This window comes from Oncorhynchus gorbuscha, linkage group LG22 (assembly GCF_021184085.1).
Source record: "Oncorhynchus gorbuscha isolate QuinsamMale2020 ecotype Even-year linkage group LG22, OgorEven_v1.0, whole genome shotgun sequence".
In the NCBI taxonomy this organism is placed as follows: domain Eukaryota; kingdom Metazoa; phylum Chordata; class Actinopteri; order Salmoniformes; family Salmonidae; genus Oncorhynchus; species Oncorhynchus gorbuscha.
The window spans coordinates 29,148,555-29,405,335 of NC_060194.1; the positions used below are offsets into that span (position 1 = coordinate 29,148,555).

At 41.5% G+C, this 256,781-nt stretch overlaps 5 protein-coding genes and 1 non-coding gene across 10 annotated transcripts; 2 read left to right on the top strand and 4 right to left on the bottom strand.

The window, feature by feature from the left end:
• The first annotated feature begins 12,102 nt into the window (after window positions 1–12,102).
• On the top strand, window positions 12,103–181,400 carry LOC124010106 (acid-sensing ion channel 1C-like). 4 transcript variants are annotated; one of them, XM_046322459.1, is made up of 11 exons: window positions 12,103–13,614; window positions 153,505–153,655; window positions 154,077–154,204; window positions 165,816–165,966; window positions 166,163–166,219; window positions 166,474–166,627; window positions 169,536–169,627; window positions 172,440–172,519; window positions 172,752–172,823; window positions 175,703–175,755; window positions 177,429–177,575. In XM_046322459.1, the coding sequence occupies exons 1-11, from the start codon at window positions 13,060–13,062 to the stop codon at window positions 177,505–177,507; spliced, it is 1,572 nt and encodes a 523-aa protein (XP_046178415.1). In that variant the 5' UTR covers window positions 12,103–13,059; the 3' UTR covers window positions 177,508–177,575. The 4 variants fall into 4 exon arrangements, with proteins under 4 accessions (XP_046178415.1, XP_046178412.1, XP_046178414.1 ...); XM_046322456.1 differs by lacking the exon at window positions 12,103–13,614 and adding an exon at window positions 147,222–148,191 and having other exon boundaries at window positions 177,429–177,574; XM_046322458.1 differs by lacking the exons at window positions 12,103–13,614; window positions 175,703–175,755; window positions 177,429–177,575 and adding exons at window positions 147,222–148,191; window positions 180,680–181,400.
• Window positions 181,401–183,242: 1,842 nt separating this feature from the next.
• LOC124009485 (cyclin-dependent-like kinase 5) lies at window positions 183,243–192,143 on the bottom strand. The gene is made up of 12 exons (XM_046321301.1): window positions 191,898–192,143; window positions 191,450–191,538; window positions 191,269–191,336; window positions 191,013–191,073; window positions 190,749–190,805; window positions 187,831–187,926; window positions 187,585–187,659; window positions 187,394–187,490; window positions 185,955–186,024; window positions 185,718–185,778; window positions 185,422–185,502; window positions 183,243–185,105 (listed from the first exon to the last, which is right to left on the bottom strand). The coding sequence occupies exons 1-12, from the start codon at window positions 191,932–191,934 to the stop codon at window positions 185,019–185,021; spliced, it is 879 nt and encodes a 292-aa protein (XP_046177257.1). The 5' UTR covers window positions 191,935–192,143; the 3' UTR covers window positions 183,243–185,018.
• A 4,189-nt stretch (window positions 192,144–196,332) lies between these two features.
• On the bottom strand, window positions 196,333–201,479 carry LOC124009165 (mitochondrial potassium channel ATP-binding subunit-like). Its single transcript, XM_046320710.1, is given in 17 exon segments — window positions 196,333–196,758; window positions 196,959–197,209; window positions 197,425–197,572; window positions 197,762–197,895; window positions 198,007–198,101; window positions 198,203–198,339; window positions 198,463–198,496; window positions 198,647–198,752; window positions 198,844–198,941; window positions 199,092–199,177; window positions 199,365–199,526; window positions 199,781–199,886; window positions 200,047–200,141; window positions 200,262–200,417; window positions 200,547–200,836; window positions 200,839–200,882; window positions 201,261–201,479. Coding segments are annotated over 17 exon segments (2,124 nt in total). The 5' UTR covers window positions 201,359–201,479; the 3' UTR covers window positions 196,333–196,674.
• Window positions 201,343–221,735, top strand: LOC124009164 (autophagy-related protein 9A-like). The gene is made up of 15 exons (XM_046320709.1): window positions 201,343–201,971; window positions 202,576–202,711; window positions 202,990–203,033; window positions 205,486–205,550; window positions 205,673–205,843; window positions 208,260–208,401; window positions 208,721–209,469; window positions 209,790–209,943; window positions 215,051–215,230; window positions 215,950–216,195; window positions 216,456–216,697; window positions 216,922–217,015; window positions 217,125–217,212; window positions 217,357–217,535; window positions 218,061–221,735. Exons 2-14 carry the CDS (start codon window positions 202,603–202,605, stop codon window positions 217,515–217,517), a joined length of 2,445 nt encoding a protein of 814 aa, XP_046176665.1. The 5' UTR covers window positions 201,343–201,971; window positions 202,576–202,602; the 3' UTR covers window positions 217,518–217,535; window positions 218,061–221,735.
• trnaa-ugc lies at window positions 220,371–220,447 on the bottom strand. Its single transcript has one exon. It is a non-coding gene; the product is annotated as a tRNA-Ala (tRNA).
• A 17,769-nt stretch (window positions 221,736–239,504) lies between the features above and the next one.
• LOC124010029 lies at window positions 239,505–241,533 on the bottom strand. Of its 2 annotated transcripts, none has more exons than XM_046322334.1 (4): window positions 241,136–241,533; window positions 240,750–240,872; window positions 240,524–240,631; window positions 239,505–240,262 (listed from the first exon to the last, which is right to left on the bottom strand). In XM_046322334.1, the coding sequence occupies exons 1-4, from the start codon at window positions 241,313–241,315 to the stop codon at window positions 240,128–240,130; spliced, it is 546 nt and encodes a 181-aa protein (XP_046178290.1). In that variant the 5' UTR covers window positions 241,316–241,533; the 3' UTR covers window positions 239,505–240,127. The 2 variants fall into 2 exon arrangements, with proteins under 2 accessions (XP_046178290.1, XP_046178289.1); XM_046322333.1 differs by having other exon boundaries at window positions 239,505–240,265; window positions 241,136–241,512.
• Window positions 241,534–256,781: the final 15,248 nt, after the last annotated feature.

Below are 256,781 nucleotides of genomic sequence, written 5' to 3' on the forward strand. Positions count from 1 at the left end.
TTCAACAAACATAATTGTTCATTTAAACTCCCAAAGTTAAACATTTATAAAGAAAATATCAAGACATGATTTTTACTTTTACATATGAAAAACACTGGAATTCGCCTCATCTCAATGTTTTATCAAGCTGATATGAATTGACCAGGTGGATGAGTTCTTCCAAAGAATTCACAAATTTTAACCTTAAACTTATTACACAGCACCTTTTAGATTGGCAGTAATAAGAATTGTGAGACAACCAACCCCGGTCTCCCCTACACACAATAAAGCTGCCATTGATATAATAATAATCATTTGGAGGGTGCTTATATTTGTCCTATTTCACACATGTACAAGTGTGTATTATACACGTGTGAATTGTAAATGTTTTTTTCATATCTCAACTCTCCCTGAGACACCCTCAGAGAGTGGGGTCATGGCCAGGGTCAGCCATTATCAATGACGACCCTGGTTTGTACTGGACCAGACCCTCCACTGAAGGGAATGCTCTTTGTGTTGTTTTACGTATCCAAGTATAACTTTAACGAGTCGGATGTGAAGGATTTACTTCAGACACCGACAAGGCGCAAATCCCAGTCATTCGCATGAGAAAGAGACAGAGATATCGGGGATGTAGGTTGGACTGCCTTGTAAGGATCCGACCCGACGGCTAGTGGATAATCTGCCTCTACCATCAGTCCTGGATACCATCAGTTATTGGATAACAAAATAGACGAGCTACCATCACGAATATCCTACCAACGGGACATACTGTAATATCTTATGCTTCACCGAGTCGTGGCTGAACGACAACATGGATAAAATACAGCTGGCGGGTTTTAAGCTGCATCGGCAAGATAGAACAGCTGCCGCCAGTAAGACAAGGGTTGGTGTCTGTGTATATTTCTAAACAACAGCTGGTGCACGAAATTTAATATTAAGGAAGTCTCAAGGTTTTTCTCGCCTGAGGTGGAGTATCTAATGATAAGCTGTAGACAACACTATTTGTTTTTCATAGCTGTTTATTTACCACCACAAACCGATGCTGGCACTAAGACCACACTCAATGAGCTGTATAAGGCCATATGCAAACAGGAAAATGCTCATCCAGAGGCGGTACTCCTAGTGGCCGGGGACTTTAATGCAGGGAAACTTAAATTAGTTTTACCAGCATGTTAAATGTGCAACCAGAGGAGAAAAAACTCTGGACCACCTTTACTCCATACACAGAGGTACATACAAAGCTCTCCCTCGTCCTCCATTGGGCAAATTTGACCATAATTATATACTCCTGATTCCTGCTTACAAGCAAAAACTAAAGCAGGAAGCACTAGTGACTCGGTCTATAAAGAAGTGGTCAGATGAAGCAGATGCTAAGCTACAGGACTGTTTTGCTAGCACAGACTGGAATATGTTCCAGGATTCTTCCGATGGCATTGAGGAGTACACCACATCAGTCACTGGCTTCATCAATAAGTGCATCGATGACTTCATCCCCACAGTGACCGTACGTACATACCCTAACCAGAAGCCATGGATTACAGGCAACATTTGCTCTGAGCTAAAGGGTAGAAATGCTGCTTTCAAGGAGTGGGACTCTAACTCAATTATACAATTATACGAAATCCCACTATGCCCTCCAACGAACCATGAAACAGGCAAAGCGTCAATACAGGACTAATATTGAATTGTAATACACCGGCTCTGACTCTCGTCAGATGTGGCAGGGCTTGCAAACCATTACAGACTACAAAGGGAAGCACAGCCGCGAACTGCCTAGTGACACGAGCCTATCAGATAAACTAAATTACTTCTATGCTCGCTTCGAGGCAAGGAACACTGAAGCATGCATGAGAGCATCAGCTGTTCCAGATGACTGTGTGATCACGCTCTCCATAACCGATGTGAGTAAGACCTTTAAACAGGTCAACATACACAAGGCCGCAGGGCCAGATGGATTACCAGGACGTGTACTCCGAGCATGCGCTGACCAACTGGTAAGTGTCTTAACTGACATTTTCAACCTGTGCCTGAGTGAGTCGGTAATACCAACATGTTTCAAGCTAATCAAATGGCTACCCAGCCTATTTGCGTTGTCCCCCCCACCCCTCTTTTACGCTGCTGCTACTCTGTTTTTTATCTATGCATAGTCACTTTAACTCCACCTACATTTACATATTACCTCAATTACCTTCACTAACCTGTGCCCCCGCACATTGACTCTGTACCGGTACCCCTTGTATATAGCCTCGCAATTGTTATTTTACTGCTGCTCTTTAATTATTTATTTTTATTATCTATTTTTAACACAACCATTATTTTTCTTAATTGCATTGTTGGTTAAGGGCTTGTAAGTAAGCATTTCACTGTAAGGTCTACAGCTGTTGTATTCGGTGCATGTGACAAATACAATTTGATTTGAATTGAAAGGAGATGCCGGCACAAAGATGTTCAGTATCAGCATGAAATACCAATCTCCCAGGCGACTCTGCTTTCTTTGTGTGTGTGAAAATGAAGGTTTGTGTGTGTACATCCACTAGCCAGATGTCTAACTATCAACAGCAGTAACAGATGTAACCTGGAGTGTGTTGTAACCTGTAGCAGATGTAACCTGTAGCAAATTTAACCTGTACTCCCATTGCTGGTCGATACGTGTCAACACAAATTGCGTTATTAACAGTATTTGAGTCTGTTTCCATACACTCTTTAGGGATAATCTGAAATTATTTATTTAGAGTATTGTAACATAATCAGAGACACGTTATGGTCCCAGTGTGGTAGTTCTCTTGGTTTGAGAGTGCTGCTTGTAAACATCAGATTTGTGGGTTCAAGTCCCTAATGGACCATATTTCTATGAATATGTGTATAATGTAACCGCTGTGGATAAAACTGTCCTTGTCCCTCAAAGTCTTTGTCCCTCTCTTGTTTCAGTGCTGTAATGAGTCATATGTCTTAGGTGGTAGTGTACTAGGATCTCACCCCCTGTCGACACTCACCTCTACCAAGGTTCAGTTCACGTGGTCCTCTGCCGTTGACCAGGCATTCCGGGACCTCAAACACCGCTTCACCACTGCTCCTATCTTGGTTCATCCTGGTCCTTCCCGTCAGTTTGTGGTGGAGACCGATGCTTCAGATGTTGGAGTGGGGGCTGACCTGTCCCAACGTTCTGCCCTGGACCTTATGCAGAATCCCTGTGCTTTCTTCTCCTACCGCCTCGGTGCCACGGAGAGGAACTATGATGTGGGGAATCGAGAGCTTCTTGTGGTGAAGATGGCATTGGAGGAATGTAGGCACTGGCTCCAGGCAAGCGAGATGGGCTCTGCTGTTTACCTGGTTCAACTTTCCCTCTCTTACCAGGATCCAAGAACGTCAAGCCGGATGCCCTGCCTCGCCGCTATAGCCCCACGGTTACCACCCCGGAGCCCGAGACCATCCTTCCAACCTGGTGCCTGGTGACGGCACTCAGCTGGTCCGGGAGGTGCAGCGGTCCCAGCCGAACCCTGAGGGGGGGCATTCCTCCAGGCTTGCCTGCCACCCGGGCGCCCGTCGGACCCTGGTATTCGTGCGACAATGCTTTTGATGGCCTACTATGGTTCCGGATGTCGCCGCATTTGTCGCCGCCTGCACGGTCTGTGCTCAGAACAAGACTCCACGGCATACTCCGGCTGGTCTTCTGCAATCACTGCCTGTCCCTCACTGTCCCTGGTCCCACGTATCCCTAGATTTTGTCATGGGTCTCCCCCATCTGAGGGCAACACTGTCATCCTGACTGTGGTCGACCGGTTTTCCAAAGCTGCCCACTTCATTCCTCTCCTCAAACTACCCTCGGCCAAGGAGACGGCCCAGCTCATGGTGTAGCACGATCCATGGACTGCCCGTGGACATGGTCTCCGACCGGGGTCCTCAATTCTCGTCCCGGTTCTGGAAGGCATTCTGCACCCTCATTCGGTCATTGGCCAGCCTGTCCTCTGGGTTCCACCCCAGTCCAATGACCTGTCAGAGCGAGCCAACCAGGACCTTAAGACCACCCTGCGCTGCCTGGTCTCCAATAACTCCACCACCTGGAGCCAGAGCTTGTGTGGGTGGAATACACCTGCAACACCCTTCCCTGCTCTGTCACGGGCCAATCGGCATTTGAGTGTTCCCTGGGGTATCAGCCCCCACTCTTCCCCGAGCAGGAAGAAGAGGTCGGCATACCTTCTGCACAGATGTTTGTCCACTGCTGTCATTGTACCTGGAGGAGAGCCCAGTTGGCCCTCCTCAAGAGCATCTCCAGGTATTGACGACAAGCGGATCACCATTGGACCACTGCTCCCCAGTATCATCTTGGGCAGAAGGTATGGCTGTCCACCCCTCTGCTGTTTGTCTTCTGTTGCCCCGTACTCTTCGTATACCTTTCATGTGTCCAGAGTTAAACCCATGTCTCACAGCCTTGCTGTCCTGTACCTTTGCCCCACCTATCTGGATTACTGACCCCTGGCTTTCCTTGACCTGTCTTTTGCCTGCCCCTGTTGGATTAATAAACTATTGTTAATTCGACGTTGTTTGCATCTGGGTCTTACCTTGAAACATGATAGTTATGCTCTATATAATGAGATGAATGACACAGTTTCCCCTCACTATCAATTTGAGAACACCCACCCGCAAATTGCTCTTCCCCCAAATGAGTGCTGAAACAAACCCCTAAATAACTAATTCACATTTCAATACATCTTAGAGATAACTGGTACTGTTTAAAACATTCCACTGACATTGCATTCTCTGACTACTGTTGCTAAGGATTAATATAGAAGCATTTGTCTACTAGATGTCCATGTCTAAATTGTCAGTAGTCTCTTGCAGTTGATGGCTATGATTCTGATATACTCATTGTACCATTTTACCTTTATCGTATGTATGTCATGTATTCATCTTATAGCACAATTGTGCATTCAATGCACATTAGTGCCCCTTTCGCTATTCTGTAAAATGTTCTGTATTCTGGATGAAAATGAACAGGGTGCTATTCTGTTAGTACATGTACCCTAGTGTTAGTCTTGCAAAAGGGCTGGTGATCAGGTTTGTCATGGTGAAGATGTGCAGTGCAGTGCAGTTCTCAGTCTAAGCATCTGTCTTTCTGTAATCCTAATGCACTCTGTTTCTGGCTCCTCCATTCTGGAAAAGTGGCACTGCATCATTCTGGGCATAGAGGACCATCCCAGTCCCTCTATCACTGTCTGATGCCCATGCTGCCCTCAAATGTCAGATAGTTTACCCTTTTACAAAGTCACCCACTGGGCCCCATTGGAATGGGGTCTAATGCATCCTCTGAGGCTTGGGGCCTGGGCCAGCTCTCTCTGCAGTTAGGTTTGGTAGGGCACAAAGTGTGTTGCTTAGCTGATCTAGAAGGCTGTGTTCAGGTGGAAGAGTCAGTGCATAAGTCATTATAAGGAGTCTGTTTTTGTTTAGTGTAAACATAAATGTTGAGATATCTGTGTATGATGATGAATACTGATTGATTTATTGATAGGCTTACATTGCCAACAAGAGCACCTCCTACTCATGGTTAGAGCACTGTGTCCATTACTGACCATATGCCCTGACAAGAAAAAACCTTACAAATGAGATGAGAATTCATCAGTTTTAATAAGAGTAGCATGACTAGCCCAAAATGTAGGGGGACATGGTCATTGTGGACAGGAGCCTCTGAAGACAGGAAATGGAGGCATAATAACAACAGACACAATCAATCTACATCAGGTGCATGAATTTAATAAAAGTATATAAAGAGGTCAAAAGGTCAGAATTAAATACTGTGGCTTACGAGTTCACCCCCTTTGGCATTTTTCCTATTTTGTTACATTACAACCTGGAATTAAAATGGATTTTCTTTGTATCATTTGATTTACACAATATGCCTACCATTTTGAAGATGCAAAATATGTTTTATTGTGAAACAAACAAGAAATAAGACAAAAAAAACGGAACTTGAGTGTGCATAACTATTTACCCCCCCAAAGTCAATACTTTGTAGAGCCATCTTTTGCAGCAATTGCAGCGGAAAGTCTCTTAGGGTATGTCTCTATAAGCTTGGCACATCTAGCCACTGGGATTTTTTCCCATTATCCAAGTCCAAGTGCTCCAGCACCTTCAAGTTGGATGGGTTCCCGCTGGTGTACAGCAATCTTTAAGTCATACCACAGATTCTCAATTGGATTGAGGTCTGGGCTTTGACTAGGCATTCCAAGACATTTAAATGTTTCCCCTTAAACCGCTCGAGTGTCGCTTTAGCATTATGCTTAGGGTCATTGTCCTGCTGGAAGGTGAATCTCCATCCCAGTCTCAAATCTCTGGAAGACTGAAACCTCACAATTTCCCTGTATTTAGTGCCATCCATTATTCCTTCAATTCTGACCAGTTTCCCAGTCCCTGCCGATGATAAACATCCCCACAGCATGACGCTGCCACCACCATGCTTCACTGTGGCGATGGTGTTCTCGGGGTGATGAGAGGTGTTGTGTTTGCACCAGACATAGTGTTCTCCTTGAATTCCAAAAAGCTCAATTTTAGTCTCATCTGACCCGAGTACCTTGTTCCATATGTTTGGGGAGTCTCCCACATACCTTTTGGTGAACACGAAACGTGTTTGCTTATTTTATTTTTTAAGCAATGGATTTTTTTTCTGGTCACTCTTCCATAAAGCCCAGCTCTGTGGAGTGCACGGCTTAACGTGGTCCTATAGACAGATACTCCAATCTCCACTGTGGAACTTCAGGGTTATCTTTGGTCTCTTTGTTGCCTCTCCGATTAATGCCCTCCATGCCTGGTTTGTGAGTTTTGGTGGGCAGCCCTCTCTTGGCAGGTTTGTTGTGGTACCATATTCTTTCCAATTTTTAATAATGGATTTAATGGTGCTCTGTGTGATGTTCAACGTTTCAGCTATTTTTTATAGCCCAACCCTGATCTGTACTTCTCCACAACTTTGTCCCTGACCTGTTTGAAGAGCCCATTGGTCTTTATAGTGCCGCTTGCTTGGTGGTGCCACGTGCTTAGTGGTATTGCAGACTCTCGGGCCTTTCATAACAGGTGTATATATTGAGATCACGTGACACTTAGATTGCACACAGGTAGACTTTATTTAACTAATTATGTGACTCCTGAAGGTAATCGGATGCACCAGATCTTATTTAGGGGCTTCATGGCAAAGGGGGTGAATTCATATATACGTACCACTTTTTATTTTTAATTTTTAATTTTTAAACAAGTAATGTTTTTTCATTTCACTTCACCAATTTGGACTATTTGTGTATGTCCATTACATGAAATCCAAATAAAAATTCATTTAAATTACAGGTTGTAATGCAACAAAATAGGAAAAATGCCTAGGAGGATGAATACTTTTGCAAGGCACTGTAGAAATGACTGAATCATCTGGATGTGTTATTGAAATTGTAAAAGAGGCAATGGCATTTTATTTAATTACACGAGGGGGAATGGAATAGTTATTGGACCATCAAATGTTCTGTTGCCTAAGATTTGATTTCTTTCTCAAAAAAATCAATATAAATTAGGAACCCAATCATTTCCTGGCCATGCTTGGCTGTTCTGGATGGCACAGATGGTGTTTCTTTGGGTAGGTTTGTGATTGAGAGGATGACTTTACAATTACAGATACCAACAGAGCTGGCATTTGAAAAGAGCAAGAGGGATGTTTAGAAAATTCCTTGGCTGGAGAGCTTAGATTTGTACAATAGCAATCCTGAAGGACTGTCGTAGAACAATATGTAATACACCAGATGAGTACTTTAGAGATGTAGACCAGGATTCATTCATGTAGACAGGCATCAGGGGGTTGGTGTCACACTTTTGGCACAGCCCCAGCTAACACACCTGACTTCTATAATCAACCATGATTGTCAGTTTAAAATGTGATTAGTTTAATCAGCTAGGATTGGGGGAAAAAGTGTGACACCACCTCGGTCCCGGAGGACTGGAGTTTCCCTTCCCTGTTTGTATGTTATAAATGACAAGTTATGTTGTTTCAATGCAGTGGGCTAAATCTGGGTCACACAGAGTGGTTCTTGGTTTTAAACCAAATATACACTACCGTTCAAAAGTTTGGGGTCACTTAGAAATGTCCTTTGAAAAATAGTACCCACGAGACACCAGTCTCACGTCAACAGTGAAGAGGCAACTCTGGGATGCTGGCCTTCTAGGCAGAGTTCCTCTGTTCAGTGTCTGTGTTCTTTTGCCCATCTTAATCTTTTATTTTTATTGGCCAGTCTGAGATATGGCTTTTTCTTTGCAACTCTGCCTAGAAGGCCAGCATCCCGGAGTTGCCTCTTCACTGTTGACGTTGAGACTAGTGTTTTGTGAGTACCTTTTAATGAAGCAGCCAGTTGAGGATTTGTGAGGCGTCTGTTTCTCAAACTAGACACTCTAATGTACCTGCCCTCTTGCTCAGTTGTGCACTGGGCCCTCCCACTCCTCTTTATATTCTGGTTAGAGCCAGTTTGCGCTGTTCTGTGAAAGGAGTAGTACACAGCGTTGTTCCAGATCTTCAGTTTCTTGGCAATTTCTCGCATGGAATAGCCTTCATTTCTCAGAACAAGAATAGACTGACGAGTTTCAGAAGAAAGGTCTTTGTTTCTGGCTATTTTGAACCCACAAATGCTGATGCTCCAGATACTCAACCATTCTAAAGAAGGCCAGTTTTATTGCTTTAATCAGAACAACAGTTTTCAGCTGTGCTAACATAATTGCAAAAGGGTTTTCTAATGATCAATCAGCCTTTTAAAATGATAAACTTGGATTAGCTAACACAACGTAATAATAATATAACATATGCCATTTAGCAGACGCTTTTATCCAAAGTGACTTACAGTCATGTGTGCATACATTCTACGTATGGGTGGTCCCAGGGATCGAACCCACTACCCTGGCGTTACAAGCGCCATGCTCTACCAACTGAGCTACAGAAGGACCAACGTGACATTGGAACATAGGAGTGATGGTTGCTGATAATGGGCATCTGTACTCCTATGTAGATATTCCATAAAAAAATCAGCCGTTTCCAGCTACAATAGTCATTTACAACATTAACAATGTCTACGCTGTATTTCTGATGAATTTGATGTTATTTTAATGGCCATTTTTTCTGCTTTTCTTTCATAAACAAGGACATTTCTAAGTGACCCAGATCTTTTGAAAGGCAGTGTGTGTATATACATATATAAAAAAAGGAAAACAATTTCACTAGGTAAGTCAGTTAAGATCAAATTCTTATTTACAATGACGGCCTTCAACTCTATACACCTCGCACATGGTAATAAAGAAGACACCCTTACCATGTCAGATATAAAGTTGAAATGTATTCAATTTTGAGTTTGCATCCCAATATGTATATATCACAGAAGACTGAAAAATAACAAAACTGTTTGACATTGAAACACCAGATTTTTATTTTATTTAAATTAAAAAATGTTGAGTAACTATGAAATTATGAAAAATATTAATAACATTTCACCCATGAGGCCACTAGAGTGCGATTTGGTCATTTGACTGCAGGAAACGTTTCCTCCTATTGATTACACCATAGAACAAAGACATCACCTGCTGCATCCTGACTTGAGGTACTCATGTGTGATTCAAATTTCAGCACATATCTTATATTGAATATGTCACAAGCTACAATTTATTCCTGTTGTTGGACTATCTAGGTTAACTAGCCAACAAACCTTCACCACTGGATCAGTATAAAGTCAAATAAATCATGTTTTAATTTATCCCACTAGGCCCTGCAGCTATGCAGAGTACTGGACATAAATTATAAGCTGTATCATTTTAGCTGCTTCCCTTCCAGTTTCCTGGAATACTGAATTGACCAAGTCAATATGAGGATGACTCTGTGCATTTACAAGCATTTCTCTGAACTAGTAGAAAATATGAAGACATTTATGTAATGCATCGTACATCACAGTATAAAGCCTATCTTTGGTGCATTGTGCAGTATGAAGACATGTTTTTGGTGCATTGCATGTAGGAGCAGAATTTTGTTACATTTAAGTTGAGCTGTATAGCAGTCAGAGAGATGTAACTGTGTCTGTATTTGCTGTAGTTAGTGACAGGCACACACATTCAAAAAGACCCACATAAAGAGAACCATTTATATATCGCTTAGGAGTGAGTGCTTCAAATGTTTCTCTTCCTATTAATATTCACTGCATTATGCCTCGCAAATCACCAGCCACTTGAAAGCCAATTACTAAGCGAAAAGTCCACAGTTTTCTCCTCTACAATCTGTAACAAGCATGAATGCAAAAACTTTAAGCAGTTTGATTTTGTATAATCTGTTTGTCTACATATAATGTACTACAGTAGTACAAGTCAAATGCAAATAAGTGCATAGGCTGTACGTTTGTTAGTTATTTACATTTCTTGAATATGTTTGTGGAGTTTAAATTATTTAGATGAAAATCTATGCAAATATGGTGAACCAATTGCAGTTGACAACTGAGTCACTTTATTGATTAGGCCCCTATGTCAAACTTAGGCACCTATTGTATGGACATGTTTATGTGGTACAAATGGGATGACCTGATGGATTGTCATAATGATCATAGATCGCTTATTTAATTTTCTTTCATTAGGCCTCAAAGCCCTTTACATCAAAAGGGGGAGTAAGGGGGTGACTTCATGCAACTCCAAGGAATAGCCTCCACCTAAGTGATGGGTGACAGCTATTTTGTGTCAGAACACAACACTAACAGAACATTGGCTATCACTGTGGGGAGAATTTTTGGTGTCTAAAAGTATATGAATGACTAACCAAGATGTATTTAGAATTTTAACCCACATTTTTCTTCATACTTTATACCTTTACACCCGTAACAGGGTGATGGTTGTTTTTCCCTCATCTGTTTTCAACCTCAAAACATTAGAGATTTTATTGCCAAAGAAAATGTCTTAACTTGTAAGAAAAAACAAAAGCAGAAAGCACAGAGAAATGTAGAATGTGGACATAAAGCCCAAATTGTCTTATCACTCCAGGCATCATGTTGTGTCTTCCTCAGAGTGTTTTTCAAATTGCTATTTCTATTTTGCCAATATCCATTTGACAAGTTGATGCATGACCGGGTATTTTTGTATTATCTCAATAGCACAACTGATGAAGTTAGTATCGCAGATGGGTAATGGCTGGTTGCTATGCTGTGAGTGTGAGCTCTTGGTTACCAGGACATATATATTGATTTAATCCTCCAGGGTTGTGGTCATAATCCTTGGTAATTTGTCTATTGTTATGATAATAAGGCTTCTCAGGGTGAGCCAATGAGTGATCATCTTGTTTGCTCTTAAGAATAATGAACGGGGTTTCTCTTTAGGATGAGATTAATTTTGAACCCCAATGAAAAGCCCAAGCCAATTATTATTGGTCAAGCCTTGAAACCCTGGCCCATATTTGGAGCAATAATTATCAGGGAAAGACCCTCCAGGGGTTGGTTGTTCCCCTGGCCCAAGGCGGCAACAATGAGCTCTGGGGATGTAGGGCCGGTTAATACTTACCGAAGTCTAACAGAAATGAAATGGCAGCCAATGTGTTCACTTCACTATCCTATTAGAAGAGACCAAATACTCCTGAGAAAAATACTATTTTCAATATGAGAAGATCGATGGATTCAGTCCTGCAATGTTTGGATCATTTATTTGACAGGTGTCTGTTAACATCAAATGGAGACACATGCTCTCAGCTATGTGAAGATGTGGGCTCTTGTAACCACATCCCCTGTTACAGATAAATCATACTCTTTGTGGCTATGAATTTTACATCCATGTCTACATGCAACCTGTGGCATTCCCATACACAGTAGGAGCTATCATGAATTGCAGATGACAGACGCTGACTGTTAGAGCATATTAGAAAACCATAACAATAGTGAAGTTACCGGCAGCACAGAATGAGAGACTCCCCCTGTGAGCACAGACACACAGGCAAAGCAGCCATTCGGCAGTAGGATGGATCCTGACTACTAAAGAGGTAGAGAAAGAGGGGGGGGCTAGAAAGAGTGGTGGTGGGAGGGAGCAAGAGCAGCAAGCGAGCAAGCGAGGGAGCGAAAGAGAGGAAAGAATAGAAATCTGTATGTTGAGATCAGGAGAAACGCTAATGGCGATGAACAGGCTTTAGTGGCTCGGGTGGCGAAGGTGGCCGTAAAGCATCAAGATGTGCATGGGCTTCCTTGCTAATTGTGGATGAGAGCGAAGCAAGGAAGTACATACCGTGGAGGCTACCTACCAACACTGGGCTTGTCTGTCAACCACACAGGAGAGGTGGGTTAGTGGGAGGTCTATGACCCCCCTCATCATTTTCATCTGGAGAAAAGAGAGAATAGAGTGTCAGAGAGAGAAAATAAAGTAAATTAAGGTGGCAGCGAAGGATAGTGAGCCATCTCTCTCTTTATTCCTTCCTCCATTCCAAAATCCATTGCATCCCTTTATCACCGAAATGTAGTGGCGTTCATGCCGATAGGAGGAGGAAGGGTCCCATTGACTGTTGAGGCTGAACCCCTCTCTTCAGCCCTCCGCAGCCCTTTCATTACCAGTCCCCATCTCTCCCTCTCCTCTCCCTCACTTCCGACTGTTATTTTCTCCTGTTTGTTCTTTTCATTATCCTTTTCACACTGCCCAGGGTACTGAAGGCATTCCCGTTTTGGTAGAAGTGGGTGTTTCTGGAGCTGTCATTGTGTTTGGTTCTGCTACAAAAGACAGCAGAGCGGGAGAGAGAGACAGAGTGAGAGCTAGAGAGAAAGAGAATAGAAGAGGAGCTTCAAAGAAAAGGGGAGACCTGAGACTACATGGAATAACTAAGACCCTCTGGAAGGTGAATTGTTATAAAAGAGAAATTGTAAAAGCGGCTGAAAACAATTTTAAGATAGCGGTTAGAATTTGCCACTTGCAGATTATCGTTGGAATAAAAGGCTCAGGTTGCCGCGCCAAAACATTGGCGACTGGTTGGTTTATGCTACATTCTGTTGCTAAGCAAGTCTCTCGAACCTGAAGTTCTTGTTGAGGAAATACTAGCGTCTTGAGGATCACTCACCTGCAACCATGAAGGGGGACTCAGAGGAAAGCATCGAGAGCATTCGGCCCTCCAACCTGCAAGCATTTGCCAACATGTCCACTCTACATGGCATGAGCCACATATTTGCCTACGGGCACATGACGTTTCGCCGCTTCCTCTGGACACTCTCGTTTCTGGGCTCGCTGGCCTTGCTGATGCTGGTATGCATGGACCGCGTGTCCTACTACTTTGAGTATCCTCATGTCACTAAACTGGATGAGGTGGCGGCGCCTAACCTCACCTTCCCTGCTGTGACCTTCTGCAACCTCAACGAGTTCCGCTTCTCCCAGATCACCAGGAATGACCTGTATCATGTGGGGGAGCTCTTGGCCCTCCTGAACTCCAACTATCAGATAGCCAACACTCACCTGGCCGAGCCCGAGGTGCTGGATGCCCTTAAGGATAAGGCCAACTTCCTCAACTTCAAGCCCAAGCAGTTCAACATGACAGACTTCTACAACCGCACGGGCCACGATATCAGTGACATGCTGCTGCATTGCACGTTCCGGGGATCGGAGTGTTACCCATGGAACTTCACTACCGTGAGTCTCTTCAAATCATTTATGGTTATGTGGTTTGGGGTTTGCCTCTGGGTTTGTGTTAGGTGTTCTTTTCCAGACTTAACAAAGTTTGGATTCAACCGTTTCAGTTAAGTAGTTTCTATATTAATTGAGGCTTGAGAGGAACACCTAATATCTTGATTCAGAGAACTTGGAACTAATTCACTGTCCCCATTGTCCCCATAGAAGCAGAAGTGGACATGTTGGTTTTTATGTAGTCCTAATGCTCCCTCATGATTCACATAAGGCTTCTGCTGAGCGTAGAAATTGATTGTCACAGTAACTTTGGATTAAAACCAAAAGCTTTCATGTTTGTGTTGTTACAGACAAGGTACAGTTACTCACCTGAGACCTGCTGTGGTGTTGCTGTGCTGAAAGTTGTACATGTTTAAAGGTGATCCATAGCCTAAAGGGAAACCCAGAATTGGTCATGACGGTCACATTAATAATATTTTACACTGCCAATGTAGCCTAGCCCTTGAACACTGTCAACGGCTATCTGTAATTATAATTTTTCTAGATGGTAGTCTACTGTAAGAAAACCATTAGTTGTGGTTCAGGCTACTTTAGTGGTCATGGCTAAAGACGAGGTGAGCGATGAGAAACTGATGATGCACAATTAGAGACACGTCCTTAATTTCTCTAAGCTTTTGTTTTTGTGAAGTTAAGTAATGATACATGATTAAATCCATACATTTTAGTAGCATGGAACACTGAAATCTCAGGCGGTGATATACAGTAGAAGTTGGGATACTCTGCCCATGAGGTGCCATTTGCAGGTCAAATTATGATCTAATCTAGACATTCATGAAAAAAAAGCACAGTATTGTTCATACATTGTGAAGGACATGTTGTTATTGGGTATACTATCTGATTTTGGTATAGAGTCAATCATACAGTAATAAAGTCACTTTACACCTACCTACATGTACAGTACAGTTCAAAAGTTTGGGGTCACTTAGACATTTCCATGTTTTTGAAAAAAAGTGTGTCTATCAAAATAACATATAATTGATCAGAAATACAGTGTAGACATTGTTAATGTTGTAAATTACTATTGTAGCTGGAAATGGCAGATTTTTTTATGGAATATCTACATAGGCATACAGAGACCCATTACCAGCAACCATGTGTTCCAATGACACGTTGTGTTAGCTAATTAAAGTTTATCATTTTAAAAGGCTAATTGATCATTAGAAAACCCTTTTGCAATTATGCTTGTCAGCTGAAAACTGTTGTTCTGATTAAATAAGCAATAAAACTGGCCTTCTTTAGAGTGGTTGAGTATCTGGAGCATCAGCAATTGTGTGTTCAATTACAGGCTCCAAATGGCCAGAAACAAAGCCCTTTCTTCTGAAACGTGTAAGTCTATTCTTGTTCTGAGAAATGAAGGCTATTCCATGGGAGAAATTGCCAAGAAACTGAAGATCTGGTACAACACTGTGTACCACTCCCTTCACAGTAGAGCGCAAACTGGCCCTAACCAGAATAGAAAGAGGAGTGGGAGGGCCAAGTGCACAACTGAGCAAGAGGACAAGTACATTAGAGTGTCTAGTTTGAGAAACAGACGCCTCACAAGTCCTCAACTGGCTGCTTCATTAAATAGTACCCGCAAAACACCAGTCTCAACGTCAACAGTGAAGAGGAAACTCTGGGATGTTGGCCTTCTAGGCAAATTCGCAAAGAAAACGCCATATCTCAGACTGGCCAATAAAATTAAAATATTAAGATGGGCAAAAGAACAGACACTGGACAGAGGAACTGGTTGAGAGAATGCCAAGAGTGTGCAAAGCTGTCATCAAGGCAAAGGATAGCTACTTCGAAGAATCTCAAATATAAAAAATAATTTGATTTGTTTAACACTTCTTTGGTTACTACGTGATTCCATATGTGTTATTTCATAGTTTTGATGTCTTCACTACTATTCAACAATGTAGAACATAGTAACAATTAAGAAAAACCTTTTAATGAGTAGGTGTGTCCAAACTTTTGACTGGTTCTGTATATAATAAAACAATTCATTTATCATGCTCTCTCATGTCCCTCTTCAGCAGACATACTGTACAGTGAGCAATTTTTTGAAACATCAAATCACAATAAAATTGCAGTATCAAATCACAATACATATAGAATCGTGAGAATCTTAAGAATCGTGAAAATCGCAATGCATATCGTATCGTTACCTAAGTATCAATGATCGTATCTTGAGGTCCCTGGCAAATCTCAGCCCTAAATATAGTGTGGGGCATTAACAAAATAGGCCTACCACCATATTCAGTTAAATTCAATACAACTGTATTTATCCCCCTAGGGGTAGTTACAGTTTAGGGGTATATTGAAGTTTCGAAACCTCCTGGCCAGAGTATAACAGTATTTTATGTGTACTTAAAAAACGGTGTAAATCTAGTACTCATAACGATGTAGATAGGGGATTACATACTTCATGTGCCCTTGGCAGCAACTTCCAATAGCATTACCATTGGGTATGGTGTAGTTGTGTAACCTAACCTATATTAATTGGTGTTTTATTATGTGTTTTTTGATAACTGACTTTATGATTCATGGAATATTTGTTTGAGAAATTCTGATGTACATTCACATTGTGACGTAGAAATCCATTATTTTATTGTGAAATGTGTTGTCAATTATGACAACTACTCTGGTACATGTGGTACATGCTGTATGTATTAGAATAATTATTTGTGATTTGACATTTTGGAAAATGTTTTTACATTTAAAATGCCTTATCAACACACTGGGCCAACTTTACATAAGGCTGTCAGATATAGCAGAATAACAGAGAGGCCTTGGTCCTCGTGCTTTCTCACACCGCTGAGGTGTGCGGTAATTCCCTGGCAAGGCACAGTCTGTCGTGTGTTAATGCATACTTATATTCATATTCCATTTAGTTATGCCGACGACCAATAACAATAACCACGTTTTTATGCGAGTAAATCACGACAGCTATGATTGCAACAGGAAGTTTCAGTACAATTTTGAATGCCAAAAGATAATTTGTTTGTATGACATGATGGGATATTTTTGTGTCGGTAATATAGTATATAATGCTATATGGCGGTGGAAATACCTTTATGCGCAAATATTGATATAAAAATCATCATATCGAGTAAACTTGGAGTCATGCATGATATGGTATATGGTCCTCCCACTACAACTCGGGAAACCATGCAGTTTATTAGGCTACAGATGAAATTCAGTAATTTATGATGAACTTCACAGGGTGGAGAAAGTACACAGTGATCTCTATGCTCTTTTCCAATAAATATAGAGGGTCTGATTCTGGTGACATTATGATGAATAGAGACTGCCATTTGACAAATACAAATATTCTCGCTCTTATCCGTATTCACCTCATTATGTAGACTTGCTTACCGCACTGTATCTGCGAGCACATGCCAAAACCAAAATAGGCACATTTTCCATTTAACGCAACAGTTTTTGTGATGTTTACATGAAAACTTAAGCAAAAAAGTACATTTGTGTGTGCACTACACCAGTGTTTCCCAACCCTACCCCCAACAGTAACACATTTTTATTTTAGCCGTGGACTAGCACACCTGATTCAACTTGTCGAACTAATCATCAAGCCCTCGATGAGTTGAATGAGGTGTGTTTGTCCAGGGCCACAACAAAACTGTATACAGTTGGGGGAACTCGAGGACCAGGGTTGGGAAACACTGCACTACGTCATCATCAAATCAAATCAAATGTATTTATAAAGCCCTTCTTACATCAGCTGACGTCACAAAGTGCTGTACAGAAACCCAGTCTAAAACCCCAAACAGTAAGCAATGCAGGTGTAGAAGTTATCGTGCACAGATTGTTATCTGCAACAAGTCAGTTTGGTGGAAACACACCAACGGTGGGAAAAATGTGCGTGGAAATCTGTTGCCAATTGGATGGAAACCAACTACTGATTCGTTTTTTGTTAAATGATGGACCAAGTTCTTCTATTGATCTCACAGTTCTCTAAGGAATTTATTTTGATCCTGTGTGAATGAGAGAAAAAAATCTCCCTCCAAATCAGTAAGCTCATTAGGTAGTGTCCTAAATGTTATACTTTGGTCAAATAAAATGGACATCTCACCAGATGAGACTTGTAGTATCCTGGTTAAATGTCACCTACGCCTATGATGTTACCATTGTGGTCAGGAAATGGAGACAGTGTGTGATGATGCTGTGTGTGTGATTGAAAAGGAAATGAAATGGAAACAGCTTAGCTTACAATTTGGAGCCTAAGATGGTTTCATATAATTTTATATAAAGACTACATGTGTGCATTACCAGGATTTAGGCTAGGCTAATCATAGTGCTACAGAAATGTAATATATTTCCTTTGCCTAATGATTTATGTTTCAAGTTGTGTGAGTGCTGCCCCACCCCTGTGCACCTGAGGGATAATGAAGGGATGAGTTGAAATAGAAACCCTCTATTAGTCCAGATGATATAACAGACATGTAGACCCAGTACCTGTAGCTACAGTTGACTGAGTCATAGGTTCTGCTTTAAACTGACATCTACATTGTTAGTACTTCAAGATCATGTGAATCTGGTGGCGATATGAGGTATTGGTTCAGGGAAATTCTAATTTTCTCACCCAATAGTTTTGATATACAGTACACTGGTAGGCTACAATAAACTTTCAAAAGTTTGAATCTTGGCTGGTTTGAATTTGATATTGTGCCTACTCATCATCTTAAAAACCCCAGCTCTCATATTAATGGTTAAATTAATATTCTTCCAAACAAAGAACCAAGCAGGTATTATTTTCACTGGGAAAATCCTTTGGACACACTGATATAAATATCACAATCAATCTGACACATTACAGTATTCTAACTAGAAAAGTGTCTGATTAAGCCAATGCTTTACTAAAGCTTTATATATTATATTTTATGTACAGTATTTCTGGCAATACTGTAGCAGCAAGCAGAAATGCCTTTCTTCCTCCTTATTCCTTTTCAAACCCTCAATGTGACTCTGCAGAAAGTACTGTAGGCTCCATTCCGAGAGGGCTCATTAGTTCTCTCACATCATGTATGTCATTCCCCTGTGCCCTCTCAGGTGGAACTAGAAATGCTTCGAAGCTAGTCCCAACCTTACATTTGATCATGTGAAATAGTTTTATTTGCATTCATTTTGTTAGAATGATTCAATGATTCAACTGATTTTCCCCAGGCATGGCCCTCTTCATTGGATTGCTTTGCAACATTCTTCTGACGAACAAGGCATCATATGCACCTGAAATAGCTATATAGCGCTTAGGACTGGTTTAGGATTAGTTTACCGTACTACTGGTAACATTCCAACTCTTTATACATTTCAAGTTATGCTGCAAAATGAAGCAGATAACGAAGTTAGTCAAATAGTCTTGGAGCTATACACATTTTAGAAGGTTTATTTGAACACTGATTCACTCATAGCATTTCTCCTCCTATCGTGAGTGCTTGACGGCAATGGATTGGTAAATGAAGTAAATGGAATTCTCGCCCTGTTTCAAAGTAACCTGGTCCATAACGTTGTGCGTTATTTGTTGTATGCTAATGGACAAAAGTATCACGGCTCAGGAGAAGACCCAGATGTAGACAGTTCGAAGTAACAAAAGTTTATTACAAAAACAAGGGGCAGGCAAACGACAGGTCAAGGGCAGGCAGAGGTCAGTGATCCATAGCAGAGTCCAAAAGGTACAGAATGGCAGGCAGGATCAGGTTCAGGGCAGGTAGAGGTCAGTAATCCAGGGCAGTGTCATAAGGTACAGAACAGCAGGCAGGCTCAGGGTCAGGTCGGGCAGAATGGTCAAAACCGGGAATACTAGAAAACAGGGAGTAGAGAAAAATAGGAGTTTTGGAAAACTGCTTGTAGGCTTGACGAGACAAGCCTGAACTGGCAGCAGACAAACAGAGAACACAGGTATAAATACACTGGGGAAAATGGGGAAGGTGGGCGACATCCGGAGGGGGGTGGAGACAAGCACAAAGACAGGTGAAACAGATCAGGGTGTGACAAAAAGTCCATTTGGGGTTTGACTCTCAGTAGAGACGGAGTATAATTACTGTATCTTAAGGATTACTTTACCACCAAACCAGTGGCTAGCTTATCAGAAGAAGCAGCATAAGCAGGTACACCAATGTGCAGGGTTCTGTTTCTATCCCAGACTTTCATATTCACAGCAATAGAATCATGTAATCTCGCTTTTACAGGTTTTGAGAAGAGTAATATTTGGCCATTGACAAGTGAGTTTGTGTGAACCAACTGCATGTGGTCATTCCGAAGACATTTCGTATCTTAAGAGTGTTAACACTGTGCTCTCTGTAGACCTTGAAATAGGAACTTGGCACATGGCTTGGCATATCCAGTGTGGGCTTATGTGATTAGACTGTGACTGTGATTTGGTATTCTGGTGAACTCTCTTGTCTAAGCAATGGGACATTTAAACTGAAATTCCACGTTGCTTGTGAAGTAGTCACAACTGTCATTTCAATTGCATGTTTCGTTTTTGTATGAAATGGAAATATCTTAATTTCCATGTTTGTTGCCAAGCAACAGTCTTTGGCCTTGGAACAGCAAATCTTTCATCAGTAATTTACATTGTAATGCTTGATTGAAAACACTTTCCATGTCAAAGACCTGGTTAAGTTAGTGCCCACTAGAGCCCATCTTTGTGAATGCACATTCCATTGGCGCTGGTGGTTGAATGCACATGTGGTCTTACACATTCATTTTCATACACCATATCTGATAATTAAAGGATTGTGTTGAAGCAGTAAACAACAGTCAAACGACCAATTTCAAATACACACCAACAATCAGGTATTGCTGTGTTTTTATGGAGTCAATGAAGCATCGCCACAATATACTACATCATGCACCCCCATGCAGAAAAGCATTTGTCACTGTTGGGCTGGATGCCAGAAGGACTACATACTACTGATCCAGAAGTGAGCTCAGTGCTACACTACATCTATCCCATTAACCCTCTATGGGGGTAACCACTCTGTTGATAACCTGCTACATGGCACACACTGATTATGCTCAGAACTGTGCATAACACATGGGAATCAGTCAAGATTAATTATGACATGATTGAATTAGATTCCACCCTTACGTCATTTGATGCATTTCTTTTCATTGTGATAATGTGAAAAAAAGCAGTAGGCTTATAGACCAATATTTAGAGAAATGCCACAGGAAACATTAAATTATTCAAATTCCCCTAGAAAGGTCTGGTGAGAGAGATTTACAATGCAAAGGATTGTGGGAGGGATGAGCTTTGACCTTGAGTAAACGAGGAAGGAATTCCATTAAGTCTGGAGTGTGACACAATGGAGCTTGGAAAGCATTAAAATTCACCTTAAAGTAAAAAAATAAATAGAAAAATATCACAATTTACATTTTCAATGTCAATCAAAAAATGTATTTGTAACCCCTTCCACCCATCATACAAACCTGCTGTATATTCGAAACAACACAGAAAATATACACATAGAGTTGCCAAGACATCAGTCTTTCGGTACCAGTTCCTTCATCTATCCCCATATGGTTTAGCTAATAAAAGAAGGGAAATCAAAGCTGTGCTGCTCTGCAGTGCTAGTCTGGAGAAGAGAGCCCCTCATCAGTTCACAGGTGAAGGCTGCTGTTCACGCACCGATTTGGTTTCGGCTTTGGCTTTTTGTGACGTTCCTCATTTCGCTACAATGTTATTTCTGAGTTTAATTTAAGTGTGTCCAAGAGCTATTGTTGAATAGGTTTCAGCTAAAGACTACATTATGGGGCATATCTTCCAGGTTCACTTGGAAATGCTCAGCAATGTATGAGTGCTTATAGTGTGGTCTATTCATGCAATTGTGGTCTTTGGATTTGAACACACGCCAAGACATACTGCAGGAGCACTGTCAATATCACTGACTCAGTGGTAGTGGTAAAGCCAGGGCATTTCTTGGTCTGGGGGCTACAGTACTTCAGGACTCAAGAAGGCAGTAGTGCTGCTAACTTTGCCATCCGCTACATTTTCAAAGGACAAAATCCAATTGGCTGTAGATGTGACATTTCTCTGAAGAGGTCTCTCAATACAAAATCAAAATTAGTTTTGATTTGGATCATAATTGTCATGTCCACAATGTGGCAGTGGTTTAATAGCACTGAGCCCATTGAGAGATCGAACAAATAAGAGCCAGTCCTAATTCGCACATCTATCAAGTACTTAAGAATGCTTTGCAATTGAAATATTTATTGCATAAAGCTTTCCACTTGCAAACCCCTTCATAATATTTCCTTGTAATCCTGAAATGCCTGCTAAGACATTTTCTTTTCAAGTTCAGTGGGAGAGCTACTCAGTAGGATTTAATTTTAATATAATTTTATTGCAAGGCTTAACAATTTTTTACTCAGTTGAAAAAGTGGCCTATTCCATATTACTTATTTAGAAGTTCAGACCAAACTTTTTCTACATGCTTTGAGAATGCTTGTTTGGTTACAATTTGATTTAAAATTCAACTAAATATTTATGCAATGAGAAATGTTGTTTTGCCATTTCCTGGAAACCTCTGTACATACGTTTTGCTTGAATACGCCCTATGACTGTTATCTTTATTAGATTATAGGCCTAGGCTAACTATTTAAAGGACAATTGTCCTACTGTGGTTTAAAGAGTATTGTGAAATGATCATGTTTCCCCGCCAAAGATAAGGCTGTTATCGATATGTATCTATTGGTTAGCCACCTTCAAGAGTCTATGCCCAGCAGAGCATGTAAATTGTTTCTCACTCTTTGATGGACTTGTCAGCTATAGTGAGCGAGAAGTTGATTATCATAATCTGATAGCACTGAGGTAATACTAGAGTCTTTATTCTTGACAGGTGTAGCGGAGACAAGTCCCTCTAGGGTACGCCTTACCCTGGCATTTTCCTCACACATAGATCTGACTGCGAATAAACAGAATCAGTATTCATCACTGCATTTTCCTGAAGCTCAGTGTTCTTCTTTAAGACTTGAAATCGCCTTTCATCTTGAGTGTTCTCCATGACAGCAGGTGTCGAGGGGGTGAGAGACGTATCTGTGATCGGTCGCTTGCTGGTATTACTGGGGCTGATTGACATAATGCTATGTCTAATGGATTTAGATATTATCACCGCACCCACTGAGCATGTAAATCTAAGAGCTCCTAACAAGCACTCTTTCGCACCCTATTCCCCATATAGTTACAATACTTACCTGGTCAAAGGTAGTGGGAATAGGGTTCCATTTTGGAGGCAACCATAATATCTTATACTAGTGTTTCTCCTTCTTGGTCCCAAGGACACAAAGGGGTGCACATTTGAGTTTTTTCCCTAGCACTCACATACCAGATTCTATTAATCAAAGGCTTGTTGGTGAGATTATTAGTTGAATCCAGTGTGTTATTGCTAGTCTAGGGCAAAATAAAAAATGTGCACCCCTTTGGATCCCCAGGACTCGGATAAGAAACAGTGTCCTATAGGATAGGGCTGCACGATTAATCAAATGTTACCCATTTTGCAAGAGGCTGCGATATTTTAAAATGTCACTTTTGTTTTACTTTTGATTTATTGCTCAAGTTCTCTCTGTTGCTCCTCTTTGGCCGCTTCCCAATCCCACACACACCAAGCCCCACTTCCTGTCACTCAAGCAGACCAATTCCCCATGCTCGAGATTCACTCACAATGACCAAACAGCATGCAGTCAACAGATTTTTCCAAACAAGAATGACGCAGCTTTCCACTTTGCTTTTTAATAAAAATCCAGATGTTTTTCATATTATACTATTTGTCTGTGTAACTTGCTTTCTGCAAAACACTAGTTTATTTGGTCTTAGCAAGCTGCAAAAAAAACTTTTAGGTCTATGATGACGCTGAAGGAAATGGCTGCATCGCGACTATCTCTTAACAAAATCTGCAGTATTGTGTTTGTTTCTGTACTATTTATTAAATTATTAGCTCAGGAATTGTTTTGTGTCATTACATACAGCCGGGAAAAACTATTGGATATTAGAGCGACGGTAACTCACCAGAACGTCCAACATTACAACCAGGTTTATGACTTCCCTGGAGCAGAACCTTTGTTCAATCTCCCCAGAGCAATTTAACTTATTCCAGAGGCTGACCCAAATCATTGCCGGCGGAGGAGAGGTACTTGGAGTGGTTTTCTGGTCCGACTTAGAAAGCGTGTACACCACCCACCACTCCTGAGTATTTTACCTGCTAATGTCCAGTCTCTGGATAAGAAAGTTGATGAGCTCAAGGCCAGAGTTGCTTTTCAGAGAGACACCAGGGATTGTAACATACTCTGCTTCACGGAAACATGGCTCTCTCGACATATACTGTCTGACTCTGTAAAGCCATTTGGGTTCTCAGTAACAAACATTTCTCCGGGAAGCAGAAGGGTGGAGGTATATGTTTTATGATTAACGACTTATGGTGTAAATGTGATAACATACAGGAACTCAAGTCCTTCTGTTCACTCAACCTAGAATATCTCTAGATCAAATGACGACCGTACTATTTCCAGAGAGAATTTTTGTCAATAATAGCCACAGCGGTCTGTATCCCCTTCAAGCTGATACCACGACGGCCTTCAAAGAACTTCACTGGACTTTATGCAAACTGGAAACCACATATCCTGATGCTGCATTTATTGTAGCTGGGGATTTAAACAAAGCACATTTAAGAAAAAGGCTCCCGAAATTCTATCAACAAATTGATTGTTGTACTTGCACTGCTAAAACTCTTGACCATTGTTGTACTACCTTCCAGAATGCATATAAGGCTCTCCCCTGCACCACAATTATATCTTGCTCCTCCCTGCCTATAGGCAGAAACTCAAGCAGGAAGCACATGTGGTAAGGACTATTCAAAGCTGGAACTGACCAATCGGAATCCAAGCTTCAAGATTGTTTTGACTACGAGGACTGGGATATGTTCAGAGTAGCTTCAGAAAATAATATTGTCACATATACTGATACGGTTTATCAGGAAGTGCATAGAAGATGTTGTACCCACTGTGACTATTAAAACCTACCCCAACCTGAAACCGTAGATAGAACCACTGCATTTAACCAGGGAAAGAAGACTGGGAATATGGAAGAATACAAACCTGTATAGTCATTCCCTCGGAAAAGCAATCAAGCAGGCTAAACGGTATAGGGACAAAGTTGAGTCCCAGTTCAATGGCTCAGACACGAGACATATGTGGCAGGGTCTACATACAATCACGGATTATAAAAGGAAAACCAGCCACGTCGCGGACACCGACCACTTGCTTCCGGACAGAATGAACACCTTCTATGCTCGCATTGAGGATAATACAGTGACACCGACGCGGCCAACTATCAAGGACTGTGGGATCTCCTTCTCCGTGGCCACTATGAGTAAGACATTCAAGTCTGTTAACCCTCACAAGGCTGCCAGCCCAGATGGTATCCCTAGCCGCGTCCTCAGAGTATGCACAGACCCCGATTCTCAGTCTGTTGTCCCCACGTGCTTCAAGATCCCTGTACCTAAGAAAGCAAAGGTTATTTGCCCTGTAGCACTCACCTCTGTCATCATGCTTTGAGATATTGGTAAAGGATCATATCAACTTCACCTTACATGCCACTCTAGACCCACTTCAATTTGCTTACTGCCCCAATAGATCAACAGACAATGCAATCGCCACCACACTGCACAGGCATACCTATGTAAAAATGCTGTTCATTGACAATACCTCAGCATTCAACACTCATCATCAAGCTCATCATCAAGCTTGAGGCCCTGGGTCTGAACCCCTCCCTGTGCAACTGGGTCCTGGACTTCCTGACGGGCCGCCCCCAGGTGGTGAGGGTAGGCAACAACATCTCCTCCCCGCTGATCCTTAACACGGGGGCCCCACAAGGATGCATGCTCAGCCCCCTCCTGTACTCCCTGTTCACCCATGACTGCGTGGCCAAGCACGCCTCCAACTTAATCATCAATGTTGCATACGACACAACAGTAGTAGGCTTGATTACCGACAATGATGAGACAGCCTACAGGAAAAGGAGGAGGTAAGGGCTCTAGGAGTGTGGTTCCAGGAAAATAACCTCTCACTCAACTTCAACAAAACTAAGGAGATTATTGTGGACTTCAGGAAACAGCAGAGGATTCAATTATGTTTACATATTGCATCACCCATCTCACACAGTATGTATTTACTGTATTGCATTGGATATTACACCACTGACTGTTAAACAGCCACGTCCAGCACATCAGAGGCTGCTGCCTGTAGACATAGATTAGGAATCATTGGCCACTTTAAGAAAATGAAACACTAGCCACTTGAATAATGTCTGGCTTTACTCATCTCATATAAGTAAACTGTACTCTGTACTATTCTACGGTATCTTAGTCACTTTAATTGTGTGTAAATATTGCATCACCCATCTCATATGTTTATACTGTATTCTATACTATGCCACTGTATTTTAGAACAATGCTGTTCTGACATATATGTACATTCTGAATCCATTCCTTACTTAGATTTACGTGTATTTTGGGTATATGTTGTGAAACTGTTAGATATTACTTGTTAGATATTACTGCACTGATGGAGCTAGAAGCACAAGCATTTCACTACACACGCAATACCATCTGCTAAACACGTGCATGTGACTAATACCTTTGATTTGATTTGAAATGTGCCTAAAAATGTGTGTTAGTGCCTAATGTTAATCGCTATAGCTAGCTAGCTGGGTATCTAAATCCACTGAGATAGGGCAAACCTTGCTAGCAAACTGTTGCTCTATTACAGGCTGGTAGCAGTGGGGGAGTATATCAGCATTGCTTGTTCAATTAATACTCTAAAATCTTAATCTGAATGTACCTATCAATTTCAATCTAAATAGGGTCCCATGGGAAACACTGTCCAACACTTTGGTTCGTACTCTGTCACAACCATCTCCTCTGTTTACTTTTTAATTCGTTGCCATGCCAAACAAAGTTGCATTCCAAGTGCCCACTCTATTCCAACCATAGAATTAGAATGATTATATTATGTATATGATTGCAACAGTCTATCCAAGTGTTTTGGTCTATAATTGCAGATAAAATCGCAATCGGAAGGTTTGGTTCAAAAAACGCAATACATTTTATTTGCCCATAGCGTGCAGTACTACTATAGGATTATTTATTAATGTTATTATTATTAATTATTAATTATTAATGTTGTTATGGTCTAATGGTCTAATGTTGTTATGGTCTAATGTTGTTATGGTCTAATGTTGTTATGGTCTAATGTTGTTATGGTCTAATGGTCTAATGTTCTAATGGTCTAATGTTGTTATGTTCTAATGTTGTTATGTTCTAATGTTGTTATGTTCTAATGTTGTTATGGTCTAATGGTCTAATGTTGTTATGGTCTAATGTTGTTATGATCTAATGGTCTAATGGTCTAATGTTGTTATGGTCTAATGTTGTTATGGTCTAATGGTCTAATGTTGTTATGGTCTAATGTTGTTATGATCTAATGTTGTTATGATCTAATGGTCTAATGGTCTAATGTTGTTATGGTCTAATGGTCTAATGTTGTTATGGTCTAATGGTGTTATGGTCTAATGTTGTTATGATCTAATGGTCTAATGTTGTTATGGTCTAATGGTCTAATGTTGTTATGGTCTAATGGTGTTATGGTCTAATGTTGTTATGATCTAATGGTCTAATGTTGTTATGGTCTAATGGTCTAATGTTGTTATGATCTAATGGTCTAATGGTCTAATGTTGTTATGGTCTAATGGTCTAATGTTGTTATGGTCTAATGGTGTTATGGTCTAATGTTGTTATGATCTAATGGTCTAATGTTGTTATGGTCTAATGTTGTTATGGTCTAATGTTGTTATGGTCTAATGTTGTTATGGTCTAATGGTCTAATATTGTTATGGTCTAATGTTGTTATGTTCTAATGTTGTTATGGTCTAATGGTCTAATGTTGTTATGGTCTAATGGTCTAATGTTCTAATGGTCTAATGTTGTTATGTTCTAATGTTGTTATGTTCTAATGTTGTTATGTTCTAATGTTGTTATGGTCTAATGGTCTAATGTTGTTATGGTCTAATGTTGTTATGATCTAATGGTCTAATGGTCTAATGTTGTTATGGTCTAATGTTGTTATGTTCTAATGTTGTTATGTTCTAATGTTGTTATGGTCTAATGGTCTAATGTTGTTATGGTCTAATGGTCTAATGTTGTTATGGTCTAATGTTGTTATGATCTAATGGTCTAATGTTGTTATGGTCTAATGGTCTAATGTTGTTATGGTCTAATGGTCTAATGTTGTTATGGTCTAATGGTCTAATGTTGTTATGGTCTAATGTTGTTATGGTCTAATGGTCTAATGTTGTTATGGTCTAATGGTCTAATGTTGTTATGGTCTAATGTTGTTATGTTCTAATGTTGTTATGGTCTAATGGTCTAATGTTGTTATGGTCTAATGTTGTTATGATCTAATGGTCTAATGTTGTTATGGTCTAATGTTGTTATGGTCTAATGGTCTAATGGTGTTATGGTCTAATGGTCTAATGGTGTTATGGTCTAATGGTCTAATGTTGTTATGGTCTAATGTTGTTATGGTCTAATGTTGTTATGGTCTAATGTTGTTATGGTCTAATGTTGTTATGATCTAATGTTGTTATGGTCTAATGGTCTAATGTTGTTATGGTCTAATGGTCTAATGTTGTTATGATCTAATGTTGTTATGGTCTAATGTTGTTATGGTCTAATGTTGTTATGGTCTAATGTTGTTATGGTCTAATGTTGTTATGGTCTAATGGTCTAATGCTGTTATGATCTAATGGTCTAATGCTGTTATGATCTAATGTTGTTACGATCTAATGTTGTTATGATCTAATTGTCTAATGTTGTTATGGTCTAATGGTCTAATGTTGTTATGATCTAATGGTCTAATGTTGTTATGATCTAATGGTCTAATGTTGTTATGGTCTAATGTTGTTATGGTCTAATGTTGTTATGGTCTAATGGTCTAATGTTGTTATGATCTAATGTTGTTATGATCTAATGTTGTTATGATCTAATGGTCTAATGCTGTTATGGTCTAATGGTCTAATGTTGTTATGGTCTAATGTTGTTATGGTCTAATGGTCTAATGTTGTTATCGTAGAATGTATGCACACATGACTGTAAGTCGCTTTGGATAAAAGCGTCTGCTAAATGGCATATATTATTATTATTATATATATTATTTAATTCCAGAGAGCAATTGATACATAAAATAAGAATAAATTATTCTGTTTTTGTAAAACAAGCATCTAGTCCTTGCTCAGGCGTAGTCTGTCGGTGGGAAACCAAGTACTATTTTTATTTTATTTTTATTTAACCTTTATTTAAATAAAAATAAAGCCCGACTAGCATCGCTACTCTGGACGGTTCTGACTTAGAATATATGGACAGCTACAAATGCCTAGGTGTCTGGTTAGACTGTAAACTCTCCTTCCAGACTCACATTAAACATCTCCAATCCAAAATTAAATCTAGAATTGGCTTCCTATTTCGCAACAAAGCCTTCTTCACTCATGCTGCCAAACATACCCTCGTAAAACTGAATATCCTACCGATCCTCGACTTCGGCGATGTCGTTTACAAATTAGCCTCCAACACTGTACTCAGCAAACTGGATGTAGTCCATCATAGTGCCATCCATTTTGTCACCAAAGCCTAATATACTACCCACCACCGCAACCTGTATGCTCTTGTTGGCTGGCCCTCACTTCATATCCGTCGCCAAACCCACTGGCTTCAGGTCATCTATAAGTCTTTGCCAGGTAAAGCCCCGCCTTATCTCAGCTCACTGGTCACAATAGCAACACCCACCCGTAGTACACGCTCCAGCAGGTATATTGCACTGGTCAATCCCAAAACCAATACTTCCTTTGGCTGCCTTTCTTTCCAGTTCTCTGCTGCCAATGACTGAAAGGAATTGCAAAAATCTCTAAAGCTGGAGTCGTATATCTCCCTGTCTAACTTTAAGCATCAGCTGTCAGAGCAGCTTACCGATCACTGTACCTGTGCACAGCCAATCTGTAAGTAGCACACCCAACTACCTCACCCCCATATTATTACTTACCCTCTTACTCTTTTGCACCCCAGTATCTCTACTTGTACAAGGTACAAATCTGTCGTTCTGCCCCTGAACAGGCAGTTAACCCACTGTTCCTAGGCCGTCATTTAAAATAAGAATTTGTTCTTAACTGACTTGCCTGGTTAAATAAAGGTTAAATTTTAAAAAATATTTAAAAAAATCATCTGCACGTCTATCACTGAAGTATTAATGTTAAATTGTAATTATTTCGCCTCTATGGCCTATGTATTGCCTACCTCCCTACTCTTCTACGTTTGCACACACTGTACATAGATTTTCTATTTTCTTTTCTATTGTGTTATTGACTGTACATTTGTTTATTTATTATTTATTTTATTTTATTTATTTCACCTTTATGTAACCAGGTAGGCAAGTTGAGAACAAGTTCTCATTTACAATTGCAACCTGGCCAAGATAAAGCAAAGCAGTTCGACAGATACAATGACACAGAGTTACACATGGAGTAAAACAAACATACAGTCAATAATACAGTATAAACAAGTCTATATACAATGTGAGCAAATGAGGTGAGAAGGGAGGTAAAGGCAAAAAAGGCCATGGTGGCAAAGTAAATACAATATAGCAAGTAAAACACTGGAATGGTAGTTTTGCAATGGAAGAATGTGCAAAGTAGACATAAAAATAATGGGGTGCAAAGGAGCAAAATAAATAAATAAATTAAATACAGTTGGGAAAGAGGTAGTTGTTTGGGCTAAATTATAGGTGGGCTATGTACAGGTGCAGTAATCTGTAAGATTCTCTGACAGTTGGTGCTTAAAGCTAGTGAGGGAGATAAGTGTTTCCAGTTTCAGAGATTTTTGCAGTTCGTTCCAGTCACTGGCAGCAGAGAACTGGAAGGAGAGGCGGCCAAAGAAAGAATTGGTTTTGGGGGTGACCAGAGAGATATACCTGCTGGAGCGTGTGCTACAGGTGGGAGATGCTATGGTGACCAGCGAGCTGAGATAAGGGGGGACTTTACCTAGCAGGGTCTTGTAGATGACATGGAGCCAGTGGGTTTGGCGACGAGTATGAAGCGAGGGCCAGCCAACGAGAGCATACAGGTCGCAATGGTGGGTAGTATATGGGGCTTTGGTGACAAAACGGATTGCACTGTGATAGACTGCATCCAATTTGTTGAGTAGGGTATTGGAGGCTATTTTGTAAATGACATCGCCAAAGTCGAGGATTGGTAGGATGGTCAGTTTTACAAGGGTATGTTTGGCAGCATGAGTGAAGGATGCTTTGTTGCGAAATAGGAAGCCAATTCTAGATTTAACTTTGGATTGGAGATGTTTGATATGGGTCTGGAAGGAGAGTTTACAGTCTAACCAGACACCTAAGTATTTGTAGTTGTCCACGTATTCTAAGTCAGAGCCGTCCAGAGTAGTGATGTTGGACAGGCGGGTAGGTGCAGGTAGCGATCGGTTGAAGAGCATGCATTTAGATTTACTTGTATTTAAGAGCAATTGGAGGCCACGGAAGGAGAGTTGTATGGCATTGAAGCTTGCCTGGAGGGTTGTTAACACAGTGTCCAAAGAAGGGCCGGAAGTATACAGAATGGTGTCGTCTGCGTAGAGGTGGATCAGGGACTCACCAGCAGCAAGAGCGACCTCATTGATGTATACAGAGAAGAGAGTCGGTCCAAGAATTGAACCCTGTGGCACCCCCATAGAGACTGCCAGAGGTCCGGACAGCAGACCCTCTGATTTGACACACTGAACTCTATCAGAGAAGTAGTTGGTGAACCAGGCGAGGCAATCATTTGAGAAACCAAGGCTGTCGAGTCTGCCGATGAGGATGTGGTGGTTGACAGAATCGAAAGCCTTGGCCAGATCAATGAATACCGCTGCACAGTAATGTTTCTTATCGATGGCGGTTAAGATATCGTTTAGGACCTTGAGCGTGGCTGAGGTGCACCCATGACCAGCTCTGAAACCAGATTGCATAGCAGAGAAGGTATGGTTAGATTCGAAATGGTCGGTAATCTGTTTGTTGACTTGGCTTTCGAAGACCTTAGAAAGGCATGGTAGGATAGATATAGGTCTGTAGCAGTTTGGGTCAAGAGTGTCCCCCCCTTTGAAGAGGGGGATGATGTGTAACTCTGTGTTGTTGTTTTTGTCGCACTGCTTTGCTTTATCTTGGCCAGGTCGCAGTTGTAAATGAGAATGTGTTCTCAACTGGCCTACGTGGTTAAATAAAGGTGAAATAAAAAATACATGTATTATTTTAACTAGGCAAGTCAGTTAAGAACAAGTTTTTATTTACAGTGATAGCCTACCGTGGAACAGTGGGTAAACTGCCTTGTTCAGGGGCAGAATGACCTTGTCAGCTCAGGGATCTGATCCAGCAACCTTTCAGTTTCTGGCCCAACACTCTAACCACTAGTCTACCTGCCACCCCAAGTCTGCCCTTCCATTTGCGAGAATGATTTTTCTTATTAAACTACAGCAACAAAACAAGTGGAGCTCAAGTTAATGTCACTCTAAAAATCTATTCTGCCTCATTCCTACACGTTCTGAATGTTTATTCATCCCCTTAAATTCATCCCGGAAAAACGAATAACTCATTGGCGCAAGAATCTCTTAAGAGCAGCAACTTAGGCCAGTCCTCAAAATACATTATGTCAGTGCACCCTCACACATCATGACCAAAACACGCATGGGGAAACTAAACGAGTAAAAGTCTTTTTGACCTGCCACTGACTTGATTGCAGTCGGTCTTGCGTAGTCAAAAGGGGTGCTGCGGTTCCCAACTCATTTAAATGAATTGGCTGCAGTTAGGTTTATCTTTATGAATGGCCACAATGGTGGATTACTGAGCTTGAGGCCAAATAACTGTACAACATGTTCTACCGCACATGTCCTATTCATGAAAGAAATGACCCCAGTCTGAGGTCCATTTTCATGCAATGAGAAGCTGAATAATGTTGTTAAAAGGTTGTTTTGTCCTGTATAAGTAGGCATTCCAGCCTCCTACTAGGAATGGCTGTGATTCAATTTTGGTCTTTCACCAGTGTGCTCTTAGGTCACCACTGTGGTTCAGAAAGACCCGAGAGTTTTCAATAAAGGTAATGGGTTTTTCTTCTTTGTCATCTTTTAAAAAGCCAGCTGTCATTCTGTCAATGTTCATATGTGATCCAGTTCTGTTGTCCCACTTGACTAGCTGACTGTTTATGCTGACTATTATAATGCTGTGAGCAGCTTTGTTAGCATTTCATGACTATTTAAAACCCGTTGTCAGCTGTGAGAAACAGTAGAAGACAAAGGATCAAAAGACATGTAAGAACCGGCTACAGATTTTCCGATTATAGATGTTTGAACAACAATGACCAAGCATTTTTTTTAAACATATGTTAGCTGTGTAATCTGAAGACTTGGAGGAACAGAGGAAATGTTTTCTTCCACCAACATCTCAACAAATAGGGTTCTGATGTGGCATTGGTTTTTGCCTAAGAACTGGATGCAAGTTTCAAAGTTATTTTGAATTTGTGGATCGTGCATTTTCATCTTCTAGACATGAGATAGCTTGAAGTTTGAATTATTTTTTCTTTATGAAATTAATCTCAGAGAGAGAGAGAGATTGGTGTGTGTGTTTCTAGCTTTTCACTGGCTCAATTCACATTTGTTCACCCCTAAAATGAATTTTGTTTGTTCTGGGTACCGACTGACTAAACGTGCTCTGTCATGCATTCTTGCCTCTGAGTTCTCCCACAAGAATCCCTGCTCACTACTATTGTGGTTTTTAAATGATAATTAATTTGGTAATAATTGAATATTTGTTCCAGGCCTTCCCTGCTCTTTTTATCATGCCCTGGGGTGATACGCATGGCACATTGTATAACTTGCAATGCTGTTTTGTAACGTCAGCAAGCTTACTGTGTTCCATCCTATGATTCTGTTACACCAATGGAACTCTGTGGAGTCGAGGTTTGTACAACAACTGTAACTGAGAAGGCTTTCAAACTGAATTACAAATGCAGTCGCAGCAACAGCAGGCACCATGCAGTCAAAGAGCACACTGTTAGGTGACAGACACTAGAGCTGTTAGATGAAGCGAGACACACTAGCCTGTGACGAGAGCATGAGGTCATATACTGTATATCCAGTCGATGTTTGTGTGCACGAGGTTAACAGACCAATACAATGTTTCCATGTGAGTGTTTTTGTCCCATTAGATAACCTTATGGCCTACTGACAGTAGGCTTTTACTACTGAAACCAAACTATACAAAGGAAACCCGTTTTATTATCAACTGCATTTAAATATTTAGTTTGGGTCTCCTCCGACATCTTTAAAATGTGATAGACGTGGTTTGGAAAATGGAGAGAGATTTTTATTTATTTTGGGGGATTAAGATTGTGTTTATTCTCATAGATTTAATTTCTGGGCATCAAGAAAACAAATGAATGAAATACCAATAAAACAAAGAACTTGACTGACATCATTAGTGGAGTCTAATAATGGAACCAAAATGTTATATCCACACACACACACACACACACACACACACACACACACACACACACACACACACACACACACACACACACACACACACACACACACACACACACACACACACACACACACACACACACACACACACACACACACACACACACACACACACACACACACACACACACACACACACACACGCTTGTCACAGAAAATATTAAAGATTTGCTCCCAGAGAATAATTCAGTATGACCTCCAATCAGCTGAGACAAAATTATCATCAGTCAGTGAACAGCAAAGCATGTAATCCATCATTTAATCCACCATCTATTGACCACATTTCTTATTAAACTTTAACTAAACAAATCACCTGGGAAAACATGCTGGCATCATCAGCTGAGAGTATAATTCTGAAATCTTCTAACCAAACAATCATGTCAAAGCTAAAGAAAGTATAACCTGTATAAACCACAATGTACTGCAGAGCTTTAGATGCATATGTAGGCTACACATGTACCTTCATGTGCTGCTGTACCCCGAACCCCTTCATAGCCATTGTATATGTAAACATTCAAGGTATTTAGTGCAACGTAAAGTGGAATTTTGGATGAGTGGCATGTTGGATTTTCATGAATTCAGATTTGTTCAGGGTGTTTTTTTCTCACATCTGAATTGCAGTATCTTCCCATGCTACCGCGGGCCAGTCTGTTCTGTTGCCATGGCAGTAACAGTGTCTCATCTGGTATTATCAAAAGCAGCAGATTGGGCAACACTGGGAATACTTAAATTGCCACTCTTTTTTTCACAGCATGTAAGATTTCTAGGTATATTCAGTAGGTTCCCTCTTATATTGTCTGGTAACTTTCCTTTATTGTGTCGATTCTAAGGCCATATTGAACTGTACATGGTCCTTTCAATTCACATTGTCCTCGAGTGACAGTTACGATACAGCTGTAGTCTATTTATTCATAAATGTTTCACAGCACAATGAGGCTTGGTCCATTCACTATTGACAGACATGCAGGTTTGAAAATAGTTTGAAATACGAAGGAACCACTTTTTGAGTGTGTTGGGCCTGAAATCGGACCACATTTTGTACTTTGAAAATGTGATTCAATAGTCTAGGTCCAAGGCATTGGACTAGTGGAACACTTGGATTTTTCCCCCACTGCTTTCATTGTTCATTCTATCCTCGAGAGATACCAGTGAAAGGACAAAGGGGCATCCATTGTTTTGGTTCATGGTCCCTCAACATTTCACTCTGTTATTTTGTATACATTTGAATTAAATCCAAAGTATATAAATGGTTCATAAGGTACATTGATAAGAGCTCTTGAGTCCAACAGAGTATAGCATAATGTCAGCTCCAACATACTCCAAAAGCAGTAGTAGCCGATGATGTCTGGTTAGCAAGATGGCGCTGACAGAGACGGTACATTGTTAGCCCTGAAAATCTTGTGTTATTACATACAGCCGGGAAGAACTATTGGATATGAGTGACGTCAGCTTACCAACATTACGACCAGGAATACGACTTTCCCAAATCAGATCCTTTTCAGACCACCACCCAGGACATTGGATCTAATCCCAGAGGCTGACCCAAAACAACTTCGCCGCAGAAGAGGTAGACGGAGCGGCCTCCTGGTCAGACTTCGAATGTGTGCACACCACCCACCGCTTCCAAGTATATTACTTGCCAATGTCCAGTATCTAGACAACAAGGTGGACAATATTATGGCAAGGGTTGCCTTCCAGAGAGACAGAGATTGTATCAGAGAGATTGCTCTCTCGGGATATGTTGTCGGAGTCGGTACAGCTGCCGGGTTTCTACACACATCGTGGCGACAGAAATAAACATCTCTCTGGGAAGAAGAAGGGCGGGGGTGCATGCTTCATGATTAACGACTCATGGGGTAATCATAACAACATACAGTAACTCAAGTCCTTCTGTTCACCTGACCTAGAATTCCTTACAATCAAATGCCTTATTATTATATTATCTCCCAAGAGAATTATTGTCAGTTATTGTCACAGCTGTGTATATCCCCCCTCAAGCAGATACCACGACGGCCCTCAAGGAACTTCACTGGACTCTATGTAAACTGGAACCCACATATCCCGAGGCTGCATTTATTGTGTCTGGGGATTTTAACAAAGCAAATTTGAGAACAAGGCGACCTAAATTCTATAAACATATCGATTACAGCACTGGCGCGGACAATACACTGGACCACTGCTACTGTAACTTCCGCGATACATACAAGGCCCTCCCACTCCCCGGTTTTCAGAGCATGCACAGACTAAAAAACAGCTTCTATCTCAAGGCCATCAGACTGTTAAACAGCCATCACTAACTCAGAGAGGCTGCTGCCTACATACAGACTCAAATCATTGAACACTTTAATAAATGGACCACTAGTCACTTTAAATAATGCCACTTTAACAATGTTTACATTACTCATCTCATATGTATATACTGTATGTTATACCACTTATTGCATCTCTCCTATGCCTCTCGGCCATCGCTCATCCATATATTTACATGTACATATTCTTATTCCATCCATTTAGATTTGTGTGTATCAGGTAGTTGTTGTTAGATTACTTGTTAGATACAGCGCTGTCGGAACTAGAAGCACAAGCATTTCACTACACTTGCATTAACATCTGCTAACCATGTGTAAGTGACCAATACAATTGGATTTGATTTGATGAATGTAATATGATTGGTTATGGCAATTAAACTGCATCTTAAACGTATTCACTGAATTCCAGTGGCAAACTCAATTAATTTGGATTTCTATTCGATAAAGTTCCATCCATCAGAATGCCTGGTACATCCCTGAATTCAAACCATTCAAGCTTCTTCATTTAGTGTACAATACTCACGGTAATGAACACAATTGTGAAGTGTAAATTAAATGAACTGCTCCAGACTGTGTTAAGGCTAAATAGATTGCCTTATTTACAGTATACTCAACCATGTGCATTTCATGACTGACATATAGGCTTAAGCTACCTCAAATATGTGCCTTGTCATGTATGGATATTTCAGCATTTTCCTTATAAAAAGGTTTAAAAATGTTAGGCCCTTCTATCCTCTATCATCCTCTATGTGATCGATTCACAGCAGGACAACTGCAACAAGTTCCATTTTATTGAAACCTTCTTCCGGTCTCCCTTTGTGTTCGGTGGAAGACGATGCTTCTTATTAGCCAGCCCTCCCCCGAGACTCATTATGACTGAAACTGGAGGATATGAAATAAGGGCTTCACAGGAGACTTGGAGCCCCTCAAACCACAGCACGTCTTTGAATTAAGAGAGTATGGTAACCAGTTTGTTTCTGTCGTCCCTATCAAGGTGCTCTTTCTAGATCTGCTGTCACAGTGTGGACACTTGATGGGGATATCTGTATGCATGGTCAAACCCATAACACTTTACAGGCAGCCACTGCATTATGTTACAAATGGTTACGGTATATATTGTCCGTTGGTTGGTTTGTACATCAGAATAAATACTAATGAGAATACCCCTTCAGGATGTCAGTGGTTCAGTCAGTGTGTGTGTGTGTGTGTGTGTGTGTGTGTGTGTGTGTGTGTGTGTGTGTGTGTGTGTGTGTGTGTGTGTGTGTGTGTGTGTGTGTGTGTGTGTGTGTGTGTGTGTGTGTGTGTGTGTGTGTGTGTGTGTGTGTAGAATCATGATCAGGCCTCAGGTTATTACCAGAGATGGACTAGTGTATGGTGTACAGAACCGCGCTCGCATTATGACTCACCTTGCCTGTCTGAGACCTGAAGACTTGTGTTGGTCTCCCCATGAGTTAAATAGAACTAAGTACAGGCGGGACAACAGTCTTGTTATCTGCTATTATAATATCCTTAAACTGGAATATGTTGTTTTTACCTGTGAAGAAGGAGATAGTGTGGTGACTCATCTGTTTTCCATTGAGTTTGGGTTCTGTGTTGCCGCTTATCTCCAAGTGTCTGAGCATTCTAGTCCGAGTGCCAGAGCACAGAATTACTGCTGAACTTAAAAACACAAAACACTGTTGAATATGGCCGGTGTCGGTAAACTTCAAGCGTAATTAAATTAATGCCAGCAGCACAGTTACAGTCACCAATGCTCTGGATAACATGAAAACAGCCTAACAAGCTCTGCAAGGGCGAGTAAAATGGTCAGAGCGAGGTGTTCTCTCCTTTGTTTCTGAAAGTAGCTAGCAAGCTAGCCAACGTTAGCCAGTTAGCGTGGGTGCATGACTGGCGTTGTGAGGTCAGATCAGATCAGTCCTACTTCTTGGCCAGAGCGTCCAGTGAGCACTCTGAATGTTCCGAGAGCGAAACGCTCTGAATTCACGATCTGACAATGCTCTGAATTCATGAACGCACAGAGCACACTCTGAGCACACTCTTGCACTCCAGATTAAATTTACGAACACAACCATAGAGACTCCACTTGGCTTGCTCCCTCTCTGTTTTCACCAGAGAATGTAAATGTTCTCAGAATATGATCACTTATTAATTATTGTGGATGTGGGCAAAATTAATTGTGCTTCCTTTTTTGTGTGCAAACTGTTCTTTCTGAATCAGTCACTCAGTTTACTGAATGCAAAATGAGTCTAACACATAGAAAAAAGAAGGCATGTTTACCAAATCATATTCTTCAGAACTACATGTATAACCACATTAGGCCCAATTAGACCACTGTGCACCACCTTCATTTTTCAATAAAACATTCAATTTCCGTGTGTATTGAAGTAAAACTGGGCTATTGAATAATGAATCGCTATTACAATGACATTTGGGCTGCCTGAGAATATAGTGATTACTACGATAATGTAGTGCAGCACTTATCCTCTTTGCCTTGAAAGTTGAACCAACGCAGCGGTTCATATAATGAATGTACCTTAGGAATGTTCAGGGCGACCCAGTGGAATCTCTCTCCTTAGTAAAGACTGCTCTACACGCTCCTCTCTCTGTCGTATCTTCCAATAGATAGAGCCTATTGGAGACTCTACGTCTCACAACCACAGGGTTGCACTGCTTTTTGAAGACCCTTTAGCGCCGCTGAACAGTTATTGAGGAACAAGCCGTTTGGAGTGTTCTACTCAGAAGGGATCGTCTCTGAAGGAATGGGTATGCATCATGTTCCTCCAGACACTGTGTAATCACATAACGTTACTCTTTATATTTACTCTTATCATGCCCAATTCTCTGCTACAAGCAGTTCTCAGTTGGCCATAATAAAGTGAAGTCAAGGCTATTCTTAACCAATTTGTGGGAGACCTACGTATTGGTTCCAGTGCTAGCAGCACCAGGGTTGTCCGTTTGAATCTTGCATGTGCCACCTATAGTGAATAAATGTGTCACTATGAACTGTAAGTCAATTTGGAAAATAAAAATATCCTCTTATTTACCACAGACTACAGTATTAGCTCGTTCATCAGCTGACTAAAGAATGTCCAGAATGGATGAGGTGCTGCTCTCATCTCCCCTCCAACCCACATCGATCATGGCCGTGGGAAGGTTCGCTGCAATGCTGACAAGTCAATGTCTCTCTCCCATTCCCTCTCTCTATATCTCTCTATCCCCCCCTCTCAATCGTTCTCACCCCTCTCTCTCTCTCTCTCTTCCTCTTCCTCTCTCCACTTTTCTCTTTCCATACTGAATCAGGTCCAACACGCCGGAGAGAGATCACTCCACTGTATATAAATTAAAGGAGATAATTGTCTTGTTGCTTTATTATCTGCTAGCTCTGCTGAGTGGTATTTCAAATCTTCTCACGGCGATGTGCCAATGCTCATTTCAGGGGCTAATGATGGAAGATTTGAACTCATTCACATGTGTCATGCAGAGCAGGGGATGAGTAGTGACAATGTGAAGACAGCATCTGTTTTGTTGGGCGGTGTTACAGTAGGTGACACGACTACTGGTGATTCATTAGGATTACACGTTGGACATTTTATCATAATCAATCTTGTGTTGTTGACACTTGGAATATTCTGCACATATACAGTACAGAATGTCTTCTTTCCAATGGTAAACAAGGTCTTGATTCTTTATAGCCCACACCCGTCATTAACAATTTCGAAAGATTTTCTTTAAATAATAATAATCAATAGATTTTTGGTAAAGATCAGTCATTATTCAGGCTAGATGTTCCCGTTTTCAGAGCTCTAACATGCTTTTCAATGGCAGCTATCTCCACTACTAGGGTGTTACATGTTGTTTACAAGATCCTGTATGTCAGTTCTCCCAGTAACTGGCTGGTATTGGTATTGTCCAATGCCATGTCTTCTCTGGGCCGATGTGTTTAGTGTTATCTGTTCAAACCATTTCCCTGACTGTGTTGGGGTCTTGCTAATCTAAATTGCTTGAGTCTAAACTTATACAGAACTTTAAGATAGAGAATACATCACTATTGACTATTTCACAATCTTAATTGAGTTATAGGGCTGATAATTGTCTTCCTTGGTCAAAATTATTGGAAAATATGTGTGTGAATTTTTCTGTGATTAGGGCAATGAGGTTCGTTAATTGTTTGCTATATTTCAAAAACTAACATAATAAACACATACTAATAATAGACTTTTATCAGAATAATTATTTTTTGTCGCAGTAATGTTGACAATGGCATAAACGTAGGGCATAAGCCAGTACATAGATGTGATTGTGAGTAACTATAACTTGTTACCATACTGTTTCCATAATATTTACACTTTATTCAGTGCTGTAATTTGAAGTTCCATCTAGCTGCACATAGTCTACCAAACAGCCGCACATCAATATGGGCACTGAGCCATGGATGCGGTGCAGAGTGCCAGTTGGAATATAATATTGGGTACTGATCTCATCATCTGTCTGTCAGACTCCCAACGTGCTGCTGTGTGGTGCAACGGAAGCGGCAGTCACTGCTCTGTATTCTGATGTAGTGTGTGTGTGTGTGTGTGTGTGTGTGTGTGTGTGTGTGTGTGTGTGTGTGTGTGTGTGTGTGTGTGTGTGTGTGTGTGTGTGTGTGTGTGTGTGTGTGTGTGTGTGTGTGTGCGTGTGTGTGTGTGTGTGTGTGTGTGTGTGTGTGTGTGTGTGTGTGTGTGTGTGTGTGTGTGTGTGTGTGTGTGTGTGTGTGTGTGTGTGTGTGTGTGTGTGTGTGCATGTGTGTGTGTGTGGGGTCTCTTTGGCTGATACAGACAGGTCTCTCTTAATTGGCCAGGTTAAGGCTGGCCTCTTTCGGGCTTGTCACTGAAGATAGCTGCTCCAGACCCTTTAAAGAGGATTTTCACTCCAAGCTCCTTGACCCCCACCACCCCTCATCTCATTTACCACACCAATTTCCTCCACTTGTCTGGAAGGTGTGAAATGTTTAACGTCTTGTCTTGTCCCTGACATGTATGTGAAAGTCAATTTCTTGTCATTTTGAATGCATAGCCTATAGGCCCAAACTATTAAGTTGGACAGAAAATTTGGACTGAGAGGCTATAAATAGTTTCCGACCATCATCTTATCATCAGGCTCTCAGGCCATGAACATAAGTACAGTAAAGTACAGGGCCTTTAAAATGCCTCAAGATCGAGTTTCATAACAATCAAAGTCGCTCTCGTCCCTCCCAGACTTGGAGGAAGTCCCACATTGCCTAAGGCCTGCGTTTGGCAGGATGAAGGGCCTCAGCTTGTACCAGGGGGTGAGAAGCACTCTGCTCGGCTTCCTCAGCCAGCTTCACAATGTCCTCCTCCCCTCCAGTCTCGCTGTGTTACACCCTCCCATCCAAGACCCCCCTGCTGTACGGCCACCTGGTTCTTTGTAGAGAACCCAGTCCCACCCACCCACCACCGTCAATCCATTAGGGTGATGTAGATACACCACCCATCCATCGGGGTGCTGTAGATACACCACCCATCCATCAGTGAGCTGAAGATACACCACCCATCCATCAGGGGTGCTGTAGATACACCACCCATCCATCGGGGTGCTGTAGATACACCACCCATCCATCAGTGAGCTGTAGATACACCACCCATCCATCAGGGGTGCTGTAGATACACCACCCATCCATCGGGGTGCTGTAGATACACCACCCATCCATCAGGGAGCTGTAGATACACCACCCATCCATCGGGGTGCTGTAGATACACCACCCATCCATCAGGGAGCTGAAGATACACCACCCATCCATCAGGGGGCTTTAGATACACCACCCATCCATCAGGGGGCTGTAGATTGTATATAGACTCCCCTTTTTTTTCTCTACTGTGTTATTGACTTGTTAATTGTTTACTCCATGTGTAACTCTGTGTTGTCTGTTCACACTGCTATGCTTTATCTTGGCCAGGTCGCAGTTGCAAATGAGAACCTGTTCTCAACTAGCCTACCTGGTTAAATAAAGGTGAAATAAAAATAAATTAAAAAAGATACACAACCCATCCATCGGGGGGCTGTAGATACACCACCCATCCATCGGGGAGCTGTAGATACACCACCCATCCATCAGGGGGCTGTAGATACACCACCCATCCATCAGGGGGCTGTAGATACACCACCCATCCATCGGGGAGCTGTAGATACACCACCCATCCATCGGGGTACTGTAGATACACCACCCATCCATCAGGGAGCTGTAGATACACCACCCACCCATCAGGGAGCTGAAGATACACCACCCATCCATCAGGGGGCTTTAGATACACCACCCATCCATCAGGGAGCTGTAGATACACCACCCATCCATCGGGGAGCTGTAGATACACCACCCATCCATCAGGGAGCTGTAGATACACCACGCATCCATCAGGGTGCTGTAGATACACCACCCATCCATCAGGGGGCTGTAGACACACCACCCATCCATCGGGGAGCTGTAGATACACCACCCATCCATCAGGGTACTGTAGATACACCACCCATCCATCAGGGAGCTGTAGATACACCACCCACCCATCTGGGAGCTGTAGATACACCACCCATCCATCAGGGAGCTGTAGATACACAACCCATCCATCGGGGGGCTGTAGATACACCACCCATCCATCGGGGAGCTGAAGGGGAGCTGTAGATACCACCATCCATCCTGTAGATCCATATACCACCCACCCATCAGGGAGCTGGGAGCTGTAGATGCACCACCCATCCATCAGGGAGCTGTAGATACACCACCCATCCATCAGGGAGCTAAATACACCACCCATCCATCAGGGAGCTGTAGATACACCACCCATCCATCGGGGGGCTGTAGATACACCACCCATCCATCGGGGAGCTGTAGATACACCACCCATCCATCGGGGAGCTGTAGATACACCACCCATCCATCAGGGAGATAAAGATACACCACCCATCCATCAGGGAGCTGTAGATACACCACCCATCCATCAGGGGGCTGTAGATACACCACCCATCCATGGGGAGCTGTAGATACACCATGCATTCATCAGGGTGCTGTAGATACACCACCCATCCATCAGGGTGCTGTAGATACACCACCCATACATCAGGGTGATTTAGATTCACCACCCACCCATCAGGGGGCTGTAGATACACCACCCATCCATCAGGGTGCTGTAGATACACCACACATCCATCAGGGTGCTGTAGACACCACCCATCCATCGGGGTGCTGTAGATACACCACCTGTCCATCAGGGAGCTGTAAGGACCCACCGACCATCCATCGGGGACTGTAGATACACCACCCATCCATCAGGGTGCTGTAGATACACCACCCATCCATCAAGGTGCTGTAGATACACCACCTGTCCATCAGGGAGCTGTAAGGACCCACCGCCCATCCATACGGGCCTGGTGGTCTTATGAGGCAGTAGGACTCCCACCACTAGGCCTCAAAGGTGCAAAAACGGACCCTGACAAGACCTCATATGCCATGTCATGACTTCACAGCAATGCAGTGCTGCGAAAAGCTAGGCTAGTGAGAAAACATATTTTAAACAGTGGGGGAGGTACTACCTTAACTTGTCCAGTTAGAACACAGATTAGCATTTTCTGTTGCAAACTGTTTTGCTATGGTGTGCCCTACCCTGCTTTTTTCTGGTACACTGTAAAAGCAAATTGAAGTAATGAGTGAGAAAATGATTGAACAGGTGTTTACTAGGCATTCCACTGAGTGGCCATTAAAGGGTTTCGTTGACTGGAAGCAATAGCTGGTCTTTACGCCTGTCAACATTCTATCAATAGCTTCTGTTAGATTTAGTAGTGAAAATCTCAGATAATAGCTTTGGATTTAGATTTCTCTTGCATTACCTTCTTTTTAGCCATGAATGTTAGCACTCAGCAGAATTACTTATAAAAGTTGGAGAATTTGAGGAGATTTCAGTTGATATCAAGCATTTAATACTGGAGCCTAAAGCAGCAAAGAACAGTTATGGTATTTCCTCATTCAGTATGCGGAGTGTTGATGTGGATGCTGACCTTTTTAGATGGAATTTCCCCTAATTGCCAGTGATCAAATTTAAAGTCTTCATCTTGTAAATGTAAACTCGGACATTCAGAGCCCTTCTATCGGTCTCTTTGATTTAGTAAACTTCAAGCACCAGGACCTCGCAAGCAAATCCCTGGCTGCGGTCCCCACCATGTCACTTCCCAGCCTCTTCTGGCTCTCATAGATGCAGAATACTACTGATGAGTGATATTTGTATTTAAACGGCTGTAAAATTTCCCTTAGTCAAACAGTCAGAATATTATATTACAGATAGAATATTAGTGTTTGTCATTTGCCCTGCTGTCTGGCGGGCGATTAAAACACATTAGCCTTATGTTACGATGTACCACGCCTGCTGCCAGGGGCCCCTTGCACAACCCAGCCTAAAATTATATAGCCAACTGTTTCTGATTATAAACTACTCACGCCCAGAAATCCCCGTTTGCATAGCCGCAATAAGTATGGGTGCTGAGGGTACTTCAGCACCCCCTAAACATTTTAATAAAAAACCTTTTCTCACAAAAGTAGTGCACTGGGCCTTTACTAGTATTAGCGGACCTATGGAGATGTCTGTAGAGCGGGGCCCAAATCTTTTTCAGCATAGAAGCTTTGGCGAAAATGTAATTGTATAATTAAGAACAGGATCTTGCAGGATTCACTTGCTGGAATTGTAAGAATTGTTTCCCTGTCCCTTTCTCTGAGATTGTCATTCTAATGGAATCCAGAAAGAACAAAACCCTGTCCTTAAATATTTACATCAAAAGGTGCAAAGTTATGGGCAAAGACACAAAATATCCACAGCAAATCAAATATTTCTCTTGATCAAATAACATGAAAAACAACAACTTTATGCAGTATTAATTTACTATCGTTACATACCATTTAATGTAAATGTACATTACTGTATTGTACATAGGCTGGTCATCTTGTACCTGTAGACTTTCCAACACCATGAAGAAAAACAATACAATAATTGAGTACATTGAAGCATCAAGTGGTTTGTTATCATGTGATATGGTGATGTGGCTGAGTTGGTAGAGCATGGTGATTGCAACACCAGGGTTGTGGGTTTCATTCCCACAGGGGACCAGTACAAAAATGTATACACTCACTACTGTAAGTGGCTCTAGATAAGAGCATCTACTAAAATGGAAAAGGAATGAATAGACCATTTCAGTTTTCATTTCAAAAATGAAGTATTCTAAGAAACTGGAAAACTTATATCAAGCAAGTATTATCAGATGAATTGTTTTGTACAGATGATTATCACACTCAATTTACAAATGCTGGTAAACACTCAATTACATTTAGTTAAAAATATCACAAAAGTAGTGCACTGGGCCTTTACAGCGCTGGCAAAACATTTTTCTCCACCCCCCCCCAGCATCTCATCATCATCAGGCTCTCAGGAAATGAACATAAGTACTACTTCGGCAAACAAATTGCAGTGTCCCCGCTGCCAAACTTCTTCCCGCAGCGATGCCTGTTTGATGAGTGTACAATGTCTGGAAATGTTGCAGATTTTCTTGTGTTACTTTTCCATTTTTTTATTTGTATAATTTATTTCACTTTAGTTAATTTTGTAAATATTTTCTTAATTCTATTTTACTTGAACTGTATTGTTAGTTAAGGGCTTGTAAGGAAGAATTTCTTCCTTACAAGGTTGTATTCGGCGCATGCTCCACTATAGACTAAAACTTAAAAAAATACCAGCTATAATTGCTTTCGAATCAGGATCGATACCAAAACAACCGATTTTGAAATGAAGTCATTTTAAACATCCACCATTATTGGAGATGGTTTATTTATTCATTGGTCTCAGTGCAATGCGTTTTACTGTAACATATGGTATATTATATGTTTTTTAGTCAGCTTAGCTATTTATTTGACCAGACCTTTTCTTAAAAGGGGCATTTGATTGAGTATGTCTGCACTAGAGTGCCTGATGTCTGTCATTCTTACAGGTTATTTTCCTATGTATTATCCCCTCAGTTTGGGAGCAGCTGCAGGAAGTGATGGCAGTACAGTAGTTGTGCTGTCCTCTCTGTACAGTAAAAGTGCCAAGCCATGTTATGAGGTCTGATGAGTTGCACTGCTCCGCGTTGTGTTTAGGGTGTGTGTGTGTGTGTGTGTGGCGGATGGTGGGTGCAGACTCATGTCAGTGGAGGAGAGAAATATGGGACACACTCAGTTAATTTCCCGTTGGCTGTGTGCCATGGAGGCCAGCTGTACCCGGGAGCGTCTCCTCTCGCTCAGCAGACAGACAGACAGACAGACAGACAGACAGACAGACAGACAGACAGACAGACAGACAGACAGACAGACAGACAGACAGACAGACAGACAGACAGACAGACAGACAGACAGACAGACAGACAGACAGACAGACAGACAGACAGACAGACAGACAGACAGACAGACAGACAGACAGACAGACAGACAGACAGACAGACAGACAGACAGACAGACAGAGATGGATCGAAGCAGTTAAAACACACTTTAGATTGATGGCCAGTTGGATTCTCAATGAAGGAAAGAACCTTAAGAGTTACACATTCAACCAAGTGCAGTCAATGAAACCATGTGGGATGGAATGAAGTTGGACTAAAGTAGGGTTGGTAACCTCAACCTGAAATGTCTCAACCAGTGCCATCGAATTATTAGCTTTTCAGTAGCACAGCTGGCTAAGATGTTGTCAAGAGGGTGGTCAAGTGTGTTGGCAGGATCCAAGATCAACGACTGGTAAGGACTTGTGAGTTAGGAAGGAAGCTATACTGTTAAGTAAGCAGTGTGACATCTGCTGCAAATGTCTTATTCCTGCATTTTATGTCCTTGTATAATCTCTTGTAGAGGTGAATGTTATTCATCTAAACAGGTGTCCTATCTTCATTTGATTCATTTCTCACAGCAGGAAAATAATCCTGCAGCAACAGGAAATGTTCATTAGGGCAAATCAAGTCTGACATTTTTTATATGAAATTGCAAACTTTAGAAGACTTTTAAAACCTTGAATACACTTCAAGATTGCATTGTCTGCTGTGCAGAAAAATACAATTCTGTGCAACAACAGAGTGATCACGATAGCAATTTGCAGGCATACCTCCTCAGTGCTCCTGGAAACCTTTGAGATCTATTTTTACATCCAGCCAATGTGCTCCAATGGAAAACAGACCACACCCACTGGAAATGGCAATTTCACAGAAAACAATAGCTGACAACATCAAAACAATGTTCCTAAAACCATGGCTATATCTTCAAGCAGAAAACCAAGCACCATACATAATGTCTCTGTACAGTGACACATGGTCGTCCATCCCAGGTCACCTAATCCTCAGGAAAGGATCACTGTCATGTCTTTGGTCTTTTAGCCATGTCAGAACAGAGGGGAACAGAGAGGCATGGAGTGAGCAGAAGGTAACAGAGAGGGGAAGAGAGAGTGGAACAGACAGGGGGAAAATGGGGTGAGCAGAGGGGAACAGAGGGGAACAGAGGGGAACAGAGAGAAACAGAGAGGGAAACAGAGTGGGGAACAGAGTGGGGAACCATTCGGGTGAGCAGAGAGGAACATGAGGGGGTGAGCAGAGAGAAACAGAGGGAACCATTGGGGTGAGTAGAGGGGAACATAGAGTGGAACAGAGGGGAGCATGGGGTGAGGTGATCCAGAGCCAGTACTGTAGCAGCCTAGTCTTTTCATTTTGTTCCAGTACAGGAGTAGTGTGTATAGACCCAGACAGAGAGAGAATAGAGTGCCGCTGGTGGTTTCTCTCTGAGTGCCTGGCTGGCTGGTTAGTGTTCTAGCAGCGAAGGGTGCTGTTATTGCAGCGTTGGTCCACAGGCTCTGAAACATCAGTAATTATCTGGTGCTCCTGTCCCTGGAATTATGAGAGGGTAAAAATAGCACAGCGACGGCAGAAGGGGAACCGAGTAGAATATATACTGTATACTCAGACACACTGTATACTCAGACACACTGTATACTCAGACACACACTGTATACTCAGAAACACACTGTATACTCAGACACACACTGTATACTCACACATACTGTATACTCAGACACACTGTATACTCAGACACACTGTATACTCAGACACACACTGTATACTCAGACACACTGTATACTCAGACACACTGTATACTCAGACACACTGTATACTCACACACACTGTATACTCACACACACTGTATACTCAGAAACACACTGTATACTCAGAAACACACTGTATACTCAGACACACACTGTATACTCAGAAACACACTGTATACTCACACACACTGTATACTCACACACACTGTATACTCACACACACTGTATACTCACACACACTGTATACTCATGTATACTCAGACATACACTGTATACTCAGAAACACACTGTATACTCAGACACACACTGTATACTCAGAAACACACTGTATACTCAGACACACACTGTATACTCACACACACTGTATACTCAGAAACACACTGTATACTCAGAAACACACTGTATACTCAGACACACACTGTATACTCAGAAACACACTGTATACTCACACACACTGTATACTCAGACACACTGTATACTCAGACACACACAACCTACGCATGGCTGTTTACATTTGGAGCTATATGCCGAATGCAGACAGTGTCTGCAGAGTGTGTGTGCTTGTGTGCCTGCGTGTGATGACGAGTAGAAATGTGAGGGCAGATTTTCTCTCTCCGTCACTACTGGCTATAGGCTTTTCAATACACTCTCTGGCTGTTGATGCATTGTGGTGGTGTGTTTGTGATGGATCGCAGGTGGGCTGTGGCTCTGATGGCCACTGGTCTGTAAAGTCAAACTGCCTTTAGTGTCAGCTGTGTTTACAGAGGTCCTATGAGGCTATTTCAATCACAGACACGCCACCACTCTCGTCTTCAACAACCCTATTGACCAACCCCATGTTGTCATCAGACCTCCGTTGTTTTGATGTTAGGAGAAAGAAATGTGTCTGACCCATCTGAAGCTTGGATGCATCTCAATTCTCTAAAGTGGTTTCCTTTCCTCCAATCTTCACTAAATTTAAAGTTAAAATTCAGGTAAATTCCTGGTAGGTATTCTTCAAATTGCTTTAATAATGCCTATGTGATCACAATAGTGTAGATGAAAGAGAGGAGACGAGGAGGGGGAGGCACATGTATTGAAATGCACTAATTCAGTGTTTCCATAGCTCTGTTGTCATGGACAGCAAAGATCATATCAGGGTAAAATGGGGTTATAAATTGAGGATTGGATAATCATTATATACAGACAACTTGTTGGGGCTAGGAAGTGGTTGCCATAGCAGCATTCCTAATTTACTCTATCCACCATAGACATTGAGACTGAATGTTTTATGCTCCATTTCATGTTTGTGGAGAGCCTTGACATGTCATGCAAATCACAGCTACTTGACAATCAAAGAGGACACCTGACTTTGATAAAGGCTTGTTTACACAGAAGAAAATACAGGTGCGCGGGCATGCACACACACACAAATACATGCATGCATACACACGCACAAACACACGCACATGCTCACACACACACACCAGGGTTGTGCTCAAGTCAGAATTGAATTGAGAATGCCTCAGAAATTCCAATAAAATTATTGAATTTGAATTGAATTTGAATATCAGTAGTTAACAAGATACAGTATTGGAATTCAAATTTGATTGAAAAAAATAAGATTTAATTCAGTGAAATTCAATGAAATTCAAATGCAAATATTTTTGATAGATGGCACCGCACTGTATGGCTGCTGTCTTGTGAACTCCGACCCAACTTTGCTATTTTGTGACATTGATCTTAACTTTTTTTTAAAGAAAATGTATCCAATATAATTTCTTATGATCAACAAGAACTTTTGAACATCAGCTCGGCAGTTATTAACATTAGTTCCAGCTTCAACTTCAACTGCCCTGGGCTCTTTGTGTAATTCCAAACCAATTTTCAGGCTTCCCAAGAGGAACCGCCGGCATTACAGAAGCAGGAGAGGAGGAGTCCTGCTGAGATTAAGGTCGAAGGGAGAACCTGACACCTCTTCCTTGCGTTCTGCAATTTTTAAATGTTATTTTTTTCAACAATAACAACCATCTTCCTTCCATTCTATTGGCCAAGTCACTTGATAATAAGATAGATGACCTTCGATCGCTTTGCTATCAACGGGACTCTCATAACTGCAATATTCTCTGCTTTTCTGAAACATGGCTTTTGGACAAGACACCCCCCATGGCTATCCATCTCGATGTATTCTCCATTCACTGCGTGTACAGGACATTGGAATCAGGGAAATCAAGAGGGGGAGGGGTATGCCTCTTCATCAACAGCAAATGGTGTGCTGACTAACACGCGCGCAGTGGAAGTCTCGACCCATTGTTCACCTGTCTTGGAATACTTGATGGTCAAATGCCGACCCTTCTACGTCTCGAGTTTTCAGCTGTTATCATGACTGCTGTATATATTCCACCTCAGGGTACTTAACGAACTGTACGAGGCTATATACAAATCATGCACCCAATGAGGCTGCTCTTCTTGTTGCCAGTTATTTTAATTCTGCGTCATTAAGACATGTGATGCCCAACTTCCATCAACTTGTCTCCTTCTTCCCTAAGGGTGATAATGTTCTAGACCCCTCCACCCACAATCAGGTAAACAAGGCCCTTCTCTGTCCCCCTTTCGGCAAATCAGACCATGACTCTATCTATACTCCTGCTTCCTGTCTACAAGCAGAAGTCCAACCAGGAAGTACCCCTGACACGCTCCGTCAAGAAATGGTCCTCCGAATCGGAGGCTATGCTACAAGACTGCTTTGCTAGCACTGACTGGAATATGTTCCGGGACTCTGTCGATAGCATTGACAAGCTAACCTCCTCCGTCCACGTTTTCATTAGGAAGAGCATCGCCGACGTTGTCCCCACAATGAAGGTTTGTTTTTTCCCCCAATCAAAAGTCCTGTATTAACACTAAGGTTGGCGCTAAGCTAAAGACATTTACATTTACATTTAAGTCATTTAGCAGACGCTCTTATCCAGAGCGACTTACAAATTGGTGCATTCACCTTATGACATCCAGTGGAACAGTCACTTTACAATAGTGCATCTAAATCTTAAAGGGGGGATGAGAGGGAATACTTATCCTATCCTAGGTATTCCTTAAAGAGGTGGGGTTTCAGGTGTCTCCGGAAGGTGGTGATTGACTCCGCTGTCCTGGCGTCGTGAGGGAGTTTGTTCCACCATTGGGGGGCCAGAGCAGCGAACAGTTTTGACTGGGCTGAGCGGGAGCTGTACTTCCTCAGTGGTAGGGAGGCGAGCAGGCCAGAGGTGGATGAACGCAGTGCCCTTGTTTGGGTGTAGGGCCTGATCAGAGCCTGGAGGTACTGAGGTGCCTTTCCCCTCACAGCTCCGTAGGCAAGCACCATGGTCTTGTAGCGGATGCGAGCTTCAACTGGAAGCCAGTGGAGAGAACGGAGGAGTGGGGTGACGTGAGAGAACTTGGGAAGGTTGAACACCAGACGGGCTGCGGCGTTCTGGATGAGTTGAAGGGGTTTAATGGCAGAGGCAGGGAGCCCAGCCAACAGCGAGTTGCAGTAATCCAGACAGGAGATGACAAGTGCCTGGATTAGGACCTGCGCCGCTTCCTGTGTGAGGCAGGGTCGTACTCTGCGGATGTTGTAGAGCATGAACCTACAGGAACGGGCCACCGCCTTGATGTTGGTTGAGAACGACAGGGTGTTGTCCAGGATCACGCCAAGGTTCTTAGCGCTCTGGGAGGAGGACACAATGGAGTTGTCAACCGTGATGGAGAGATCATTGAACGGGCAGTCCTTCCCCGGGAGGAATAGCAGCTCTGTCTTGCCGAGGTTCAGCTTGAGGTGGTGATCCGTCATCCACACTGATATGTCTGCCAGACATGCAGAGATGCGATTCGCCACCTGGTCATCAGAAGGGGGAAAGGAGAAGATTAGTTGTGTGTCGTCTGCATAGCAATGATAGGAGAGACCATGTGAGGTTATGACAGAGCCAAGTGACTTGGTGTATAGCGAGAATAGGAGAGGGCCTAGAACAGAGTCCTGGGGGACACCAGTGGTGAGAGGACAGGGTTACTGCACATAGGGCTATAGCAGCCAATCCCGAGGCTATGGCTGAGGACATGAAAAAGTGCAAGAAGTCCTGCTACGACACCAGCAAAGCCATCAAGCAAGCAAAAGCCCAATATAGGAACAAGGTGGAATCCTATAACACAGGCTCCGATGGCCGCCACATGTGAAGCTGCTGTAGTCTATTACAAAGGAAGACCCAGTCATGACCTGCCCAACAATGCCTCTCTATCAGACTAATTCAATGCTTTGACAAAAACAACAATATGTGCAAAAATGTCAAAAGTATTTGCTTTGTCATTGTGGGGTATTGTGTTTAGATTGATGAGGGGAAAAAAACAATTGAATCCATTTTAGAATAAGGCAGTAACGTAACAAAATGTAGAAACGTCAAGGGGTCTGAATACTTTCCAAATGCACTGTACGCTGCTACTATCATATATCATATAGCCTAATGCCTAGTCACCTTACCACCATCCAAATCTATCTCTATCACACCAGTATCCCTGCACATTGTAAATATGGTATTGGCACTGACCCTGTATATACAGTAGCTTACTTACGTACTCGTTCTTCTTATTTCTGTTTCTCATGTGTTTTTGTTCTACTTTACTTTGTTTTATAGTATTACTGACATCACATGAGGGTTGGTGGGGAGAACGGGCTTGTGGTAATGACTGAAGAGGAATTAGTGGAATGGTATCAAACACATGATCTCCAGGTGTTTGATGCCATTCCATTTGCTCCGTTCCGGCCATTATTATGAGCCGTTCTCCCCTCAGCAGCCTCCTGTGACTGACATTGATTACTGCATTGTTGGGAAAGAGCTTGCAAGGAAGACCTGTCACTGTACTTGTGAACGTGACAATAAAACTTGAAACTTCATGAATCATTTAAAGCTGCAATATGTAACTTTTTGGGAGACCAGAACAAATTCACATAGAAATTATAGATATAGTTATTGATATGTCACTAATTGAAAGCAAGTCTTGAGGCGTTAGATTCTGTTCTATGTGCACTATTTCTATGCTTCCCGTTCTTAAGTTAAGTTTTTGCATCTTTTACTTTCGGTATTGTACACCAGCTTCAAACAATATTTTTGGTTACAGAAAATATATTTTACAACGGTTTGGTACAATGATTCTCTAAACTTCACTTGCTTGTTTTGTCACAAACTGAATTTAAATCTAAATGTATTTAACTTTTATTTAACATGACAAGTCAGTTAAGAACAAATTCTTATTTACAATGACGGCCTACCCCGGCCAAACCCTCCCCTAACCAGGATGATGCAGGACCAATTGTGCGCCGCCCTATGGGACTCCTGATTATGGCCGGTTGTGATACAGCCCGGGATCGAACATGGGTCTGTAGTGACGCCTCTAGCACTGCCTTAGACCGCTGTGCCACTCAGGATCCCAAATTAGGCAAACTATTAGTGTCACACCCTGATCTGTTTTACCTGTTTTTGTGATTGTCTCCACCCCCCTCCAGGTGTCACCCATCTTCCCCATTATCCCCTGTGTATTTATACCTGTGTTTTCTGTCTGTGCCAGTTTGTCTTGTTTGTTCAAGTCAACCAGTGGTTTGTGTCTCAGCGCATGCTTTGGCCAGTCTTTCTTTTCTCGCCCTCCCGGTTTTGACCTTTGTCTGTCTTGACTCCAAGCCCAACTGCCTGACAACTCTGCCTGTCCCTGTCCCTGAGCCTGCCTCCCGACCGGTACCTCTGCCCCCCTCTGGATTACCGATCTCTGCCTTACCTTGACCACTGTCTGGTACCATTGCCCCCCTCTGGTTTTCTGACCCCTGAGTGCCTTGGCCTGTCTATTACCTACCCTTGTTTGGAACATTAAACTATTGTTTATTCAACGTGGTCTGCATCTGGGTCTTCCCTTCATACCTGATAATTAGAATTTTAGCAACCAGGAAATGGCAATGTTATTTCTGAATAGTGTACCTTTTAAATGTTGTTCAACATGGGGAAAATACTACATTTCCCAGAATGCGTAAGTTTTAACCCTCAAGTTAACCCTAACACCTTTAAAAAGAAGCCAAACAAATACAATTGTTTGAAATATAATTGCATATTCTAAGCACAAAGAGCATGTGAACATCGTTTCCAGAGGAAAGTTATATATTCTTTGATATCTGGAAATGTGATTCAATTAAACTCATGTTCTATTTAATTGCACTGAATTAAATTCTACTTCCTGTCTCTCAAATTCAAGATCTACATTGTTTGGGAAATTTTATTTTAATTTCAACTCATAAATTCTTCACACTGAAACACAGGCACATACACACCCACGTTTTTGCACAGTGACACACACAGACACACACTCCTCCTCATAGTTCTGATATCTGGAAGTGTGATTCAATTAAACTCATGTTCTATTTAATTGCACTGAATTACACACACTGTCACTCACAGTTCACATTGTTTGGGAAACATTTTAATTTCACTCATACACACACACACACACACACACACACACACACACACACACACACACACACACACACACACACACACACACACACACACACACCTTGGCTCCTCAATACACTCAACCTAACTTTTTAAAAACTCCAAAGCTCTGTCTTTAACTCTTTGGATTATTTTTTATTTCACTGCGTATTAAGCTCTTTTATTGCTCTGTTCCAGACTCAAGGATTATCCTTTTTATTTATACATTACTGTTATCTACTAATCATTAATGACTAGTGCTTTGCCTGTTTTCATTCTGGTGGCAAGGGAATATGGCTTGTTTTGCCTCAAGGATCCCTCACATCCCCACTTCCCCATCTCCCTTGTGACTGGGGGACTTGGGGTAAAGTGTAAAGCAACGTGTAAAGCAATCAAACATCAGAATTTTTTGGAATGAAGTTGGCAAACACCTGCATGTTGCTATCAGTTCAAGACATGAGGAAGGGGTGGAAGATTGTAGGTTCCTTTAAAAAAATGTAATGGTGCAGATTGTAGCTTTTTTGTAAATATACACACACAGTACCAGCTAAAAGTTTGTACACCTACTCATTCAAGGGTTTTTGTTTATTTTTACTATTTTCTACATTGTATAATAATTGTGAAGACATCGAAACTAAGAAATGACACATAACCTGACCATAGTTTAATTTTACTAGGCAAGTCAGTTAAGAACAAATTCTTATTTACAATGACGGCCTAGGAACAGTGGGTTAAGTGCCTGTTCAGGGGCAGAATGACATATTTGTACCTTGTCAGCTCGGGGGTTTGAACTTGCAACCTTCTGGTTACTAGTCCAACGATTGAACCAGTAGGCTACCCTGCCGCCCTGTTTGCTTTGTATGTTTGTATGTTTTGTTTGGTCAGGGTGTGATCTGAGTGGGCATTCTATGTTACATGTCTAGTTTGTCTATTTCTATGTTTGGCCTGATATGGTTCTCAATCAGAGGCAGGTGTTAGACATTGTCTCTGATTGGGAACCATATTCAGGTAGCCTGTTTGGTGTTGGGTTTTGTGGGTGATTGTTCCTGTCTCTGTGTTTGTACCAGATAGGGCTGGTTTGGTTTTGTCACATTTCTTGTTTTGTTAGTCTATTCATCTATAGTTTCTTTATTAAAGAACTGTGAATAATAACCATGCTGCGTTTTGGTCTGCCTCTCCTTCAACTCAAGAAAACCGTTACACGTATGGAATCATCTGTCGTCGTTGTGGGAAAGACTCATTATTATCCTTTTGTAAAACAACTGGTTGCAGTAAAGAGCCAACCTGGATACTAAGGAGACCCTGAGGGAAATTGACGAGTACCAACAGCTTTACGCTATGGAGGAACAACATACTCCATCATGAAAAGATCCGACTAACCTAAGAAAAAAAATAGAATAACAGTTTGATCTACAGACACGGACAATTTATTTACCGTTGAAGTAGAGGCTAGTGCTCTTTTGCTGGAATCCATGCAACACTGAAAACGTTATGTGAGGAGGTAGCAGGGCTGGGGGGGAGTTTGGAGTTTAGCCAGAGTGAAATTCTCACACTCCAAGGAGAAAACAAGACACTCACAGCCAAGGTAAAAATCCACAATTCCTACATGGATTGTCTACTAAGGGAAAACAGGGTGATGATGGAGTTAGTACTAGACATACAAAGTTATAGCATGTGTGAAAATCATTTTTTCTGGGATTCCTGGGGACGCATCCAATTATCCAGAGGGCGCAATCAGAGAATTCATGCAATCCGTATTAACTTCCTATGGAGACTGTAAACAAGGTGGCTTTCCACTGAGTACAGAGACTTCGAGCTCGGAGCGACAAGACCAAGGGTCCCCGACCGATCACCGCAAAATTTGAACACTACCAACAAAAGGAACTGATCAAAAGCAGGGGAAGGGAGCTTGAAGGGACCAAATTCAGTCTCAATGACCAATTTACAAGGGAGATAAACAAACATCGTAAGAGACTGTATCCGGTACAAAGGCAACAAAGGGAGACAGGTAAACGTGCCTTTCTCATTGTGGACAAAGTCTTTATAGATGAACAGCTATTCCGAGACAGCTCCATAACACCATGGCTGTACAAAATTCTACAGGGACTTCAGGTTACAAAAAACAAGTGTGGAGTGGATATGAACAAACACGTACTCAATTACATGTTCGCTTACACATATGAACTTATACACACACACACACACCGGATCCCGCTCTCTTCTTTCACTCTCTCTTTCTCTATTTTCTCTTCTCTCCCTCTATCTCTATTGTCGAGAACTGTTTTTTAATTTGTGTTTGTTTGTCTGTCTTTTTTCATGTATTTGTCTACAAGTTTATATATGTTTAAACAAGCAATTGGAAGATATCAGAATAGTGGCACTGGGGAATAATAACATATTGTACGGAATACATTTGTACTGTAGTGAAGCCGTCTCTAGAGTAACGCAAGGTCTCTTTCATGATCATGTGAAACATCAATTGCTATGGAAATGTAATTATGATGCAACTATGACAGTGATACGATATGGATTACAATTATCATCATGAATATTAAGGCTATACACACTACATGTTACACACACACAGACACTCAACCATGCAAATTGGCAAATCTTTATATGGCTAAAAAAAGAAGCAGTATAATATATACTGTTTACAGGAAACTCACTTTACATCCTTAGATTAAGTTGCGTGGAAAAAGGAATGGGGTGGTGAAATAATTTTCTGTCATGGACAAAGGAACTCAAAAGGTGTGAGGATATTAATTAACAAAAAATCAAGGAAGGTGGATCTTTTTGAATATGAAAGTGGACAAAATATAGATTTGGCTCATTAATCTATATGGTCCAAATCAGGATGATTCATACTCCTTCAAAAAAATGTATACCAATATATTGAAGTTACAGGCAAGAAATGATCAAATCATTATGGTAGTGTTAAGTACCTCAATGGACCGTAAAGGTAATAATCACTCTACAAACTATCATCACAGAGGAAATCACAGATATTATGGACACATTAGAAATAGTGGATATTTAGAAACTAAAAAACAACGACCTATTGAGATATACATGGAGGAGACTTAATCAAGCTAGTCGTTTTGACTACTTTCTTGTCTCTTTCTCACTTGCATCAAAGGTCAAATGTAAAAAATATATTTAATAGGAGACAGAATGCAATCAGATCATCTAATTAGCATTCACATAACTCTTATAGATTATCCATGTGGACGGGGATATTGGAATTTTAATCCAAGTTTACTGAAGGACAACTTATTTTTAACAAAGATCAAATTATTTATATCTGAATTTTTCCAATATAATATAGGTTCAGCAAATACCCTTCTTGTTTGGGATACCTTTAAATGTACCTTCAGAGGTCGTTCAATTCAATATTCATCAATAATAAAAAAGCAGTTTCTGGCTAAAGAGGCAAGACTAACAAGGGAAATCCATTAACTAATAGTACAGGTAAATAAAAACGACACTAAAGCGATACAAAATAAGGTAGAGGAAAAACAAAAAGAACTTGAGGAACTTATTCAAGAACGATCTAATGTAATCTATTACAAAAATAAAGCAAACTGGATGGAATATGGAGAAAAATGCTCAAAATTCTTCCTGAATCTCCAATAAAGGAACGCAAATGAAAATAATTTGCAAAAACTCATTACTGAAGACAGAGTCAACTATGATTCTCCAAATTATAGTTTAAAAGAGGAAGCAAATTAGTTTAGGCAGATGTTCTCTTTTCCGTCTCATCCTCTCCCACTGAATGAAGATTACAGTAAGGAATTCTTTCCAAATAATTTTAAAAAATGAAAATTAACAAATGTACAGAAAGATGAGTGCGAAGGCCAAATTACAGAGGAAGAACTTTTTGAGGATATTAAATCCTTTCAGTCTGGAAAAACACCAAAGTTTGATGGCATACCGGTAGAGGTATGTCAAGCCTTTTTTGATATACTTAAAGCTCCATTGTTAGATTGTTTTAACTACTCCGATTGAATGGTAGTCTGTCAGGTACTAAGCAGGAAGGTCTGATTTCTCTATTATTAAAACAAGACCCAGATGGCAAATATAAAGACCCAGTCTATCTAAAAAACTAGAGGCCCCCTTACACTTCAATGTTGTGATGCAAAAATACTAGCGAAGAGCTTAGCACTCAGAATTAAAAGGGTTTTACCAGGTGTTGTTCATCCTGATCAGTCAGATTTTTTACATGGACGATACATTGGAGATAATATTCGACAACTACTAGAAATAATAGAACATCATGAAACATCTAAGAAGCCAAATAATGTATAACAAACCCAGGTGTAAAATAATAAATAATGGCTACTACTCTTTGAATAGTTTTGAATTGTCAAGAGGAGGTAAACAAGGGTGTCTGCTGTCACCATATCTATTCGTTATGGCCATCAAAATGCTAGCTAATAAAATCAGATCCAATAACAACATTAGAGGATTAGAAATCCAAGGCTTAAAAACAAAGGTATCCATGTATGCCAATGGCTCAAGTTTTAAGTCCGCAAGCTAGATCCCTGCAATGTCTCATTGAAGATCTAGATAACTTGTCTGTACTCTCTGGACTAAAACCTAATTATGATAGGTATACAATATTATGTATTAGATCTTTAAAGAATACAACTTTTATATTACCCTGCAGTTTACCTATAAAATGGGCTGATGATGAAGGAGACATACTTGGTATTCATATCACAAAAGATATAAATAAGCTCTCCACAATGAATTTCAATAGAAAACTTGTTAAAATAGACAAGATCCTGCAACCATGGAGAGGTAAATACCTGTCTATTTATGGAAAAATTTCCCTGATTTACCTCCTTAGTCATATCTCAGTTTACTCACTTACTTATGGCGCTGCCTACTCCTGATGATTCGTTTTTGAAATCATATGAGCAAAAAATATTTAGCTTTATCTGGGACGCTAAACCAGACAAAATAAAACGTGCCTATATATTTAATGAATATGAATTTGGTGGATTGATATTATTAAATATAAAAGCACTAAACCTCTCTCTAAAAGCTACTCTTATTCAAAAGTTTTACTTGAACCCTAAATGGTTCTCAAGTAGATTAAAAAGAATCCATTGTTTAAAATGGCCTTTTTGCCTTTGTGCAGTTTGCCATGTCTCATTTTCGATGAATTGAAAATGATACTTTTTTAAAGTATCTCTCTTTTTCAAACAAGTATTGCAAAGCTGGCCACAATTTCATTTTCATCCCCCTGAAAAGATAGAAAAAATATTACAACGAATATTATGGCTGAAATCAAATGTGCCGGTTGATAAAATACCTGTATTTATTGGAAAGATGTTTGAAAAGGGTATTTTGTACTTAAACGATATTGTAAATTGGAATGGTGGAGTTATGTCCTTCATGGAGTTATCAGAATTGTACAGGAAGGTCTGCTCAATCCAAGAGTACAACCAATTAATTACAGCTTTACCCCAAAAATGGAGGAGGCAGATGGCAGCGGGAGGAGTTAGAGAACTGGTCTGTCTGCCCAATATAAAGGATCAAAACTGACAGAGAAATAAAAATAGCATAAATAGAAAATTATACCAGTTTCATTTGAGGATCAGGATGATGACAACTGTGCCATCCAGATTGCAAAATAGTTGGGAAGAGATTTTTGATGTACCGATTCTATGGTACAGGGTGTATGAATTGATATATAAAACAACGCAAGATTTAAGACTTCGTGCTTTTCAGCTAAAATAATTATATTGAATTCTTGCCACCAAAAAATGTTGAATATTTGGGGCATAAAATCATCGAATCTCTGCAGATTTTTTTTACAGAGGATACAGAATCAATAGACCATTTATTTTGGTATTACCATCAGGTAGCCTGTTTCTGGTCTCAGGTTCAGGAATGGCTGAAAATGCATAGCATTGATCTAAAATTGACCCTAGAAATAGTACTGTTAGGAGATCTGGAGAGACCTGGTCAGTCAATTACTAGTGTAACTAATACTGTTAGTAAAATTATTTATCTTCAACTCGCAATCTGTGGATTCTATTCGATTAGATAGATTGAAATTGTACGTTAAAACAGGGAACATGATTTTACAAATAACAAAAATATATATGCTTAATTTATGTATTTTATTAACAAACATATGCCCCCTTACATTCAATGACTGATTGTTTCACCTTTAGCTGTAATGACTGAGACCAAATGCTTCCTGTAGTTGATCAGTCTCTCACATCAATGTGGAGGAATTTTGGCCCACTCTTCCATGCAGAACTGCTTTAATTCAGCAACATTTGTGGTTTTCAAGCAAGAACTGCTCGTTTCAAGTCCTGCCACAACATCTCAATTTCGATTACGTCTGGACTTTGACTAGGACATTCAAAAATGAAAAATGTGTTGCTTTTAACCATGTTCATGTAGACTTGATTGTGTGTTTTTGGATCATTGTCTTGCTGCATGACCCAGCTGCTTCAGCTTCATCTCACAAATGGATGACCTGACATTCTCCTGTAGAATTCTCTGATACAGGTCCTGAGGCAGAAAAGCATCCCCAAACCATCACCATGCTTGACCTTTGGTATTAGGTTCTTACTGTGGAATGCAGTATTTGGGTTTTGCCAAACAAAATCATCCAATAACATTCAGTATAAAAAATATGGAAAGTAGAGAATATTTGAAAGGCAAATCCTTTTTCACAGCACCATAAAGCCTTTGTAGCATTACAGTATTATAGGCCTTTTCAGCGTACAGCAGGGTCATCATGCACCCCGGAAATCTGAGGAGGAACAAAGTATGTGAAAGTGTGAACCCCAACTGCTGGTAATTGGATAATTGGAGTTGGATAATTTAGCATTTTTCAAACACCTGAAAAAGCGTTTTCCTGCAATCTAGAGCTATAATCATTATTCTTAATTCTATGTCTCTTTTCTGCATATCTAAGCACAGCTCTTGAGCTGTCTGTATCCTCCTGACTGGTGGTTATTTTTAAATTAAGGAAATATACTTCTCTGCAACTTCTCTGTGTAACAGTACTCTTCTTGCATTGTGTTATGTTATGAACAATCAGCGACAAGGACTCCAACATGTAGCACCAGTCATGGGTTTATTATCTGATAGGGAAACTGCATGGTCTGTGATGCAGACATCACAGATCATTCTTGTCATGCAGGTGAAAGAGGACCCAAAAGCGACTTAACAGAAACAGAGTTTATTCAAGTCCAAACAGAAAACGACAAATCCTGAATCCTTAACAGGAAATGTCCAAACAGGGAATAACAGAAATCCTCTAGTCTGTAGAGGGGAATAACAGGAGAAGCGGCCACAGACTGCAGGTCGCTCCGGGTAGGCGCAGGCCGTAGCTGACAGAGACACCTGCTCACACGCAGCATCTGATGAAGGCAAAAACACGACAGGACAGGGCGATACACTATCACAGCACGGTGAATTCTAAACAAGAATGGGGAGCACAGGGACAAGATAATAAATGACAAACATGACAGTACCCCCCCACTCACCGAGCGCCTCCTGGCGCACTCGAGGAGGAATCCTGGCGGCAACGGAGGAAATCATCGATGAGTGAACGGTCCAGCACGTCCCGAGACGGAACCCAACTCCTCTCCTCAGGACCGTAACCCTCCCAATCCACTAAGTATTGGTGACCCCGTCCCGAGAACGCATGTCCATGATCTTATGTACCTTGTAAATAGGTGCGCTCTCGACAAGGACGGGAGGGGGAGGGAAGACGAACGGGGGTGCGAAGAAAGGGCTTAACACAGGAGACATGGAAGACAGGATGGACGCGACGAAGATGTCGCGGAAGAAGCAGTCGCACAGCGACAGGATTGACGACCTGGGAGACACGGAACGGACCAATGAACCGCGGAGTCAACTTACGAGAAGCTGTCGTAAGAGGAAGGTTGCGAGTGGAAAGCCACACTCTCTGGCCGCAACAATACCTTGGACTCTTAATCCTGCGTTTATTGGCGGCTCTCACCGTCTGTGCCCTGTAACGGCAAAGTGCAGACCTCACCCTCCTCCAGGTGCGCTCACAACGTTGGACAAACGCTTGAGCGGAGGGAACGCTGGACTCGGCAAGCTGGGATGAGAACAGAGGAGGCTGGTAACCCAGACTACTCTGAAACGGAGATAACCCGGTAGCAGACGAAGGAAGCGAATTGTGAGCGTATTCTGCCCAGGGGAGCTGTTCTGCCCAAGACGCAGGGTTTCTGAAAGAAAGGCTGCGTAGTATGCGACCAATCGTCTGATTGGCCCTCTCTGCTTGACCGTTAGACTGGGGATGAAACCCGGAAGAGAGACTGACGGACGCACCAATCAAACGACAGAACTCCCTCCAAAACTGTGACGTGAATTGCGGGCCTCTGTCTGAAACGGCGTCTAACGGGAGGCCATGAATTCTGAATACATTCTCAATAATGATTTGTGCCGTCTCCTTAGCGGAAGGAAGTTTAGCGAGGGGAATGAAATGTGCCGCCTTAGAGAACCTATCGACAACCGTAAGAATCACAGTCTTCCCCGCAGACAAAGGCAGACCGGTAATGAAGTCTAAGGCGATGTGAGACCATGGTCGAGAAGGAATGGGAGCGGTCTGAGACGACCGGCAGGAGGAGAGTTACCCGACTTAGTCTGCGCGCAGTCCGAACAAGCAGCCACGAAACGGCGCGTGTCACGCTCCTGAGTCGGCCACCAAAAGCGCTGGCGAATAGACGCAAGAGTGCCTCGAACACCGGGATGACCAGCTAACTTGGCAGAGTGAGCCCACTGAAGAACAGCCAGACGAGTGGAAACAGGAACGAAAAGGAGGTTACTAGGACAAGCGCGCGGCGACGCAGTGTGCGTGAGTGCTTGCTTAACCTGTCTTTCAATTCCCCAGACTGTTAACCCGACAACACGCCCATAAGGAAGAATCCCCTCGGGATCAGTAGAAGCCACAGAAGAACTAAACAGACGGGATAAGGCATCAGGCTTGGTGTTCTTGCTACCCGGACGGTAAGAAATCACAAACTCGAAACGAGCGAAAAACAACGCCCAACGAGCTTGACGGTCATTAAGTCGTTTGGCAGAACGGATGTACTCAAGGTTCTTATGGTCTGTCCAAACGACAAAGGAACGGTCGCCCCCTCCAACCACTGTCGCCATTCGCCTAGGGCTAAGCGGATGGCGAGCAGTTCACGGTTACCCACATCATAGTTGCGCTCAGATGGCGACAGGCGATGAGAAAAATAAGCGCAAGGATGAACCTTATCGTCAGACTGGAAGCGCTGGGATAGAATGGCTCCCACGCCTACCTCTGAAGCGTCAACCTCGACAATGAATTGTCTAGTGACGTCAGGAGTAACGAGGATAGGAGCGGACGTAAAACGTTCTTTTAGAAGATCAAAAGCTCCCTGGGCGGAACCGGACCACTTAAAACACGTCTTGACAGAAGTAAGAGCTGTGAGAGGGGCAGCAACTTGACCGAAATTACGAATGAAACGCCGATAGAAATTAGCGAAACCTAAAAAGCGCTGCAACTCGACACGTGACCTTGGAACGGGCCAATCACTGACAGCTTGGACCTTAGCGGAATCCATCTGAATGCCTTCAGCGGAAATAACGGAACCGAGAAAAGAGCACTTCTCAGCCTTTACGTAGAGACAATTCTCTAAAAGGCGCTGTAGAACACGTCGAACGCGCTGAACATGAATCTCGGGTGACGGAGAAAAAATCAGGATATCGTCAAGATAGACAAAAACAAAGATGTTCAGCATGTCTCTCAGAACATCATTAACTAATGCCTGAAAAACAGCTGGCGCATTGGCGAGACCGAACGGCAGAACCCGGTACTCAAAATGCCCTAACGGAGTGTTAAACGCCGTTTTCCACTCGTCCCCCTCTCTGATGCGCACGAGATGGTAAGCGTTACGAAGGTCCAACTTAGTAAAGCACCTGGCTCCCTGCAGAATCTCGAAGGCTGATGACATAAGGGGAAGCGGATAACGATTCTTAACCGTTATGTCATTCAGCCCTCGATAATCCACGCAGGGGCGCAGAGTACCGTCCTTCTTCTTAACAAAAAGAACCCCGCCCCGGCCGGAGAGGAAGAAGGCACTATGGTACCGGCGTCAAGAGACACAGACAAATAATCCTCGAGAGCCTTACGTTCGGGAGCCGACAGAGAGTATAGTCTACCTCGAGGAGGAATGGTCCCCGGAAGGAGATCAATACTACAATCATACGACCGGTGAGGAGGAAGGGAGTTGGCTCGGGACCGACTGAAGACCGTGCGCAGATCATGATATTCCTCCGGCACTCCTGTCAAATCGCCAGGTTCCTCCTGAGAAGTAGGGACAGAAGAAACGGGAGGGATGGCAGACATTAAACACTTCACATGACAAGAAACGTTCCAGGATAGGATAGAATTACTAGACCAATTAATAGAAGGATTATGACATACTAGCCAGGGATGACCCAAAACAACAGGTGTAAACGGTGAACGGAAAATCAAAAAAGAAATAGTCTCACTGTGGTTACCAGATACTGTGAGGGTTAAAGGTAGTGTCTCAAATCTGATACTGGGAAGATGACTACCATCTAAGGCGAACATGGGCGTAGGCTTCTCTAACTCTCTGAAAGGAATGTCATGTTTCCGAACCCATGCTTCGTCCATGAAACAACCCTCAGCCCCAGAGTCTATCAAGGCACTACATGTAGCACCCGAACCGGTCCAGCGTAGATGGACCGACAAAGTAGTACAGGATTTTGATGGAGAGACTTGAGTAGTTGCGCTCACCTGTAGCCCTCCGCTTACAGATGAGCTCTGGCTTTTACTGGACATGAATTAACAAAATGTCCAGCTACTCCGCAATAGAGGCACAGGCGGTTGGTGATCCTCCGTTCCCTCTCCTTAGTCGAGATGCGAATCCCTCCCAGCTGCATGGGCTCAGTCTCAAAGCCAGAGGAGGGAGATGGTTGCGATGCGGAGCAGGGAAACACCGTTGATGCGAGCTCTCTTCCACGAGCCCGGTGACGAAGATCTACCCGTCGTTCTATGCGGATGGCGAGAGCAATCAAAGAGTCCACATCTGAAGGAACCTCCCGGGAGAGAATCTCATCCTTAACCACTGCGTGGAGTCCCTCCAGAAAACGAGCGAGCAGCGCCGGCTCGTTCCACTCACTAGAGGCAGCAAGAGTGCGAAACTCAATAGAATAATCCGTTATGGACCGTTCACCTTGGCATAAGGAAGCCAGGGCCCTAGAAGCCTCCCCACCAAAAACTGAACGGTCAAAAACCCGAATCATCTCCTCTTTAAAGTTCTGGAACTTGTTAGAGCAATCAGCCCTTGCCTCCCAGATAGCTGTGCCCCATTCTCGAGCCCGGCCAGTAAGGAGTGAAATGACGTAAGCAACCCGAGCTCTCTCTCTAGAGTATGTGTTGGGTTGGAGAGAGAACACAATCTCACACTGCGTGAGAAAGGAGCGGCACTCAGTGGGCTGCCCGGAGTAGCAAGGTGGGTTATTAACCCTAGGTTCTGGAGGCTCGGCAGGCCAGGAAGTAACAGGTGGCACGAGACGTAGACTCTGGAACTGTCCAGAGGTCGGAAACCTGAGCGGCCAGGTTCTCCACGGCATCGCGAGCAGCAGACAATTCCTGCTCGTGTCTGCCGAGCATGGCTCCTTGGATCTCGACGGCAGTGTAACGAGCGTCTGAAGTCGCTGGGTCCATTCCTTGGTCGGTTCCTTCTGTCATGCAGGTGAAAGAGGACCCAAAAGCGACTTAACAGAAACAGAGTTTATTCAAGTCCAAACAGAAAACGACAAATCCTGAATCCTTAACAGGAAATGTCCAAACAGGGAATAACAGAAATCCTCTAGTCTGTAGAGGGGAATAACAGGAGAAGCGGCCACAGACTGCAGGTCGCTTCGGGTAGGCGCAGGCCGTAGCTGACAGAGACACCTGCTCACACGCAGCATCTGATGAAGGCAAAAACACGACAGGACAGGGCGATACACAATCACAGCACGGTGAATTCTAAACAAGGAACCGACAGGACAGGAACGGAACACAAAGGAAGAAATAGGGACTCTAATCAGGGGAAAGGATCGGGAACAGGTGTGGGAAGACTAAATGATGATTAGGGGAATAGGAACAGCTGGGAGCAGGAACGGAACGATAGAGAGAAGAGAGAGCGAGAGAGTGAGAGAGGGAGGGGGAGAGAGAGGGATAGAAAGAGGGAAAGAACCTAATAAGACCAGCAGAGGGAAACGAATAGAATGGGGAGCACAGGGACAAGACATGATAATAAATGACAAACATGACAATTCTACTCTCCATACACGCGCCCTGGTTTAACGCTTGTTGACCTGGGTAAGCATAGCTACCAAAAATAATACAAGTTTATCACAACAGGAATACATGAAAATTACAATATACTAATAAATGCAGAAATGTACTTGATAGGGAAACAGCATGGATAGCACGTCATGCAATGCAGCCACCACAGATAATTCTACTCTCTGCACGCGAGCTATACAAAATACATAAAACACCACCAGACACAGTGAATGTAGTATTAGCTGAAATTATATTGGACAAAATGCACCACAAATATTTACAATCTCATGTACAATATTATAGAAATGTTTACAGACAAGTGAATATAACCTGTACATTCCATTCTGCACGTAGGAGTATAAAAATCCCTTTAATTTACCGCTGGCTTGGCACTCCTTGATTGGGACGGTTCTAACTCCAACACCGCCCCTCGTAAGCAAGCCACTCAAACCAGCCAGTAAGATTCCATGTTGAGTAGGAGTCACCAATAATAACTCTGTTACATCTGCTAAAATCTGAGTAAAAGATTGATTTAGTACATTTAGTCATTGATTGCTTTTCTACTAACCTTGCCAGCAGGCAACACATCCTCTATGGGCATGATGCCTCTGTCATACGAAATATATTTTGGATGTACATTTTTTTTGTACTGTTGTAGGCAGTGGTTTTGAAGATATCAGGAAACCAGATGTGCTGCTTCGTGTATCTTTCTATTATTCCACTATGTAGGCTGACTGACTCCTCCTCAAAGATGAAACTGCTGAGCAGGCAGCTTTACATTTGGTTTGGGATTTTAGCCCAAATTTAACAGATACTGAATGCAGTGGGGATTTAGTAGTTTTTTTTATTTCATTCAGTCTAATTGTTTGTTCCAATTTGAAGTAAGCTCACTAGGTGGCATGTGTATTGAAATGGAATCATATTAATCTCCCGCAACGTTGTATACACTGAGTGTACAAAACATTAGGAACACCTTCCTAATATTGAGTGGCATCCCCGTTTTCCCTCAGAACAGCCTAAATTCGTTTGGCCCATGGACTACAACGTGTTGAAAGCGTTCCACATGGATGAGGGCCCATGTTGGCCCACAGTTGTGCCAAGTTGTCTGGATGTCCTTTGGGTGGTGGACCATTCTTAATACAGAGGAGAAACTATTGAGTGCGAAAACCCTAGCAGTGTTGTAGTTCTTGACACAAACTGGTGCGCCTAGTACCTATTACCAGACCCCGTTCAAAGGCACTTTATTATTTTGTCTTGCTCATTCACCGTCTGATATCACACACATACACCATCTCAATTGTCTCAATCCTTCATCAATCTGTCTCTTCCCCTTCATCTACGCTGATAGAAGTGGATTTAACTGGTGACAGCAATAAGGATTCATAGCTTTCACCTGGATTCACCTGGTCAGTCTATCTCATGGAAATATGTTTTGTACACTCAGTGTAATGCTTTGTACACTCAGTGTATACCTATTTCTGCAAAACAGGCTACAGTAGCATTTCAACGTGTCCTTGTAAAGGACTAAAGGAAGATCATTAATTTTCCTCTGACAGCTAGACATGAATGAACATATGAGGAGGATAATCAGTTTTAAGACTTTCTTTAACATTGAAACGTGGTGTTGTTAAATCTCAGTGGGTTACAATGACAACAAAGTAATACATATAATATGTCGTCTTCATCTACTTACTGTCATTTTTGTATTCATTTTTTATTTCACCTTTATTTAACCAGGTAAGCTAGTTGAGAACAAGTTCTCATTTGCAACTGCGACCTGGCCAAGATAAAGCATAGCAGTTGAAGACTAAGAATAATTATCCAGGCATTTTCAATTGTAACCAATCAAAGCCATCAGCAAGCAAGGTACTCAAGGTCAGACAGGCAGCAAGACTTTGAACTACTGCCCTCTGGGCCCAAGTACTGTACATGGCATCTGCTTGCAGAAAAATCAGGACAATAATTTGTGCCATGAGCAATATCCCTCCTTAACAGCTGGGGTTGGTTGGTCTTCACATACTGCTTATTCTGTGTATCACTGTTATCGATTTGTATTGTGAATTTGTTGTTGAATGTACAGTATGTATTGTTCTTTTTTATTTTTAACACCATTTTAAATGTGTATACAACCTTTTTCCCACTGGGACAATAAAGTCAGTAAAGTAAATGTTAAGGTTGGGGGAAACAGAGCTACAGGTGGTGAGGCACTTCCGGTATGTACAATGATAGGGGAAACACTGAATATACATCACCTTCTTAGTGTGCGAGGGCAATATTTGCAGTAATTTCATATGTCAGGGCCTGTTGCCAGCCGTCGTTGAATGTGATTTTGGTGCAACCCTGAGTGGTTGGGAATTGCATTCAGTCGATAAAACTGCACCATAAATCAGCCACTCTATTCAGCAAAGTTAAGATAAAGCCAAGTGGAATATTGACTGAGGCCTCCTCAAACACCACAGGTATTAATATACACTTGTCCACTCTAATGTCTCCTTAATGTCTCTTCTGCCATGCAGGGTGGTGTTACGTTTGAACCCTAAATAGAACCAGTCGGTTCTATGAGAAGCAGTTGGTGGTTGGCTCAGCCAACATGTCAAGAGGAAGTTGAAAAGGTCTGATCGTAGTTTGTTTACCCTGGAAACTAGAATAAACAACAACACCAACCTCCCAGTGTACAAGGAAAGAGAATGAGCCGTGTGTAGGCCTGTCATTATGAATGCATACAAGATCCTGGGTTACATTCACAGTCAATTTACACTGTTGCTGAGATGTGTCTGTGTGCAAATGGAATACATGGGCAAAATGCATTAAAACAAATATTTACATTTGGCTTAACGGATGGTGTTTCAAGTTTAAAGCTTAACTAGTCACATGTACAAGCACAAGCATGGTATACATCATCCAACGAAATGCTTACTTGCAGGTTCATTCTCGACAATGCAACAACAACAATAAATAGTTTAAAAAAGAGTATGAACATAAATGAAATGGCTCAGTAGAATACATTTGTATTGGGGAAGGGGGAGGGGCGGGGGGCAAGTGTATAAATTGAGCAGATTAATAATAGTTTGGGACCAGCTGGATGGGTGGAAGCACCGGCAATGTACTGGGCCATCTTCACCACCCACTGGAGTCTTGCACTTGTGGACGGAGCAAATCCCGTACCAGGCCATGATGCAACCGGTCAGGACCCTCTCGATGGTGCAGCAGTAGTATTTCTTCAGTAGAATTTCTTCAGCCGCCTTAGGAAGTAGAGACGCTGTTGCGCCCTCTTGACAAGAGTGGTGGTGTTGTTGGTGCATGACAAGTCCTTGCTGAGGTGGACGTCGAGGAACTTAAAACTCATCACTCTCTCTTCTACATTGATGTAGATCTGTGCATGTTCCCTCTACATTAATGTGGATTAGGGCATGTTCCCTCTTGCGAAGCCACGCGGTCGCGGGTGAACAGGGAGTACTGTCATGCAGGTGAAAGAGGACCCAAAAGCGACTTAACAGAAACAGAGTTTATTTAAGTCCAAAACGGAATAACAGAAATCCTCTAGACTTGTAGAGGGGAAACAACTGGAGAAGCGGCCACAGACTGCAGGTCGCTTCGGGTAGGCGCAGGCCGTAGTCGACAGAGACACCTGCTCACACGCAGCATCTGATGAAGGCAAAAAACACGACAGGACAGGGTGATACACACTCACGGCAAAAACACGACAGGACAGGGCGAAACGCAATCACAGCATGGTGAATACAATACAAGGAACCGACGGGACAGGAACGGATCACAAAGGAATAAATAGGGACTCTAATCAGGGGAAAGGATCGGGAACAGGTGTGGGAAGACTAAATGATGATTAGGGGAATAGGAACAGCTGGGAGCAGGAACGGAACGATAGAGAGAGGAGAGAGAGGGAGGGGGAGAGAGAGGGATAGAAAAAGGGAACGAACCTAATAAGACCAGCAGGGGGAAACGAACAGAAGGAAAAGCAAAAATGACAAGATGATATAAGACAAAACATGACAGTACCCCCCCACTCACCGAGCGCCTCCTGGCGCTCTCGAGGAGGAACACTGGCGGCAACGGAGGAAATCATAGATCAAACGGTCCAGCACGTCCCGAGAAAGAACCCAACTCCTCTCCTCAGGACCGTAACGAAAAACGATAAAAAGGAAACTAGGGTACTACTCTAAAAAAAAAAAAAAAAATGAGAACTAGGGACAGACTGAGACACAGCAAGGGCAGGAACAAGAACAGGAGAGATGCGATGGCAGGGAACAGACTGAGACCCAGCAAGACCAGGAGCAGAAGCAGAAAAAAAATTACCAGACTTCTTCTGCGCGCAGTCTGAACACGCAGCCACGAAACGGCGCGTGTCACGCTCCTGAGTCGGCCACCAAAAGCGCTGGCGAATAGACGCAAGAGTGCCTCGAACACCGGGATGACCAGCTAACTTGGCAGAGTGAGCCCACTGAAGAACAGCCAGACGAGTGGAAACAGGAACGAAAAGGAGGTTACTAGGACAAGCGCGCGGCGACGCAGTGTGCGTGAGTGCTTGCTTAACCTGTCTTTCAATTCCCCAGACTGTCAACCCGACAACACGCCCATAAGGAAGAATCCCCTCGGGATCAGTAGAAGCCACAGAAGAACTAAACAGACGGGATAAGGCATCAGGCTTGGTGTTCTTGCTACCCGGACGGTAAGAAATCACAAACTCGAAACGAGCGAAAAACAACGCCCAACGAGCTTGACGGGCATTAAGTCGTTTGGCAGAACGGATGTACTCAAGGTTCTTATGGTCTGTCCAAACGACAAAAGGAACGGTCGCCCCCTCCAACCACTGTCGCCATTCGCCTAGGGCTAAGCGGATGGCGAGCAGTTCACGGTTACCCACATCATAGTTGCGCTCAGATGGCGACAGGCGATGAGAAAAATAAGCGCACGGATGAACCTTATCGTCAGACTGGAAGCGCTGGGATAGAATGGCTCCCACGCCTACCTCTGAAGCGTCAACCTCGACAATGAATTGTCTAGTGACGTCAGGAGTAACGAGGATAGGAGCGGACGTAAAACGTTCTTTTAGAAGATCAAAAGCTCCCTGGGCGGAACCGGACCACTTAAAACACGTCTTGACAGAAGTAAGAGCTGTGAGAGGGGCAGCAACTTGACCGAAATTACGAATGAAACGCCGATAGAAATTAGCGAAACCTAAAAAGCGCTGCAACTCGACACGTGACCTTGGAACGGGCCAATCACTGACAGCTTGGACCTTAGCGGAATCCATCTGAATGCCTTCAGCGGAAATAACGGAACCGAGAAAAGTAACGGAGGAGACATGAAAAGAGCACTTCTCAGCCTTTACGTAGAGACAATTCTCTAAAGGCGCTGTAGAACACGTCGAACGTGCTGAACATGAATCTCGAGTGACGGAGAAAAAATCAGGATATCGTCAAGATAGACAAAAACAAAAATGTTCAGCATGTCTCTCAGAACATCATTAACTAATGCCTGAAAAACAGCTGGCGCATTGGCGAGACCGAACGGCAGAACCCGGTACTCAAAATGCCCTAACGGAGTGTTAAACGCCGTTTTCCACTCGTCCCCCTCTCTGATGCGCACGAGATGGTAAGCGTTACGAAGGTCCAACTTAGTAAAGCACCTGGCTCCCTGCAGAATCTCGAAGGCTGATGACATAAGGGGAAGCGGATAACGATTCTTAACCGTTATGTCATTCAGCCCTCGATAATCCACGCAGGGGCGCAGAGTACCGTCCTTCTTCTTAACAAAAAAGAACCCCGCCCCGGCCGGAGAGGAAGAAGGCACTATGGTACCGGCGTCAAGAGACACAGACAAATAATCCTCGAGAGCCTTACGTTCGGGAGCCGACAGAGAGTATAGTCTACCTCGAGGAGGAATGGTCCCCGGAAGGAGATCAATACTACAATCATACGACCGGTGAGGAGGAAGGGAGTTGGCTCGGGACCGACTGAAGACCGTGCGCAGATCATGATATTCCTCCGGCACTCCTGTCAAATCGCCAGGTTCCTCCTGAGAAGTAGGGAGAGAAGAAACGGGAGGGATGGCAGACATTAAACACTTCACATGACAAGAAACGTTCCAGGATAGGATAGAATTACTAGACCAATTAATAGAAGGATTATGACATACTAGCCAGGGATGACCCAAAACAACAGGTGTAAACGGTGAACGGAAAATCAAAAAAAGAAATAGTCTCACTGTGGTTACCAGATACTGTGAGAGTTAAAGGTAGTGTCTCAAATTTGATACTGGGAAGATGACTACCATCTAAGGCAAACATGGGCGTAGGCTTGTCTAACGGTCTGAAAGGAATGTTATGTTTCCGAACCCATGCTTCGTCCATGAAACAACCCTCAGCCCCAGAGTCAATCAAGGCACTGCATGTAGCACCCGAACCGGTCCAGCGTAGATGGACCGACATAGTAGTACAAGATCTAGATGAAGAGGACTGAGTAGTAGCGCTCACCAGTAGCCCTCCGCTTACTGATGGGCTCTGGCCTCTTACTGGACATGAATTAACAAAATGTCCAGCAACTCCGCAATAGAGGCACAGGCGGTTGGTGATCCTCCGTTCCCTCTCCTTAGTCGAGATGCGAATCCCTCCCAGCTGCATGGGCTCAGTCTCAAAGCCAGAGGAGGGAGATGGTTGCGATGCGGAGCAGGGAAACACCGTTGATGCGAGCTCTCTTCCACGAGCCCGGTGACGAAGATCTACCCGTCGTTCTATGCGGATGGCGAGAGCAATCAAAGAGTCCACATCTGAAGGAACCTCCCGGGAGAGAATCTCATCCTTAACCACTGCGTGGAGTCCCTCCAGAAAACGAGCGAGCAGCGCCGGCTCGTTCCACTCACTAGAGGCAGCAAGAGTGCGAAACTCAATAGAATAATCCGTTATGGACCGTTCACCTTGGCATAAGGAAGCCAGGGCCCTAGAAGCCTCCCTACCAAAAACTGAACGGTCAAAAACCCGAATCATCTCCTCTTTAAAGTTCTGGAACTTGTTAGAGCAATCAGCCCTTGCCTCCCAGATAGCTGTGCCCCATTCTCGAGCCCGGCCAGTAAGGAGTGAAATGACGTAAGCAACCCGAGCTCTCTCTCTAGAGTATGTGTTGGGTTGGAGAGAGAACACAATCTCACACTGCGTGAGAAAGGAGCGGCACTCAGTGGGCTGCCCGGAGTAGCAAGGTGGGTTATTAACCCTAGGTTCTGGAGGCTCGGCAGGCCAGGAAGTAACAGGTGGCACGAGACGTAGACTCTGGAACTGTCCAGAGAGGTCGGAAACCTGAGCGGCCAGGTTCTCCACGGCATGGCGAGCAGCAGACAATTCCTGCTCGTGTCTGCCGAGCATGGCTCCTTGGATCTTGACGGCAGTGTAAACAGCGTCTGAAGTCGCTGGGTCCATTCCTTGGTCGGTTCCTTCTGTCATGCAGGTGAAAGAGGACCCAAAAGCGACTTAACAGAAACAGAGTTTATTTAAGTCCAAAACGGAATAACAGAAATCCTCTAGACTTGTAGAGGGGAAACAACTGGAGAAGCGGCCACAGACTGCAGGTCGCTTCGGGTAGGCGCAGGCCGTAGTCGACAGAGACACCTGCTCACACGCAGCATCTGATGAAGGCAAAAAACACGACAGGACAGGGTGATACACACTCACGGCAAAAACACGACAGGACAGGGCGAAACGCAATCACAGCATGGTGAATACAATACAAGGAACCGACGGGACAGGAACGGATCACAAAGGAATAAATAGGGACTCTAATCAGGGGAAAGGATCGGGAACAGGTGTGGGAAGACTAAATGATGATTAGGGGAATAGGAACAGCTGGGAGCAGGAACGGAACGATAGAGAGAGGAGAGAGAGGGAGGGGGAGAGAGAGGGATAGAAAAAGGGAACGAACCTAATAAGACCAGCAGGGGGAAACGAACAGAAGGAAAAGCAAAAATGACAAGATGATATAAGACAAAACATGACAAGTACAGCAGAGGACTGAGGACACACGCATGGGGGGGGCCCTGTGTGAAGTAGGAGTTGTGGAGTAGGTAGGAGTTATGGAGTATGGAGTAGGTGTTGTTGCCAATCCTCAAAGCCTGTGATCTGTCCGTCGGGAAGTCCAGGTGGGCGGATTTCCTCGTCCTTCTCGCCAGCCGTGATTCTGGGCAGTTCCATGGTAAAACATTTGACCGTTCCTGGTCCAAAAACAATATCTTATCCAGGAGCTGGAGTAAATGACATTACTCAGGTGCTCCCGAATGTACTACACCAGGACATGGAAATTGATTCTATCGTAGTCTATGTGGGTTTTAATGACATTATGAAGTGCAGCTCTGAAAAGTTGAAACTGGATTTCAAGAGTTGATTGACTCTCTGCTAAACACTAACAAAAGACCCAACATCTCTGAACGCTTTAGCAGGATTCTTTCTCTTCACAACTGGCTATATGATTATTGCAGCTCAATGGGTATACATTTTGTTGACAATTTAAGGAGGATGGGATCCACCCAAATCATTTGGGTTCCTGGATCCTTTCACAGCACTATAAGGATGCGTTGAGACAATGACTTATCAATGACTCAAACCCAGCACAGTTAATCGCTACGATTGTGACACAGCTGTCATAATGCATCAGCAATTGTACATTACACCAGGGGCATCAGTAGACACAATATAAGTAACATAATGTCACGCCCTGGTCTTAGTATTTTGTGTTTTCTTTATTATTTTGGTCAGGCCAGGGTGTGACATGGGTTTATTATGTGGTGTGTTTTGTCTTGTTTTTTTTGTAGGTATTGGGATTGTGATATAGTAGGGTTATCTAGAATAGTCTATGGCTGCCTGGAGTGGTTCTCAATCAGGGGCAGGTGTTTATCGTTGTCTCTGATTGGGAACCATATTTAGGCAGCGATATTCTTTGAGTGTTTCGGGGTGATTGTTCTTGTCTCTGTGTTTGTTTGCACCAGATAGGCTGTTTTGGTTTTCCACGGTTATTGTTTTTGTATTATGTTCATGTTTGAGTTTTCCTTTATTAAAGAACATGAACACTAACTACGCTGCATTTTGGTCCGATCCTCTTCAGAGGAGGAGAGAAGAAAACCGTAACACATAATTGATGTCCCTTTAACTGCCCTGAATGCTCCTACTGAGCCTACATCTATTGTATTCAATAATCATGTGCCTATTAAAGCAGATTTATCAGATTTAGCACTAAGCACTCAGATTTAGCACTAAGCCGGTGTGCCCTAGGAGGAAGTCCACTGTTTGCAGCTCACCCTGCAATAACATTAATAACATGAGCACATCTACTGCTGTTAAGATTCTCAGGAAAGCAATGAAAGAATGTAAGCATCCCAGAAGAAACATGCTCAAAATAGCCCACATTAATTTATGTAGCTTAAGAAACAAGGTTCATGAAATCAATAATTTTCTAGTAACAGATGACATTCATATTCGGACTATCTCTGAAACTCACTTAGATAATACCTTTGGCGATACAGTGGTAGCAATACAACGTTATAACATGTATAGAAAATATAGACATTCCAATGGTGGAGGTGTTGTGGTTTATATTCAGAACCACATTCCTGTAAAGATTAGAGAGGAGCTCATGTCAAATACTGTTGAAGTAATATGGCTACAAGTTGATCTACCTCACCTAAAGCCCATTCTGGTTGGAAGCTCCTATAGACCACCAAGTGCTAACATCAGCATCTGGATAACGTGTGAAATGCTTGATAATGTATGTGATATCAACAGAGGTACATTTTCTGGGTGATTTAAATATTGACTGGCTTTCATCAAGCTGCCCACTCAAGAAAAAGCTTCAAACTGTAACCAGTGCCTGCAACCTGGTTCAGGTTATCAGTCAACCTACCAGGGTATTTACAAACAGCACAGGAATTAAATCATCAACATGTATTGATCACATCTTTACTAATGCTGTAGAAATGTGCTTGAAAGCAGTAACCAGATCCATCGGATGTAGTGATCACAATATAGTAGCCATATCTAGGAAAACCAAAGTTACAAAGGCTGGGCTTAATATAGGTTATAAGAGGTCATACAATAAGTTTTGTAGTGATTCCTATGTTATTGATGTAAAGAATATCTGTTGGTTTGTGGTGTGTAATGAGGAGCAAACAGACACTGCACTTGAAAAATTTATGAAATTGCTTATTCCAGTTGCTAATAAGCATGCACCCATTAAGAAAATGACTGTAAAAACAGTTAAATCCCCGTGGATTGACGAGGAATTTAAAAATTGTATGGCTGAGAGGGCTGCACAACCGATTGGCAAACGTGTAGCAAATTGAGAAATCATGTGAAATTGAATAAAAATAAGAAGCAACTACACTATGAAACAAAGATCAATGAAATAAAGAATTATAGTAAAAAGCTTTGGAGCACCTTACATTCAATTCTGGGAAAAAAGGCAAACTCAGCTCCATCATTCATTGAAACAGATAGCTCATTCATCACAAAACCAAATGATATTGCCAATTACTTTTCATTGGCAAGATTAGCAAACGTAGGCATAACATGCCAGCAACAGATGCTTACACAACACATCCAAGTATATCTGACCAAATTATGAAAGACAAGCATTGTAATTTTACATTCCGTAAAGTTAGTGTGGAGGAGGTGAACAAATGATTTTTGTCCATCAACAATGACAAGGCACCAGGGTCTGACAACTTGGACAGAAAATTACTGAGGATAATAGCGGACGATATTGCCACATCTTCCATTTAAGCCTACTAGAACGTGTATCACTTCGCTACCTAAGAATAGTAAAGCCCCCTTTACTGGCTCAAATAGCCAACCAATGAGCCTGTTACTAACCCATACTAAACTTTTGAAAAAAATTGTGTATGTGTTATGAAGGTGAGTGAGGACCCAAAAGTGACTTAACAGAAACTGAGTTTATTCAAGTCCAAACAGAAAATAACAAATCCTGAATCCTTAACAGGAAATGTCCAAACGGGCATAACAGAAATCCTCTAGTTTGTAGAGGGGAATAACAGGATAAGCGGCCACAGACTGCAGGTCCCTTCGGGTAGGCGCAGGCCGTAGCTGACAGAGACACCTGCTCACACGCAGCATCTGATGAAGGCAAAACACGACAGGACGGAACAAGAACACAGCACAGCAAACAAGGATCCGACAAGGACAGAAGCAGAAACAGAGAGAGAAATAGAGACTTAATCAGAGGGCAAAATAGGGGACAGGTGTGAAAGAGTAAACGAGGTCGTTAGGAGAATGAGGAACAGCTGGGAGCAGGAACGGAACGATAGAGAGAGAGAGGGATAGAGAGAGGGAAGAAACCTAATAAGACCAGCAGGGGGAAACGAATAGAAGAGAAAGCACAGGGACAAGACATGACAATATATGACAATACATGACAGTACCCCCCCACTCACCAAGCGCCTCCTGGCGCACTCGAGGAGGAACCCTTGCGGCAACGGAGGAAATCATCGATCAACGAACGGTCCAGCACGTCCCGAGATGGAACCCAACTCCTCTCCTCAGGACTGTACCCCTCCCAATCCACTAAGTACTGGTGACCACGTCCCCGAGAACGCATGTCCATAATCTTCCGGACCCTGTAGATAGGTGCGCCCTCGACAAGGACGGGGGGGGGGGAGACGAACGGGGGCGCGAAGAGAAGGCTTGACACAGGAGACATGGAAGACTGGGTGGACGCGACGAAGATGTCGCGGAAGAAGAAGTCGCACTGCGATAGGATTAACGACCTGAGAAATACGGAACGGACCAATGAACCACGGGGTCAACTTGCGAGAAGCTGTCGTAAGGGGAAGGTTACGAGTGGAGAGCCATACTCTCTGACCGCGACAATACCTAGGACTCTTAGTCCTACGCTTATTGGCGGCTCTCACAGTCTGCGGCCTATAACGGCAAAGTGCAGACCTGACCCTCTTCCAGGTGCGCTCACAACGTTGGACAAAAGCCTGAGCGGAGGGAACGCTGGACTCGGCGAGCTGGGACGAGAACAGAGGGGGCTGGTACCCAAGGCTACTCTGAAAAGGAGATAGCCCGGTCACAGACGAAGGAAGCGAGTTGTGAGCGTATTCTGCCCAGGGGAGCTGTTCTGCCCAAGACGCAGGGTTTCGAAAAGAAAGACCGCGTAAGATGCGACCAATAGTCTGATTGGCCCGTTCTGCTTGACCGTTAGACTGGGGATGAAAACCGGAAGAGAGACTGACGGAAGCCCCAATCAAACGACAAAACTCCTTCCAAAACTGAGACGTGAATTGCGGACCTCTGTCCGAAACGGCGTCTAACGGAAGGCCATGAATTCTGAACACATTCTCAATGATGATTTGTGCCGTCTCTTTAGCGGAAGGAAGCTTAGCGAGGGGAATAAAATGAGCCGCCTTAGAGAACCTATCGACAACCGTTAGAATAACAGTCTTCCCCGCTGACGAAGGCAGACCGGTAATAAAGTCTAAGGCAATGTGAGACCATGGTCGAGAGGGAATGGAAAGCGGTCTGAGACGACCGGCAGGAGGAGAGTTACCTGACTTAGTCTGCGCGCAGTCCGAACAAGCAGCCACGAAACGGCGCGTGTCACGCTCCTGAGTAGGCCACCAAAACCGCTGGCAAATAGAAGCAAGCATACCCCGAACGCCGGGGTGGCCAGCTAACTTGGCAGAGTGAGCCCACTGAAGAACGGCCAGACGAGTAGAAACGGGAACGAAAAGAAGGTTACTAGGACAAGCGCGCGGCGACGGAGTGTGAGTGAGTGCTTGCTTTACCTGTCTCTCAATTCCCCAGACAGTCAACCCGACAACACGCCCCACAGGGAGAATACCCTCGGGGTCGGTAGAGGCTACAGAAGAACTGAAGAGACGGGATAAAGCATCAAGCTTGGTGTTCTTAGTGCCCGGACGATAAGAAACCACGAACTCGAAACGAGCGAAAAACAACGCCCAACGAGCCTGACGCGCATTGAGTCGTTTGGCAGAACGGATGTACTCAAGGTTCTTATGGTCAGTCCAAACGACAAAAGGAAAGGTCGCCCCCTCCAACCACTGTCGCTATTCGCCTAGGGCTAAGCGGATGGCGAGCAGTTCGCGGTTTCCCACATCATAGTTACGTTCCGACGGCGACAGGCGATGAGAAAAATACGCGCAAGGATGGACCTTATCGTCAGAATGGGAGCGCTGGGACAGAATGGCTCCCACGCCCACCTCTGACGCGTCAACCTCGACAATGAATTGTTTAGTGACGTCAGGAGTAACAAGGATAGGAGCGGATGTAAAACGCTTCTTGAGGAGATCAAAAGCTCCCTGGGCGGAAACGGACCACTTAAAGCATGTCTTGACAGAAGTAAGGGCTGTGAGAGGAGCTGCCACTTGACCGAAATTACGAATGAAACGCCGATAGAAATTCGCGAAACCGAGAAAGCGCTGCAACTCGACACGTGACTTAGGGACGGGCCAATCGCTGACAGCATGGACCTTAGCGGGATCCATCTGAATGCCTTCAGTGGAAATAACAGAACCGAGAAATGTGACGGAGGAGACATGAAAAGCGCACTTCTCAGCCTTCACATAAAGACAATTCTCTAAAAGGAGCTGGAGAACACGTCGAACGTGCTGAACATGAATCTGTTATGAAGGTGAGTGAGGACCCAAAAGCGACTTAACAGAAACTGAGTTTATTAAAGTCCAAACAGAAAATAACAAATCCTGAATCCTTAACAGGAAATGTCCAAACGGGGATAACAGAAATCCTCTAGTTTGTAGAGGGGAATAACAGGATAAGCGGCCACAGACTGCAGGTCCCTTCGGGTAGGCGCAGGCCGTAGCTGACAGAGACACCTGCTCACACGCAGCATCTGATGAAGGCAAAACACGACAGGACGGAACAAGAACACAGCACAGCAAACAAGGATCCGACAAGGACAGAAGCAGAAACAGAGAGAGAAATAGAGACTTAATCAGAGGGCAAAATAGGGGACAGGTGTGAAAGAGTAAACGAGGTCGTTAGGAGAATGAGGAACAGCTGGGAGCAGGAACGGAACGATAGAGAGAGAGAGGGATAGAGAGAGGGAAAGAAACCTAATAAGACCAGTAGGGGGAAACGAATAGAAGAGAAAGCACAGGGACAAGACATGACAATATATGACAATACATGACAGTTTGACCAGATACAATGCTATTTTACAGTAAACAAATTGACAACAAACTTTCACAATGGAGCAGGTGTCTCTCTGATTGACTTGATTCAATAAGCACAGCACTTACACAAATTACTAATGATTGTCTGATAGAAACAGAGGATAAAAATATTGTGGGGGCTGTTTTGTTAGACTTCAGTGCAGCTTTTGACATTATCGATCATAGTCTGCTGCTGGCTAAACGTATGTGTTATGGCTTTACACCCCTTGCTATATTGTGGATAAAGAGTTACATGTCTAACAGAACACAGAGGGTGTTCTTTAATGGAAGCCTCTCCAACATGATCCAGGTAGAATCAGGAATTCCCCAAGGCAGCTGTCTAGGCCCATTACTTTTTTGAATATTTACTAATGAATTGCCACTGGCTTTGAGGAAAGCCAGAGTGTTTATTTACGCGGATTACTCAACACTATAAATGTCAGCTACGACAGCAACTGAAATGACTGCAACACTTAACAAAGAGTTGCAGTTAATTTCAGAGTGGGTGGCAAGGAATAAGTTAGCCCTAAATATTTCTAAAACTAAAAGCATTGTATTTGGAACAAATCATTCACTAAACTTTAAACCTCAACTAAATCTTGTAATAAATAATGTGGAAATTGAGCAAGTTGAGGTGACTAAACTGCTTGGAGTTACCCTGGATTGTAAACCGTCATGGTCAAAACAACAGTAGAAGTCTGATAAGGCGCTGCTCTACCTTCTTGACAGCACTGTCAACAAGGCAGGTCCTACAGGCCCTAGTTTTGTCACACCTGGACTACCTTTAAGTCATGTGGTCAGGTGCCACAAAAAGGACATAGGAAAATTGCATTTGGTTCAGAACAGGGCAGCACTCGGATGTATACAGAGAGATAATATTAATAATATGCATGTCAATCTCTCCTGGTTCAAAGTGGAGGAGAGATTGACTTGATCACTACTTGTATTTATGAGAGGTATTGGCATGTTGAATGCACTGAGCTGTCTGTTTTAACTACTGGTGTACAGCTCGGACACACAGGCATACCCCACAAGACATGCCACAAGAGGTCTCTTCACAGCCCCAAGTCCAGAAAAGACAATGGAAGGCGCACAGTACTACATAGAGCCATGGCTACATGGAACTCTATTCCACATCAAGTAACTGATACAAGCAGTAAAAAAATAGATAAAAATACACCTTAAGGATCAGTGGGGACTGTGAAACAAAACAAACATAGACACACACACACACACACACACACACACACACACACACACACACACACACACACACGCACGCACGCACGCACGCACACACGCACACACGCACACACACACACACACACACACACACACACACACACACACACACACACACACACACACACACACACACACACACACACACACACACACACACACACACACACACACAATAGCATATGCACTATAAACACACTTACACATGGATTTTGTACAGTATATACGATACATGGCGGTGGTGGTGTAGGGGCCTGAGGGCACACAGTCTGTGAATGTATTGTTATGTTGTTGTTTTTTTATTCTACATTTTGCTGCACCCAAGGAATAGTAGCTACTGCCCTGGCAGTAGATCCATAATAAATACAAAATACAAATTGCATTAGCTACTGTTATTGAATACACAAGGTATGAAATTGAGCACTCAACCACCGCTAACCAAACACAGGTTGACTCACTTAGAGAAGGGAGGATTATGCCTTGTCTTCTTTGTAGAACGATGGTCAGGTTCAGATGGAGGGCTAGGGTTTTGACAAGAATGAAACAGTCAAATTCAATCATACTTCACCATAGCATCACTGGAAAGTTAGTTTGTTACCCTCAGAAAACTTTCACAGTGCAAGAGGTTAACTAATTCATTTTTTGACACAAGAAGTTAGAAGCAAGTAAGATCACTCAAGGGGGCATGAGAGACAAGCTGAGAGAGTTGATCAGCGTCTGAACTTTCATCTGTTTGAATCTGGGGACTTAAATATGTGGAAAGGTCATACTCCAGACTCTGAGAAAAGACCTGTGAGACCCCCCCCCCCCCCCCCACACACACACACACGCAACCGTAACCACATTGTGTTAAATGTTTAAAGCGTTTATGTTAAAAGCCAACCTGTCTTTTAAGACTGCATCAGAAGCTCTTTGAAGAATTTGCTCTGTTCCCTCCATAGAGTTTAAAGAAAGCAGCTGGTCTCTGACACAATGAAAGAGAGAAAAATAGAAGTTTTGTGCCTATACTGCATTTTGATTTAGCAGCTACGGTATGCAGTGACTTGATTTAGGTACAGTAGTGTGGTATCATTTCAAGTTGCATACAAATAGATTTTTATTCAACCCAAGGTTGATAGTTGCCTGTCATCTGTCTTGTCAACAATGCACCTGCTATTATCACTTAATTTTGCAATTCATGTTCAAATGTTATGCTGTTAATTGATGTTATTTATGTGGTTTAGATGTGGGTGAAATGTCTCACATTTGTTGAAACGTGTTTTACATCACAAGAGACTGATGGGCATCAATTTCTGACATTAATTTTTTTAAATTTTTAAATGTGATTCTCTAATTCAGATGAGTAATCAATAATGATAACTTAAACCTGGTAATTTGACAGTAATAACAGCTTTCCAGTAATCATCTGTACACATAAATGAGATTTGCATCTTGGGGGTCTGTTTTGATGTTGGTGTGTTATGTTCGCTATATCATATTCTGGCAGTTACGGTTGTTTGTTCCTCTTCACTCACCAAAGTTGAGTTATCTTAAACATTCTGAGCCACCATACTATCCTTGACTTTGGCTAATGAAATGATAGTTGTCTTTGTGATGCTAACGTTAACTCACAAATGTGGATAAAACCCCAGTCTCTGTCATGTATTGTCATATATTGTCATGTCTTGTCCCTGTGCTTTCTCTTCTATTCGTTTCCCCCTGCTGGTCTTATTAGGTTTCTTTCCCTCTCTCTATCTCTCTCTCTCTATCGTTCCGTTCCTGCTCCCAGCTGTTCCTCATTCTCCTAACGACCTTGTTTACTCTCTCACACCTGTCCCCTATTTTGCCCTCTGATTAGGTCTCTATGTCTCTCTCGGTTTCTGCCTCTGTCCTTGTCGGATTCTTGTTTGCTGTTTGCTGTGTCCTTGTTCCGTCCTGTCGTGTTTTGCCTTATCATCAGATGCTGCGTGTGAGCAGGTGTCTCTGTCCGCTACGGCCCGCGCCTACCCGAAGGGACCTGCAGTCTGTTGCCGCTTATCCTGCAATTCCCCTCAACAACTAGAGGATTTATGTTTTCCCCGTTTGGACATTTCCTGTAAAGGATTGAGGATTATGTTATCTCTGTTTGGACTTTAATAAACTCAGTTTCTGTTAAGTCGCTTTTGGGTCCTCACTCACCTGCATAACAGTCTCGTTCTTTCAACATAACATTGGCAATGATGTATTGTATCTATGTCTCGTTCGTGGTCTCATGTTGTGTGCTAATGACTCAATTGGGTTGTTCTGCTGTCTGTAAAGTAATGGGTGGGCTTTAGGTTGATTCTGCTCCTACGATTGGATAGTGTGCAGCTGTGCAGCATGCTCAGATGATTTGGGTCCCGTGGACATGTGGGCATGATTGAAATCTAAACTCAAACCTAAATTATTCTATGAAATTGGTGACATCCTCGATTCCATCTCTCAAAACACAGTTACTGACTTTATGACCAAGCTATATTTTATGTTAATGACTACTATTGATGCTACATACTCCCTGTTCAAGAGAAGTCTTATTTTGTGGGTTCAGATTCTCTTTAAGATATTTGTCACAAACATGCATCACCAAACCTGTTAATTCTCTCAATTTATTTTGGTCATGGCCACATGAATGGTCTTCAGTACAAAGGCACCAATTGACTCCCCTACTACTCTACTGTTGCTAATATGAAACTGATGGGCCTCTCAATCTGATTGGCCAATGATTTATCCTTTGTCTATGCAATCGGTTTGCTATTAGTGTTCTGATTTGACAGCATGGGTTCAGAGCCTCAGATTACTCTCTTCCCATTCGCTAAAGCCCTGTGTCATCCCAGCTCAACTCGTTGTTTTTTTTATCTGAGGAGAACACAGAACAGCGCAGAATCTCAATCTGTTATCTCTGTTTAGCAGGAATGTCTCCTAATCCATCGGTGTGTAGTCGGGATAGGTCCACATAAATCATCTTAATTCAACTGCTCCACTGAAGCCTGCTGGAACTAGAGCTGAGTAGAGCAGACCAGGGCTCCACTGTTGCGTTGAGATGTGTTATGCATACTCTCCTCTTCCTTAATTTCAAAAAATGGATTGCTATCTTTTTTTCCAGGTACCATTCATATTGTTCTCTGGCGCAGTTCGGCTGCGACAGTCTGAAAAAAGTTGTATTGTGTTGAATACTCTCATTTCCTTTCCTTCATTATTTGTATTTTTTTCCCTATACTTCATATTGCACAGCACCATTAATATGGTCAATTCTATGTTAGCCTGTAACAGTTGTAAAGAAACAACGAAAAGTTTACATGAATCCTTATCAGCAGTTTTTTATTTCACGCCAGATTTCTGTTTCTAACTCAAACATCTGCAATCCATGACTCATGTGTTGATATTTTGTCACGTTTGTTTCACACCGACTGTCTTCAAAGTTCTCCCTAAGGGGGGTACAAAGCTAGATATCTGTGGTTCTTCATGGTTCTGGTTTGATTGATGAAGCTACCCTCCTGCTGTATCTCCATGCGTCTGTGTGTGTGTGACTGTGGTGATGGAGTGAAAGGGCACCCCTGTGCAGGTTCCCGTTGAAAGCTGATCATAGTGGCTTTCCTACAGTTGTTCCTCCTCCTCACACCCTTTTCCTATCCTCTTTTTGTGTTTTTTTTTGGTATAAAGGGCCAAATCGTGGGGTTGTTTTAATCAATCCCAATGTATCATATTTCACTCTGTGTTTCTCCTAAGACATAGAAGTATACTTCTGGGACACAAAGACAGATGTGCAGTCAGGTCCAGAATTATTGGCACTGCACAGACTGTATAAAATAATCATCTCAATACTGAGCTATATTGTACACTAATAGATTTGCTCAGAGAAAGACATTTTGTTTTTGATAGGATAACGACACTGAGCCTTTTTCTAAAATGTTTTGAGATTGGAGAACAGATTTGGGGAGAGCTTAGACCATTCCTTCACATCTTTCCAGATCCTTGATATCAGTCTTCTGCTCTTATGGACTGCCCTCAAATTCAAACCACAGGTTTTTAAGTTCGGACACTGATATGGCCATTTTAAAATGTTGATTTTGTGGTTCAATTAACAATGTTTTTGTAGTTTTTGATGTGTGCTTATAGTTATTGACTTGCTGGAAGACTCACTTGCAGCCAAGTTCCAGCCCACTTACTGAAGCAACCAGGTTGGTGTGCGTGGCCAAAGAGCTCTATTTCCATGTCATCTGACCATAGCACCGTCTGGAGATTGCTAATCAACATTGTACTTGGATTGGAACTGGTGCTATGGTTATGCACACCAATGGTTTGGTGAGTGGTGTGGGCCTTTCTTTGTATTATTTATTTTATTTATTTTATACAGGCATTGCTCATCTTTATCAAGGGTGTCAATTATTTCGGACCCCACTGTAAATGGGGAAATATCCATAGAACATTCCACAGAGGTCAATCTCCTGTTGATTCATGTGAATGAATAGGGGTGGCAAGTATTACCATTGGACAGATATAATGAACACCACACAGCTTACTGTCCCAGGTGGATATGATCTGGACTTGTGGGTTAATGTAGACCAGCTGTAACTGTACGTAGTTTCCTCTGAGCCACTAACAAGCTGGTGGATGTTATGTCTCCTGTCTATGGCACTGAAGCACAGGAATACCTGCTGTTGGCTATTGCTGTAGGAGCTATGCCCTTACAGTGAGGGGTAAGGGGATGCTCCAGTGTCATCTGGCACATACGGAAGTGCCTACACAGATGGATCAAAGGCAGGGTCAACATGAAGTACGTTGCATAAAGTGTGAATGACTACTGTACATTATGCCCCCTGTTGTGACACAGTAGGCCTGTTTGGATTTCACACTGGCTGTTCAGCATTCTGACATTCTGTATTTATGATCCCAAAGAAAGCGTTCACATTGTGCAACTACTGCTATTGACAATTCGGGGATGTCATGAAGTCTCAGTGTTCCAAGTTAACTGACTGAAAAAGACTGTGTTGTTTTTCATCCTTCATTTACTGTCTCTAGCTGGCGGAACATTGTAGTGTGAGGAATGGGAGATAGAACTCACAGACCCAATAGAACAGGATAAAGGGCTTCCGAGCGATTCCGAGAAATGGTAGAACATTGAGTGAAAACCCAACTCTATTATGGAACTTCAAATTCAGATTCATGGTGCAATACACAATGTTCTCTCTCCTTATTTGTATGTGTAATGTATTCCTCCTAGTTATTGTCTAGACCTGTAAACCCGTATTGGGATGCATCATCACACCTGAGAACGCTTTGAATCATTCTCCTCTTCAGCAAATATATTATCCTTCAGAAAATACACTGAGTGTACAAAACATTAAGAACACCTTTACAATATTGAGTTTTGCCCTCAGAACAGCCTAAGTTTGTCGAGGCATGTACTCTACAAGGTATCGAAGGCGTTCCACAGGGATGCTGGCCCATGTTGACTCCAATGCTTCCCACAGTTATGTCAAGTTGGCTGGCTGTCCTTTGGGTGATGGATCGTTCTTCATAGACGCAGGAAACTGTTGAGGGTGAAAAACCCAGCAGTGTTGCAGTTCTTGAAACAAACCGGTGCCTGGCACCTACTACCATACCCTGTTCAAAGGCACTTACATGTTTTGTCTTGCCCATTCACTCTCTGAATGGCACACATACACAATCCATGTCTCAATTGTCTCTAGGCGTAAAAAAAAGTTTTTTACCTAGTCTCCTCACCGTCAACTATACTGATTGAAATCGATTTAGCAAGTGACATCAATAAGGGATAATAGCTTTCTCCTGAATTCACCTGGTCAGTCCATGTCATGGATAAACAGTGGTGTAAAGTACTTAAGTAAAAAATTATTTAAAGTGGCACTTAAATAGTTTTTTGGGGTATCTGTACTTTACTATTTATATTTTTGACAATATAATAAATTTTGCTCTACGACCCACACAAGCACCACGGGACTCGTCTGACGTCAGTAACGCTGATGTGCCAACTTCTGTCTGTAGCGTTCGAACATTTGGGCTACAAACTTTCCACTGTGGAAAGGAGAGAATCTCTCAAACACGATGGTGTTCTCCGTTTTGCTCTATGTGGTCCAGTGGTGTAAAGTGCTTAAGTTAAACTACTTTAAAGTACAATTTAAGTAGTTTTGGGGGGTATCTGTACTTTACTATTTATATTTTTGACAACAACTTTTGCTTTTACTTCACTACATACCTAAAGAGAATTATGTACTTTTTACTCCATACATTTTCCCTGACACCCAAAAGTAGTCGTTATATTTTGAATGCTTTGCAGGACAGGAAAAGTCCGATTCACACACTTATCAACCGGACATCCCTGGTCAACCATACTGCCTCCGATCTGGTGGACTCCCTAAACACACATGCTTCATTTATAAATGATGGCTGAATGTTGGAGTGTGCCCCTGGCTTTCCGTTAAAAAAAGAAGAAAAAAAGAAAATGGTGCCATCTGGTTTGCTTAATATAAAGGACTTTGAAATTATTTATACTTTTACTTTTGATACTTAAGTATATTTTAGCAATTACATTTACTTTTGATACTTAAGTATATTTTAAACCACATACTTTCAGACTTTTACTCAAGTAGAATTTTACTGGGTGACTTACTTTTACTTGAGTCATTTTCTATTAAGGTATCTTCACTTTTACTCAAGTATGACAGTTGGGTACTTTCGTCACCACTGAGCACTGGGTGTTCAGAATGTTTTGTACACAATATGATATTTTCCTAGTTGATTCTAACTCGTAAACAGACTCAAATGTCTTACACGTTTAGAGATACAGATAGCTATGTTAGCATATGACAAATCAAATGGCCAATCTATTAACACAGTTACCAACAGCTAGGTCTATGTGATAAATGAATAGACTTTCATGTGACTGTATGTTAATCTGAGCTGTTTGTAGAATTGTTCTCTTTTATGACAGTCGTAGGCCTATCAGCCCTCCGCCTGTAGCAGCCTGGTCCTGAAAGCAGCGTATGAACACTTGTCATGGTCAATCTGGAATCTTTTGAACTTTTTATTTTTCCCCTCATGAGAAATTTGCACACCATCCAATCTTATTGACTTGTGGTTGTACATTAAATCACTTTGTGGAGAGCTTTGCATTTACTTAAGAGAGAGCGAAGGCGGTGGGGGACAAAAATCCATATGTTTATCTCTGCAGCAAGCTTGAAGGCAAAGGAATTTCCTGGTTTAAGATTTCTGCTCCATTGAAGCACACCTTTTTTCCCTTTTCTCGCCTATATACACACCTTAAATACACAGCTACAAATGAAATATGTTCCTTACTTTGACTGCGAGTGTAAAATGTTTCATTCAAACATTTAATTACCATAAAGCGATTAAGCCAGTGCTCTCCCTCAATGTCAGGGAGTAAATGGGGGCGCCATATTAGGTTGTATCAGAAAATGAGCTTCTTTTCATTCCCCCACCTTCAATCATGAATGTTGGGTGAACCGTCGTGACGAGACCTGTGTGTATAATGAGGAGCAGCTCAAGAAACCATAACGGTGACATCATTATTCTAAAAAAGACCTTAATAACAATGGTGTCACGCTTATTATTTTTGATGAATATGGCCTACATAGGCCTGCTACAAAAATATATATATATATTCTAATCTGGGTGTATACCTTAAATAGCTGCAGTGTGTAGAGGCCCAAGTTATTACAATTCTGTGTAGATCATGCCTTTAGTCACAGTGCTTGCTTTGGCTCTCAGCTTTTATCAAATTATTTCGTAGATGGTTTTGTTGATGATAGAGAAGTCCTAGATATTTAATTCACCCAAAGGGTCATAGGGCATACACTTCATTAATTATATTGATTGTTGCCTTTGATTGTAGAAAGAAAGCTTTCAATGTTTTTTCATCCTAGATTCATTTTTTGGTTTATTCAGTTCTCTTATTACAGTTTTTTACGATTGCTTACACACTAACATTGAACTTTTCCCACAATTAGCAAAATCTTACACTCAAGGAGCAAAACGCAAGGCTAGATTTGCACAACTGTAAGCACATTGTCAGCTTCACACTATTTACAAAACATTACACACAGTGATTTGCAAAACACTAAACACACTTGTATACATCAGACACAGAAGTATATCATGATGCCACTTCCTTAAAATTCCAAAGCACTGACTGTCAATTACCACACCTATGAGCCAATCTGTTAAACACAGCCATCAGGTGCACAAACACATGGTTGCTAAATTGTAGACACACCAATCAGGTTTAAGCACTATAAAAATGCAGGAGGTAGGTTCACCTGCCTTCAACCAAAAGGTAAGGAGTTTGAAGAAGAGTGAGGGTGAGACGAGGAGTACACAGAGAAGGAGGAGGAGGAGGAGGACACAGAGGAGGAGGAGGAGGAGGAGGAGGAGGAAGAAGAAGAGGCAGAAGAGGCAGAGGCAGAGCCAGAGATCGAGGAAGACCTGAAGCAGGAGGAGTGGACAAAGAAGAAGAGGACCAAACTTATCAAATGACATTCGTGCAACACTAGTGGACCATGTTGAGAACCACGGATTGACGCTGAGGAAGGCTGGACTGAGAGTTCAGCCAAATCTTCGCAGATATACAGTGGCATCTATCATAAGGACTTTTCGACAGGAAACAGGTAAAATATCTGTCTACAGTTACAGTAATCAGCTGCTTATTGTATGCACCATATCAGCACTTGTGATACCCCTTCCTGAGACATTGTACAGTAAGTTACATGTATTATTCTCTACATAGGATTGAGGGTCGGAAACGACAAGGAGGAAGGGGGCCCATATTCACGCAAGAACAAGAAAGAGAGATAATAAACATGGTTTTGGCCAATAATGTTATCAGGCTCAGAGAACTACAAGCCAACATTATCGGTGACCATGCCATTTTCAATCATGTCCATCAGGTCTCTCAGTCAACACTGGCACGTATCCTGAAAAGACATCAGGTTCAAATGAAACACCTTTATCGAGTGCCCTTTGAGCGGAATTCAGAGAGGGTCAAATGGCTGCGGCATGAGTATGTGGAGGTTTGTATTGTTCACTTTAGTACTGTGGTGTTGCATAGACTGTATACTAGACCTAGCCTGAACTACACAATCTTGTCTTTCACTGTATTTCAGGGAGTTTTGCAGATGGATGCTGAGGAAATCCTGCATGAATTCATATATATTGATGAGGTAGGTTTCAACCTCACAAAAGCAAGAAGGAGAGGCAGAAATATAATTGGCCACAGGGCTATAATCAATGTCCCAGGCAAACGTGGGGGTAACGTCACCCTTTGCGCTTCCATTTCACAGCATGGGGTTGTCCTCCGTCATGCCAAAATGGACCTTTACAACACACCTCACATTCTCACACTTTTGGGCCGATTGCACCACATCGTCACAGCAGGCAATGAAATGCACCAGATGCAATACATGGTCATCTGGGACAATGTGTCATTCCACCGCTCTGCTTTGGTCCAGAACTGGTTTCAACACCATCCACAGTTGACAGTACTATACCTTCCACCATACTCTCCGTTTCTAAACCCTATCAAAGAGTTGTTCTCTGCATGGCGGTGGAAGGTTTACGATCTCTAGCCCCAGGCTCAGGTACCCCTCATTCAGGCCAGGAAGGTTTACGACCTCCAGCCCCAGGCTCAGGTACCCCTCATTCAGGCCAGGAAGGTTTACGATCTCCAGCCCCAGGCTCAGGTACCCCTCATTCAGGCCAGGAAGGTTTACGATCTCCAGCCCCAGGCTCAGGTACCCCTCATTCAGGCCAGGAAGGTTTACGATCTCCAGCCCCAGGCTCAGGTACCCCTCATTCAGGCCAGGAAGGTTTACGATCTCCAGCCCCAGGCTCAGGTACTCCTCATTCAGGCCAGGAAGGTTTACGATCTCCAGCCCCAGGCTCAGGTACCCCTCATTCAGGCCAGGAAGGTTTACGATCTCCAGCCCCAGGCTCAGGTACCCCTCATTCAGGCCAGGAAGGTTTACGATCTCCAGCCCCAGGCTCAGGTACCCCTCATTCAGGCCAGGAAGGTTTACGATCTCCAGCCCCAGGCTCAGGTACCCCTCATTCAGGCCATGGAGGACGACTGTGACCAAGTCTAGGCCGCAGCTTTGCAAGGATGGATTCGACATTCAAGACGGTTCTTCCCGCGTTGTCTTGCTAATTACGATATTGCTTGTGATGTTGATGAAATTCTCTGACCAGATCCAGCTAGGAGAAGAGATAATGTGTAGTATTTTTACTGTAGTATTTTCTGTACAATATTGTCAGTGTTTATCAGAATATTTTTTATGTTGTTGTTATTTACTCTCATTGTAACCTGTACTGGATACAGTATTTTACGTTTGTCGGTTTGCTGAGCTAACAGTGTTATACACACTACTGTAGTATTATGAAAACTGGGACATGTTTTGTTGTGATTCTCCATGTTGACATGTTGACTGATTTGGGTATATGGAGAGAAATAAATTATGTTTTCCTCAGTCTGCAGCATTGGTCTTGTTTAGTGTTTGTATAGTTGCACTTTCTCTGTGTACTTCATTTACAGTACTCTAATCACTGACAATTAGACTTGCTGAAAGTGTTTTAGGTTAGCAACAGCAGAGTGTAACTGGTTCAAAGAGATTGAAGTCATATGAAATGTGTGTTTCATATGGTAACAAAATATTATTTTTATGAAGTTGTGTATAGTTTTGACAAGTGTTCCATTTTGCAAATGATCTGAAGTGTTGTGCTACTTTGGTGTAGGGTTGTGCTAATTGTGTGTAGTGTTTTGACAAACCGGGCCCTGTTTTCAAAATTGTGCTTAAACAATTGACATAAAATAGACTGTCGACAAAATGAAAAGTAAAGTAGCTCAGCTCTGATAATTGTGTATATGCTTAATATTATACAGATGCAGCACAGTAATCATGATTGCACTAGACTAGAGAGATTAACGATTACTGCTAGATTACATAGAGAAAGTGTTTCAGCTTCTTGTGACTGTTTGTGTGTGTGCGCGTGTGTTTTTAACAAATTGACTATTGCTAGATGAGAGAATTACTTTATCCCCGTGGGGAAAGTATGGTTGTGGCTCTGTGTATATAAAAACAGACAAGGACATGTACAGATAATACAGGTAGAAAAAGCAGTTCATGAGTGATCAATGATGGTCTGGACACTACATACACTATACGCAACATAACATTCTGTCATCTACAATGTCAACTGTAGGCCAGCCTGCTTGTCCTACTAGTAGTTGTCATTATTCAGGAGCCTTACTGCCACTGGGACAAATTATTGTTTGGTTCTATTCCATTTATGCCCTGTTGCCCTGGTGACAACCAAGGGGAATATCTCAAACTCCTGGTAAAGAGCATTTCTGGTGTCCATCAGTACTTTGTGGGCTTTAGTGAGGGTTCTTTAATCATAATTCCAGACTCATCTGCTTGACCCTCAGCACCTTACTTGCAGAGCTAGCAATTTTTCTTAAGACATTTTACATTTTAGTAATTTAGCAGACATTCTTATCCAGAGCAATTGGGGTTACGTATCTTGCTCAAGGGCACATCAACAGATTTTTCACCTAGTCAGTCAGGCGATTCAAACCAGTAACCTTTCGGTTATTGGGCCAACGCTCTTAACCACCAGACTACTAGCAGATATGTTAAGACACTCTCAATTAATGACTTTGCTGTTCTTTGTTATAAATCTGCTCTGATTTAACCATTGTAGCTTGTGGTCAAGTATGACACCCAAGTACACTATATCTACAAAAATATGTGGACACCACATAACATTTGTGGATTGGACTATATCAGCCTCACCTGTTGCTGACCAGTACATAAAATCGAGCACACAGCTAATGGAATCTCCATAGACAAACATTGGCAGTAGAATGGCCTTGCTGAAGAGTTCAGTTACTTTCAATGTGGCACCGTCATAGGATGTCACCTTTCCAACAAGTCAGTTCATCAAATTTCTGCTCTGCTAGAGCTGCCCCGGTCAACTGTAAGTGCTGTTATTGTGAAGTGGAAATGTCTATGAATAACAACGCCTCAGCCATGAAGTGATAGGCCACACAACCTCACAGAACGGCACCACCGAGTGCTGAAGCACGTAGCACGTAAATATTGTCTGTTCTTGATTGCAGCACTCACTACCGACTTCCAAACTGCCTCTGAAAGCAACATCAGCACAATGAATGTGTTTCCATGGCCAAGCAGCCGCACACAATTCTAAGATCACCATGCTCAATGCCAATCATTGGCTGGAGTGGTGTATAGCTTGCCGCCATTGGACCATGTAGCAGTTGAAACGCGTTCTCTAGAGTGATGAATTACGCTTGACCATCTGTTAGTCCGACTGACAAATCTGGGTTTGGCGGAGAACGCTACCTGCCCAAATGCATAGTGCCAACTGTAAAGTTTTGTGGAGGAGGAATAATGATCTGGGGCTGTTTTTCATGGTTTGGGCTAGGCCCCTTAGTTCCAGTGAAGGGAAATCTTAACACTACAGCATACAATGACATTCTAGACGATTCTGTGCTTCCAACTTTGAGGCAACATTTGGGGAAGTCCCTTTCCTGTTTCAGCATGACACAAAGCGAGGTCAATACAGAAATGGTTTGTCGAGATCGGCGTAAAAGAACTTGACTGGGCTGCACAGAGCCCTGACCTCAACCCCATCAAACACCTTTGGGATGAATTGGAACACCGACAGCGAGCCAGGCCTAATCACCCAACATCAGTGCCGGACCTCACTTATGCTCTTGTTGCTGAATGGAAGCAAGTCCCTGCAGCAATATTCCAACATCTAGTGGAAAACCTTCCTAGAAGAGTGGAGGCTTTTATAGCAGCAAAAGGTGGACCAACTCCATATTAATGGCCATGATTTTGGAATGAGATTTTTTACAAGCAGGTGTCCACATACGTTTGGTCATATAGTCTATTTATACTCTTTCACTTCCTCTATGTCTCTTAACAACAGTCAGTGGGGGGGCTGTTACATTTGTCAATGTACACCTTTTTGGTCTTCTTTGTGTTGATCACTAAGTGAGAGTCTTCACACCACTTCAGAAAGTCCTCCAAGACTGGCCCATGCTCCTCCTCCTCATTCTAGAGTAGACCTGGCTAGCGTTGTGTCGTCTGCAAATTTTACCAGGTGTCTACCAGGGTAGAAGCTTTTACAGTCATTGGTGTACACAGAGATGGTTCCAGGCATAAGCGTTAGGGCCCCTGGCCATTAGGGGGAACTCGGTCCGGGTCTCAACTTACTATTGAGAGCAAGAAGAGTAGATACACCAGGCACCAGCAGTTTTTCTTTTGTTATATCAGTCACTGACAGTCACTCAATTAACCATGTCAGCTAACAATTTTTAGATTGGTAGTTAATCCAGCCAGCTATCTACATTTGTAGTAATCATTTAAGTGGTAATGCCAAAGAAGCCGGTGTTTGGAGGATATATTGGCACCTGTGTTGTTCGTCAACGGCCGGCAAACCATGCCAATATGTCCTACAAACCCCAACTTTGCGGTCATTATCATTTTTATACAATGGGTTGCCAACATATTCAAATAATGATTGACATATTTTCATAAAAAACATTATTTTGATGAATTTATTCATACTATTTCATCCTTCCACAAGATACAGTCTAGTCGCAAAACAAACCTATGGTTGCTACCCAAGCCAGTTGGTCGTTCATTCTGTTCTTTCGGTTGCTAGAGACGCAACCCAGTCTTTCAGTCTTTTTGTTCTGTATCTACGGACGCAACCCAGTCGTTCCTCTAAATGTTCCATTGCCAAACAGTGCAGACAGAATTAGTTTAAGCTGACATTTATTTGGATACATCCATAACAATGAGCTAATGAGGCACGATTTTGCCTAGAAAAAGGAGCTCTTTCGTAAGGACACTGTTCAGAGGAGCTAGCCAACAACACAATCACTTCAAACTGATGCTGGAAAGACTGCAAACTAGCTGCACTTCGCTTTGTTTTAGCTTTTTTCAATTGACATTTCTTTGTATATATCCATAACAATTATGCCAGCTGATTCATGATTTCGACTGGATGATAAACGCTGCTTGCCTCTCTCGTCCCTACTCCCGACCCTTACAAGTTCATAACTATGGGATAGTTGGAGATTGAATTTGAATATTGAAACAATGTTGCAAATGTCGGAGAGACAGACAGCAAGGTTTCTACAAATCGCTGTTGAAAACTAAATGTTAGTCTCGAAGAAATGTGAGATAATAAGTCAGATGGAACAGAGTAAATAGGCATTTTTACATCATAGATTTAGCCAGTGGTAACTTGTGGAATAGACACCAGCTGGAATGCCCTTTTTTGTACCTTTATTTAACGAATCAAGCTTTGAGGGGTGGCTATCCTCTTCTTGCTGTGCCGGGTGGAGATTATAAAAGTACATGGCCATTAAGGCTAGATTGTTCTTCAAGATGTTAAAATGTTCATAGATAACTAGCAGGGTCAAATAATAATCACAGTGGTTGTAGAGGGTGCAACAGGTCAGCACATCAGGAATAAATGTCAGTTGGCTTTTCATAACCGAGCATTATATATATATTAACATGGCAAAAGTCATTACAAAATGTGTAGAATTTCAGAAAAATTGCAACATTTTCTCTATTGCCCATGGCAAAATGTGGAGAATAGCAGGAAATTAACCTCCTCCGTCAAGACAGAGGCCACTAAAATGTTTTGCTGTGAGGCAGTCCACCGGCTAGAGTCGACTCTGGGTGTAAAAGATGTACAACAGAAGAAAAAGCACATAGTCTTAAGGAGAGATCATGCTGGTGATGCGCTTGTCTGAAATCCACTGTGTCACCTTGAACTCCTGTGTTCTGATGCTCAAGAACTTAAGGATCCTCAACACAAGGCTATGTCCATAAGTCTCTGAGCCAAGGTAGAGTGCTGGATTGTATTAAACGTTGAAGAGAAATCAACAAATAAGTCATGAGCGTGGTATTTGTATCCCTCTAGGTCAGTGGTTCCCAAACTTTGTATATACCTGTACCCCTTCAAACATTCAGTCTCCAGCTAGGTACCCCCTCTAGCACCAGGGTCAGCACACTGTCAATTTTTTTTTTTTGCCATCATTGTACGCCTGCCAAACACACACTATACGATACATTTATTAAACATAAGTGTGAGTTATTGTCACAACCCGGCTCGTGGGAAGTGACAAAGAGCTCTTATAGGACCAGTGCACAAATAATAATGTAATTATTTCTTAATCATAGCCTCAATTTTGTCCCACACATTGAATATAGTTGCGGAGAGTCCCTGTAATCCTTGATTCAGATCATTCAGGCGAGAAAAAAAATCACCCAGATAGGACAGTCCTGTGAGAAACTCATCATCATGAGGCGGTCAGAAAAGTGAAAACTTTCGTCTCTCAATTCAAAAAAACGTATCAATACTTTGCCCCTTGATAAACTGCACACTTCTATATGTTGTAAAAGCGTTACATGGTCGCTGCCCATATCATTGCATAGTGCAGAAAGTACACAAGAGTTCAGGGGCCTTGATTTAACAAAGTTAACCATTTTCACTGTAGTATTCAAAACTTTTTTCAAGCTGTCATGCATTCCTTTGGCTGCAAGGGCCTCTCTGTGGATTCTGCGGTGTATGCAAGTGGTGTCGGGAGCAACAGCTTGCACGCGCGTTACCACTCCACTATGTCTCCCTGTCATGGCTTTTGAGCCATCAGTACAGATAAACACATCTGACCACCAAAGTCCATTTGATATCACAAAGCTGTCCACTACTTAAAAAATATGTTTTCCTGTTGTCCTGGTTTCCAGTGGTTTGCAGAAGAGGGTGTCTTCCTTAATTGACCCCCCATAAACATAACAGAGATATACCAGGAGCTGTGCCAGGCCCGCTACGTCTGTTGACTCATCCAGCTCTAACGAATAGAATTCACTGGCTTGTATGGGAATCAGTAATTGTTTCAAAACATCTCCTGCCATGTCACTGATGCGTCGTGAAACAGTGTTGTTTGATGAAGGCTTTGGCTGTATAGTTTTTTGGGCCTTTTCCCCCAGCATTGTCCCAGCCATATCTGCGGAAGCAGGAACAATGAAGTAATCCACAATAGTATGGGGCTTGCTTGTCCTAGCCACCCGGTAGCTCACCATATAAGACACTTCTAGTCCCTTCTTATTAATGGTATCTGTTGCTTTTATACATGTCTTACTACTCAAAAGTCGTCTTTATTCTTGCTCAAAAATCTCCCATGGATTATTTTTAAAATTGGCATGTTTTGTTTCTAAATATTGGCACAAGAGTTAAGGTTTAATCTAGTTGTGAGATAGTACTTTTGCACATATAACACACTGTGGCTGAGGAAAGGCACTACTCCCAATATACGTGAACCCCAAATCAATGTACAGTAGTTCTCATCATATTTGCGCCTCTACGATGGTCCAACGTCTCTGTCTGTTGTTCGGTGCTTTCCCGTGTAAGGGGGCAGTAGCTCTTCGGCTGCATCAGATTCACAACTGCCAGTGCCCACGCTAGCTGGGCTAACCACAAATGTAGAATTACTGATGCTAGCATTGGATGTGCTAATGGAAGCAGAACAACTTGTGTTGTCGACAGGTGCAGGTGTAGTACTGCCAGTAGAGCTGGTATGTGTCTCTATGGATGCGGGCCTTACTTTTTAAAACCATTTTTCTGTTTTCAAGCAAACGGAATGAGCAGCAGCTACGTTTGGCTACATTCAGACCGTTAGTCGAATTCCACTAACGGTTAATGTGATTGGATGTTAATTATTTGACTAGGCTACCTGTATTTGACATTGTGTTGTTATTTTGATGAACACTAGATGGTTTAATTTTTGCCAGTGAAACGAGGCTACTCAGGTCAGAAAAAGAACTCACTTAAATGTGTAGCCCCGTTGGAAAATATAAATGGGCTGAATAGCCTTGTAACCCCAACGGCATTGCGCGTACCCCTGGGGGTAGGCAAAGCTATCCTTTTGGATCAAGTAGAATGGTTGTTGTTTGTTTGTTGGACTGCTGAGTTAACATATGGAATTGTTTTAACAAAGTCATACCATGGGTCATTTAGCTATTTTATTTTGAATTGTAGGACCCCTTTAGGTATAAAAAAGCACATTACAATGTATTGAATAACATATCCATAAATTGCAAAAATATAAATAAATCATAAGGTATATGATTTTGAAGTCTGTCTTATATCTACGAGATGTAGGAGAGCTCAGGAAAAAAATGGACACATATTTAACCCTTTGTTTTATTTGGCACAAAACTACCTCCACACTTCCATTAATTTGTATGGGTTACCTTCAGACGGGTCCCGTGACAACTGCAATGGTGGAAAAATGGGAAGCAATTGTCATACTTGAGTAAAAGTAAAGATAACCTTAATATAAAATGACTGATGTAAAATTGAAAGTAACCCAATAAAATGCTACTTGAGTAAAAGTCTAAAAGTATTTGCTTTTAAATATACTTAAGACTCAAAAGTAAATGTCATTGCAAAAAATATACTTAAGTACTGAATCAAAAGTAAAAGTATAATTAATTTGTATTAAGCAAACCAGACGGCACAATTGACTTATTTCTGCATTTTATTTATAGATAGCCAGGGGCCCACTCCAACACTCAGACATAATTTACAAACAAAGCATTTCTGTTTAGTGAGTCCACCAGATCACAGGCAATAGGAATGACCAGGGATGTTCTCTTGATAAGTGTGTGAATTGGACCATTTTCCTGTCCTGCTAAGCCTTCAAAATATAATGACTATTTTGGGTGTCAGAGAAAATGTATGGCGTAAAAACGACATAATTTTCTTTAGGTATGTCGTGAAGTAAAAGCAAAAGTTGTCAAAAATATAAATTGCAAACTACAGATACCCCCCAAAACTACTTAAGTTGTACTTTAAAGTAGTTTAACTTAAGCACTTTACACCACTGGACCACATAGAGCAAAACGGAGAACACCATCGTGTTTGAGAGATTCTCTCCTTTCCACAGTGGAAAGTTTGTAGCCCAAATGTTCGAACGCTACAGACAGAAGTTGGCACATCAGCGTTACCGACGTCAGAGGAGTCCCGTGGTTGCTTGTGAGGGTCGTAGAGCAAAATGGAGATCACCATCGTGTTCGTTAGAGGACCAATTTTTCGGATGTCTCATGGTCTGACAAACACCGCAGTAGCTCAGCCATCATCCACAGCAGATGCGGAACGACGCAGCCCATGCAGATATCTCTAGCTTAATAGGCTAAATTACACATTCTGTAAAAAATTCTTAAGTGCCACGGCCGTCGAAAGAAGTGGACCAAAGTGCAGCGTACATTTTCCTTTTATTATGGAATGACGCCAACAAAACAAGAAACAAAATTAACATCCGTGAAGCTTACGAGGGCTGAGGGCTAAGTGCCACTAACACAAGTCAACTTCCCACACCGACAAAAGGGGAAAAGGCTGCCTAAGTATGATTCCCAATCAGAGACAACGAATGACGGCCAAAACAAAGAAATTCAAAAACATAGAAAATAGAACATAGAATGCCCATCCAAATCACACCCTGACCAAACCAAAATAGAGACATAAAAATCTCTCTAAGGTCAGGGCGTGACATTAAGAGTCCATAGACGCACCTGTGCATCAATCTATGTAACATAATAAAACAATCCCCATCAAATTCCATCAGTTTAACACACAAACTATGTTTCAAATGAGAATTAGGCAGGTTTTGTGTCGAGAAAGAAAGCACATTCTTGTCTACTTTACCTCATACTTTGTTTTCTTTTTGCAAAAAAAATTGTGAGCACTTTGAACTACCACCAAGCTACGGCAAAATGTAGTTGAATTACTAATTGAACCACGTGCAGTTCACGTAATATCCTATCCCAAATCACCCGAGGAAAACATTCTCAGAGCTCCAGGAATTGAAAACAATGTCATGTTTTGCTCTGACCTTGTCGGAATGTCTCTGGAACATTATGTTTGACTACACCCATTCAAATAGTGTTTTTTAGAGCCCCCATTTATTTATTACCTCAATGTAATGAGCTTCATTGTTGCTCAGATCGTTTTCAGATACTACAGTGTCAATGTTGTACTACGTACACACGAACAGGCACCAAAATATACTGTAACATGGGAATTAAGATTGGCTGCTTTCAGATTGCCATCAGATGCATCTTAAACAGGCTCTAACCCTGGTAGTTTCACCTTGATAAGTTATCACAGATAGGAGAAGGTGGACATTTAAAGAGGTTGTTTATGAAAACAATGTTAGCAAAGATGAATGCACGTTGTTTAATTGAGATGAGTGTCAATTTAATGAATCATAAATTCTGCATAATGGCAAAGTTTTGGAAGGATTAGCAGCAGGGAAGTGTTGGGGAATATGGTGTTCTCTGTGTAAAACTAATTGAGCTTTTATTGTGAGGATTAGTAGGTTATAGACTGAATAATTACCGAATATGTTCGAAAAGTGAAATAGGAAATTAAGAAAAGGAACTGAAGTTAGGGATGAGCTATTTACTGTTTATTGTCTTGTTATTCTCTGTTCCCAAATTGGAGATTAGAGTCTTCTTATCACATGTAGTAACCTGTAGCTTAACAAACTATTAGACATTTGAATTATGGTAATAATAATGTAAATGACGACTAAGCAAAATACCTGACTGATTTGCAGCTCCATTCAATGCGGCATCCAACATCAGTTACTACCACTCTCTCACACATACCTTCTCCTCGATACCTACATTATTCACCACCATACTTTCCATTTACATCTAATATGACTGACGCAGCAGAACTGCTTTCCCCGTCTCCCTCTCCGCAGCAGAAAGATTCCATTGGAACCATGGCATAAATATTAGTTTCAACAAAACTACAAACTAACCTTATGTACCAGACTCATCCATTACTGCTTTGTCAGCATTTTTTCATTCTAGCCAGTTGCGTTTGGAGAAGACATTCAAGCATTTCCGAAGATTGGCCACTCAAAGACAATCGTCGATAACGGTCTTCTAGCTACTTGCCAATAGAAGATGCTAGATTCATCTTCCTTATCACATTTTAATGTAACAAAGGATAATGTAGGGGAACAAACCAAATGCCACACCTTCGTAATGAATTCTCATGTAGCCAAACTAGTTAGTTAAAAAAGCCTGGCTATGATAAAATTTGATCTCCAAGAGCAATCACAATTGAGACGTGTTCAATTCCTGGTTGTATTATATTGATTTGGGGGAAATCAAGAGTTAGAGGGAGGGGAAATACCCACTGACTCATGGGGTATTCACTTCTAGCAGATAAAGCTAACAGAAACTGTTCATTTAACCACTTCCTTAAAGCTGTAACGTAATTATTATTATTTTTTAAACTTTTATTTAACTAGGCAAGTCAGTTAAGAACAAATTCTTATTTTCAATGTCGGCCTAGGAACAGTGGGTTAACTGCCTTGTCCAGGGGCAGAACGACAGATGTTTTACCTTGTCAGCCTGGGGATTCGATCTTGCAACCTCCAACGCTTTAACTACTAGGCTACCTGCCGCCTGTAATTGTATGGGCGATACATTGAATGCGCGGTGCTCCCCACCTCTGGTTGTCAACAAAACAAAAACAATAACAACATCCATGAGGCGAACAGTGGTGCTGTTTCCCACTACTGCGGATTCCATCTTTAACCAGCGAAGAGCATTGTGCTAGAGTCAGCTTCCCATAGGAATATTCCCATAGGAATATGGAACGTCTGTCCCCATTTAGAGGAAATACAACACCTATTTTATCACTGAAACACTGACATGTTTGGAAGCATCAAGATCACCAGTATGGGTGTTTCCTTTATATCATTAAAACTGTCAAAAGGACTTCAGATTGGAAGCTATCATTCATTTGAATACATTGTCAATGTATCAACAGCCATCCTGTCTCCACTGGCAGGCAGTTCTATTGAATCCTAATCCGCAGGCTATGGTTTACATCTATGTGTGTAGGTGGTGTGTTTTAGTTAGAGCGCTTCAGCACACAATACCCATAGGTGTTATTATCATGATTTGGGTGGGTGCTACACATTGATAGTGGATGAGGTGTGATACCCTCATACAATGTAGCCTACACTAAAGCACTTCAAACTCATTAAAAAAATGCCACTGTGTGAATCAAATCCATTATGCCAATGATTGCCCTACTGGGGACGATAGTGTGACTCAGAAATGCCCATGATAAGTTATGCAGAGTAAAGTAAACTCAATTTAGTCATGCTAACACATTTCCTTAGGTGTTGAGCAAGCCTGAATGACGCACCATTTAAAGAGTGCAACAGGAAGGAAAGAGACGGGAGGTTACAGCACCACACTTCTATTTTTACCCCGCCAGGCAAATCCAGCTCAGATGTGTACCACTGTTTACGTATTTGCATCTACTTGACATAGTGACTGCAGCACTAACTAAGACCCCGGTTCAACACTTAAAGCCCACACACCTTGCTGCAAGCGTAGGAGTGGGATCCAATGACAAATACAGGATAAATCAGCTTGGACTTCTTAGAAAATCTAGTTGGTTGTCTGGTATTCTTCCTCTGCAATGTTTACAGTCACATTTGTACAGCATTAATAAACTATGTATGTGCATAGAATATATTATATGAATGTATAGAATGTTGTTATATTGTGTGTTGGAATTGTTTAGCGGTCTGAAACCAAGGAATGAATAGCTGCTAGGTAGAAGGTAGATCAGGGGCTTTACTTCTGTTGCGTTACTTTAATCTCTCTCTCTTCTCCAGAGCCACAAACAAGAGAGCGTTCTCCGTTAAAGATCTCGCACAAATTAAAAAGCTTCATCCCTGAAACCAAATCCATCCAACCTCCCATCCATCAGTGCTTGGTCCATCAGTGGTCCATCTTTATTAAAGGTAAACTCCTTGTTTGGAAAAACGACAGCCCCACCATGCTATTGTTATTTTATTGCTGCTCTTTAATTACTTGTTACAATTTTTTTTAAACTCCATTGTTGGTTAGGGGCTCGTAAGTAAAGCATTTCACTGTTGTATACGGCGCATTTGACTAATACAATTTGATTTGATTTGCTATAAAGCTGAGGAATAGGGCTGGAGAAATGGAGACAATCTCAAATTCATAGATGGAACTATGTATCTAATGATGGGTACATATCATTCATTTGAATGATCCAAAATGGTTGTGAATATCACAGATTGGGCCTTTAAAACAGGGCTAGTCTTTAAAACAGGGCTAGTCTCTATCTGACAACCAACAGCTGCAGCCTCACATTTGATTGGTGTAAAGACAAAGAGATCAAAAGGCCAATTGATCATGAACTTGAACAGGCATGGTTGAAAATGTATGTCATATTTGACATTTACAGTGTGTATATGATGAAAGGCTCTATTTATAAATGCACATACACTAGGGAGCGACCAAGATATTGATATTACATTCTATTCTCTCTCCTTGACAGTGACATGGACATAAGAGTAGATGATGATAGCCCCTCAAATTGCCTGCAGTGTTTATGTGGAGGCAGTAAATGGCTTTTCTGTCAGACAGACAGGCACATTCACAGTTTTTCCCTGATAGCATTTATCAATGCTGGACAGGCTTGTTTTCCAGCCTTTCTGGTATTGGTCATGGAGGCCTGAGAGCAGGTGGGGTATGCATGGCGAAGGTGAACTTCTAATGTAATGCATCTTTTATGCATCTACACCTCAAAATTGGACCCTTTGTCTTAATACTAGCATACAGGGAAAATGCATTACGAGTAAGACTGGGGGAAAATAGAGCATCTACACACTTGTTTGTTCTGACATGGGCATATCCTGTGTTGGGAGGATAGATAGCTTGTTTGTGAATGCTAACAGAATGATTTGTGGCTCAATAGTTGCACAATGATGGAATACTTTGGTATTTGTCCTAGAGCCACGGTTTATTCGTGAATAAAGTCGGATCTGGCATCATGTCCATCCAGCCCCTGCATTTGTTATCTATTGCTTGTGTAATGTTTTAGATGTGTGCATTTCCATTATGAATAAAAAAACACCATATTTTTATAAACGTCATCTACTTCACCTAAATCAAGGATAAGACCACCTGTGAGGTGTTCAAAGCTTATTATAAACTGGGTGGTTCGAGCACTGAATGCTGATTGACTAACAACCATAGTACATCAGACCATATACCACGGGTATGACAAAACATGTCTTTATACTGCTCTAATTACATTGGTAACCAGTTTATAATAGCAATAAGTCACCTCGGGGGTTTGTGGTATATGGCCAATATACCACGGCTAAGAGCTTTATCCAGGAACTCTGCATTGCGTCGTGCTTAATTAAGAACAGCCCTTAGCTGCGGTATATTGGCCATATACCACACCCCCTATTGCTTAAGTAAGGCAACTCTTGAGATTCAGACCAGCCTAGATGGAAGATGGAAAGGCCAGCCGCTGTCGAATCAATCAGCATACAATTTAAAATGGACTACTTATAGGACACCTTGTGGGTGTGAGAAATGTCACTGTCATCTTGACTTGAATAGCCTTCTACAGCTGCAGTGTTTCCAATGTCGATAAAGTTGATCTGACAAAATATGCCAAATGTTCTGTTTTTCTATACATTTTTATATCAATTAGTCATAGCACGACTCCTGTAGGAGTGTCTCAATATCTGTCTACTCATGAAGCCAGAAACAAAGCAAGGACAGTTCCACTGTCTGCGTCCCCTCACTAAATAAACATTGCCACCTGCTGCCAGACTCTATTAATTCAGGTTTGGCCACAAAAGAATTGCTTTTCGATTCTGCTACAGAGAGATGTAGTGAACGACAGCCATCCTCCCTCTTCCCATCGTCCATGGATTAACTCAACAGGCTTATTCAGTGGATACAAATGTCAAGCCACTAACCCTGCTAATGCTCATGTAAATCCTATTAATGTATGTGTGTATAAAGAATGGTAAAGATTTAGTAACTTAGCCCCAGGACATATGAGTTGTACATATCATGCTAAATACACTACACTGTAATGTGTTCGAATGCTAATAGTATCCGCCCCTGTAGGACACTTAGGGTTGGAGTGGGTGGCTATTGAGAATGTTAGGCTAGTTACTGGGGAGTAGAGAAGGAGCGTGTGTGTTTGTGTGAGTCTGTGTGTCAGTGTGTGTGCGTGCGTGTCTTAGGTCTTGTGTGGAAGACAGAATTGGATTGAGATACTGTCAGTATGTACTTGGTGGATGTTCAGTGAAGAAGCAGGATATCTGTTAGGCTCACTAGAGAGCTTGTTAAGGAGGCAGCTCTTGGAAGGAGAACGAGTTGATGCCTTTCTCTGCACTGTCTGTCTTCTGAGGGGTCCAGCACAACACAGCTGATCAGCCCAAATGCACCCAATACAACGAAGACCGGTGTGAACTAAGTTCAACCAAGCAACCCCAAAAATGTTTTCATGAACAGTGTGACTACGTCCGAAGTAATGAGTTGCCTTTGTGTTCGTAACTGTCCTCAGTGACGTTACAGCACCTGGACTGTGATGAGAGAAAAGTTGTGGGGCAACAAGAAGGGAAACGTCTGATAGTACCTCCTCATAAATAATATTACTGTAGATTTCCTTCACTGTAGGACACTTTGTGGGCGTGGGAGAAGTCATTTGAAAGGGAAAAAAAATATGAGAATGGACTCTACCTATATGTCTATTTATCCTACTGTTTTTAACCAAAATAATGTCAATTTTTGGGGTGGGGTTGAAATCTTTCAATCCACAACAAAGAACAACATTTTCAGATTATGGTTTTACTATTTTACTAATATAAACACAACATGTAAAGCATAGGTCCCATGTTTCATGAGCTCAAATAAAAGATCCCCAAAAAAGCTTATTTCTCTCAAATTTTGTGCACAAATTTGTTTACATCCTTGTTAGCGAGCATTTCTCCTTTGCCAAGATAATCCATCCTCCTGACAGGTGTGGCATATCAAGAAACTGATTAAACAGCATGATAATTACATAGGTGCACCTTGTGGTGGGGACAATAAAAGGCCACTCTAAAATATGCCGTTTTGTCACACAACACAATGCCACAGGAATGTCTGACTGCAGGAATGTCCCCCAGAACTGTTGCCAGATAATTTAATGTTAATTTCTTTACCATAAGAGCATTTTAGAGAATTTGATGGTACGCACAACCACAGACCACTTGTAACCAGTCCAGTCCAGGATCTCCACAATTTTTCACTTCATTATAGCTGATGAAACTGTGGGTTTGCACAACCTAATAGTTTCTGCACAAACTGTCAGAAACCGTCTCAGGGAAGCTCATCTGCATGCTCGTTGGCCTCACCAGGGTCTTCACCTGACTGCAGTTTGTTGTCATAACCAACTTCAATGGGCAAATGCTCACCTTTGATGGCCACTGGCAAGCTGGAGAAGTGTGCTCTTCACGGATGAATCCCGGTTTCATCAGTAAGGGCAGATAGCAGACAGGGTGTCATGGGTGAGCAGTTTGCTGATGTCAATGTTGTGAACAGAGTGCCCCATGGTGGCGGTGGGATTATGGTATAGGTAGGCAAAAGCTACGGACAACGAACACAATTGCATTTTATCGAGGGCAATTTGAATGCGCAGAGAGATACCATGATGAGATCGTGAGGCCTTTTGTCGTGCCATTCGTCCACTGCCATCACCTCATGTTTCAGCCTGATAATACGCAGCCTCATGTCGCAAGGATCTGTACACAATTCATGGAAGCTGAAAATGCCCCAGTTCTTCCATGGTCTGCATACTGACCAGACATGTCACCCATTGAATCTGTTTGGGATACTCTATATCGATGTGTACGACAGCATGTTCCAGTTCCCAACCAATACCCAGAAACTTCCCACAGCCATTGAAGAGGAGTGGGACAACATTCCACAGGCCACAATCAACAGTCTGATCAAACCTATGTGAAGGAGTTGTGTCGTGCCGAATGAGGCAAATGGTTGCACTGACTGGTTTTGTAATCCACGCCCCTACCTTTTTTAAAAGGTGTCTGTGACCAACAGATGCATATCTGTATTCCCACTCATGTGAAATCCATAGATTAGGGCCTAATTCACTTATTTCAATTGACTGATTTCCTTATATGAACTGTAACTCAGTAAAATCTTTGAAATTGTGGCATGTTGCATTTATTTTTTCGTTCTGTGTATATTTACATGGTTTCAATGTACTGTAGTTGTTACTGCAAGATATACTGTAGATAAGCCCATAATCCTGATGATACCAACACTCTAAACCACTGACCAACCGGAACCACAGTAAGTAATGTAGTTAGCTAAAATAGTGACTTTTGTAATTGGAAGGGGGAATAAGAGAAGCAAGGTCTATCAGTGTTCACATGAGTGGATGTCAAAGGTTGTAGGAGAGGATGTTTACTGGGGCTCTTTAATTTAATTGCTCATGCATTTGAACACGCCCATTACAGGGTGAAGTGGGCCTAATAAGTTAACTGAAGTCTGTAGCAGTAGCCTGATGACAGTTACACCAAGCCAATTTACTATGTAATTGTAAAAGAGTCCCCCGGACAGTCAGTATAAAAACACTGCTTTCAATACCATTGATTGGGAGGGTAATGTATAGTGAAAGGAAAGAGTCAAGGTTTATGAGCACTTCTTCCAATTCTAACTTTGTCCGAATATAATACTGTATCATCCCCTTAAGTGGGGATGAAATATCACCTTTAATTTTCATATTACGCTTGCTGTCTGTGTACTAGCTAATTGGTTTCTTCGACTGGGGAGAATTTATTTTGGAGAGGGACCTTTGAAGTAACCACATTGAAGCCTTTGCTTGCCTTTGTATTCTGTTTGAGTACTTTAGCAGCTTTATGAAGTCTCCTGTGGCCCTCTGATGAATGATTTCCAATGCAGATTTAAAGCATTACATCATTCTGGGCAAGGAATGCTTTTATTACTATAACGCACTAACACAGAGGGATGGTGGAATCAAGCGACTGTAGCTCCTAGTAAAGCAAATCTATATAAAGATACACAGACACACACTTAGCTCAGTCTCATCTATGGACATACTGTAGTAGGATAATGAGTCAATTTGTGTTCACCATTTATTTTCCCATCCAACCTCAAGATATACTACTAGCTACAGTGCCTTCAGAAAGTATTCACACTCATTGAGTTTTTCCACATTTTGCTGTGTTACAGCCTGAATTTAAAATACAATACACTGAGATTTTGTAATTGGCCTAAATACAATACCACATCATATCAAAATATCATTTTTACAAATTCCTTACAAATGAATGGCTGAAAGGTCTTGAGTTAATAAGTATTCAACCCCTTTTGTTATGGCAAGCCTAAACAAGTTCAGGAGTGAAAAGGTGCATAACAAGTCACATAATAAGTTGCATGGACTCACTCTGTGTGCAATAATAGTGTTCAACATGTTTTTTTTTAATGACTACCTCATCTCTGTACCCCACACATACAATTATCTGTAGGGTCCCTTAGTCGAGCAGTGAATTTCAATTACAGATTCAACCACAAAGACCAGGGAGATTTTCCAATGCACACATGAAAAAAACATACATTAAATATCCCTTTAAGCATGGTGAAGTTATTAATTACACTTTGGATGGTATATCAATACACCCAGTCACTACAAAGATACAGACGTCCTTCCTAACTCAGTTGTCGGAGAGGAAGGAATCCTCTCAGGGATTTCGCCATGGGGCCAATGGTGACTTTAAAACAGTTACAGAGTTTAATGGCTGTGATAGAAGAAAACTGAGGATGGATCAACAATATTGTAGTTACTTGACAATACTAACCTAATTGACAGAGTGAAAAGAAGGAAGCCTGTACAGACAAAAAAAAATCTTAAACAAACATCGTGTTTGCAACAAGGGCCTAAAGTAATACTGCAAACAATGTGGTAAAGCAATTCACTTTTTGTCCTCAGTACAAAGTGTTATGTTGTGGCAAATCCAATACAACACATTACTGAGTACTATTCTCCATGTTTTCATTCATAGTGGTGGTGGCATCATGTTATGGGTATGCTTGTAATAGTTAAGGACTGGGGAGTTTTCAGGATATAAAATCACCCGTATGGAGCTAAGCACAGGCAAAATCCTAGAGGAAAACCTGGTTCAGCTGCTTTCTACCAGACACTGGGAGATTAATTCACCTTTCAGTAGGATAATAACCTATAACACAAGGCCAAATGTACACTAGAGTTGCTTATCAAGAAGACAGTGAATGTTCCTGAGTGGCCGAGTTACAGTTTAAATCTGCTTGAAAATCTATGGCATGACTTGAAAATGGTTGTCTAGCAATGATCAACAACCAATTTGACAGAGATTAAGAATTTTGAAAACAAAAATGGGCAAATGTTGCACAATCCAGGTGTGGAAAGCTCTTAGAGGCTTACCCAGAAAGACTCTCAGCTGTAATCGCTGCCAAAGGTGATTATAACATGTATTGGCTCAGGGGGTTGAATACTTACTCTATGTAATACATTTTGTCTTCCACTGACATCACAAAGTATTTTGTGTAGATCGTTGACAAAAATTACAATTAAATACATTTGAATCCCACTTTTGTAACACAATAAAATGTGGTAAAAGTAAAGGGGTGTGAATACTTTCTGAAGGCTCTGTATCTTCCATCCTCCTGCACTGAAATCCCAAAGGCCCTGCTATTGCAGGTGTGATCACAAATAATTGCCATTTAGAGTCCTGACAGGAAGTGGTTTGAACCTTTAAAAGATAAGGAAAAAACCTTGACTTATTCAGTAGAGGTGTCATCTGAACATGAAAGAAGGGGATAACAGCACATGCTTGTTGACATTTAGGTATCCAGTGGGAGGGTCGAACACTCGCTGAGCTCTGTCTTTATTTTCATCTTGTGTTATCGGGCTCTTCTTCTAATTTGTTGTTTTGCATATTTGTTCATACATTTCTCAGTAGGATTCAAGGGTGTGAAAAGTGTATTATCATATTTTTCAGCGCTTTTTAATTGAGCTAATTTACCCTGCGTCCACTTTAGCCGCGCATCTGAAAACAGGGTTCTTATACTGTCGGTGAGTTGTTCATGAAGTTAGGATGATATGTTTTTTTAAATGCATACTCAAGGTTTTTAGTCAGTAAACTCTTAGAAAAAAGGGTTCCAGAAGGGTTCTTCGGTTGTCCCCATAGGATTACCTTTTTTGGTTCAAGATAGAACTCTTTATAGTTCCAGGCAGAACCCTTTTGGGTTCCATGTAGAACCCCTGTATAAACCCCTGTATAAACGGCGCTACATGGAACCCAAAAGGGTTCTACTTGGAACCGAAAGGGGTTTTTCAAATGGTTCTCCTGTGGGGACAGCTGGAGAAACCTTTTAGATCAAATCAAATCAAATTTTATTAGTCACATGCGCCGAATACAACAGGTGTACACCTTTAGTGAAATGCTTACTTACGAGCTCCTAACCGACAGTGCAGTTTCAAAAAATCTGGATAGGAATAAGAGGTAAAAGTAACAAGTAACAGGAAGAGCAGTAAAAAATAACAATATACACAGGGGAGTGCCGGTACAGAGTTAATGTGTGGGGGTACTGGTTAGTTGAGGTAGTATGCACATGTAGGTAGAGTTAATTAAAGTGACTATGCATAGAGAGTGGCAGTGGTGAGGGGAAGGGGGGAAATGTGAATAGTCTGGCTTGCCATTTGACTAGATGTTCAGGAGTCTTATGGCTTGGGGTTAGAAGCTGTTTAGAAGCCTCTTGGACCTAGACTTGGCGCTCCGGTACCGCTCGCCGTGTGGTAGCAGAGAGAACAGTCTATGACTAGGGTGGATGGAATCTTTGACAATTTTTATGGCCTTCCTCTGACACCGCCTGATACAGAAGTCCTGGATGGCAGGAAGCTTGGCCCCAGTGATGTACTGGGCCGATCACACTACCCTCTGTAGTTCCTTGGAGGTCAAGCAGTTGCCATACCAGGCAGTGATGCAAACAGTCAGGGTGCTCTTGATGGTGTAGCTGTAGAACCTTCTGAGGATCTGAGGACCCATGCCAAATCTTATCAGTCTCCTGATGGTGAATAGGTTTTGTCGTGCCCACTTCATGACTGTCATGGTGTGCTAACCATGTTAGTTTGTTGGTGATGTGGACACCAAGGAACTTGAAGCTCTCAACCTGCTCCAATACAGCCCCCCCAGTGTGGAGTGCAATAGAGACTGCATCATCTGTGGATCTGTTGAGGCGTTATGCGAATTGGAGTGGGTCTAGGGTTTCTGGGATGATGGTGTTGATGTGAGCCATGACCAGCCTTTCAAAGCACTTCATGGCTACAGACATGAGTCCTACAGGTTGGTAGTCATTTAGACAGGTTACCTTAGTGTTCTTGGGCACAGGCACTATGTGGTCTGCTTAAAACATGTTGATATTACAGACTCGGACAGGGAGAGGTTGAACATGTCAGTGAAGACACTAGTTGGTCAGCGCATGCTTGCAGTAAATGTCCAGGCAATCCGTCTGTGTCACGGCTGGCTGAAGGACTGGACCAAGGTGCAGCATGGTAAGCGTACATTTGAACTTTATTTAAAAATGACGACAAAACGAAGAACAAAAAACAACCGTGAAGCTTTGGGCTATGTGCCCTGAACAACTACACAGTTAACTTCCAACAAAACAGGTGGGGAAAAGGGTACCTAAGTATGGTTCTCAATCAGAGACAACGATAGACAGCAGTCCCTGATTGAGAACCATACCAGGCCAAGGCATAGAAATACAAAACATAGAAAAAAGGACATAGAATGCCCACCCAAGTCACACCCTGGCCAAACCAACATAGAGAATAAAAAGCCTCTCTATGTCCAGGGCGTGACAGTCTGGCCGTGCAGCCTTGTGAATGTTGACCTGTCTAAAGGTCTTACTCACATCAGCTGCGGAGAGCGTAATCACAGAGTCTTCCGGTACAGCTGGTGCTCTCATGCATGTTTCAGTGTTATTTGCCTCAAAGCGAGCGTAGAAGTAGTTTTGCCCGTCCGGTAAGCTCGTGTCACTGGGCAGCTCTCGGCTGTACTTCCCTTTGTAGTCTGTAATGGTTTACAGGCCCTGTCACATCCAGCGAGTGTCAGAGCCGGTGTAGTACGACTCGATCTTAGTCCTGTATTGACTCTTTGCCTGTTTGATGAAGCCAACGACTGATGTGGTGTACTCCACAATGCTATTGGAGGAATCCCGGAACATATTCCAGTCTGTGCTTGAAAAACAGTCCTGTAGCTTAGCATCTGCTTCATCTGACCACTTTTTTATTGATCTAGTCACTGGTGCTTCCTGCTTTTATTTTTGCCCTGTAAGCAGGAATCAGGAAGATATAATAATGGTCAGATTTGCCAAATGGAGGGCGAGAGAGATCTTTGTATATATCTCTGTGTGTGGAGTATAGGTGGTCCAGAGTTATTTTCCCTCTGGTTGCACATTTAACATTTTGATAGAAATTAGGTCAAACTGATTTAAGTTTCTCTGCATTAAAGTCCCCGGCTACTAGGAGCGCCAGCTCTGGGTGAGCGTTTTCTTGTTTGCTTATGGAGGAATACAGCTCATTCAATGCTCATTGGTGCCAGCTTCTTACTGTGGTGGTATGTAAACAGCTACAAAGAATATAGATGAGAACTCTCTCGGTAGGTAATGTGGTCTGCAGCTTATCATGAGAAACTCAGGCGAGCAATGGCTCGATGATTTCCTTAGATATGGTGCACCAGCTGTGCCGCCCCTTCTTCCTTGACGCCGCTGTTCTATCCTGCCAGTACATCGTATAACCAGCCAGCTGTATGTTGATGTTGTCGTCATTCAGCCACGACTCCGTGAAGCATAAGATGTCAATTATATTGTCCAAAGATTGCAAGTTTGGAGCAGAACTGAGGGGAGCGGGGGTTTATTTATGACTCCTCAGAAGGCAGCCCGCCCTCCGGCCTCTCTTTCTCCACCTCCTCTTCACGCAGATCCCTTGGTCGAGGCTTGTTCCCGGGGGAGCCGTATACCCTCCACCTCGGGCTCGTCAGAGTCGTAAAAGAAGAAAAAGGATTCTTCTAGTCCGTGGTGAGTAATCACAGTCCCGATGTCTAGAAGTTATTTTAGGTCATAAGAGATGGTAGTGGCAACATTATGTACAAAATAGTAAAGAAATAAGTTACAAACATCGCAGATGAACAAACAAAAAACACAATCGGTTGGGGGCACAGTTGGGGGCACGTAGTTCTAAGGTGTTTCTCCAGATGATGATGATGGGGTCTTGTAAAAAACAGGTGAGAAAGTAATTATCATGTAAAGAATAGAGAGAAAGAACATCTCCCTCAATGCTGCTTATTCAAATGCCCTTTCAGCATTATGAAAATAGCAGCCTTGTAGTTTGCTGATAGCATGTGCTCAGCCAGCTATAGATACACTACACCAGGTCTGCCTGACATTCCCATCGCATGGCTGGGCCGGGATACAAAGTGGATGATGAGAAGGGGCACTTAGTCTCCGAAGAGATCAGTAATCTCCACACGTGTGAATGCAGCTCTGCTCCAGCTTCTCTCGCCCCACTGTAGGGAAGAAAATAAAAAGAGTTTGGCCAGCCAGCCCTGCTGCAAAAAAGTCCTACTCTACTGATGTGATGATGTTTGGAGGCAGGGTATTAACCATGGACCTAAAGCTAACTTCCAGCGTGTGAAAAACTCTTGGTGCCCTATCGATCACAGAGTCCCAGGGACTTGTACTCCACTCAGGGTGCAGAGGTTAATTACTGACATGTGCTTTCACATCACCACAAACTCAAGATTAGGCCTCCCATGGGGGACGTTTGCTTTCATAATTGCAAATATAATATTCTGGAGACACACAGTAGTGTTGTCCCATTTGGAGTAAGCATGTGGTGTGTGTTTGCTGTTTAAAGGGATCTACACTGGACAGAAAATATAAACGCATGCAACATGCAACAATTTCAACGATTTTACAGAGTTACAGTTCATATAAGGAAAACAGTCCATTGAAAAAAAAATAATTAGGCCCTAATCTATGGATTTCACATACAGTTGAAGTCATACATTTACATACACTTAGGTTGGAGTCATTGAAACTCGTTTTTCAACCACTCCACAAATTTCTTGTTAACAAACTATAGTTTTGGCAAGTCGGTTAGGACATCTACTTTGTGCATGACACAAGTAATTTTTCTGACAATTGTTTACAGACAAATTATTTAACTTACAATTCATTGTATCACAATTCCAGTGGGTCAGAAGTTTAAAAAGTTTAAATACATGTTGATTGTGCCTTTAAACAGCTTGGAAAAGCTGAAAATGATTCCAGAAAATGATGTCATGGCTTTAGAAGCTTCTGATAGGCTAGTTGACATCATTTGAGTCATTTACATTTACATTACATTTAAGTCATTTAGCAGACGCTCTTATCCAGAGCGACTTACAAATTGGTGCATTCACCTTATGACATCCAGTAGAACAGTCACTTTACAATAGTGCATCTAAATCTTAAAGGGGGGTGAGAAGGATTACTTATCCTATCCTAGGTATTCCTTAAAGAGGTGGGGTTTCAGGTGTCTCCGGAAGGTGGTGATTGACTCCGCTGTCCGGGTGTCGTGAGGGAGTTTGTTCCACCATTGGGGGGCCAGAGCAGCGAACAGTTTTGACTGGGCTGAGCGGGAACTGTACTTCCTCAGTGGTAGGGAGGCGAGCAGGCCAGAGGTGGATGAACGCAGTGCCCTTGTTTGGGTGTAGGGCCTGATCAGAGCCTGGAGGTACTGAGGTGCCGTTCCCCTCACAGCTCCGTAGGCAAGCACCATGGTCTTGTAGCGGATGCGAGCTTCAACTGGAAGCCAGTGGAGAGAGCGGAGGAGCGGGGTGACGTGAGAGAACTTGGGAAGGTTGAACACCAGACGGGCTGCGGCGTTCTGGATGAGTTGTAGGGGTTTAATGGCACAGGCAGGGAGCCCAGCCAACAGCGAGTTGCAGTAATCCAGACGGGAGATGACAAGTGCCTGGATTAGGACCTGCGCCGCTTCCTGTGTTGGAGGTGTACCAGTGGATTTGTAGACCTCCACAAGTCTGGTTCATCCTTGGGAGCAATTTCCAAACGCCTGAATGTTCCACGTTCATCTGTACAAACAATAGTACGCAAGTATAAACACCATGGGACCACGCAGCCGTCATACACTCAGAAAGGAGACGAGTTCTGTCTCCTAGACATGAACGTACTTTGGTGCAAAAAGTGCAAATCAATCCCAGAACAACAGCAAGGGACCTTGTGAAGATGCTGGAGGAAACAGGTACAAAAGTATCTATATCCATAGTAAAACGAGTCCTATATCGACCTAACCTGAAAGGCCGCTCAGCAAGGAAGAAGCCACTGCTCCAAAACTGCCATAAAAAAGCCAGACTACGGTTTGCAACTGCACATGGGCACAAAGATTGAACTTTTTGGAGAAATGTCCTCTGGTCTGATGAAACAAAAGTAGAACTGTTTAGCCATAATGACCATCATTATGTTCGGAGGAAAAAGGGGGAAGCTTGCAAGCCGAAGAATACCATCCCAACCATGAAGCACAGGGTGGCGGCATCATGTTGTGGGGGTACTTTGCTGCAGGAGGGACTGGTGCACTTCACAAAATAGATGGCCTCATGAGGAGGGAAAATTATGTGGATATTTTGAAGCAACATCTCAAGACATCAGTCAGGAAGTTAAAGCTTGGTCGCAAATGGGTTTTCCAAATGAACAATGACCCCAAGCATACTTCCAAAGTTGTTGCAAAATGGCTTAAGGACAACAAAGTCAAAGTATTGGAGTGGCCATCACAAAGCCCTGACCTCAATCCCATAGAAAATGTGTGGGCAGAACTGAAAAAGCATGTGCGAGCAAGGAGGCCTACAAACCTGACTCAGTTACACCAGCTCTGTCAGGAGGAATGGGCCAAAAATCACCCAACGTTTTGTGGAAAGCTTGTGGAAGGCTACCCAAAACGTTTGACCCAAGTTAAACAATTTGAAGGCAATGCTACCAAATACTAATTGAGTTTATGTTTACTTCTGACCCACTGGGAATGTGATGAAAGAAATTAAAGCTGAAATAAATAATTCTCGCTACTATTATTCTGGCATTTCACATTCTTAAAGGCCTAACTGGCCTAAACCAGGGAATCTTTACTGGGATTAAATGTATTTGGCTAAGGTGTATGTAAACTCCCGACTTCAACTGTAACTGGAAATACAGACATGCACTTGTCGGGTCAAAGATAATTTAAAAAAAGGTAGGATCGTGGATCAGAAAACCAGTCAGTATCTGGTGTGACCACCACTGGCCTCATGCAGCGCGACACCTCTCCTTCACATAGAATTTATCAGGCTGTTGATTGTGGCCTGTTCATTGTTGTCCCACTCCTCTTCAATGGCTGTGGGAAGTTGCTGGAAATTCATAGGAACTGGAACATGCTGTAGTACATGTCAATCCAGAGCATGCCAAAAAATGCTCAATGGGTGACATGTCTGGTGAGTATGCAGGCCATGGAAGAACTGGGACATTTTCAGGTTCCAGGAATTGTGTGCAGGTCCTTGCGACATAGAGCCGTGCATTATCATGCTGAATCATGAGGAGTTTGTGGCGGATGAATGGCACGACAATGGGCCTCACGATCTCGTCACGGTAACTCTGTACATTCAAATTACCATCGATAAAATGCAATTGTGTTCATTGCCTGCCCAAACCATAACCCCACCTCCACCATGTGGCACTCTGTTCACAACGTTGACATCAGCACACTGCTTGCCCACATGACGCCATACACGCTGTCTTCCATCTGCCTGGTACAGTTGAAACCAGGATTCATCCGTGAAGGGCACACTTCTCCAGCATGCCAGTGGCCATTAAAAGTGAGCATTTGCCCACTGAAGTTGGTTATGATGCCAAACTGCAGTCAGGTCAAGACCCTTGTGAGAACAACAAGCACTCAGATGAGCTTCCCTGAGACTGTTTCTGACAGTTTGTGCAGAAATGATTTGGTTGTGCAAACCCAGAGTTTAATCAGCTATCTGGGTGGCTGGCCTCAGGTGATCCCACAGGTGAAGAAGCTGGATGTGGAGGTCCTGGGCTGGCGTGGTTACACATGGTCTGCGGTTATGTGCCCGGTTGGACTTACTACCAAATTCTCTAAAACAAAGTTTGTAGAGAAATTAATATTGCATTCTCTGGCAACAGCTCTGGTAGACATTCCTGCAGTTTTTATGCCAATTGCACGATCCCTCATAACTTGTGACTTCTGTGGCATTGCTCTGTGTGACAAAACTGCACATTTTATAGTGGCCTTTTATTGTCCCCAGAACAACGTGCACATGTGTAATGATCATGCTGTTTAATCAGCTTCTTCATATGCCACACCTGTCAGGTGGATGTAAATGCTCACTAAAACAGATTTGTGCACAACATTTGAGAGAAATTAGTTTTGTGTGCATATGGAACATGTCTGGGATCTTTTATTTCAACCAATGAAACATGTGACCAACACTTTACATGTTGCATTTATATTTTTGGTTCATTTTACTTACGGTTTTATAGGCCATCTTCACTGTTATGTTTTTACTAGAGTATTTACAGCGTTATTACATAGGTATAAGAGCAACTCAGTGTAAACATGTCACTCAAAATCATATACTATAATTTCTGGGTTCACAACAGCGTTGTGATTGGAACCCTGATAACCCTCACCTAAACCTTAATTCAGTTTCAACCACTTTTCTTACAAACTCTATGGTCTGTGCTGCCAGCCCAAGGTGGAATGGGATTTATTTTCTGACTATTGTAAAGATAGTGTTCACAGCCACCCTCCTGCACAGTCCTGTCTGTTCCCTGCGTTGGGACAAAGGGAACAGAGATTATTCTAAGCCCTTTCCCACTGTTGAAATTCTCCACAGGAAATTCACTTCACCACAGTGGCTGTAAAACCAACTCAAACATTGGCTCTTCAAATACAAGAGTATATTTGATATAGTTCACCTCGCTCTTTGACCAAATTCTCTTGCCCACCTATGATCTACATCACACTGAATTACAATTATAAACATAATGATAATAATAAAGATTGAACATGTCTATATATAGTGATGTTTGCTAAAACCTAAAGCTCATAAACAATTTGATAGCGCTCTTCAGTAACCTATACATTTCTTTAACCTGAAAATCTGCCCTAGCATGTCTGCACCAGATCAAATTTTGAATGGGAACAGATGCCTATGATAATGGCCTTGGCCAGGCTTGCATCATATCGGCCTAGTCCCCATTATACCTTAGTCCTCATTAATTATGTATGTTGTAGGGAGGCTGCAGAATAAGACACACTGTAAACTGCTGAGCAAAGTTAAGAGTCCAGCTCCCTCTAGTTGACGTTTTGGTTTTAGAGAAGCATACAGGCGATGCAGACATGTTTTTTCATTAGATTGTGGAACAGCCTTAAAGTCATTGGATGGAACTGGTTTGCTAGATGAGTCAGGCCAGACAGAATCATTGAAGAAGCAAAAAAAATAAAAATTATTTAAACGATACATTTACACAAATATTGGTACCTGACTTCTCCTGTATTCTGTAGCATAGTACCGTTATGCTGCCAGTGAAAATATGAATTCCAGTGTCTGTCTATTCAATAACATTGTAACTCCATGCTGATCATGACCTTGTGGCCACATCATGCAGAGAACATTGAGATCCAGAGACGTTTCTATACGTTTCTTCTAGGCATATTAGCACTTTCTTATATGTGCCGCCTGTGAATTTCTAGTCCCGTATCTCCTATAATTCAATTCAATGTGCGTCATCGCTGTGGTGTCTGTGTCTCTGATTGAACCCTCTGCCCCACCCAGCCCTATGTCTCATATCCTAATGAAACTCTATCTCCTGCTCTTCAATGTGCCCTCTAAGATCTCGCAAAGGATTGGTTGATTCAGCAATCCATTTCTCCTTTCCTGCTTCTGATGATAACCCACCCCTTGTTCTCCCTTGGGTGCTGGGGAAACTGGACCCTTCCTGGTTCTATTGCCTTCGCCCCTTTTACTTTTGGACAACCTCCCTGCCACCAACGGTCTATCTGAGCTTCACAGGAGCACCAGGAGTTTGTGTACATTAGCAGAAGTTGGAGTTGAATGGAAGTGTCTTTTAGAGCTTTCCCAGGCCAACAGAGCAGACATTGTTGTTGTGAAGGAACTCCTACATTCAAATCAAAAATCAAATCAAATTCGCTACTTGATTTAGGAGGATGGGTTCCCCGACAGAGGAAGAAGAGCAGCCCCGGGGGCCCTCTGACATCACGGTGTTCGGGGCCAACTGCACTCTCCACGGCCTCAGCCACATCTTCCTTCCCGGTGGGGTGACCATCCGGCGTCTTCTCTGGTCCATCGCGTTCACCAGCTCCCTGTCTTCCTTCCTCTACCAGGTGGCAGGAATGGTGATGCTGTACTACCAGTACCCCCACGTCACCATCCTGGACGAGATGGACAGCCCTGTAATGCCCTTCCCAGCCATTACTCTCTGTAACTATAACAGCTTCCGTAAGTCCCAGATGACAAGGAACGACCTGTTCTGGATGGCCGGGATGCTCGGCGTGGAGCAGGGAGACTTTGATGACTTCCTGGCTGCACTGGGGACGCCCACAGACAACAGTAAGTTCTTCCCCAGCAAGACATTCAACATGCTGGAGTTTGTGCAGCGGACAAGTCACAACATAGACGAGATGCTGCTCGACTGCAAATACAGAGGGAGGGAGTGCGGTCCGGAGAACTTTACAACGGTAAGAACGGATGGATGGGGCAGTCTCAGAGGCAGTCTATGGGTATCAGCGGATTCAACTGAAGGGGATCTGACAGAGTAAAGTAGTAAGCACTGATCCACGGAGGACTATTATTGATCTTTCCGAGACTCCAGAATTCCAGACAGAAAGAGCTACATGACATTTCCAACAATGTCATAATATATCTAAATCAGGGATCTAATTGGGTACACTCAGTTATGAAATATATTAAAACCAGACAGATGCTGTCAATGAGTTGAAGAACTAAAGCCTTACCGAGCCTATGCACCCAGGCGATGGATTGTAATTAATTTTTTGAAAGAGGATCCTGTCTCTTGCTTAAGTTATGAATACATTTGAATATAAGGTAATATAATTGTGTAGGTACTTTTAAAGTCTGTAGGGGGTCTTTCTGTTTAATTGTAGTAATTCAAGTAGTTTGTTGCTTCAAGAGATGGTTTTGAAGATATACCAGATGGTGAGTTTAATTATAATTTAATTTGTGTTTATGAATGATGTTTATGAATGTCAGGAGATTTAAATTAGGAGATTTATTGTGGCCAAGATTAATTTCGTTCTACGTCATTCCAGCTGTGTCCAAGGCGGTCATGAGAAGAGATACCCACCACACATTAAGTTCAAGTTCAAGTTTATTCTCGCACAGGATACATATGGTATACACAGTGCAACGAAGTGTTTACTTGTGGGTTCCCTCTCAATAGGGAGGGAATGAGAACTTGTTCTCAACTAGCCTACCTGGTTAAATAAAGGTGAAAAATAATGCTTCTACAATAAGAAAATATAAGAATAAAAAAAGTTGATGCGCTCAGTAGATGCAGACTACGTATTTTACAGTACAGTAATACCCTTTGGGGTAAATATGACTGAAACATTCAAAATATGTTAACAAATATGTTAAATATGTCTTCCTTTTCAAATTGTGGAGTAGGTGATTCAAATTCACAAGCTGCTCATTAGGACTAAGCATTTGGCATTGTTGGAAAGCAATCCTGGCATGTTGGAATATTGTACGTAGCTCTGGGGTGATTACAATTCAGGTACGAGACAAAGTGTGAATTTTTCTGTCTCAGGCGTGAATATAAGGCGGGATTTGTATCTATCCCTAGTAGGCAATGCCAGTTCCTACGGTGTGATGCCAATCCCTATACGGTGCCAATGCCAAAGCACTTTCTTAAACAGTTGCCACAAGTTTTTGTCCCTCATTTTATTAACAAGGGTCATTTTTTCTTAGCAGTTGGGAATACTAGCCATTTCTAAAATTGTATCTGCTCTGAAATGTAAACTGTTAAGGTGTCAAATGGCCGGACCAAATCTCTTCTGAGCCCATTCATCATGCATTATGAAGCAAACATACGCTGACTTCCAGTACAGTAGAGGTTTCAATATGTCACTGTTATTCTTTTGAAAATGCCCATGGAAATCTTTTAATCATCTCGAAGGCTTTGTCAGCAGTAACTAAGACAAAACACTCAGATATTTAAACGACTGTATCTTCGGAACTTAAAACATTTCAGGTTCATTTTATGTTCACAAGTCTTTTACAACACAGCATTTTGATTTGCAGTAAGCTGAGGAACATTTATTTTCTCCAACATTTCACCTGTCATTTATGTCTGGTTCAGTCTTTTTCTTTACCCACAACCCCCTGCAGAGGAGATAAAATCATGTCAGCAGAATTTGAATGGAACTTAATCGTCCTGCTGCGGAGACAGGGGAAGGATTGTATTTCGATGAAATGGGCCATTGATTTGAGTAATGAAAGCCTAGAACCAGGAGGAGTTTGTCATGCAGCGCAGTGTCTTTGTACAGCAGCAGAAGTGAAACTGAGAGGCAAATGACTTATCATAATTACATAGACGCCTCACCGTGGCCATTAAGGTTCTGTGTGGGGAGACAAAGGTCTAAATTGAAAAATGATGCGCCACTGTTAAACGTGTGCCGACACAGACTCCTCTAGTGTTCCATGCATTGTCACCATTCACATAGAAATAATAGGCAAGTATTTGAATCCATGTATAGTAAGTCCATTAAGACAGAGAATTAAAAATTGGGTTTTGTAGGTATTGTAATGGAGCATTATTCTTTTCACTTTCAGAACTCTAAAAATAACCATAATGCTGTTTGTTGTTGAGCTAAATTAATTGAGATAAATACAGCACTTACTGTACTAAGCTAACTGAGGCATATAGAGGGGCCAGAAGTAGCAGGTTTTTATGTGTCTGTGGGTAGTCAGTGTGCTGACCTTGGCTTATCATGTCCTCACAATATGAAGAGCAGATTTCATCTAAATGTCCGAAATTGGAGAAGCTGAGAAGGCCTAAGTATAGAGGACCCTGATTAAAGATTCATGAAGATCTCCTCTCTGTCTCAGCCAGGTTCTGGCTGCATGAATCCTCTCCTCCTCCTCCTCCTCTCCTTCTCCTCCTTCTCCCACTTCTCCTCTCCTTCCTCATTCTCTTCTCCTCTCCCCCTCTCCTCTTCCTTCTCCTCTCCACCTACTCCTCTTTATCCTCCATCTAATCTCCTACTCATTTCCCCTCCCTTCCTCTATCTCATCTCACCTCCTTCTCCTCCTTCTCATCCTTCCATTCCTCTTCTACTCCTTTCTCATCCTCTCCCTGTCCTTCTCCTCCTCTCCTTCTCATTTCTCATCCTCTCCTCCTCCTCTTCCTCCTCCTCTCCTCTGCCTGATGATCTGACAGTAGTGGGGAGGTGATTGAATTCAGATGACTCCTCTAACGTGCATCATGGAGCTAAGGTTAAAGGGACAATTCATCTTAGCTCTGCCACTGTATACAGTCATTATTATATTAACAACATTATGTTTTGTCCTAAACATTAGAAATCTCCTCAACCCAACCCAGAACAAACACATTTCACTGGTAGAATCAGGAAGTTTCAACTACCTCTTTATTTGTCTGCTCATAGTAACACAAGGCTCCGGCATTCATTGTGAATGGACAATGCACGATGAGGCCAGAGGAAGAATTACCACCCCACATGTCACCTTAGGCCAATATGATTTTAAGACTGAAACCGAGCTCATTATTTATCTTATGTGCATATCTGTTGTATGGTTGTCACTTTCTTTAATATTGATTTTATTGTTGAAATGTGACTGCACAACAAAGTTCCCAATTGGGACAATAAAGATATTGATTGATTGATATACATATCCAGTCAAAATTTTGGACACCTACTCATTCAAGTTTTTTTTTTGTGTGACTATTTTCCACATTGTAGAAAAATAGTGAAGACATAAAAAGTGTTAAACAAATCTAAATATATTTCATATTTGAGATTCTTCAAAGTAGCCACCCTTTGCCTTGATGACAGCTTTGCACACTCTTGGCATTCTCTCAACCAACTTCCCCTGGAATGCTTTTCCAGCAGTCTTGAAGGAGTTCCCACATATGCTGAACACTTGTTGGCTGCTTCCCTTCACTCTGTGGTCCAACACATCCCAAACCATCTCAATTGGGTTGAGGTTGGGTGATTGTGGAAGCCAGGTCATCTTATGCAGAACTCCATCACTCTCCTTCTTGGTCAAATAGCCCTTATACAGCCAGGAGGTGTGTTGGATAATTGTCCTGTTGAAAAACAAATGATAGTCCAACTAAGTGCAAACCAGATTGGATTTCTTATTGCCACAGAATGCTGTGGTAGCCATGATTGTTCTGTGTGCCTTGAATTCTAAATAAATCAGACATTCTCACCAGCAAAGCACCCCCACACCATCACACCTCCTCCTCCATGCTTCACGGTGGGAACCACACACGAGGAGATCAAAAGTTCACCTACTCTGCGTCTCACAAAGACACTAAAAAATCTTACATTTACTGTCCATTGTTTGTGTTTCTTGGCCTAAGCAAGTCTCTTCTTATTATTGGTACCATTTAGTAGTGGTTTCTCTGCAGTAATTTCACCATGAAGGCCTGATTCATGCAGTCTCCTCTGAACAGTTAATGTTGAGATGTGTCTGTTACTTGAACTCTGTGAAGCATGACCAGGTCCTGCCGTGTAGTTCTGGGCTGATCCCTCACCTTCCTCATGATCATTGATGCCCCACGAGGTGAGATCTTTCATGGAGCCCCAGACCGAGGGTGATTGACCGTCATCTTGAACTTCTTCCAATTTCTAATAATTGCGCAAACAGTTGTTGCCTTCTCACCAAGCTGCTTGCCTATTGTCCTGTAGCCCATCCCAGCCTTGTGCAGGTCTACAATTTTATCCCTGATGTCCTTACACAGCTCACTGGTCTTGGCCATTGTGGATAGGTTGGAGTCTGTTTGATTGAGTGTGTGGACAGGTGTCTTTTATACAGGTAACGATTTCAAACAGGTGCAGTTAATACAATGAGTGGAGAACAGGAGGGCTTCTTAAAGAAAAACTATCAGGTCTGTGAGAGACAGAATTCTTACTGGTTGGTAGGTGATCAAATACTTATGTCATGCAATAAAATGCAAATGAATTACTTAAAAAGCATACAATGTGATTTTCTGGATTCTGTTTTAGATTCTGTCTCTCACAGTTGAAGTGTACTATGATAGAAAATGACAGACCTCTACATGCTTTGTAAGTAGGAAAACCTGCAAAATCAGCAGTGTATCAAATACTTGTTCTCCCCATTGTGTATATACTATATATATATATACAGATGGGAGAACAAGTATTTGATACACTGCTGATTTTATATATATATACATACACACACTTGTCCTAATATTGCTATATTTCTTTATTCCATTCTTTTACTCTTAGATTTATGTGTATTTTTGTGTATTGTTTGATATTACTGTACTGTTGGAGCTAGGCACACAAGCATTTCTCGACATCAGCAATAACATATGCTAAATATGTGTATGCAACCAATAAAATGTGATAAAATGCGCATGCATACATTTTCACATTATTAAAAAAACATGTTTTTTAGCTTTAACTCTGCGTTGTGGGAAAAGAACCCGTAAGTAAACATTTCACTGTTGTTTACGAAGCATGTGACAAATACATTTGATTTGTGTGTGTGTGTGTGTGTGTGTGTGTGTGTGTGTGTGTGTGTGTGTGTGTGTGTGTGTGTGTGTGTGTGTGTGTGTGTGTGTGTGTGTGTGTGTGTGTGTGTGTGTGTGTGTGTGTGTGTGTGTGTGTGTGTGTGTGTGTGTGTGTGTGTGTGTGTGTGTGTGTGTGTGTGTGTGTGTGTGTGAGAAAGAAAGAGAGAGAGAGAGAGAGGAAGCATGAGCCATGTCACAGCATGACTACAGCAGTTGGGGAAACGGCAGATGTTTCCGTTAATGAGTTAGATATTGGTGCGATAATATTGAGGAGTCTGGGAGAGAAATATCAGGGCACCAGGAATAATTATTTCCTCTGCAAGTAGTGAAGGAATGTTTCTGGGTGCAGGAATTCACTGGAGAAGAAACAGTATCAAGTAGAAAGATGCTGGCAGATGGCAGATATGTATCTCAGCCAAGAGCTAAATATAAATGTGTTACCGTATTAAGTACAAACGCTTCAATGGTATTGTCTCTCCCTGGACTTTGTTGTTGTCATTATTAGAGAAAGTAAAATATATCCTACTGCCTGGTTTTACAAATGTGAATCTGAGACTTATTTTTGGTGTCATGTACATTTTCCTGTAATGCCACAGTAGGCATTTTATATCTGTAGCAAAGGTGTGTTTGTGTTGTTTTGTATAGTACGTGTGCGTGCGCGCGTTCAGGTGTGTACATGTCCTTTCTGATAGGTCTTATTAAGTATTCCATCTTAAATTAAGAAAAAAGATTGCATGAGTCTCCAAACATTTAAACAGAGACGTTTGTAGATCGGCCCAAAGTAAATTTCATAACCCCTTATTTAATTATCAAAGTGAACCTATCTCACGCTGCCCACTCATTGTATCACATAGCGGCTGTCTTCCAGACCTGGGTTCAAATACTATTTGAAGCATTTTCAAATACTTTATCAGGGCATGATTTACTTGGCTGGCGCAATGGATCCAATAGAATATTCACAACACAATAAATCCCTCCCATCTGGCCCTTTAGGCAGGCTAAAGTGAACATAACAGTATTTAAAAGACTTCAAATAGTATTTAAACCCAGATCTGCTATCTTCTGAGGTGGAGTTTGATGGATAGGCTCATTAATACTCAGAGACATCTGTGTTCGGCTCAACCTGACTCACAAGTCTGAAGCAGGGAGCGAGAACCCTGATCACATAAATCAGCCTGGCTGTCAGTGAATACATGCTGTGCTCAGGCTGAAGTTGGCGTTGCGTAATGTCATCGCTATCAAACGTTGGGTTTGCGCATCAGTGTACCAACGATGTGCCAAGATGGTGGGTAAATACACTAACGCATTTTTCTGTAATCGGTTATTTTGTGTGGTCTGATGGATGTTTCCAAACCGTCGACGTCTCAAGTTGTCACTTTCTTGAGGATAAGGATAACTTTTAAAATGCCTTCGGGTGGATTTTTTGCAGCGTTGCAGCATCTGTGTCTCCCAGACGGCCCTTGTGCCCCAGCAACTCCAAATATGCTATTCATTCACTTCTAGCAATATAGCGAACTACCTTCATTTACTGTTGGGCGGCCTCGGGTTGGGGTGAGAAAAGGGTTTGGAATGGGAATGCCACCTCTGGTCTGTCAGGGGGGGGGGTGACACCAGGGTGGCAGACAGAGAGAAATCACAGTCTACTTGAACAGAGCAATACTAAATTATGAGGCATGAAAGCCAAAGGAACTGAATAATATTAAGAAATGCTATAGATGGAAGGAAAGTAGTGTGGAAACCACCAAAAACAATTAGTCAACAACAAATTCAACCCCTTTCAGACAACTTCATGGACGAAACGCTTCACTGTAATAGTGAAGCTGTAAAGTTGGCAGTAGAAAACCTAAAAACAGTATATTTGAATTCTCAGCTTCCCTATCAAATAAAAAAATTCCAAGCAGAAACTTAAGAAAAATGAACAACAATGACAAATGGTTTGATGAAGAATGCAAAAACCTAAGAAAGAAATTCATAAACCTATCCAACCAAAAACATAGAGACCCAGAAAACCTGAGCCTATGCCTTTTTGATGGTGAATCACTAAAACAATACAGAAATACACTACAGAAAAAGAAGGGACAGAAATTAGCTGAAGAAGAAGAATCCATAGACTCTAACCACTTCCGGGAAAGAGTTAGCTATCCAAAATGGTATGGATAAACCACTTCTCCAATCTCCAAAGAACAAACCGCAAAAACATAAACATGACCAAATATAAATCTTAGAATGAACTATTTAAGACTACCAGAACCCACTGGATTCTCCAATTACGTTGAATGAACTACAAGACAAAATGCAAAAACTACAACCCAAAAAGGCCTGTGGTGTTGATGGTATCCTAAATTAAATGATAAAATATACAGACCTCAAATTCCAATTGGCTATACTTAAGCTCTTTTACATCATCCTCAGCTCTGGCATCTTCCCCAATAATTGGAACTAAGGACTGATCACCCCAATACACAAAAGTGGACCCAAATTTGACCCTGTCTACTATACAAATGGATGCAAAGTGGTGTTGGGGAAAAACATTATAAAATCCATATACACAAATCAAATCCAATTTTATTGGTCACATACACGTTTAGCAGATGTTACTGTGTGTGTAACAAAATGCTTGTGATTCTAGCTCTGATAGTGCAGTGAAATCTAACAAGTAATATCTAACAATTTCACAACATATACCCAGAGCATTGGGCCAGTAACTAAAAGGCTGCTGGACCGAATCCTGAGCCAATAAGGTAAAAATCTGTCATTCTGCTCCTGAGCAAGGCACTGTTCCCAGGAACCCAAAGACGTGGATGTTGATTAAGGCAGCCCCCCACACCTCTCTGATTCAGAGTGGTTGGGTTAAATGTGGAAGACACATTTCAGTTGAAGGCATTCAGTTGTACAACTGACTAGGTATCCACCTTTCCCTTTCCCTTCAAATACACACAAATCTAAGTAAAGGAATGGAATTAAGAATATATAAATATATGGACGAGCAATGTCAGAGCGGCATAGACTAAGATACAGTTGAATTGAATAGATTACAGTATATGAGGTGAGTAATGCAAAATATGTAAACAGAATTAAAATGACTAGTGTTTAATTTAAAGTGGCCAGTGATTTCAAGTCTATGTACAGTATATAGGCTATTTAACAGTCTGATAGCCTTGAGATAGAAGCTGTTTTTCAGTCTCTCTGTCCTAGCTTTGATGCACCTGTAATGACCTTGCTTTCTGAATGATAGAGGGGTGAACAGGCAGTGGCTTGGGTGGTTGTTGTCCTTGATGATCTTTTTGGCCTTCCTGTGACATCGGGTGCTGTAGGTGTCCTGGAGGGCAGGTAGTTTGCCCCCGGTAATGCTTTGTGCAGACCGCACCACCCTCTGGAGAGCCCTGCAGTTGCAGGCGGTGCAGTTGCCATACCAGGTGGGGATACAGACTTACAGGACACTCTCAATTGTGCATATGGAATGGTTTGTGAGTGTTTTATGTGTCAAGACAAATTTCTTCAGCCTCCTGAGGTTGAAGAGGCGCTGTTGCGCCTTCTTCACCACACTGTCTGTGTGGGTGGACCATTTCCATTTGTCAGTGATGTGTACGCCATGGAACTTGAAGCTTTCCACTTTTCCACAGCGATCCCATGGATGTAGATATGGGGGTGCTTCCTCTGCTCTTTCCTGAAGTCCACAATCATCTCCTTTGTTTTGTTGATGTTGAGTGAGAGGTTATTTTGATGGGTGAACAGGGAGTACAGGAGGGAGCTGAGCACGCACCCTTGTTGGGCTCCAGTGTTGAGGATCAGTGAAGTGGAGGTGTTGTTTTTTACCTTCACCACCTGGGGAGCGGCCCATCAGGAAGTCCAGGACCCAGTTGCACAGGGCGGTGTTCAGACCCAGGGCCTCAAGCTTAATGATGAGCTTGGAAGGTACTATGGTGTTGAATGCTGAGCTATAGTCAATGAACAGCTGTCACGCCCTGGCCATAGAGTGTATTTTTATTCTCTATTTTGGTTAGGCCAGGGTGTGACTAGGGTGGGCGTTCTATGTTCTTTTTTCTATTTTTTCTATTTTTGTTTTTTCTGTTTTTGTATTTCTGTGTTTTTGGCCGGGTATGGTTCTCAATCAGGGACAGCTGTCTGTCATTGTCTCTGATTGAGAACCATACTTAGACAGCTTGTGGGTTGTGGGTAGTTGTTTTCTGTGTTTCACCATACAGAACTGTTTTGATTTTCATTCAGTCTCTTTGTTATTTTGTTTTGTGTTGAGTTTAAATAAAAATAACATGAACACTTACCACGCTGCACTTTGGTCCACACCTTCTTCATACAACGACCGTTACAACAGCATTCTTACATAGGTATTCCTCTTGTCCAAACAGGATAGGGCAGTGTGCAGTGTGATGGTGATTGCATTGTCTGTGGATCTGTTGGAGTAGTAAGCAAATTGAAGAGGGTCTAGATTGGCAGGTAAGGTAGAGGTGATATGATCCTTGACTCTCAAAGGACTTCATGATGACAGAAGTGAGAGCTACGGGGCAATAGTCATTTGGTTCAGTTACCTTTGCTTTCTTGGGTACAGGAACAATGGTAGCCATCTTGAAGCATGTGGGGACAGCAGACTGGGATAGGGAGCGATTGAATATGTCCATAAACATACCAGCCAGCTGGTCTGTGCATGCTCAAAGGATGTGGCTAGGGTTGCGAGGGTTAACACACTTCAACATCTCACTCACATTGGCCATGGAGAGTGAGAGCCCACAGTCCTTGGTAGCGAACCGTGTCGATGGCATTGTGTTATCCTTAAAGCAGGCGAAGAATGTGTTTAGCTTGCCCAGACCCAAAACATCGGTGTCCGCGACGTGGCTGGTTTTCCTTTAGTAGTCCATGGTTGTCTGTAGACCCTGCCACATACGTCTCGTTTCTAAACTGTTGAATTGTGACTCCAATTTGTCTCTATATTGACGTTTTGCCTGTTTGATTCCCTTGCGGAAGGAATAACTACACTGTTTGTATTCTGCCGTATTCCCAGTCACCTTGCCATGGTTAAATGAGGTGGTTTGCGCTTTCAGTTTTGTGTGAATGCTGCCATCTATCCACAATGTCTGGTTAGGGTAGGTTTTAATAGTCACAGTGGGTACAACATCTCCTATACACTTCCTGATAAACTCAGTCGGAGTATTGGAGGCTACGCGGAACATATCCCAGTCCGCATGATCAAACCAATCTTGAAGCGTGGATTCCGATTAGTCAGACTACCGTTGAATAGTCCTTAGCACGGGTACATTTGAGTTTCTGCCTATAGGAAGGGAGGAGAAAATGGAGTTGTTGTCAGATTTGCCGAAAGGAGGGTTGAGCCAGGGCCTTGTAGGCATCCCGGAAGTCAGTGGTCGAGTGTTTTAGCAGCACGAGTACTCAGTCAATGTGTTGATAGAACTTCGGCAGCCTTTTTATCAAAATTGCTTTGTTAAAAGCTACAATAAAAGCTACAATAAATGCGGCCTCAGGATATGTGGTTTCCAGTTTGCATAAAGTCCAGTGAAGTTCTTGGAGAGCCATCGTTGTATCTGCTTGAGGGGGGATATACACGGCTGTAACTATAACTGAAGAGAATTCTCTTGGGAGATAATACAGTAGGCATTTGATTGTGAGTTATTCTATGTCGGGTGAACAAAAGGACTTGAGTTCCTGTATGTTATCACAATCACACCATGAGTCGTTAATCATGAAACATACACTCCCGGCCTTCCTCTTCCCGGAGAGATATTTATTCCTGTCTGTGCGATAAACTGAGAACCGAACTGGCTGGACGTACTCAGACAGTATATCCCGAGAGAGCCATGTTTCCGTGAAACAGAGTATGTTACAATCCCTGATGTCGCTCTGGAAATAAATTATTGCCCTAAGCTTGTCAACTTTATTATCCAGAGGCTGAACATTAGCAAGTAATATATTCAAAAGTGGTGGGTGGTGTGCGCTCCTCCTATGTCGGACCAGAAGACCACTCTGAGTACCTTACACACAAATGTGCAGTTAAAATGTGCAAAAAACACGCACATTTCTTTCCACAGGTCCAGCTTAAGCCCCACTCTCTTCAACATATATATCAACAAATTGGCGAGGACACTAGAACAGTCTGCAGCACCCGGCCTCACCCTACTAGAATCTGATGTCAAATGTCTACTGTTTGCTGATGACCTGGTGCTTCTGTCCCCAACCAAGGAGGGCCTACAGCAGCACCTAGATCTTCTGCACAGATTCTGTCAGACCTGGGTCCTGTCAGTAATTCTCAGTAAGACAAAACTAATGGTGTTCCAAAAAAGGTCCAGTTGTCAGGACCACAAATACAAGTTCCATCTAGACACCGTTTCCCTAGAGCACACAAAAACTATACACACCTCGGCCTAAACATCAGGGCACAGGTAACATGCACAAAGATGTGAACGATCTGAGAGACAAGGCAGAAGGCCCTTCTATGCCATCAAAAGGAACATAAAATTCAACATACTAATTAGGATCTGGCAAAAAATACTTGAATCAGTTATAGAACCCATTGCCCTTTAGGGTTGAGGTCTAGGGAAAACACCAAATTGTACAATGTAAAACACCAAATAATGCATGCAGAGTAGAATTAGGCCAATAACCGCTAATTATCAAAATCCAGAAATTAACCGTTAAATTTTACAACCACCTAAAAGAAAGCAATTACCAAACATTCCATAACAAAGCCATCACCTACAGAGAGATGAACCTGGAGAAGAGTCCCCTAAGCAAGCTGGTCCTGGGAATCTGTTCACACAAAAAGACCGCACAGAGCCCCAGGACAACAACACAATTAGACACAACCAAATCATGAGATAACAAAAAGATAATAACTTGACACATTGGAAAGAATCAACAACAGAAATAGCGCAAACTAGAAGCTATTTGGCCCTAAACAGAGAGTACACAGTGGCAGAATACCTGACCACTGTGACTGACCCAAACTTAAGGAAAGCTTTGACTATGTACAGACTCAGCAAGCATAGCCTTGCTGTTGAGAAAGGTCGTCGTAGGCAGACCTGGCTCTCAAGAGAAGGCAGGCTATGTGCACACTGCCCACAAAATGAGGTGGAAACGGAGCTGCACTTCCCAACCTCCTGCCAAATGTATGACCATATTAGAGAAACATATTTCCATCAGATTACACAGACCCACAAAGAATAGGAAAACGTTTGATAATCTCCCATATCTATTGGTGAAATACCACAGTGTGCCATCACAGCAGAAATATTTATTTCCCCTTTTGTATTTTAACTATTTGCACATAATCTGATTTTTGAAATGTCTTTATCACTTTTGTTTATTATCTATTTAACTTGCTTTGGCAATGTTAATATATGTTTCCATGCCAATAAAGCCCTTAAATTTAAAATGTAATTGAGTAAGACTACTAGAGAGAGAGAGAGAGAGAGAGAGAGAGAGAGAGAGAGATTATAAGGCTGTGATGTCAACAGCATACGAAAAGGAGAAGGGATGGGTACAAGCAGACAGGACTCAAGAGAGATAGAATGAAGACAAGGCCATAGAACTAGTGAGCTATGGTTACTCTAAGTGTAAGTGCAATGACTATGAGAGCGAGAGAGAGAAACAGAGACATCGAACAGAGGTCAGAATGTGGAAGAGCTAGGTGACCAGACCATTTAACCTCATTATTTTGTAAGGTTGAGACATTAGACCCAAGCGTGAATAAATTCATCCACAACAAATAGCAGTCACAACACTATTTTATCATATTAGATATATTATAGGTTTTATGAAGTTGGCTCAATATCCACAGTCTACCTTGTACATAATGTTTTCCTCAGATTATCATTGGGCAGAATCACTAGACTGGAGTCTTCATCATCATTTGATATCAAATCACCTTTGATATAGAGTTACCTCTGTTATCTCTTCAGGTCAATATTTGGCTTTGGTTTCCCTCTAATGGAATCTCCGATCCATGCACAGCCTTGTAGCACCTTCCGTGGTATTGTGTATCTACTTCCCTGTAAATTGAGATTCCCCAAGGGGTTCCGTGGCCTTGTACTGTGGGGAAGTGGGAGATCAGACAAAGACCAGAAAGTTCACATTATTCCGAACCCACTTCCCCTATTTTATTTTTTATTTTACCTTTATTTTACTAGGCAAGTCAGTTAAGAACAAATTATTATTTTCAATGACGACCTAGGAACAGTGGGTTAACTGCCTGTTCAGGGGCAGAACGACAGATTTGTACCTTGTCAGCTCGGGGATTCGAACATGCAACCTTTCGGTTAATAGTCTAACCACTAGGCTACCCTGCCGACCCTAGTTTGGTCGTGTTGACTGATGAGGTACTTATAGTAACTTATGCTCTTTCAAATGCTTTACATTTAGATTAGGCAATGAAATATTGTTCATGCACAGGTTTTGTGGTTACAAGTGCCTGTCAAATCATAACGGTATAGTATTGGATTTTAAATAGCTACAGCATACTATGCTCAAGGCAAGTGCTTAGTCCACTTGATTTTGTGTAGAATGAGCAAACTAGTTCTCAAAGTCATATCTCAAGAAGAAACCTCAAAAGTTGAATGTGAACAACCCAAACCCAAAGCATTGGGATGTATGAAAGCACTACCGCACTACCACACCAGAAGGGGCTTGATCCATGTAATAGATGATGTGTTGGAGAGGATGAGAGAATTCAAGGAATGAGGAATCTTTCAAAGTGTGACTGCAAGCTATGGACTAGAAGTCTTTGACAGACAGAACACTTTCCACTGGTGAAACAAACCCTGGTTGAATCAATGTTGTGATGCCGTTGAATCAACATGTATTTTTTTTTAACCCAACTTTTAACCTCAATCCAATGACATGGTGAAATGTTTTGTTGATTTCACGTTGAATTCAGGTTTGTTGACAACTCAATCAATTGTAAATCAAAACCAGATGTTGAACTGATGTCTGTGCCCAGTGGGTTATGTTTCCTTTAGATGAATGCTGCCTGCTGGGTGTGTGAAGGCAACTGCATCTGGTATTTATTGATATAGACTGCCTCTCCACTGCTCTGCTCTGCTCTGCTCGGGGCTCAGGCTCAGTTCACCCAGGGAATACACACAACACCCACTCAGGCAGAGATGTTGGCAATTTGATTTCAAATAAGTAACGCTGCTGGCTGCTGACTCCTGGCCTCTTCTTACCTGAAAAAACCTCTCTCTGTCTGGGAGAGAGATCATTTTAGACTTGAGAGCAACGTAGTAATTATTTTGAATTTAGACCCCGTTCCCCACTGAATAACTAAATAGGAGCTTTTTAAAAGATGACAGTTTTTGTTAAGTCTTCAAGAAGCTTTTAACAAATATGTTCTGCAGTGTAGATAGCTTCAAGTTAATCTTTCAAATAGCAACGGTTCCCCCCCAAAATTCTGTACGGTTGCATAAAATCCGCAACAATGTGAAATGTCCTTTTTCTGAGGTAGGATGGTTCAATATTCATCCTAACTGTACGTTTTACATGAATAACATTACAGCAGGAAGTAGTCTTTGATGTGAATGTATTCTTGGTTTCCCTGCATTCCATCTGTAGAATGTAGAGTGGATGTGTTGATCCCTCTTGGCCAGAGGAGGTTAGGTTAATTTAAAAACAGGCCACAAGATGTCCCTCTTCGACAAAAGAAGAGGTCAGAGTCACAATCTGCTAGGATGAATTGATGGGTTGATGCACTTTCACAGTTTTTTGTTGTCTCTTTTTAATTGTTAGAACCCTATAAATCCCAGTAGTTAGGACTGTGAGATGTTTTTCTTTCTAGGTTTGCAGATTCATTCCCAATAAAATTTGTATTGAGGTTCAGACGGCAGACTATCATCAGAGAATGAATGAGTCCTAAACCACTTCTAGCAACATGACTGTATTATTCACACTTCACCTCCTCCATCTCCTTCCCTCCTTTCTCCATCCCCCCCTCCCTCCCTCTCTCTCTCTCTCTCTCTCTCTCTCTCTCTCTCTCTCTCTCTCTCTCTACCCTCCCCCCTCCCTCTCTGTATTTTTGAGGTGTGTCTAATTGGTGCCAGCTAGGGAAGGATGTGATGTGTGAAGCAACTAGCATTCCTTTTCACTGGCCCTTGAAGGAGCTAGCTCTCTCCATACAGTCCAAACCATGTACTGCTCCTCTGGCCTTTTAATGAGTCCTCTGGGTCTTCAAACCAACTGTACATGATCAGGGAGGATTCTGTCTGACACACGGCACAGGTATAGCTGAGGTTGAGTTTACTCTCAAGGTGTGGACACAGTCCTGGAATTGAAATCACGCTGCTACTGTAGATGAAATGGTGTTAGATAGAACAAAGAAGGCTTCTATGGCTTGATTGGCTTCATATATGGCCCTAAATGCACCCTTACCTTTAGCATTGCAGACTTCAATGGAGTTTAATTTCTAAGGTAAATCGGTTTACAAGGTAGTCTTCAAATTATGCATACTGTGTAAATGTTTAATTAAATGGTCATTTATTGTTAGATCCACTTTGAAAAATGATAATGCAAATGTTTAGGCGATAGAAATGTATTTTCAATAGCTGGGGTAGCGGTCCCAATTTTAAAGAGCAGAAAAGTCATTAATGATTGCCCTTGAGCTGGTAATTTTCATGAATAAATTGAACGCTGCCTTTGAGAAGATCTCATAACAGAAAAATCTCAGTTTGGATGACAGTCTCATCCGTAAAAAATGATTTTTGAACATAAACACAGAATACAGTAAGTGTTTGGACCAATCTTTGACCAATCCACTTGCCAGCTATGGATAACACACTCTTAACACGTGATTTATAGTTAGAGAGAGAGAGAGATTAAGCTATGAAGACAATAGTCAATTGTTGACTGGAGAAAATGCAGAAATGAAAGTTGTGAAATCTTTATGGTATTTCAAGCATGTGGGAAAGACAGATATAAACATTTTACAGATTATTAATGAAAGCAGTTGTTCACTGTTATTTTTTTTTTAAGATTCACCATTAAAACTGCAACTTGTAAAAGAAAATGCATCATGCAGGGTGGGAGCACCCTGTGAATCGCTCCATCTTTCACACTCAGTTTTATGCTACAGCCTGGATGTCTTTTTCCACAGTGAGGCTGAGGCAAGTGTCATTAAATGATATCACTGGGGAAAAAAGACCCTTCTGGAAATGTCCAAAAAATTGCTGCTGGGAGTTTGTTTGTAGCTTGAGATGTGGAAAGTTAAAATCCACTTGAATATCTCTTAAAATTTTGAGATGCCACTTTGCTTATTAAGAAGTGCCTTGGCTTTGTGTGTGAATTTCACAACAATTGACTGTCTCAGTCGTGCTTAGTGCCCTCCTATACTCCCTGTTCACCCACGACTGCATGGCCAAGCAAGACTCCAACACCATTATTAAGTTTACTGAAGACACAACGGTGGCCACCGACAATGATGAGACAGCCTATAGGGAGGAGGTCAGAGACCTGGCAGTGTGGTGCCAGGACAACATCCTCTCCCTTAATGTGAGTAAGACAAAGAAGATAATTGCGGACTACAGGAAACGGAGGGCCAAATACGCCCCCATTCACATCGACAGGACTGTAGTGGAGCGGGTCGAGAGTTTCTTGGTGTCCACATCACCAACGAACTATCATTGTCCAAACACACCAAGAAAGTCGTGACGAGGGCACGACAGCGCCTTTTCCACCTCGGAAGACTGAAAAGATTTGGCATGGGTCCCCAGATCCTCAAAAAGTTCTACAACTGCACCAATTGAGAGCATCATTAATGGTTGCATCACCGCCTGGTATGGCAACTGCTCGGCATCTTTTTATAGATTTGTCTATTGTATTATTGACTGTATGTTTGTTTATTCCATGTGTAACTCTGTTGTTTGTGTCACACTGCTTTGCTTTATCTTGGCCAGGTCACATTGTAAATGAGAACTTGTTCTCAACTGTCCTACCTGGTTAAATAAGGGTGAAATAAAAATAAATAAAAGTCTGACCTTAAGGCGCCACATCTAGGTCCAAAAGGCTCCCCCCCTTGTTTTTGCACTGCTGCTGCTCACTGTTTATTATCTTAAGTTTATTTAGTAAATAGTTTCTTAATTCCTTTCTTAAAACTGGGGCTTGGTTAAGGGCATGTAAGTAAGTTATATTCGGGGAGTGTGACAAATAAAATTAGATTTGACTTGATCAGTGCAGAATATTATTAAAAGATCTGATTATATACAGTTATGAGTAGATGATTGGGAATGTTGGAATAGATTAACTAGATTTAATCCTTCTCTTTGTAAAGTGTATTGGTACCATGAGTACCCATTTGGATAGTGAAGCACTTGGATTTTAAGCTTGTTTTACTACAATGTTAGTTAACAAACACTGTAAAGCCTCTTGTAAAGCCTCTAATGACTAAAACTATAATACTGATATCATAGATAGTCAGCCTTTGCATCTATAGTTCTGTCAATGAATTTGAGTGATTACATTTCTCCAGTCCCATCCATCAGTTTTTTTTATCAAACCAGAGGTGGGGTGACTGCATCGTTCGTGTTTCAATTAAAGCTGAAATATGTAACTTTCTGGGCGACCCGACCAAATTCACATCGAAATGTGTGTTAGAGATCTGTGATTCTTATTGAAAGTAGGTCTAAGAAGCAGTAGATCTGTTTGATGTTTGCTATTTTTACATGCTTCCTGTTCTTAAGTTTCCTGCATCTTTTACTTTCAGCTTTGTACACCAGCTTCAAACAGTTAAAAATACAATATTTTTGGTTATGGAAAATCTATTTCACAGCGGTTTAGATGGAACAATGATTCTCTACACTAAACTTGCTTGTTTTGTCACTTAAACTGAAATTAAGCGAACTATTCCAATTTTTTCTCAACCAGGAAATGTCAGGGAGAGGCCTGTAATAGTGCATATTTAAGGGGTATATCTTTAATAAAACACATTTAACATCTCCTCGCTTCCACACATAGCCTACAAGCCATTTGATAAAGTCTAATAAATCCATGTAATATAGCCTACACAATAAATCCATTATTTATTTAAGACTGGTCTAAAGGAGCATGATATGAAGAAGATATAGTCTATTTCAGTAGAACATAATAGTACCATGATACTCTGAGTTGTTCTGATGTTAGGTCCCGACGTGGCTATGCCAAATGGCTGTGGGCTACACTAGTTCATTTAACAGAGAAGATTTGCTTAGAATTCCGAGGTATTATTTTGTATAATTTTACAGTATGAAGAATACAAAATATTTTCTCCAAATGATTTGAGGGAGTACGCACATGCAGCTATTCTGTGTTGAGCGGTTAACAAAGAAATAGGTCCTCCTATATGCTTCATTTAAAGGTATAAATGTCATTTTAGTTGTTCTACAAACACTGGGCTACATGTTTTGATTTTTAGTACATTATATGGCTGCATGATGCGACTAATGATGATTTGAAAAAAATAGCTTGAAAGGCATGAGCTCTGCTTCATTTTTTTTGCATAGGCTGTACACACTCCAGTAGTCTCTCATTCAAAATTTGACAAGCACTTGATAATGCCTCGAATTTCACAGCGGCATCCCCTTTGTGGCCATAATGCACGCTAAAAAATCCATGCCTAAACATACCTTTTCCGTTTGGAGTGCTGCATTGTGCACTTCTCCCTGAGTGTGTGCAATCCGAAGCATCTCTCACTCTCTGTCAAATGATCAGATCTTTTTCACAGGCTACAAGTTAAGACAGACACATCGCGACTAGCCTATGTCAATCTACTATCCCCCATAGTACAAAAGTCAACCTGTTCTATTCTGTGCGAGAAATACATTTTCCAAACAGTCTGGGACAGTTGAAGGATGCCATAGATCCCATATTAATACAACCACTAGCATCAAAAAACTTTTTCATGTAATGTGGCTGATGCAACAGATTAGAACATTGAGCTTAAAACGTTGATAAACTATTAGGCTGTTCCATTAGCAGAAAACACCATTACAACAAGTGACTGCAAATGCAATTATACATGTAATGCTTTTATTATAAAGGTGCATTTTTATGGTGACAGTTATCTTCCCCTAACTTGAAACTCACGCCCTGTTTATATATGCCAGTTAGGCTCTACACCGCTTGTAAAGCAGATTAAACTGCCTAACTTTAAGAAGTTATTTGGCCACCTTAGTTGTCATACAAAACTCATTAAAACATATAGGCCTATGGGCTAGGCTACATGATGTTTGTGACTATGATTCGAACAAGTTGCAAAAAAATATTGTATCTTGTGCCATTTAATTTATGCACTTAAGTAGCAAATGGAGGACGCTTTTCCAGTGGTTAATTTTCATGCCAGCCAGGTAGGCTACACTCCTGTTGTAAAGAGAAGCAATGTGCTTAATATTAGGAAAGCTGAGATATAAATATAGTAGGCCTAGCCCATAGAAAGCTGATTGCATAGCCCCGTGGTTCACAAACTTTTTATAGTCCCGTAACCCTTCAAACATTCAACCTTCAGCTGCATACACCCTCTAGCACAAGGGTCAGTGCACTCTCAAATGTTGTTTTTTTGCCATCATTGTAAGCCTACACACTATATGATACATTTATTAAACATAAGAATGAGTGAGAGATTGTCACAACCCGGCTCGTGGGAAGTGATAAAGAGCCCTTATAGGACCACGGCACAAATAATAATATAATTATAATAAAAAACTTTACTCTTTATTTAGCCATCTTACATATAAAACCTAATTAGTTCATCGAAAATTGTGAATAACTCACCACAGGTTAATGAGAAGGGTGTTCTTGATAGGATGCACATAACTCTGCAATGTTGTATTGTATTGGAGAGAGCATCAGTCTTAAATCTCTGTAGCTCAGTTGGTAGAGCATGGCGCTTGTAACGACAGGGTAGTGGGTTCGATCCCCGGGACCACCCATACGTAGAATGTATGCACACATGACTGTAAGTCGCTTTGGATAAAAGCGTCTGCTAAATGGCATATATTATTATTATATTATTATTATTATTATTATTATTATTATTATTATTATTATTATTATTATTATTATATTATTATTATTATATTATATTATATTATAAATCATTTTCCACACACAGTCTGTGCCTGTATTTAATTGTCATGCTAGTGAGGGCCGAGAATCCACTCTCACATAGGTACGTGGTTGCAAAGGGCATCAGTGTCTTAACAGCATGATTTGCCAAGGCAGGAAACTCTGAGCGCAGCCCTATCCAGAAATCTGGCAGTGGCTTCTGATTAAATTACATTTTCACAGAGGCAGGTTATGAAACGAATAACGAATCCAGTTGTTTGTATTGTCCCAGTCATATCCGCAGCAGCAGGAAGAATGAAGTCCTTCACAATAGCATGGGGCTTGCCTGTCCTAGCCACTCAGTAGCTCACCATAAGACGCTTCTGGACCCTTCTTATATCTGTTGCTTTTATACATGTCTTACTACTCCAAAGTCATCTTAATTCTTGCTAAAAAAACTCCTGTGGCTTATTTTTTAGAATTGGCATGTTTCGTTTCTAAATGTCTGCGCAAGAGTGATGGTTTCGGCGAGTTGTGAGAAAGTACTTTTGCACATATAACACACTGTGGCTGAGGAAAGGCACTACTCCCAATATAAGTGAACATATTTGTGCCTCTTCAATGGTCCAATGTCCCTATCTGTTGTTCGGTGCTTTCCTGTGTAAGGGGGCAGTAGCTCTTCAGCTGCATCAGATTCACAACTGTCAGTGCCCATGCTAGCTGGGCTAGCAACAAATGTAGAATTACTCATGCTAGCACTGGATGTGCTCGTGGAAGCAGAACCATTTGTGTCGTCGAAAGGTGCATGTGTAATAGTACTGTTTGTAGCAGTACTACCACCAGAGGTGGTATGTGTCTCTATGGACACGGGCCTTACTTTATTTCCATATTTATACATTTTCGAGCAAACGGAATGAGCAGCAGCTACGTTTGGCTACATTTGGACAATTAGTGGAATTCCCGTGAGAGTGTAACGGTTAATGTGATTGGATGTTAATTTTTTGACTAGGCTACCTGTATTTGACATTTTGTTGTTATTTGGCTGAACACTAGATGGTTTGATTTTATTTTAGGCAGTGAAACGAGGCTATTCAGGTGAGAAAAAATGTTTGAAAATGTGAATCACATTTTTATTTGGCGCACCCCCGACAGGCATTGCGGGTGTCTCAGTTTGGGAATAGCCGGCATAGCCTATAGAAATGTTGAGAAGCTCATGAGCCCTCATGAAGTATTTGATTCAATTTTCAAATACATTTGCATTGATGTCAGAGTGATTAGAGGGACCAGGCAGTTGGCAAGTTTGGTAGGCTACTAATGACCAGCAGCAGCATCAGAGCTTGGAGAAGCCAAATTACTGTGACTAAAAGGTCATGTGGAATTTGACTGCCTTCATGACTTGTGACCAAGGGGTGGCGGTAATACGGTCATCAGCCCGAGTCAGTAATCAACCTTCAGTCTACAGATGTATTCATGCCATTCATTTTTATTCAAATTGTTTTTAGACAAAATTATCAGAGAAATAAATGTAATCTGGGCTCGTTAAATATTCAAGTGTACTTTTTTCTTGAAGCAAAAAGAACGGGGAGGGAAAGCGTAATTAAAAAGCTGGTTAGACAAGACCACAGGCAGGCATTTAATGATCAGATAAGAACTTGTGTTTGTTAAAAGAACTCTATTGGACTGTGCGAGAAAAAGGTCATTGAAGATAAAGATTTAGGCAGTGCTTCAAATCGCTTATGGTTTTATAGCTCCAACAAACATTTATTGTAAGCCCTCAAACTCCAGTCAACTCTTCACACAGCCTTCCCCTCCTAACCGGGAGAGATTTTATCATATCTTGTTTAGTATTCAGGACTATGGATTGACACAGCCTTTTTGCTTAATGAGATTTGGGGAATCCACAAAGTATGGTTTAAAGAATTAGTCTTGCCTGTTTATGAATATAGGAGATGGGCATCTTTTACTATTAAATGGATGCTTTATTTCAGTATCACACTCACCACGGGGATGATCAGCTCAAAATTACAAACACAGACAGACACCTGGTTCCAAGGAGAAAGTCACAGAAGTATATTTTAGGATTATTTGCTGTGGGGTATGTTGAGCCATTTTTACATCCAGCATCACTACATCAAGGGAAATATAGTATTTTTTCTAACAGATATATCTACATATATTTCAGGATAATGTGTATCTCTGGAAATAAACATAATTCATGTCAATTTAACTGTTTTGAAAACATATACTCATAGAAAGAACGGTGCTATCTAGTTCCCCATAGGAAAACCTTTTGAAAAACCTGTTATGGTTCCAGGTAGAACCCTTCTTGGTTCCACGTAGGACCCTTTCCACAGAGGGTTCTACATGGAACTGAAAAGGCCACTACGTGGAACCAAAAGGGGTTCTCCTATGGGTACAACCAGAGAACCATTTTGGAACCATTTTTTGTAAGACTGTAGCTTGTTGGTTTATTGGCAACATTTACCCTGGGAATGGGGTAAATTGAGCATAGGGACAGGGTAAGTTGAGTCGCCTTGGGGTATGTGGGGATGGTGTCCTGCTGGTAAATCAAAGTTAAATTCATAGAATGGGAGTGTGGTATATTTTCCTCCAAACACGCTGCCACGGTTGGGATGGTGTTATTCGGCTTGTAAACATCCCCCTTTTTCCTCCAAACATAACGATGGTCATTATGGCCAAACATTTATATTTTTGTTTCATCAGACCAGAGGACATTTCTCCAAGATGTACAATCTTTGTCCCCATGTGCAGTTGCAAACCGTAGTCTGGCTTTGTTATGGCGGTTTTGGAGCAGTGGCTTCTTCCTTGCTGAGCGGCCTTTCAGGTTATGTTGACATAGGACTCGTTTTACTGTGGATATAGATAATTTTGAACCTGTTTCCTCCAGCATCTTCACAGGGTCCTTTGCTGTTGTTCTGGGATTGATTTGCACTTTTCACAACAAAGTACGTTCATCTCTCGGAGACAGAATGCGTCTCTTTCCTCAGCTGTATGACGACAGTGTGGTCCCATGGTGTCTATACTTGCGTATTAGTGTTTGTACAGATGAACATGGTACCTTCATGTTACCGTTTTCTTCTATCTCCTCCTCTGGCGAAGAGGTGTAGCAAGGATCGGACCAAAATGCAGCATGGTAATTTTCATACATGTTTAATAATGAATAAACACGAACAATACAAAAAACAAGAAACTGGTGCAAACTAACACAGTAACACAGTAACACAGTAACACAGTAACACAGTAACACAGTAACACAGTAACACAGTAACACAGTAACACAGTAACACAGTAACACAGTAACACAGTAACACAGTAACACAGTAACACAGTAACAGGAACAATCACCCACGAAACACTCAAAGAATATGGCTGCCTAAATATGGTTCCCAAACAGAGACAACGATAAACACCTGCCTCTGATTGAGAACCACTTCAGGCAACCATAGACTTTCCTAGATAACCCCACTATACCACAAACCCAATACCTACACAAAAAACAAGACTAAACACATCACATAATAAACCCATGTCACACCCTGGCCTGACCAAAATAGTAAAGAAAACACAAAATACTAAGACCAGGGCGTGACAGTTCAGTCATTTGGAAATTGCTCCCAAGGATGAACCAGACTTGTGGAGGTCTGCAATTTTTTTTCTGAGGTCTTAGCTGATTTCTTTTGATTTTCCCATTTTGTCAAGCAAAAAGGCACTGAGTTTGAAGGAAGGCCTTGAAATACATCCACAGGTACACCTCCAATTGACTCAAATCATGTCAATTAGCCTATCAGAAGCTTCTAAAGCCATGACATCATTTTATGGAATTTTCCAAGCTGTTTAAAGGCACAGTCAACTTAGTGTATGTAAACTTCTGACCCACAGGAATAGTGATACAGTGAATTATAAGTTAAATAACCTGTCTTTAAACAGTTGTTGGAAAAATTACTTGTGTCATGCACAAAGCAGATGTCCTAACCATTTCATTTGACTTTGTGAAAATTCGTTTTTTGGACTCAAATTGAGTATCACTTTGTCCATGTGGTTTCTTCCTTCACAGACTCCATATAATGATGTTTGGTCACATGATTTTGTGTATGGTTTCCTAGAAACGAGGTGTGGTTCAACTAACCCTTTGACTCACTCTCCACCACCATAAACTTGATTTAAAATGTATTAAAATATGTTTGCTCCATTGCAGTAACAAATGCATGACATGCTCCCAACTTGTAACCACTTAGATACAGGTGACTGGGTAGTTCAAGAGAGTTTATGCTGCAGTCTTTGAACATATGTCTCAGTGTTTTAAGCCCTCAATAAATATCTGCTACAAATACTGTAGGACTTTTCCCAATTAACAGAATATTATGTCTATTATACTCCAGTGGGGAAAAACTACCACGCATGCAAAAGTGTTGTGCTGATTATGTCGTAAAATGACATGGCTCTCAATACTCTTGGGTCCAATTTCCTCTGCCTGGCTGGCTCTCGAGGTTCTGAGAGGCTCTGATTCAATGAAAATAAAGCTGCTTCTTTCATATCTGTTAATTGTGTAGGAGCTCCTTGGCAGCATTGCACTTTATTTGTGAAACTAACATGTAGAACTGTCTAAGACCCAAAGAATCAAAAACAAGTGGTAAAAGTGACATTTGATACTGCCTGATTACGGTAAAAGCCCTTGTGACTGATATATCAAAGTTTATAAATGTATTTGATTGATTTTCAACAATAATTCTGAGGGTGTAATTTGAGTTTATGTTTATTGGCTAGTATCTGATTTACTGTTCTCTGGTTTATCAATAATACAGTTGTCATGGATCCCAGTAAACAATCTGCTACTGTTGCAGCACTACTGTATCAGAGTGTAGGTAGCAGTAGAGGGAAATGGAACCAAGGCATTCCCTGTTGCAATAGGACTTTTTGCTGTATTCTTGCTTGTATTTTCGAAATACCGTTCCCCTTCCCCTCCTCGCATCTGTGCCTATTCTATCACTGGATGAAAACAATTTCACTCAGTGGCTCCACCTCATTCCCATTCGACAGTAGAGAAAAGAGAGTGAGGGGGGAAAGTAGCTATATATTCCTGCTGCAAGTCCACAGACAAAAGCATATCTTCCAGCTGAGCAGAAGGGAGGAGTTAATAGCTTTCTAGGCAGCTTGCGCACAAAAGGCACAAACCACTGGAAACTGGGAGAACTATTGTCTCATTGTGGAGATGAAGAGGAAGGTGAAGAAGAAAAAGAGAGACAACATCTGAGCAACAGGGATACGTGTTTACAGATTTCCTAAGTGACCTGCAACATAGTATTATCACACCCATCTGTTGATGAGAGACTGCTGTTGGTTATCTTGTCTTTAAAAAATGTAATTCTGTTAGATTTTTTTTTATTAAATCGTGAAGTTATCAAACCTAATTACTGGACAGCTGAGTCTATCTGGAGCATCGAAAAGGATATTCTTTTTCACTTTTTCCTGGAATTGATGACACCAGTTCAACCAGAAAACCCATTATGATTTTCCAGGAAGCCACTGTATGCAAAATGAAAACCCTAAAGCTTGCCTAAGAAGACTGTATTTTGGCTTGAACCTTACAGGTTGCCTTTGGCCAGAGATCATGATGTTAACTGCCCCCACATCAGAATTAAACAGCCTGGGGTCTCTACCTAACGATGCCCAGGAAACCACTATCCAGAACAAAACAGGAAGGAGGAAGAAGAGCATGCTGAAACAGTCATGGATGGAGATCACCATAGCCTTCATGAGGAGGACCAAGGTCCACGGGCTGAAGTTTGTCTTCTCCCCAGACAAGACCTTACCCCAGCGGGTCCTCTGGCTCCTGGCCTTCTTTGTGTGCATGGGTCTCCTGTTCACCTGGTCCTGGAACCGCATCCTCTACCTGATGTCCTACCCGGCCGTCACCAAGATCAAGATGGTGTGGGCTCACAACATGTCCTTCCCGGCTGTGACCTTCTGCAACCACAACCTGTTCCGGGTGTCCAGTCTGACCAAGGCTGACCTATACCACAGCGGCTACTGGATGGACCTGATGCATCAGAACCACACGGTCATGGAGAGGAGCCTGGCTCTTCTGAGGGACAACCACAAGTACAGCCTCCTCAACCTGCTGGACTTCAATGGCTACACCCCGTCTCCACATTACCATGTCAACACAACTGAGATGATTGGCAGGCTGGGCCACCAACTGGAGGACATGTTGCTGGAATGCAGGTTCCGGGGGGGGAACTGCACCCATCAGAACTTCACCACTGTATGTAAAGTAACGTAGTCTAGAGATATAGAGACCAATGTTTGAGAGGTGTTGTTGATGGCATTTTGTGTACATGGTAATGATAATTAATGCAAGGGTGTGTGTGAATGATATTCCCTCTAGCAGGTAATCTCTAGGCAGGAGGATTGAAGGTAGCTGCTGGTATCAAGTCAGATGATTTGTCTGGTCCTTGGTAAACATGACATGTCTTTTTGGTAACACTTATTTGAAGGGTCTGTTATAAAACATTTATAAGGCATCTATAAAGTGTGTGTTCACTATTTATTAAGCATTAGTAAAGTATTTTTGCAGCCCCTAGTCTAAAGTGAGCGCTATTTATGCTTTATAAATACTTTATAAATGTTTGGAGTGTCCAGTGTCATTTCTCACAAGAAGATTGTCATGCCATTGGTAGACATTCTAGCAGTACCTCGTAAAAGAATAGGCACACAATAGAGGATATTTAAGGACATATATATATATATATACATTTGTGAATAATTAGCTTACTAATGTGGGAGTAATGATTAATAAATGGTGCGCAAACTGTTTGGAAATGTTTTAGAAATGCCTTATAAAACATTTATTATGGACCCTTCACATAAAGTATTGCAGTCTTTTCTTGAGCCTATTAAAGATAATAGTTGTTCAGTGAATTGTAAGATTCCAAATCATCCAAATACAGTTTAGAGAAGGTTATTGATCCATTTCTTTACATATTGTTAACACGCTTAGATGATTTTAGAGCCACAGTGGTACGGTATAACAACGTGAATCCTACCACATTCACATTGTCTCCATCTCCAAACATGATCCTTTTAGTAACTGCTATTCAAACCACAGTGGCAGCTTCAGGGATAACTAATGAAGGCATCAATAATTCAACCATTATAAATGTACAAAATTCAAGTTTCTGCATCTCATATTAAATATCTGGAAGTTTATTGACTGTGTGCATCCATTTCATGAGCTTATTCCTCGGAGAGGTGGATTGCTTTAGGCTTATCAGTGAAAATAAGCCCCTGAATGCACCAGTCTATAATTATAACAGTCAGCTACTCTTAATCATTTCACCTCAAAGCTATTAGCACTCTTCAAACAGATTGCTGCTAAGTTTGACATGAAAAGAAAATGGATGTCATTGTTAGTCACATTCAAGTGCTTAGTAGACATGACCAATTTATCAATAGCACAGGTTTAGAAAAAATATGAATAGACAATTTGGGATTTGCGTTTAAGTAGCTGACAGATCCAGAGATTTTTATCGTCTGTCATTTCAAGTTTTATCGGATTTAATGAGATTCCATCTAAAGGAGGACTTTTCTCTTTAGGTTCCGTCTTTTGACAGCTTTGACAAAGAGATTTTCCACAAAGATTTGGTACTTCATTGTGAGGCATTGTAAAGCTTCATCCTAGGGATTATTTTATATTAAACCAGCACATTTTCAAAGGTCAAACCAACAACAACAAAAAATTGAATTCCAGCTGCCATTTTGTGCAGGGGCCAGTTGCTCCGAGGGCCTCATTATGGACAGGAGGAGAGAGGAAACTGAAGCCTTGTCATGTCCGTCTGAGCCGATGTTGGTCTATCTAAGACGGAATATGGAAGCCTGACTGATAACTAGAGAGAGGCTTTGTTACGCTGTCACAATCATCTCTCTCTTCCCCATCATCACTCTCCCTAAAACATTCACCACAATGGATATTGAAAGGGAAATCTGTAGCCCATGGCTACCTGTAGCCCAGAGTACTGGGCTACCTGTTTCTCTTCTGATGTATATCTGTGGGACCAGAGTATTAAGCCAGGTGGTGATTAATTCAGCAACAGGGCTTGTCTTGACCATGCCAGTGTCTGTTAGTGGCTATTAAATACTGACATATTATGCCCCAGCTCAAATCAAATGGTAGTTGGCATTGTGAAAGGATTAAATAGTGGGGATTTATCCATCATAAGGCCTGATTCGTTTGATGAGACAAAATACTCCCAACAAACAGGTGTACCTTTTACATGGTAGTTGAGAGAGCAGGCAAAGGCAAGCGGGTCTCGTGCCATGATCTTGGATGTGTAATATACCCATGTGTATGAACACTGTCATGGATAATTGTGCCCATACAGTACCTTACTGATGTATCACCTGTCCTGTGGTTATGAATATACAGTGGGGCAAAAAAGTATTTAGTCAGCCACCAATTGTGCAAGTTCTCCCACTTAAAAAGATGAGAGAGGCCTGTAATTTTCATAATAGGTACACTTCAACTATGACAGACAAAATGAGAAAAATATTTTAAAGATTTTTAATGAATTTATTTGCAATTTATTTGAATTTATTTTTAAATAACTATTTGGTCACCTACAAACAAGCAAGATATCTGGCTCTCACAAACCTGTAACTTATTCTTTAAGAGGCTCCTCTGTCCTCCACTCGTTACCTGTATTAATGGCACCTGTTTGAAATTGTTATCAGTATAAAAGACACCTGTCCACAACCTCAAACAGTCACACTCCAAACTCCTCTATGGCCAAGACCAAAGAGCTGTCAAAGGAAACAAAATTGTAGACCTGCACCAGGCTGGGAAGACTGAACCTGCAATAGATAAGCAGCTTGGTTTGAAGAAATCAACTGTGGGAGCAATTATTAGGAAATGGAAGACATACAAGACCACTGATAATCTCCCTCGATCTGGGGTTCCACGCAAGATGATGATGATCAAAATGAGATCAAAATGATCACAAGAACGGTGAGCAAAAATCCCAGAACCACACGGGGGGACCTAGTGAATGACCTGCAGAGAGCTGGGACCAAAGTAACAAAGCCTACCATCAGTAACACACTACGCCACCAGGGACTCAAATCCTGCAGTGCCAGACGTGTCCCCCTGCTTAAGCCAGTACATGTCCAGGCCCATCTGAAGTTTGCTAGAGAGCATTTGGATGATCCAGAAGAAGATTGGGAGAATGTCATATGGTCAGATGAAACCAAAATAGAACTTTTTGGTAAAAACTCAACTCATCGTGTTTGGAGGACAAAGAATGCTGAGTTGCATCCAAACAACACCATACCTACTGTGAAGCATGGGGGTGGAAACATCATGCTTTGGGGCTGTTTTTCTGCAAAGGGACCAGGACGACTGATCCGTGTAAAGGAAAGAATGAATGGGGCCATGTATCATGAGAATTTGAGTGAAAACCTCCTTCCATCAGCAAGGGCATTGAAGATGAAACGTGGTTGGGTCTTTCAGCATGACAATGATCCCAAACACACCGCCCGGACAACGAAGGAGTGGCTTCGTAAGAAGCATTTCAAGGTCCTGGGTGGGCTAGCAAGTCTCCAGATCTCAACCCCATACAAAATATTTGGAGGGAGCTGAAAGTCTGTGTTGCCCAGCAACAGCCCCAAAACATCACTGCCCTAGAGGAGATCTGCATGGAGGAATGGGCCAAAATACCAGCAACAGTGTGTGAAAACCTTGTGAAGACTTACAGAAAACGTTTGACCTCTGTCATTGCCAACAAAGGGTATATAACAAAGTATTGAGATAAACTTTTGTTATTGACCAAATACTTATTCTCCAACATAATTTGCAAATAAATTCATTGAAAATCCTACAATGTGATTTTCTGGATTTGTTTCCCTCATTTTGTCTGTCATACTTGAAGTGTACCTATGATGAAAATTACAGGCCTCTCTCATCTTTTTAAGTGGGAGAACATGCACAATTGGTGGCTGACTAAATACTTTTTTTGCCCCACTGTACATGTCGGTGATAACTGTATGACAGTATAGATAAAACCCTTAGAGCACTGCATGACCAATCAATTCCACCTCGGTGAAATTAAATCACTTACACAGAAAAATGCATAGAGAATTTAAAGCCATTATCGCCTTTATCTATTTTAATTTTTGTTTTAAGTTATAGCTCACCAGCCATGTGTGTCAGTTATGCAAAATCAGATGCAGCATTCTAAGAGGCTCCTAATGATTATTTCTGCTCTGCTGGCACACATGAAAGCAAAGTCGCCCATCTGAGAGAATTTGTTTAAAAAAATATATATATATATATATAAAAAAATATAAAAAATGTGTGAGAGATGGTGCTAAAAGAACATGGTGGTGCTATACTGGAATATCAGCACTGTATATCTCTGAATTAGATAAACCAGCTGGCTATTTGCTGAAGGCAACATTTTGTCTGTTCCAATACTTAATAGTACAGATGTAGGATCTTAATTTGAGCCAGTTTGCTACAGCAATCTGAAGCAGTGGAATTTCTGCTGACTTCTGTGCTGCTCTTGGGGATCCAATTCTTAAAACACTTAAATCACGGCTGGTAATTCACAAAGCTTAATTATTTATTTTGTTCTCTCTTACTCAGAGTCTGCTACGATTGCCTTTCTGTTACACCACAAAATATTATTTTCACACTCAAAGGAAATTGATTTACTTTTATACAAAAGGAATTTGACAACAGCTTGCCATTGTTCTTTGTATTTTATGAAAAGCCAACCAGTCAATGTTATTTTTCTCTCTACATATTATTATGCATTACTGAATCCAATTTATGTCAGATGTAGAATCTTTATTTGAGCCAGTTTGTACAGCAGGAAAACAATCCTGCAGCAACAGGAAATGTGAATTATTATGTGGATTATAATTAATAAACATTTTTGTAGGGGTTGATACATTTTCTTAAGGGAAAGTCAAGTCTGAAATTTCAAAGTGACAATGACATGCTTCAGAAGTCTTTTAAAACATTAACTCTACTGCAAGTTGTACATTTCCTGGAAATGTTATCCTGAAAAAGGGTGATCCAATTAAGATTCTACATCTATAGATTACCATTGAGCTGCATTGGTACAAGTTAATGCTTTTGAAGGGGTCTATAAGACACTTCCTAATATAAATTGTATTTGAACAATCTAATTTAGTGTTTTGTGGGATGGAAGAGGTTGGGTTTTGGCTATAATGCTTTGGATTAACCTCAACTTTCAGTTTTAATGGAAAATACATCATAAAGAAGTATCTAAAAAAAATGGGTCTAGGTAAAGATTGCCAGTTGCCACAGTAGAGGTGTTAATTTATTTATTCATTCATCATTCTAGTATCTTGTTTGGTTCAGTGTTTTCTCAGATAATTACCTGCAAAGCATTCCTGCCCAGCAACCCTATCCCCAACCGCAGTTTAAATTGGTCTACACAGAGAGCAACCATTGCTCAAAGTGACTGTGCTGTTTACGGTCTATATTGTCGCTATGTCAAAACAATGTTGTTGCATTGAGTTAATGTCATGTACCTTCTTCTTCTTCTTCTTGCAGATTTACACGCGGTACGGAAAATGCTACACGTTCAACTCTGGTTTGGATGGCAACCCGATGTTGACAACGTTGAAAGGCGGGACAGGAAATGGGCTGGAGATCATGTTAGATATCCAACAAGATGAATACTTACCTGTTTGGGGAGAGACAGGTGAGTACCCAGTGGTATGACACCACTTAATTAGTACCACAATAACTGATCTGTCCATAAATACAATAATGACTTTGGATTTTGGGACATTGGTAGAATGAACTTTACACATCAACCAGCCGACTGACATGCATTCATTCAAGGTTCCTTCCTAGTGCTGAATTTGACCTGTACACTATTACAACAACATATAGTTTAACAACTTATCCAACACAACATTTATTGTCTCCGTCCTGGGAAAAATAGTTCATTCTTAGCACTGCATTTTCAACATGTGGCTTTATCACAACAGATGTCCAATATCCAGTAAAAACACATATCTCATTCCCAACACAACAAGCAATGTCTCTGACCAGGGAACACCAATCAGCAGAGGTTTCTGTTGTTACATTCTCTAGCCTGCTGTTGTATGTATCCACAGATGAGACCTCGTACGAAGCAGGCATCAAGGTTCAGATTCACAGCCAGGATGAACCTCCCTTCATTGACCAGCTGGGATTTGGTGTGGCCCCTGGTTTTCAAACTTTTGTGTCATGTCAGCAGCAACTGGTACATACTGCTTAGCCTTTTGCACAAACACCTATCCCTTCCTTCCTTCCTTTTTTTCTACTTCAATCCTCCTCTCGCTCTGCTTTTGTCTGTGTTTTTATCCAAAGCCCCAACCCTTCTTCCTTCTCCTGTCATTGGCTATACATCTGTGTCTCAGAGCCTGGAGAAAAATATATTCTGTTTATCTTATTGTATAATGCACGTAATAACATGCGACCAGTACAATCGCTAAATCTGAACAGAAACCGTCTAATGATTCTGAACTGAAGTAGTAACAATATAATATTTGCTACCTAGTATGTATCCAACAAGGAATACAGAAGGAGAGACAGATTGGATGTACAAAGCAGACATTGCCTGTAAATGTATTTACACTGTTATTGGTGGCCAGAGCTACAGTACCCCAGGCAGTTCACACGCAATCTCTGACAGCTCAAAGGTTTATTTTCCATATAATCTTGCTGTCGCTGATACCAGTTGGATAGAGAACAATAGCATAATATATGCTACAGATGTAAGATCTTAATTTGATCACCCTGTTGCATGAAGACGTTCCTGCAATGCAGGCTTCTGAGGTTTGTCATTTTTTATTTTCCCTTATGAAAAACGTATAAATTAATTATAATCCACATAATAATTCACATTTCCTGTTGATGCAGAATTATTTTCCTGCTGTAGCGAACTGGATCAAATTAAGATCCTACATGTGTACATAAATTGGATTTAGTCATGCGTAATAACACTATGTAGAGAGAACGATAACATTCGGGAGACTTTGGTTTGCTTTTCATAAAATACAAAGAACGATAGAGTTACATTTTGTGGTGTAACGAAAAGGCAATGGTACCACAATTATCATGGCTTTGAGTAAGAGAGGACCAACAAAATCATTAAGTTTTGTGAATTACCGGCTGTGACTGAAGTGTAGTCAGAAATGCCTCCCAAGATTAGCACAGAATTCAGCAGAAATGTCATTGCTTCAGATGCTCTCTCTCTCGTTCAAATCAATTCCACATGCTAAATAAATACAAATCATGAATGATGGAGCATCTGGTACATTGAATCAAAAATATTTCCAGAGGATTTAATTTACATTGTATGGATATATTTCAGATGGAAAAAAAGACCTAGCTATAGGCTACAGACAGTGCCTGCAACCACAGTCCTATACAGTAGCCTATATGTATTGGGCACTGTGAACAGTCGTAACGGAGCAGCAACATCTACACTGAACAAAAATATAAACGCCACAAGTATTGTGTTGGTGTTGGTACAATGTTTCATGAGCTGAAATAAAAGATCCTACAAATTTTCCATGAGCGCAAAGAGCTTATTTCTCTCAAATTTCTAGCACAAATTTGTTTACATCCCTGATAGTGAGCATTTTTCCTTTGCAAAGATAGTACATCTCCCTGACAGGTGTGGCATATCAAGCAGCTAATTAAACAGCATGATCATTACACATGTGCACCTTCTGCTGGGAAAAATAATAGGCCACTCTAAAATGTGCAATTTTGTCACACAACTCAATGCCACAGATTTCAAAAGTTTTGAGGGAGCGTGCAATTGGCACGTTTTAATTTTAAAAATATATATAACTAGGCAAGTCAGTTAAGAACAAATTCTTATTTACAAAAACGGCCTACCCCGGCGACACTGGGCAAATTGTGTGCCACCCTCTATGGGACTCCCAATCACTCCCAAGCCTCTTGCACTGAGATGCAGTGCCTTAGACCACTGTGCCACTTGGGAGCACTGCAGGAATGTTAACTGCAGGAATGTCCTCCAGTGCAGTTTCCAGAGATATTCATGGTAATTTCTCTACAATAAGACGCCTCCGTTGTTTTGGAGAATTTGGCAGTATGTACAACCGGTCTCACAACCGTAGACCACGTGTATAGTGTTGTGTGGGCAAGCAGTTTGCTGATGTCAACATTGTGAAAGAAGTGCCCCAAGGTGGCAGTGAGGTTATGGTATAGGCAGGAATAAGCTAAGGACAATGAACAAAATTACATTTTATCAATGGCAATTTGAATGCACAGAGACACTGTGACGAGATCCTGAGGCCCATTATCTTGCCATTCATCCGCCACCATCACCTCATGGCCTTATGTAGCAAGGATCTGTACACAATTCCTGGAAACTGAAAATGCCTGCATACTCACCAGACATGTCACTCATTGAGCCTGTTGGGATGCTCTGGACCGACATGTATGACAGTGTGTTCCAGTTCCAGCCAATGTCCAACAACTTCGCACAGCCATTGAAAAGGAGTGGGGCAGCATTCCACAGGCCACAATCGACAGAATGATCAACTCTATCTGAAGGAGATGTGTCGCGCTGCATAAGGCAAATGGTGGTCACACCAGATACTTCCTAGTTTTCTGATCCACGCCCCTACCTTTTTTTAAAGGGATCTGTGACTAACAGATATGTATCTGTATTCCCATTCATGTGAAATCCATAGATTAGGGCCTAATTAATATATTTAAATTGACTGATTTCCTTATATGAACTGTAACTCTTATTGTTATGCAGGTGAGTGAGGACCCAAAAGCGACTTAACAGAAACTGAGTTTATTAAAGTCCAAACAGAAAATAACATAATCCAGAATCCTTAACAGGAAATGTCCAAACGGGGATAACAGAAATCCTCTAGTTGTAGAGGGGAATAGCAGGATAAGCGGCCACAGACTGCAGGTCCCTTCGGGTAGGCGCGGGCCGTAGCTGACAGAGACACCTGCTCACACGCAGCATCTGAAGATAAGGCAAAACACGACAGGACGGAACAAGTACACAGCGAACAGCAAACAAGAATCCGACAAGGACAGAAGCAGAAACAGAGAGAGAAATAGAGACTTAATCAGAGGGCAAAATAGGGGACAGGTGTGAAAGAGTAAACAAGGTCGTTAGGAGAATGAGGAACAGCTGGGAGCAGGAACAGAACGATAGAGAGAGAGAGGGATAGAGAGAGGGAAAGAAACCTAATAAGACCAGCAGGGGGAAATGAATAGAAGAGAAAGCACAGGGACAAGACATGACAATATATGACAATACATGACACTTATATGAACTGTAAAATCTTTGAAGTTGTTGCATGTTGCGTTTATATTTCTGTTCAGTATAGTATCCATTATCCTGTTGTCAGACACGAATATTAAAATCAATGTAGTCTTCCATTAGGGCAGATTTCAGGACCACGGGAGTCATTTTAATATGTCTCTAATAAGTCTGTATTCCGTGTATTCCATGTGGTCACAATGGTCTGTTTGCCAGATCCATAGGTCACGTGAATAGACTCTCTTCGCAGTGTTCTTTCGAGTTTAGCACCCAACACTTCCTTCAATAATAGAACAGGTGCATGTCCATAATACCCACATTGTTTTTCACATCAAAACCCAGACAAATCAAAATGTGTCGAAGGAATGTTTTCTACTACGGCATAATCATTTAAAGAGGATAGAAAATAGTATTACAAACAGTGCACCAGCGCCGGTTCCACACATAAGTGACATAGACGGTCTCAATGGACTCTATTGAGAGTAAGAATAGTAGAATACACCAGGTGTAACTTCAGAATTTGTTGGTGCATCAGCAGTTTTTCTCTTGTTATGTCTGTCACTGACAGTCACTCAATTAGCCATGTTTGCGAACAACTTTTAGATTGGTAGTTAGTCTAGCCAGCTATCTAAACATGCAGTAATCATGGCAAAATACTGACCAGGCACCCAGGGCACGTGCCTAGGGGCCCTGACCTCCAGGGGCCCCCATAGATTTTTTGGGTCATTCTCACTCAGATATCATATTAACATGGCATAAGAAATGACAAAATGTGTTGTATTGCAGGAAATGTGCTTTAAAACGTCAAATATTCCGCTCAAGCCCATGTCAAAATTGGTATAATTGCAGGAAATTTGCTCTAAAACTGCAAAAATGTCTTTCAAACCCATGTCAAAATCGGTAGAAATTTAGGAAATTTGCTCTAAAACTGCAAAATAATTTTCTCTGCCCCACGGCATAATGAGTAGAATTGAATGAAATGTTATAATATTGCAGTTTTCTCTCCCCATTGCAAAATGTAGAGAATAGCAGAACACTTGCTTCAAAACTACAACATTTTCTCTATGGCCCATGGCAAAATGTGGAGAATTGACATTTTCTCAAGAGGGGGCCACTAAAATGTTTTTCCGCAAGGTGGGGGCCCCCCAACAAAACCTGCTTAGGGCCCCCAAAAGGCTAGAGCCAGCCCTGCATTGCACATTGTTTTTTTGTCCATAAAATAAAATCTAATAAAATCTATTGCAATAACATGCCACTCAGGCTGCAGCTCGTGAAATCCTGTGGTTTGAAAACAGTGACAGGACAGTGAAATACAGCTGTGATCTTTTGATAGATATTTTCTTTGGCAACCACTTTATTGTAAAGGACCTCAGCAAAGTGTCACTGATGTCACAATGTCACATTTTATACACCCATTGAAGATACAAATCTCATTAGGTGTTAGAACTCTTGAGTAGGGGTTTGTGGCACTTTTCCTACTGAATGAGTTACAAACTCATCAGAAATTAATTATAATACCTAGAATTACATCTTGAACCACAAGTTATTCAAAAAAGCCTTTTGATCCCAGAGAAGATATTATTTGGTACAAGTTACAAGTCTCTTCAAAATCCCTCACGCCATATTCAGCAGAACAACATAGGGTTATCGGTGCAGTGCATCTCTAAAACAGACAATTGGACACAACAATCCAAACATCTGGCAACATGACTGAATACAAACAGTGCAGCTATTCCCTCCGTAAGGCTATTAAACAAGCTAAGCGTCAGTACAGAGACAAAGTGGAATCTCAATTCAATGGCTCAGACACAAGAGGCATGTGGCAGGGTCTACAGTCAATCACGGACTACAAGATGAAATCCAGCCCAGTCACGGACCAGGATGTCTTGCTCCCAGGCAGACTAAATAACTTTTTTGCCCGCTTTGAGGACAATACAGTGCCACTGACACGGCCTGCAACGGAAACATGCGGTCTCTCCTTCACTGCAGCCGAGGTGAGTAAGACATTTAAACGTGTTAACCCTCGCAAGGCTGCAGGCCCAGACGGCATCCCCAGCCGCGCCCTCAGAGCATGCGCAGACCAGCTGGCCGGTGTGTTTACGGACATATTCAATCAATCCCTATACCAGTCTGCTGTTCCCACATGCTTCAAGAGGGCCACCATTGTTCCTGTTCCCAAGAAAGCTAAGGTAACTGAGCTAAACGACTACCGCCCGTAGCACTCACTTCCGTCATCATGAAGTGCTTTGAGAGACTAGTCAAGGACCATATCACCTCCACCCTACCTGACACCCTAGACCCACTCCAATTTGCTTACCGCCCAAATAGGTCCACAGACGATGCAATCTCAACCACACTGCACACTGCCCTAACCCACCTGGACAAGAGAAATACCTATGTGAGAATGCTGTTCATCGACTACAGCTCGGCATTCAACACCATAGTACCCTCCAAGCTCGTCATCAAGCTCGAGACCCTGGGTCTCGACCCCGCCCTGTGCAACTGGGTACTGGACTTCCTGACGGGCCGCCCCCAGGTGGTGAGGGTAGGCAACAACATCTCCTCCCCGCTGATCCTCAACACGGGGGCCCCACAAGGGTGCGTTCTGAGCCCTCTCCTGTACTCCCTGTTCACCCACGACTGCGTGGCCACGCACGCCTCCAACTCAATCATCAAGTTTGCGGACGACACAACAGTGGTAGGCTTGATTACCAACAACGACGAGACGGCCTACAGGGAGGAGGTGAGGGCCCTCGGAGTGTGGTGTCAGGAAAATGACCTCACACTCAACGTCAACAAAACTAAGGAGATGATTGTGGACTTCAGGAAACAGCAGAGGGAACACCCCCTATCCACATCGATGGAACAGTAGTGGAGAGGGTAGCTAGTTTTAAGTTCCTCGGCATACACATCACAGACAAACTGAATTGGTCCACTCACACTGACAGCGTCGTGAAGAAGGCGCAGCAGCGCCTATTCAACCTCAGGAGGCTGAAGAAATTTGGCTTGTCACCAAAAGCACTCACAAACTTCTACAGATGCACAATCGAGAGCATCCTGGCGGGCTGTATCACCGCCTGGTACGGCAACTGCTCCGCCCTCAACCGTAAGGCTCTCCAGAGGGTAGTGAGGACTGCACAACGCATCACCGGGGGCAAACTACCTGCCCTCCAGGACACCTACACCACCCGTTGTTACAGGAAGGCCATAAAGATCATCAAGGACATCAACCACCCGAACCACTGCCTGTTCACCCCGCTATCATCCAGAAGGCGAGGTCAGTACAGGTGCATCAAAGCTGGGACCGAGAGACTGAAAAACAGCTTCTATCTCAAGGCCATCAGACTGTTAAACAGCCACCACTAACACTGAGTGGCTGCTGCCAACACACTGTCATTGACACTGACCCAACTCCAGCCATTTTAATAATGGGAATTGATGGGAAATGATGTAAATATATCACTAGCCATTTTAAACAATGCTACCTTATATAATGTTACTTACCCTACATTATTCATCTCATATGCATATGTATATACTGTACTCTACATCATCGACTGCATCCTTATGTAACACATGTATCACTAGCCACTTTAACTATGCCACTTTGTTTACTTTGTCTACACACTCATCTCATATGTATATACTGTACTTGATACCATCTACTGTATGCTGCTCTGTACCATCACTCATTCATATATCCTTATGTACATGTTCCTTATCCCCTTACACTGTGTATAAGACAGTAGATTTGGAATTGTTAGTTAGATTACTTGTTGGTTATCACTGCATTGTCGGAACTAGAAGCACAAGCATTTCGCTACACTCGCATTAACATCTGCTAACCATGTGTATGTGACAAATAAAATTTGATTTGATTTGAAACAACACTGAATTCTGAATTCAATCGACTTCCCTTGTAAAGTAGCTGTGAGTAGATATATAAGGTGATATGTAAATTCATCTGCTCTTATGACTAGAGCAATTCATTTCTACTAATTGTACTGAGCTCATTAGTGTGCCATTTAAATCTGATAGGAATCATCTGTCATAGGCTCTTGAGTGGCGCAGCGGTCTAAGGCACTGCATCTCAGTGCTATGGTTCAATCCCTGGTTCAATCTCGGGCTGTATCACAACCGGCCATGATCAAGAGACCTATAGGGCGGCGCACAATTGACCCAGCCTTGTCCGGATTAGGGCAGGGTTTGGCCAGGGTAGGCCGTCATTGTAAATAAGATTTTTTACGTAACTGACTTGCCTAGTTAAATAAAGATTCAAAAAAATATTATAATAATCATACTAGTAACACCATCTCAAATGAATCCAAATTGATTGCTAAAAATGTTTAACCCCATATCCTTTTGATTATTTCATGCTTTTCAAACCCTTTTCGGAGGGATTGATCAATATATCAATATATGCTTATACTTCCATTCACCAGAACCACTCAAATCTGCCTCACTTCAACCACATGATACAAACAGGTCTCCCAATGTCAGTGGAAGAAATGTCTGAACTAAATAAAGGACAACTTCATTCTGCAGCAAGCAAATACAGTATAATAACTTGGGGTGGAAATTTGGAACACTATTTTTACCAGCAATCGAGCTTCAAGTCGCCGAGAACAATTATTGAGAGATGGCTGAATGACAAGAAATTTATGTTTCTGAACCAGTTTTGGGTTTGTGTCCTCAGACATGGGCTCAGCTGTTTTGGGGCTCAGTAAGGTGAAGGTTGACTGGCTGGTTGCTTACTGTATATCTGAGAGCCAAACAAAGGGTTTTGACAGATGTTATCCGTTGCATCATTGTTGCTGCTCTCTGTTGTTGGTGACGTGTTCACTGGTCCCTCCCCTAAATGAGAAGTCCTATGAGGCCTGAGTAAAGGTTCAGATTCACTAGTCAGAGCCTCCTCTCCCACACTAGATGGGTTTTGGGGTGGAAGCCCTCGGCCAACTGTAACCCCAGGCTTCCAAACGTTAGTTTCCTCCCAAGTGCAGCGGGTGGTATACCATAGCATACCGTAGTGTACCATAGCATTCCGTAGTGTACTGTAGCTTAACGTAGCGTACTGTAGCATACCATATGTACAGTAGCGTACATAGCAAACCTCCCAATCTCATTACCGATCAAGTCTTCATGATGGAATGGACCAATCACCACCTCCCTCCATGTGGCTGTAGTGACCTCATTTCAACGACTGTCACTTCCTGGTTCATCTCTGTCTTATGTCTCTTCATAACTACCATCACTATAGAATATCAGCACATAATGTTATCCTTTCCAGCTAACACATTAAACACTCATTATCCAGTCTTTGTCTTCATAAAAGCTGTTGTGTATATGGTGCAACCAATATTATTGTGCAGTTATGTTGTTTTTGGGCTTTGCATTTGAATGTTGTATATTGCTGGGATAGTCTACATCTGGCTAATGCCTTCTGTTAGCCAATCGTTGTGTTTAATTTGGTTCTATTACCCTCCCAGAGTAAAGTCCTAAGAGACATTAACCAGATTCAGAGGATCCCAGGTGTATGCAACATTCAAATGCAAAGCACAAAAACAACAAAACAAATAAACATACTGTAACTGCAAAATAATATTAGTTATTAGTTAATATTAGTTATATTATAATATGGTTGCACCATATTCAACAGCTTGTATGAAGACAAAGACTGGATAATGAGTGTTTAATGTTTAATGTCTAGAGGGCCTGTTATTTTCTCTGGGTTTTTATTTCCTACATGGATAATGTTTATGAGAGGCTGTAGCCTGGCAATCAAGTTCCATAAAGAATGAATCAAGTATTCCATTTCAAGTCATTTCATGACTTACTGGCACTCTGTATCTGTCACACTCAGTCTTCCAATGCATGCAGACGCAAGAGACGGTCAAGGGTAGATTTTGGGAAAATTATTGAGAAGTTCGGAAAATCTCTAAGCCACACCAAGGTATTTTTCAGTTATCTGTTATGTCCAATGGGCTATGTGCTTCTCTGAATGTTGGTACATACACAAATACAGTTGAAGTGGGAAGTTTACATACACCTTAGCCAAATACATTTAAACTCAGTTTTTCACAATTTAATCCTAGTAGAATTCCCTGTCTTAGGCCAGTTAGGATCACCACTTTATTGTGAAATGTCAGAATAATAGTAGAGAGAATGATTTATTTCAGCTTTTATTTCTTTCATCACATTCCCAGTGGATCAGAAGTTTACATACACTCAATTAGTATCGGGTAGCATTGCCTTCAAATTGTTTAACTTGGGTCAAACGTTTCGTGTAGCCTTCCACAAGCTTCCCACAATAAGTTGAGTGAATTTTGGCCCATTCCTCCTGACAGAGCTCAGAGTCAGGTTTGACACGCTTTTTCAGTTTTGCCCACAAATGTTCTATTTGATTGAAGTCAGGGCTTTGTGATAGCCATTCCAATACCCTGACTTTGTTGTCCTTAAGCCATTTGCCACAACTTTGGAAGTAAGCTTGGGGTCATTGTCCATTTGGAAGATCCATTTGCGACCAAGCTTTAACTTCCTGACTGATGTCTTGAGATGTTGCTTCAATATATCCACATCATTGTCCTTCCTCGTGATGCCATCTATTTTGTGACGTGAACCAGTCCCTCCTGCAACAAAGCACCCCCACAGCATGATGCTGAAAAACCCTGTGCTTCACGGTTGAGATGGTGTTCTTTAGCTTGCAAAGCATCCCCCTTTAACCTCCAAACATAAAGATGATTGTTATGGCCAAACAGTTCTATTTTTGTTTCATCAGACCACAGGACATTTCTCCAAAAAAGTACGATCTTTGTCTCCAACTGTTAACCATGAGATTCTCATCACAAAATTGTCTAAGTTCAACTTTTCCCCTGATGCCTTGAGATGGATGAAATCATACCTTGAAGGCAGAACTCAGTGTGTCAGAGTGAGCAATGAGCTGTCGCCCACTCGTAGCTATGATGTGGGCGTGCCCCAAGGGTCAATACTGGGGCCCCTCCTGTTCAGCCTGTACATTAATGATCTGCCTTCTGTCTGTACTGGGTCTGAAGTTCAAATGTATGCAGATGATACAGTGATATATGTGCATGCAAAGAGCAAACAACAAGCTGCACAAGAACTCACTACTGTAATGGTCCAGGTTACAAAGTGGCTCAGTGACTCGTGTTTGCATCTCAATGTGAAAAAAACTGTTTGCATGTTCTTCACAAAGAGGGCAACAGATGCTACTGAGCCAGATGTCTATGTGTCAGGGGAGAAGCTCCAGGTGGTATCCGATTTTAAGTACCTTGGCATCATACTTGATTCCAACCTCTCTTTTAAAAAGCATGTGAAAAAGGTAATTCAAATAATTAAATTCAATCTAGCTAATTTCCGATTTATACGAAATTGTTTGACTACAGGTAGCAAAACTGTACTTCAAATCTATGATACTCCCCCACTTAACATACTGCTTGACTAGTTGGGTCCAAGCTTGCTGTACAACAATAAAACCTATTCAGTCTGTCTACAAACAGGCTCTCAAAGTGCTTGATAGGAAGCCCAATAGCCATCATCATTGTCACATCCTTAGAAAACATGAGCTCTTGAGTTGGGAAAATCTTGTGCAATACACCGACGCATGTCTTGTATTCAAGATCCTTAATGGCCTGGCTCCCCCTCCACTCAATATTTTTGTTAAACAGAAAACCCAGACATATGGCAGCAGATCCACAAGGTCTGCCATGAGAGGTGACTGTATAGTTCCCCTAAGGAAAAGCACCTTTAGTAAATCTGCATTCTCTGTGAGAGCTTCCCATGTCTGGAATACACTGCCATCAGACACACATAACTGCACCACATATCACACTTTCACAAAATGCTTGAAGACTTGGCTAAAGGACAATCAGATTTGTGAACATGGTCCCTAGCTGTGTGCTGCCGCTTTCCATGTTGTCTGTAGCTTGTGAGGTATGGAAACACTTTGTTGCTTTTATGAATTTTGTCTTGCTGCTTTTTGTTCTATGTTGCTCTGTCTGTATGCTATGTCTTGCTTGTCCTATGTTGCTATGTTGCTATGTCTATGGTGCTATTGTCTATATTGTAATTGTTTTTAATAACCTGCCCAGGGACTGCGGTTGAAAATTAGCCGGCTGGCTAAAACCGGCACTTTTACTGAAACGTTGATTAATGTGCACTGTCCCTGTAAAAATTAAATAAACTAAACTAAACTAAACTAAACAAGTTTTAATGACTCCAACCTAAGTGTATGTAAACTTTCAGGACAAGACCTGACCTGCATCACTGATTTTCTGCACGGTGTCTGCTTGTTGCTTCTGTGAGCTGTGTTTATCAGTTACACCGTTGTCTGTGTGGAATATTCTTGTAGATGTGAACAGAAGCCAGTAAACAAGTCTTTATTTCATTATGTTCCCTTATTAAATGTTCAATACATATGTTTGATTTTTTGTCTGCTTGTGTGCACTTTTATTTTGGATTTCCTGCTGGGCTTGACTAGATGTTGTTGAAAGTGGCCAATATACTGAGGGGAAATCTATGCTCTGTTCTGTCGCAGCTTCAGTACCTCCCTCCCCCATGGGGAGACTGCAAGTCCACTCCCATCGACTCTGAGTTCTTCTCCACGTACAGCATCACAGCCTGCCGTATCGACTGCGAGACACGCTACCTGGTGGAGAACTGTAACTGCAGGATGGTCCACATGCCTGGTACTCACACACATCTTGGCTTGACCGTCACATAGTTCCTCAATGGAATATGATTAATAATGTTTTCTGTGTTGTTGTTGTTATTCATAGGAATATGTAGTTATGTTAACATTACATTTTTGTTTTGCCCCTCTCTCTCTCTCTCTCTCCCGCTGTCTCTCTCGCTCTCTCTCTCTCTCTCTGACATGTTGAATAGGGACCTCAACAGTATGCACACCAGAGCAGTACAAAGACTGTGCAGACCCAGCTTTAGGTAAGGCCGAAACAATGGTAATGATATAAGGATTAGGAATATGAACCAGTTATCACTGATCAGTAGATACACCAAACAATATTTTAGTTTGTGATATGAGTACGAAAGCGTTTATACAATACAGCATTTTGAAATAAGGAACTGCTGAGCGGCAAAGGTTGTTTTTGCAGCTTCTTTTGAATTGTACTACGTTTTATCATGGGGCCTGTAGTGATTTGGGCCCAGGACTCCCATTCTATTGTCATCCCCCACAGACTTCTTGGTAGAGAAAGACAACGACTACTGTGTGTGTGAGACACCCTGCAGCATGACACGCTATGGCAAAGAGCTGTCCATGGTGAAAATACCCAGTAAAGCCTCTGCCAAATATCTGGCCAAGAAATTCAACAAAACTGAACAGTACATCGGGTAAGTATCTGGATAGTTACAGTGAGTTAACAACTTCAAATTGATTTAGTCTCAAATAGCCGCCTGTCCCTTTTAATAGTCGGCAATGGTACACATTTCAGCAAATGAATGACTGTTTCTGTAACGGTCTGAGTGTAGTGGGTGAGGAGTCAGGCGCAGGAAGCAGAGAGTTCAGGGGAGTGCTATTTTAATGCACAGAGAAATGGCTAACATAAGCCAACCCTCACGAAAACACAGGGCGTAATGAACAAATAAAATCCCCCAACCAGGGGGACTTAAACTGTCCAGAAAAAAAAACACAAAATGGGAAAACACAAAACCCATAGACGTGCACACAAGTACACCAAACAGACGGTCACAATAATTAATCCCCCACAAGGAACCAGGCGGGCCGGCTGACTAATAAAGCCTTACTACTAACTACCTAACTCAAAACAGGTGCACTCAAAAAACACATAAGGAGGGGGAGGAAATAATCAGTGGCAGCTAGTAGGCCGGCGACGACGACCGCCGAGCGCCACCCGAACGGGAGGGTGAGTGTCCTTCGGTCGGAGTCGTGACATTTTCAAATAAACGCTGGGTCTAAATGAATTGTTTCCAATTTTACCATGAATTGTTTACTAGGTTTAACGTGAGATTTGTTGCATTAAATAATTAAGTAATGACTCTGAAAAAATATGGCAATCATCTGTTTTTATTGCCATTAAGAAATTGACAGCCATTGGCTGCTAACAGCTGAGAACTGCTAGCTAGCTGGCTAGCATAAAAACAGCTAACAACTTCGGGAGTACGGAACCCCAGAAATCATGCTCTAGTTGCGGATTACGCTCTAGTGGCAAAAGTGACGAAAACTGACGAAAATGCACAGTCAAAGAGGAGAATAATTATTCTGTCAAGGAAGTTTTATTTTACTTAGAGAGAAGACATGTAACACAGTGCTTAAATGATAACATATTAGTGCAGGAAATAAACAAATGTATTAAAATACTGGAAGTGGACTACAGTTGAAGTCGAAAGGCTACATACACTTAGGTTGGAGTCATTAAAACTTGTTTTTCAACCACTCCACAAACTATAGTTTTGGCAAGTCGGTTAGGACATCGACTTTGTGCATGACACAGGTCATTTTTCCAACAATTGTTTACAGACAGATTATTTCACTTGCAACTCACTGTATCACAATTCCAGTGGGTCAGAAGTTTATATGCACTAAGTTGACTGTGTTTTCAATCAGCTTGGAAATTTTCATGGCTTTAAAAGCTTCTGATAGGCTAATTGACATGATTTGAGTCAATTGGAGGTGTACCTGTGGATGTATTTCAAGGCCTACCTTCAAACTCAGAGCCTCTTTGCTTGACATCATGGGAAAATCAAAACAAATCAGCCAAGACCTAATAAGAAAAATTGTAGACCTCCACAAGTCTGGTTAATCCTTGGGAGCAATTTCCAAACGCCTGAAGGTACAACGTTCATCCGTACAAACAATAGTACGTAAGTATAAACACCATGGGACCACACAGCCATCATACCGCTCAGGACGGAGACGCATTCTGTCTCCTAGAGATGAACGTACTTTAGTGTGAAAAGCGCAAATCAATCCCAGAACAACAGCAATGGAACCTTGTGAAAATGATGGAGGAAACAGTAAAACAAGTCCTATATCGACATAACCTGATAGGCCGCTCAGCAAGAAAGAAGCCACTGCTCCAAAACTGCCATAACAAAGACAGACTACTATTTGCAACTGCACATGGGGACAAATATCATACTTTTTGGAGAAATGCCCTGTGGTCTGATAGAACAATAATAGATCTGTTTGGCCATAATGACCATCGTTATGTTTGGAGGAAAATGGGGAGGCTTGCAAGCCGAAGAACAATATCCCAAACGTGAAGCACGGGGTTGGCAGCATCATGTTGTGGGGGTGCTTTGCTGCAGGAGGGACTGGTTCACTTCACAAAATAGATTGCATCATGAGGAGGGAAAATTAGGTGGATATATTGAAGCAACATCTCAAGACATCAGTCAGGAAGTTAAAGCTTGGTCGCAAATGGGTCTTCCAGATGGACATTGACCCCAAGCAAAGTTCCAAAGTTGTGGCAAAATGGCTTAAGGACAACAAAGTCAGGGTATTGGAGTGGCCATCACAAAGCCCTGACCTCAGTCCTATAGAAAATGTGTGGGCAGAGCTGAAAAAGCATGTGTGAGCAAGGAGGCCTACAAACCTGACTCAGTTACACCAGCTCTGTCAGGAGGAATGGGCCAAAATTCACTCAACTTATTGTGGAAAGCTTGTGGAAGGCTACCAAAAACATTTGACCCAATTTAAACAATTTGAAGGCAATGCTACCAAATACTAATTGAGTGTATGTAAACAACTTCAGACCCACTGAGAATGTGATTAAATAAATAAAAGCTGAAAGAAATCATTCTCTCTACTATTATTCTGACATTTCGCATTCTTAAAATAAAGTGGTGATCCTAACTGACCTAAGACAGGGATTTTGTACGAGGATTAAATGTCAGGGAGGGTGAAAAACTGAGTTTAAATGTATTTAGTGTATGTTAAATTCCGACTTCAACTGTATGCAAATGAGCAAAAGCTGTGTACATTAAGGAAACAGAAGTCTCTATCTATTAAGCGCTTGTTGTGTTCAGTGATTTAAGCAAATAATCACCCTGGCTATTAATTGAAGTTTTACGGTAAGTGACGTAACGATCAGAGGTTTGCATTTTGATTAAAATAAATCATAATAAAAGTATGATATTGGTCTCCACCGTTCACCTTTATTGTGAAAATGAATGCAAAGTTTCTCAGAATTAGTAAATTAAATCAATCAATTGTATCTCTGAGATATATGTACGTTATAAAGTAACACCTTTTCGATGTATTTGTTTTTGTCTCTAGAGAAAACTTACTAGTCCTGGACATCTTCTTTGAGGCATTGAATTATGAGAAGATTGAACAGAAGAAGGCGTATGAAATTGCAGGGTTACTTGGTGAGCGATTGTTTCAAGTTTTCCCATCAGGTTCATGATCTGTTTTTACGACTGAGAGGAAACGCACTAGGCCTGAACATCACATCCTCAGCAAGCACTACACGTTGTCCCATTGTGTGATCATGCCTGCTGGTCTAAACTCCTTTTGAGACTATTTTCTTTGAACCTGTAAGACTCGGTCGAATGCATTATCAGAATGTACTTGAAAAGAGCACTCAGTCAGGAGAGGCAGATGAAAAGCAAAGTCTGGATGGACAGTTTCTGGTCTGAGTCTGACAGCTCTCCTCATCTTGCTGAGAGACAGAGCTTAAGTTAATGTTTCAGGAATCGTTTTGTGCACTATGTTTTGAATGATTTTTATTTCACCTTTATTTAACCAGGTAGGCCAGTTGAGAACAAGTTCTCATTTCCATCTGCAACCTGGCCAAGATAAAGCAAAGCAGTGCGACACAAACAACAACAAAGAGTTACACATGGAATAAATAAACATACAGTCAATAACACAATATAAAAAATCTATATATAGTGTGTGCAAATGATGTAAGATTAGAGAGGTTAGGCAATAAATAGGCCGTAGTGGCAAAGTAATTACAATTTAGCAATTAAACACTGGAGTGATAGATGTGCAGAAGATGAATGTGCAAGTGGGGTGCAAAGGAGCCCAAAAAATGTTTTTAAATAACAATATGGGGATGCGGTAGTTGGATGGGCTATTTAAAGATGGGCTATGTACAGGTGCAATGATCTGTGAGCTGTTCTGACAGCTGATGCTTAAAGTTAGTGAGGGAGATATGAGTCTCCAGCTTCAGTGATTTTTGTAATTCCTTCCAGTCATTGGCAGCAGAGAACTGGAGGGAAATGCGGCCAAAGGAGGAATAGGTTTTGGTGGTGACCAGTGAAATATACCTGCTGGAGCGCGTGCAAGGGTGGGTGCTGTTATCGTGACCAGTGAACTGAGATAAGGCGGGGCTTTACCTAGCAAAGACTTATAGATGACCTGAAGCCAGTAGGTTTGGCGACGTATATGAAGCGAGGGCCAGCCAACGAGAGGATACAGGTCGCAGTAGTGGGTAGTATATGGGGCTTTGGTGACAAAACAGGTGGCACTGTGATAGACTGCATCCAATTTTCTGAGTAGAGTGTTGGAGGCTATTTTGTAAATGACATCGCTGAAGTCAAGGATCGGTAGGATGGTCAGTTCTACGAGGGTATGTTTGACAGCATGAGTGAAGGATGCTTTGTTGCTGAATAGGAAGCCGATTCTAGATTTAATTTTGGATTGGAGATGCTTAATGTGAGTCTGGAAGAAGAGTTTACAGTCTAACCAGACACCTAGGTATTTGTAATTGTCCACATATCAGAACCGCCCAGAGTAGTGATGCTGGATGGGCGGGCAGGTGCGAACAGCGATCGGTTGAAGAGCATGCATTTAGTTTCACTTGCATTTAAGAGCATTTGGAGGCCAAGGAAGGAGAGTTGTACGGCATTGAAGCTTGTCTGGAGATTAGTTAACACAGTGTCCAAAGAAGGGCCAGAAGTATACAGAATGGTGTCGTCTGCATAGAGGTGAATTAGAGAATCACCAGCAGCAAGAGCGACATCATTGATATATACAGAGAAAAGCGTCTGCCCAAGAATTGAACCCTGTGGTACCCCCGTAGAGACTGCAAGAGGTCCGGACAACAGGCCCTTCGATTTGATAAGAATACAGTGATTGACAGAGTCGAAAGCCTTGGCCAGGTCGATGAATACAGCTGCACAGTATTGTCTTTTATCAATGGCGGTTATGATATCGTTTAGGACCTTGAGCGTGGCTGAGATGCATCCATGACCAGCTCGGAAACCAGATTGCATAGCGGCGAAGGTACAGTGGGATTCTAAATGGTCGGTGATCTGTTTGTTAACTTGGCTTTTGAAGACCTTAGAAAGGAAGGATAGGATAGATATAGGTCTGTAACATTTTGTGTCTAGAGTGTCTCCCCCTTTGAAGAGGGGGATGACCGCAGCAGCTTTACAATCTTTAGGGATGTCAGACGATACGAAAGAGAGGTTGAAAGACAGGGTCCAGATTGTCTAGCCCAGCTGATTTGTAAGGGTCCAGATTTTGCAACTCTTTCAGAACATCAGTTATCTGGATTTGTGTGAATTAGAAATGGGGGAGGTTTAGGCAAGTTGTTGTGGGGGGGTGCAGGGCTGTTTACCGGGCTAGGGGTAGACAGGTGAAAAGCGTGGAAAAATGCTTCTTGAAATGCTCAATTATCGTGGATTTGGTGGTGACAGTGTTTCCTAGCCTCAGTGCAGTGGGCAGCTGGGAGGAGGGGCTCTTATTCTCCATGGACTTTACAGTGTCCCATAACTTTTTGCAGCTTGTGCTACAGGATGAAAAATTATATTTGAAAAGGCTAGCCTTTGCTTTCCTAACTGCCTGTGTATATTGGTTCCTAATTTCCCTGAAAAGTTGCATATCACAGGGGCTATTCGATGCTAATGCAGTTCACCACAGAATGTTTTTGTGCTGGTCAAGGGGAGTCAGGTCTGGAGTGAAACAAGGGCTATATCTGTTCCTGGTTCAAAATGTTTTGAATGGGGCATGCTTATTTAAGATGGTGAGGAAAGCACTTTTAAAGAATAACCAGGCATCCTCTACTGAAGGAATGAGGTCAATATCCTTCCAGGATACCCGGGCCAGGTCGATTAGAAAGGCCTGCGCAATGAAGTGTTTTAGGGAGTGTTTGATAGTGATGATGGGTTATTATCTGTCTGACTGTGGTATTGCCTGTTTATGTCTTTTCATCTGTCATCCTCTTTTCAGGTGACATTGGTGGGCAGATGGGTCTGTTCATTGGAGCCAGTGTTTTAACGATATTGGAAATATTTGACTACTTATATGAGGTAAAGTGGAGGCATTCACATTTGTTTAATCACTTAAAAGTATTCTCAAGTAGTAGAGTTAGGGTTCTATGTTGAAAGTACACAATTCATTCAGGATGATGTATTTAAATGTAATCAAAAATACGAGAAACCCTTGTCCTAATGATGTTGTCTGTCTATATGGTTTTAAATGTTTTCAACTGTTTGCACTGTCCGGTTTGTTGTGATGTTAACTAGACACTCTTGTATTTAGGTATTTAAGGATAAAGTTTTGGGTTACTTCATGCGCAAGAAACGACCGCAGCGTTGTCCAAGCGACAATCTGGTAATTTGAGTCTCCCACAATGCACTGGTTTGTAGTTCTGCACTGCACTACAAACAAAGTAAAGCACTGTAATGTGTCAGAATCTCAAGCTTTTTTCATGACCAATCAATGACAGATGTGGAACGCAAATCAAAGTGAGCACTTTTTCTTTAGTTATATACAGTGCCTTCAGAAAGTATTCATACCCCTTGACTTATTCCATATTTTGTTGTGTTATAGCCTGAATTCAAAATGGACTAAATAGATTTTTTTCTCATCCATATACACACAATACCGGATAATGACAAAGTGAAAACATTTTTTTAGAAATTTTAGCACATTGATTGAAAATGAAATACAGAATTATCTAATTTACATACAGTACCAGTCAACATTTTGGGCACACCTACTCATTCAAGGGTTTTAAAAATGTATTATGTGACTTGTTAAGCAAAATTTTACTCCTGAACTTATTTGGGCTTACCATAACAAAGGGGTTGAATACTTATTGACTGAAGACATTTCAGGTTTTCATTTTGTTTTCATTTGTAAAAATGTCTAAAAACATAATTCTACTTTGACATTGTATGTTGTGTGTAGAACAGTGACAATAACATCTAAATGTAATCCATTTCAAATTTAGGCTGTAAAACAAAAAAATGTGGAACAACTCAAGGGGTGTGAATACTTTCTGAAGGCACTGTATATACCCAAAGTCTGGTTCCAAGGTAGTGAAAAAGCCCTGAGGTTCTATTTCTGCATGAGCTATCTGCATGCACAGTTGCTTCAGTCTTGGAGTTTTTCCAGTAAACTGATGTGGTGGAAAAGGTTAGATAAAGATGCCCTGGCTCCACTACTGAGATAACTGCAGCTGCATGTGCCAAGGAGGTATGTCTCCTACTGATATTTTTGTAAAACCGATAAACCAAATAATACATTTAAAAAACTCTAAGACTGAATGAACAGGAACTCTTTAAAATACACTTCTGTTGTTACTTGGCTTTCAGCTCTTTTTGCATTATGTGTAAAATAGAAAGTCCAGTTGGATACTGCCTACAGATTTGGACATGTTGACACTTGGATACAGTTTGACTTACAGTATCCTACAAAAAAAGCAGTTTAAAGGGTCTATTGTAATTTAAACAGTCAAAAGGTATATAGTAATTTAAACTGTCGAAAAGGCAAGAGATGTTTGACAATTAATATCATAGATATGGTTCTGTATTTTTATTTGTTTGTTCAAATGGAAATAACAGGTTTATTCAGAGCATTCTACATGACAAAGAGGAGAGAGAAGTAAACAATTTCAACTGGATGTACCCTATGAGAGATCCGCTCCAGGCATAGAATAGTTTCTTTAGTATCACATTGTGTCAGCACTATCACTCTCAGCTTGATACTGGTAGAACCCATCATATCTGAACAGCTAAATCTGGACACATAGAGAGAAACCCTTCTCCCAAACCTGTTTTCATGCCTGTTGACTTAACTGTTTCTTAGTGAATCAACAATACTATGCATGCCAGTCTCTCTTGGCTAAGAGTTAAGGAAATACACTTCATCACTTATTGCTTTAATAAGAAACATGAATGTGTTGGAAATTCAATTTGCTTTGCATAGTCAACTTACACACAGCACTGATACACTTACACAGAACCCCAGGGGTCTTTTCACAGTCCCCAGGTCCAGTACAAATTCATGGAAACATCCAGTATTATACAGAGCCATGATTGCATGGAACTCCCTTCCATCTCATATAGCGCAAATTAACATCAAACCTGGTTTAGAAAAATATATATAAAGAAACACCTCACGGCACAAAGCCTCTCCCCCGTGTGACCTACTTTTTATGTGTATGTACTGACATGTATGTGTAACTGATAGATGCCCACACACACTACATGCAAATGTTTTTTAAATATATGTAAATTGTAAAGTATGTTGTCTGTAATGTCTTTTTCGTTGTGTGTCGGAGCCCAGTAAGACTAGCTGTCGCCACTGGTGTCGGCTAATGGGGATCCTAGTAAAATCAAAACAGAGTAGAGTAGAAAAAAGACCTTTGTGGCATCCCAACAGTTTTTCCTCAGGCTTCAGCATTATAGATGCTTTTCATCAGCAGGAACCAACAATGTTATGTAACATACCCTGACTAGAGGCACATACTGCAACATGAAACAAGGACATGGAGCTTTAGGTGGATGTAATGCTGTTTTACTGTAACATTGTTTCTCCACCCATGTCATGTAATCATCCATTATTGGAGGCTTTCTTTGCATTGAAACATAATGATAAGCCATCTTTAATAGCTTTTACTGTCATGTTCCTCAATCCTCTTCTCCTTTACTTCCAACTCCATTCACCTCCTCTCCTCTCTAACCACCCAATGAATCAACCTAGATGAGATCAGGACAAGTGCTATATGAAAACAGTCAAATAAGAAATGCATATTAATGTTAAACATAGTGGTATGATAGTTCTAAGACTACTGACTACATAGTACATTAGATGGCATGTAAGACGAATGGCGCCAATAGCAACCCTTTCATATCAAGACAGTATATTAGTGATTTCTATTTCAATTAATGTCTACAATTTTTTTTATTACAAAAAACATACATGGGCAGAGACTAAGAATGGTTTCTTGCTTTTTCAAATGTCTCTGATTTTGAGACTTTCATTAAAATTAAATGGCTGAATGGAGGTAGCTCTCTGTGACATTTATGTATTGGTGTGCAGCATTCTTCTCTGTAACTAATCAATTACACAGGGTTGTAGCCGAGCCATTGTGCACAGACAGACTTGCTTGGTGGGGCCACTTGTTTACTTACCTATCAGCTCTGCATTGTATTTTAATTTCATTTCAGTCACCCTCATCTTTCTTTTCATCATGTCTATTCCAGGAGTTTCCAGAGAACCCAACCAGCCCTGGTGTCACGCCTAATCATGCCCCCAGGTAGCAAACCCCATTGATAATAGCTCCTCCCACCCATACTGTCCTTCCTTTTCAGACATTCTGGGAACCATTTCATACATCATTTCCATTCTGGTTAATGAGATGTTGGTTCACCTGAAGCTAGTTTGGTGGGTGATTTTGTAGAGATGTTGGTTCAGCTGAAGCTGGTTTGGTGGGTGATTTTGTAGAGATGTTGGTTCAGCTGAAGCTGGTTTGGTGGGTGATTTTGTAGAGATGTTGGTTCACCTAAAGCTGGTTTGGTGGGTGATTTTGTAGAGATGTTGGTTCAGCTGAAGCTGGTTTGGTGGGTGATTTTGTAGAGATGTTGGTTCAGCTGAAGCTGGTTTGGTGGGTGATTTTGTAGCGATGTTGGTTCACCTAAAGCTGGTTTGGTGGGTGATTTTGTAGAGATGTTGGTTCACCTGAAGCTGGTTTGTTGGGTGATTTTGTAGAGATGTTGGTTCACCTGAAGCTGGTTTGGTGGGTGATTTTGTAGAGATGTTGGTTCACCTGAAGCTGGTTTGGTGGGTGATTTTGCAGAGATTTAAAACATACTAGTAGTGATCACTTTATACATTTGTTTTTCCAACATTGCGTTAGGTCAATCTTCCTAAATACAATACAATGTATTTTCTGTGGAGTCTATTCTGAAATCAATGACTCTTAATGCCATAAATAGGTTTGCTGTGTGGATTTTTCATTCTGAGATTATTATCGGTTTATTATAAACAATGAATTGTTTGGATTCTCCATCTGTTAAGACAATTTGGGACTCTGCTATAAGAAAATTAGCTTCTTTCGTATTGTTTTCACTGAATAATAAAGATGCTTTCCTTCCCTTAGGATAAAATGCAGTTTCCTGAGAAAAATATAAATGTGTATACATACATAATTAGTTGTAGATGGCACAACAAAAGCTGATCCGCAGGGGATCATCTACATATTGCTTTCCTTCAGCACCAAGGTCCATTTAAGGGGACCATTTTACTGGAATCTGTGTCCAATAACATCACTAGATGCATTCCTTTGTGATGCTATCACAGGTCTGCATGCAATGCAGTTTGCATCAAATTAAATGGTTCTTTGTCTGCTGAAATAGCTATCTACATCTACAGTATGGCTAATGCTTCTTTTGAACCCACATATCAGCAATATATTAACTGAAACAGCCGCAGTTGCACTAAACGTATGCAGACATCATGTGGATGTCGATGAACATGTAGGAATCAAGATACTAACATAGAGACAAGGACTAAAAAACTGTTTTGTTTTCTCTTTCCCTTCTTCATCCATACCATACCCCTCTTCTCTTTCTTCTCTCTACCCATACCCTGAAACATAACTGACCTACTTTAAATGTCCCCTACACTACCAATTTAATGTTCACCCATTTGTATTGTATTATTTTGTCAATGTGTGTACTATGCTTTCAACCCTCTCCCTCTGTCTGATGTATCAATGATGGTTAACGTCATGTTATCTACATCTATTCTGTTTCCACTTGGTTCTGGTTATGTTAAATTGTCCCTCTTTTTTCCTATTTATGTCACATCCCCTCCTATTTTTACTGTGACCTGTGTGCCTCTCGATCTCCTCTTCTCCTCCCTCCCTCATCACCCCTCCCTTAATACGGTTGAACTCCTCTTCCCTCCCTCCCTTCCCTTGTCTTACAGAGCACCTGTGACACCCTCCGGAGTCACTCGGACAGTCTCGGATTCACGCCGAACATGTTACCTCGTCACCCGACTCTAGGCAACTTTGAGGAGTTTGCTTGTTGACGACATAAAGCAGGGTGGGGGTGAAGGGGGGGGGCACGTGGGATATTCGGGGTTTGACAGAAAACTGTGAAATAACATGTATTATTACAAACATGGTTAGTGTAGAGTAGTAGGATCTAGCGATTGCCTGATTAGAAATAGAACACTATCATAAGAATAAAACCATTTCCAAAGCAGAACTCAGGTGACGGACATATCAAGGCGTCGACGAAACTATTTATTTGATGTTCCATTCATGTTGCATTCTATTAAACAGGGTGACATTAGTGTGTTTGAATTGGTTTTAATCAGCCTAGTAATGTATAAGACTAGTAATGTATAAGACTAGTAATGTAGATGGAGAGGACTTCAGAGTGGTCTCAGTTCATGTCAACTTATTTAAACCATTGTAATATACTCAACAAAAATATAAACGCAACATGCAGCAATTTCAAAGATTTTCCTGAGTTACAGTTCATAGGAAATATATGAATTAGGCCCTAATCTATGGATATCACATGACTGGGAATACAGATATGCACTTGTTGGGGTGTGGATTAGGAAATCCAAACCCCAGTATCTGGTGTGACCACCATTTGCCTCATGCAGCGCTAAACTTTTCCTTCGCGTAGAGTTGATCAGGCTGTTCATTGTGGTCTGTGGAATGTAGTCCCATTCCTCTTTAATGGCTGTGTGAAGTTGGTGGGAACTGGAACGCGCTGTCGTACACGTTGATCCCAAACATCCCAAACATACTCAATGGGTAACATGTCTGGTGAGTATACATGCCATGGATGAAATGGGAAATGTTCAGCTTCCAGGAACTGTGTACAGATCCTTGCAACATGGGGCCATGCATTACCATGCTGAAACATGAGTTGATGGCGGCGGATGAATGGCACGACAATGGGCCTCAGGATCTTGTCACTGTATCTCTGTGCATTCAAATTGCCATTGTGCTCGTTGTCCTTATGCCTGCCCGTACCATAACCCCCCCCCCCTCACCACCACCATGGGGCACTCTGCTCACAACGTCATCAGAAAACAGCTCACCCACACAACGCCATACACATGGTCTGCGGTTGTGAGGCCGGTTGGATGTACAGCCAAATTCTTTAAAACAACGCTTATGGTAGAGAAATTAACATTCAGTTCTCTGGCAACAGCTCTGGTGAACATTCCAGCAGTCAGTATGCCAATTGCATGCTGCCTCAAAACTTGAGACATCTGTGGCATTGTGTTGTGTGACAAAACTGCACATTTTAGAGTGTCCTTTTATTGTCCCCAGCAGAAGGTGCACCTGTGTAATGATCATGCTGTTTAGTCAGATAACTGATATGCTACACCTGTCAGGGGGATGATATGCTACACCTGTCAGGGGGATCTTGGCAAAAGAGAAACTAACAGGGATATAAACAGATTTGTGCACACAATTTGAGGGAAATAAGCTTTTTGTGTGTATGGAACATTTATTGGATCTTTAATTTCAGCTCATGAAACTTGGGACCAACACTTTACATGATGCATTCATATTTTTGTTCAGTGTAGCAGTCAGTTCTGGTGTGCTGAATATCAAATTGAGAGGCTAGCCATGGTTAGCATGTGTAGCATCAGCATAGCCAGGTCCATTCATTAGTAGAATCAAGAGGGGTTTTTAAAGACATATTCATGTTACCACTCTGTCATTTATAACTAATTGAGAGTAAGAGAATGCAGATTTCAGTGATGCCCACTCAACTATGATCACAATGCTCAAAGGAGAACAGCAGACCTAACTTGAACCCCCCAGTAATAGACAGTTTGCAGTAATTATGCTGCCTTCGTACTCAAATGATTCTGTTTGGAGATTGATCCTATCACTGATTTGAAACTATAAACCATCAAGTAATGAAATCCTCTCGCGTTAGGTCCCCGGAAGATAAACTATTGCAAGATAATTGTATGCAATTCTTTGTTTACAAGTGACATATTGGAAAGTAGAAAAAAAAGTGTTTATGTTTTCACATTTGAACAATCACAACTTTTCCATGAGATTTGGGGAAAATAGGAACATGTCCCATTGTTATATATAGTGCTCCACATGCTTTCTATCTGCTTATTGCTGAAAAAATGTACATCAATGACAACATTTTCTTCTGTCATGGTTTCCCATTTTCACTGGAAATGGACACTCTTCACAGGAGTCTGCTGTAACTCAGCCCCCCTCTTAATCACCACTTTCAATAGAATAGACAAACAAGCAAGATGATCCACCAAGCTTAAAGTTAGTTTATGTGGGTGTTGTTCAAATGGTTTTGTTCCATGACCATGGCTTTCAACTGCTACAAATACACTCATTAGCACAAGTCCCCTGTGATCGTAAACTATTCCCTATTGGAAACTAGTGGAGTACAAACATTGTCAAGGTGGTGTTCTATATATTGATTGAAATGTGTAAATACCAGATCAAAATGCCATTAAGAAATTCAATCTCGCTCATATGTTGATATGTTTATAGTATGTATAAAAAAAGGCAAACAAATATATCCATTACTGCTGTTGCACCATAAGGGAATTGGAGGACAAAGGAGCTGCAGACTTGCCATACGAGCACACAATGGCCTACCCCAAGAGTCCATTAGTTTGTGTTGTTATCCAAGTGGACCTCAAGTGTCTTCCAGTTTCTATTTCATTTTAGGACCGGACACAGAGTCGAATTTGTTAGATGCCAGAGGCAGTTTAATACAGTGCTTCAAAAACATACATGTCCCAGGTTCCCTACTTTATTCAGTTCAGTTGGTTTAAAACACTGAAATGCATTGTATAATTGCATTGTTATATACTATTGTTATTGGAATTCCAGTACATGTAATAAGACTAACTTAAGTCAGTTTGTGATGTGTAAATTATCAAATATAATAAACTATATATTTAACCATCTTCCTACGTACATACCTTTTTTTTGTAAATATTTTGTGTCTATTTTCTCTTATGCTACTGTTCATGTTGATCTTTGCATTAATTATCTATGTGAAATTAGTTATAGTCATGTTAAACTTTGTTATGTGGTCATTGTAGGGAAAAGAAACCAGAACACTTTAAAGGGACATCTGTAGCTTTACCTTTTTTTCCCATGGAAAATGTCTAATTCTAGAAGTTGTATTTCTATGCTTTTGTCTGTTTATTAGATGACTGTTGATGAGAAGCACAAAGAACTTGAGATCAGCCTTGGTTCCTGAGCCAATTACCTCCCTCTCTGATCAAGACTGGCTACCTTATTGGCACGTCTTATATCCAACTATGTATCCTGGGATAAGCCTTGTCTTGGGTGAGACTAGAACCAAGCCAAACATCACTCAGTAAGGGTCTCTTTTTTGAAGTTGTAAACTTTAAGATATGGTTAATCAGTGTTTTGTTATGAGCAATAAATGCATTGGTCCAAAAATAATGTAATTGTCAAATCAATGCTATTAACACTGTTTATTTTCAAGTCTGGTCACACAGCTCTTTGTACTGGGTTACCACAACTGATGATGTGACATTGTCTTGGTGTTAACTGTGTGTCCCATTGTGGTTTGGTCTTTCATGACAATGTGGAGGTTAGTTATAAAACTCACCACCAAGGGGGTATCACCTGTCCTTCCTGAAAAAAATAAAGTAAGTACTTAACAGAAATCAGAATACATTGCAAATATTTGCTTTTGCTTATGCTCTAATTTACATTCAATTCATTATAAATCAGATTGAAAGTAAAACAGGTAGCAAATTTAAGGGGTTAACGTTTTATGAATACTTTGTACTACGTGCAATACTGTGTCCCATACTAGAATCCTTATCTACCCCTGCCTTAATGCCAATCAAAGAATAGCAGAGCAGAAGCAACACAATAGTCAGTAGTCTGAAACAGAATATGGACATGGTCCTGTCATATTTGAATAATACCTCAATACTGGTTGTGCTTATTGATTCAAGTCTTTTAATGGGTATTTTATAGCATAATAAATTACAGCCAAGTAGATGAGTGTTGTATATTTATGTCAACTAATAGTCTAGACCTTCATTCTTGCAGCTTAATGATGTGTATTGTTATTGCTCCTCACCTCTTTTCCTCCTTGCATGATCATTGTGTACTCCTCCTTGTGTATAATCAGCCGCCATGTTACTTTCCTATTTTGTTGGGAGCGAGATGGTTAATATCCATGTTGTGTGGTAGGGTACTGTTCAATCTTTAGAATGAAAAAATCTTCATGAAAAACTAAGCTTAGGGTTGTGCAATATTCAGTGACCATGAAGTATTGAACATGGGGCTGAGAAGCCGGGATATGTTTCCTGACAACAACAAAAATATATATATTTTACGTACAGTATGTGGCCACTGGCTTGAAAGGAATGTTATTCTTCTGTAAGACTGGATCTTACAGAGAGTAGATTATAGTATGTCTCACACTGTTGGAGGCCTACAGACAGCTGTGGAACTGAACTAGGATCAACTGGCACTATGTACTGTATGTATATGATACTTCCACCATGTGATTGACCTTAAATATCCATTAAATAATGAATACCCTCTCCTAATCAAGTGTAACATTCTCAATCTTACATGAAACATCACGTGCAGAATTATCTGGAAATGTAATCAGCATTTTTTTTTATTCTTCTATGCATCATAATTCATGTAATTACATGTAGATCATGTAACACCATCTTTATCTACCCGTAAACAATCAATCAATCAATCAAATGTATTTATCAAGCCCTTCTTACATCAACTGATGTCACAAAGTGCTGTACAGAAACGCAGCCTAAAACCCCAAACAGCAAGCAATGCAGGTGTAGAAGCACAGTGGCTAGGAAAAACTCCCTAGAAAGGCCAGAACCTAGGAAGACCCCTAGAGAGGAACCAGGCTATAAGGGGTGGCCAGTCCTCTTCTGGCTGTGCTGGGTGGAGATAACAGAACATGGCCAAGATGTGTAAAAGTTCATAGATGACCAGCAGGGTCAAATAATAATAATCATAGTGGTTGTCGAGGGTGCAACAGGTCAGCACCTCAGGAGTAAATGTCAGTTGGCTTTTGATAGCCGATCATTCAGAGCATCTCTACCGCTCCTACTATAGAGAGTTGAAAACAGTAGGTCTGGGACAGGTAGCACGTCTAGTGAACAGGTCAGAGTTCCATAGCCGCAGGCAGAACAGTTGAAACTGGTGCAGCAACAAGACCAGGTGGACTGGGAACAGCAAGGAGTCATCAGGCCAGGTAGTCCTGAGGCATGGTCCTAGGGCTCAGGTCCTCTGAGAGAAAGAGAAAAAGAGAGAATTCGATTCTTAAATTCACACAGGACACCAGATAAGACAGGAGAAATAGTCCAGATGTAACAGACTGACCCTAGCCCCCCTGACACAAACGAATGCAGCATAAATACTGGAGGCTGAGACAGGAGGGGTCGGGAGACACATGGTATGACATCACTCCATGATATGAGTTCCTTCAACTATTTGAACCATTTGTGTAACTGAGGTATTCTATTTGACAATATTTGGTGCAAAAAGTTACTTTAAAATCCTGGGTGATGGGCCATGGTAACATCTTAACAGAAATTCACTCACGCCAGCTGGTGCATAGGGCAGAAAGTTGGAAAAGGCGCTCCAGTTCTGGTTGTTGACCATCTTTTCCACCGTGCCCCTGCTCTGAAATTGATGGAGCTTTGTCTTGATTTTACTGAAAAGGAAATTATTTTCCAACAACAACAAAAAAATGTTGAGTCCACTTTATTGAATACCGAACCATTGTTTTAAAATGTACACAAAAAGACCACTGCTGACAGCAATTGTCTAAATACTTGACCCAAGTTTTACAATAAAACAATGATAATAATAAAAGTGCAAAGTCCACTCTTCTTTCAAAATAGAAACGAGTCATATTTAAACTAATAATCTACAGCAGTCTTGTCTAAAAAACAAGCACTGGAATCGCTTGTCTTTACAGATGTAGGATCTTAATTTTATCACCCTGTTGCAGGAAATTTCCTGCACGGCAGGAAATGCAAAGTTGTAGTGTATTTGAGGTTTAAAAGGCTTCTAAAGTTTGCAATTTTCACTTTAAAATGTCAGACTTGATTTGCACCATCTAAAAATGTATCAAACTCTACAAAAATGTCTATTAATTATAATCCACACAATAATTCACATTTCTGCTGTGAGAAACTGGTCAAATTAAGATCCAACATATCTGCATGTGATAATGGAATTGAATCTCAACTCAGATGCAAACATCAATGCACACTATAAAGAGCTGTAAAATGCCATGGAACTAAGTGTCACAAATATCATTATTTGAATAAGAAGAGCATATACAACTCCTGAAAGTAATTTGTTTGATAGAAAAAAAGACAATGCACACATAAGCAGACATTCAATTATCAATAAATACATGCATTCTGCTTGTCATCTTACATCATCAAAATACATATTTCCCCTATCCATGCACACCAATGTTTTGGTAGATTACTTATAATGGTGGCTTTCGTGGGATAAGTAGCTGGAGTAAAATAACACTGAAAAATGTGCTAGTTCCTTGCCAAAATTAAGTTACCCATCTGAGTGAACACAGTCAAAGTCAGAGTGGTGCAAAACAATCGTAATGTGGTAATACAGGTATCAGTGGATTTCCTCCTCTCTTCACTTTCTCTTAAACTATAAGAGATTAGGTCAATTATGAAAGATTGTACAAAGTTACAAAAATGTAACTATAAAATAAAAGCAATGACTCAAGTTTGTATGGTCCACTGTTCATAAAATATATCAGTTGGCCCCAGCTTTGACAATACCGACTTTCAGTGTTCAACTTTACTTGACAGAGTAGATGAGATCTAAACTATTAATAAAAGCAACTGCCATTTACAAAGTGCACAAAAAAAATCAAACACAAAAAGCTAAACAGCAAGCCTGAGAAGTAACTGATTAATGTGCCTCCCCCTCCATTTTACAATCTCCTATTGTAAGTGGAATATTGTTATAACTATGATGAAGAACAAGGGAAATATGCAAGTCTGTCTCCAATCTTATGACCAATTAATGCAATATTGACAAGTTAACAGCAGTAGCACATTAAACCTATTTGAACAATGTATCCAAATACCTACATTTTGCCAGTACATTATGCAACTTCAATTGTTCAAACCTCTTACTATGCTGCACAGCTATTGGCTCAGAAGGATTCACGGTTTCTCTGGGTCCAGATTTGTTATTCAGCTACATGCTATATGTTTCCATATCAGTGCGCTTCACAGACAAAAGCAGACATGTTTGCTAACAAAATCTAAAATATTGCAGAGCCCACAAAGACTTGATTCCATTTGGAGGCACAACAAGATGAACTGAAGGGAAGTGTCTTAGTCAAAACAGGTGCTGCTGAAGGATGAGCCTTGTAGGGAGTCGGGATAGACAGATCCATGTTGAGAAGATGGGAGTGAAAGAGGATTGATTCCGATGGAGGAGGTTCAGTTGAGTGACGTGTTTGGGCACCTCATCTACGGTGGGCAGAAATCAGCAAAGTAAGGGTGTTGTAATGCCTCCTCTGCAGAGATCCTCTGGACAGGATTACACTTCAACAGATTCTAAAAGAGAAAACATAAATAATGCAAGTCAGATGTGTGTTGTTTGTAAGGCAACATTTCTTAAGTATTCAAGTGGCATTTGGGAAAAGCTTAGCACTGACTCCAACTAGTGACAACGTGACATTCCTGTCTAAGCTGTCTGCCAGGAACACTACACACAACTAGTTTGTTGTAACTCCACAGTGTGGGTTTGCTCATATGAATTCAGAGTATTTCAGTGAAGGACATTGCATTGTAAGTTTATGTTAACGTCAAGGAATGATATAGCATAATACATTGTATACTGATTAATATATTGGTTATGGGGGGGACTAACCTGCAGGAGATCCCGTCCTGTGCTACTGAGTTTGGGGACAACATTCACCAGTGAGGTCGTGGCTGGATACATGGGGTACGGCTGTAGTTAAAACCAACGATAGAGAAAATGGATGTACAGCAAACAGACAGCAGCGCAGAAAATATTTGTTCCATCTCTTATCGATGAATCTGATCTACAAATGTCAATTACTCTCATACCTTGTAAATCATATATTGTTATTTTCCTGAAGGCAGTAGAAAACATGAGTTTCTGTATGGTCATCAGTAATTGACAACATCAGTGGGATAGCCTACCTTATAGTCTGGAAGCTTTGTCATTGTCTGCCACTGTTCTTCAGTTGGTGTACCCAACAATGTGCCACAGCATTAAGGAAAGACTTTCACCAGTAAATAGGACTGGTAAAGTTTAGTCATTGCAATAGATTCATCTCAACAAAGTGGACCAACTTTAGTTTCCGTGTCTTTGTTTCTACATACCACACAGACAGCATATTGAACCTGGTTACCATCTAAACATCTCTGAAAGGATATCGGAAGATCCTCTTCAGCTGGTCATCAACGTCATTACCCGGAAACAGGGGCCTTCCAGCGTTTGCCAGCTCTAAATGAAAAAAAAGCTAATGTTATAGAAGATCAACAAAAGGTAGAGGCCCTAACTTATTTACCTACTTTATAGTCCCCATGGGAAATATTGTTGCAGTGTCATGTCCACGTTTAAAGTGGCGTTTAAATACAAAACAAAATTGACAATAGAACTTTCCTAACAGTTACATACCAATATAAAAAAAATATATACATCTATAAAAAACAATTTTAAAGACTAGCCTGCTGGCCTTACTGAGTCAATAGGAAAATTAGCTGGAGCTATTTAGGAGGGATATCACACCTGGCACAAATGATTGTCTAGTTGTGTTTTTCCTGCTGAGGGGTGCCCTATACCTGCGCCCAGAGGGGAGCAGTTCAAAGTCCTGGTACAGGGGGTGGCTTGGGTCTAAAATTATTTTGCGAGCCTTGGAGGGCCTTGACCTTAAATATCTCATCCAGGCCTTTCTGTTTGACTCCAAGTACCTTGCTTTGGTAATGATCCTTCTTAGCAGATTTCTCTGGCTGACAGTGTCATTGCTAAACCAACAAACAATTCAAAAAGTTAAAATACTTTCAATGAAAGATTTGTAAAACAGAGTGAGTATAGTACAGCCTACATTAAAAGATCCCAGCTTTTTGAGAAAATAGTCTCTGTTGGCTCTTTTTGTAGGTCAGGTCTGTACATTTACTCCACTGAAGTTAATTGTCCAAGAGGACACCAAGGTATTTGTATTCCTCTACAATCTCTATATTCTGACCTCTGACAGATGTTAAGGAGGTGGGTGTTGTACACTTCCTGAAGTCTATGCACATCTCTTTGGTCTTGAGGACCAACTGTGATTCCTCACACCACTCTACAAAGTCATCTAGGACCGGGAGATGATGTTCCTCGTCATCATGCAACAGGCTGACCAAGTCAGTGTCATCAGCGAACTTAACAAGGTGTCTGTCAGGATGGTGTACAATATGTACAGGAGTGGGGACTAAACACATCCCTGAGGAGAGCCTGTGTTGGTATTGCGTATGTCTGACACGTGGGGACCTATTTTGACTCGCTATGAGCGTTGGCTCAGGAAGTCCAACAACCACAAAACCAGCCCCCCCATCTAAAGAGCAGTCCGAATGAGTCTCTGTGCAAGAATGTAGGGCTGGATTATGTTGAAGGCAGAAGAAAAAAATCAACAGAACCCTAACATGGGATTTGGCACCCTCTAGATGTCTATAGACCATGTTAAGGAGGGTAAGAATGGCATCATCAACTCCTCTGCTAGGCAAAATGAAATGGGTCGAGAAGCTTCTGGGTGACTCAGAGAATATAACACAGGTGAGTGTACAATCATCCCCTTGAACTTGTTGTGCAATTTTGACCTCAAGGTTATACATACCTGCAAATATGCATCCAGCAGACCACATGTCAATAGAGGTAGAATAAAGCTTAGCACCGAAGAGCACATCTGGGGGCCTATACCACAACGTCACAACCTACAGAGAGAGAGAGAAGCTTGAATGTCACCAGTAATTTAGGCATTCATTTTCTTTGCTCGTATCCAAATTAATACAATAATTGTCATATCACCTCTGCTGAGTAACATCTCACTGGGATTCCAAAGGCTCGAGCCAAGCCAAAGTCAGCCAGCTTCAATTCCCCATTCTAAAAGGAACAAATCATTCCACATTGTAGACTATGGAAAAGGTCAATGATTTTCTCACGAACCAAGCAAGATCATTTCTGTTTAAGTTAAGATACTTACAGCACAGTGTATCCTCTAACTTTCAAGAACTAGAACTTAACCAGTCAAAGCCTAACTTTCCACTGACTTACCCTATTGATGAGGAGGTTCTGTGGCTTTAGGTCTCTGTGGAGAACATTCCGACTGTGGCAGAAGGCAAGCCCCTTCAACAGCTGGTACATGAACGACTGCACATACAGAAAGTAGGGAAAGACTGAGTTAAGCACAGAGATACAGAAAGACAACAAAGCTGTAATACTTCATTCTCATTATTAATGAGAGAGGACATTGGTGGTAGTCTTCGGAGTTACACGACAATTTGTGTCACACAGTGGAGGCTCCTCAGAGGAGGAAGGGGAGGACCATCCTCAGTGAATTTTATAAAAAATAAAAAGGTATAAACATTTAAAAAGTTATAATTTTTAAATGAAACTAAACTAAATATAATCACGTCAACAAATAATTCATTAAAACACACTATTTGGAAAGAATATAGTAGCCTTCAACAGAACTCTGTAGAGTAGGACAATGGTGTAGCCGGAGGACAGCTAGCTTCGTTCTCCTCTGGCTATATTGACTTGACAAAACCTAGGAAGCTCATGGTTCTCACCCCCTTCCATAGACTTATAGTAATTATGACAACTTTCAGACAATGTCCTACAGCCTATCAGAGCTCTTGCAGCATTTTATTTTTTATTTAACCAGGTAGGCTTACAACTGCAACCTGGCAAAGATAAAGCAAAGGAGAGCGACACAAACAACAACAACAACAGAGTTACACATGGAATAAACAAATGAACAGTCAATAGCATGATCTGACATGTTGTCCACCCAATCAAATGATCAGATAATGAATCTAGTACTGAAAGCTACAGCTAGCTAGCACTGCAGTGTATAAAATGTGGTTAGTAGTTGACTCAAAGAGAGAGGAAGACAATATTTGAACAGTTCTGAACAAATTAATTTCTTACAAAATGAAGGAGAAGCAAGCGTCTTTTTTTTCACTTTCAGTTTCACTTAGCTAGCAAATGCAACTAGACATTGAAACACCCTGCTCAAACAGAGAGATGCTATGTTAGCTAGCTGGCTATGACTTTTCAACACAACACTGGAACTCTTCCAAGTCATGGTAAGCTTTTGGTATTACTAATTTATTGCCACCGGGCCCGCCCGTGTAACTGCTTACTGACTGTACACTAACGTTACTGCATGATTGTAGTGGGTTTACTAACGCGTTAGTTCTATTAGCTACATTGACTATGACATTATTGCAAGTAAAACTAAATGCATCACTACTCTGGACGATTCTGACTTAGAATATGTGGACAACTACAAATACCTAGATGTCTGGTTAGACTGTAAACTCTTCTTCCAGACTCACATTAAGCATCTCCAATCCAAAATTAAATTGGCTTCCTATTCCGCAACAAAGCATCCGTCACTCATGCTGCCAAATATACCCTGGAAAAACTGACCATCCAACCGATCTTCGACGATGTCATTATAAAATAGCCTCCAACACTCTACTCAATAAATTGGATGCAGTCTATCACAGTGCCATCCGTTTTGTCACCAAAGCCCCATATACTACCCACCACTGCGACCTGTACGCTCTCGTTGTCTGGCCCTCGCTTCATACCCGTCGCCAAACCCACTGGCTCCAGGTCATCTACAAGTCGCTGCTAGGTAAAGCCCCGCCTTATCTCAGCTCACTGGTCACCATTGCAGCACCCACCCGTAACATACGACCCCCAAAGCCAATTCTTCCTTTGGCCACCTCGCCTTCCAGTTCTCTGCTGCCAATGACTGGAACAAACTGCAAAAATCACTAAAGCTGGAGACTCTTACCTCCCTCACCAGCTGTCAGAGCAGGTCACAGATCACTGCACCTGTACATAGCCCATCTGTAAATAGCCCTTGCAACTACCTCATCCCCATACTGTATTCATTTATTTATCTTGCTCCGTGGCACCCCAATATCTCTACTTGCACAAGCATCTTCTGCACATCTACCATTGCAGTGTTTAATTGCTATATTATAATTACTTCGCCACCATGGTTTATTTATTTCCTTACCTCCCTTATCTTACCTCATTTGCACTCACAGACTTTTATTTGTTTTTTTCTACTGTATGTTTGTTTATTCCATGTGTAACTCTGTTGTTGTATGTGTCGAACTGCTGTGCTTTATCTTGGCCAGGTCGTAGTTGTAAATGAGAACTTGTTCTCAACTAGCCTACCTGGTTAAATAAAGGTAAAATAAATAAAAAATACTTTACATAATATGGTGACAACGATGTAGGCTGTGTGTAGTGGTTTAGCTTGGAAAGTTTTTTTTTTGCCTGGTCACATACAGCTGACGTGTTGTGCATTGAAGTCCACAAATGAAGGGAAGAGGTGAGAGGAGGAGAGCGCATTGATACGAGAAGGAATATAAACGTGGCTGCTATGAAAGTGAACTATGTTTAAGCGTGATCAGTGGTGTATTAATTCTGCCGATTCTGTTCAAAAACGTTTCTTAAACAGAAACAAAACGAGGACCAAAACCTGAATTTGTCCAATAGAAACTCGTTTGCAATTGTTGGACTAATGATTATAGCCTATATCAGCTAGATGCAAGCAAGTGTGCAAGGCAGTATTGAATATCACTGTCTGTCACCTCAAACTTGTCTCTCGACCTGTGTGCACCTACTTTCATTCATTGGATAGATTGTAGCGACCTCATGATGGGTTTAGGGAAAATTTGAGTAACATGTAGTAGCCTAAACCTAACACTGTTACATTAAACTGGTTGAATGGAATATGAAAGAGTCTCATCCAATATGCTGTAATAGAAATAAGGCTATGATATTTAAAAAAAATCCTCCCTCATCTTAAACGGCACTGACCGCCACTGGTGTGACATTACATGCATTTGACTTAGTTACAGTCATGGGACATCATGGTGTGGTTACACAAACATGTTTCTCAGAGCCATATTCTGCACCTTATTTGAATCTCAATAACTCACCTTGACAGTTTCTGGATCTAGGTCTCCATTGCAGCTGTCAAAGTATTTCTTTAGATCCTGTGGTTGTAAGAGTCAAGTTAAATCACTGCACCCCAGAAAAAGAAAATCAGACATCAAATCAAACAAGTGAATCACTGGGGAGAAATGTTTTATCTTGTGGGCGGGCACTTCTACTTTAAATTGGTTTTGGTAAATTGTCATAGCTAAAGCAACAAACTCCTCTTCATACAAAAACGGCATTCACATACATCTGGCAGCACTCACCTGATCACAAAATTCAAACACCAATGTTAACTTCTTGTCACTGTGCAGAACATCATGCAATCTAGGAAAAGCAAAATTAAATGTGAATTAAACTCTATGCATAGCTAGATATTTAATATAATGCTAGAAATTACACTGTTGAAAAGTTATTTACTAGTCACTTAAGTTCTGATTCGGGAAGATGTATGCCATACAATAGTTGGACATAGCTAATTTATGCATTTTCAGAACTTGACAAATTTCACATCAGACATACCTCACAATGTTTTTATGCTTCAGTTCTTTCAGGAGGCAAATTTCTCGCAGGGCAGAACTTGGGACCCCCTACAAGAAACCAGCAAGCAAATTGAGCCGTCAACAAATATGCCATAACCTTAGCAAACTAACCAGTTGACTAGCTTTAGCATAGCTATATTTGTAGTCTCAATAATTCCTACCTCATCGTCGTCATCCAATCTCACTCTTTTTAAAGCCACGATTTCATGCGTTTCTCTATTTTTTGCTTTGAAAACAGTTCCATATGTGCCTGCAGAAAGAAATCACAAATTTTTACTAGATGGCTAGCTAGCTTGGCTGAATGGGTTATGTTAGCTTGCTTAGCTACATTGCTAGCTAACTTGCCCATGACTGGAATAATGACGCTAGCTAGCTCAATTTTAATTAAATTAACTGACTAAATTTTAATTGTGGCTTAATCTTGCTGCTAGGTAGGAAAGACATTGTCAAATTAGCTAAATATTATCAAACGTGTGTAACATATCAATGTCAATGACTTGTCATTCAAAATCGCTAGCTGGCTAACGTTAGCGATCTAGCAATGCTAACAGAAAACAACATTATTAGATAACATTAGATATTATCCGGGAAAGAAACAGACACACTTACCCTCTCCAATCTTCTCAAGTTTTTCATACTTCTGCATATTTTGTCAATAAAGCTAGCCTTTAGCTAGCTAATAGTAGTGGAATGCAGCCCCAGTGGAAATGTTGTTAACGAACGTTCGCTAGCCTGCTGTTATTCCCAGCTACAATGTTGCTGCTTCACCGGCATCTATAAAGCGGTCAAATTCTGAACTGCAACATGCGGTTGAATCACCACCCATTCCCTCAGTGAAACAGCATTCATGTGGATAATGAACCTGTAATGACTGTCAATCTTAGAAATATTTTCAAAAATGTAACATCTCTAATGTTACCTTCTAACGAAATCCTCAGACATTGGTCCAATTAGACAGCCTGTAGGCGTACAATCTTGTTAAATATGTTAATAGTTTAGCTACATTTACATTTAGTCACACACACACACACACACACACACACACACACACACACACACACACACACACACACACACACACACACACACACACACACACACACACACACACACACACACACACACACGGGAAACATGTTTACATTGCCAAAGTAAGTGAAATAGATAATAAACTAAATAAACTAAAGTAAATTAAACAATCAAAAAATAACAGTAGACATTACACTCACAAGTTTCAAAGGAATAGGCACATTTAAAATGTCATATTATGACTATGTACATAGTTAAAATGATGTGCAAATAGTTAAAGTACAAAAAGGAAAATAAACATAAATATGAGTTATATTTACAATGCTGTTTGTTCTCCACGGGTTGCCTTTTTCTTGTGGCAACAGGTCATACATCTTGCTGCTGTTATGGCACCCTGTGCAATTTCACTCGATAGATATGGGAGTTTATCAAAATTGGATTTGTTTTGGTATTCTTTGTGGGTCTGTGTAATCAGAGGGAAATATGTGTCTCTAATTTGGCAGGAGGTTAGGAAGGGCAGCTCAGTTTCTACCTCATTTCTGGGGTTGTGTGCATATAGCTGGTTTTCATCAACACCACCGGCCTTTTTGGGGTGGAGGGTTTGTATTTGGTCCTGTAGTTCATTCAATGTAATTGGAGAATCCAGTGGGTTCTGGTAGTCTTTAATAGCCGATTCTAAGATTTGTAATTGATCATGTATATGTTTTTGCTGTTTGTTCTCTGTTATAGAGCCAACAATATTGGAGAAGTGGTTTATCCATACATCTCTATTTTGGATAGATACGTCTTCATGTTGTTGTTTGTTTAGTGTGTTTACATTTTCCCAGAAGTCGTTAGATTCCTTCCATCTATAGCATTCCTTAATATTGTGCAGTACCTTTAGGCTGACACATCATCCTTGTGATGTTTCTACAACTTAATTGAAGTCCACATGTGGTAAATTCAATTGATTGGATTTGATTTGGAAAGGCACACATCTGTCTATAAAAGGTCGCACAGTTGACAGTGCATTTCAGAGCAAAAACCAAGCCATGAGGTTGAAGGAATTTTCTGTAGAGCTCCGAGACAGGATTGTGTCGAGGCACAGAGCTTGGGAAGGGTACTAAAATATGTTTGCAGCATTGAAGGTCCCAAAGAACAGTGGCCTCCATGATTCTTAAATTGAAAAAGTTTGGAACCACCAAGACTCTTCCTAGAGCTGGTCGCCCGGCCTAACTGAGCAATGAGGGAGGGGGGTCTTGGTCAGTGAGGTGAGGTGACCAGGAACCTGATGGTCACCCTAACAGAGCTCCAAAGTTCCTCTGTGGAGATGGGTGAACCATCTCTGCAGCACTCCACCAATCAGGCCTTCATGGTAGAGTGGCCAGACGGAAGCCACTCCTCAGTAAAAGGCACATGACAGGTCTCTTGGAGTTTGCCAAAAGGCACCTAAAGGACTCTGACCATGAGAAACAAGATTCTCTGGTCTAATTAAACAACGATTGAACTCTTTGGCTTGAATGCAAAGCGTCACGCCTGGAGGAAACATGACACCATCCCTACGGTGAAGCATGGTGGTGGCAGCATCATGCTGTGGGGATGTTTTTCAATGTAAGGGACTGGGAGACTAGTCAGGATCGCTGGAAAGATGAACGGGACGAAGTACAGAGAGATCCTTGATGAAAGCCTGCTCCAGAGCACTCAGGCCCTCGGACTGGGATGAAGGTTCACCTACCAACAGGACAACGACACTAAGCACACAGCCAAGACAACACAGGAGTGGCTTCAGGACAAGTCTCTGAATGTCTTTGAAGGGCCCAGCGAGAGCCCGATCTAACATCTCTGGAGAAACCTGAAAATAGCTGTGCTATTGGGAGAATGGGAGGAACTCCCCAAATACAGGTGCGCCAAGCTTGTAGCATCATACCCAAGAAGACTCGAGGCTGTAATCGCTGCCAAAGGTGCTTCAACAAAGAACTGAGTAAAGGGTCTGAATTCTTAGGTAAATGGTTTATAATACATTTTTAAAATCATCCTCCCTCATCTTAAACAGCACAGACCACCACTGATCTACCCGTGGGTTAAGTCAGCCTCAGTTGGTTCTGTTTTTTCTCCTGCAGAAATTCCAGTTGAAAAACTAGGGATGGTTGGAAGAATTTGTCACACTTATTCCCTCTTGATTCCAGAAAATCTGTTTTCACTTTGTCATTATGGGGTATTGTGTGTGGACGAGGGAGAAACATATTTTATCCATTTTAGAAGTAGTCTGTAAGGTAACAAAATGTGGAAAAAGTAAAGGGGTGTTGTGACGGCCCTCCCACTCTGTCTGCAGTATTCTCTCTTTGTTCTTGTTTCCTTATGAGGGTCGTCAGCTACAGCTATATTATCTCCACGTTGTCTCCCTTTTGTTCCGGGCTTTGATCCGGTTCGTGACAAGTCGGGGCTCATCCGGATATTTGAACGTATTGATTTGGGAGACCGTGGAGGTACGTGTTTGGTTTGCATATTTTGTTTGAAGTAGATAGATCCAATATTGGTTGCTTTTGTTTTTTGGTTTGTGTGCTGCGTTGGAGAGATAATGGTTAATTTCCAGGCCCTGCCTAGCCTGGAAACGTGTTCTACTTTCTGTTGGGACATCAGTCTGAGGAGATGAGTAATCGGCTGTATACCTCCTTGGGTAGGGTAGTGGACCTTGCCTCCCGGAGCTATAGCCTTTTCCCCCTGATAGGCTTAGCGACGTGTTTCAATTTTGGATATGTTGGGCATGGTTAAGTGTTTGTTATTTTTGTGTGGTGTCTGTGGACTGAGCAGTTGTCTCGGGGGCACATCTGTGGCTTGGTGGAATTTGCCAGCATGCTGGGGAGTTATATTTCCTTACCAGCGGGCTACAGTGCGTAAATACCCACGCAAATCGAAGACTAGGGTTGAGTTATTATAGGTTTTGGGGAAGCTCCGTATCTCATCTCTCTTCTGTGGTGCCCAGGGTGATTGTCATTTCTCTGGTTGTGGTCTGATGTGCTCAGCAGAGGGGTTGAGCAAGATTATTTACTTATGACTATGGTGTCTCATGTAGACAAGTTCATTCGCTTTCCATCAGAGGAACTGTTAGACTTGTGTACTAAAGAACAGCTGTTGAAGATCGCTGAACACTACAAGGTTGAATGATTGAAATTAGTGAAATTCTGTTACGTTGGGAAGTGACTATGAATCGTTGGGAGTTGTTGTAAAAATTAAGAAGGACCATGATGTTCTTGTCGTTGGAGTTTGTAGCTGTTGTGGTCTTTTGTGCCAAGTTCCTGTCTGTTCGCTCCTGGTCTTGTGTTCTTCTTTCCTCTTAAACATTGCTTCCTATGTGCAAAGGTTGCTGAGGTCTGGGGAGGAGGTTGGCTGGGGCAGGTGGAGGTGTGAACACATAACCCCTCATCAATTTGGGATGCAGAGGCTGTGCCGTTGTTCCGGGGCCCTTGTTGGTCCCCGGTTTAATTGGGGGGAATGTGACAACCTTCCCACTCTGTCTGCCGTATTCTCTCTTTGTTCTTGTTTCCTTATTAGGATGCGGGTGGGCGGAGTTGGGAGGGTCGTCAGCTACATGGGAAACACCTGGGTCCGGTGTGTCCCAGGATAAATAGACCTCTTCCACATTCATGGAAGAGACTCTCCATGCAGACACCTTTATAGATTTTGTTGTGTTTCTTGGTGGTTTGCTTTGGCATCTTTCAACACCCTGCATTATCACATTCATGCATACAAAACACTCACTTACACTACTGATTACATACACCATTGTATATTATACTTAGTTACTTATTTAATAAATATATATTTTGTTACTCCTTATCTCCACGTCTCCCTTTTGTTCCGGGCTTTGAGCCGGTTCGTGACAGTCTGAATACTTTCCGAATGCACTGTAGGTAGCACACAAGGACATTTTTCTGTTTCTAGCCAGATGTATAATGTTCCTGTTTTAACTAATTTAATAGTGGGTTAGGTCTGCTCTGTACCAAATTAGCATTCTCTCGCTCTCTCTGAAAACAGATTAGTGGATGAATAGAATTTAATGATTATAAGTATTGCAAAATGTACAGACACAGGGCCAAGTAACCCTGCTAAAACCACATTCACATCCTGTACAGTTAGTATTCCCTTCCTATAAACACATGATAAACACTTGCAATTTCAGCCTTACTTGGGCCACAAAATATAATTCAATTGGTCCAACATTTGGCTTAAAAAAAAATGGAATTGGACCATTAAACTAAATCAACTTTACACCAACAAAACAAGTGATAATACCTATGCATCTTTTTCATTTCTTATGAAAAGGCTGTCCCTAGTTCATGATATAGGCCTACAGTTTTGTGCCATTTCAAAGTAGTGTTCACTTCTCTCCCTCTGATCTCTGCCTGCGTATCAGGTCAGCATACAGCCCTCCTTTGCTCAGCAATTCCGTGTGAGTTCCAGCCTAGGAAGAGACAAGACAAAAACTATACAACCAAGCATTTGTAGTTAAATTGACATACATCATTACGTGTTGCGATGCTCTTTAAAAAACTTTATGATTATCACTTTAATGACAAGAAAACGTGTCTGGAAAAAAACACCAATGGGACAGAGGACAATAGACATCCCTCTCTTCCTTCAGTGCTTTAGCCGCTCCCTCACCTCTACAATGCGTCCATTGCTCATGACACAGATGAGGTCTGCCCTCTGGATGGTGCTGAGTCTGTGGGCGATGATGAGCACAGTGCGTCCTGTGGTGGCCCGGTCCAGAGCCTCTTGCACCACCCGCTCTGACTCTGCGTCCAGTGCACTGGTGGCCTCGTCCAGGACCAGGATGCTGGGGTTCTTGATCAGGGCGCGGGCAATGGCAATACGCTGCTTCTGGCCCCCTGACATAGCCACTCCTCGCTCACCTGTGTGTCCACAGAGGTACAATATTCAGTAAAAGCACTTATTATAATGCAATTAGTACTACTTATGTTAAAAAGCATTTAAGCACATTTGATTTGAATATGTGTGTCTGGGATTTATTAGAGTGGTATAGACTAGTAATAAATCAGAGGATGTTAGAACTGGGCCATTCACAAAAAAATATGTTTTTTTTTCTCAAATATGTGCTGTCACTTACCAACCACAGTGTTGTATCCATCTGGAAAGCCTGTGATAAAGCGGTGGGCATTGGCCTGCTTGGCAGCATTGATGACCTCAGCATCAGTGGCCTCCGGCTTTCCAAAGCGAATGTTCTCCATCACGGAGGAGCCAAACAGCACAGGCTCCTACACGCAGGGGTGGGTTCTGAATTGTTAATAACAAAGTAACATTGCTATCACTGTTATTATGGCAAAAATCACACAAGAAGGCTGTTTCTTACGGAGGACAACAACCAAATCTGAAGCAGTTCTGAAAGAAGATCCTAGAACATCCTTATGCACTAGAAAACAGAATGATTATTCTAGAACATTTACCTGATTGATAAATCCAATGACTTGTCCTCTGAGCCAGGATGGATCCAGTGTCCGGATATCCAGACCATCCAACATGATCACACCACTGCTGGGGTCATAGAAACGCTCCAACAAGGAGGCCACTGTGGACTTCCCTGCAGTGCAGGAGAACCAGAACTGTCACATCATTTTCATAAATATTTCATTATGTTTATGTAATCAGACTAATTGAGAACTTGTATCCATGGGAACGCATGGAACATTACCTCCTCCGGACTCTCCAACGATTGCGACAGTCTTACAGGGGGGGATGATGAGGTTGAAGTTCTTTAGGATCCGTTGGCCAGGTCTCGTTGGGTAACTGTGGAAAAACAAATACAAACAATGTCACTTACTGATATATATAATTTGTATGTGTTTGTGTGTCTTTTTGTTAATTTTGTCTTTCTGATGTGGTCATGCCTGAAAGTAATGTTCATGAAGTCCACCCGTCCTGTCAGAGATTTGTAAGGAATGCGGCCTCCTCCCGAAAGTGGAATGGTAGGCTCCAAAGACAGGTACTCAAAAACACGGGCCCCAGAGCTGAGGCCTCTGACCATCTGCAAAACATGGTAGGTTCTAATTTCTTATTGCCATATCAACTGATCACCTTGTGAAACCTGAAACTCTACATTGATAGCAATGTATTTCTGACTTCTTCTATACGTCAAGTCTTTACTCACTTGGCCAAACAGGATAGAGATGCTGGCCAAAGACCTAAGAAAAATAACCGAAGGAAAGGTCAAATCCAATTTGTTATTCACCTAACGTTCATTGAACACTTCCATTTGATAATGCAAGCATTTGGCACGTTACAGTGTGAGAGATGAGCTTAAGTGTTATCTTTCCTAACAACAAATATTTTACCTCTGCACCGTCTGTGAAGCCACCAGGAAAGACATGAGGTCGCCTGGAGACATTTCATCACCTGCCATCAATGACCCACCAGCAAAGATGGTGCCTAAAACAATGCCTGCAAGAAAAGGAACCATGTAACAGATAAGCAATGGCATACTTAAATAAATAGCAAGTTCAATCCACTATTCATGATAAAAGGAACTCACAGTTCAGGACGATATTTGACATTCCTTGGAAAACAGCTATCCCTGAGCCTAGAGATTCATTCATCTCACATGATTTGTCCACTTCCCAGGCATATAACCTGCAAAACACAGACAAATTGTTACATTCTTTCACACAATCCCTCTAATAAGGGGTGAAATTAGCAATGCTTTGAAAGACAATTTTGATTTTATTATAAGGCAGGTCTGATAATATTGTCTGATTTGGACTATAATAGACTGTCACTCACTGCATCTCTCGCTCCTCCATGGCGAAGGCTTTCACTGTCCTCACATTGCCAAGGGCCTCGTCTGCCACCCCTGTTGCTTTCGACACCTACACACCCACAACAATACACATACTGTATACCAGTCTAGACACAGACAGACACCAATGCTCAGCACACACCATTCTCCATGCTGTAGTTCTGATAAACTCAGTGGAATGCTTTCTCAGTTGACACTTATCTATTTCTCTAATGTGTTTCAGATAGTGAATGAGTCAGAATGAGTGATGGTGTCACCTGTTCCTGAGCCAATCGGGACAGCCTGCGAAGGAATGAGCCAATCAGAGCTCCTGCCCCCACCAGACAGGGAAGTATCACCACTGTCATACCAGTGAGTTTAGGGGAGATGACATAGAGGGACACGAAACAGCCAACTGTCTGTGTTACACTCCGCAGGCCCTGTAGATATGAGTAATTGAGGCAATATCATTAGATTTCGATCTTGTGAACTGTCTCTAGATGGGAGCAACAGCTAATTAATAAGTTATACTGAAAAGTTATGGCAATATGTGATAGGTTAGTGCATAGGGAACCACAATGGAAATAAGCTTTATTGTGTTTTTATCCTAGATAATTTTGAATGCATGTTGTCTTCGGCTGGAGCAGCCTACTACTTTTAATTATCCAATAAATTCATATGTACGCAGCCATACCTGAGAGACGACCAGTTTGAAGGAAGACTTGAACTCCTGAATATCAGCAGTCAAACGGTTCACCAGCATGCCAGTTTTGTTGGAATCAAAGAAGGCTACATCTTGCCTGAAACAAAAATGCCAAGTTTTGTGTTAGCAAGAGTAAAAGTTGGACAGTGGATAGCAGGTCTAGTGACATCTAGTCAGTCACTCTACTCTCTGTCTTGGAACTGGTCTATTCTACCTGTTGTTGCTTTCAATATATATTAGTGCAACTGGGTGTATACCTGAGTAAAGATTGGAAAAGAGTCTTTCTCATGTCTGCTGCTACTCGCTCCCCTACCCTGGAAAGCAGGATGATGTAACCAGTCGTGAGCAGACCCTGAAGCCAGGAAAGAGATTTCATGACCATGTTGTCTTTCTATGTATTCCACAGAAGTAGATTTTTCAATCTACATTTAAATTAAATCATTGACAATGACTTTTTTGACAAACAACTTACTTGGAGACCATACAATCCCAGCAATTTCAGAGCAGGTCCCCTCATCTCTCTCATGTAATTCCCAGTATGTTCTCTCATGTAGCGTGCCACTATGTTCACCAGATCGCCCAACATCAGGGGAATTTGAATATTCAAGATGGCAGCACCAAAAGCAAGCTGCAAAAAAAACATGATTGGTCTGAAATATCTCAGCATTCCAATACAATTAAAACACCACTGGAGTTTAGCCAACATGTTACTGTCTAAACAGTAGATTGTCCAGTAGTGTTAAGTTATGTTGCTCACCACAACAGCACCAAGAAGGGCAAAAAGCTGGGGTTTGACAAACTCCCACAGGATATGCCAGTCGAACTCAGGCTCAGTTTCTTTGGCTTGAAGCTCTAGTAGAACATTGTTATTCACATCTGCCTGGCAATATGCTACACTACCAAGTACTCGAGCAGAGATGGTGAGAACCACTGGCCCCAAGATGAACTTCAGGGCCCCTCCTGGTGGTTTTGACATCCAGCAGGCAGATTGGCGAACTGCTGCTTGAGCCAGACCCCAGATACGCCCAGCAGCATTACTTGGCTGTCAGAGGAGTTGCCTGCATTGGCCAATTGTGTTGTGTATAGCCGTGATCTGAAACGAAAACAAAACAAACAAACAATATAACAAGCTGTACTGTTTGTAGTGTGATCTGTATTATACAAGTTTGAGGGACATGGACAACATGAGCTTAACAACTAATAATAACTATGTGGTGGGCTTTTCACTCAATGTATTGTTAAAATAGTGACAAAAAAAAGTTACAAAAGGCATGACACTTCTGGATGGTCCATTCCATTAAAATCACTTTACTGAACAGTGAACAACACTACTTACAACTTTGGGACAGAGCTGAACTAATATTGTTTTCATAAGGAATCATATTAGCTAGTGCAAAGTCTAAGGGCTGTAACTATAGTAGCTGTCTGATCAGCTGACTACCGGCATTAGCCAACTAGAACGTTGTCCTACCGTGGCTGTCTCCATAAACCGTGTGTTCTATTCAAATGCGAGTAGACGGGGCGCAACGGTGCAGTTGTGCTGACTCTATTACAAAGTAAGTGAAACATATTTAGACGTTTTCACGGAAATCTAACAAAATTCAAAGAATCTGAGCGCTTAACTCAGAAGGGTACAAGGAACAACATGTAGGCTGCCATGTTGACACTATCCCAGAATGCATCTCATTGGCACAGTAAATGGGTTCATGTTTAATGCCAATAACAAAACACGTATTTTGATCGCTAAAAACAATGTTAAAAGGCTACAACATGAATCTTTATTCATTATCATTGGATTATCTCTGTCATTGGGAAAAAGAAGAGAAAAAAAGACACTCGTCTCGCGGAAGTGACGATCGTTAAAATTAAGTGACGTCAAATTGTGTTTTGTTGACATATGTTTGTGAAAGACAAAACAGTGGAAGCCCACGAATGATCTCTAGATATTTAGCTGGCCAGCTACTGTTAGTTAGGTTATTAGCAACCATTAATATCTATTAGTTAAATATATAATATTGGTTATTCCAATAGCTCGACACATAACGTTGAAGTCCAGGCCATTTGAATTTAGAATTCTGCGAATGGACCGTGAAGGGAACAATAACGTTAATAGCAGTACATCAAGGCAAGGATAAACGAGTAACGTTAACTGACTGGCAAGCAAGAAAATAAGCTGATCGAGGTAAGAACACTTAGCTACCTTGCTAGATAGTTAGCTACATGGTAGTTTGTTGCTGCCTTTGTTGGTGTTCGGTAACGTTAACCATTCAACGTCACATTGTAATGCTACGTATCTAACTAACGTTAACTAGCATAATAGCTACAGTAGCAAGCTGTCCCCAGCTGTCTGATTTCGCTTTAGCGAATGTTAACTAACTAACGTTAGTTATCTGTAAAATGACTGGTTGGTTGTTGACAACAAGTAACAAACATAACACAATATTTAGTCAATCTAACTAACGTTAGCTATGTAACGTTATGCCTATTTCTGTTAGCTAGCCAAAGTTACCTGTCACACTGTCGTGAACACGACTGCTAGCTAACGTTAGCACGTTAGATTCCAAGAAAGGCAAGAATAGACCAGATCATTTAAATCTAACGTTACACTTACTTGGTTATCTAACTCTCCAGTTGAATGTTGTTGACAGCTCATCTTGCTGTGAATTGTCTCACACAGCTGACATCATCTATGTAGTGTGTGTTCACTGTGTCTGACACTCGTCGTTGATGAATGCTGCTCTTTCCAATCAATAACACTGTGTGTGTTCCCAACTTGCCTACTGGAGGAGGAACAGTGGAGAATGTGAAGGACCATGGCGAACTTTGAAGCTTACCAGGAGTACCAGCGGATTGATGACTTTGAGGAGGACTCACCTCCCGGGGAGGAGGACCTATTAGTGCATGTTCCAGAGGGCCTGAGTGGTACTGTACTGGTTATATTATAACGTAATATATATTGTTCTATCAGGGATAGACATAAAGGCTATGTTATGGTATAATATGATTTGGTGTGATAATGTGATTCCTTGTAATGAATGACACACTACTACTATTTCTTATAAGCCAAGGCTCTAGATTAACTGAAGTTGTTGTTTTCTTCAAATCATACCTGATTACTACTGTTATTGCTGTTTTGTTGAACAAAAGTAATGGTTTCATTAAGTCTCAATGTTACTTTTATTCCCACCCCTAATTTGCAGACTCATGGCACCATATCAAGAATCTGGACAACTTCTTTACAAGAATATCCTTTTAAGACATGTTTGTGATAAACATGTTTATCTGGCAATATACAGTACCAGTCAAAAGTTTGGACACCTACTCATTCAAGGGTTTTTCTTTGTTTCAAAAATGTTTTACATTGTAGAATAATAGTGAAGAGATCAAAACTATGAAATTACACATGGAATACTGTAGTAAACAAAAAAGTGCTAAACAAATCCAAATATATTTTAGATTCTTCAAAGTAGCCACCCTTTACTTTGATGACAGCTTTGCACACTCTTGGTATTCTCTCAGCTGGCTTCACCTGGAATGCTTTTCCAACGGTCTTGAAGGAGTTCCCACATACTTGTTGGCTGCTTTTCCTTCACTCTGCAGTCCAACTCATCCCAAACCATCTTAGTTGGGTTGAGGTCAGGTGATTGTGGAGGCCAGGTCATCTGATGCAGTGTAACAGTTTAGCTTCCGTCCCTCTCCTTGCTCCTACCTGGGCTCGAACCAGGGACCCTCTGCACATATCGACAACAGCCACCCTCAAAGCATCATTACCCATTGCTCCACAAAATCTACGGCCCTTGCGGAGGGGAACAACTACTTCAAGGTCTCAGTGCGAGTGACGTCACCGATTGAAACGCTATTAGCTCACTCCCTGCTAACTAGCTAGCCATTTCACATCGGTTACAGCAGCACTCCATCAATCACCACCTTCCGGAGACACCTGAAACCCCACCTCTTTAAGGAATACCTAGGATAGGATAAGTAATCCTTCTCACCCCCCCCCCCTTTAAGATTTAGATGCACTATTGTAAAGTGACTGTTCTACTGAATGTCATAAGGTGAATGCACCAATTTGTAAGTCGCTCTGGATAAGAGCGTCTGCTAAACGACTTAAATGTAAATGTAAATGTAATCTCCTTCTTGGTCAAATAGCCCTTACACAGCGTGAATATGTATTGGGTCATTGTCCTGTTGATAAACAAATGATAGTCCTACTATGTGTAAACCAGATGGGATGGTGTATCGCAGCAGAATGCTGTGGTAGCCATGCTGGTTACGTGTGCCTTGAATTCTAAATAAGTTACAGACAGTGTCACCTGCAAAGCACCATCACACCTCCTCGTCCATGCTTCACGGTGGTAACCACACATGTGGAGATCGTCCGTTCACCTACTCTGCTTCTCACAAAGACATGACGGTTGCACCCAAAATTCTCAAATTTGGACTCATCAGACCAAAGGACAGATTTCCAACGGTCTAATGTCCATTGCTTGTGTTTCTTGGCTCAAGCAAGTATCTTCTTCTTATTGGTGTCCTTTAGTAGTGGTTTCTTCACAGCAATTTGACCATGAAGGCCTGATTCATGCAGTCTCCTCTGAACAGCTGATGTTGAGATGTGTCTGTTACTTGAACTTTGTCAAGCATTTATTTGGGCTGCAATTTCAGAGGCTGGTAACTCTAATGAAATTATCTTCCGCAGCAGAGGTAACTCTGGGTGTTCCTTTCCTGTGGCGGTCCTCATGAGAGCCAGTTTCACAGCGCTTGATGGTTTTTGCGACTGCACTTGAGAAACTTTCAAAGTTCTTGACATACCTTCATGTAATGATGGACTGTCCTGTCTCTTTGCTTATTTGAGCTGTTCTTGCCATAATATGGACTTGGTCTTTTAACCAAATAGGGCTATCTTCTGTATACCACCCCTACCTTGTCACAATACAACTGATTGGCTCAAACCCATTAAGAAGGAAAGAAATTCCACAAACTATCTTTTAACAAGGCACAGCTGTTAATTTAAACACATTCCAGGTGACTACCTCATGAAGCTGGTTGAGAGAATGCCAAGAGTGCAAGCTGTCATCAAGTCAAAGGGTACTTTGAAGAATCTTAAATATAAAATATATTTAGAATTTTTTGGTTACTACATGATTCCATATATGTTAAGTCATAGTTTTGATGTCTTCACTATTATTCTACAATGTAGATAATAGTCAAATGAAAGAAAAACCCTTGAATGAGTAGGTGCATCCAAAGTTTTGACTGGTATTGTGTATTGTAGCTTATTGTTATGTAAATAAGCATTACTTTCAGTATGATGTTTAAAATTGCAGCTTTATCATGTCTGTTATCATTATTATAACCTAACAATCTAATTTAGGAAGGAGCCATTTTAAACACCGCTTTGACATGAATATGATTCTGACAGTACAATGTGGCTGTAAATAAATGCAACTCGTGATGCACAGTGACTTTAAATAAGAGACTTGCCTCAGGAGAACGACTTTCAATTATGTGTGTCCTTCCAGAACGTCCTCTGTACTTTAATGATATTGATGCCATACTGGTTCACTTTACGTTGCTTTGTTGTGGTTTTGTTTCTCTGTAATGGATGTATTAAGTCTACTTTTAAAAAACCTACATCACTCTTATTATTTGATTAAAAAACACTCAACTCTGTTTTCCTTAACTCAAATTTCCACATCTATCAGTTTCATCAGAAAAATGGCTTTGCTTGTATGATGTTATCAGAGTTCTTTGAACTTTTGTAAGTATATCCATTTATTTACCAACCTTATGTTAATCTAAGAATGTTTCAAATTTTAAGACAATATTCAAAGTTTATATCGGCTAATGTTTAACCCCAACATCTCAAACTCCTTATTGCAGTCAGTTCCTGTTTGTGGTCACTTTCACAACATTCCTCTTCAACTGTGTGGAGTATGATATACTGTTTGCCAACCGGGCAGTGAACCACACAGGACCTGGCCAGAACCCCCTGGACAGGAACAAGGTCTCTCTGCCTGATGCCATCCTACCAAGCCAGCAGTGCACTGAGAGGTAGGTCAATCAGCATTGGCTTAATAGATGGATTGGTAGCCTATATAGGCATGGATGGCTATAAGAATATGTAGTTGAGGTAGAAATAGTTGTCCTTGTTGCCAGTTCAGGTTTATTGTTTTTGTACATGATCCCTCAGAAACAAATCTGAGTGCTTGACTGCATAGATAAATTGGGTGGTTTTCTTACCACTACAACGCCTTTCCCCCATGTGACCTACTTGTTATGTGTATTTACTGCCATGTATGTGTAACTGATAGATGCCCACACACACTACTTGTTAATGTTTTTACATGTATGTCAATTGTAAATTATTTTGTGTGTAATGTCTTATTCGTTATATGTCGGACCTCAGTAAGACTAGCTGTCACTAATGGGGATCCCAAAAAAAACTGCTAATGCCAGAATGTAAATCCTTCTTCATGACATTGGGTATTTTATTCTCTTGTGACTAGACATAATTATACCAGGGTATACGTCTCAGAGCCTGCAGAACTTCATCAGGCCTGAAAAGGGAATTTCCAGCAAAATGTGACGATGACCAGTAATTCTGAGGCTAATGTTTGCTTATTGGGTTGTGTCAGATGAGGTTTTACTGTAAAACATGCTCACATTCATAGAGATACACTGTGGAGCGCAGAGCTCTGGCCTACTTTCACATTGCCTGTGGGTTATATTTCCACTCAGAACATTATGATGAAGAAATCATTTTCTTGTTTATCAGAGATGCTAATTGCGATATGAGCTCTTATGAGTGGTGAAGTCTTATCATTGTCATTTTCTATTATCTAATTGGAAGTTGACATTAATTTAATTAATTTGGAGTGCTATTGGCATGTAAGTCTAATTGTGTTCAATGGACTGAGGGAGGGCTGCTGTTTTAATTAAATTTGATCCAAAGTTATTTTAGTTAGCCTTGTGTCCTGTGAACTAGGTGAACCCTTGTGTTGAAGAGCTTAGTTAGTTAGACCTACCGAGCAAAGGCTTTGGTAGTCATGACTTCTCTGTCAAAGACAAATCTGAAATATGAATTAACTTCCCTGCAACTACATTTGAATTGTTTATTTCTAAATACTAAATCATCCGCATAGCCTCGGCCTGAAACACGAGGCAAGTTGCAACACCGTCAGCCTGTAGTTGATGACAGGTTCTTGAAGCAGGTTATTTCTGTATCAGTGCACTGTGTTCAGAGTAATACCAGGGAAAACAATGTAATGGATAGCCCCTACATGGTAAGTCTCACACAGGGACAGCTCACTGAGTAGCTGAAAGGAGTCACTTTTGAGGTCTGGGCAGGCAGTCTGTGGACCCCATGACACACCCAAGCTCTGCTGCTAGACCCAGTCCCCTCCACCCCCACCACAGTCACATTTCTTTCCAATATGGATAAACAAGCGTTCCTGTTTTCATATTATTAATCTGGTTCTGCACACAAACACAATCTTAGGCTGCCCCCCCCCCCCCGAATCCCTTCTTTAAGAACCCTCCATGACTGAATGGGTGTTTAGACGGAAGATGATGACACACCACTGCTAGGAATTCTAATCGAGGAACAGCATGTCCCATCATTTAAAACCACAGACTTTGCCTGCTCTCCCATCCTCCCCCTAACTCCTCTCTAGTTTAACATTTGAATTGGTCTGGAAATTAAAAAGATGTCACACAAATTCAAAAGTAGCCTAACTTTGTCACGTTGTTTTTTGAGTTTTTTAAACATCCAAATTCAACTCCTGAATGTATGTTTATGTTCATTGTTCATTCTCCTGAATATGTATACCAGGGTGGTTACCTAGATCAGGGGTTCCCAAACTTCCAGCATTAGGGAACCTCCCCCCAACCCCCCCACCCTCACTAATGATGAACATACATTACACTATAAGGCTGGTTCAGGTCACCTGTGAGGAGTCTTAAACTAACAGATTTATAAGGCTCCTTTACTCTCATTTGTAGATAGTTAGTTATGGTCATACATCAATGGTGCACATAAATAATTTTGACCTTCTATGTATGGCCTGCATCATCATCCAAAGGGGTATAGTAGTAGGTGCGAGGTGCACCTGTTTGACTGTGTCAAGAACTGCAACGCTGCTGGGTTTTTCACGCTCAACAGTTTCCCTTGTGTATCAGGAATGGTCCATCACCCAAAGGACATCCAGCCAACTTGACACAACTGTGAGAAGCATTGGAGTCAACATGGGCCAGCATCCCTGTGGGACGCTTTCAACACCTTGTAGAGTCCACGCCTCTGCGAATTGAGGCTGTTCTGAGGGCAAAAGAGGGGTGCAACTCAATATTAGGAAGGTGTTCCTAATGTTTTATACCCTCTATACACATGCATTTTCCATTCATTGAAATGAACCTTTAATGTCAAACAGAGAATAAAAATATGAATTATTTCATCCCTTCTTTTCCCCAGTATCCAGGAGAACAGTTGGATCATCTTCCTGCTCATCATGGCGACCATCTTCTGGGTCTACCGGATGATCAAGGTCTTCTGCAACATCCTCAGCTACTGGGAGATACGCCAGTTCTACATCAAAGCACTGAAGATCAGCATGGTAAGGCTTTTTTTTAATGTCCACTGGACATAAGGGGTTGACATTTTATGTCAACCCCTTAAAGGTTTCAGTGACCAGGAATAACACATTAAGGGATAATTGACCCTATTTTACGTTTGATCCTAGAGTCTCATGAAACAGTGGTATGCAGATTTTTCAGACCATTTTAGCTTTCTGTAGTTGTCAGTTTTCTTGGAATCCATTGGTTTCAAAATATATAAAGATAAATGTTTGTTATACCCACCCAGCTTACCTGCAAGTAGGTGTCCCTCATATCAGGGTACAAAGTCTGAACACCTTTGACCTCTCCCCTTTCCAGGACGAGCTGTGTAACTTCACATGGCAGGAGGTCCAGGACCGTCTGATCAGCCTGCAGCGGGAGCAGCAGATGTGTATCCACAAGAAGGAGCTAACTGAGCTGGACATCTACCACCGCATCCTGCGATTCAAGAACTACATGGTGGCCATGGTCAATAAGTCACTGTTACCTGTACAGCTTCAGCTCCCCCTTCTGGGAAACCTGGTGTTCCTCACCCAGGGCCTCAAGTACAACTTTGAGCTGATTCTCTTCTGGGGTCCGGGGTCGCTGTTCCAGAACAAATGGAACCTGCACCCCAAGTACAAGCGAGCAGGGAACCGTCTGGAGCTGGCCCAGCAGCTGAGCCGGATCATTCTTCTACTAGGCGTGGCCAACCTGCTCCTCTGCCCCTTCATCCTGGTGTGGCAGGTGCTCTACGCCTTCTTCAGCTACACCGAGATCATCAGGAGGGAGCCAGGGAGTCTGGGAGCACGCCGCTGGTCTATGTTCGGCCGCCTCTACCTGCGCCACTTCAATGAGCTGGACCACGAGCTGCACGGCAGGCTAGGCCGCGGCTACAAGCCCATCTCCAAGTACATGAACTCGTTCACCTCGCCGCTCCTCACCGTGCTGGCCAAGAACGTGGCGTTCTTCTCGGGCTCGGTGCTGGCCGTGCTCATCGCACTGACCGTGTATGATGAGGATGTCTTGACCGTGCAGCACATCCTGACCGCCATCACCGTGCTGGGAGTGGTTATCACCATCACCAGGTAAGCCAGGGGACAGGGGGAATGGTGACCTCTCAGGATGATCTTGCAGTGATTTGTGGCTGTGTATCATTTGCAAAATGCATTCCTTACCCCTTCCCATTGCAGAGTTGGTATGCAACACCTCCACCTTGATTCCACCATATTGTTGTCACCCCACCAGTTCTAACAGACAGTAATGAGCGAGGGAGCAGAAGGAAACATCTTTGTTAGAGAATATTTCAGCATATGTTAAACCCCCAGACATACCAGTCTGTCCATAATCCATATAATATGTTGTGTGAAATAGAGAGATGATGTATGTGAATATGCCCTCCTCCTAGGTCCTTCATCCCAGACGAACACATGGTGTGGTGCCCGGAGCAGCTGCTGCAGTGTGTGCTTGCTCACATCCACTACATGCCAGACCACTGGAGGGGCAACGCCAACAAGAGCGAGACCCGGGACGAGGTGGCACAGCTGTTCCAGTACAAAGCGGTGGGTGAGAAGGGCCAGACAGTAAATAGAGACTGCTGGACTATTCAGAGTGTTCAAAACAGTAGGAACACCTTCCTAATATTAAGTTGCACCCCTTTTGCCCTCAGAACATCTTCAATTCGTCGAGGCATGGACTACAAGATGTCCACAGGGAGCATTCCACAGGGATGCTGGCCCATGTTGACTCCAATGCTTCCCACTATTGTCAAGTTGGCTGGATGTCCTTTGGGTGGTGGACCATTTTTGATATACACGGGAAACTGTTGAGCGTGAAAAACCCAGCAGCGTTAAAGTTCTTTACACAAACAGGTGCCTGGCACCTACTACCATACACTGTTCAAAAGTACTTCAATCTTTTGTCTTACCCATTCACCTTCTGAATGGCACTAATACACAATCCATGTCTCAATGCTTAAAAATCCTTCTTTAACCTGTCTCCTCCCCTTCATATACACTTATTGAAATGGATTTAACAAGTGACATCTATAAGGAATCATAGCTTTCACCTGGATTCAGCTGGTCAGTGTATGACTTTATGACATACGATCTGAAATTGAAATGCTCTTGTAACTAGGGCTGTTGCGGTGGCCGTGTTACCGCCACACTGGTAGTCATGAGTCATGAAGGCAGTCAAATTCCACATTACCGTTTAGTCACGGTAATTAGTCTTCTCCAAGCTCTGATTCTGCTGCTGGTCATTAGTAGCCTACCAAACTTGGTAACTGTCACTCTGGACATCAATGCAAATGTAATCAAAAATCGAATCAAACACTTTGTGAGAGCTCATATTGTGCAACATTTCTATAGGCTATGCAATTGTGGAAGAAAACAGTGATGGCCACTAATAAAAATAGAAGGATCCTATTAGCTTTCTATAGGCTAAGCCTACTATATTTCTCAACTTTCCTAATATTAAGCTCATTGCTTCTTTAAAACTGGAATATAGCCTACCTGGCTGGCATGAAAGTGAACCATGGGAAAAATCATCCTCCATTCACTATTTAAGTACGTAGATGACATGTCTTTTTCCCCGCTGCCCCTGTTTCGATACAGGTTCATGATAATGGTCTCTTCTAAATCAAAACAAATGTCACCTATATATTATTTAGTATACACTACTGGTCAACTGTTTTAGAACACCCACTCATTCAAGGGTTTTTCTTCTCTTTTTATTATTTTCTATATTGTAGAATAATTGTGAAGACATCAAAACTATGAAATAACACATGTAGTAATCAAAAAGTGTTAAACAAATCAAAATATATTTGAGATTCTTTTAGCCACCCTTTGCCTTTGACAGCTTTGCACACTTGGCATTCTCTCAACCAGCTTCACCTGGAATGCTTTTCCAACAGTCTTGAAGGTGTTCCTGCATATGCTGAGCACTTGTTGGCTGCTTTTCCTTCACTCTGCAGTCCCACTCATCCCAAACCATTTCAATTTGGTGGAGGTCAGGTGATTGTGGAGGCCAGGTCATCTGATGCAGCACTCCATCATTCTTCTTCTTGGTAAAATAGCCTTTAGACAGCCTGGAGGTGTGTTGGGTCATGGTCCCGTTGAAAAACAAATGATAGTCCCACTAAGCCCAAACCAGATGGGATGGTGTATCGCTGCAGAATGCTGTGGTAGCCGTGCTGGTTAACTGCCTTGAATGCTAAATAAATCAGACAGTGTCACCAGCAAAGCACCACCACACAGTAACACCTCCTCCTCCATGCTTTACAGTGAGAAATATACATGCAGAGATTGTCCACCTACTCTGTGTCTCTCAAAGACACGGCGGTTGGAATCAACATTCTCAAATTTGGCCCAAGCAAGTCTCTTTTTATTATTGGTGTCCTTAAGTAGTGGTTTCTTTGCAGCAATTTGACCATGAAGGCCTGATTCACACAGTCTCCTCTGAACAGTTGATGTTGATATATCTGTTTTTATTTAACCTTTATTTAACTAGGCAAGTCCTGTCTTCTAAATTAACTAGTGTAGCCCATAGCCATTTGGCATAGCCTCATCAGGACCTAACTTTTTATTTTTATTTAAACTTTATTTAACCAGGAAGGGCTCATTGAGATTTAAAAATATCTTTTTCAAGAGCGTCCTGGCCAAGATAGGCAGCACCAAGTCAATACAAAAATGACAGACAAACAACATGAAAAACTACAAGTAATCTAGTAAAAACCATAGAATTCACAAGAGTATATCAAAATAAAAAACAGCAGTATTGAGGATAAGTTTCAATTGACACAATGTATGTTGAACAGTATAAAAAGCAGTTTGCAAGTTCTGGAAAGCTTTTGTAAGAGACGAGGCACAACAGTAAATAACAGTATCATCAGCATAAAAATTAAGTTGCGCATTTTGGACATTTTTGTCTAAATAATTTATATAAATAGTGAATAAGAGAGGACCAAGTACAGAGCCTTGGGGCACACTATTAAAGACAGACAATTTAACAGACATAAGCCCATCAAATTGAGTGCACTGAGTTTTATCAGACAGATAGTTAGCAAACCATGCAACTGCATGCTCTGAAAGACCTACACTCGACAATCTCTGCCTTAGTATAGCATGATCAACTGTATCAAAAGCCTTAGAGAGATCAATAAAAAGTGAGACACAGTGCTGCTTTTTGTCAATGGCTTTATTTAAATCCTTCATGGCTGATGTAATTGTGCTATGCTTCTTCCTGAAGCCCGATTGGTACATTGATAAAATAGAGTTAGTAAATAAAAACTATTTTAGCTGTTCACTCACAAGGGTTTCAAGTATTTTCACCAGGGGTGACAGCTTTGAGATTGGCCTATAATTATTTAAAAGAGCTGGATCTCCCCCTTTTAAAAGTGGTAGGACAAATGCTGATTTCCAGATTTTCGGAAGTTCATTACATTCCAGGGTTAGATTGAACAGTTATGTAAGTGGCTCAGCTATGAAATCAGCTGCCAGATTTATCTTACGAATAAAATGTGGGTTTGTCTTAGGAACCTTAGTATTTCTAACAGAAACAACAGCACAATGGTCACTTAAACCATTACAAAAAAACACCAACCGCAGAATATTTATGTGGAACATTTGTCAATATCAAGTCAATCAGGGTAGATTTATCTGGGCATTTAAGATTTGGGCAAGTGGTTGAGTTAATCAACTGGGTAAGATTCATAGAATTACAAAACATTTTTAAATCATCAGACACCGGCTTTAACCATCACCAGTTGAGATCACCAATCAAGATCATTTCACTGCAAAGAAGTTTAGACGTAAGGTGCGTCAAAGAAGAAAATGCATCACCGAGAGCAGAGGGGGGCCTATAACAGCCAATCACAGTTATAGAGAGACCCTTTGAAACCTCAATATTCAAAGCAAGAAATTCCAACTGTTTACAAATAGTTTCAGACTTTGCCACACTTACAGGGAATTTAGTTTTTACATATATAGCCACACCCCCACCTTTCTTAACTTGATCAGTGCGATAAACATTGTAACCACTTATACAAATATCCTTATCAAAAACAGACTTGCTGAGCCAGGTTTCAGAAAACACAATTACATCAGCATCAGTTGATTTAGCCCAAATCCTAACCCCATCAATTTTTGACAACAGGCTGCGTACATTTAAATGAAAAATACCAAAACCAGATCTTGATTTAAAATCAGAGGGGGTTTGTAGACATTGCATATCAGGGCCAGGGTTAGGTTGCACGTTACCTGATATCAACAAAAGAAGAATAACTAGGCACCTCGGTTTAATAACCTTGCACGGCTTCTCTTTTTTAAGAGACCTAATCCAAGCGAATTCTACAAGTGAGTTTCCAGACAATACAAAACAGTCATTTAAAACCATTAGACTTTGGTAGTGACACATTCGTACTGTTCACATCATGCCACAAATACATAGGCACATGGACGAGTGGACTGAGTGAAAAAGAGCGAGTTCCTGTCTAATGGACAGGAGAGCACATTGTCAGATGTACTCACCCAGCGACATTGTTCGTTTTCTCCAGAGTTCAGTAAAGTCAGTGTACAAAGCAATACCACGAAAATTGTCATTTTCTCTGATAAATGAAAAAAATAGAGGCCAACAAAGGTAAGGGGAGAGAGGGACCGCGTGTATGTATAAGTCTGAATGTGAGTGTTTGCGCATGTGAGTAGATTGGGTGTTGAGAATGGGTTGGGGATTGTTGAGCTGCCACTGACATCCAGGCGAAGAGCAAAAAGGAGCAGCTTGGACGAGACGCTCCGCGGACGAAGGAGGACCTCAGGCCAGCCAGAGATAGGGTTACTTTGGTTAACTTCAAGTAATGAAGTGCCAAGTTGAGGAGGACCTGTGATCTTTACACCAGCAAAAACAAAAAAGTTTGCACTACACAACAAGGAAGTTACTCAACCATAAATAAATAGGTTATTAGTAGGTTAAAATGTACTAGTCACAGACAAACGACTTGACATCGTGCCATCTTGGATTTGCCGCAAAACATAAGGACAACTCAAGAGTATGCTCTGCTTTTCTTCTGAAATATACTTTATTTTTGAAATATCATGTTTCTTTAGACCTGTCTAACATAAATAATAGATTTATTGTGAAGGTGTAGACTGTATTACATGGATTTATAATACTTTTTGTAATGGTGTGGAAGCCAGGACATGTTAAATATGTTTATGTTAATTTATGGTCAATTACCGTGAGACCAACAGTTATTTGCTTGACAATCACCGGCTGACTAAATTTTGTGACCACCACAGCCCTACTTGTAACACACATGTAAGGGTTTGCTCAAGATTTGATCAATGCCTAAACAAGTGCTTTAATTGTATTAACTTATTCTTGTACACTCCAATTCATATGACCTCACCATAATATTGTATGTCACTTTCCACACAGGAACTAATTCATCTTATGCCACTTTAATCATTTGTTTGGGGGACACAATGGAAAGTATTCAGCCTTGATCAAAGTGCTTAACTTTACTCGCAACTCTCTCATTAACAATCAGTGAATGACATAGGCTATGTAAAAAATTCAAGTTAAGGATGCAGATCTCAAGTCTGAATAGCGCCAAATCCTCATTCAGTATTGTCTGTCTTTGTGTCTGTGTGTGTCTGTCTGTCTGTTTAGCTGTTTATCCTGGAGGAGCTGCTGAGCCCCATCGTCACGCCCTTCATTCTCATCTTCTTACTGAGGAACAAGTCCCTGGACATCATCGACTTCTTCAGGAACTTCACTGTGGAGGTAGTCGGGGTTGGAGACATCTGCTCCTTCGCACAGATGGACATCCGTCGTCATGGAAACCCTCTGGTTAGTGCCTGTAATTTAGGGTATGGGAAAGGGACTTTGATATGGAAAGTATTGTCATTACTTTGTTGAAATGAAGATTCTCACTGCTGATTTTAGGTCAGTGATCACCAGGTCGTCATTATTGCATCAGAAATGAATGTGAATGCGTCCTCTCCTGATATTAGTCACTTATGCATAGTTATAGTTATTTTTATTTTTTGTTATTTACCCTCTTTTTCTCCATAATTCCGTGATATCCAATTGCCATCCAATTACTATCTTGTCTCATCACTGCAACTCCCCAACGGGCTCAAGAGAGGCGAAGGTCGAGTTATGCTTCCTTCAAAACATGACCCGCCATGCTGCACTTCTTAACACCCGCTCGCTTAACCCAGAAGCCAGCTACACCAATGTGTCAGAGGAAACACCTTTCAACTGACGACTGAAGTAAAACTGCAGGTGCCCGGCACGCAGTCACTCGAGCGCAATGAGCCAAGTAAAGCCCAACGGCCAAACCCTCCCCTAACCCGGACGACGCTGGGCCAGTTGTGCGCCGTCCTATGGGAGCCCCGATCACGGCCGGTTGTGACACAACCTGGAATGGAACCCCAGGCTATAGTGATGCCACAACACTGCGATGCAAAGGCTTAGACCGCTGCACCACTCGGGAGGCCGCATAGTAAATTTGTTTCAATATTGCATTGTTCCAGTGAGTAATTGTCACACGTTGTCTGTTTCAGTGGATGTCTGAGGGCCAGACGGAGGCGTCTGTGTACCAGCAGGCTGAGAACGGCAAGACTGAGCTGTCTCTGATGCACTTCACCATCAAGAACCCCCGTTGGCAGCCCCCCCAGGAGAGCTCAGTGTTCATCAGCCATCTGAAGGAGAAGGTGCACCAGGATGCCCAGGGAGGACCCCCCACCCAGCTGCTGCTCTCTGAGGCCCCGCTCTGCTCCTCACTGCTCTCCAACGGGTCCGGCAATGAAGTTAGTAACTACAGTAACTCCCCACTACACCCACATCCCCATCCAGCTAATTCATTGTCAGTCACAGTTAGTACACAGGTAGATTTTTGCCTCAACACTATAATGGCAACCAGACTCTGCTAGTCATTCAACTGTTTCATCCAACAATGATGTCAATGTATTGCAATTTGTCTAAGGTTTGTTATTGGATTACAGTATGTTGAGTTATATCTTGACAATTTGCTTGTATACTGCCCTCTGGGTTATGTTCTCCTGTCCAGCCTGACAACCTATTGGCAAGTGTCCTGGCCCACCCTGTGCTGACCGCGTCAGGCCTACCAGGCCGAGACCGCCGCTTCGTTCCTCCCAGCACGGCTGCCTCTGCCGCCGCCAGCGTCCTGGCCTCTCTATCCAGCTCCCACTCTCAGCTCCCCCACGCCAGCCGCTCCCGCTCGCATGTCCATCTGCCTTCCACCGACCCCGACAGCACCATGTACTGCAGTGACCGCACCATCATCGACAGGTAGGTAGACCGACACCATGCTCTGCAAACACACACTGCAAACACAACACTGTTGTTCTAGGTTCATCCATAATGCAAAAGTGTTGATTGATTTGATACAGTACCTGCTTGTCGAAGATGCATTATTGATTGAATATGAGGTTAGTTCATAGTCTGTGAATTAAGTGATGTACTTCGATGTTTTTTTTAGACTTGCTGATAATAGCTTGTTTTTATTTCCTCAGCATGTCAGGGAGTGATTCTCGAATGAAGAGCACTACATTGCTATCAGAGTTTGCCTCTGCTGAGATGAGTCTCCATGCTATTTACATGCATGAGGTAGGTAACCTCGAAGAGGTGGCCTCAGGGTCCTTCTTTTCATTTACCTTTCTACACACGCACACACACACACACCGAGTGTGTGACGTGTGTTCCACTCTGTCCTTAGGTCCACCAACAGAACTCACTCCCCCACCAGAGGACATTCGGCCAGTGGCAGAACCCAGTGCCAATGAGAGAGCTAAGCAGCAACGCTGGTACGAAACAGTCATTCATCTTTTTTTACTTACATAAGATCTTGGCTAACGTCAGATGGAGCGTGTTTGGTAGTTGATAGTTTTTAGCTTATGACATCCAGTTGTCCAACTGTCTATGCTCCGACCCTCTATCTACGCAATCAGGTTCTCAGACGCACAGCGTCCACACAGCAGTCAGCCTGTCTAATATGCCCACCCCGCTGCGTCTGGGAGGCTGGACGGAGGAAGAGGAGGGGGATGCAGAGGAAGAGGAAATCCTCAACAGTGGGTCGACTCCTAAACAGGACTCTAGGAGTAGCTATTGAAGTGCCTTAAATAAATGGGTTTGTTCCATCACATCTCTATTTCCTACACACGGACACTCCTCCATAATCTATAGGCTAATATTGTCAGAAAATTATCTTCTATCTAGTACTACTCTTTTTGATTTTCTTAAATGTGCAATATGTAGAAATAGCCCTGCCTTTTCCTGTTTTCTAAAATTCTAAAATGTTCGCCAGATTTCAGTTTGTGACATCAAGCAAATATAGAGAATTGTTGTACCATCTAAACCACTGTGAAATATCTTTATAGCCCAAAATATTAAATATCTTTCTAACCAGAAATATTTTTCAGCTCTTTGAAGCTGATGTACAAATCCGAAAGTAAAAGAAGCAAAAATTAAACTTGTGGGGGGGGAAACAGAAATATTGCACATATAATGGATCTACTGCTTATCAGACTTGCTTTAAATGACTAAAATGTCTGTCTGAAAACAGTCGGGTCATACACAATTACATTATGGACCTTTAAAAAATAGATATCCCACAAGGGATGTGTGGCTGACTGTCTTTTCTCTTCTTTTGCAGTGTTTACACTTTCCTTTCTGGATGAACATTGTGGCCTTAGATGATCTTTTTGGAGTATAGGATAGATAGGACCTTTATGACGTCACACAGCACAGGCAGCTGGGGAACTCATTGGATAACCACTGTCTCCATGCCTCTCCTCCTATCACATCAGGAGGTTTTGTCGTCAGGGAAACCAACTGTATGTCTTCCGTCCCTCTCCATGTCATTTTTTTGTTATAGAATGTATTTACATCGCTCATAGAGGTGTGTGTGTGTGTGTGTGTGTGTGTGTGTGTGTGTGTGTGTGTGTGTGTGTGTGTGTGTGTGTGTGTGTGTGTGTGTGTGTGTGTGTGTGTGTGTGTGTGTGTGTGTGTGTGTGTGTGTGTGTGTGTGTGTGTGTGTGTGTGCGTGCGCGCGCGCTTTGGGACTCTGGGAAAGAGTGGCATGCACAGCTAGGATACTTGCACGGCAGGCTTGAGCATGGTACACAGCAAAACCTGTCACACTTTTGTTGCATATTCATGTTTTTTTTATATATATATATAAGTTTGATTTGTGCATTTGGGAGGTTTACAATATGGGTCTGGGTTCACTTTCTCATGGTGGAAATGGTGTCTTTCCTGGTGCTGAAGAGACTATGGAGTGAAGGTGTATCATACTAGCTGCCTGACCATGTTCACTATATGAGGAATGTTAAGTGCAAAATTATACATTGGCATATTTGGCCCTTACTTATTGCTTGACATTTGTAAATACACTTTAGCGTCTTACCTCTATATGAATATTTAAGTTTTGTTGTTTTTAGTCCTTGGGGCAATTTTAATCCTTGGGGAAGATGGAAAAGTACTGAAAACAGTGACATGAAGCAGGCTGCAACTATACTACTGCTACTACAGATAGGACCCCACTAGAAAATATGACAAAAGCCTACAGATGCGCTAGATTAATTAACCACAATTGTAAACAGGATAAAATCTCATTAAAATCTGCTGTCTGATTTAAATGGGCCCAATATTATTATCTTTCTTTAATATCCTGGGTGACTCTAAGACAGGATTCAACATATAATAACTTGATTATTTTGTATCAAAGTATCTTCCATGTACAGTCTCCACTGGCAACAGGGCTGTTATACTTGACAAAGGTACATACATCAAGATGACATATTTGCAGAGGCAGTAACTACATTGTTGTGGGTAGGTATGAGAATAAGCTATGGAGGGTTGCATATTATGTACAGTAAATCAAGAAGTGTTGTTGTATACATTGATTTTGCATGTAGTGCTCAACATTTAGTTTACAAAACACTTTCCCCTATGTACACACAAGTGAACTTCATTATTATTTTGCAATTACAGCAATCAGATCTTGAGGGTTAAACCTGTTGGTTTTCTGTTCTACCTGATAGTTAATTGCACTCACTTGGTGTCCAGAGTCTAAATTAGTCCCTGATTAGAGGGTACAATGAAAAAATGCAGTGGAACTAACTTCGAAATCCAGAGTTGAGATTGAGGGTTATAGAGGATGATGTGAGCTGGCCAATCAGCGGTCTACTCAAATTAATATTTTTAATGACCGGTATTCACCCACACCATTCTGTTGTTGGGGTATGCCCACACCATTCTGTTGTTGAGGTATGCCCACACCATTCCAACACAGAATAGCATTCTTTTTATAAAAATAATTTTACATTCTTCATTCAAAAACTGTGGAAGGAAAACAACTATTTCTCTCACATTGTAATTCATTATATGTCATATTTCATAGAAATCTGGTAACTGGACAGTTACTTTAATATATTTAATTTAGTATTTATTGTTGAAAAATAATCTTTATAGTAAATACATTCATACCAAATATGATTGGGATCTAATGTTAATAACGGAATGTCTTAACAGAAATCTTGAAGGCACCCATGTAAATCTAACTTGTTTTCCTTAATGTATGTCTCATACAACATTGAACAAAACTGATTTAAAAATATATATATTTTTGTTGAATTGCTTTTGACAAAACATATTTGGATATGCAACTTTGAAATGAAACAATCCTTCATGTTGCTGGTTTCATCAGTACAGTACAACTCAAAGGAGAGCACACTTGTTTGCATGTAAAATGCTGAATTCCCTAGAAATACGTGGCATGATGTATTCATTGGTACTGTAGCCAGAACAGTTTATTGAAACATTATACTAAAGCTCCATTACTGCTACAATAACCTAGTCCACACCTATATGTATATCTCTGTATCCTCCACAACATTTTAGTCATTTAGCAGCTGCTCTTATCCAGAGTGACTTACAGTAGTGAGTGTATTCATTTTTGTTTTGGTCCCCCGGTGGGAATCAAACCCACAGCCCTGGCATTGCAAGCACCATGCTCTACCAACTGAGCCAAACAGGACCACTATTGTAAGACTAGAGAGTATATGTGTTTGACGACTTTTTCCCTTCATTTAGTTTTTTTTTTCATTTGTGTTTTGAAGTGGTGTGGATGTAGACATCAACCTAACTATGCTAAGCTAACGTTGACTCAAAAGTTTTGCACTGATTGAAAATAAAAATGATATTGCTAGAGACCTGCATCAAACTATATTTTCGATCAAGCCGAGGTCTCAAAGGAACAGTGAGTGGAACTCCCTTCCTGAATGGCCTCTCTCACTATATATAATAACCATATGTAGGATTGTTATCATCCATACCGTGGGCCTATCACAGACCTGGTTGTTGTTACCTCTGGTCAGCAAAAGTTCACCAATTAGTGGGGAATGTCTGTCAATGTTTTAAGTAACATTATAGGCCTAGTCAATGCCACATATGGTATTGCTGTTGGTGTTCCATTTGTTTTACTGATGTAATGAGTTTTAGGGGAGACGTGGTAGTTCATGAGTCTTGCCAGTTTCCATAGCTAGATTGCACTGCCTCTCCCTATCTTTTTTTATTTGATTATTTTGCTTTATTTTGAGCAGTGCCTTAGGGTTAGCTTTAGTTCTTATTAGAAACCATTGAAACCGTCAGAGCTCATTTTACTTTGTATTTTAGCAGCACATAATGTACAGTATTTCTTTTGGCAGGACTGTCATGTTTTGGCACCAAGTATACAGTGGGACTTGTATTCTAATATTGTTGATGAGTCCTGAGTAAAATGAACTACAACAGACTGATATTTGACATCAAAGTAGTCAAATCACTTTCACCTGATGACAGAATTAATCTGATCAAAGTGTTTTGTTCTGTACTGTCTGCCTCCCCAGTCCAAAAGAATCAGTTGGGGAGGGGAAATGTTCTATACCCTTTTCATTTATGTTTAATTATTATTTAATCCCATCCTTAAGGCTCCCCATTCAATATCATTGCTTCTTATCCACTACAAACCAGTCCCCCCCAAAAAAAACATGTTGACTGGTACAAGGTGCTACGTTTTCATATTCTTAGTGTTGAATAGATTTTGAGCCATCTATTCTTTGTTGCTTAGGTTTGTTCTTTTTGTTTGTTTTGTTTAATTTAAGAAACACTAGCTGAGAATGAACAATGCCAAAATAACTTGTTTTCAGCAAAGCTTTATCATACACATTTTATTTGTTTTCTGTAACCGAATAGGCAAAGGAATTCTTATTGTGTGTATTTAATCATTGAAGTGTGTCCCAAGATCTAATGTTCTTGATTTGAAATAAAACATGTAATATACATTCTGTTCTATGCATTTCTTGAGTTTCCTTGGCAATGTTTTGCATTGGAACAAACTTTTCAAATACTGTAGTATTCCTGAACTGCCATGAAACATTTAATAAATAATGCATTGCCCAGCCATTCTCTTTAAAAAAATGTATTTTGCAGTTTATTAGTGTGATAAACAAACTGGACATAACTGGTAATAATTAACATTCAACAATTGGCATATAAGAATGTGTATCAACCATTTTTAATGAAAACTAATTGCAAACAATTCAGAAGGTAAGAAAACAACGTTATTGGCAGCATTTTAGAAAAAGAGCTAAATAAAAGTTGTTCAACCACCATAACTTGAAGTTCTTATTAAGTTTCTTTAACAGATCGGAAGAGTCATGGAGGTGTGATGGAGACACTTCTAGGGAGAAGAACTCTGCAGCCCCCCCCCTGGAACCTTTGCTGCCCACCTTTAACCCTCAATTACTGCTTCTTATCTGAATCTTCTGTTGCAATCATGAAAAATATGATTAAAATGTGTATAAAATATAATTAGATAATTACAAGAAGTGCATGTTCACTTCATCAAGAAACATGAACTTCAAACATAATTAACATATGCATTTTTTGATAGAAGAGCAACTCTTCTGTCACTCACTTCATCGTTGTGTCTTATAAACTTCCAGTGCTCAGTAGCATCCCACTGGGCACACACTGTTTGTTCCCATGTCATTTCAATGAAATTATGTTGAACCAACGTGGAATGATATTGAATGTATGTCTGTGCCCAATGGGCCACCTGCATAGCATGATATCCTACTCAGACACTTTAGACAGGTTGTGCGATTTGTTTTGTTTGGGTGTCGTCAGATACAGTTCAGGGAAATAAATATTAAAACGTATAACATCTATTATGATTTTTTTTATTTTATACTCTGAAATCAAAGATAACCCTTTTTTAAGTGGCAGTCTAACCAAAAGGGTTATATTTCAGGATTTCTGAGTATTTTACTGTACAGTATTTTAAGCTACACTTGGAGCACCTGTATTTGGGGATATTCTCCCATTCTTCTCTGTAACTCCTCTCAAGCTCTGTCTCAGGTTGGATGAGGAGCGTTTCTGCGCAGCAATTTTCAGGTCTCTCCAGAGATGTTCGATTGGGTTCAAGTCCGGGCTCTGGCTGGGAAACTCAAGGACATTCAGAGACTTGTCCTGAAGCCACTCCTGTGTTGTCTTGGCTGTGTGCTTAAGGATTTCTATGCACTTCTCCATTCAAATCAAATCAAAATCAAATCAAATGTATATATTCGTACATCAGCTGATATCTCAAAGTGCTGGACAGAAACCCAGCATAAAACCCCAAACAGCAAGCAATGCAGGTGTAGAAGCACGGTGGCTAGGAAAAACTCTCTAGAAAGGCCAAAACCTAGGAAGAAACCTAGAGAGGAACCAGGCTATGTGGGGTGGCCAGTCCTCTTCTGGCTGTGCCGGGTGGAGATTATAACAGAACATGGCCAAGATGTTCAAATGTTCATAAATGACCAGCATGGTCAAATAATAGTAAGGCAGAACAGTTGAAACTGGAGCAGCAGCATGGCCAGGTGGACTGGGGACAGCAAGGAGTCATCATGTCAGGTAGTCCTGGGGCATGGTCCTAGGGCTCAGGTCAGTTGGAACTGGAGCAGCAGCATGGCCAGGTGGACTGGGGACAGCAAGGAGTCATCATGTCAGGTAGTCCTGGGGCATGGTCCTAGGGCTCAGATCCTCCGAGAGAGAGAAAGAAAGAAGGAGAGAATTAGAGAACGCACACTTAGATTCACACAAGACACCGAATAGGACAGGAGAAGTACTCCAGATATAACAAACTGACCCTAGCCCCCCGACACGAACTACTGCAGCATAAATACTGGAGGCTGAGACAGGAGGGGACAGGAGACACTGTGGCCCCATCCGAGGACACCCCCGGACAGGGCCAAACAGGAAGGATATAACCTCACCCACTTTGCCAAAGCACAGCCCCCACACCACTAGAGGGATATCTTCAACCACCAACTTACCATCCTGAGACAATGCTGAGTATAGCCCACAAAGATCTCCTCCACGGCACAACCCAAGGGGTTGAGATGAGTCTTCAGTAAAGACTTAAAGGTTGAGACCGAGTTTGCGTCTCTGACATGGGTAAGCAGACCGTTCCATAAAAATGGAGCTCTATAGGAGAAAGCCCTGCCTCCAGCTGTTTGCTTAGAAATTCTAGGGACAATTAGGAGGCCTGCGTCTTGTGACCGTAGCGTACATGTAGGTATGTACGGCAGGACCAAATCAGAGAGATAGGTAGGAGCAAGCCCATGTAATGCTTTGTAGGTTAGCAGTAAAACCTTGAAATCAGCCCTTGCTTTGACAGGAAGCCAGTGTAGAGAGGCTAGTGTCAGGATTTGGCCAGGGTTGTTCCGGTTTTTGGTCACTAGATGCCCCCATTGTGCCTTTTGACCTTTTGTTTTCCCTTGATCCCCATTATTATTTGCACCTGTGCCTCGTTTCCCCTGATTGTATTTAAACCCTTTGTTTTCCTCAGTTCTTTGCTCTGTGTTTGTATGTTAGCACCCAGCCCTAGTACTCTGTGAACTCTTGTTGATCCCGGTGGACTCTCTTGTGGAATTCTGTTTTTTGTTCTTGTTTGTTTTTGAGTATCTTTTGAGGCTTTTTGTGCTATACCTTCCACCTTGTGGATTTACCTTTTTGTCTTGGAGGATTACCTTTGTTCTTGTGGAATTCCTTTTGAGGTTGTGGAGTTTTTGTTTTCCTGAAGAACTTCACTTTTTACTTCATTAAATACACCGTCTCAAGTACTGCTGTGTCTGCCTCATCTTCTGGGTTCTGCCGACTATTCGTGGCTCAGTTGGTTAAGTGACTGTTTCTCACTCCGGAGACCCGAATTCGTAACCGGGTCCTGACAGGCTAGCACTGGAGTAATATGATCAAATGTTTTGGTTCTAGTCAGGATTCTAGGAGCCGTATTTAGCACTAACTGAAGTTTATTTAGTGCTTTATCCGGGTAGCCGGAAAGTAGAGCATTGCAGTAGTCTAACCTTGAAGTGACAAAAGCATGGATTAATTTTTCTGCATTTTTGGACAGAAAGTTTCTGATTTTTGCAATATTACATAGATGGAAAAAAGCTGTCCTCGAAATGGTTTTGATATGTTCTTCAAAAGAGAGATCAGGGTCCAGAGTAACGCCGAGGTCCTTCAAAGTTTTATTTGAGACGACTGTACAACCATAAGATTAATTGTCAGATTCAACAGAAGATCTCTTTGTTTCTTGGGACCTAGAACAAGCATCTCTGTTTTGTCCGAGTTTAATAGTAGAAAGTTTGCAGCCATCCACTTCCTTATGTCTGAAACACATGCTTCTAGCGAGGGCAAATTTACAGTTGATTTGTCAGAGGACAAACCATTCACAGAGACAAACTGATATCTTTCCGACAGATAAGATCTAAACCAGGCCAGAACATGTCCGTGTAGACCAATTTGGGTTTCCAATCTCTCCAAAAGAATGTGATCGATGGTATCAAAAGCAGCACTAATGTCTAGGAGCACGAGGACAGATGCAGAGCCTCGGTCCGCTGCCATTAAAATGTCATTTACCACCTTCACAAGTGCCGTCTCAGTGCTATGATGGGGTCTAAAACCAGACTGAAGCATTTCGTATACATTGTTTGTCTTCAGGAAGGCAGTGAGTTGCTGCGCAACAGGCTTCTCTAAAGATTTTGAGAGGAATGGAAGATTCGATATAGGCCGATAGTTTTTTATATTTTCTGGTTCAAGGTTTCGCTTTTTCAAGAGAGGCTTTATTACTGCCACTTTTAGTGAGTTTGGTACACATCCAGTGGATAGAGAGCCGTTTATTATGTTCAACATAGGAGGGCCAAGCACAGGAAGCAGCTCTTTCAGTAGTTTAGTTGGAATAGGGTCCAGTATGCAGCTTGAAGGTTTAGAGGCCATGATTTCATCATTGTGTCAAGAGATATAGTACTAAAACACTTGAGCGTCTCTCTTGATCCTAGGTCCAGGCAGAGTTGTGCAGACTCAGGACAACTGAGGTTTGGAGGAATACGCAGGTTTAAAGAGGAGTCCGTAATTTGCTTTCTAATAATCATAATCTTTTCCTCAAAGAAGTTCATGAATTTATCACTGCTAAAGTGAAAGTCATCCTCTCTTGGGGAATGCTGCTTTTTAGTTAGCTTTGCGAGAGTATCAAAAAGGAATTTCGGATTGTTCTTATTTTCCTCAATTAAGTTAGAAAAATAGGATGATCGAGCAGCAGTAAGGGCTCTTCGGTACTGCACGGTACCGTCTTTCCAAGCTAGTCGGAAGACTTCCAGTTTGGTGTGGCGCCATTTCCGTTCCAATTTTCTGGAAGCTTGCTTCAGAGCTCGGGTATTTTCTGTGTACCAGGGAGCTAGTTTCTTATGAGAAATGTTTTTAGTGTTTAGGGGTGAAACTGCATCTAGGGTATTGCGCAAGGTTAAATCGAGATCCTCAGTTAGGTGGTTAACTGATTTCTGTCCTCTGGCGTCCTTGGGTAGGCAGAGGGAGTCTGGAAGGGCATTAAGGAATCTTTGTGTTGTCTCTGAATTTATAGCACAACTTTTGATGGTCCTTGGTTGGGGTCTGAGCAGATTATTTGTTGCAATTGCAAACGTAATAAAATGGTGGTCCGATAGTCCAGGATTATGAGGAAAAACATTAAGATCCACAACATTTATTCCATGGGACAAAACTAGGTCCAGCGTATAACTGTGACAGTGAGTGGGTCCAGAGACATGTTGGACAAAACCCACTGAGTCGATGATGGCTCCGAAAGCCTTTTGGAGTGGGTCTGTGGACTTTTCTATGTGAATATTAAAGTCACCAAAGATTAGAATTTTATCTGCTATGACTACAAGGTCCGATAGGAATTCAGGGAACTCAGTGAGAAACGCTGTATATGGCCCAGGAGGCCTGTAAACAGTAGCTATAAAAAGTGATTGAGTAGGCTGCATAGATTTCATGACTAGAAGCTCAAAAGACGAAAACGTCATTTTTTTTTGTAAATTGAAATTTGCTATTGTAAATGTTAGCAACACCTCCGCCTTTGCGGGATGCACAGGGGATATGGTCACTAGTGTAGCCAGGAGGTGAGGCCTCATTTAAAACGGTAAATTAATCAGTCTTAAGCCATGTTTCAGTCAGGCCAATCACATCAAGATTATGATCAGTGATTAGTTCATTGACTATAATTGCCTTTGAAGTAAGGGATCTAACATTAAGTAGCCCTATTTTGAGATGTGAGGTATCATGATCTCTTTCAGTAATCACAGGAATGGAGGTGGTCTTTATCCTAGTGAGATTGCTAAGGCGAACACCGCCAAGTTTAGTTTTGCCCAACCTAGGTCGAGGCACAGACACGGTCTCAATGGTGATAGCTGAGCTGACTACACTGACTGTGCTAGTGGCAGACTCCACTATGCTGGCAGGCTGGCTAACAGCCTGCTGCCTGGCCTGCATTCATCTTTGCCTTGATCCTGACTAGTCTCCCAGTCCCTGCTGCTGAAAAACATCCCCACTGCATGATTCTGCCACCAACATGCTTCACTGTAGGGATGGTGCCAGGTTTCCTCCTGACGTGACATTCAAGCCAAAGAGTTCAATCTTGGTTTCATCAGACCAGAGAATCTTGTTTCTCATTGTCTGAGAGTGCTTTAGGTGCCTTTTAGCAAACTCCAAGTGGGCTGTCATGTGCCTTTTCGCGAGGAGTGGCTTCCGTCTGGCCACTCTACAATAAACACCTGATTGGTGGAGTGCTGCAGAAATGGTTGTCCTTCTGGAAGGTTCTAACATCTTCACAGAGGAAATCTAGAGCTCTGTGAGAGTGACCATCGGGTACTTCGTCACCTCCCTGACAAGGCCCTTCTCTGCGATTGCTCAGTTTGGGGGGGGGCTCTAAGAAGAGTCTTGGTGGTTCCAAACTTCTTCCATTCATGAATGATGGAGGCCACTGTGTTCTTGGGGTCCTTCAATGCTGCAGAAATGTTTTGGTACTCTTCCCCAGATCTCTGGCTCGAAACAATCCTGTCTACGGACAATTCCTTCGACCTCATGGCTTGGATTTTGCTCTGACATGCACTGTCAACTGTGGGACCTTTCCAAATGATGTCCAATCAATTGAATTTACCACAGGTGGACTCCAATCAAGTTGTAGAAACATCTCAAGAATGATCAATGGAAACAGGATGCACCTGACCTCAATTTCGAGTTTCATAGCAAAGGGTCTGAATACTTATGTAAATTAGGCATTGCTGTTTTTTATTTTTATAAATTTGCTAACATTTCATTTTTTTTATTTTTACATTTGTCATTATGGGGTATTGTGTGTAGAAAAGGGCTGTAATGTAACAAAATGTGGAAAAGTCATGGGGTCTGAATACTTTCCGAAGGCACTGTATGTCTGCCATTCAGAAGGTGAATGGGCAAGGCAAAAGATTTAAGTGCCTTTGAGCAGGTTATGGTAGTAGGTGCCAGGCACACCGGATTTAGTGTTTCAAGAACTGCAACACTTTCCCAAGTGTATCAAGAATGGTCCACCACCCAAAGGACATCCAGCCAACTTACCACAACTGAGAGAAGCATTGGAGTCAACACGCACCAGCGACTCCTGTGGCGGGCCGGGCACAGTGTACGTTAACCAAGGTTGCCAGGTGAACTGTGTTTCTTCCGACACATTGGTGCGGCTGGCTTCTGGGTTGGATGCGCGCTGTGTTAAGAAGCAGTGCGGCTTGGTTGGGTTGTGTATTGGAGGACGCATGACTTTGTAGTAGTAGTAATGGTAGTAGTAGTAGTGGTGGTGGTAGTAGTAGTAGTAATGGTAGTAGTAGTAGTAATAGTAGTAGTAGTAGTAATGGTAGTAGTAGTAGTAGTGGTAGTAGTAGTAATGGTAGTAGTAGTAGTAGTAGTAGTGGTAGTAGTAGTGGTGGTGGTAGTGGTAGTAGTAGTAGTGGTAGTGGTAGTAGTGGTAGTGGTAGTAGTAGTAGTAGTAGTAATGGTGGTAGTAGTAGTAGTAGTAATGGTAGTAGTAGTAGTAGCAGTAGTAGTAGTAATGGTGGTAGTAGTAGTAGTGGTAGTGGTGGTAGTAGTAGTAGTGGTGGTAGTAGTAGTAGTAGTAATGGTAGTAGTAGTAATAGTAGTAGTAGTAGTAGTAGTGGTGGTGGTGGTGGTGGTGGTAGTAGTAGTAGTGGTGGTGGTAGTAGTAGTGGTGGTAGTAGTAGTAGTAGTAATGGTAGTAGTAGTAGTAGTATTAGTTTATTGATCCCAACATGGATAATTGATTTATCACCACAAGCATACACAATACACAATGTACAGAGACCCAGACAAGGGTCAATAACAATAGTCTTATTGACAACAATGAAGACAACCAGGTCTGTCTTGTCAACAAGCACAATTTGTTCCAAGCATTTGATAATCCAAAGAATACAGGCAACAATACCCCATTCAGGCAGAATATGTTCTATTAAAGCCTCCATACAGTCTTTGTAATGTTATTTTTTAAATCATCACTGTATGTCTAATAAATCACTGTGTGTGTTTATTTAATGAAAATGAAAATAGACTGGGTTTCCTCTATCGTAATCGCTCCTCTTTCACCTCAGCTGCCAATCTAACCCTGATTCAGATGACCACCCTACCCATGTGTAGCCGATGTGAAATGGCTAACTAATTAGCGCTAGTGGCGTTTCAATCGGTGACGTCACTTGCTCTGAGACCTTGAAGTAGTAGTTCCCCTTGCTCTGCAAGGGCCGTGGCTTTTGTAGAGCGATGGGTAACGATGCTTCGAGGGTGACTGTTGATGAGTGCAGACTGTCTCTGGTTCGCGCCCAGGCCGGGGCGAGGGGACGGGCGTAAAGTCTATACTGTTACACATGCTAGATTACGGAGACATAATTTATAGATCACAGATAAGGGTGCTCTCGAGCGCCTAGATGTTCTTTACCATTCGGCCATCAGATTTGCCACCAATTTGCCATCACTGCACTCTATACTCCTCTGTAAACTGGTCATCTCTGTATACCTGTCGCAAGACACACTGGTTGATGCTTATTTATAAAACCCTCTTCGGCCTCACTCCCCCTTTCTGAAATATCTACTGCAGCCCTCATCCTCCACATACAACATTGTTCTGCCAGTCACATTCTGTTAAATTTCCCTAAAGCACACATGTCCCTGGGTTGCTCCTCTTTTCAGTTTGCTGAAACTAGCGACTGGAACGAGCTGCAAAAAACACTCAAACTGGAGAGTTTTATTCCATCTCTTCATTTATAGACTCAATCCTGGACACCCTTACTGACAGTTGTGGCATCTTTGTGGGATGTATAGTTGTATCTTCCTTCTTGCCCATTGTGCTGTTGTCTGTGCCCAATAAAGTAGGCTTTTTGGTATGCCGTCATTGTAAATAAGAATTTGTTCTAACTGATTTGCCTACTTTCTAAATAAAGGTTATATAAAAAATATCAGCCAAAAGTTCCATCCCATCTGAACAGCCTGAAATTCAGCTCTTACGAAAAAGGGCATTATAATCATTTTCACAATTTCAGAGTGTTAGCTCGACCTCGTAGTGCGGAAATCTTTTTCTTTTTTTCACTGCACTGCCCACTTCAGAAGATATCTTACTTATGAAGTCATAGATACAAATTAACTGCAATGAACTGTTTCTCAAATATATAAACATATATACTGAACCACCAAGCACCATTGTAAAATGAGAGGCTTATCTCCGTGTCGCATTGCACAAGCAACATGCCTCCACCCACTGGGGTGCATGGCTTACTAACCAGGACAACCGGTTGCAAGACCAATAACTATTAAATGTACAGTGTTATCGAGTACGGTACACATTTTGTTTGTATTTTTAACTGGTCTGAGCTTCCATTTACTTTCTCTCCTATCCCTCATATCTATCCCACCTCTCTCTATCAGGTTTGAATCATGAAAAGGCATGTTATAGCTACGATTATTTCTTATCATCTATTGTCGCCATTTTCAAGCATACAGCCCACACAACCCAACTGTTCTTCACTCCATTGTGGGCTCCAGAAGGCATCTGGAAATTGGTGATGGAAAGTTTTAAGGTCAGATGTTTTATCTTGGTTACCTATCAGCCAGGCTTTTCACCTCACTTCGAGGTGAAAACCTGTGGCAGAGGCTACCTATCAGCCTTAACTGCTTTGGGACGGTGCATTGGCCTTGTTCAAAAACCATCTATTTAGACTGAGTTACCTGTAGGACCCTCTATTTCCCATAACTGCTTTATTAAGTGTGTTAGCCTCTAAAAGTCTAAGCCGTTGAATTTGGCCCTTGCTACTATAGCCCATATAAATACATTGAATAACATTCATAAATGGCAAAAAAGACAGTCCAAAAATAAAGAATGTTGTTTTAGACCCATATTTAACCCCTTATTTTTGTTTGCACAAAATTACCTCCATACTTCCATTCATTTGTATGGGTTGCCTTCAGACGGGTCCCATGACACACCTTCGTGTTCGTGAGAGTCTCCCCTTTCCATAGAGTGGTCATAATAGAGTGACAAACACCGCTCTAGCTCTGCCACCTTTCAAAGCAGATGCGCAAGGCCGACATAGGCACACGGAGGACTGATATCTCTTGCTTAAACTGACGGATTTTGATGGGGAATCCACAGGGAAACACAGGTCAAAGTAGTAGGTTTTTAACATGAATTAAAAATGTGGTTATGAGGTGTCTTCTTTTGACAAAGTACGTTTTTAATATTGATTTTAAGGAAGAGAGTCAAGATGATGTGTAACGGATGTGAAACGGCTAGCTTAGTTAGCGGTGTGCGCTAAATAGCGTTTCAATCGGTTACGTCACTTGCTCTGAGACCTTGAAGTAGTAGTTCCCCTTGCTCTGCAAGGGCCGTGGCTTTTGTGGAGCGATGGGTAACGATGCTTCCTGGGTGACTGTTGTTGAAGTGTGCAGAAGGTCCCTGGTTCGCGCCCGGGTATGGGCGAGGGGACGGTTTAAAATTATACTGTTACATTGATGCTGTTGACCCAGATTACTGGTTGCTGCGGAAAAAGGAGGAAGGTCAAAAGGGGGTGAGTGTAACGGATGTGAAACGGCTAGCTTAGTTAGCGGTGTGCGCTAAATAGCGTTTAAATCGGTTACGTCACTTGCTCTGAGACCTTGACGTAGTAGTTCCCCTTGCTCTGCAAGGGCCGCGGCTTTTGTGGAGCGATGGGTAACGATGCTTCGAGGGTGACTGTTGTCGTTGTGTGCAGAAGGTCCCTGGTTCGCGCCCGGGTATGGGCGAGGGGACGGTTTAAAATTATACTGTTACAGATGCATAGTGTGAGTGATCCATTTGATGGAATAGTAATAGGACAATTGTAGAACCCACATTGTTGCATTACATGTGCATGCTGATATGTCGATCAGCACTCATCTTGGTCTTGCAGTTGTATAGTAGCCTAAACATCATGCCAGGTTATATTTATACTACATCTCAAACTGTCTCAACATTCTGTTATTTCCAGCCTCATCAGAATGCACCACTCTACCCTATGGTCTGTGGCAGGCCAAGAGACCAACCTGTCATGTTGCTTTAATACTGATCAGACCAGTGTGGAAGTGTCCTTAATATTTGTATGCACTGCAGATTAACTTTGCATAATGTACCCCGCCGTCATGTATTGCACTGTTATATTCACGTAGCCTGTGAACCATTTAGTAAAAATATAGGCAAGATATGAATAAATGCAAATACTGCCATAGCTTTTCGAAAGAGAATATACTGTATATCTACATCTGAAACTGCTAACAAACACTTTCTTTTTATCTCTTTGTATACCCCATGTTTCACAGATGTCAGATGATATTACATGTAAACAGACAAAAACACCTAATAGGATAAGAATTGAGAAACCTCTTTCTTACAAGCGTTTTCAATGATCTGGGGCCGGCAAAGCCCAAGCAGGGCCTGAACCAGCACTGGCATCACTGATGATCAGGCCGAAGAGCTACAGCGTCGTGCCGGTCTTCATCGTCCAGAACACTCTCCTCACCATGCCCACCAACAGGCACAGGACGATGGACAGCACCAATCAACCAGAGCTAGGAGAGCCCACTGGCCTACCGAGTGTGAAGTGAAGTGAGGAACGGCTGGTGAAATGGAGAGAGAGGGAAGGGAGAGAGAGAGGGGGCAGGGAGGAGAAAGAGAGGGGAGAAATAGAGAGAGAAGAGAGAGGGGAGATGGGGTAGTGAGAGAGAGTTTAACTGAATTCTAAATATGACTTGTGCAACTTTTGTGACTGTAGTTTTTCTTCAGAGGGCATGGTTGGCCTTGCTGCCCCTGTGCCTTACTGCAGGGCGTCTCCTGCAGGGGGAAGCTCAACCTTACAGTCACCTCAGACTGGTCCACATCCTCTGTATTCAACTGGGATCAGAGAAAAAAAACACAGTATTTATTGTCAATTCTTTCAATGGTCATTCTCCTCCCATTGAGTCTATTTCTTTTTCATGAAAATGTGTACATGTTGTTACATATTAAACAGACAATTATTGCTTGACTTGAATGAAAGAAAACTATTTAACAAACCATGACACATAAATGTTGTTGTGCCCATCAGCACTGTGTAAATAAGAGGAGGGAAACTTTCATACTGTCAGAATACTCAGTCTCGACTTCCAGCTGGTTCAGAAACGACCGAAAGCCTGCTCTTCCACAGGAAGCAGCTGATTTGAAGCAGCTGTGATGACGTCTTCATACCTAGTCTCAGTCTGGGTCTGACCTCTGACCAGCAGGCAGGCCACATTGAGCAAGAGGAGAGATCTCACCAAAGCCTTCATCTTCATGTCTGATTCCTACCTTGAGATCCACTTCTGTTTTATAGTCTGTCTTGTGTTTATAGGAAACCCCAGTAATAAGCAATTTTGGGAAGCCACGTCCCTTTTGTCAAACCACTGCCTGCGGGGTAAACCCTGTTTACTGTCTGTGCCAGAAAGGTAAACGTACAAAGCAACGTGACGGCTCAGGCAGCATTCTCAACTTGTTTTCTTTTCCCAGCCTGGCCAATCAGAGATAGGCAAGGCTGGTTTACCAGACACATAAAGTCCTGGAATGAAAGGTATTTTGTATAAAGATTTTTTGTCCAGGACTAGGCTTCATCTGCATCTGGAAAGGGGGTCTTACATGTTTCAACAAAGCCAAAATTGTCTGCCAAATAGATCAATCAGAGCATTGACCCTTTATATATATATTATATATATATATATATATATATATATATATATATATATATATATATATATATATATATATATATATATATATATATATATATACATATATAATGACCTGTAACTGAACCCACGAATGCTGATGCTCCAGATACTCAACTAGTCTAAAGAAGGACATTTTTATTGCTACTTTAATCAGCACAGTTTTTAGCTGTGCTAACAAAATTGCATAAGGGTTTTATAATGATCAGTTAGCCTTTTAAAATTATAAATCTGGATTAGCTAACACAATGTGCCATTGGAACACAGGAGTGAGGGTTGCTGAAAATGGGCCTATATAGATATTCCCTAACAAATCAGCCATTTCCAGCAACAATGGTCATTTACAACCTTAACAATGTATACACTGTATTTCTGATCAATTTGATGTTATTTTACTGGACTAAAAATGTGCTTTACTTTCAAAAACAAGGACATTTCTAAGTGACCCCAAACTTTTGAACAGTAGTGTATATATACAGTCGTGGCCAAAGGTTTGAGAATGACACAAATATTCATTTTCACAATGTCTGCTGCCTCAGTTTGTATGATGGCAATTAGCATATTCTCCAGAATGTTATGAAGAGTGATCGGATGAATTGCAATGAACTGCAAAATCCCTCTTTGCCATGCCAATGAACTGAATTCCCCCAAAACATTTCCACTGCATTTCAGCCCTGCCACAAAAGGATCAGCTGACATCATGTCAGTGATTCTCTCGTTAACACAGGTGTGAGTGTTGATGAGGACAAGGCTGGAGATCACTCTGTCATGCTGATTGAGTTTGAATAACAGACTGGAAGCTTCAAAGGGAGGGTGGTGCTTGGAATCATTGTTCTTCCTCTGTCAACCATGGTTACCTGCAAGGAAACATGTGCCGTCATCATTGCTTTGCACAAAAAGGGCTTCAGGCAAGGATATTGCTGCCAGTAACATTGCACCTAAATCAACCATTTATCGGATCATCAAGAACTTCAAGGAGAGCAGTTCAATTGTTGTGAAGAAGGCTTCAAGGCGCCCAAGAAAGTCCAGCAAGCGCCAGTACCGTCTCTTAAAGTTGATTCGGCTGCGGGATCGGGGCACCAACAGTACAGAGCTTGCTTAGGAATGCCAGCATGCAGGTGTGAGTCCATCTGCACGCACAGTGAGGCAAAGACTTTTGAAGGATGGCCTGGTGTCAAGAAGAGCAGCAAAGAAGCCACTTCTCTCCAGGAAGAGCATCAGGGACAGACTGATATATTGCAAAAGGTACAGGGATTGATTCTTCTCAGCCAAGGGAGTGGGCTCACTTATCATTTTGTCTAAGAACACAGCCATGAATAAAGAATGGTACCAACACATCCTCCGAGAGCAACTTCTCCCAACCATCCAGGAACAGTTTGGTGACAAACAATGCCTTTTCCAGCATAATGTAGCACTTTGCCATAAGGCAAAAGTGATAACTAAGTGTCTCGGGGAACAAAACATCGATACTTTGTGTCCATGGCCAGGAAACTCTCCAGGCCTTAATCCCATTGAGAACTTGTGGTCAATCTTCAAGAGGCGGGTGGACAAACAAAAACCCACAAATTCTGACAAACTCCAAGCATTGATTATGCAAGAATGGGCTGCCATCAGTCAGGATGTGGCCCAGAAGTTAATTTACAGCATGCCAGGGCGGATTGCAGAAGTCTTGAAAAAGAAGGGTCAACACTGCAAATATTGACTTTTTGCATCAACTTCATGTAATTGTCAATAAAAGCCTTTGACACTTATGAAATGCTTGTAATTATACTTCAGTATTCCATAGTAACATCTAACAAAAATATCTAAAGACACTGAAGCAGCAAACTTTGTGTAAATTAATATTTGTGTCGTTCTCAATACTTTTGGCCACGACTGTACATACACTGGGCTCCAAAATTACTGGCACCCCTGACTGGCAATGCACAAACAATATTAAAAAAAATAGAACCAATATAATTACAGAGATAAATTATGTTGTAAATGATCACATATAATTATGTGAGAAATACTGTACTTTATTAATGACCAATGGAATCCACCAAAATCATACAATGAATTAATACAAAACACATTTCACCAAAATCAAGGTTTCATAATTATTGTCACTCCACATTTAGTTAAATTTTACTTTAATATATTAACTAGGCAAATCAATTAAGAACAAACAATGGCCTAATGGCCTAGGAACAGTAGGTTAACTGCCTTGTTCAGGGGCAGAATTACAGAGTTTTACCTTGTCAGCTCGGGCATTTGATCTTGCAACCTTTCGGTTACTAGTTCAACGCTCTAACCACTAGGCTACTTGCCGCCCCATTTAGTTCATAGTGCAACCACCTCTGGCAAGGATAACAGCATGGAGTCTTTTCCTGCAATGTTTGACAAGGTTAAGGAACACATCTGGAGGAATTTTGGACCATTCCTCTATGCAGATCCTTTCAAGATCCTTCACATTCTTGGGTTTGCGCTTATCTCTTTAACTCAGCTCTCAGGTTTTCTATTGGATTGAGGTCCCGCGACTGAGATGGCCATGGCAGAACATTGATTTTGTTGTCGCAGATCCATTTCTGTGTGGATTTTGAGGTATGTTTTGGGTCATTATCTTGTTGGAAAATTCATATACAGCCAAGTCCCAGCCTTCTGGCAGAGGATTGTCAGACAAAATTGCCTGATACTTGGTGGAATTCATTATGCCATCAATCTTAACCAGTGCCCCTGGACCTCTGGAATTAAAACAGCCCCAAAACATTACTGACCCACTACAATATTTCACCATGGGCATGAGGTGCCTCTCCTTGTATGCATCTCTGTTTCGATGCCAATCATGCCGATGTTTCAATTTTGGTCTCATCTGACCAGAGCACATTCTTCCAGTCATAATTTAAATTACGTTTTGCAAACTCCAAGCACTTGCGTCTGTGTCTTGGGGTCAGAAAGGGCTTTCTTCTGGCAACCCTTCCAAAGAGCCTTTGGTTGTGAATGTGGTGTCTGAGGGTGCTTTTTGAAACCTGGTGACCCCAAGATACCACCAAGGCCTGCAATTATTTTACAGTGATTCTTGGGGGTTTTGTTGCTTCTCTCACAATCGTCCTCCCTATCCCGGGGGACAAAATGCATTTGTGTCCTCTACTTGTGAGGGTTTCAACTGTTCCATATCTTTGGATTTAAAAAAATAATTGCCCTGACAGTGCTCAGTGGTATATTCAATCATTTGTGGATCTTCTTGTTGCCATTAACAGATTTACGAAGGTCTATGACCATCTGTCTCTTTTGAACTGCCAGTTCTTTTCTTTTCTTCATGGTGTTGGAAGATGAAGGGATATTGCATGCGTGTTACCTCATTTGTATACCCAGTGAAACAGGAAGTGATGTAATGACTCAATGTAGCTCCTTAAGACTTAATTCCGGGTTAATTTTGGTAGATGTCATTTACAATAATCTTTAAGGGTGCCATTAATTGTGAAACCTTGATTTGGAGGTCATTGATTTATTATTAAATCAATAAATTATTTTGGTGGGTTACATTGAAACATTAATAAAGCACAGAATTTCTCACATGTTGGTATTTTGAGTTTATCTCCATAATTATATTGTTTACATTTTTTAAAGTATTGTTTGTGCATTGCCAGTCAGGGGTGCCAGTAATTTTGGAGCACACTGTACGTATATGTATAAATTGTATATTGTATATTTTTCCACACTGCCTCTGTTCAACTTGGTCACACGGCATAAGACAAATAGCCTCTGTGAAAGACCACTGTCTCAGTCCATACTGTTCTTCTCATATATTTCAAGGGCACAGCTATGTGGAGATATAAGGTGAACAGAGGCTGGCTTGATCAGAGAGGAGTAACGGAACTAATGTTATCACTTGTTTGTGCGCTATGAACCAATGGCCACAAGAAGAAAACAAGAAAACAAGGTAGCTCCCTGATCTGCCGGGGAGGGATCGAACTAGCCATGACTATGCATTTTTAGGTCCACTATATAAGACCTCATTATTTCCTGTATTGTCAGGCTCTCAACGATCACCTAAGAGTGGTCGTTGGCCAGCTCCATTTTTGCAATAATTTAGCGATATTAAAGTATGATTGTTTGAAGAAATAAAAGTCACTCCTTATTGGTTAGAATTTCCACATCTTATTGGTTAGAATTTCCACATCTTACCACTTACCACGGTGCCAACATCTTACCACTGCTACATCTGGATATCAGTGGAGCCTTGTCTGGCAGCGAAACAGTTCATTCAGCCTCATTTACTACCTTTAAAAAAATAGCTGATTCTGTATGTTTGACTTGTTTAAACAAATGTGGATTCTAATGACAATTGAGATGTAAAAACTATGGCATAAGGGGACGACAAGCGGATAAGAGGCAATCCGTAATTTTGATTAGGACGGACGTAACGTTAGTCAATATAACTATTTCTTCAGCAACAGAATTCAGAACATGGGCCGTTCTTACAGTATTATCCCTGTACACCAAGTTAGAACCGTATAATAAATAAAGGGGGCATATAGGCAGATAATGAAAGCTCTTACAATATTAGATGATTACATTTCTCTAAAACAGGTTATAGGCTACCTTAGAACAGTCAGAACAGTAGGCAAAATTAAGAGGGGTAAATAGACCAAATGATTAGGGTGAGACAAATGCGCTACTAACGTCTTACTACACAACATACACTTAGTATTGCTTTCTTAGCTACAGTATACATATCTTCCTGGTATATTACATAATTTACGAAGCTGAATACATTACATTGTTTTACTCAAATTGTTGTGCTCGGTTCACTTGAACAGGAAGGTAATGCGGCGGTCCTCCAAGTTAACAGTTGTTTTGATCATCATGCTTCATTGACAGCATGGCCAATTTTGAATGTTTATCATTTTAAACTTGGAAAAGTGTCCCTTAATCCCAGATTTGTGTCCACACAGCCACTGTCACTGATTCCTTCCAAACCACTCGTTGAATTATTTGTGATTTCCAACTTGTTGTGCAATGTTTATGTCTAACCACCGATGAGCACTGATACGTTTTATTTATAATTTCTCTTCATTATTTCTATTCATATGACAATGATTAAAAAGGATTTGCCAGTAGATTGTCAACTTGATTCATGATGATAACTGCTAGCTAAGATTTTGAAGGTATGATGTTGACATGAACAGTCCAGTCAAATCTGCTGTACATATAACGTGATTTTACATCATTTTATCTGTGAACAATGACCATGGGCCTTCTTGGATGGGCATGTCTATGGCAGCAACCGAAGAGCTAGCATTTTCAATGTCTCCTCTTACACTTGACAGTGATGTAAAGTCCCCATGACTGACAGAACACTGAGCCAATCATGGCGCAATGATCCGTACTTTCTGCTGGCTTGCCCCACCACCACAAAAAGCACTGAGCTAGGCTGAAACACCTGCATTTTGGAGATGCCTTACTCAAGAAAACAGAAAAGAGACCATGTTTGTATGCTGCTTTATTATGTCGATGAAATATATATATTTTTTACATTGTTTGCAAACTGATATGTGACACTTATTAATGCCAAAATAACATGCAAAACAGGCAAATGTCTGGCTAAAAATGTGGGGCTCTGCCCCCACCTGCCCTGAATGACAGGTCACTGCTCTTAACTCAATCTGTGTCCAGGAATCCATCCCGACAAGTTTCAGCAAAGCCTAAACTGACGGCCTAACAGAACAACAGAGAAATGAACACAAAAACGTAGAGCTCTCAAAAACTTCCTAAACTGCCATGAAACATGAAAGAATTTACATATTTTACACACAGTGTCTTTTGAAAACTTATTTTGCAGTTTATTAGTGCAGTAAACATGAACTGGAAATAATTTTCCGTAGTTAAAATTCAAAGATTGGCATGTAAGAATAGGTACATTATTACAAACAATGATAGCTACAAAATACAAAACAATTCATAATGTAGACAAGAGTTACCAGAAACATTTTTTTTAAAGAAGCTCAAGGTTGCATGTTCAACCATTAACCACAACTTTGAGTGCTTTTGAAGTTTCTTTGATTGGTGAGATATCTTGCAGTTATCCAAAGGGTGTGTTGTGCTGTTCTATGCAGTGAGAGTTCCACCATGGTTTACTCTGCTAGCTCCAGCAATGCCGGAGCCAACCCCAGGACGACCTCTCCAACCCCCCTTAGAGCCCCTAGAGCCTCCCCTGTCCTTGCCTCTTCTTGTCCGAATCTTCTGCTGTAAACATTAAAAATATGAATCTAAACTTTTAAAAAGGAAAAAGCAGAACCTTTTTGACCAGACTAATCGGAAAAAGTTATTATTTAAAGAGATGCATGTTTCCACATTCATGAAATTCATAAACTGCTAAGCATTTAATGCACTTTCACATCTGCATTTTTTTTTATTGCAGATCAACTGTTCTGACACTGTTAGGCTACCTTTAGCATTACGTCCTAACTAATATAGGTAGGGAGATGTTGAGAAATAACTTACAACTTCTGCCTCCATGTATTCACAAGAAATGTCAGACCGGTCAGTGTTGAGGGTGTTGCCGATCTCCAGAATCGAATGTCTGACCTCCATGCTGCACATCATTCGTTTCTATAGAGGAAGGAGTCATTGACAATTAGCCATTTGCCAATCTCAGCTTATTATTGGTCATTTTTTGCGTCCCATGACTATTATTTCAGACAATACTGTAAAATCCAATTGTTCTTACCCCATTTTTCTTCAGAGGGCATGGTTGGCCTCGCTGCCCCTGTGCCTTACTGCAGAGCGTCTCCTGCAGGGGGAAGCTCAACCTTACAGACACCTCAGACTGGTCCACATCCTCTGTATTCAACTGGGATCAGAGAGAAAACACAGTATTGTCAATGATTTCAATGGTCACCCCCCCCCCCCCATTGAGTCGATTTATTGTCCATGTAAAAGTATCTGAAAATGTGTACATGTTGTTGCATATTAAACAGACAAATATCGCTTAACTTGACTGGAATAAAACTATTTAACAAACCATGACACATAAACATTGTTGTGCCCCTCAACACTGTGTAAATAAGAGGAGGGAAACGTTCATACTGTCAGTCTCACTGTCTCAATACTCACAGTCTCGACTTCCAGCTGGTTCAGAAGCGGATGGAAAGCCTGCTCTTCCACAGGAAGCAGCTGATTTGAAGCAGCTGTGATGATGTCTTCATACCTGGTCTCAGTCTGGGTCTGACCTCTGACCAGCAGGTTAGCCACAGCGAGCAAGAGGAGAGATCTCACCAGAGCCTTCATCTTCATGTCTGATTCCTACTCTGAGAACCACCTCTGCTTTATAGTCTGTCTTGTTCTTATAGGAAAACCTAGGGTTGAGCAATCCAGGCTTTCGGGAAACCACTGCCTGCAGGTATTCATGCTTCTTCCAGGACTAGGTTTGGCCTAATCTGTGTCTACGAAAATGTCTCTACATGTTGTCTGCCAATTAGATCAGTCAGACCATTTGTTATGCAGGTGAATGAGGACCCAAAAGCGACTTGGCGAAAACAGAGTCTTTAATCCAGTAAAGTAAATTTACAATCATAAGGCATAATTCCACTCGTAATGACGAGAACAGACTGGAGACTCGATCAAGAACTGCAGGTTGCCTCGGGAAGGCACTTGAACGTAGCAGACTCAGACACCTGCTCACCACGCAGCATCTGAGGGAAACACGACACGACAGGGCGATACACAGACACAGCACGGTGAACAATAGACAAGGATCCGACAGGGCAGAAACGGAAAACAAGGGGAGAAATAGGGACTCTAATCAGGGGGGAAAGATAGGGAACAGGTGTGGGAAGACTAAATGATTGATTAGGGGAATAGGAACAGCTGGGAGCAGGAACGGAACGATAGAGAGAAGAGAGAGAGGAAGGGAGAGAGGGAGGGGGAGAGAGAGGGATAGAAAGAGGGAAAGAACCTAATAAGACCAGCAGAGGGAAACGAATAGAAGGGGAAGCACAGGGACAAGACATGATAATCAATGACAAAACATGACAGTACCCCCCCACTCACCGAGCGCCTCCTGGCGCACTCGAGGAGGAATCCTGGCGGCAACGGAGGAAATCATAGATCACAAACGGTCCAGCACGTCCCGAGAAAGAACCCAACTCCTCTCCTCAGGACCGTAACGAAAAACGATAAAAAGGGAAACTAGGGTACTACTCTAAAAAAAAAATGAGACACGGGTAGAGAACTGAAAGCTTTAGAGCAAACAGGACCAAACAGGCCAGGAGAGTAACAACTAGGGACAGACTGAGACACAGCAAGGGCAGGAACAAGAACAGGAGAGATGCGATGGCAGGGAACAGACTGAGACCCAGCAAGACCAGGAGCAGAAGCAGAAAAAAAATTACCAGACTTCTTCTGCGCGCAGTCCGAACACGCAGCCACGAAACGGCGCGTGTCACGCTCCTGAGTAGGCCACCAAAACCGCTGGCGAATAGAAGCAAGCGTACCCCGAACGCCGGGATGGCCAGCTAACTTGGCAGAGTGAGCCCACTGAAGAACAGCCAGACGAGTAGAAACAGGAACGAAAAGAAGGTTACTAGGGCAAGCGCGGCGACGCAGTGTGCGTGAGTGCTTGCTTAACCTGTCTCTCAATTCCCCAGACAGTCACCCCGACAACACGCCCAACAGGAAGGATCCCCTCGGGATCGGTAGAAGCCACAGAAGAACTAAAGAGACGGGATAAAGCATGAGGCTTGGTGTTCTTAGTACCCGGGCAATAAGAAATAACGAATTCGAAACGAGCGAAAAACAACGCCCAACGAGCATGACGCGCATTCAGTCGTTTGGCAGAACGGATGTACTCAAGGTTCTTTGGTCAGTCCAAACGACAAAAGGAACGGTCGCCCCCTCCAACCACTGTCGCCATTTGCCTAGGGCTAAACGGATGGCGAGCAGTTCGCGGTTAGCCACATCATAGTTACGTTCCGACGGTGACAGGCGATGAGAAAAATACGCACAAGGGTGGACCCCATCGTCAGTATCGGAGCGCTGGGACAGAATGGCTCCCACGCCCCCCCGACGCGTCAACCTCAACAATAAACGGTTTAGTGACGTCAGGTGCAACAAGGATAGGAGCGGATGCAAAACGCTTCTTGAAGAGAACAGGACAACAATCATACGACCGGTGAGGAGGAAGGGAGATGGTTCTGGACCGACTGAAGACCGTGCGCAGACCATGATACTCCTCCGGCACTCCTGTCAAATCACCAGGTTCCTCCTGAGAAGAGGGGACAGAACAAACAGGAGAAATAGCAGACATTAAACACTTCACATGACAAGAAACGTTCCAGGAAAGGATAGAATTACTAGACCAATCAAAAGAAGGATTATGACACACTAGCCAGGGATGACCCAAAACAACAGGTGTAAAAGGTGAACAAAAAATCAAAAAGAAATGGTCTCACTATGGTTACCAGATACAGTGAGGGTTAAAGGTAGTGTTTCATATAATATACTGGGGAGAGGACTACCATCCAAGGCAAACATGACCGTGGGCTCCCTAACTGTCTGAGAGGAATGTCATGTTCCCGCGCCCAGGCTTCGTCCATAAAACAGCCCTCTGCCCCAGAGTCTATTAATGCACTGCAGGAAGCTGCCGATCCGGTCCAGCGTAGATGGACCGGTAAGGTAGTACATGTACTTGACGGAGAGGACCGTCTAGTAGCGCTTATCAGTCGCCCTCCGCTTACTGATGAGCTCTGGCCTTTAACCGGACATGAAATGACAAAATGACCAGCGGAACCGCAATAGAGACAGAGGCGGTTGGTGATTCTCTGTTCCCTCTCCTTAGTCGAGATGCGAATACCCCCCAGCTGCATGGGCTCAACACCTGAGTCAGTGGGGAAAGACGGTAGTGTCGGAGAGAGGGGAGACACAGTTAACGCGAGCTCTCTTCTATGAGCTCGGTGACGAAGATCTACCCGTCGTTCAATGCGAATAGCGAGTTCAATCAAAGAATCCACGCTGGATGGAACCTCCCGAGAGAGAATCTCATCCTTAACCTTAGCGTGGAGTCCCTCCAGAAAACGAGCGAGCAACGCCTGCTCGTTCCAGTTACTGGAGGCAGCAAGAGTGCGAAACTCTATAGAGTAATCCGTTATGGATCGATTACCTTGACATAGGGAAGACAGGGACCAGGAAGCTTCTTTCCCAAAAACTGAGCGATCAAAAACCCTTATCATCTCCTCTTTAAAGTTCAGATAATTGTTAGTACACTCAGCGCTTGCCTCCCAGATAGCTGTGCCCCACTGCCGAGCCCGACCAGTAAGAAGTGATATGACGTAGGCAATCCGAGCTCTCTCTCTTGAGTATGTGATGGGTTGGAGAGAGAACACAATATCACACTGGGTGAGAAAGGAGCGGCACTCAGTGGGCTGCCCAGAATAACATGGTGGGTTATTAACCCTAGGTTCCGGAGGCTCAGAAGAACCGGAAGTAGCTGGTGACACGAGACGAAGACTCTGATACTGTCCTGAGAGGTCGGAGACCTGAGCGGCCAGGGTTTCAACGGCATGCCGAGCAGCAGACAATTCCTGCTCGTGTCTGCCGAGCATCGCTCCCTGGAACTCGAGAGTAGAGTAGAGAGAATCCATAGTCGCTGGGTCCATTCTTGGTCGGATCCTTCTGTTATGCAGGTGAATGAGGACCCAAAAGCGACTTGGCGAAAACAGAGTCTTTAATCCAGTAAAGTAACTTTACAATCAAAAAGCATAATTCCACTCGTAATGACGAGAACAGACTGGAGACTCGATCATGAACTGCAGGTTGCCTCGGGAAGGCACTTGAACGTAGCAGACTCAGACACCTGCTCACCACGCAGCATCTGAGGGAAACACGACACGACAGGGCGATACACAGACACAGCACGGTGAACAATAGACAAGGATCCGACAGGGCAGGAACGGAAAACAAGGAGAGAAATAGGGACTCTAATCAGGGAAAAGGATCGGGAACAGGTGTGGGAAGACTAAATGATTGATTAGGGGAATAGGAACAGCTGGGAGCAGGAACGGAACGATAGAGAGAAGAGAGAGCGAGAGAGTGAGAGAGGGAGGGGGAGAGAGAGGGATAGAAAGAGGGAAAGAACCTAATAAGACCAGCAGAGGGAAACGAATAGAAGGGGAAGCACAGGGACAAGACATGATAATCAATGACAAAACATGACAGTTAGACTGTAAACTCTCCTTCCAGACCCATATCAAACATCTCCAATCCAAAGTTAAATCTAGAATTGGCTTCCTATTTCGCAACAAAGCATCCTTCACTCATGCTGCCAAACATACCCTTGTAAAACTGACCATCCTACCAATCCTCGACTTTGGCGATGTCATTTACAAAATAGCCTCCAATACCCTACTCAACAAATTGGATGCAGTCTATCACAGTGCAATCCGTTTTGTCACCAAAGCCCCATATACTACCCACCATTGCGACCTGTACGCTCTCGTTGGCTGGCCCTCGCTTCATACTCGTCGCCAAACCCACTGGCTCCATGTCATCTACAAGACCCTGCTAGGTAAAGTCCCCCCTTATCTCAGCTCGCTGGTCACCATAGCATCTCCCACCTGTAGCACTCGCTCCAGCAGGTATATCTCTCTGGTCACCCCCAAAACCAATTCTTTCTTTGGCCGCCTCTCCTTCCAGTTCTCTGCTGCCAGTGACTGGAACGAACTGCAAAAATCTCTGAAACTGGAATCACTTATCTCCCTCACTAGCTTTAAGCACCAACTGTCAGAGCATCTTACAGATTACTGCACCTGCACATAGCCCACCTATAATTTAGCCCAAACAACTACCTCTTTCCCAACTGTATTTTATTTATTTATTTATTTTGCTCCTTTGCACCCCATTATTTTTATGTCTACTTTGCACATTCTTCCATTGCAAAACTACCATTCCAGTGTTTTACTTGCTATATTGTATTTACTTTGCCACCATGGCCTTTTTTGCCTTTACCTCCCTTCTCACCTCATTTGCTCACATTGTATATAGACTTGTTTATACTGTATTTTTGACTGTATGTTTGTTTTACTCCATGTGTAACTCTGTGTCGTTGTATCTGTCGAACTGCTTTGCTTTATCTTGGCCAGGTCGCAATTGTAAATGAGAACTTGTTCTCAACTTGCCTACCTGGTTAAATAAAGGTGAAATAAAAATAAAATAAAAATGCTTATAGGAAAGGACATTCAACAAGCACAGAACTTACACAAATGACCAATGATTGACTGAGAGAAATTGATGCTAAAAAGATTGTAGGGGCTATTTTGTTAGACTTTAGCAATGCTTTTGACGTTATGATTGTAGTCTGCTGTTGTGGCTAGGGCTGTGTCGGTCAAGAAATTTCGCCAGCTGTTATTGTCAAGCAAATAACTGGCGGTTTCATGGTAATTGACCGTTAATTAACATAAACACATTTAGCATCTTCTGTCTTCAATGCATAGCCTACAAGCCACTGATGCTGACCTTTGAATAATAAATCTATGTAATATAGCCTACACCTTCACAATTATTCCATCTCTAATAAATCTATGTAATATAGCCTACACCATCACAATAAATCCATGTCTGATAAATCTACGTAATATAGCCTACACCTTCACAATAAATCCATGTCTAATAAATCTATGTAATATAGCCTACACCATCACAATAAATCCATGTCTAATAAATCTATGTAATATATTCTACACCTTCACAATAAATCCATGTCTAATAAATCTATGTAATATAGTCTACACCTTCACAATAAATCCATGTCTAATAAATCTATGTAATATAGACTACACCTTCACAATAAATCCATGTCTAATAAATCTATGTAATATAGCCTACACCTTCACAATAAATCCATGTCTAATAAATCTATGTAATATAGCCTACACCTTCACAATAAATCCATGTCTAATAAATCTATGTAATATAGCCTACACCATCACAATAAATCCATGTCTAATAAATCTATGTAATATAGCCTACACCTTCACAATAAATCCATGTCTAATAAATCTATGTTATATAGCCTACACCATCACAATAAATCCATGTCTAATAAATCTATGTAATATAGCCTACACCATCACAATAAATCCATGTCTAATAAATCTATGTAATACAACCTACACCTTCACAATAAATCCATGTCTAATAAATCTATGTAATATAGCCTACACCTTCACAATAAATCCATGTCTAATAAATCTATGTAATATAGCCTACACCATCACAATAAATCCATGTCTAATAAATCTATGTAATATAGCCTACACCTTCACAATAAATCCATGTCTAATAAATCTATGTAATATAGCCTACACCATCACAATAAATCCATGTCTAATAAATCTATGTAATATAGCCTACACCTTCACAATAAATCCATGTCTAATAAATCTATGTTATATAGCCTACACCATCACAATAAATCCATGTCTAATAAATCTATGTAATATAGCATACACTTTCACAATAAATCCATGTCTAATAAATCTATGTAATACAGCCTACACCTTCACAATAAATCCATGTCTAATAAATCTATGTAATATAGCCTACACCTTCACAATAAATCCATGTCTAATAAATCTATGTAATATAGCCTACACCATCACAATAAATCCATGTCTAATAAATCTATGTAATATAGCCTACACCTTCACAATAAATCCATGTCTAATAAATCCATGTAATATAGCCTACACCTTCACAATAAATCCATGTCTAATAAATATATGTAATATAGCCTACACCTTCACAATAAATCCATGTCTAATAAATCTATGTAATATAGCCTACACCTTCACAATAAATCCATGTCATGTAATATAGCCTACACCTTCACAATAAATCATGTCTAATAAATCTATGTAATATAGCCTACACCTTCACAATAAATCCATGTCTAATAAATCTATGTAATATAGCCTACACCATCACAATAAATCCATGTCTAATAAATCTATGTAATATAGCCTACACCTTCACAATAAATCCATGTCTAATAAATCTATGTAATATAGCCTACACCTTCACAATAAAATCCATGTAATATAGCCTACACCATCACAATAAATCCATGTCTAATAAATCTATGTAATATAGCCTACACCATCACAATAAATCCATGTCTAATAAATCTATGTAATATAGCCTACACCATCACAATAAATCCATATCTAATAAATCTATGTAATATAGCCTACACCATCACAATAAATCCATGTCTAATAAATCTATGTAATATAGCCTACACCATCACAATAAATCCATGTCTAATAAATCTATGTAATATAGCCTACACCTTCACAATAAATCCATGTCTAATAAATCTATGTAATATAGCCTACACCTTCACAATAAATCCATGTCTAATAAATAAATCCATATGTAATATAGCCTACACCATCACAATAAATCCATGTCTAATAAATATATGTAATATAGCCTACACCTCACAATAAATCCATGTCTAATAAAATATGTAATATAGCCTACACCATCACAATAAATCCATGTCTAATAAATCCATGTAATATAGCCTACACCATCACAATAAATCCATGTCTAATAAATCTATGTAATATAGCCTACACCTTCACAATAAATCCATGTCTAATAAATCCAGCCTACACCATCACAATAAATCCATGTCTAATAAATCTATGTAATATAGCCTACACCTTCACAATAAATCCATGTCTAATAAATCTATGTAATACAGCCTACACCATCACAATAAATCCATGTCTAATAAATCTATGTAATATAGCCTACACCTTCACAATAAATCCATGTCTAATAAATCTATGTAATATAGCCTACACCATCACAATAAATCCATGTCTAATAAATCTATGTAATATAGCCTACATCACAATAAATCCATGTCTAATAAATCTATGTAATATAGCCTACACCATCACAATAAATCCATGTCTAATAAATCTATGTAATATAGCCTACACCATCACAATAAATCCATGTCTAATAAATCTATGTAATATAGCCTACACCATCACAATAAATCCATGTCTAATAAATCTATGTAATATAGCCTACACCATCACAATAAATCCATGTCTAATAAATCTATGTAATATAGCCTACACCATCACAATAAATCCATGTCTAATAAATCTATGTAATATAGCCTACACCATCACAATAAATCCATGTCTAATAAATCTATGTAATATAGCCTACACCATCACAATAAATCCATGTCTAATAAATCTATGTAATATAGCCTACACCATCACAATAAATCCATGTCTAATAAATCTATGTAATATAGCCTACACCATCACAATAAATCCATGTCTAATAAATCTATGTAATATAGCCTACACCATCACAATAAATCCATGTCTAATAAATCAATAAATCCATGTAAATATAGCCTACACCTTCACAATAAATCCTAATGTAATCTAATAAATAAATCCATGTCTAATAAATCTATGTAATATAGCCTACACCTTCACAATAAATCCATGTCTAATAAATCTATGTAATATAGCCTACACCTTCACAATAAATCCATGTCTAATAAATCTATGTAATATAGCCTACACCTTCACAATAAATCCATGTCTAATAAATCTATGTAATATAGCCTACACCTTCACAATAAATCCATGTCTAATAAATCTATGTAATATAGCCTACACCTTCACAATAAATCCATGTCTAATAAATCTATGTAATATAGCCTACACCTTCACAATAAATCCATGTCTAATAAATCTATATGTAATATAGCCTACACCTTCACAATAAATCCATGTCTAATAAATCCATGTAATATAGCCTACACCATCACAATAAATCCATGTCTAATAAATCTATGTAATATAGCCTACACCTTCACAATAAATCCATGTCTAATAAATCTATGTAATATAGCCTACACCTCACAATAAATCCATGTCTAATAAATCTATGTAATATACTAATCACAATAAATCCATGTCTAATAAATCTATGTAATATAGCCTACACCATCACAATAAATCCATCTAATAAATCTATGTAATATAGCCTACACCATCACAATAAATCCATGTCTAATAAATCTATGTAATATAGCCTACACCTTCACAATAAATCCATGTCTAATAAATCTATGTAATATAGCCTACACCATCACAATAAATCCATGTCTAATAAATCTATGTAATATAGCCTACACCTTCACAATAAATCCATGTCTAATAAATCTATGTAATATAGCCTACACCATCACAATAAATCCATGTCTAATAAATCTATGTAATATAGCCTACACCATCACAATAAATCCATGTCTAATAAATCTATGTAATATAGCCTACACCATCACAATAAATCCATGTCTAATAAATCTATGTAATATAGCCTACACCATCACAATAAATCCATGTCTAATAAATCTATGTAATATAGCCTACACCATCACAATAAATCCATGTCTAATAAATCTATGTAATATAGCCTACACCATCACAATAAATCCATGTCTAATAAATCTATGTAATATAGCCTACACCTTCACAATAAATCCATGTCTAATAAATCTATGTAATATAGCCTACACCATCACAATAAATCCATGTCTAATAAATCTATGTAATATAGCCTACACCTTCACAATAAATCCATGTCTAATAAATCTATGTAATATAGCCTACACCATCACAATAAATCCATGTCTAATAAATCTATGTAATATAGCCTACACCATCACAATAAATCCATGTCTAATAAATCTATGTAATATAGCCTACACCATCACAATAAATCCATGTCTAATAAATCTATGTAATATAGCCTACACCATCACAATAAATCCATGTCTAATAAATCTATGTAATATAGCCTACACCTTCACAATAAATCCATGTCTAATAAATCTATGTAATACAGCCTACACCATCACAATAAATCCATGTCTAATAAATCTATGTAATATAGCCTACACCTTCACAATAAATCCATGTCTAATAAATCCAGCCTACACCATCACAATAAATCCATGTCTAATAAATCTATGTAATATAGCCTACACCATCACAATAAATCCATGTCTAATAAATCTATGTAATATAGCCTACACCATCACAATAAATCCATGTCTAATAAATCTATGTAATATAGCCTACACCATCACAATAAATCCATGTCTAATAAATCTATGTAATATAGCCTACACCATCACAATAAATCCATATCTAATAAATCTATGTAATATAGCCTACACCATCACAATAAATCCATGTCTAATAAATCTATGTAATATAGCCTACACCTTCACAATAAATCCATGTCTAATAAATCTATGTAATATAGCCTACACCATCACAATAAATCCATGTCTAATAAATCTATGTAATATAGCCTACACCTTCACAATAAATCCATGTCTAATAAATATATGTAATATAGCCTACACCATCACAATAAATCCATGTCTAATAAATCTATGTAATATAGCCTACACCATCACAATAAATCCATGTCTAATAAATCTATGTAATATAGCCTACACCATCACAATAAATCCATGTCTAATAAATCTATGTAATATAGCCTACACCATCACAATAAATCCATGTCTAATAAATCTATGTAATATAGCCTACACCTTCACAATAAATCCATGTCTAATAAATCTATGTAATACAGCCTACACCATCACAATAAATCCATGTCTAATAAATCTATGTAATATAGCCTACACCTTCACAATAAATCCATGTCTAATAAATCTATGTAATACAGCCTACACCATCACAATAAATCCATGTCTAATAAATCTATGTAATATAGCCTACACCTTCACAATAAATCCATGTCTAATAAATCTATGTAATATAGCCTACACTTTCACAATAAATCCATGTCTAATAAATCTATGTAATATAGCCTACACCTTCACAATAAATCCATGTCTAATAAATCTATGTAATATAGCCTACACCTTCACAATAAATCCATGTCTAATAAATCTATGTAATATAGCCTACACCTTCACAATAAATCCATGTCTAATAAATCTATGTAATATAGCCTACACCTTCACAATAAATCCATGTCTAATAAATCTATGTAATATAGCCTACACCTTCACAATAAATCCATGTCTAATAAATCTATGTAATATAGCCTACACCATCACAATAAATCCATGTCTAATAAATCTATGTAATATAGCCTACACCTTCACAATAAATCCATGTCTAATAAATCTATGTAATATAGCCTACACCATCACAATAAATCCATGTCTAATAAATCTATGTAATATAGCCTACACCATCACAATAAATCCATGTCTAATAAATCTATGTCTAATAAATCTATGTAATATAGCCTACACCTTCACAATAAATCCATGTCTAATAAATATATGTAATATAGCCTACACCATCACAATAAATCCATGTCTAATAAATCTATGTAATATAGCCTACACCATCACAATAAATCCATGATTTATTTTAGACAGGTCTAAAAAAACATGATATGAAGAAAATGTAGTCTATTTCAGAACAGAATCTGAGTTGTCTTTATGTTAGGTCCTGTTCCGGCTATTTAATTTAATTTTATTTTACCTTTATTTAACCAGGCAAGTCAGTTAAGAACATATTCTTATTTTCAATGACGGCCTGGGAACAGTGGGTTAACTGCCTGTTCAGGGGCAGAACGACAGATTTGTACCTTGTCAGCTCGGGGGTTTGAACTCGCAACCTTCCGGTTACTAGTCCAACGCTCTAACCACTAGGCTACGCTGCCGCCCCAATGGCTATGCCATATGGCTGTGGGCTACACTAGTTCATTTAGCAGACAGGATTTGCTTAGAATTCCATGGCATTATTTTATAGTGTGAAGAATACAATTGAACATAGCTGAATAAAATAGAAGGGGTATTTTCTTCCTAAACGATTTGAGGGAGTGCGCGCATGCAGCTATTCTGTGTTGAGCGGTTACAATGAAACAAGTCCTCCTATGTGAGTTATTTATGGAACTTTAGTTGTGATACAAACGTTGGACTGTATGTTTATATTTTTAATACATTCTAAGGCAGTGTGATGCGACTCCAATGGTGATTTGAAAAAAGTTGCACGTGCCGTTGTGCCCTTGGGTTGCATATAATTATTCGTATTCCTTTCTCTCGGCTCCATGCTCCAAGGCACCTCTCACTCAAGTGGGTCTCTGTCATGTGATCGGGTCTTTCTCACAGGCTACAAGCAACTGTGTGCATCCTTATCCAATTCCGAGGCGCATATTGAAGATATTGGAAGAACTGTCCACATATACTTTTTGTCAGCCAACAAGATGAGTAGACCTAAGGAACAGCAAAAGCACTCACCTATCTCAATCTACTATCCCCCATAGCACAAAAGTTAACTTATTTTATTCTGTGAGAGAAATAAATATTCCAAACAATATTCCAAACAAAGTCTGTGACTAATTTCACACATACAACCATTAGCATCAACAAAAACTTTTTGAAGCAATGATCAGAACATTTAGCTTAGAAATCTTGTTAAACTATTAGGCGACTTCACATTATAAATGCAGCAAAGCGCAAATGTTCCATTAACGGGAAAACACCATTCTTAAAAGTGACTGCAAATGCGATTATGCATGTCATGTTTTAATTATAAAGGTGCATTTTTATAGTGAAAATGATCTTCCCCCAAACTCATGTGCTGCGAATAGTTGCCAGTTAGACTCTAAACCCGTTGTAAAGCTGATTAATGTTCTTCATTTTGAGAAGTTATTTGGCTACTTTAGTTGTGACACTAACCTTATCAATACATATAGGCCTATGGGCTAGCCTACATGAGGTGTGCGACTATGATTTTCTTCCCTTACTGTACACAAACTTGGCATCATTCACAACTTAAGTGATAATATATAATTCACAAGTGATTACTATTGTCACCCATCACACTATTATTGATTTAATATTGTCTTTATATATACCAAATAAATAACATAAAGCTGTCATCATGGCAAAGGGTGGCTATTTTGAAGAATCTCAAATATAAAATATATTTGGATTTGTTTAACACTTTTTGGGTTACTACATGATTCCATATGTGTTATTTCATAGTTTTGATGTCTTCACTATTATTCTACAATATAGAAATAGTCTAAATAAATAAAAACCCTTGAATGAGTAGGTGTGTCCAAAATGTTGACTGGTACTGTATGTGTGAAATGAGTTTTGGTTTAGAATGGACCATTATGATGCATCTGTCGGAATAGGGGGGGAAATACATGTCATCTATGTGTAATGAACTTCGTCTGCTGTTTGAAGAAAGTCCGACCGAAATGCAGCGTGTAGGTTACTCATGATTTTCAATGAAGAAAATACGGTACATGAAATAACTGAAAATAACAAACGAGTGAAACTAATACAGCCTATCTGGTGACTAACACAAAGACAGGTACAATCGCCCACGAAATACAACACGCACTCAGGCTGCCTAAATACGGTTCCCAATCCGAGACAACGAGAATCAGCTGACTCCAATTAGGAATCGCCTCAGGCAGCCAAGCCTAACTAGACACACCCCTACTAATACACACTCCTAATAAATACAAACCCCAATACGAAATACAACATATAAACCCATGTCACACCCTGGCCTACCCAAACATATAACAAAAACACAAGATACAATGACCAAGGCGTGACACTATGCACTTAAATAGAGAATGGAGGACACTTTTCCCATGGTTCATTTTCACGCCAGCCAGGTAGGCTATACTCCTGTTGTAAAGGAAATAAGTGTCCTTAATATTAGGAAAATTGAGAAGAAAATATAATAGGCCTAGCTTATAGAAAGCTGATGGAATCCTCCTAAAATTACAATTGGCTCATAACAGGGCAGCAGGGCTGGCCCTTAAATGTACACGGAGAGCTAACATTAATGATGTGCATGTCAATCTCTCATAGCTCAAAGTGGAGGAGAGGTTGACTTCATCACAACTCGTTTTTGTAAGAAGTGTTGACAAACTACAAGCACACAGCTCAGACACCCATGCAAACCCCACAAGACATTCCACCAGAGGTCTCTTCACAATCCCCAAGTCCAAAACAGACTATGGGAGGTACACAGTACTACACAGAGCCATAACTACATGGGACTCTATTCCACATCAGGTAACTGTTGCAAGCTGTAGAATTGATTGATTTAAATAACTGATAAAAAATATACCTTATGGAACAGTGTTGTCTGTGAAGAGACACAAATACAGGTACACAAAAACCAGCTTCTTGAGGTAGTCATGTGGAATGCATTTAAATTAAAGGTGTGCCTTATTAAAAGTTAATTTGTGGAATTTCTTTACTTAATGCATTTGACCCAATCAGTTGTGATGTGACAAGGTGGGGAGGTATATAGAATATAGACCTATTTAGTAAAAGACCAAGTCCATAATATGGCAAGAACAGCTCAAATAAGCAAAGAGAAACACCAGACCATTATTACTTTAAGTCAGTCAATCGGAACATTTCAAGAACGTTGAAAGTTTCTTCAAGTGCAGTCGCAAAAACCATCAAGCACTATGATGAAACTGGCTCTCATGAGGACCGCCACAGGAATGCAAGACCCAGAGTTACCTCTGCTGCAAAGGGTAAGTTCATCAGAGTTACCAGCCTCAGAAATATCTGCCTAAATAAATAATTCACTGAGTTCCATTAACAGACACATCTCAAAATCAACTGTTCAGAGGAATCAGGCCTTCATAGTCAAATTGCTGCAAAGAAACCACTACTAAAGGACACCAATTAGAAGAAGAGACTTGCCAAGAAACATGAGCAATGGACATTAGACCGGTGGAAATTTGTCCTTTGGACTGGAGTTAACATTGGAGATATTTGGTTCCAACCGCTGTGTCTTCGTGAGACGCTGTGTGGGTGAACGGATGATCTCTGCATGTGTATTTCCCTCCGTAAGGCATGGAGGGGGTGTTATGGTGTGGGGGTGAACGGATGATCTCTGCATGTGTATTTCCCTCCGTAAGGCATGGAGGGGGGGTGTTATGGTGTGTGGGTGAACGGATGATCTCTGCATGTGTATTTCCCTCCGTAAGGCATGGATGAGGGGTGTTATGGTGTGGGGGTGAACGGATGATCTCTGCATGTGTATTTCCCACCGTAAGGCATGGAGGGGGGTGTTATGGTGTGGGGGTGAATGGATGATCTCTGCATGTGTATTTCCCACCGTAAGGCATGGAGGGGGGGGTGTTATGGTGTGGGGGTGAATGGATGATCTCTGCATGTGTATTTCCCACCGTAAGGCATGGAGGGGGGTTATGGTGTGGGGATGAACGGATGATCTCTGCATGTGTATTTCCCACCGTAAGGCATGGAGGGGGGGGGGTGTTATGGTGTGGGGGTGAACGGATGATCTCTGCATGTGTATTTCCCTCCGTAAGGCATGGAGGAGGGGGTGTTATGGTGTGTGGGTGAACGGATGATCTCTGCATGTGTATTTCCCACCATAAGGCATGGAGGGGGGGGGGTGTTATGGTGTGGGGGTGCTTTGCTAGTGACACTGTCTGTGATTTATTTAGAATTCAAGGCACACTTAACCAGCATGGCTACCACAGCATACTGCAGCGAAACGCCATCCCATCTGGTTTGGGCTTAGTGGGACTATCATTTGTTTTTCAATAGGACAATGACACATCACACCTCCAGGCTGTGTAAGGGCTATTTGAC

What these genes read in the sequence shown, in the direction of transcription:
- LOC124010106 (XM_046322456.1), top strand. Translation starts at nt 147,457, where the DNA reads ATGCAAAATGAAAACCCTAAAGCTTGCCTAAGAAGACTGTATTTTGGC. An exon ending in CAGGATGGTCCACATGCCTG is followed by an intron (nt 165,967 to 166,162) that starts GTACTCACACAC and finishes CATGTTGAATAG; the next exon opens with GGACCTCAACAGTATGCACA. An exon ending in CTGTGCAGACCCAGCTTTAG is followed by an intron (nt 166,220 to 166,473) that starts GTAAGGCCGAAA and finishes CATCCCCCACAG; the next exon opens with ACTTCTTGGTAGAGAAAGAC.
- LOC124009485 (XM_046321301.1), bottom strand. Translation starts at nt 191,934, where the DNA reads ATGCAGAAGTATGAAAAACTTGAGAAGATTGGAGAGG. An exon ending in TGTTTGAATTTTGTGATCAG is followed by an intron (nt 190,806 to 191,012) that starts GTGAGTGCTGCC and finishes TTACAACCACAG; the next exon opens with GATCTAAAGAAATACTTTGA. An exon ending in TAGATCCAGAAACTGTCAAG is followed by an intron (nt 187,927 to 190,748) that starts GTGAGTTATTGA and finishes CTGTATGTGCAG; the next exon opens with TCGTTCATGTACCAGCTGTT.
- LOC124009164 (XM_046320709.1), top strand. Translation starts at nt 202,603, where the DNA reads ATGGCGAACTTTGAAGCTTACCAGGAGTACCAGCGGATTGATGACTTT. An exon ending in TGTTCCAGAGGGCCTGAGTG is followed by an intron (nt 202,712 to 202,989) that starts GTACTGTACTGG and finishes CCTAATTTGCAG; the next exon opens with ACTCATGGCACCATATCAAG. An exon ending in AGAGCTAAGCAGCAACGCTG is followed by an intron (nt 217,213 to 217,356) that starts GTACGAAACAGT and finishes CTACGCAATCAG; the next exon opens with GTTCTCAGACGCACAGCGTC.
- LOC124010029 (XM_046322333.1), bottom strand. Translation starts at nt 241,315, where the DNA reads ATGAAGATGAAGGCTCTGGTGAGATCTCTCCTCTTGCTCGCTGTGGCT. An exon ending in ACCAGCTGGAAGTCGAGACT is followed by an intron (nt 240,873 to 241,135) that starts GTGAGTATTGAG and finishes CTCTGATCCCAG; the next exon opens with TTGAATACAGAGGATGTGGA. An exon ending in AATACATGGAGGCAGAAGTT is followed by an intron (nt 240,266 to 240,523) that starts GTAAGTTATTTC and finishes TAATGTTTACAG; the next exon opens with CAGAAGATTCGGACAAGAAG.